Source organism: Hippoglossus stenolepis, chromosome 1 (genome assembly GCF_022539355.2).
Source record: "Hippoglossus stenolepis isolate QCI-W04-F060 chromosome 1, HSTE1.2, whole genome shotgun sequence".
Lineage (NCBI taxonomy): Eukaryota > Metazoa > Chordata > Actinopteri > Pleuronectiformes > Pleuronectidae > Hippoglossus > Hippoglossus stenolepis.
In genome coordinates, this window is record NC_061483.1 from 10,347,230 (window position 1) to 10,591,022 (window position 243,793).

Consider the following 243,793-nt stretch of genomic DNA (forward strand, 5'->3'; position numbering starts at 1 on the left):
CCTACCGAGTGGACCGAGAAACCTGCCTGACTCTGTGTTTGATAGTATACTTCTTCTTAGTTTATATGGAGTACGGGCTCAGGCAGATATAAATAGAAAAGTTTTCTCCCACAAAATGCGGCGTCTTTAATCTCGCTGCGTTCTCACTCAGCTCGCCGCCTCTTCAGTGAATCTGTTTTGTGAGACGCTGCTGAGAAAGTGTTTTTTACACGTTTAGAAAGGCTCCAGCAGGATGTTCTTTTTATATAAGTTTAATTTATTGGTTCATCAGCTCGACCTTCTTGAGGAACATTTGTATTTATTTGTCTGATGCGACGCTGCATTTGACAGAGGGCTGATAGTAAAGTTGATCTCCTCAGTTACAAAACAGGAAGAACAGACAGACAATGAGAGAAAAGTTTAATGAAAGAGAGAAAGGGCGATAGATAAATTTTGATGAGTGCCACACTTTAAATTATTCTGCTGTGAGTAATAAAGGCCGTCTCCCTGATATTTTCCTCTCTCTCTCTTCCCCTGTCTCTCCGTCTCTTTCTCTCCCCACTGTCATCTGTCTTTCCTCCTCGCCTTACCGCCTGTTCCCTTGTAACCCCTCCTTGTACCCCAACACAGTCTCACACACACACACGCACGCACACACACACACACACGCTTGCTCTGCCTTATCTTTATTCCCAGACAAGGCCCCCTGTTTGAGCTGTCATTATAACCACTTTGAATAGCCGAGCTTCCCGGCGAACGAGCAGAGACACGCTGTGGCAAATCACACAACACTTTCTTCCTGTCCGACAGATGCATGTCATATTTCATTCTGGGTGAGGTAATACGTATTGAAGGATTTGACTCCAAAATCCTGCAGTGACTGATCACAGCTCGTAGTTTTTAGCTTTTAAAAAAGATAAATGCTTCCAGACAGCGCTGGTGTTCGCCTTGAGCAAGAAGCATTCCTGCACCCAAGAGGCTCAATTATTTATTTTACTATCTGAGGACAAGTGGTCAGGACGGACGTCTCCGGAGGACTGTGGACGGAGGCCTGTGCTCCATGAAAAGAAGCGATGCATGAATAAGAGCAAGTATTTTGGTTAGTAAAGTAAACCTTATTTCCTCCGAAAGGAAATAAGGAGCTATGAACATGTTACGTAGTTAAGCAGTCGTTAAAAAAGTGTCTATGAAATATAGTATATGATAAACTGTCTTGAATAAGAAATGCACATTTACAAATAGTTTAAAGTGAGTTTGTTTTATTGTGTTACTTTGATAACTGTGTTTCGCCTCCCAAGACGTTTGATGAATAACAGGACTTCAGGAAATGTCCACTGTTGGTCAATACAGAGGGTAAAGATAAATTAGCTATGTGGTCGTTCAGGTTGGAAGACTGGCTCCTCGTCAGTTTCAGAGATGAGAGCAATCAAACATCTTTCTGCCCTCAGTGTCGCACACCCGCCTCTGCTTCTGTAACAGTTCTGTGGTTTTGTCATTTGTGAGAGACAACTTTTGTAAGTTTATAAAGTTTACAGTCTGACATGCCTTTGCTCCTGCACTGCTGTCTACTAAGAATAAGAAACAAACTAAAAGGTCACTGATTCCTTTGGATCAGCTCCGATAAAACGATGAAATGTCAGTGTGAACACGAACCTCAAATAAACCAAACCACTTGTGTTTTTGTTGTGGTTTTCTGTTTTTCTACTATTTGGTTTGAACTTTGAAATTTGCCATTTGTAACATTGTTGTCCTCTGTCCAGCAATGTTGGGTTTTGCATCTCAGAGCTGAAAAATCATGGTAAGAAAAAGTAGTGATTCAAAATATCATTCATTGAGTCTTATTTTATCCAGAAGCCTGACGACAGTAACCGAACAAGCTACTCTCTTCTGCTAAATTATTCCTCTTTCGGGAGCAAACAAGCTGTTATAACACGTCTTACTTCACCATGTTCCCCTTCTATGCCTGAATCTGAGAAATCGATATAACCTCTAAAACAATAAACCGTTTTAATTCAATGCTACGATTATTTGCAGCTTTTGCCAACGAATCTGCTTCTGTCTGAAACGCAAGATTTCCATGTTTTCTGTAAATTGAAATCTCCTCCACTTAGAGTTAACCGATGTTTTGGCGTAATAATGACTAATGTAATGTGTGATGCGTCCTCTCTTAAACACCTCTGTTCACGCTCTTCACACCGCTCCGTCTAACGGGAGGTGCGACGGATCGCCAGCTGATGAATTAACACAAAAGCTTGGCTACTTCCTGACTCCAGGCCCCTTCCTCCAACCGGCTTTAAAGGACAGACACTCCGAGAAGGGATGTTTACACCAGATACCAGATGATCGCACAGAAGGCACGAACAGCCAGACATTCATGATTAACTATGGGAGGTGATACCAGTGTGATTTGTTCCTAGTTAAAATGCTAAAACAGGGATAAAGAGAAGGAGCATTGAGAACACAGACGATATGTGTTAACTACACAGATTCTCTTGAGTTTATGACAAATAACTTTTTTCAGACATGTTATGTGACAGTTTCCAAATCCTGTGTGAATGGAAACATATGTTAACTCAATTCAGAGAGAGAGAATAGAGGGAGGATTTAAATAACTCATGAACCTTCATCTAATTTGATTTAGTGAAACACTTCAGCAAAGGTGTAGGTGCAGCTCGACGTCGACTTTACACCTTTTGACTCCAAAATTAGTTTTTAGATTTTCAGTTTGTGAAAACGACAAATAAAAACTGCAGCGAACATTGAGGAGTATTAGAACGTCTAAGTAACAGAGGGATATTATTTGTACCAGAATTCCAGTGGATGGATGTTAAAATATGTTTTTCAGCTTTATGCATTATATATTAAGTCTCCTTAATTTGTCTTAAAAACCAACCATTAAAAAAATCTATAATACTATTTAAGCTGCTTATCAAGCAGAGTCAGTAAGAGTATTAGAATTGTTATCAATCCCTGGTACTATCCAAAGTCATTGCCTCAGTGTATAAGCAGTGGGGCAGAGAGGCATTGTGTATAATTAGAGGTAAAAACATATATTCAGCCATTTATTTTGCAGTGAAGTGTCAGTTTATTTCATAGTCTTTCATACCTGATGGTATTTAGTCTGACGGCCAAGGTTAAACGCGCACACAAATTTCAGGCGCAGAAACTTTGCTTGCTTTAAACTCGGCATACAGCATTACTTGCAAGGTGACATGGAAGTGTGGTGCTTATTATTGTAAAAGCACTGAAAAGGATCAGCTTGTCGAAGGACTCTACGGAGTAAAGATTCAAGACAAGTAACAAAGAAAGAATAAATATATGTAATCACTTTTGGGAGCAATGTTAAAGTTGTGCTACTAAACAAAGGATAACTAGAAATAGTCCATAGTTCATGGAGCCCTTAACCTTTGACTCTTATCCACCAAAATCGAATGAGTTCATCCGTGAGTCCAAATGAACATTTGTACCAAATTTGAAGAAATTCCCTCAAGACGTTCTTGAGATATCGTGTTCACAAGAATGGGACGGACAGACAACCGAAAACATTAAGTCTCCTGCCACTGCCTCTAGTGGAGACATACTATTACAACTGATACATCCTGATCTGATAATAACAATCTCCATGCATCCAATAACTCAGTTTGATTACCATTGTATTACCATTTAATCTAAAGTCAATAAAAATCATTATTGAATCTTTATTATTGTTAGTGCACATATGCCTACTGTTACATTTTGGTATCAGAGAATACATCATGTATTGATTAGGCTCTGCAGACTTTAAAAATAATCTGACTTTTCTATGTTTAGAGGAAGAGAGAGGAAAACAGAATAATACAAAGAGAAAAGACAGGTCCTACACTTTAGAGCCAGTGGGTGGTGATGAATGACAGCTTGCAGTTGATCTGAGAATGTCTGGCCATTTTGTTTTCTGAGTTTTAAGCAGGTGAACTTACAACATTTTTAGAAACAAGGCCAGAGAAACTACCTGACGCTGTGAAAGCAGCAGGTGTGCGCAACACTTACATAGAATCCATCCTGAGGCAGAAACTTTCTGGCTTTGTCCTTTGAAACACACAACTTGTTTTTCACATATGTTTGTGTCAATAACTCATGAGGTGTAAAACATTTTGTCATTTCCAAATGGATGCACCAACAAAGGTTGTGGAAGTTAGTTTGTAATTCTAAGGTAACATTTACACCTCTCTCACTGCTAAGTGTAGACGTAAAGCACAAACTTATGAATACAATTATGAACTTTTTAAAAAGTGCAGGCTTTATTCTTTGGTGCAGAGTTGCTGCTAAATCATTTTTACAGAGCTGTGATGAAGAGGGATGCAGAAGATTTTAGGAAATGCTCTCATGAACGTCTCATCACCATGGTTACGATACAGGAGTCTTGTAGGCGTTTCATCTGCTCTGTTCAAGCCGCTGTCCAAAAACTAAACCAGGAAAGAAGGCAATTTAGAGACAGATTTCACTCATCATCTCAAAAGTGGAGGAATCCAGTAACATTTTAGGACATTAGCCAAAGATATCATTGTAATTAGGTATTACAGGTATAACTATACTTTTCATTACCATTATTATTATGGACAGTGTTATTGTGCTACACTTCTAGCAACTATGTTTCTATCATGTTTTAACAAGAAAAAAATCTTCTGAGCATTTAAAAGCTGTGCTGTATAGTGTTAATTCATGTATTTGTCAACAACTGTACTTCTCATGAGTAGAGTTTGGTGTACAAACCATTGACTGTTGGCTATATAACAATGGACAACATGGCAGCTCCCCTAAAGTGAAGCCCAAGCATCTTGATGGCCCACGGGTGGCTGGCTGCAGTAAAGGTCGTAAACCCATGTTAGTGGATTGGACATGGACCAAAAATAAAATGTCAAAGTACACTTCAAATACATTTTTCTCTGTCATTGTAAGTACTGCTTGCACGGATGCGTGGTTCAGTGCAATGTTGTTCTAGTAAGTTTGGTTTAATTTAGTTATTTAAAGCTATAAAAACGGGTTAAAATATCATGACAGACTCACTCATGATTGGTCAGACGCCTGTAATGGCAAGACGTCCCTTCTGCACAGACTCTGGCTCAACATGATGTCATCTGCGATGGCAGCTTTCGTATCTGTGATATTTGGCTTCTTTGCTGAATTGTGGTACTGAAGTAGAGAAGCGTCCATCTTTATTAAGTCTATGGTATAAACAGGAATTATTGTAAAATACAGACGTAGTACTAAAAAAGCTTGAATGAGCTATAATTGTTGATATCCAGTGTACAGTAGTAAACTTAATAATGTCCTAGTATCTCGGAAAACTACATTATAGTGTTAGTTATGTGCTTCAGTCTGTCGTCAGGTTTCCACCCACAGACTGATGGACAGACTGAGAGAACTAATCAAGATTAGAGTCAGAGTCTTCCATGAATTGAGCACATTGCATAACTCCCCTGTCAGCTCCGCCACAGGTTTGTCCCCTTTCCAGGTCTCCGTGGACAACCAGCTGCCGTTATTTCCGTCACAGGAAGGTGACACCGCTGTACCCTCAGTCCAGCATCACCTTCGGCACTGATGGAAAGTCTGCAGAGAGACCAGGGCTGTTCGCCTCCGTTCCTCTGAGACCAATAAGCGCCTGCCTGACCGATGGCAGATTCCTGCTCCGGACTGCTCTCTGGGTCATAGTGCTGGGCTTTCCTCCAGAAATATTCCATTGAAAACAGACTGTAGGAGAATGTCACCAAGCTCTATTGGACCTTTTATCATTGAAAAAAAATAAAGAAATCAATCCCTCAGTCTTCAAACTTTCTTTACACTGGTCCATGAGAATTCACCCAAACTTCCATGTCTCCTTGGTTAGGCTCATCTCCACCAGTCCTCTGTAGGATCCCCCACCTGCTCCTGCATTGCTCAGCCAGCTCACACACACCACAGACGGACCCTGGACCTGGATCTGTGGATGTTGCTTTATTACCTTTGGACTCTGGGAACTGTGAACTATTGCTTTGCCAGCACATTCAATATTCCTGTTACCAGTTTTTCATTAAATCTTAGAAAAGAACTCTATTTCTCCTCTCCTGTGTTCTGCCTAAGAATCCGCCATTTAGCTTGTATCTTAACAGGTTAGATATAGCAGTGTCTCTGTGTGTAGTCAACAACTGACTGTCAAATCAATTGAAGTATAATGCAAATATTTCAATAATACTTATTGTCAATTTTCACATCCCCTATTCACATAGGGATTATAGATAAGTACTTTAGCTAAAGATACGTTATTTTGTCATGTTAAGTTAAAAATTAAATACATAACATAAGGAAGCCTTTTTTTTAAATGGGCATCTTTAAAAAGTAATTTTAGAAAAGCACATAAAAGTGCTTTCTTTCTTTCTTTTTCTTTCTACCTTTCAACCAATTTTCTAACAATTTCAAACCAACTGAACAGACAGTTACATGTTTTTAGTTATAGGCCCGGGTCCGGGTGCAGACTGCAGTTCGCCTGTTAGTGGCCTCTGTTGTAAATGAACCTCATGCTTCAATAAATTAAAAGTAACAGAATACAACATTTGATAACATTGCTAACAGGTCAACTGGACTTGGTTGAGCTTCTTCAACTTCAAGAAACCAGCCAAGTCCAGTTGCCCTGTTTTTAGCACTTGGTTCTACCATGACCTGGATGACTGAGAATCTCCACAGACACATCGCTACCCTTTACAAAATTAGTTGATAAAACAAGACAAGATTGTAAGAATGACAAAAAAATTCTTAACAATTACAAAAATCATTTTGAAATATAGCAACATACACATAGTAGAATTAATCACACTACTAGACAAGAAATATTACCTTTTTAAGGATAATGTCGGCAGGTCAGCTCAAAGCGGAACATGATCATTGCACTTGATGCTTGATTTTCATAATAGGTCATTCATCAGTTGTAATTTGCCTGGATAATCTTCCCATTTAGATCTGTGAGGAAAAAAATTAACCCAGCCAATTTCAAACTGATGAATGACGCCATTATCAATGTGATGGTAAATTGAGAGGTCACACTGAGGTGGCAGCTCAGGGAACCGGGACCCTCCCATAAAGGAAAAGTGTCAACACTTGACAGAGCTTGATTTCTCACCTCCATCAGCGGTTATTTATGATGCCAAAGTTTATTATTAAAGGTCAAGGGGAGCATTGTTTCACAGGACAAAGTGTTTCATATCCACAGCCCCTGTTGGATGGGATTAATATTCATGGGGGGGAGTTGGGTGAGAGGAAGTACATGCAGTACCTCTCGACGCCAGTTTGAGGGCGTGAAAGCCACATTACAGGAGCGTGTGTGTGAGACAATACACAACACAAAAAACAACTGAGGTATTAAACAGACATATTGTGAATACAGATTGGATTCAAGACCCTGCAGACCTACACAGATTTATTTTTTGATATTCTGGCTAATTAGACCTGTGTTCTGATTAAAGTTGGCTGACCTACTGTTAGCTGTGAATTACATGAGGTGACTTTGCAGCACACAGTGAAATGTATTTGTGAAACAGGTGGTGCTTGAACCTGATAATAACGTGTGTGTGTGAATATATTATTAATATTTGTGTAAACCAGCATACAAGAGGAGAAGAAAATGAAAAAGCACATAATAGGGTCAAATACTCAACAACCATCAAGACTGAAATGACTTATTCTGTGGTGAATAGCGTTTGAGTGGAAGGTTTTTCCTGCTGCTCTTCATTGAAGAGAGCAGGGTTGTGTAGAATTACATGGAACAGCAACGCTGATATGTTCACCTCTTTATATTATATAGACACGTTCTCTCCAGTCTATCAAATGTCAGCAGTCCTGATGGTTTTCAAATGTGGGTCCACGTTCACTAGATGTGAACATGAAAGAACTGTTCAGTTTTACCACATCCATTAGCGAATCATCTGATTGTGGCCTTGTAATTATTCTAACTGATTATGGTCATTTCTAAAGCAGGTAATCACGAGGCTGTAGCTTGAGATCTTCTAATAAACCCAGGCTTGTTTTTCTCCTTTTTATTTATGACTGAAGCTTTACATCTGTTAACATAGCCTGGTCACATGGAGGTGGGTGGTGTTCATACTATAGACTGTTGTTTTACATTCACACACACACATCCATACAGTGCATCTATGGGCAGCACTTTGTCTATGAGAAGGGGCAATTTGGGGTTCAGTATCTTGCCCAAGGACACTTTGGCATGTGGACGAACTGCTGGACTTCTGGTTAGAGGACATGCGCTCTAACCCCTGAGCCACAGCCCCCCATTTGCATTTCAACACGACACAGTGATGTCACATCCGTGATGTCCACAGGAATGAACATCAATACGTACCTCAATGCGAGGTTGTCCGTTGTGACTCCATTTCCCATTCTTCCACATTAGAAAGTGGCGCCACCAGCGTAGATACGCCTACACAGCAACCCACACAGATGGGTCGTCACCACCCAGGCTGGTGACGTCCTGACAAACAAATCCGATCTGTTCTCTGGCAAGAAACAGGACGGACAGTCTGTCCTCAAGATACGATTTGAGACACAAACTGGATTTGCCTGCAGGAAGCCTGAATAACACGCAGTGTCAGAAATTACTGTAAACCTTTACTTTAGCAAACCACTTCACAAACTTTTGCTCCCCTTAACAATGTGTTGTCAGTGCCTAAACAAAACCGTATTACTGAGTATGATAATTAACCAATAAACCAAGTATAATAATGATCTGGCAACAACAAAGGGATATTGTCTATTTTGTTGGAAAACAAATATGTAGTCTGAGAACGTTTTACTGCTACTTTAAGTATTAAGGGATTTACGATTTGCCAAATATGATAATTAGCAACATATCCTCATTACGTTAATGAAAAATTTAATCCAGTAGCAATTACCTTTCTGCTGCTGCAGTTTGTAAGAAAACATATTTACTAGGAGACAGGGTTTTACAGGGGAAATGAGGGGGATGACAGTTACTGTCCTGAGATGACGGCTAATCAGACATGATGAGTTCAAACTACTGTGCAGGTGCCATGAGCGTGTGGAGGCCTTAAAAGTCACTGTCCCACACATGTAATAAAACAGTAAATTCACCAAGTCTCTGAAATGCTCACAGCGGGCAGCGTGACATGTGAAACAGCCGCTGTGATTAATAACATTAATAATTGCTGAAGCCTATTTTGGTGTAGCAGTTCCAGACACCTGGTATTTTTACATGTTTGCTCACAGGTTGGTTTCACCGGGACAAATAAAGAGAACAGAGGCATCATTAGTGTCACAGGTTGCACCTTAATTAAAGTGTATAACGTGAGGAGGGCCGTCCGTATCACTCCGCCATCAGGAGCTTCACTCCCTGCCTTGAAGGATGCTTCCACGTGAGGCTGCTTTACGTATAAAACAGACAGTGAAAAACGATGCCTCGGTTTTAAAGATTAATCTGTTTCGTAAATATGTTTCATTGAGGATAATATGGCAGGAGGACCAGGTGTTTATTGTCGTGAAATCGGATTCAGATTCAGCCTGTCAGGATTTATTCACAGATAATAACCAGCTTGCTATACATTATCTGGTGACTAATGACTGTGCCCCCACCATGGCTTCCTATCACAGTTTGTGGTGCAGCTTATTTGTTTAGTGGAATTCATTTCTGCACTTTTGAGTGAACACGCTAAAAGCCACAAACTGTGGGATAAAGCATGATTTTTCAACGTGATCGCAAGACTATGCAAAACATGACAATATAACTTACAGTCCAGGAGGTGAACATTACAAATAACAAACACACTTTACCCTGAGACTATGAATACATTTCTTCAACCGTACCCATTATAATCCACTTAAACGTCATATTTTTTAGTCCCAGTCTCTTTACAAGAAAATATGTCTGTGCCAACAATGAAAAATTACAAATTTAATATTTTTGTATCCCTGTACAAGATGAGAGGGAATATCAGGCATATTTTTTGTCTCACTAGCTAAAAACAAATGTTACTCGCAGTCTGGATACAAAACTGAAATTGTTTGCAATAATTCTGCACTCAAGCCACAAGCCTCAGAATGTCTTAAAACTGCTGAAGCGGTGTACAGAGCAAGTGGCGTCTTATCCCAGCTGCAGCCAGTGAGGGACTGTAGATAAGCAGTAAAATTGAGCATACTCTGCCACATGCACTGTGGAAAATAGGCTATAGGCTTCACGCATCATGTACCCCAGCTTATACATCATCTCTATGTGATCGTGTTGCAGTCCACTGTCTGGTCGATGTGTTATTCCAACATGTCCCAGGTACAAATTTCATTACAGGCTCCCACAAAACACGTTGAATTCTTCATCGAATGACTTAAAAGTAGGACAACGGCAGAGTCTTGTTTGAAACCAGGTATGTGAATGTCTGACTGAACTGCTGGTACGTCGCCATACTTTTTTAAAATGCACATGCAGAGGCAAGATTTCATGAAAATGGTGCTGGAAATAAAATAGCCTGTCATGTTTTTTTCCTGAGCTGCCATTCTCAGCGGAAAACACTCATAATCACTGAACCTTTGTTATGCCAGACTGGATTCACTTCAATGGCAAAGTCACTTCCTTCGCTTGCTTGTTCAGACCGGGCTATTGATCCCGACAAACAACCCATCCAGGGTGTGCTGCAGTCGTCCCAACACATCTGCCCTCGTGTCGCACTTCTAAGTTGCCTCTATCAACAGATCCCTCCTGTGCGTTGCAAGGCAAACATTCAGCAGAGTTTACCTTCAATGAGCGGAGCCATAACAACTCACTAAGTGTTTGCTCAAGCAGAAGGTGGGGAGAAGTGCGGGTGGAAGAGAGGGAGGAAGGCAGCGATGATAAATCACCAGCGAGTACCATGTGAAGCTGACAGTATTATATCCTTGGACTGTTCCTCAGTAGGCAAGGTTAGGCTGTCTATCGGTGGGCTGTGGCTCCCTCTGAGGCGGCAGGAAAGGCAAAATTAGGCAATTACAGGCAAATAAATCTTGTATCCCTTGACAGCGGCTTTCAGTCGGAGTGTAAAATGGTGTTAAGATTCAGATGGAGTGCCTCTGTGCACCAGGACTTGGGCGTGCATGATGTACTCTGCACACTATGAAAGAAGGTCCGTTTACTGTTACCAGGAGCTGTTGCTGCTCACTCCACCTGCTGCAGACCATTAGAAACATAACATGCTTTTATTTTGGCAAACATATGGGAGCTTACTATAATTCATGCCTAGAGATAGTTAAAGTGATGTTACAGATTTTTTTGTGTGTTCTGGCTGCTGGGTGTACATGTGGAGATATAATTTTGCTGTCTGTTCTAACCTGGCACAACAGGTTTTAGCTCTAGGGTGTAGTCTGGTAATGTCTTATTTATCAATAATGTGCTGACGTAGGTAAATAGCTGAACTGAATATCATTTTCCGGGAGGCTCTGAATGGCCCTGAAGGGAAAGTGGGCGATTTGTGGAGGGATGAGGAGGGATGTCGTCTCCTTTAAACCAAAATGATCCAAAATGCTTCCTCCTTCATAACCTGTCAATTCTGTCATTCCCGATGAGAGACGTTCACATGAGCATCTTATAACTAGTTAATGCTGATAACTAGATAGTGGGAAAAGGTATATTTTTTTAAATGTATCGAAAGGTATCGAGAGGAGGGCAGTGCTCTGCTTCTAGCTCCGCCTCTCTCCGCCATGAAAACATACTTGAGAGTTTGTCACATCAGCAGCACCAGGAGAAATTCTACCCACATCAGTGTCCATTAAAGCATCCGCAAAGTCTTTACCGTTTTAAGGAGGAAGGCAGGATTCAGCATAAACTCAATAGATACTACTTTCACTGTGTACATTCATGCAACAAGCATACATTCTGTATAGACTAGCATTTATTTTAGTTATATTATTTTTTGGCATTACTACAATAAATTGTAGTGGGGTTAGGGTTAACCCTAACCCCACTACAATTTATTATTTGTATTATTATTATCATTCTTAACTGCAGGGATGTCATGCCACACACTAGTAAAAATCAATCCATGCATTGTTGAATTATTTTGCTGATGCCCCTGTCAATTGACTACTGGTTGACGGCATCTGGTTTTCAGAGGCCTTGCTACCTCGTACAGATATCGTATGATGTGTTTAATGGTACCTATGTAATTTTTGAATTTTGACTCCAGCAGGATTCCACTCACTGAGACATTGACTGTCTTCTTTTCTATTTGCATCTCATAAACAATAATAACAGCGGAGGATATGCATGCATGCATGCATGCAACCAATAAGAGGCTGTGTAGACGGAGAACTGGTTGATATTCACTGCATGAAATCACACCTCAGTGCTCCTGACTTTACCAGCAGAGGAGGTGAGGCTGGAAATAGTAAAGATACATTTAATGATAGTGAAACAGAGGTATAGTTAGTATTCATGAAGAGACACGCCACTGCGACGCCTGTTCTGCAGCGGAGGGACATGGCTGGCCAAACACGGCAGCTTGAGGTAAATGCACAGAGGTAGTTTATAATGTTTGGGAGCCATAAACATTCTGCCCTTGGCTCTTCCCTAGCAGACGGACCATGGAGAATTTTACTACTGCCATAAAGTATGTTCATCTTGCTTCCCCTCAGTTATAACACACCGAAACACGCACATACACAAACACACTCGCACACGCCCATCCCTGTCATATTTCACAAACATGCATTAGAAGGAAGTAAACAGGACTGCATTCTGTAAACAGAACGGTTCACGGTTCCCCTCGCTGATGCACTGCTTGTCTCCGCAGCAGCAAAACAAAAAACAAAGGAAGGATTTTTCAAGGTTTTCAAATATGAATGTCAAATTGTAGTATAATGGAATTAAGAAAAAGTGGGGTTCCCCTAATAATAACTGTAATGACATTCAGTACAATAGCTCTGCAATAAATTCAAGGCCTGTAGACCCTTTAAAAAAAAATGATATTCAGTCATAGGTGTTGAATTCTAATGCATGGAGTTTCTGGACGGCCCAAATTGATCATGTATACACACCTGCCTGTATAGACACATACATACACACACACACGTACACAAAATGACCCTAAGGAAATAAAGGAATTGGGCAGTACGTTTTCAAAATTGAATTAAAATATTGATTTTGCAATCTGAGATCCATAGACACAGGCAGTCACTCCTCCGGCATCCAAACACATGCCTCTGACTCACGGTAACCCCATCTACAACAGGTTGTAGTGTAGCTTTATATTTCAACCCAAGTGCAAAATGATTCAGCAGAAATATATTTCACTTTTTCCCACCAGAAGGGAACTGCAGCAGCAACATCAAATAAAAGAGTTGTATATCAGTTGCAGCTCTGAGTCGTCAAGACACGCTGCACCATCTTTGACTCTACATGAAAATACTTTTATCTCTTGCCCACCTATTAATTTGCTAAAATTAAAACTACTAAAACTCTCCTAAATTGGTATTTTAAACACCCCTCCTGTAATGAGTTTTATGATCTGCACAGTGACCGAAATATCAGAGTAACAGGAGATGATGATCTGTGACCAGTGATAAGTAGTGTGGGAAGACAGTTTGGTGCTGGTGTGTGCTTGTGCGCATCGTTGAACAAGAGGGACAGTCCCTGGTAAAATGAAAAAGAAAAGCTCCTGATCCTCCAGAAATGCTGCACTTAGAGTCATCACAAGTGCGCACACACTCAGACATCCAATGAAAAACAGCTTTACTGCTTCTTTATTTGAGGTCTTAGTGTGGTGGTGCGAGGTAAAGCCCTCGACCCCCTCCATGCGACGTGCTGTTTTGCCATCGACACCTACTGGCAAGGTGGAGTGGTAACTATGGTGATTTTGCACTTATTAAATCACCTGCAAAAATTGTTAGTATTTCCTCCAGTTATAACCCTGCAATCATGATTTGTTTGCAGTTCTGCACCAGAGAATGAGCTTGCACATTAATCTATTCACACCAGAACTTGAACACTTTTTAAATCACCCTGTCAATTCAGTATTAACAAGATGGATTTCATATACATGATTTATTGTAGTAAATACTCTTTTTCCTGTAGGTTGTGTGCTTATTGCTTTGGACCAAGGCAGCTGCCAAATGAACGCAGTGTAATTCATTTAAGTGTTCTGTATGGTTAAATTAAAGCCTTGATGATAGGCTTAATTAAGTTTCTATTTTTAGGAAAATGTTTCTCAGAGGCAAGTGAAAACTTGTGGGAACCAGAAAGATGCTGTGATAAATCTACTTTATGCGCAACTCTTTAGAGTCTCCGAGGCCTGCTACAGCTTCACTCATAACCAGCAGTTCTTTATTGAAATTCTCTAAGGGTCAATAAGACTTTGATTGAAAATAATGCCAAAAAATACAATCCCTCCTTGTTGCATTTCTCCCTGAACCTCATACTGTCAGGAACACTTTCAAACAGAAACTTTCTGAGGTGTCTTTGATTTGTCCTCGTGTTATTCTGAGCCAGAAAAAGATGACTTGCACTACACTCAATTTAGAAGAGCATGGCAGCCATTGTACAGGCAGAATGAGACATAACATGCTCACAGTGATCAGGCATATGCTTTTTTTAATGTTAATTAGTAGTAAACAGAAAGTACAGTACAGGCTTATGGGAACATTGTTAGTTTTATTAGTATTTGGATATAAATAATTGGACAAAATTTTCTTTTCACCTGAAGGTGTTGCTAATAAAAAAAAAAGGTGGGATCAAAAAAATGATTACAATTCATCCTGATCCCTCAAACTGTTTGATGGGGGCTGCTTGTCCTACAGCACATCCACTGTGGAAGTGCGGAGAAAGAAGAAAGATGGGTGACAATTAAAAAATGCAGATCCATGACGGTGAGATAATGATGATAGCCTGCAAGTATATCATCACAAGTCCTGTCTCTAATGACTTCACAAAGATAGGTTCGTGTATATCTAATTAATCAGCAATCAATCATCGAACAATATAAAAAACAACCAATTTCCCATCTGCAGACTGCAACGCTGCGGCTGTAGCAGCAGGGGACGAAATGACTTTACACCAAGGTCAATGTAGGGCACCAGATAAAAGCATCTACCTCCCATCCTACTATAAACATCAGGATTTACTATGCAAGGATCACACGGTAGCAAAAATAAAATGTCTATTATTATAATAATAATAATTATATATAATAAATCAAATCTATTGTTACAATATAGCCATGCATCCAGAATCCATTCAGCCGACTAAGTTGCTCATCACTATTAAATAAATAAAGAAAAACATTAATTGAAGAAATAATTAGAATCCTGATTTCAATACTTTTTTCAAAAGATTGAGTAAACAAGATTGATGTACTTGTTTATTCGATTTCGTTTTTTCCTACTTTGCTTTCTAAAAGATCGGTCTCTGAATGCAATCATGCTCACAGCATGTCACAAACAGTTTTTGGTGATACTTATCTGCACTAGATGGACAAAGTAATGTTGAGGACATGCTGGTTTTAATTAACATAATTTGATTTATAAGTGTACAGGCAAAAAAACACCACTTTGGTCCATGTGTGGTAAAAAGAAACACGTTTAGACTCTTCATGGTCTGAGCACAAGACTCTAAAACGTCAGCTCTGATGTGACAGTGAAGTTCTTCTGCTTTAAAACTCCAGTAAAAGCTCCAGTGAAGCTACTTTTTTGCAGAATTGTACAATTTGAGTGTGTTTCCCCTCTGACAGGGTGTGGTCAGAGGTGAAACAGAGTTTGAACCTTCAAACAAAGAGGACAAACGCTGCTCCACAGTCGGATGATAAGTTAATTTTTAACGTTCGGCATTCGACTCTGCCGCAGGCAAGTACCACAAAGGTATTTTCATCTTCATATTCTCCACTGAAAAATAATAATTCAGTGAGTAACTGTATGCAAATGTCCTGGTTTCATTCATCATCAATGTTCTTAAATCACTTGGTTATCTTTATTTTGTTTGCCTTCGCTGTTCTCCAATGAATTCTAATTTTGCAAAGTCAACATTAAACCCCTTATTTTGATCAGAGTGATTGACCTCATCCTATCACACATTGCCATCCAGTCAAAAGCCACATTGTGGCTTGTGGCCACGAGTGTCCCTGTTTGTAGCTGCTTCTGAGGCTCGAACTGTGTCTTTGTAGAGACGTCCCACTCTTTGAAGGCCTCTCAATGAGCCAATGTTTTGTCCATAATGGGGATTTGGCTGTGGGGCCGGCACAGACAGACCCAAAGAGAGAGGAGCATCTCAGTGCAACTGGCTGCCTGGAATCACCTCTGGCACCATAATAGTTAAGTGACTGCTGTGCACCTAAGAGGGAATAGTTGCAGTTATATGAGTTTCTGTTACTGAAACATGGAAATATAAAAGTTTGACCTTTTTAAGCAACTCTCTCTTGCAGCAACAGACTTTAAAACAAAGTAGAAAAACCTTCTGAAAATGTGGGAAATTCTGCCGTTTTCAGTTTACAGACTTAACGTACAAACAATTCTAACTCTGAACAATGATTAAAAACTTTTATTAGCATGACATTGCTATTAAAGCTGCTATGATTAGATGTGTGGCATTTAGCACATGTGGAAGACCTGTCGTATTTGGGCTATAAAAAGCCCCGGCTATCTGTTGGAAAGCTGATTGGAGCAGCAGGTGTGTGTCTGTTGCTAAGCAGCACCAGAACATTTCAAAGGCACCAAATAACATTAATATGACGCTAAAATAATTCGACATTTGTAAGGAGGGACATACTGTCGGTGCAAATGGAGTCTGGCAATGCAAAACAGCCAAAAGACTTCAGCTGCAGCTCAGATGGATGAACGGCTGAACAAATAACAGTCATGTTGTGTTAAAAAAAATTAGGAGAGTTGCAACATGCAAATATAAAATACATAAATATAAAATTCATCTGAACAGAATTTATTTCACTTCAAGGAAGGTCACACTTAATAAATCTTTGACATCCATTGAAATTAATTTGTAATTTAAGCAACTACTCTTTAACCCACTTGAAGGTAAATTAAAGCAAGAATAAGGTCAGAATAAGGCAACTCTAGTTTTAACTGAAGTCAAACTAGATTTTGTTTTCGAGACTTAGTTTCCAAATAATTTCTCCAGCAATGTTGAGACGACAGCGCTAAGTAAAGTAAGAGTGTGCAACTCAAGCAGCTCGTGGTGAAAACAATGCATTTACTAATTGCTAGCCTACAGCAGGAGGTTGAGAAACATGCTTCTTTACGATGTTGTCCTCCTAATACACCTATATGGACAAGATAAGATAACAACCACAGAAAGGACACTCACCATATAGCCAAGCTGACGTATAGAATTGATCAGCTTGAAAAGGCAAACGCTGCTTTAGCATTCAAAGCACCTCGAAAATCAAGTTAGACAAATCTGAGATCTGTTTGGTTACCACAGGGATTGAAAGAAGTCCGCTGTCAGAATTCGTCTCGTAGCTCATCCACAAAGTCACTGGAAGTGAGATTTGAAATCAGAAATTTGTCAGAGCACACAGAACAACAGCTCCGCAGCCTACCCAAACATCCCTGGGCCACCATCGCAAGATTCCACAGCTTCCACAACATCGAGTGTGTGCTATGTTGAGCCAGGATGCACACAAAGACAAACAGTTCAACAGCAACCGGTTCTTCCCTTACATTGGAACAAGTTTGGCCGAGCAACAGGCAGCATTCAAGATAAGATGTCAAGAATAACCTTCACAAAGCTGGAATCACTTTTGCCCTACGGCCCCGTGCTCTTCTCTGCATTACCACTGACATTGACAAGCACCACTTCCACACCACTATTGCAGCAGAAATAATCAATAGACCGATAAGGGAGAACTCTGTGGTCAATGCCAATTAGTGCAGATGACTAAAACGTTCTTTTAAAAGGTGTCTTAGAGGAACCTTATTTGAATAACAGCGAAAAGTTGGGTTGGGCCTTGTAGTGTTGTAGTGTTGTGTGCACAGGTACCAACTCTAATTAGATTCCAAGTACCTCAGAAAGAAGGATAAGCACAAAGTTCTGCGTATCTATGTTGTCCTCTGCCCACAAGAGAGCAAAAGGCTTATGCAAGAATCACTGAATTCCTTTCATTTTGTCCTTGTGCAGGTTGTGGAAGAATAAAATTCCTTCAGGTCAGGGGCTGTGGCTGGTTCAGATTAGTTTTTATTCACTGTGCGGTGGAGACACCACAACAAGGCTGTACTATTCTGCCTGATTGTCTTCATTCAGTTAACATTTTCTACCATTGCATCAAGAAGGGTTTAAAAACAGTAGGTTGTGGCCTGGACAAATCAGGGGGGTCTGTGTGACAACAAAAGTTGAATAGAACTTGGAGAGTGAGACAGAAGTCTTGAGGTCTTAAGGTAATTTACAACACAATGTGCTCAAATCTGTCAGTGACCATTTGGCCAATCCCTTCCACACCTCTGCTAACATGATATCTGTGTCTGGGGGTTCTGGTGAATCAAATTCATATGCAAGTAATAAAGCTTTTCCAAAGGTCATCTTCCTTGGAAAGTAGATCCATAGTTTTACACAGGTATCTGGTAATTCATGTAAGATGGTTTGTCTCAACCCAGAGCTTGATGTCATGTAGGAACTTGATCTGGGTGCATGAAGAAAGTATCAAGAGAAAAAATAAAAATAAAACAATGTTCTACTTTAATGGTTAAAGCACTTGTTTTGCAGTTGTCAACATTCATAAAACAACAGAATCTCTTACTATGTAACTACACATGCATACATATGAAAATTGCATGTCATATTGATTTGATCTCATTTGTAATTTTCTTGTTTGCATCCGAGCTGCCTCAATGCTCGCTCCTTGTTGTCGTGAGAACTGGTGCAGCAGCTTGGATGAATGGCAGAGAAAGTATATGGAGACAGACACACACCATGTACGCACTAATAGTTTGGTTTAGAGGTAAAAACTGTGCAGAAATGAAGATTACTGTGGACAATGTAATATGCTTGGATAAAAACATCAAGAAAGATTAACATAGCTGACACATTAGAAAATGTAACGTGATTAATAGTAGAATCAATGCAAGGATAAAGATGAGCAGCTAAACTCCCTCGTCAGTTTGTTGTGTAAAGAGAAAAAAAGGCAATATATTGAACTCAGAAGATGTATTTTCCTTCCCCCACAGACTTGTTTGGCTGACTGATGAAGATTTCAGGAAGTCAGGGGACTTCATCAATCTGATGATGAGTCTTATACACGTCCACGCTCTGCGTTTCTACTGAAAATAACATCACATGCTGTCAGATTCTTTCAATTCTCCAAAAGCTTGAGATGCTTATTTTTTTTTTCTGTTGAAGAGGGAGATCTTTATTTGTATCTAAAGAAGCAATTTGGGCAAACTTGTCGAAGCTGTTTCAGGTAATTGACTGAGGCTACAAACAGGAGGAGCACATATGTATATTGGTTTCTGCTCATTTTAGAGAGATGATACAAGGAGCTTTCTGGAGGATAACCACTGCATTGGAGCCATGCATCAAACAAACCATGGACAACAGTGCCACTGTCTGGGACCGGATCAAAAGGAAATTTCTGCCTGCAAAGCTGACTGACTCTGAGCAGTTGAAATGTCGTTCATGCCGGCTTCCCTCCGTCATTTGTTTGATGTAAATGCCAAGTGCATTGTCCGTTGTCAACACAGGATGATCGTGGAACGGACAGTGATGTCCCTTCAGAGAATTGTACTTGTTAAGAACTTGCATTGATAAGCAGAATCAGACTTTGAATCACAATGATTAAAATCAAAATGATATCCAACCCTAGATGCAATATATGTCGCGTGTAACTGAGATCAACAAAATTACAATGTTTACAACACTGATTAGAAGAAACTGTTTAGTAGTAACATAATGGAAAGGTGTGTCAATGTTTAAAGGACTTAAGTATTTATTTGGTAAAACATGTATGTGAGCGTTGTGCTACATGTTACGTTGTGTTAAGGTAATTCTGACTCTGCCTTGTTCATCAGGAGTGTGACTGTGACGCAGACCTGCTGCTCACTTCCACAGAACAGGCTTTCGATGTAGAAGTTTTACCAGACTGACTAAACAGACTCACGCTGCTGAGCTTGTTCTATTTTAGTTTTTTGGTGGGGATGGGATGGGGCGTGGGAGGTTCACACATTGGTTACACTTTTGATATAAATATCAAGTATTCATTATGTGATGAAGTGCCGCTGGTTTGGTATATACTAAACATATATTTGGTAAATTATATAAATGTTCCCAGTGAATATAGTTGGTAGGATTTATGGCTGTGACTAATATTAAAGATAACATGGCATAAAAAAAAGCTGCGTGTAAAACTGATTTCATGGATCACAAGAGGTTTAAATTGTCTGGTCACACAAGGCTCAGGAGGCCATGGATGGGACAGTCCATTATTTAACTTAAAGCCCAGAGGAACAGCTATTTTTACTTTTATAAGCAATTTACACTCTTTTTATACACCAGTTATGTTAGAATGTGTGTACACTTCTAATTTTGATTATTCCAAATGTGTAACTGTGCTTCTACCCTCTATAAAAGGTAGATACACATTATTTAATTCTTTCTCGAACTCCCAAGGTTACCACACTTTGAAAAATGGCCACGGCACTAACATCATTCATATGAGGACTAAAGGACTACAGAGGTTGCAAACATCAGAGCTGACTCATTCTATAGACAAAGCATTACTTCTGTTCATGCACTCCTATTATATTCAATAATACTTGTTTCAGACCATTCACCTTTATTATTTATTATTCAAGTTCGATTCTGTCAGCTGTTAAAACTCCCACTGGAGACTCAGTCCACTATTACTGTTAGATGATACATTCCTTACTTAACCAACTGAGTCATTCATATGCTTAAACAAATCAAACAAGACAAATCTTACTTTGTAAAACCCAGTGGAAATTCTACTCCAACTCAGGAGCAAATTATACTGAGGTCAAAAACAATTAATGTTGCATCAAAGCCAGTCGTCTGCTTGCCCTTCACCTCAAACACCAATCTAAATTGCAATATTTCCTTCAGATCTATGACCAAGTAAATCTATAACCTTTTTTTTTAATCATACTGCTCTAAACTCAATACAGCAGAAACCCCACAAATACTCAAACATGGGTGTATTCTTCAGTAATATTGAAATGGTTGACAAACAAAAGAAAAATACAACAGCCAATAACCCTGGGAGAAATGACAACATCAGGGGAAATGAACAATGGCAAAACACCAGGGGCTGTATTCACCAACAGAGAGAATAGTCTCAGAAAGCTCCGATTAGCCTAAAAATTTCTGGCAAGAAGTTCGAGCTGAGGAGTGAGTTAGGATTCTGAACAATGGAGGGATGACTTTTCTTTGGTGACGGGGTGTTTTCATCCCGTTTGCTAGGTGTAACGTATTTTTCCTACAGGGTGTGATTGAGAAAAGTGAAATGTCGTAGTGCTAATTAGCATAGCATGGACAGAGGAATTGATTGATCGGTCTGTATGTGGTTCTAGAGAACTTTTCCTCTTGGGATGTGTAATGTAAAGGGCCCAAGGAAGTGCAGCGTTGTTTAGTTGGTGCGATTGGACACAGGTTACATTCAATATAACTAAACAAGTGACCAGTTCTCTGTAGTAGCAACGGCTGGGAGTAATGATGCTGTCAATCGCGGGTTCTTCACAGGTCCCTTTTGCAGTTTCAGAAAGAAAGCTGGCAACAGCATCACCACAGGTATCAGCCCATTCCAAACAGTCAGGTTTAGAATGGGCACCACACTAGAACATTAAAAGTATCCCAACAAATGAAAGCACATTACTTGCTCAGTGCCCTATTCACATACTGATAGCCTTTTTATTCATTTGCTTACTTACCATGCTGGTAACTTCAATGCTTAATGTGTTTTATATTAGTTTCGCCAATTTCTGGCCAGCCAACAAAAGTAGCAAAGTTGGACGGTATATAAATCTTCTATTAACCAGCAAACAAGCAAACAGCGAGGGAAACGAGTTAAAGAACCATAAAACCACACTGGACAGAGGGACAGTCTTTACTGTTAGTTCAATTAGATGACGAGCGCAAACCCATTTTAAGAGCAAGCCAAGACGATTGGGAGAACAGAGAGCAGCAGATAAATGCCTCATTCCCTCCGTGTGTGCACCATTTAGGAGTCTGAAAAGTAGTGGTACGTGTGCTGAAGTCCGAAAGCGAAAGAGGAGATTGCAGCACACAAACAGGTTTTTTCAGGTGGTGAGTGCTATTGCTCTGCATTTAAATGGACTTTAAATGCAGAGTTACTGTATCTGTGCCCATATACTGGATTGTTTTCTGGGCGGTGGACCACCTACTAAACAGCTGTCAATTGTCCTTAACAGGCTGCAGGTAGAGACGGACGTTTCAGTGACTCAGCTGCAGGATATGTGAAGGAAGTTAAGTTAGTTGGTTTTCATTAACCAATAGACAGGCAAGAGCATTTTTATTTAAGCTAAGGGACAAATATAGACCATTACTCATACTTCTCTTGTACAGCTACATGCTCATTGCCATGTTTTCCCCCCTTCTCTGCTGCATGGAGCCACCAGCCGAGGCCTTCAACGTCCCAGCTGTGCGATCCTTAGCCTGAAGTGTCCCAATTAAAGTCTGCATGCTGCTGCCGCTGCAACACCATCGCTGCTGGACAGAAAATTGGTGAGATGGATGTCCTCAGATGGCACCAGAGTCCTGTGCTTACAAGGAGGAGGACTGCATATTAAAAAATTGAGCTTCTAAAAATTAAATGACACGACAAATAGGAACTATGCATTCATGTGTCTTCGTAAGAGCAGGCCTTTAAAATGCATACCTAGTAAAACTGTTCTGTGTGTTGGTTCAGTAGAATCACCAGTTTTTATATGAATATATGTTCACTGGAACTTGCCTAAAATGCAAAAACTATAAATTAGGCTCAGTGAGGAAACTCACTCTGGGACAGGGTCCTCCCCCGTGGGAGTTGACTCTCTTCGTTATCATCCTCGTCTTCATCTCCGTCACCGTAAGTGTCCTCGAGAGGTTCTGGGATTTTCTGGCTGTGCAGCTGTAGTAAAATATAGCACAGGCAGTAATGACTTGGTAAGCCTTGTCTAACATCAGCCACCTCTGCATGTAGCAGACTGCCTCTTCAGTTGGCCAATACCACTTTCAGATACTGCTGCTGTTTTGTTCTGTGCTCTAAGCGTCCATACAAATAAATCAGCAGGATTTAAATCACAGCTTCTGATGATAATAATGTGAATAATTTTCCCCACAGGAAAATATAGGCTAATTAAGTTAAATATTAAAACTAATAGAAATTCAAAATACATTTTAAAATTGCACTTTAAATTTAATTTGAATAAGAATAAGAAGTCCTTTATTAGTCCCGCAATAGGCACATTTTCAATGTTACAGCAGCAAAAAGACATCAATTAAGTACGGGGACGCCTGCGATGTCCGTGCTGCAAGGTGAGAACATCCAGTGAAAATGAACTGAACGATATGCGATTGTGAAGAAGCTGTAATTGTTTGTGCGATCACTCTGCCGATGGAAGTTTGTGACAGAGCCAAGTCATCGCTGCTGAATTCTTCCTGCTGCCAAGTATTGTGATCACTTGTGTTTCCAGTGTTCATAGCACTGCTTGGGAGATGTGATCGCGTCTCTAATGAAAATTATCCCAGCACAATCTAATCCGTAGCGTTTCATTAACTCACTGTCATCCACCATTTTGCCGAATATTAATCCTTCCTCTGTGTGTTTTCACCATTTTCTCCTCTGTTGAAGAAACTCTTGAGCCTCTTAAAGGTAAAAGTGCCAAGTGTAAAACAACATTCACCAGAATCTAAAACAGTAAGGTCAAATCTTTAGAAAACAATGGTCTTATATAATTTTCTAATTCAGGTATTAATAATTATAATGGTGGGAACGATTAGTCTTAGTTTCATTCTCATATGTTAAAAGCTGTCAGTTACAGAAGTAAAATGCAGTCACATCACAAATGGTTCAGATGCTGCTGCCACACTATGGCCAAACTGCACAAATACAATATACACACTCACGCGCATGCACATCCACACACACACGTGCATGCACATCCACACACACATACACACACTTACACAAGCCAGCAGCAATACACGTAGTCCAAGTGAACAACAGATGACTATCAGTGCCACATCCCACAATCCATTTCTTCCTGCTGTGGTCTTCTTCTCTCCAACACATAGCGCTGAACTTGAAGGAATATTGCTTTTCTGATATCTCACAAAGTGTGACCTTACTCACAAACACACTCACTCACCCACTCAAAATCAAAAGCACGACACACACACACACACACACACACACACACACTCACAGACTCGGGCCCAGATGAAAACCGATATATCCCCGTCATGTCAGATGCTGCTTGTCCTCAGTGAGCTTCTAGTCTAAATCAAAAATCCATTACTAGTTCCATTTTGTCATCGGTCATAATGGACCCAAATCAGAGATCAATGCATCGTTTGTGAGTTAATAAATGACCGGCGCAATGAAAAATGGCTGATGTGTATGATCCTGATTATTATTATGTAATACTCTCGTTCAACAGTTTGTTTTATTTGATCAAAGTGAAAGAGCAGCTGGGATGAAATGAAACTGCTGTTGATGCAGAAAGTATGAATTGATCTTTACTGCTGTTGCTGTACTTGATGGTCAGAGCAGAGATGGAGGAAAACCCCGTAATGGGATGAGACGGGGGCAAGGAGCTGGATCACTACCTCCCACAAGGAGGTTATGTTTTCGTCTGCGTCCGTTAGCAGGATTAAGCAAATACTACAGGAAGGATTACCACGGAACTTGGGAGGATGGGGTCGGGGTCAGGGAGGAACTTGTTACACTTTAGTGCGGATCTGGATCAGGGGGCAGATCCCAAAAGAAAATGTTCTCACTTATTGAAGATACGCGATCGGGCCTTTTTCAGCATTTTCCTTGATTTCTCTGAGAATAATTCATGGATCTTGATGAGAAATAATCAGGTATGTTTAAGGGAGTGATATTTGCAAGATGGTGCAGCTCCAAATAACATTTTTGTGAATTTAAATGTAGTTTCATAGATGGGACTGTTGGGCCTTGTGCCATTGCACTTTTTAATGGAACAATAGATCTTTCTAGCATCTTTAAAGCAGCTTTCTGATTTATTGCAGCTTTGTGTTGTGTTTTGTTTTCCGTATGATTGCACAGTACTCACTCAAGTGAGATGCTAGAAGCCTCCGTATAGGTTGTAAACAAGCCAACCGTTAAGGCAGATTATCTAAACCACAGGTAAGACTGAAAGCCCACAATAAAAGCAGTAATAATCCTTTATTTACAGAAAAAACTGCTGTCTCTGTTTTAAACTGTGACGAATGTGTTCAAAGGAAAGTTGGGTGATAACTTTGCTGTTTGCCTTCACTTTCTACTCCTAAATAAGTGTATCCCAGGGAGAATGAATAAATCCTGTGTGATTTGTCTAAGCGTTCATGTCTCTTACCTCCTCTGACTTTTTCTCCTGCTTTTTTCAAGTCTCAACAACAGCTCCTGTTTCCTACAAACTAAATTCATGTAATAGTAATTTGCAGCACCCAATATGTTAAACAGATTAGATCTTTTATCAGCATAATGAGGAAATGCTTTTAATGAATCCACCTGCCTGCAAAGTTACAAAATGCTAATAGAAAACATACTTTATCTTCAAAACATTCAACAACACATTTGTGATGTTTTCCCTCCATTATCCACTCGTGCAATTCAGTGTCCACTCGCAGCTACTCAAGCATTAATTACTTTATTTATGAGCATGTTCGGATGCGAGAGCATTTGTTGAAGTTCAAAAGTCCAAAGTGACTTGAGGCACATGTTTAATCCTGTTGCTTTAACTGAAAACCACCCGGTGACCATTTCCACCTGCCGCTCACGACCTTCGTTACCAAGGCACAGAACATCCAAATACGTCTCATCCGAAATGCTTTTGGAGAAGTCGATTTTTTTAGGCCTAGATAATCAGAGGACGCATGACACACAGAGATTGGCTTTCCTCTTCTCCCTCCTCATCACATTAATGCCTGTCCACATACACTACTATTACTGGCAATACCTCTATCATTACAATTCGCCATTACTGCTTCCTTCATCTCTGCCAGACATTTTCTTTTGTATAAATACTTTAAACATAATAAACCTCTGCATTTATGTTATAAACTGTCTTTTCTATGTTGTCTATGACTTTAATTATTGGTATCTTTATTATTAAGAGAGATCCCTCATGTGACTCTGAGGTTTCTGTTATTTATTTTCCTGACTCTTGCTGCTGAGGGTTAAGGACAGTGGATGTCGCACATTGTTAAGCCCTACGAGGCAAATAGCAATTCGTGAATAAGGGCTACACAAGTAAAATATGATTGATTGCTTGATTAAACAGAATTTACTAACATGAAAATAATTTTGAGGAGAAAAGGGTTACAAAATGTTTTGTAGTAAAGTTTATCTTATTATGATTTTGGTGCCTTGAAAAAAATAATTTTCAGTTTCTGGATTTCTCCTTGAGTTTTGATGTCTGCTTTCCTGTTTTATTCATTAGTGGATAAAGTGTAGTGCAGCACTTTTGTCATATCTCACCTGCACTGCCTATTTATACCGCAGTGTCGACCGGGAGTAAATTTTCATAAAGCTTATCTTTCACTCTATTATACATAATGAATAAAGTGTGTGGGTGGGGGTCTGCGGATGTGCAGCAGACACTGATAAATGTGATCAATCCCCTGAAACGAATCGGCTCAGTGTATTTTAAGACTATCAAGGGTTTATGTTCAGTCCCATTAAACTGAGCCCACTGTTAGTGATTTGACCTTCAGTTCTTCCGTCATGAGCTGAGAATCCAGAGTTGAAGTGACGTCTCGCTGGCGTTGGCTGACAGCAGATGAGGAGGAGGTTTAGATGTGTGCATGAGAAAGAGATATTAAACCCTGAGAAGCCAGAGTGTGACTGACAGCTCCTCCACTCCTCTTGTTTCCTGTTCGTCCTCATGGCTCAGCTTCTCCCCTTGTTGTTTTTCCCTGCACACTCTGTCATCTGACAGTTAACTGCACAACAGGAAGCGTCCCTCTGAGGGGGGTCATGATTAAACTGCATTTTTTTAGCAGTCAAAATGCTCTTGCATTCAGTTACATAAAACACGTCGGTGTTTACACGGGTAATCAAGCATGCAAAACACATTTCTAACGATTCCGACTGATCTGGGCTTTAGATCAGAGGAGATCAAAACCAGGGACTCTCTGAACTTATCTGCCAGTTGCTGTTTTTCCTCTTCCTTTTTTCCCCCCCATGTCAACATTTTATGAGAAGTTAAAAATCTAATTATGTTGGTGTCTTTTTGTCCGTTACTCTTTGTGAGTGAAACTTTCTGTCGTCTGCAGAACAAATAGCATCTTATTTTGGAAATTTTGATCTGGTAATTTGTACTCAGCTTGATTTATTCGGTAACAGCTGGTCACAGACAGGAATATAATGGAGAATAAAACCTCCTAAATCTTTTTCACATCTTTATAACCCACCAAGTCTATTTGTATTTTCTTAATTTATAGCAAGGATCAGTCAATATCAAAGTGTCAGCTATGAAACAAACTTTATAAAAGTGCTCTTTTTAATCTTATGGGAACGTAAAGCTCCCGAGAAACACCATTACCAATCCACAAGCTGTTTTTTAATACGAGAGAAGCCAGAATTCATGTTTGGTTAAAGCAATTGTTGCAAAGATTTAGTGTCTTTTCTGCTCTAAACAGTTGTCGCTGTCACGGCCATTTCTTTCCCATTCTTACGTTTTTTATCTGTGAAACAGTGTCTCTGAATGAATATATACAAATATAGTTATGAAGTAAAAAAACATAATGTAGTGTTTCTCGACAATCAAATTCGGAAATATAAAGAGTGGTGGCTGGTTGGAAATTTACATGAGCTGTTTGCATTCAACAGCAGCCTGCAGACCGTACGGGTAAAGCTGAGTTCACACGTATGTGTAGTGTTAAGCACCAGGCGTGCACGACGCTTGGAGCTGGAACAATCGTCATAAAGACAACGGTTTCATGCTTGGGACACACAAGATACCTTTCATGCTGATGTGCCATGCTAGATATCGATGTGACGCTAAAGAGTAGTTCGCTGGGAATAAAACCAGATGAACACACACCAGGTCCATCTGCTGCCCGCTTTACCATTAAAGTGATTTGATTGGCTGATGCCTCTATTGCCGCATGAAAACATGACCTTGGCTCAACTTCTTCCATTCACAGTGCAAGCAATGCAATGCAACAGAACCACACTGCAGTTCGATAACACATGACGACATGACACAAAGGCAGCAATAATTACTGTTAATCTATGATGAACATCTTCACAGCTTCTCATCTCGTGACAGTAGGAGATGCATGAAAGACCGGAGATCTATCGCCATGAAATAAGAAACAAACAATTAACCTTGTTAAAGTTTAGTTCTACAGTCATGACAGGACCAGTTTCACACAGCTGCTGCTAACTGGACCCTGCGGCGGACAGCAGCTCCCTCTGGTTTCCCTCGGTCCTGGCAGCTTTCTGCGCTGCCTCTCTCGCTCCCAACCGCACGCAGCAGCCACTGCTGATAGCTTTCCTGCTGAATGTGTCTGTAGGTTTGCCAACATCCACCAGTAGAAATGCAGTAGGCTATGGGCGCAGATGGGCAGCAGTGGCAGGGGTTGATTTGTTGAATCGTGTTGTTTAGTAAAAGTAACTTGTGTGAAGTTGTGTGAAGAACCAATTAAACCCGACCAAACTAAAGTCTGCAGCTTCCAAAGTCTCTGAAACTCTTTCTACTCCTCATTCTACAAACAAGAGTTCACATTTCCCATCAGTCATGCAAGTACAACACACAAAAGTACCTGTTTTTAAATAGGCACTAAAGTCACTTGCTTCAAGCCCCAAACAAAAAGCCAAATTAGCCGACAAGGCCTTTTTGCATTTCATCAACTCTTAAGGGAAATATCTGGCTCTTTATTAGATAAATGTTCACCAGCTAGTCGTCAATTTTGTGAAATTGCAATTAATGAAAATTATACTGAAATCATTATTGATATTGTTTCATCACCCAGACCACGTGGCCGGTTTGAGGGGGGGGGGGAGCAAAACCATGTTTGTGCCTGAGCAGTATATTTTGAGGCCTTTCTACATTTCCCATCTTGAAAGTGCATCTGATAAAATGAACATTTTCCCATTGTCTCTGAAGATCGTCTGAGTCGGAATAGAAAGAGGTCCAAGGTGCAATTTTGAAAGCAAATACCTGTAGGTGATAAGAACATTTTCCCATTTAGTTTCCATACGTGTGGGTGTGACTTTGTGTGGATGCACGTGCACATGAAGGTGAATCTGTGCAAATGGGTGTGTGTGTGTGTGTGTGTGAGTGTAAATGATGACATCACTTGCATCCAAGGTTTTTCACACACACCCCTATTTGGCCCAGCACAAAGGCACACACACTTCAAAGGCGAGGCGTTTGGATCAAACGCAGTGGGTGCAGGTAGGTGGTGAATGTACACAACTCTCTCCACGGCTCCGCTCCCTTCATCTATGCCTCTTTTCATGTCTGTGCTTGCAGGAGCCACATTCACTACAACTCTTGAATCTTAATGTGAATAAATTAGCTCAAATCAAATGAAAATGCGGTTCAAATAAATCTGATGTTGGAACCCGACTGTAAAGTGATACTTGACCCTGTGCCTTCGGTCATAGAAATAATTTGATTTCAAGGACTGCGCTGGACAAAGTGTGAAAAAAAATAAAAAACCTCAGTGGATCTGTGGACCTTCAAAGCCGACAGCCTTTAGAAAAACAGCCCCCTATACAACAACACAACATTTATTCACTGCATTTCATTCGCATAACAAATTGTACGTTATCAAAACACTAATGCAGAACACAAATCTGGTTTAGCGGGAAAAAATGCCCATCAGCCATCACTTTGATATTAGATGAGGCAACACGTTGAAGAACCTGCCACCTAAGTGGCCACTCAAGTCAGTTGTGGGTAATCCCAGTGGCTGCTCTGCTGCCCACATCACACAGTCCTTCAACTTTACTCTGTATTCCAAGTTTGACTTGTGTCCCTTTGGGACCCAAAGGTCGTAGATGAACTCTGCTTTCCTTCACCTCTGCCCCCGTCCACCTCGGCTCCCTCCTACTGTCTCTTCCCTTCACCCATGGGACTGAGGGAGGATGAAGGGGGGTCACACAACTCAAAACGCATGGGCAACTCTGGATGTCCGTTTAAACTGACCAACGCTGTGTTTGTATCACAATCTAAACTCAGTATTAACTTAAATTCTCTGTGCAAAAGGTATTTAGAGGCTGTATGAGGAATCAAGGCTGTAACTTTATTGGAATTGTCTAAAATGAATCCCCTGAATAATTTCTTTTACTTTGTAATATTGTGTAAAAATATGATTGTTTGGCCTTTTTATGTAATTTTTATTGACTTTTTATTTGCATATTACATTTAACTTTTTATACTAAATTGTATTCATGCATTTTGGTAAAAACTGTTGAAAGTTAATATTTCACAGCTGTGTCTTCATAATCGAGTAATATTCATCACTGTTAACATAATAATATTCATAAAATTCGCCTCCGAACTCTGCAGATTCCTCCTCTCCTCACATTCTGTCTGTATTTTATTAAAGGCCCAATTAGAATGTGATTGATGAAAAAAGTCCCTGTGATTAAAACGAGCTGCGACAGAGACGGTTATGTTGTAGGAAGAGTGAAGAAATGTCACCATGATGCCTTTAATGGGTTATTTTCAAATCACCTCTGTGATTTACAGAATTGCAAATAATTTAATATGCCATGCCAGTAACATTATTGTAATAAGCCATCTAAAGCAATTTATTGGATGTTCTCTCACAGTAATTCACGAGGGTCATGCATGTTTTATGAACAATCAATCAAACTCCAAGACCAGCAGGCTGGATAATGAGGAACTATTGGGAGGAATGAGACATATGCAAACTCAGAGATGGAGAAGCATAAACACCTCTCTCTGCAAAGTACCTTAAATGTGTATAGCTGTTATTGCGAAAGTGTCTGTGTGTGTGTGTGTGTGTGTTCACTCATGTGCATGAGACGCGAGGAGATTTTTGAAAAGCAACAAGATTGAGACTAAGTAGCTGTGTGAGTCCGATCATTCAAACTTGCAGATGTTTAGCAGGTGTAATGTTTTCAATGCTTAACAGATTAGGTTACCCTGTTAGCATGCTAACATTAATACCTGTTAGTATTATGACACTTTAAAAATATATATATATTACAAAATGTTAGGAGAATAAATCCACAATGACAAAGTTGAAATACTACAAGAACAAAGTTGTCATTTAATGAGAAAAAAGTTATAATATTACAAGAATAAAGTATTTTTTTAAAGATGTCATAATGTTACAAGAATAAAGGCGTTATTTAATGATGTCATAATGTGATTAGAATTATTTAATGAGAAAAAGTAAGTATGAGATTTTAAAAAATCCTCCAATCTCATTGTCATCAATCCAATTTTTATTGTACACCCCATATTGTCAAATCACAATTTGTCTCTTGGGGCTTAACAAGGTGCAACATCCTCTGTTCTTAACACTCAACAAGAGTGAGGAAAAACTACCAAAATACACTATTAACAGGGGAAAAAAGAAAATCATAGAAACATGTGAGGGGTCCCTCTCCCAGGACAGACAGTGGACAATATTTACAACATTGATTAGAAGAAACAGCTATTGACGTAATGGATAAGTGTGTCAATGTGGCTGGAAGTCTGGGTTTCTGCAGTGCAGATGGGAGCAAGGCAGGCAGAGAATGAATGAATAACTGTGACCGATGTGTGTGCGCGACAGTTCACTCAAAACCACATTTGTCATTATCATGGAGGGAAAAGCCAGAAAATCACCAAAGCCATTAAGCCATCCATTCTCTGACGACTTTGAATTTCTGCACAAAATTCCATTGCAATTAATCAAATAGTTGTAAAGATATTTCCATTAGAACCAGTGACCAACAGATATTTGTATCCTCAAGCTGCACTGGCTTCAAACAACAATACGTCATATTATTCATCAACTACGCCAACGATAATTAGACAGAGTTTGATTCATATCATTCTCCTCTCATGTATCACATATTATTTAATGATGTGCTGATGAAGATCATAATTTGTATTCTTTTTAATTTTCCCGTCCTTTCATGTTTGTGAGCCATCCAACAAACCATGACGTTTATTTATTGAAAAATGCTCGGGTTACATTTGTTTTCCGCACTATTCCTGTTGCGTGCCATTTGTTACTCCACAGTTTTGTTCCCGGAGCGCTAATCTTACCCAGGGGACATGCAGTCACTTGTTCTATTGCCTGCCCATTACTGGGCAAGCTTCCAAATGTATGTGACCACGGCGTAGGTAGAGCTAATCCTGTAATGACACAGACAGTTAATTGATTGTCGTCTGATCTCTATCCAAGTCTCTCCCGCAAGGTGGGAAATGGCGGCTTGTGAGAAGAGAACTTAACCTTCTCTCGGTGCATTGATTGAGCGAGAGAGACAGAGCAGGAAATACTGTCCACAAGTCCATCCTGGCTCCGGAGCAGATAAGCAGCTGGGGGAAATTACTGACATGACATTTTGTCACCGGGATTGCACGGCAGTACCGTCATTTCGTTTGGAGAGCACGGAGCGCGGCAGAGGGATGTTCCAAGAAACACACTGCTGTCACAGAACAATCAGCGTGATCCATTAAGATTTCCGTGTTTCACATTCATTTTCAGTTGCGTGTGGCAACACGCATGATGCAAGTTTGTGCAATGGCTCTTCTTTATAGTAATAAAGCTCATCCCTCGTCTTCACACCCAAACTACTCGTACATCAACAAATTTCATCTGTAATCTGGATCAACTGGGAGAATTTCTCACCCTCAAGTGATGGAGTGTGACAGAGGGAATACCATCTATCAAGCAAAGACTCAATTTGCAAGAGCTCTGTTTAAAAAATACAAAATTGAAATGATTAAATATTTAAAATGGGCCGAAATAAAGATGTCAGGAGTAATTTGATGAGCGTAAGCTACACAGAAGAACATGAGGCTGCATGGACTGAATAGACATTCAGAGATAAACATGTTGTGATGATAATGATAAACTATTATTATTATATGAACTGTTGCCGCCATGATTAATAACATCTCTACATCCATAATTATCACTCTTATTGTTTTCATTATAACAACTAGTCTAGAGATGAAACCTGATGGTGCAAAACAGTTTCTCTCAGTCTCTCCCCCTCTCCCCTATCTCTCTCTCCCCTCTTTTCCACACATCTCTCCTCTCTTACCTATTTTTCCCTGCTCACCCCAGCCGGTCGAGGCAGACGGACGCCCACACTGAGTCTGGTTCTGCTGGAGGTTTCTTCCAGTTAATGAAGGAGTTTTTTTCCCTCCGCAGTCGCCAAAGTGCTGCTCATTGTTGGAACTGTTGGGTTTCTCTATACATTTTTAAGGTCTTCACCTTCTATGTAAAGTGCATTGAGATGATTTATATTATGATTTTGCGCCATTTAAATAAAATTGAATTGAAAATGTTCTGAAACTATCACTGAGGACACGGAGCTTCCAAACAGACTCTGTCCCTGATTCTTAAGAGTATACTTGAAATTGACGAGATCGTTCGATGTGTCTAAAGGCGTCCTCGGTGTTAACATGTATTCAGAATGGTCCCACTCAAAGGCAGAAGCTGTTAGTCGGTTGCCATAGCTTCCTTTTGGCAGAATCTGACTTCCCCTTTTATTTTTTGTGGGTCATTTCGAAACACAATGAATCACAGGGATAAGAGCGCTCGACTCTCGAGGCAGTCTCTCCTCAAAGGTATCGCACATGGTCGTGCACCCAGAAAGTGATGTAGCTGTGTGAAGTAGCTGAGACTGAGATTCAGATTTTGCATAGTTTATCACCTCCGCACAGCTGGCTAATTGCTCAGTCAAGTGGGTGTACTTGTTTTATTATTGGTGTTAGAAAAGTCAAACACTGTTTCCCCAGTGTTGAAAATGTGCTGGCAAAGGAGTTTCAAGTGCTGTTACATGGTCTGATGTGTTCAAAACGTAGACGGTATATAAAGATGGACGACACGTCTCCACTTTCTTCCTTCTGTGCGGTAGCTATCGGGGGATGGAGCCGTGGTAGCGAGTTCCGTCGACTCAACCAATCACGAGTCAGCTGATTTTACAGAATAATTTAAGATACTTAAGCTGCTTTCAGGCTGAACTGAACTTACGTGATCCTCCACATTTTCACCAGAGGAGGTGTACATGTGTACGCAAATGTCCGAGTGAAAACCTCCGGCGTTTCTACAAACTTCCTCTGCCTAGCCCCGAGCTATAGAGTCAGCAGTTGATGACGCTTCTAACACGTGACAGAGGGAAAGATGTGGATGAAAAATCAGAAGACACTAACAAAGATGTCGAGAGTTTGTGGTGATAAGAGCCGACGCCATTGTTGATGTGCTGTAAACAAAATCACGGAATCTTTGCAGCAGAAGACGTTACTTCCTGCTTCAGCCTGCTGCACCGCCCCTCACCTGAATCCTGTGGAGAATTCTTTGCTGTTGTGAATGCAGACATTTAAAACAAAAAAAATTAAATATAAATGTAGAAAAAACACAGAGAACAAAACAACAATAAATAATAAACAGACTTTCAATGAGAAACATAAATTGACAAATTAAGTCCGAAAAGGAGTAGGAAGAAATATCAATGCCTGTCCAGCCCTAATAGAGAAAGTCCGGACCCAATTCTCCAGAGATCCTCTGCAGGACATGTCTGAAAATGTCTCGAGACAAACATCAGTGTGATAAGAGCTACCTTAAACGACAGAAGCCATCTTTTCAGTGTGGTCCATTTCCCGTCCATTAACATGGAGGAGGAAGGATTTATGACCTATACTGCAGCCAGCCACCAGGTGGCGATTGAGATGCTTTGGCTACAGTCTCGACTGAGTGAACAAGCTTACCTCAACATCCAGGGATCATTTTGTTCTGCACTTGAAAATACCAAAATTCATTTTAACACTTAAAAAGAAGAAGTTTTTACTGTGTAATTTGTCTTTTAATACAATATGCACCATCTACACCCAGGCCTTTAATAAGCATGACCTTTCAGGACGGGAAAATGCCCAGTCTTTCACATCTCTTTAAGCAGAGCTCATTCCACTGAATCGTCAGAATGAGGAGACAAGGCACGTTTCAATATTTTAAAGGGGACATAGCATGCCCATTTTACCACAAGTTGATATGGTTCCTTGGGGTCTTAATGAAATGTCTGTAACATACTTTGGTCAAAATACCACAAGGATCATATAAAACAGCACCCTTTTTACCCTGTATAAAACAGCCCTCCACAGAGTGACCTGTTTTGAGTGCCTGTTCCTTTAAATGCTAATGAGCCAGCTCCCCCCCCATGATTTTAAACGATATAAATTACATATTTTATATGATATAAATTATCAAATATGCATCCCATACTTTGTATTCCCCTTCTGTTGTCCTGGAGTTTTAATTTTCCCAATCACATAATTAAATGTCCCCCTCTGCCCATCCACTACAAGCACACAAGCAGACAGACAGAGAGAAGAGAGGTGGGGGCTATGAAGACCATCATTTACCCCGAACCCCGACATTCAACGGGTACAACAACAAGCGGAGAAAGCAGAATCGCGGGCTGACCTTATATATACAGTCTATGGGGCTGACCAGCGGAGAAATGCTCGTCCCGTGTGAACAGCCAGGCGGCTGCGTGCTGGAGCGGCGCTGCGCTGCCTCGCAGCGGCGCTTCGTCAGTGTCCCGCGCGCTACTGTAACCGGCGTAACTCAGCAACCGCTGTACCCGGCGTAACTACTGTACCGGCGAACTACTGTACCCCGGCGTAACTACTGTAACCCGGCATACAGTAGAGCTGAACACTGCGGAAGTCTTCCACACAGCTGGCAGTGTGGAAGACCGCTGCGAGCAGCGCAGCCGTTCTCAAGCCGCCACCGCCTGGCTGTTCCACAGGACGAGCATTTCTCCGCGCTGGTCAGCCCCATAGACTGTATATATAAGGTCAGCCCGCGATTCTGCTTTCTCCGCTTGTTGTTGTATCCGTTGAATGTCGGGGTTGGGGTTACAGTAGCGCTGAACACTGCGGAAGTCTTCCACACTGTTGGCTGTGTTGCGCTGACACAAATTCCAGCTCACGCACGGGAGAGGCAGCGGTCGCTCCCGAGCAGCTGCTGCAGCCTCCCAGTCCCAACGATCCAGACAAATGCCACATGTGAGTGAATCGCGGGCTGACCAGCGGAGAAATGCTCGTCCGTGTGAACAGCCCGGCTGCGTGCTTGGACGGCGCTGCGCTGCCTCGCAGCCTCTCTGCCTCCGGTGTAAACCCGGAAGTAACGAGTGTGGGGGTGGGGGCCAAGACCATGTGGGAGACTTCCAGTTCCTTGTTACGACACAATACCCAGGAAGCGCAATCGAGTCGCTCAAGCATGACGTTTCTGACTTAGAGGAACTATAACAAAACGCGCGAGTGTTTTTTCCCCAGAGTTTTTGGGTTGGTAGACATGCCAGATACCCACATTAACCTGTAGAAGCACTAACAAAGTGGAATTTGCATGCTATGTCCCCTTTAAGTTTCAAACTAAAACATGCATGTAAATTTTAAGCCAACACATCTGTAAGTATAACCAGCTCCAGCCTCCAAATGTTGTATAAGCCAGTAGATATTCTCTGCGCCGTGTGCCATGATTAATAATGCCTCTGTGAAGGGTTACCTCAGGAATAACAGATAAGGGATGTTGGTTTATGCCAATGTAAACTGGGAAGGTTCAATTAACACTGAACCAAGTGTCCCTATGTTGCTATGCTGCAATGAGCATGATTGACAGATGGGTGTGCAGGAGAAAGGTTAGAGGGGCTTTGGAGGCACCGCTGGAATTATGGGAAGGGGAGGGGCCGGCTGGGAGGCAGCGAACACAGATCATGCTCGAGATCACGCCGCGCTATCCATACCAATAGACTCGTGCACAGACATCGCCATACAAATCTCCAGCTCAGTAAATCCACTGCACACATGGATGCACTTGCACACATAACACAAATCAACACCAGGGGGAGGATGTGTTGCTTTTTCCCCGGCTTTCTTTATCCTTCTCGTAAGGAATTCGCACAAACCCATTTACACATACACTGGCGGAGGCATGCACGGGCACACACGGGTCAGGTGGTGGGTTGGAGGGAGCTCGGTGTGTCCCCTGACATCTGTGAACTGTGACTCACGCTGACATTGTCTGGATGGTCAGCTATCATGCGGTGGCATACTGCGACAAGCTCCAGGTGACAGGAAAAAGAGGAGGGGAGGCGTTTTATGATAAAAGTAAAGATGGACCTGGACACACCAAAAAAAATTTTTTAAAATAGGATGGCTTGAAAATTGATGGAAGGATGTTTTTCTCCAAGACGGGTGAGGAAAAACGATGCAAGAGTTACAAAGAGAGGAAGGAGGGAGGATTTGATATTGTGAGGAAAGAGCACAGATGAGAGAAAAAAAACGTGGCAAAGCAACACAGAGACAAAAAGAGGAGGAAAAGGTGGGGGAGTCCATTTTCTGATTTGAATAAAAAAGCCCAGCGTCGGGATGAGTTGAATAGTGAGCCACGTTCTTGTCATCATGTCCCTTTTTCTTCTCAAAACTACCTGTTTGATGTGTGCAGAGTAATATGGGCAACAGCAGGGGGCATCCACCGCATCAAAGAGAATTTAAACCACACTGGCCCATTATAGTGGCTTTGTGTGTGTGTGTGTGTGTGTGTGTGTGTGTGTGTGTGTGTGTGTGTGTGTGTGTGTGTGTGTGTGTGTGTGTATTGTGTATAAGAGCAAATGAATGCATGCACGCAGCACACACCACATCCCGTGTTGTGACAATTACCAACCAGCAGGTGGTCTTAGCGTGATGCGTCTTAACTACTAATCACAACTAGTCCCCCCGTCTGTTTTCCATCATTAAGCCTGACAGGGGAAGTGATAACAATGAGCTCCTCTTGATGATCCATGACGAGAGAGAGGCGACCGGACCAGGGGCGACATTTGTTTTCCACGAGGCTCCGTCGTGGCCACCGCACTCACACGTCTGCCAGCACTGTCCCCTCTCTGGCGGGAGGGAGGAGGTGTGGAACAGCATGAGAAAAGGAAAACAGGATGAAGAAGGTTGCTCCTATATCCAGAGTGCGCTGATGGATGGTCGGCTCGGTCTGGCTCAGAGCTCACATGAATAAACATATAAGGCTGCTGGTCGCTGCACACACACACACACACACACACACACACACACACACACACACACACACACACACACACACACACGCAAGTGCTTCGATTATGTAACAAGATGAGATTTTAAAAAAGTAACACACAAAATGTGATTAATCGGATTATGGCTACAGCTCAAAGGGGACTCAGGTAGAGCTGAATTCTTAATGTGATATTTTTGAGAGATACAATTTTAAAGCATGGATTTTTTTTTCTCCAGCTCCAAACAAATTGAACACCGCAAGTGACTACACCTTGTCCCCTTTTCTTAAAGCCCAGATTGTATTGTCAACCTTATGTATTGCACCTTGTACAAGACAGAGTAGGTATGTGATGTATTGGATCCCCTGATCAATAGTTCCAATCGACATTTCTGCAGAACCTTCCCCAACCTTTTCCACGTGTCGTACAGCTCCGCTCAGTGAATTATAGGCATTAATTTTCATTCATAATTATGAGAAATAGATTTTCTGGTTTAGTTTCTCTCCGTCTCCCCGAAGCGAGGCCCACACCGAGGCCCAATCTTGTTCCAGTATTGGCCGACACTTCAGAGCTGTCGTTGCACCGGACAGCTTGTGAGGATTAGCATTTGAATGTGAGGCATTGTTGCAAATTAAGTATGCATGGTCATATTTTTGGGATGAATAAGAATTAGTAAACTCTTCTGAGACAACATACCACGCATGGCTTTCCTGGTCCTGTATCTATAGCAAGTGCACAGTTAATAAAAACGTTATTCTTCTGACTTTCTCATTATAATTTCAACATTTGTTGAATTGTAAAGCTGCAAATAATAATTTTCTGACTTCTTGGGGGCAGTGAAAACATGCTATAAACACAACTTAAGCTTATTATCACCTTTTATGGTCAACGTGTTAGCAAACATTGTTTTAGTTATAGAGCCCGACTGAGGTGGATATTTGGGGGCAGATGTCAATTTTGATGTAAAAGGAGTAAAAAATATCTAAAACAGTTATGTTGGCAAAAATTGGCAGGGATGCATACGATGTCATAATCAATCCTTTGAGAGAAATGTGATTGACAGTAAATATTTAACATTAACTGTAAATAAAAAGGAAAAAATGCAACCAAATATACTAATAACTTGAAATAAGAAAATAATTAATTGACATATTCTCTATATCTTTTGGTCTGTAAAATTCAAGTTTTTATATTGGTGCATGTCGGCCAACAGACACTAATATATCTGGGAAAGGCTCATATTGGCCAATTATTATTGGCTGATCAATAAATTGGTCTCTACTTACTTGAGCTACTTATTTGCATCAAACTGACACAGAGCAACATTGTTATTCAGCGGGAGCTGTGTTAAAATGTTAAATATTTACACTAGTGTCAGTTTCAAGGCTGTTTTGGTCTCCACCATCTCCAGGGAAAACAACTCCAGGTTCATCAGCAACCAAATGTTCCAATACGTTTACAGAATAGTCTATAACTTCTTCTGTCAGCCGTGTGCCAGGCAAGCAGCGTGCAGTGGCTCTTTAGAGCTTTGAAAAAGATGCATTAGTCATTCTATCTATTGTTTCTATAAAAAAATTGATTGTGGCTGGTTTAATGTCCAACTGTCATTATGCTTCTGCCCGTTTTACTACGTGAAAGAGACACAAAACGAAGACATCATCTGTAACATGTTTCCTGCGACCCCCTTTAGAGCCGGTGCAGCCTCGTGTTAGTTCAGGCTGAGCAGTGGAGCTTGTGTTAGCTGATTGGCATCAGCTGCTTCATTCAGCTGCAGTGAGGCCACGAGCTGACGAGTAACATCCACACGTTTCCCCCCAGCTGCAGCGCGGCCATGAAAACCTGACACTCCTCACTAATATTCAGCTGATGCTTTCGTGCCAATGCACACGTCTCACCAGGCACGTCTCCCTGCACCACCCTAACCCCATGGTATCGATGATTTAACTAAGATTTAGCATTCATTCACATTATCTTTAACAGGGGATTAGGTTTCCCAGCGGTGTCTTCATTGCTGCTGATTGACAGCTGAGACCGACTCATTATCGGTTGAGTACGTGTATCAATGGGAACTCGATACCACAGCTCTATGCTACAATGTTTCCAAATGGTGTTTCTGCCTATCCATACTAAAAGTTTTCAAAATAAAATGATGCCAACAGCATTTTCAAACTTCTCCATTTAAGTAGCTCCAAAACTCTAGAGTAGTGTGGACGCCAGGCGTATCAAATGGTACACATTAATACTAAAACGTAGTAATGTAGTACTAGTACGTGACGTGGACACTCACAGCCGCTTGCTGATTGGATCTTTTTGGACATGACATAGCCTTTGCTGATTGGTCAAGCTCCTATGACATGAGCCCCATCCGGAAGAAAACAACCAGCATTAGCCTCGGCTACCAGTAGAACGCAACATGGATAATCAATTACAGGCGTTACTGACCCTGTTGTGTAGTTATATTCTGCATTTTACAATGAACTGCTTATGAGCTATTATTCAAGCAAACAACCAAATGATTCCTGTGTACACTGGCACACACATGCCCAGTGTACGCAGGAATGTTATCTGCTTTTCAGGCGTGTGAACACATAAGGGGGGTAGCGCCCCAACCCCAGATAGGGGGTGGAGGAGGTTATTTGGTACTGAAAACTTGAGAAAAAAAAAGGAATACTGAAGAAGCAGATTTTAGAAAGACTAAATGAACCCTGGGAAATCCAACACAGCAAAACTCATACTAAGGGGGGAAAAAAGGAACAAACCTGAAAAGTCTGCAGCCTCACAGCAACATTTAATTGATAATCAAAATTCAAAGAATAATCAAATGACCAAAAACTTTTAATGTAGAGAGATAGGACCTAGTGAAAGGGGGGAAAGCACCCTTTTCACAAGGGGATTAAAATTGGCCAAACAACCATATGGACACAGATTTATTTTTGTTTTAAGACACCAAACTAAACCGTAGTGGTGTGAGTGTAGCCTGAGCCTCACCGGTTGCTTCTTGATCCTCATAAGGGTGATTACAAGGAGATGGTGCTAAAATAAACACCTTTAGAAGTATTGCAGCCGTCTGAGTGCCGGCTTGACACAGGCAGTACTTACTGGATTGTTTTAGATCACTCAGGTATTCAGGATATTGTGTCCACCGATATGGATCCAACTGGACTTTTTAGAGCTACGTGTTGACGGATAAATATTTACTAATGAATGCAGGAGTAATCTTAATTATGACCTAATTAGCCCACCTGATTATGTTTAATACAGCATGATGATTAAAGCAGGACATGCTGTTCTGCGTATTAAGACAGTGGGAGAGCTGAGAGAGAGACAGGCAGCAGGGGAGACAGAGGACACGGCTCTGCGGGGTTTTCACCCCATACCAGCAGGTTAACAGTGAGCGGTCTCTCAGCTGAGGGCAACAGACACTTACTCCGGGTTAGTCTCACTGAGCCTGAATCCATTTAAAGGGTTGCCTCACCCAGAATGAAATAATAAGGTTTCCTCCCCGACCTCTGAGATTTAACCAAACAGTTAGTTATGGGTTTATACTCGTCTCTGAGATATTGACCTCCCCCATCTTACAACTTAATTAAATGGCATTTATTTTGTGATAAACCAAGGCAAATAAAAACATTTAAAAGATTAGCATCAACATGTGTTTCCACAAACGTTGTCCCTGTTACTCTGGACTATTCACACAAACATCAAAAAATGAAATGAAAATGAAAACATCAACTGGACGTTATAATGCAATTAAGATGTAAACTCGTAATACATGTCCTCAATTACTGCTTATCCTGAATATGACCTTATTCATGTTAAAGTAATGAAAAAATGCTGTTTACATTTCTTATCTTAAATCGGGTAATATTGAAATATTGATGTCAATGTAAACACGTCAACTGGTTTAATGGAATTATTTACAATGAAAAAGGTCCAGTTAGAAACCTGTGTGGATTTCAGAGTAACAGGTCTTCATGGAGACATGTTGCTCTCAACTCTTTAAAAAAAAAATTCAATGCCGTGAGTTCCTCAAATAAAATTCCATTTACCTCCATTGTGACACAGGCAGATTGACCACACACTGACCGTCACCATGTCTGTCACGTCTGCCACTTAAGACTCTCAGAGATCCTCATGCTCGCTCCTTCAGCTCATATTAGTCTTATTATATCGTACGTGGAAAAGAACCAGTATGAGCCACTGTTCTGGGTTTTTATTCTGCTTCCATAGCTGTGGGCTCAATAATTTAATTAATACCTCTGAGTCTTGGCTATTTCATCACAGTAGAGGAGGGGCCACAAAATTAATCAATTGTAAATGTGTTTATTCCCCCCCAAAAAAAACCACAAGTTTAACATAAACACCAACAAGAATATGTATGAATATGAGGAAAATGCCAAAGAATAGTAATTTAATGTTCAACACATGAGGGTGTGGTGTGCCCGACACTTCCATACTAACCACAAAACCTGGTCCACAGGGGGCGCTGTTAGGGAAACCAACGAAGCACTGCAACAAAACTAACAAAAAGGGTCCTTGAGTTTTGAAAGTTAACATCACCCTCTTAATCTATCAAAAATGATAAAACAACAGAGAAGTTGGATTTAAACCAAAAGATAGTTGGAGTCACAGAGAAAAGGGAGGATGTAAATAAAAATAGGCAAACAACAAATTCTTAGAATAAGCAAAACCAACATGATCATGGTTTGGTGAAGTTTAGGGATCAGTCATGGTCACGGTTAAACAGAAAGTAGGAAACTGTAATCGCGTCCATTGATGTGATGATTCCCCTGTAAAAAACATCCTCCCTGACACCACCTGACCTTTGCTCCCAGCGGACCAGAGTCATAATTGCAGTGGCCTCCGATTGCTTTGTCACTTGCACATAAACATACAGTACATTGTTCGGGGCGCTTGGTCGTTTTTTTCTTGAGAGGACGGTGTCACAGTAACTCTCCTTTCATGCATCCATCCTTTTAAAAAGAAATCACGCTGTGGTAAGTGACCGTCCTTGTTCCTTGACAGGTAAGCTCTCCACACCGCACTCTGAAGAATAATGCATTTCACACTGCACGGGGCCTAATGCAATATTACCTAATGTTCGCTCTGAAAGGCCCAGCCCCACCCCTTAACTACATATTGATCTTATCTGTGCAATTTAGCAGTGTCGCTCTTCCCTGCTACTCCCATCCCTGGAGGATAAGCAACACAGCCTCATCATGCACACGGACACACACGAGCACGCGACCATGGACACACATGTGGACGTACACACAGTGTGGGTTCAATACAGGGAAGTGTGTGTATGTGCAAAGAGGAGGGGGGTTCACAGTCGAATACATGACTAATAGACTGTCGACATAGATAAATGACTTTTTAAGTAACAGTAAATTGCTCTGTTTTCCATTCACTGAACAGTAGTTTCCTCTCTTCTCTCTATCTGACTTCACTCTTTCTTTCCCCTCAGTCCTCCTCCTCCTTCACTGCTCCCTGCTCACCGTACCTCCATCCTCTTTGCCCTCTTCATCTCTACATCCTCGCACAACTGAGTCCTCTCTGTTCTGCCAGTGCTCTCGTTCTTCTTGCCCTACTGTACTACATCTGTGCTTTTCCATCCCTGTTTCCAGAGCAACAAGTTGTTTTCTTTTTTTGTTTTAATTCCTTATTCTTCTTCTTCTTCTTCTTGAGTGTGAAGGAGGAGACGGGGAAAAAAAGATCTGGGACTGCACAATAGTGGAATTATGCAAATGAATCCACCCAGTGACAATGGATTAGAGCGGGCTCTCTCACAGCTGACAGAGAGGCTTTACAATGAGCTGTGAGAGTCACTTTAAATGATTCTTGTCTCACAAATCAGATTTGAATTCACAGTAAGATTTCTGTGTCCACCTATTCCCCTTTCTGTAGCCCGGCTGTTTGAGTGGCTGCCGTATCCGTGTATACAGACCTGACACCTGAGCGCTTTATAAAAGTTTAAGCAGTTAAAAGAGAGCGGACACAACCTTTGCACTGCATGAAAATAAGTTATTATTATTATTATTCGCTATATTATTTCATATTGATGGCTCTGCAGCAGATAAATCTCCACATGCAGGTTTGTGCAAAGATTTCAAAAATGGCATCCTGATGAGTGGATGTAACCTGTTTTTTCCCTGTCAAAACAATAACACACATACTTGTCACTCACGTGCGTCATTCAAAGTTTTAAAAATCTCATTTAAACGTTATTACGTGTCTGTCACCTTGATGGAAATCTCTGAATGATCCATATTTATCTGACAATGCGTAGTTGTGCTGCATTTTGCATATTCAAGGAGAATCCGAGGACTCTTTCCTTTATGAAAATTCAAATGACCATAATTACAAACTGCCTTTTCACAGCCAATGCTAAATTATCACTCGTGGTTGTAAACATCGCCGGCCGACTGTGACAATTCCAGCACTTATTCTTTTATTTAAAAATCTGTCTTTGTCAGGAACCCACCGCAGGCCCCTGCTGGTCAATTTCAATCATGTTAGTAACCATGCATGGTCATTGTTGTGTGTTTTTTTTATTGCAATTATGGAAAATACTGAAAAAAGCAGACAACACGTGAAAGTCATCAACAACACTAAAGCAGAATACAAATAATGTGTGAACATTTATTTCAGGTTGTGCTGCTGTTGCTGTTGTTGTTGTTGTTGTTGTTGTTGTTGTTGTTGTTGTTGTTGTGTGAGCAATGATTTACACTTTATCCTGTCACAGGTCAAGTGGTTTGAGAAGCCAGATTATTTTTTTCAAATTATACTATGATTCCTATATTATATCGATAATTACTTTGTTATTTGTATTATTATCACATATCCGGTCCACCCATGCAGTTCAAAGGTATAAAAACAAGAGAGCACCTCCGTGCCGGCAGCTCTGTGAGGGTGTGCGTAGGCTTGAAACTGCTTTGAGCTAAATGCTAACATCAGCATTCTGACATGATCACAAATGCAAGATGTTAAGGCTGGGGTCATGTCATTAGTTCTGCAGATATTTAGTCATGAATAGGGCGCCTGTGGCAGTGGTTTGTTCACTAACGGTAAGGTTGGCGATTCGATCCCTGGTCCATTCAAGAGTCCTTGGACAAGATTCTGAAGCCCAAATTGCCCCTGCTTATGTTGTATGGTTGTGAGTTACCATTGTGAATGTGAGCTGTGATGTAATGTATTGAATTATCATACATATGCAGTGTCAAGGGTTAAGGGGGTTGGATTCACTTCAGATTTATTTGTGTTGTGCCAAATCAATTCAAATCATTTTCCTTATTTTTATAGCACTAAATAACAACATCCATTAATCTAAGGCACTCAAGGCTCTCTGCATAGTAAGGTCAAAACCTTACAATATTATGAAGAAACCCAACTCTTCACAGAGCAAGCAAGCAAAAACAAAAAAAAACTCCCTTTTTAACATGAAAAAACCTCTGTCAGAACCAGACTCAGCGTGCAAGGCCATGAGCCGTCACCTGTTGGGCAGAGAGGAGAGGGATGACGGAGAGATGGATGGTGGAGCTAGAGGAGAAGTGAAGGGATCATCAAAGTTTGTGCAATTCATCCCGAGGGGGACATGAATCAAATTTCATTGCAATCCAGCCAATATTTCCAATGAGAACCACAAATGTCAACGGCATGGGGGCACTACATGAAAATTTGCAATAGCCCAAGACATTAGGATTCATTGTCTGCATCCAGCAATTAGAGAGATATTTTATTCTGGACCCAAGTGATGGACCAACCTGCCCACCCCTGCCTCTCCACCACCAAAGCGGAAGAAAACAACTAGAGATTTGTCAAATTTTCCACCATTACACAAAAGCACACAGGCAAAAGTCAAATACCTGAATGTTGACTTCTGTTCCTCTGTGTGGACGCACTCAAAACATCAATTTTTCCAGCGTAATTGATTTATTCTTTTTCACTGACTCTCGTCTCTAGTACATGTACAAGCAGCATGTTTGCATATTTATATATTTGTTTGTACTAATGGCTGATACATCATTTTACAGTAGTTCTATCACTGATGAGCTAAAAGGATCGTGTGTGTTCAGTTATCTTGTCAGGAGCTTCTGAGCAACTGTCAGCAGGTATAGTGGAGTTTTGATGCAGTGCATGCGGCACACTTGGAGGTGTATATCTTCATGAAATATAAAACAAACAAGATTTGTGCCTTTCTATATATGTTGAAGAAATTCCTTCATGGGAGAACGCAGGGGGACAGCAGGCTGTGTTGACTGAAAAATACAGGAATGGTACAAAAGAAATATGTGTGCCCTTGTATGTGGGAGAGGGAAGTATAGGGGTAGATAAGAACAAGCTGTGGGAAGATGGGGGAGAGTCAGCATTTGTACTTTGCACTGTATCGGCTATAAGCCCCCCCCCAACTTGCCTCGGTGAAGGTCTGATAGGGAGCAGACTTCATAACGGCCTAATAACACCCTCCAAGAGGTCTCAAGATACAGCTATTCTATCCCGGCAAGAGCTACCATCATCTTTACCTCCACAATCCAGCCCCTGTCAACAGCCGTCAACCCCTACAACCCATGAGTCTGCTGATATTGACAATAAAACAGGAGGCAGGATCAGCGGGTCGGCATGAATGTGTGCACACAGGCGTGTATGTTTGCGTGCTGGTGGAAAGGTCCAGGAGTGGACACTCACTCCGACAACAGCACGCGGAGAAGACCTCGACGAGCAGCTACACTCTCACACAGCGAGCGGGATGAAGAACGGGAGGGAGGCATGGACAGGAATACAGAGAGGCAGCCGCACAGACAGAAAAATGTATAATGATTCCCGTTGTCACAGCCATGACTTTTGGACAGCTCTGGTTACTCGCGGTGTGCTGCAGAGGAGATGGAGAATTGTAAGCCTTGTCATGCATCATAAATGTAATACCATACGGGGGATGTAGCTCTCACACACAGTAGAGAAGTGGAAATTTGTGCATCCCATAAAGACGAATGTATAGCCTTTTTTACGAGGTAGCGAAGGACATATTGTGTGGCAGGCCCCATCAACGTACGTATGTTTCTCTTATGAGTTTTTCTGGGATTTGAAGGAGGGCTGTCGGGGGGGGGTGAGGAGGATTTAGAGGCAGACGAGCACAGACACTATTTACACTGAAATGGCTGTACTGCTTGAGATGGGGAGAGAGCATGAGGAGGAGAAGAAAGAAATGGAAATAGATGAGAATGAGATGATGCGACCGCGGATGTGAATGTGAATGGAGAGGAGGTTGAAGGTGCAGGCAAAAATAATCATGTATAGGATGTTTGCCCTGATGGATACAAGATCAGCATGCATACCATTTCACTCACCCCCTGGCCCACAAGGGCTCTTTGGCGGCAATCTCATAGTTGCCTTATTTTTTTCCTCCTCTCCTAATATTTGCTGCAGAGGCATCAAACAAAAAGTGGAGGAGTTTTCATCTCGCTCTCTCTGGTGGGATTGTTAAAGCAGACAGTGTCAATAGATCTTTGGGGGTCACAGCATTCAGAACCTTTCATTTGTTGGTGCCCTCATCCCCTCGGTAACAATAAAGGACAATCCGTGTGTGTGAATCGGCTGCTGGCGAGAATCCGGACCCCTGCACCTCGGGGTGAGGACCCTATCATCGTCGTTGCTTGCTGCACAGCTCTACCAGGGGAGTAACAAAGCTTAAGACATCATGCCCAGATCTGGCAGTGCTTACTTTCGGTATATCTCGCCCCTTTCCTCTGTCCTCTCCCTGTGAGCATCTGCAGCATCTGCAGTGAGACTGATCAATAGATCACACCAACAAGAGGTCTCGAGGCCAATTAGGCCGGGCAAGCTGGGCGAGGGCCAGGCTGGTGTCAGGCTACGTGTCAATACTGGAGCTTGTCTGCCCTTAGGAATAATGGATAAGGAATAAAGGCAGATAGATATTACTGTGGGTGTGAGTGTATGTGCCTGCGTGTGTGTGGGTGTGTGTGCGTTTTTTTGTTCACTGGGACCTTTTTTGGTGAACTGAGGTGTAGTTCAGCTTAGGTTCAGGTTAGGACGTCAATGCAATGTCCTGAAGAGAACGTACGTGTGTGTGTGTGTGTGTGTGTGTGTGTGTGTGTGTGTGTGTGTGTGTGTGTGTGTGTGTGTGTGTGTGTGTGTGTGTGTGTGTGTGTGGTCCAGATATTACTCATGTTCTGGGGACCAAAATCTATTTACACAGCCACATTATGGGGATTTGTTTCCCTTTTGCGGACAAAAAGCAAGTCCCCATAACGTATATCATTTAACTGTAAGGTGACTTAAGACATATTAATGGTCAAGTTAAGGTTAAGGTTAAGGTTTTAAGGTAAGGTTAAAGTAAGGGTTAGGGTTAGGTAAGGAGTAACTATGGATATGGTTAGAGCAAGTCTACAGGAAATCAATGTAAGTCCATTTAATGTCCTCTGAAGTCATGGAGTGTGTGTGTGTGTGTGTGTGTGTGTGTGTGTGTGTGTGTGTGTGTGTGTGTGTGTGTGTGTGTGTGTGTGTGTGTGTGTGTGTGTGTGACTACAGTTGATTAACATGAAACGCTCGTCAGCTCATCCCAGAGAAGTTCCAGCTCATCTTAAGCCCTCGACCGCACCCTATTCTCAGTGAATGCCTCCTCCTTCACTCTGGGGTCTGCTCCTACATACCAAACAGAGCAGAGCAGTGTGATGAAGGGCTGCTGTTCAAATGTCATTGTCCTGCTCTCATGCACAATACTTTAGCGCCCTCTGTTGGTGTGTAGGACTCCTAAAAAGAAAACTATCTCCCCATCATCTTCATGCATCACGGTGCACTCGTGAGTCTGCACATTTTCCACCAGCTCCTGACAGAAAACATATTAGAATATTGGTTTAATTTCCCCTCCACCTTTATCAAGAAATTCACTCAAGTCTTTCCAATTCGGAAATATAATTTATCTGTGTCCGATACTTATCTGGGATTAATCATGAAGGTGAATTCATTAACCTTAATTGCGAGGTGAAAGGGCGAGGTGTGGCCAGGGTTCATAAAAGGGGAGATAAAATCCAATTCATTCAGTATTGATTAGCAAAAGACCTCTGGCCAAGCAATAACTGCGAACCTCTCTCTCCCTCACACACACACACACACACACACACACACACACACACACACACACACACACACACACACACACACACACACACACACACACACACACACACACACACACACACACACACACACACACACACAGTCTCTCCATGACAATCAACTTAATTAAAGTAGTTGAACAATCAGGTACTGGGAGTCAAGACAGAATTAGTCTCCCTCAGGCCGAGCACTTTAAATCTTAATCAGAAGTGCACTAATTAAACTTCATCTCAGCAGCTCACCTGAAAATTAGTAAAATTCGAATTTTGCTCCCAGATATAAAATATATAAACACGGTATTGATGCATGGCTTTGACACAAAACTGCTTGGTCGCAATAACGAAGAAGATAAGTTCTGATGATCACCACACGTGCTTGTGTCGCGTGTTTGTCTGCATACAGATACTTATTTAAATGCGACATTGGAAATGTATTAAAGCCAAATGTCAGTCCACCCTGATTTCACCCATTGGTCTGGGAGCTGGCTTTTTATTCAGCGCCATCTTGGTTCTTTGGATGAGCCCGACAGAGAGCTCGATGACACTGCACACCCACCTACACCTGCAATCACACGGCTTCCACGTCCCTATGCAAACTGCTTTATCGCCTATTTTACTCTAAATGGGGCCATAATTTACCAAATGAGCATCATGCTGTATTGTGAAAGACTTGAAACTAGCGAATGAGACCATAAACTCTGTTTAAAAACGTTTATTGACATAAGTGACACATAAATCAAGTGAGAAATTGATCCATGTTCTCATAGACTTCAGTGGAAACTTCTTTTTGCAACTAGTGGAGTCCCACTCTGCTGGTCCTTCGAGAAAACACAGGTTTCAGGCCCCCGCAGTCTAAATGTCCACAGTCTATGATCAAAGCACCATCTTCACAAGTTTATTTGTAGTTTGTGCAGGACTCCTGTTTGGGGCTAAACTGTGACACCAGATAGTAAAAGTAGGTTAAAGCAAAAAAATTTAAAAAAAACTAAATATTCAAAATGAAATAAGACTCCAAGCTTAGCTTGTTTTCCAGAGCTTGACTAACCACTTATGTCATAACAAACCTAGCTCTAGGGGAAGAAAGTCTTTGGTGCTGCTGCTCTGGCACCTTAAATACTTTGCATGTCAGGTCAGGCCAAGCGGAGCAACCTGAGGGTCTACCAACCAGGAATTCAGTTCATGAATCATGCAGACCCAAGCCTCCGACGTGAAGTCTCTCATTTGTTCCATTTTTGAAAACGGTGGACTGTTAATACCAGGAGCTATTGCGAGAAAGGAGATTTTTCTGCCTTGTAATGCTTTCAGGAACTACCCACTTCAGTCAGATTGTGTGAACAGAGAATCGAGTGGAGAAATCTACAGCTTGATCTGGGATGTGACCTCACTTCCTGGAGCTCCACACATGGCCTGTGGCTTTTCTCTCTTATCAATGTTGTAAAGTTTTACAACTCTGACGTCTCGGGGGTATAAGGTTCACCACACCTTAGCTGCTGCTGCTACATGTTCCTCTGTGTCTTCTGGATTCCTAATAATTGAAGATCAGTCGCAGTAAAGCTCAGGAGTGACGTTTAGAGTACAAGCAGGTAAGCTTGTTTCATCAGTAACTCATTAAACATATCAGAATTACTATATTGGAGCTTTAAACATATTTACACAAGTTTTACACAAGTTTCCAAGATGCAGATTGCAGTTATTTTATGTACGCTGATCAGAGGTGGTGCAATCAAAGTAACATAAACCTAATATAAAAGTCTGTGAGTAACTCATGTTTCTCTTTGGTCTTTCAGGCTGTCGAGGGAACTGTTGGGCATGTGCAGGCAAGAGCACAAAGCAGGGGAGAAAAACTTGTTCTGCAAGGTAATCACTGACACAGCAAAACTGTTGGCTTTTCCGTGCACGTTAATGTCGGTCAGTAATCTTAAAACAATTCATTTAAATGCCTGTCAATCACTGTGGGGTTGTGAATTTCTGTCTTTGCAATGTCAGCACTTTGAAGGACCTTCATCGCACTCGTGTTGGTTTCCATTGAGCTGCGGAGGAGTTTGGTACAATACCTCTTTCTATAGCCGTTCTCAAAACATAGATACATGGTGCTTGTAAAAGAATAAATAAAAGAATATAAACACTAAATGGGTGAGAGGCATTTAAGCATGACCCCCCCTCAAAACAATAATAAAAACTAGAATTAGGTCAAAACAGGGAAACACGACATTACAGCATTCTGTACAATATGTTGATTCATTTCTGATGTGCTGTGATTGATATTTGGTTACTTCAGGGTAGAGATGAGGTCTAAACGTGTATCCATCCATCTGTCAAAGACAAAAATCAGTTTACAGTGTTTATAAATGTTCATGTATCAATCTTCATAAAGAAACAGTCTTTTCCATCATTTCTAGCAGTCCGTGATTCGCACACATTGGATTTACGTGTTTAGGTAGAAAAAACACGTTTCCACATTTTCACCATTTAGAAATAAAGCAGCTGGCTGGAAGCCCATGAAATTTCATTTTACTGGTAAATTTGTATGTGACTCACTCCCTAGCCTCACCTTTGCAAATCAGCTATCGGCTCTGGCAGCTAAAAGGACACATATCGCAGTGAGAAACAGCAGCTAGTCACAGTGATGATACAAAACAAGGCTGTGTACAGAGTTAGGGAGAGAGACCTGACCTGTAAGTGTCCAAAAACATCCACGGACAGCATGAGCCTGGTAAAAGCACAGAGGCCCCATAGTGTTTTCCATAAAAAACACTAATGTTGTCACGTTGTTTGCTGCTGAACAAGTTAAGAGCACTGCTACGCTCGATAAGGCTATTATTAGCATTTCTTTAAATTTGCTCTTTAATTAAAACATAACAGACTCTGCATATTTGCCGGATGTGCAACATGAATGCAAAAAGCTCCCGGTTACAAATGACTGCAGTGTGAACAAGCATAGATTCACTCCAGCTGTGTCAATACAGAATTTAATCAGTTGTATTGATCAGCTGCATGTGAAAAAGACTGGATTTCCGTTGAACTGTTTTCTCAAGAAAATTATGAGCAAAACAACGTAATGCATTTTCCATCAAAAGCCATCTTCTCCTCAATCAGCGGTCACAGATCCCCAAACTTGCACACTAGACATTCCTCAACAATATTCATTACACAGCCTTAAGTGCACAAATCGCAAAAGTAACAAGTGGAAAATGTTCATTTTCTCAAGAAGGGAACTTGGCCGTCAGCTCAGAGAGTAGGATTAAACACTAACCTCCATCAATCTACTACAAAAGCTGCGGACACGTAGATGCCAGTCCCCTGAATGTGCCAGACTTTTTTTTTTTCCATCAAGATCCATGAATGATTCACTGAGAAAATGTTGAAAATGTTGAAAAACCCAATGTTAAAGAAAGTGAAAAAATCAATTCCGTATCTGCACCAAGATTTGTTGGGTTCTTCCTTGACCAACACACCATTTTTCCACCAAATTCATTTAGTTGTTGCTATGTCATCTTGCTTACAATCAAACAGTCAAAAGTACAATCAAACATTATCCCCTTGGTGGAGGAATTGAACTGTAGTTTTGATGTAAGACGGCTCACACGGTTTATGTTGCATAAAAACACTTTTTTGTGATCTCCTCATAATCGTTTAGTCGTGTGGGCTCATTCTTCTCACTGAGGACGTTCTGAAACCAGGACTGGCACATACAGTATAATCGTGCCTAAATTATCCTGGTTTTTTTTCCCATTTGTTTGTTACTAATATATTTCTTCACCTTAAATGATATTTAATCTCACCATTGAAAAAAATTACACAAGTAGACAGTTTGTCCAATTTGGTGATTTCGATTCCTCACAGAGGCGAGGAAGAGAGAGGAAAGTGAGGAGGGACCTGTGACTACACAAACACACACAGACACACACACACCTCTCCACTGCAGTGCCTGAGCTGAGATCTCTGCTGCTCCTCATTCTCCTCAGGTCAAAAAGTCTTTTCTGTGAAAGCTGCACGTCCCACCAGCCAGTCATCATGTATAATCCACCAAGAGGTGAGTGATCTGCAGGTAATGACACCTCTGTGACTCAGCTTTTTCTAGCCTCCTCAGACGGGCTCTGTTTTCACTTTCACATTGTCTGTGAAATGCTCTCAGACGCCCTGTGAACACTCTAGGAATCAGAATTGGGCACACAGTGATTGTAAGTGGCTCCAGACTCTGTTACTTTGGTCGGTTTGGCTAATTATTTCTTGTAGTGGTATCATCATTGTCTCTGTATTAACGTCTTTCAATGACTTTGTTTCGATCACTGCTGCACATAGGGGCTGTATTTGTGAATATTGACATTTAACCTTTATAATGTGCATGGAAATTTGGAAAATATTTTGGTTTTAGATAAATAAGTGATGCATATCTGTCCGTATAATCTGACATCGTTTTTTTTTCTTGAACCCGGTGCTCATAGTTGTCAGACTGGTTAATCAACATCTTCATTTGTTGTTGTTTTCACTCAGATAGACACACACACATACACAGACAGCTGATTGGAGTATCATTACAGTTTCCACAGGCTCCTATGGGCTGTATTACATTTTGTTTTAGCCCACATTACATTGCTGTTAAAAAACAAAGGTTGGATGACACCACACAGTGTCGATGCCAATGATACACTGTTGTATGTGAGGGCCAGTGAGTCTTTCCCCAGCGAAATAACTGAATGAACATGGTGAATTCAATAATAACAGAAATTGATCAATTTGTGCAGCTATTCTATCAAATGTAATGAATCCTTAGATACAAATATAGTGGGGGGTCGTCCACTTGTTGCGGATAATTTTTCGAATACAAGACATCAGTCGCCTCATGTTGCTCTGAGCTGCAGCGATGAAATAAGAGTATAAGCATCAACACTGTCAGGGAAGTTGTTAGTTATGTATTTATTAAGTGTGATAAACTGTCTTTATAAATAAAGTATCTTTGTTTAGAAACAAAATGGACAGATGGGAAGTCTGGAACAAAAATAAAAAACAATTTCATTGATCTGTTGCTCTTTATTTAGTTTTTTCTGTGTGGTTCAGTCTTTTGTCCCTGTTGGGATCCTGTAATGTTGACTCTGGTTTTCCAGTGATCTGATTGGCCATTGGGCTGTTGACAGACTCTGACCTGGCAGGTTAAGTGTGCTGCAAGAAGTGATTCAGCTTTGTAGGAACAAGAAACCACAACTAAACTTGAAGTTACCTGGATGACTGCAAATAGCACTTCGTAGTACAGGCCTCTGGTGGAGGTGGGCTGGTAAAGAGAGGATGGGAGGCAGATGCACAGGTGGGTGTGGGGAATCAATGGAGAGGGCTGGTTTCACTGCAGGGCGAAGGGAGTGGCAGGATCTGAAATGACATGAAGATTATTGAAGAGGCAAAGTAAACAGACACTGACAGACTGAATGACTAAATTGTAGCCTTTGCAGTTAATACTATACAGAAAAGCGTATATTTAGAACACAGAATAAGCTCCACTCTCGCTTTGTGAAAATTTGAATGCCCATCGACATTCATCCGGGAGCAAAGTTTATGCTGAGAACATATTCACTCGTGCAAATGTTCCCCTTATTAACGGCTGAATGAACACCTGTCATGTACCTGCGCTGTCGCTGCGCTATGATTATGCTAAACTGGGGAAAAACACGTTTTCAGTTCATCAGGAACATTGTCTGTAATAATTAATCCTGTGAGCGTCTCTACTGGAGATCCTGTTTTCTCAGGTTTAATGTGCACTCATGTTTGACGCCCCATATCGAACAGGTGTGCCAAAAATTCTCTCAGCTTAAGCTCACTGAGGAGGTTATTGAGGAAGGAGTTTGCTCTGAATCAAGGCTTCGGTTAAATACATGTGAAAATTTGAAATGACACCATGCTGTTTTTCCTCTTTCCTGAAGTTTCAGATGATAGTTATGCGTACGCCCTGTCCAAGACCCTGACGAAAGTTTCATCGCCTGCAACTGTGGGACTCTACTCTTCATGTCAGAATCGAGTCAACATGATCCTCGGGCAAATGGAAGGTGGGTGAACTGTGTGTCTGACCGTGTGCATCCCAGCATGTTGTCGTTTCATGTGCTGGATGATTCATACATTGACAATCGACAATCAAAAACATACAGAAAATGCAATGTTAATGATGAAAAATTCCTGAATCAGCCCCTTTCTTTCAGATCCAAAGCCAAATTTCATGGGTTCCTCGTGGCCCATTCACCATTTCCACCAAGTTTTGTTACATATCCATTCAGTAGTTTTTACATAATCCTGTTGACAATCAAACCAACCAACAAAAAAACAAACAGAGAGCCTTGAAGTCATAACATCCTTGAAATAGCCTATAACAACTCACATATTCAGAGACATCGGAACACATAGTCACCTTGTACATTCGAATATGTGAGGATTCAAACATAAAAGGTTTTATTTCATATGTGCCGTACATGACATTGAACAGGCTGAATGGAACATGTGCAGCTGCAGCAACGAGCTCAAAGAGAAAAGTTTAAGGTTGTCTATTTGTTACCCTGAAGGTCTAACACTACAGGGTTGTTGTAATGATTTCTTTTTAAACCTTGGCAGACAATATTCCAGATGTTGGAACAGACTTGATGGTCACATCATAATCATTTTTTTTTATTGTGGATAACTTTGTATTTCTGCAGAAGAGTCAGGCTGATGTTTTCCCTGAAGCAGATTATGGTTTTAGTGACAAGCCTCAGGGCATTTCGTCAGTTGGTGAGAGCCAAATTAGTTAAATTCTTCCACTTACTGCTATTATATTTCACATTATAGTCGAAAAACCTTACATTTTCCATTATTTTACATCCTTGCCAACTAACCAACATGTCGTTTTACATGTTGTGAGATTTATCTGCCTTGATTTGTATCTTTTATCCCGACATGCACATATTTTTTCCCTCAGTGTTCATGGACGAGGAGGCGGTGAAGATAGAGAATGAACACAAAGGAAAACCTCGCTCGTCATTCACAGGCTTCTTTGGACTCATTGGCCGACTGCTCTTCTACAGGCCTGTTTGGACTAAGACCAACCAGCAGCTCCATGACATCCGGTTCATTTATGTACATTTCAGTGCCTGGCATTTCGCAGGCAGTGACCTGCTTTGGGCCGGGCTAGCCATACGACTGTTTCAGGCCATGCAGATAAACTTTGGGAGATTACAGCTTGCACTCTACCGTGTGGCACAACATGATGAAGAGGAGGAATTCAAGAAGAAGGTTTGTGAATCCTCTTACCTTTTTATTCTGAGACCAAAGACAGAATCTACAGCCACAGCTAAGTGCTAACATCAGCATGCTAACAGGCTCACAAAGGAGCCTACTTCAGTGAAGCCAAGGTTAATGGTTATACGGCCATTGGTCATAAAGGAAAGTGCTGTAACCGATGACAACTAGTTCTGTTGAGTTAATTACATCCTCTTGAGTTTCACACATGTGGCTTGTTGATGCCACAGAGATTTAAGATGGATTCGTAGCTTAAATCTCTGTTGCAGACTCCTCATATTTTTGGATATAGAAGACATATTTTGGAGAAAGGAAAATTTTGCCTTATTGATAGTCCCTGATGAAAAGTAAAAAAATCACAGGTACAATTTACAATATATCATGAATGTCAGTATGAAACGTTTCATTTTTAAATCTCGCAATTTAAACGGCAAATTTTGACTAAGGTAAAGATTCATTAGGATTTTTTGTCTGGGAATCATGTTTGTACAAAACTTAATGGCAGACAAATAATTGTCCAACCAACCAACCAACCAATCAGCATTGCCATCTCCTTTGCTAAATCCATGCCTGTGGTGTCTAACCTGCTTCTCGTTCTGTTTTGTTTGTACAAAAACTTGAAGATTGTGGAGAATGGTACGAACAACTGGAGGTCCAAGAAGATCTGCTGCTGCCCTTTGTGGTGTCTCGTTCTGGTCATTCTTGTGGTACCAGTCATCATCCTGGTATTCCTATTGACATTTGGCATTCCCAAACCTGCGGTAAAGCCAGATGGGGGTGCGAATAAAGGAAATGGTCAGGTGGGTATGCTCGAGGGCCTGATCATTGCTTCGTTGGGAGTCCCAGCAGCAAGTGCAGTCAGATTCACCTTTCTAATGGTTAAGAACCTCATTGTCAACCAGGAAGTGAACATTAACAAGGGTATGGACAACAAGCGGGTGAGCAGCCAACTTGGTTTTATGAATGAGGTGAGAAAGGAAATGTGGTTCCTGTGTCGCTTCATCCGGTTTATGGAGTTATTTGAGAGGAGAAGGATTCGAGTGGTGCTGAAGATCACCAATCTGGACCGCTGCGCGCCTAAGAAAATTGTGGCAGTTCTGGAAGCCATCAACATTCTGCTTTCAGACGAGGAGAGTCCGTTTATTTCTATTCTGGCAGTGGACCCAGATGTTCTTGTGCAGAAAGTGAACTTTGCAGACGACTGTTTCAGCGAAGAGGACAGAGCGTATGCGTTGTTGAACCGCATAGTTACTCTGGCCTTCACTATCCCACCACTGTGCGATGATTCAAAGCAGAGTTTATATTACAGCCTCACTGGTAATTCAAAAATCCCTGAGGATATGAGCGCGGGGAAAGATAATCAAAGAACAGGGGACCCCAACAACAAATCTTCCTCAGATGCAACAGAAGTACTTATTCCACTGGAACAGTCAAATTCACCAACCGATACAACTACAGAAGCATTTGATGTAAATGAAGAGGAAGTAGAGACACTGGTGAGGAGCATAATGACCAGCAATAAAAGAAATATAAACCAGTACATGTCAGATGATGCCATGTCCATGAGGAGGGTGATCAACTCCATTCGCGTGACCGTGATCATGATAGCCTTGAACAAACATCTTCCTCAACCAGAGAACATTGCAGCATGGGTGGTCTTAGCCAATCAGTGGCCCTGCCGACTCAGCTGGATCATCCAGTGTGCAGAAGATGCTGAGCAAAGAGCAGCTATTGATTGTAAGAGCGTGGACAACACGGACGACTCAAAGACCTTGTGGGAAGTCTTCAGAGAGTCCAAGGCAGAGCTGTACGTGATGAGTGCGCAGATTGAGGACCTCCTCGAGCAGGACGGAGATCCTGAGATGTTTGAAAGGTTTCTCACGGTAGATTTCCAGTTCACCGTAAAGGACTTGAAGACATTTGAAGTGGTGACGGTGAACCTGGATCACACAATCAGGAAGGAGCTGGCTCAGATGAGAGGGACGTCCAGGCTGAAGGATTCTGGTTGGATGAGGGACCTGGCCCCTCTACCAATCACAACTATTATAAATATGGATACAGAGGGTGTATGCAAAGAGGTAAGACATTTTTTTTAAAGTTACAATCGGCAAGATTTCGGTCCTGGTTAGTTTGAGCGGATTTTATTTCAGAAATACAACTGCTGTGCTAAACATCAACCTTTTCCCATCGAGCCATGAGCATTTGTCTACACAACTGTAGAGCGCACTCAGACGAGCAGGTTGGAGTCATGCCGCCCGTCGCCTGCAGCTCTTCATCAAACAGCTCAATGTGGCTGCTGCTTCTCAATGTCTCAATTTCTCCCTGTAAAATTGAATTGTCACCCACTGTTAAAAACAGAGAAGTCTGTTTTTGCACTAACCTTTGTGGCATATGAATAGAACTTCCAGAGATTGCTTCACACTAAAAGCCACCGGAACAGCTGTTAACTCAATACAGTTCTGCAGTAATAGACTTAAAGAGGTTACAAAATATTAGATACATGCATAGTTCTCTGTGTATCCCCCCTGCATGAATAGTTTATTTGAAATCAGCACAGGAACAACAGCAGACTTCCCCACTAACAACAAAAATAACTATTTTATTATGACTTTTTATATATTTAGAGTAATGTGTTTTGTCACCTCTCGTGATGTTGCAAATCAAAATCAGATGCAACAGAAAGTGATTTTTTTTAGATCAATTCATTCATTTCATTTTGTAACAGGAAGTATATTTACAATCATTTAAATGTCATTTTTTTCCCTAGTTGGAGAGGATGAAGTACCCCAGCAAGTATATTGATAAAGTGGAAAGCAATGACCTCAATGGTATGGCCCTGCTCTTTGGTAACACGGACGACCTCAAAGACCTCCTAGACATGACCTATGGAGAATGGGCGACTTTCAGACTGCACTTCCTGGGTTTACCATCACATCTCCGACCTCAGAACAAGAACCTGCTGCCGGCACCTTCTCATCCTCAAAACCAGCTCCTGAGGTTTAAAGCACATAAGCACCATCATTACTCGTCCAATGCCAGTCTGGTTAGCAGCTCTATGTAGGAATTACGTCTGATGTGCATAAAATCACGATCTGCATGTGAACCATAGCGACAAATATCATAAAAATACATATTTGCTAAATGTTTCAGTGTTACAGATAAATGATTAAAGGTTTAGTGCAACGTTTTGGGAAATATCAGATTCTTGCCATGGTTAGATGAGAAGATCCTGATCCCTCTCATGTCTCAGTCTATGGTTTCAGTGCTAAATGTGAAGCTATAGCCAGCAGGTAAATATAGTATATTAGCATAGCATAAAGACTAGGAGCAGGCCAGGGAATACTGCTACCCTGACTATGATGTGTGAAATAACGCCTGTGTCAGCGCTGCAGGTTGGTCCGACTGCACCTATTGTCCTTCTCCAGCTTAATTGTATTTCTTCAGTCATTCACAATGATCTTGGGCAACACGAAGCCCAAGATGCCGCATTTGCACATGGGAAGAGGATCACTGTAATTAAAATAGCTGCCCCCCGCCCCCAAAATATATAGAGCACCACTTTGCTTAACCTCTCAATCTGCTAATGACGGTGTCTAACCAACTTTGTCAAACTGTCTACATGCACCCTGAAACCCATGGAGGGATTTCAGCTCATCACTCCCTCTGTTCTCAACAGGAGCACAATGAGCTACTGAGCCTTGATGACTCAATAAATTGCATTTAGATTTCATTTGTTAAGTCCTGGGATTGCTCACTGTCACACTGTTATGGCTTATTGTGACATTTGGATAGAACGGAGCTATTGTTTATTTTGTTAATAAAACTTTGAATACTCTTGACATATCAAAATGTCTGCTGTGAAAAGGGCCTTTTATGAGACACTGTTTACTTTTTCTTGTTTTTGTTTTACGTCTTTGTGTTTTAGAAGAATAGCTAACAAACAGAAAGGGATGTGGAATTTAAGCTGTGAAACTGTCAGCTCTTTATGAGTTGAAACCCAGACTCTTACTTAACCACTTAAGTTCTGTTTAAGTGTAAAATTACATATTTTATGACCTTATACTTGTAAATAAATCTTTTTTTAGTCCATTAACAATTCAGAGAATGATGTAGTTCACTGTGAGGATGAAAAAGAGGCTCGCTCATGCAAAAAACTCCGAGTAGTTATGTCTTTTATTCTTGTTTTAAAAAGTTTTATGGTTTTCCTCTATATGTACTGTAACTTTACTGTGCAATCTGTAAAGAGTTTGTAGGTGCTTGATGTTTTTATGCTCATAAACGCTTCCCACAAGTTTTAAAAACCTAAATTAAAGTGGGAGAAAGTTGAGGACATGGACATCACCATGATTCAGTCACAGGAGGCCTCATTTTCCGAGCCTGAAAGGACACTGACACAATTTATTTGGTTCTTTCATCAACTGAAATCCATTGTGATGTGTTCAGGCAACGTTTATTGATCATTCAACAGAAAACCAAATACTGTATAGTTCCTGCAATGAATTGTAATTCTCCATTTCATGCAAAATCAATAATGTAAACTCTGACAAGTGAAAAATGCAAAACCATAATAAAAATGCTTATCCACACAAATATATCTTTTTTGTTGTAGGTCACCTTTTTAAAGCACATTTTCCTGTCTGCAAACAATGTGCTGACTCATTCATGATATTTTAACATCAAAGCGTTCACATGTTAATTAATAAGCAGAAGGTTCATTTTGTCTGTTTTGCTTTGAACCGTTTCCCTGCAGAAATTTGGCTAAATATAACAGTGGCAAACTCCAGGCATTCACAGTACAAGCAATAACATTACACTGAGCATACAGTCCAAACAACAGGTCACTTTAAAAGATTATTTTGTTTCCTCATCTCATATTTTCTCCCAATGTACTCTTTGTAAATATTAAGATTATGGGACGATTGGACGAATTAACAACCACAGAGTAATTATTTGAATAAAATAAGTACCGATGGATTATATATCTGTCACAACAGACTGATAAGTGGCAAGAAGCAAACAGTTGAAATCATTACATAGAAACTTCTGACATACATTTAATATATATATCCAGGTGTGGATTAATTGACACTTAATTTTTGCAGCTGAGTCTTGACCCCAGAATTTTGATTGTTTTCTTGCAACATTATTTAATTTCGATATCAGGGAGAAGAGACATTAAAATATCCTTAAGACCACAGAGGTTGTGGTGAAAAGTCAAGTAAACTTTTTCTTTCAGTCGATACTTTATCAAAATAAGATTCTACACTAACACATGAGTATTTGCATTTTAAGACACAGTTTATATATTCAATGTAATTGCAATACAAGCTTCAAATTCAATGAAAAGTTTTAGACAGAGCTGCAGTAAATTAAATTCAATTTTCTTGGACAGGAGAGGAAAAAATATTTGGACAATTTAGTTTAGGAATGTATAAAAAAAAACAGGACGAAAAAAACATCTGCTAACAGGCACATTTATAACAAGACCACACTGGTGTATTTTTATATGTACATATTTTTTAATGGATCCCTGATTTACATGTTTAATATTGATATACTAGTGTAATGCCAGTCTCCCATGTTGTAAAGCAGCAGGTATCTTATTACCACAGGCACAGCAGGAATATAGTCACCATACTTTCAAGGTCGTCTGCCTGACGCAGCTCACTTGCGTCCCAGCGACTCTGCGAGCTTCTTGAGCCTTTTCTTCAGCTCCAGAGGAAACTTCTCGTAGCACTTTTTACAGACAGGCTTCATGTCAAACTCAACAAACTTGTTTCTGCAAAGAAGGAAAAACAACACCATGTAAATGCTAAATATTTATTTAATGACTTGTCTCTGGCATACATTAACCTTTCCAGATCTGCCCCCCACCTGCATAGTTCTTTATCTAAATATTATTACCACAGCAGGTTAGAATTTATTCAAAGTCATCATCTCCTCACTTTAAATTATATTATAATTAAGGCCATACTTTTAGTAGGTAATTCACCATCTTATCATCTTGACTTATAATGGAATCCATTGAAATTATCCTTATTATAGCTTTGCCCTTTACTGCAATGTAGCAATTACTTATCTCATTTTTAAAAAGTCTTGATGGAAGCTTAAGCTTCTCATAAGCAGCAATCGGGAAAAACTTTTGTTTAATATACAGGTATAGTTCTGAAATTTATACCATTAAAACAAATGCAGAGTCCTGATTTGACTTAAGGAAATAAAGAATGATATGATGCAGCACTGTCAAGGGAATAAACAAGGAGCAGCACAGAAAAAGAGGAAGACAGAGATAACACCAACCAACAGACGGAGTGGCGAGTTGTAAAGAATAATAACTTTACAGACACACAGCAGGTTTTTTCTTGCGGTCTTTGGCATCACGCTCACGTCGAGCCAGGCGGCGCTTCAGCTCCTCGGGCATGCGCTCATAGCAGTGCTTGCACACTGGCCTCAGGTCAATTTCAACAAACTTATCTCTGAATTACCATAAACGCAGCAAGTGAAGCATGAAAGAAGAGAAATTGGAGGAAAGGGGGGGGGGCAGGAAAAGGAAAGGAGTCAAAGAGGGAGGAGTCGTAGGAGCCAGGTGTTAGGTCAGGACACGAAAAGTAGGAGTGTTACATAGAACTGTGACTCTGTTCGGACCTGGTTTTAACATCAGTTCTGAGCGGTGCGATCACAAGTGGTCGGTGCTAAGTCGACGCATGGGGCCACATTCTTTTTGCTGTGTGAACGCAAATTCGACCTGAGCCACATAAGACAGACCTTCAACTCAGCTGACGTCTTTCACCCACTACAGTTTAAAGGTTTTTCTACTCCTCTAAGTGTCCATACGTTGGTTTATAGCCAATCACCACAAATGGGTAAAATCTTTCTTCATAGTTGCTCTCATTGAATCATTCAGCCCATCCTGACTCTGCCTGCTCTCTTTCTCTCTCGCTCGCATCAACACACAGACACACGCACAAACATCATCATCATCGGACGATGCTATTAATTGTAAACTCACACTGGGTAAAAACTAAATAATTTGGTCTTCCCGAACGCAAGTGACAGTTTATTTGCATCTAGAGTTCGGAGGTGGGATCAGATCACAAGTGGTCACATGAGACACATTTAGGATGCATTTGAATGTCAGGTGTGAATACACAAACTGAACACTGACCACTTTATCACAGATGTTAATACCAGGTCTGACAGAATCAGCTTTTAGTATTATACACAAGATGTTAGTAAAGAGCTGTTAATGAGCATCACTTACCTGAGAGTGAGTTTGGTGTTGCAGGTGGAGCAGGAGAAACAACTGACACACCAGGCCTTGTTAAGGGCAGAAACGACTGTGGAGGAGAAAGAAGAAGAATCCAAAAACTGTTGGTATCTTCAAGCAACATTCTGTCTTAATTACTAAAAACTCTACTAGATATGAGCTTTATTATATTTATACTCACCATCGCCCTCAATCACACGGTTGCAGTGATAGCACACATCGCCGAAGAGCTTAATAGAAAAACAAGGAGATTAGGGGTTCAGCCAGCAAACACAACATGTATTTGGTGAAGCGATAAGATGTTATTAGTTGTGTACTCTTTTTTGGGGACTTTACCCACATCATCATGTCTTTCATGTCCTTGAAAGCCATTATTTTCTCTGGGCCTTTTTCTTACCTGGTTATAATGAGTCTCGCAGTACGCCAACCCCTTTCTCTCATAGTGGCGATGACCAAGGAAAGGTTTCTCACACTTGGCGCACACAAAATGCTGTGAACAAAAACAAAAGGTTGCTGAAGGCAAGAAGGGAGACTCCTAACAAAGGCATGTGAAACTGACTCAAGGAGGGGGGGTGCCAACACACTGCGTGAGCAATGCTACCTTTCTAATGCCTGCTAAATAAAAGTTCACGAAGTAGTTGGTTGCTAAATTAATTCCAGCTAATGACCGTTTTTAGAATGAAACCGACTTCTATACACTTTTGATAGTGTTGTTTTTTTTGAGCAGTTTAAAATTCAGCAGCCTGCAGGCAGACAGACGAACACACAATTTGTTCTGCTGTGCTCTGCCTCAGGAGAAACAATCTTTTTTACAAGCGCTCACATCTCTCCGACTGCCTCAAATCAAATTAGCTCATTTACAGTGTTTTGGTTTTAAAGTGGTTTATTTAATGAATTCATTTTCCTGTGCATAAGTAATGGTAACTAAATGTGAAATTCATAATAGATTCTTATTCTGCTTTTGTGCCAAGGCAACATTGCACATAATATGAAATGTAAAAAGGTGGCCATTATGACATTTGTCCACTTTTATTCATGTGTCAGGAGTCTCTCTAAAGCCCATTTCCTGTCGTCCAGCTGACAATGTGCAGAACAATTTTCACAGAGACACTTGTTAAGTTTTGCATGAATTAATAGCACATCATTTTGTTAATCATTCTTAATTATTCTATTAGCTTTTTGTGTTTAATGGCCCATTATGTGCAACTCTGGGAATCCTGACACATCTAGTTGGAAGCTGAATGCAAAGATTATGTCTGGATGAGTTACACTTTCAGTTTTCTGTGCAATCCAATTACTGAATAAATAAAACTTACAATGCTTATCTTTATTTCTTCCAAACAAATGCTAAACCGTGAACACATGATTGGTATGCAAGTGTGGCCTTTACGCTTTCTTTAGGAGGAACAAACTCGTAGGCCTCAAAATAACAAGCAGGAATATAAGCATATAAACATGACTCTGAAAATGCAGGACGGCAACACTGTAGCCAGTGTTATTAATAAATAGAGTTCTTGTTCACAAACCTCCACATGCCACTGCTTGCCCATAGCATTGACAACACGCCCCTCAATGGGTCTCCTGCACGCACCACAGATTGGTACACCCATCTTGTCATGGCAGGGCAAACAGTAAAGCTCTCCCTTTAGTTCCCTGGCATCTGATGTCAATTCCTTCCTGTGGACAGAGAAAAGGTAAAACATAAATAAAAGGAAACAGGCTTTGAAGTCGCTATTATATGTTTTATTCATACACGATGAAGACGCAGACGAAGGTGTCAACTTGGAAAGACAGAGACATTCAAGAGCTTTTGGTGATATGGGCCGACTCCTTTGTCGATCAAGGCAAACTCCAGAGAAAGTCTGGACCCTATTGAGCGGATATTCCCTCGAGTTGTTGTTTTCTGTTCAAAATAATGAGGTGCAATGTTAAGACTGACCCACAGTTGTTGCAGTTGAAGTGGTCCGGGTGATAGGGATCATTCTTAAAGATCAGTGGCTGCTCCTCTATGATAGAATGGCACTTCTGGCAGATGTACTTGCCGAGGCCACGAGCTTTCTCACGGTTATGGCACGGGCGACAGAGGTGCCTGAAATAGAGGAGAATAAAGTTTAGTGGTTCTGCAGGCTCAGTCACAGCTGCTCCAAACTCCAACATATTCGCTAGGAAGGAGCAGTGAGTGAGTCACCGGGCCCATTGTGTGCGTAACCACATCTTCCACAGGCTGTCACAGTCTTATATTAAGTCTGTAATAAGATGGGATACTTGCCTGCCAGCATTTTTGACAAATCCCACGTCTGCAAGCACCGCCTGGCAAATGTCACAGCAGAAGCAGTCTGGGTGCCAACTATTGTTCATGGCCTTAATGACACGACCGATGATGAACTCCCCTGAGGGAAACCACAAGTGAGAGGTCATCTTACGGCAAGTATAAGTTTGTCTTTTCCAATATTGCCTGAGCTAGAAGCTTTTTTTCTTTTATTACTGTATAGCAGTCAATAATGTGCACTCCATCACATAGGAGACCTGCAGTTACTAGAATACACTGCAGTGCTTTCTATAGTGTTCTCAAAGTGACACTTGAATGGTGAATGCATTTTAATTGTCCATTTAATTTAATCAGAGCATGCGTCTGTCCCTGGACACCCTCGAGCTGTATTTAAATTAATCTTACATGGCACTAAAAGGTATCTTGGGTGATCTAAATGCAAGTGGGAGGTTCTAAGTGAAAGTGTTTATATACTTGAGGTTCAGTGAGGACACATTTGAAGCTGATCTCACAAACAAAATATGAAGGTCAGGGATGCTTCGATAGACATAAGCACCGCGGTGCAGTGGTTTAGAGATGAGGAGGTGCTGTGAATGCTTTGTTATAAACTGCTTTGTTTTCTGAAATGTCTGTGAAATCTCCAGATACTGTACATCTCTATGCTCGTTATCAGGGACAGACAGAAAGGTTTGGCAGACCACCATTATTAATGTTATTATATCTGCCAATGCCAAACAAGGTAACATTTTCATATTAATCTGTGCAGAATCCCAAAAGGCCAAAACAAGCCCCTTCTATCTCCATAAGTGGGAATGTCGTATTTTCCTGTGTGGCTCCAGTCGCCATATAATAAAATCAAAAGTACATCGACACATAGTCTGACTGTGATGTGACTTCAGTGTGGCAGAAGTAGAGTTAAATTAACATTAAGACCTACCTAATGTATTTAAGACACAGTGCATAATAATAATAAAAACAATAATACTAATATTTAAGAATTTAGATTATTGAATTTAAGACTTTTTTTAGACTTTAAGACCCTGCTAAAGAGAAACTATGAGAAATTGTAAAACTCACCACACTGGTGACAGCAAGGAGCAAAGAGCATCTGGAAGTCATGTTCACAGTACTTCCTTCCTTCAAACTGTGAGGAGAAGAAGGTTAAGATACATTCACAGACAACATGCTCTATATAATAGTGCAGCAGAAAAATCGTTACCACTCTCACTACTGCTCATCATTGTGAAATGAATTATGGTGATGGCTGCAGTATGTTTGAGTGCACTACCTCATAGAAGAGTCCCTCTGGAAACTGCTGGAAGCACTGGGCACACACAAAGCAGTGCTCGTGGTACAGCTCTCCATTACTGTTGACGATCTTCTCCGTCGGAGCGAAGCCACTCTTACACCGCTCGCAGGCCGCATTGGCCAGGGCATTAGCAATGCTGTTGCAAGAGACAAGAAAATACCTATTAGTGCATTTACTTCCCCCTTATAAATAACTGGGATGCGAGGCTGGACCAGTGTTCATCATTTCACACATCACTCCCACACGAGCAGCTGAGCTCGTTTCAGCTGCCGTCAGCGCAGAGAATATACAAATGATATGTGCATCAGTTGGGGAACTTGCTCAACACTTACTCACAGCAACAGTCACTGCCTAATATGGTGAAGACGTGGAGGTACTGAAGCCGAACTGAGACTGTGCAGCCTTTCCTCCTTACACACATATAAACAATAGAGCTACGACAATGAACTGATTCACTCCCTCTTAATTGACAGAAAATCGATCACCTATTATAATGTTAATTGATTATTGCCAAACTGGTAGAAGCTTTTCGATTGCGATGATTTGCTGATTATCTTTGTATTTTAATACTTTTGCAGATTTTAGAATATTCATTTAATTATATTAGACTCTGGGAAACCCGATTGCAGCTTACATTGTTTTCTGACAGTTTACAAACAAACTGATTAAACTATTCCCGATAGAAAAATACTCTGCATATTAGTTGATCATGGAAATTGTTGCAGCCCTAATACACCCACAGAGACACACAAATTAACTCACTAATTACCTATTACCTAAATTAAATGCATATTAACCAAGTTAAATCTTGAGCGTCAACCGACATCATTATTATCATTATTCCAGTTTAGGCTTCCTCTTGAACATAAATGTGTATAAAATGACATTGTATGTTGAATTTAACAAACCCAACCAAACGTAATCTGAAGTCAGTAAGTCAGTTTCTCCAGTAATGACATTAGTCTTTAATTAACTTACTTTAATTAAGTTCAGGGACGGTTGATGATGGCAAAACGTTTTAATTTAAACTTAATATAACTAAAGTTAGAGCTAACTAGCATGCTAACCCAACAGTTAGGTCCAGTTACGCTAATGTTGATTAACCAACAATAACAAATCAACAGTGAACCAACCCCTTGGATTTTTGATACGAGCCTAAATACTTATCGTTACGAACATATTTTCAAGTACTTAAAAAACTGTGTATCTAGCAGCACGGAGGTAGCGGTGAGCTAACTGTACCCCAATGCTTACGTTGGCAAGCTAACGCACCGTTAGCTTTAGCTCCTAGCCTCCGGAGCTAACGGACCATCGGCCTGAAGTTGTTTACGTCTTCCCGAGCGGAACGGAGAGATCATACATTACCTGCCCGTCATTCCTGCGACGCCCAGCATCCCCTCTTAGCGCCGCGGCTTCAGGTCCGGAGTGGAGGCTGTGACACGAACAGTTGAAGCTAATTCCTCCCGCTGAACTACCAAAGTTTTCCGGGTTGCTGCAAGGGGCTCGTCCTGCTCCTCGTCCCCTCCCCGCGGAGCCCGAGCCGGCAGGGGGCGGCGGCCCCGACCCGCCCACACGGGGAGAGTCTGCGGGGGAGAAGCAGCAGCAGCCGGGGAAACCTGGTGAGGGTTTTAAACAGCTTCATCATAACTTGGTGTTCTTGTCAGGTTCACAGCTCTGTTCTTTAAAAGAAAACTTAAAACATTTCTCTTTACTTAGATCTTGCACTTTCCAGCACTCCTGCACGTTTATAATTGTTTCATCACTGTTGTTTTACCTCTTTCTTTTCTGTTTTTGTGCATTTTTTAAATGTAACTTATTCATTTACTTTTCTTAACATTTTCTTAAAGGTTCAGTGTGTAGAATTAAGTGACACCTAGTGGTGAAGTTGCATGTTGCAGCTGAACACCCCTGACCTCACCCTCCCATTCCAAACATGAAAGAGAACCTGTGGTAGCCTTGAGTTGTCGTAAAAACTCAAAAGGTATTTAGTTTGTCCAGACTGGGCTACTGTATGAAAACATGGAGCCCTCCTTATAAGTATAAGTATTAAAATATAAAGGTCAAATGGTCAATTTTGCCTCAAACATTATTAATGACTACCTTTCTGGAAACAATTAAAATTTCCATCCACCTTGGTTGAACTTTGTGTTAAATGCTAATTAGCAAATGTTCACACTTGAGATTGTGACCAAGATGAACTTACTGTTAGCATAGTATTGTTAGCATTTAGCTCAAATCACCACTGTGCCAAAGTACAACCCTCACCAGCATGGCTGCAGAGGAGACTAATTGTGTTGCTGTGTCTTGTTTCAGCATGAGGCATTAATCTCTTGTGCAAACACACGGATCTGAACGTTTGCAGTGCAACATTTCAAAGAGGGTGTTTAAACGTAATTAATTTCTGATGACTAATTTGATGTTCTCCACTCCCCAAAACAGTTTGCGTGACTGTTTTACTAAATCCCACTAACTGCTTTCTTGCTTAACTTGTGAAGCATCTTAGAAAGAGAGGTCAAACGGGGCAAATTCAGCTCAGCTCCTAGGACCTGTATTGTCCAAAAAACATTACAACAGCTAATTGAAGTGTCAGCGTTGTCTTTATAGTTAAAACACAGACAACATATTCAAACAAGCATTTTTAATGTGGCTATGAACTTCACTTAAATATTACATATCTTTGGGAAAGTACAAGAGGTTACCTTCCAATAAATCTCAGTATAATGCAGCCCCGTTTAGCTATAATAAAAACAACCCACTGTCACTGTACACTTACTCAGCCTATAGTTGAATATTACAATAATCATCTATAAGCACTGAATGCAAATGCAGTTAATATTAAACAGCAAATGGCATGTTTTTATGAATACACAATAAAATGTCCTGAAAGTCAATAAAGGTCCGTGTTCATTGCCAGGCCTTGTTGACCTTCAGGAACAGAAAACATGATATTAAGACACGATCATGGTCAGATTAAAGGTCAACAACTGAAGAAATTGTGTGAATAGCTTTTTTTTAATTAACATTTTCAAACACTAAACATATCAACCCTGTGAAAAAATGAACTTCTCCACAAGCAACATTCTTGATAAGTCCACCTTAAGACACGTTCCAGCTACTATTTTTTCAGCCGATTGCTACAAAACAATAGTGAGATATAAATATTAGACTCTTACACATTTCTGCAAAACATTAATTTACAACAACATTCAGCTGCCACACCATCCTGTCCTCAGGGCTGCACAATTACCCAGCTTAAGTCACTATCTTCACATTTTACCATTTGCATTAGAATGGCTGCCACATCCAAATACGAAATGGAATTTCATGATGACACTGACAAAACTTGAAGTACCACCATTGATTAAAGTTAAATCTGCCCTTATTTCAGGCCAGCAAACTGTTTGAGAGACTTGCTAAAACATGATTGCATTAGTATTAATCATATTCACAGTTGGGAGATGTACATGTAATCAGGTTTACATTACCAGATTAGAAAGAGCAAGTAAAAATAATCCAAAACTGCTCAGATTAGATTGAAATTCAACGAATTATGTTACCACTTGCAAAAAACATGTCATGAATTTTGTATTCAGTAACTGTCTCCATTTTAAAGTCATCTGCTCCAACCCTGGTCATAATTGGTTGTAATTGTGCAGCCCTGTGCTGGCATTTAAATCATCAATCCTTCTATCATAATACATTTAAACTAAATTCACATACAGTGAAAGAGTTTTTGTATTTTTTGTCAACCGTCTTCGCTTTGCTTACAAACACAATAATGATGAATCAAATCCTGTAAAATTACAAAAGCTAAGTCAGAATATATATTTCTTAGTTGGACTATAGCCTGTTAGCAAGGTGAATGATTGTGCTGTCAAGCAGGTTTGGTTTATCCCTTTCACATCAGTTTTTCATTTTAGTGCATCATCTCATAATTTAATTTCGACTCTGAAAAAAGTTAATCAAATACCAAAGGTGACACATTGGCAGATTTACTGACAGAATTTAACACCATTTTGCTGAAAAACTTTTCAGGCCCTAATGACATTGTAGCTCATCTTGTGCTGTTCATCAGAGTAAAAGTGCATTAGTAAGATTTGGTAAATGTACAAATAGATATATTTATATAAAGTTGGCCATTAAAAATTCTCCCTCCCATTTGATTCGCACTTTGACACTGATATTTACAATTAAAATAGGAACATGTGTCAGGTAATGCAGAAATATTGAAATATACTGTAGCTACAAAAATAACACCTCTCATAGACACACACACACACGTTACATACATATAAACGTGTATATACACACTCGCACACAGACACACACACACACACACAAACAAAGTCACCTAAGAGCATCACCTTAACAGTGTCCATAGAAAAAAGGAGATGGAACTGTCTAAAGTCCAGTCGACATGAAATCAAAGGACGGAGGAAGAGACAGTTCTGTTGCTCTTAATAAGATGCAGTGACTCAGAAACACAGTCAAAGACAGGACAATAAACTATGATGGACACATAAAAAAAACAAAAGAACAAATGGAATCAACATGGAACCTATATGTGCTATTGCTTCCTGACCGTGATCAACCACCTCTATAACAAGCTTCACACATAACTACCTTTACAATGAAATGTTTCTCATTCGTTTACAGTCACAATGTGTCAGTACTTGGGTTTTAAAGTGTCAGAAATTAAACAAGTAAATTCAGAAACCTTCTATGAAAGTTATTTTAACTAACAAAAAATATTAGCTTATAATGGTGATCGTCCACATCTACCGACTGCACATCCTTCCACCACCAGACTGTTTTCAAAACCTCCAAAATGCCTGAGATAAAAAACATTTGCAATTCTGTGACAATGATGACTTTTTTTGATTATGTATGTTAAGTTATTGAACCAAAATTTAACTAACTAATATAAAGTTTCTGATTTCAGTAAAAGGGATTTATATTTATGCCCACTCCTCATTTGTCATTATAGATTTAATAACTTCCCCTTCATTCCCAGACGTTCCGGTTAATTTCCATGTAAAGTGTCACCCTTAAATACCCCGAGACTCCAAACATAACCAATCTGCAGGGTTTCAGAGCCCTTGAAAAATGGCTCAGAAAACAAGATGCTAAATGAGTGACAAGACAAATAAATTGAGACATAAATATACATATAAATATAAACATTTTATACATGGAACAAAATGGTATTGTTGAAATCAATGAACATATGTTTGATCACATCAAACCTAAGATAGATATGAGAGTTATTTCTTCATGTAGTTGTACAGGAAAAGCAGTATGGATGGTGTCTGAAGTTGTAGAAAGACGAGGACACGCATCACAAACACACACATACACTCACTCATAAACTCATTCAAACCTAAACTTCTTCCAGAGCTCTACCAGGTCGGCATCATGTCTGGGAACCAGACACGACCCAGATGCTTTGACACCTCCCAGTGGATATCATCCAACCCATAGCGGTGATCTGGGACCAGAACGTCCTCCATGATGGATAGCTGCGTCAGTCTGTCTCCGCACATCTTGACAAACTCCACAAAGGCGCTGCAGGACACTTCACACTCTCCCAAGCCGATGGCTGACAGCTGCGTGCAGCGCTGGGCGATGCGGATCAGCTCCTCATCCAGCGGCCGCAGACCGTTGGCGCACACCACGAGCTCGACCAGCCGCGGGCAGTTGAGCCCGACTCTGCCCAGCACGTCTTTGCTGACAGAGCGGCCGAAGTACAAATGTGTGACGGGGATTTCATCGCGGAAGAAAGGGCCGAACTCGTCCTCATAGAGAAAGAAGTACATGACCAGATTGAATTTAGGAGAGTGACGCACCATGGCGTCCCAGCTGCTCTTCTTGATGGTGTGGAACTGCTGGCCAGGATTCTCACTAACCACGTCGATGCGAAGGTGCTCGAGGTGAACGTGTCTCTCCGAGGACAGGGCGATGAGGAGTTCGTCACTCAACAAATGGTAGTTGAGAGCCAGTTCTCTCAAGCCGTGGCATTGATCAGCCACACACAGGATGCCTGGGATGGAGAGACACGTAAATCAGGAGGCTACAGATCTACTCGCAGTTTAGGGCTGAGCACAGGAAAAGATGGAACTACCCTGACACTATTATTTCTCCTTGTAGGTTTAATATTTAGGAAGGCAGATCTGTTTAAACAGGTATATAAACCCCCTTAACCCTAAAATATCAATATTTCGAAATCATACTGCATCTATATATCTCCTACCCACATTAAGCCCAATTAAGCCTTGAAAGATAATGAGGATGCTTTAATAATCATTTTACTTAACCATTCCCTCTTAAGTCCCAATTAGTCATTATCCAACATTAACTTTCACAATGCTTATCAGCCCTTCTATTGTTGAATACCTGCAGGGGAAACGTGAGGGCAGCTGCTCATTTTCAGCAATCGGAGTGTGTCACTGTTGTTGGCCACCAGCACTTTGAGGGAGGGGTCATCCACGGGTGTGTCGTCAATCTTCAGGGACGACAGGGATTTGGAGTTGACAAAAACCACCGTTAGCGCTGAGATGAAGTGAGACTGGTGAAAAAGGGATAAAGAGACAGACAGACACTGTAATTAATCCTTCTTTCATCAGCTTCATTCCAAGATGGCTGAGTAGAATGCTGTTTAATTCCTATGAGACAATTTGTGGTGTGAATAAGGGCTATATAAATACAAATCTGATTGATTTAACTATTAATTGAATGCTTTTAGTTGATTGAGCTTAAAATCTTTAGTTACAGACTTCCTCACAAGCATCTTAAGCTGCTTTCTGACAAGCATTGACATTTTCCTGACATTTTGCAGAGGGGCTGTATGTGAGTTAGCAAAGGTCCATGTCAGTTGCTCCGGACATTTTCAGAAAACCTTTCCTGCAAGCCCCCTCAGACCCAATATTCTGGATATTTGCTGCAGTTAATGACTGAAAACAGCTTCAAACTAGTTCTTATCTATAAACTGTTGCATTGTTTCCCCACAGCAGAATATTACGATTCTAAACTAGAAACAGTAGATGCACAGAAATAACGTATATCTTGCTGCGGCTTACCTTGGGCAGCTCCATGAAACTGGGCCTGGCTGTGGAGATGAGCCCCAGTGTTTTCAAGGAACAGTTCACGAGCTGAGAGAGGATGTTGCACGCTGCCTCCGCCGACTCTCTGCTGCTGTCCACCTTAACAATATAGAGAGAGAAATGTGAAAACCAGGTGACACTTTAATTTGAACAGAACATAAGAATTTCACTTCCATCACTTGCACCACCCTCACCCCACATTGCTTCCTCTCCTTTTCACTTTCCATTCGTACCTTGAAGCTGACATACTGCAGGTGCTTGGAGTGCCTTTTGATTATCTGTTTGATGAGGTCTGGGTGTGTGGCCTTCAGGTACGAGCTGGCTGGCTGGTTTAACTCGAACTCAAAGCACCGCCACAGCTCTGGCATGTGAAAAGCCTGGTTCCAGCCTCGACACACCTATGGTGACATTAGTCAAATCAAGATATAAACCACTTGGTTAAGCTTAAAAAGCATTCATAGATTATTCAAAACAAGAAACAATAACATTATTTTTTAATTAAATTAAACAATCCCTAAGCAAGCTGACAAAATGCTTTTCCCAGGCGAGAGCAGAATCCTTAAATTTAAGATCATTACTGTCTGATTTGAAAATCTTGTGTTTTTATATTTTTTGCTAATGGACTAATTCTACTGGGTCAATGCATCAGATTAAGTCGACTTGTCACTTATTATTAGTATTAGTATTAATGATGTGTTGCAAAGGAATGAGATGAACTAAAAGATCTATCAATAATACATGAGTAAAGATTGTGTGACTTTCCGCAAAGGAATCTCCAGAAAAGAAGAAAATCACAAGACCTGTCATGAGAATTTGCCTGCGCACATGTTTCATTACGGAGTTTTCTGAGTCAGCTGAGTGTGAAAAGAAGTAAACAAGAGGGAAACTCAGAATCCAAAAAGGAGAAAAATATCAATAGATATGCAACACATAAAAACATCAGAACTCTATTTTAGTGATTTCAACTTTGTCTTGTGTGGTGCTGCAGAGTTTCACTTAATGTTTTTGCTTGAAGTTGACTTTTTTAAGTGTCTCTAAAGGTTCTTGGAGACCTGAATTTAACGTTGTGCTTTCTCTATTTTACATACAAACATACTGTACATACAAGGTGGCAGTAGTCATGTAGAAGCTCTTAGTTGTAATATTTTACATATAAGATCAGATAAATGTTGAAAAAACACATCAATATCAGTGTCATGTGTAAAAAAGGTGTGTAATCTGGGTAAAATCAATTGTAATGAATGGTGCCTTTGTACAAACTGAGCGGGTGAGTAACTTGACTATGTTTAATCCAGCTTTGTACTCAGTAGTGCCAAATGTGGAATAAATTCAAGTTGCAATAATAATGATTTTTTCCCCCAATGTATTGACTGCCTTGTTGTTTTAGCAGTGTTAAATAAAATCCACACATGACACATGCTACTCCATGAAACACTAATGATAAGCAGCTTATTAAAAACCATGAGAATGAGGAACAAACTGTTACAACAAATTCTGCCAAATAATGAAGCTAAAATATCCTGGATACAAACACTGCCATATTGCACATTTTGAGGTGTCTTCGCAGTTGCGACTGAAGGACAGAGCTGCATTAGCCCGGTTCATCGATATATAAATGCTCGGCCAATCAGAAGTCAGCCTCAGCTGTCAATCATGAGGTTTCACCCTGTTTTTATATCATCAAATGATAAATTAAAACAAAACTTACTGGCAAAATTAGCACAACAAACATCAGTGTGATGAGAAACTACTTAAAATGTCATAAACCATCTTTGAGAAAAACCATTGACGTAGTTTGGTCCATGTCTGATCCACTAATATGGAGGAGACGGCATTATACTGTACATGACCTATACTGCAGCCAGCCTCTAGGTGGCGACTGAGACACTTTGGCTTCACTTTTTGGTAGCAGTCATGTCTTCCATCTTTACAAAGAGTCTGAGATAGAGACTGACAGGACATCACTGCGTGGGGTACCTGAGACGCGTAGGCTCTGTCCAGGAGGGGCAGGTACTGGAAGATGTGAAGCAAGATCTCCTGAGGCAGATACTCGCATCGGGAAGCCTCCTCCTCCTCCGAATCCTCCTCCCTTGTCTGCTTGCAGGGTCGTTTAAGAGACTCCTGAGACCCACCGCTGGTGCCGCCTCCGTCCTCCTGCTCATCCCCCTGGAGAACTCGCTTCATCCTGGGTAAACAGCAGAGTTTGTGCAGGGATTCTTCATTAAAAGACTTGACATACAGAAGGTATTTGTGAAATTAGACAACTATTTTCATTAACAGTTAATCAATTCATTATTAATTAGGTCTTAAAATTAATTTCAATAAGATAAGACAATAGTATGAAGAGTATAAAAAATGGGATTTTTTGTTAAATGGCCTAATGACAATCGAACAAACTTTAAACTGTCACTCAGTTTTTTTAAGATTAATCGATTAATTATAAGTAACTTCAGAGTATTTACATGATAAACCACTTTCAATTTAGGATTTAATAAACTCAGAAAGTGTTTATCAATCATAACATTTTGTATGACACACATTTTATTACCGAAATTCATAAAAAAAAGAAATGAACATGTCAGATTTTTCCCACAATGATGGCTGACACAGGGATTGAGATGCACCAATTCACTCTGGCTTTCAAAGCCAGTGTCAATATGTGACATCTTCCCATCCACAGGGGGCCACTACTGACTCATAAGCACTTCTTTCTGCAAATACTGTTTAAAAGCATGAAGCAGACTTTAGGTAAATATAGAGGTTTAAAATAATACCTGAATGTGCTAATTTGTTGTGTATTTGATAGCTTTAAATCAATAAGAAAGAAAAATCATGCAAACGACAATCGAGCCGATCAAATATCAAATATATCAGTACAACACAATACAACCTTATACCATGGGATGATGTTTGCCATATTCACAGTATATAGTAATGCATCTATTTAGCAGTTCACACTAAGTTAACTTTTCTATCTGGTTGTTTTTAGGCCACTGTTGGAGAATTCAGTGGATTGGATGGGAGAAAAAAATACAAATGTCCAGTATTTTCTTTTGCAATGATCTAAAAACTCGATTGATATTCTGACAACTCAGGAATAAAACAGAAGCTCTACAGGATGATCTGCTGAGCAACATGTTGGAAACCATGTTTTTATTTCTCATTACAGACACAGAGAGAACCTTAACTTCCACAAGCACAGTAACAGGTACTTGTAGAGGGGACACGCCCCCTCCTCCACGTTAAGTGGCGCAGCCGGCAAAACAAGCGAGTTAGCTTCTTAGCCCAACCCGGCATCTTAGCTAACACCTCAACAAACAAGTTGTAGCGACTGTGAAGTGGAAACGTGGAGATGTTTGTGTCCAGCCTCCCGCTCACAGAGCTCAGGAGTAGTGGAGCCAGCCCCCCCACCCCCTCCTCCTACCTGTCTGCCTGCAGCCCTCTTCGGATGTTTGTTGCAGAAGTCGATCGCTCAGCCGGGGCCGACACAAGAAAAGTGCGTTTTAGCTCGTGCACCGATCCGACACATTGGACCATAGGAGTCTGCGGTGCGAGGAGGGGTCTGCGCACAGAGACCACCATCTGAGGGACGGAGCTGTTCGCAGTCCGCTGGTGTTTGAGGAGCCTGACCCACTTCTCTGCTCTGGACTCTGCCGCTCCGCTGGTTGTGCTGGCAGAGGAAAGATGGCGTCTGTGTTGTTGTGGCTGGTCTGCTGTTCCACCGCCCTGCCGGCAGGGGGCGTGGGGGTTGGGTCACTCTGTAAACTTCCAGCAAGGAGGATAATTATTTAAAAATAAAAGAGACAAGAGAAAGATTTGTTTTTACATTTTAAGAATAAAGTCGAAGTGTTAAGAATATAAACGAACAACATGAAAGTAGATTTTGTTTTTTTTGCATGTCGAAAATTAGGGCCATATTAGAGATTTGGATAATAAAGTAATATGACAAGAATAAAGTCGTAATTTAATGAGAAAAAGTGATATTTACTGAATAAAGTCATCATTTAGTTCTAAAAAAGCCATGATATTACAAGAATAAAGTCGTTATTTAATGAGAAAATGAATTTTGCTAGAATGAAGTCATAATATTGAAAGAATAAAGTCACAATATTACAAGGATAAAGCCATAATTTATTGGAAAAAGTCATATTTAGAAAATAGAGTAACAATTCAGTTTTAAAAAGCCATCATATTACAAGAGTAAGGCCACAAATTTACAAGGATAAAGTCTTAATTTAATAAGGAAATGAGTCATAAATTCAAGAATACAATTTTGGTTTAATGCGCAAAACAAATAATTAGAAAAATAACTATCAAGGAGAACCTATGCCCACTGTAGTCCCACTCCTTCTGGACCCAAAATCTTTATTACTAATCTCATTGTTTCTTGCGACACTCTAAAATAACACACAGATGTTACCAACCATGTTTCTGCCACACATGCACAGTGCACAACAAGTGAAAATATCCAATTATCATGCTCCAATAATAAAGACAACAAAGATGGCTGCAGAGCATATGGAAGGATAAATAAAGCTTTTCTGATTCTGATGAAGATAATGTCCCCTGTGAAACACAAATAATTATATTGTGCATTATTATATTAATATTCATGCATCAATGTATTTGGTGGCTGTAAACACTAACCTCCTGCGGGTTTCCAGTGTGGATTATTTTGCTCTGCACGCTGAGAACTAATGGAAATAAATTCATGGATCTTGATGAAACAACAAGCACATTTAGGGGACTGATATTCATGAGTGTGAGCAATTTGGTGCTGGTCCAAATACAAATCCTGATCTAGTGAATTTAAATGTGGTTTCAAAGGGAGACTGTTGGGCTTTGGTGGAGGTATGTGCTCTACTGAGTGCCATCCTAGTTTATGGTGTATTTACCCATGCATCTGCATTTCTGTCTGTAGATAGTACAATCATATGACCTGCTGGAAACTGGACAACTGAATTTTAACAAGTGGATCAATGTATTTTCTACCCATCCATCCATCCATGACGACATTACATCTGCCAATCATCATCACTCCCCTACACGTGTAACTGAGACGTAATGAGTTGATAGACAGTTTCATGTTTATTAAAATGGGACGGATTCACAGTTTGTACACATCCATCCACATTGGCATTGATTAAGAAAGCAACAAGTACAAATGCAGTATATACATACCAGTATACATATATTTATAAAATACAATAGCATTCTTTTTCTTTTTTTTTTTTACAGAGCTTTACTGTATTTTTTTTTATCATTATTACTTGAAGTCGTTGTTAGGAGGACTTTAAAGCAAGCTACACTCAAAAGTGTTTGGACCGAAGCTGCATAAGCTGTGAATTTCAGTCACGGATGGAAAGCGAGTCGCCAAACACAATCTACAACAGATCAGATCTCCATGATGGAAAAATCATCCCATGTTTCACAAACTCCCCAACGGAAATGGGTTTACAGTCACAGAAGGCGAGGATCAACAGCACAGGCACCGGAGGAAAGGAGCAAAACCCCCACAACAGTGATGTGTTTCAGTCGGGTGGAGAGTCGCATATAAGTTAAATAATAAAGACTTGGAGGATTTGATTGAGGGATACTGACGAATTTCTTTTTCAGAACTCAATTGGATGAAACTTCTTATGGAGTTTGCAGTGTGTAAAGGGTGAGGATTTGTGTTAGTGGAGAGAAAACTGCAAACGTTTCTTGTTTTTACTTTAAATCTGTACGAGCATCTTCAGTGAGACGGTCAATGGCACATTTCTAGGACAAGAGACAAATATGAAAACATGGATCCACACTGATGTAAGAGTGTAAGCCCATGTGCAGCAGCTTTACATCATCGTGTTCAGGGGTTTCTCACATTCCTCCATTATGAAATTCATGCGTCTTCTTGTATAACACAGTTTTTCAAAGTGAGATAGTTTGACATAGTTGAGAATTTTGTTTTTAGCAAAGCATCCCCTCCAGCAGATGTTTAAGAACACGTCCCTGATTGTGACTGCTCTCCCAATTTAGCAAGACGGACACATTATGCACCTGCTATTAGTTATGTCTGTCTGGGGGAAGAAACGTTTATGAGGTCCAAGCCGCACTTTATTGGTTTCTGACACGAACATGATGTTTGGAAAGCACTAAAAGGAAAAGGCAGTGCTTTGTGATGACAAGTCTGTTAAGAATTTTAGGGCTTCATTATGATAGAATGGGGCCGACTTCCGTCTCTGCGAGAGGTGTCAGGATTAAAAGGTTAAAGCCGTAACTCCAGCACTTGGGGGGGAGACAGTTATGAAAGCTGGGATGTATCAAGCCGTATGTTCTCGGGCCATCAAAGTCGTGGGTGATAAAAGTTTTTGTCTTCGCACAGTTTCATTCACTACTTTCATTAGGAATGCGGGAGCACTGCATCCTCATCGAGCGTTTTATTTTCATACCAATGCACTGTCACGGTAGGTTGTAATTTTTCATGATTTCCAGGAAGATATTTTTAACAGCAGTTCTAAAAGAATTTCACTTGAACCAAGATCGGGGTGTGAGATAAGAGATGGAATAAAATGTAAACAGGTTTGGAGGATTTGTTCCAAACAGGTAAATAGGAATTTTTCTCTATCATAAAAAGACATTCAGATCCAGGGCAGAATCTTAGTAAAGAACATTAAATCATTTCCACAAAGTACCTCTGGTTGATTGCATTTGTTTTTCAAAAGATTACACCGTACTGCCATCCAGTGGGCAGAATCTTTTTTTGCAGCTTAAACTGAAAAATAACAATTACAAGATAAGAATAAAATAAGTGAAATACTCACAGATACTGATTGACAATGTTTATTCACCTGTTTGGAACAAATTACCTCTTTTACTACACATTATAGAAGTTTTCCAGCCGCACATTTTGACAGGACATTTGTTTAGTGTTGACAGAAGCAGGATTCAAATTAACTTTATCTATATCCTTGTTTGTACTGAACAAACAACATGATTGGCAGGTGGACAGTGACGATCCCATTCAGTTACTTGATATCAAACAAATATATCTGAAGCTTGATTTCCACATTATTTCCACAATATAACTGAGCCGTAACATTTGCTGCCATGTGTACTGATCAGTAGTTTATTTGATTTGCGCTTTGTTTTTAGAAGGTCGACCAAAGTCATCCTTGGTGCAGTTTGAGTATTGACAGGAGTCTCCACAACTGACTTACTGATGATTAATGGAGCCAATGTAAGATTTCACGTAGTGTTTTACGTTGTTGTTGCTCCACAGGCGATAATCTAAACAACAGGACATTCAACATGGAAAAGGTTTGGATTAAACTGCTGCCGTTAAGTCACTGACTGAAATACTGTGACGATAGCATGGACCACCCAAATGGATGAGGGAGAAATTAAAGCAGCACCGAGAGCAGATCTCAGGAGTAAGAGACTGAAACATAACATTTCGATGAGCAAGTTAGGACATTAATAATACGTTACCCATATGAGTTGATCAGCCGAAAAACATACCAGTGGTGATACTGTTCATGCTTCAATAATATTTCAACATAATTCAAATATTGTGAGTTTTCTGTAATTCGAGCGGTTTCTCAGATTCAGGTGTAAAACTGTACGAGTGAGGACAAGGACGGAAACAGTACCGAGCTCACAAAAAAGGACAGCAGCCCGTCTTTGTTTAAATATATTAAAAAGGGCCCGATGACTTAGATGTTGTGTTTTTTACTTCTATAAAAACTTGCAATCTGAAAGTGTGGTTTTATTGAAGCACAGGAATAAATAGCTGAAATCATCGGTTTCTCCCTCACACACATACACATACAAAGGCCAACACAGCTTTGTTTGCATCTCTCATTAACTCCACAGCATATTCTTCAATGGCAAAGTGTGCTCTGTGCTTTTTTTGTTTTTTACCCCCTCAGTCCTCAGCCATCCCAAATCTCAGCATGTCCTGCTTTAGTTTGGTGCCTCCGATCGCAAATCACATGACAGGTTAAAGGATCGAGTCTCACGTGTGGTTACTGTTATTAGTTAACAGTCTCTTTGTGGGAGAGTCTCTTACTCTCTGGGCGACGCAGTGAGTGTGGACAGGCACTCCACCGGGCAGACACACCACATCGGGCTCACTGAAGGTGTTGTGGCACAGGTGGCATCCTTTCTGATCAGACACAAAGATGGGTTTCTTACGCTCTTTCAACTGGAGGAGAAAACACACGACAGAAGAGTGACAATGAATTAAAGCAGCAATGGACGCGAAGGTGACACCCTAAAATCTTTCAATGATAAAAATGTTTGCAGATTAAAATGTTAAAAAAATTGTTTTTACAGCTCTACTTAAGCTAATTATTTTATTTTTTAATTTGGTTTATTCAAGATTGCGTAATCTATTGGAAAAGGTATGAAAAGAGTAGGTAATAAGAGATTTTAATAACTGTTAATATTGCACCTCAAGCAACAAGCTTGGTCACAAATTGTATTTTTTAACTCTAGCATGTTAAACTACACATGCATTTATTCATCTGATTTGAACATTTATTAAATCATTCATTATGTTATGCATTTCTCACCCTGTCATGCAGCAGTTGAAGGTTTTCGGAGTGGGCAAGCCCCAGAGCAATCTGCGAGGTGCGGCCGGCGTGCATACTGGCCCTGACCGATCGACCCAGAAAGGGCCGCAGCAGCTGCATCGACCAGCCTTCCGGTAACATGCGAAGGACACGGGCGGCGTCGAACACCTCGCCGTGGCGGTTAAGCAGGTCCACCGCTGCCATCTCCAAGTCTCCACTGCCACCTTCTGCTGCAGTCTGGGATTTTTCAGGATGGCTCGTCGAGTCAAGATAAACTCCCAAGAGCAAGTGAAACAGCTGCTGCTGATAAGCAGAGTCCCGGCAAGACGATGCCCATATACAGAAGGCCTCTGCGGAAGGGAAGTCTCTGAGCTTGTGCACCAGTATGTGCAGAGCTTTATCGTGCTCCTCCAGTTTCCCATGTAGTGTTGCACGCTCTAGCAGCAGTTGTTCACAGTTCTCCATCTTACCTAAGCAGAGCAGAGAGCACAAAACATCAGCGGTCAGAACCTGCACGATGACTTTACAAGCCAAATTGGAAAAAGGTCATAAAGCTTTGGAGGACTTCCTTTTCACCCAGAACTGCACTTAAGCCTGCATTACATTTAAGCCAAAACAATTATTGATTGTACTATGACAAACTAAACACCAGAACCATTTAGTCACTAAACAAGAGATGGTTCAAATATTGCAAAAAAAGCTTTCATACAAGTTTACACAGCAACAGAAAGTCACCTTCAGACACGTGTCTCACCTAAAAGAAACTGTGCACGGTAGAGGTTGGACTCCCTGAGCAGGGCCTGGAGTCTGTCTCTAGCACTGCTGAGCTGCTGTTCGTCTGTGGGCGACTGTGAGAGCAGTGACAAGACCCTCTCCAGGTACAACACAGCCAGGTGTGTGTGGAACTTCTCTTTCTGCGTCCACAAACATGGAGAGAAAAAAATCTATCAAGCTGCTTTGATGTAACAAATAGAAGTTAAATCCTCAAAGGGCAACATGAAGGTATTATCTTGATTCATTTCTCTGAATAAGAATTGAAGAAGAAACCTGAACCAGGCGGTCCACCTTCCGGTTCTCTCACCAAAACCTCTCATTCGCATTAACAGCAGATAATTCATCCTTTTTTTGTACCTGTATCTTTCTCTCCAACACCAGGTGTTCCAAGTAAAGAAGCAGCGCCTGGCTGTGCTTTCCCAGGTAAGTGATGACATCGTCAGAATTCAACTGTGGGTGGTCTTTACAGACAGGTCTCTTAGTGAAGATGTGGATGCCTATCTACAAACAAAAAGAGGCATGTTAATACCACTTTATGCACAATATTAGAAAGATATGTTTAAAAATCACCTTAATGACAAGTTGACTGGCACTAACAATCTTTGACAGCAGTTACTGAGGCCATTTAATGTACAGGTAACCTACGGTGGGATTCTTCAGCAAAGCCCAGTCTGCATACTTCCATACAAGGTCCGGATTGGAGCAGGAGCAGAGAAAGTCCACAATGTACTCATACAGGTCAGATCTTGTAGAGTCTTGCAGATCCCCATCTACCACACGAATCCACAACTGTCACAAACATAAGAAAAACAAATAAGTTTACATTATCAAACATTATATTGGTGCTGATTCTTCTGTAAGAATCAATGATGGGCAAATGAGTAGGTGTACACACCTGAAGCGCTGCTGAATCCTGACCATTATAATGATAGAGCAGCCCAAGTGCAAAATATCTAAGAGAGGGAGAAAGAAGCATGAATGAGGCAAAGCTGATCCCTCAAGACTCAAATATTGTAAAACATAATTGAAATGGATTAACTAAACTGGGCACAGAGCTGAAGCTTTACCCGGGTGGCAATTAACAGTGGGGGGCAAAAAAAAGTATTTACCCAACAAAGCCTCATCGTCCCTGTAAGACTTAGTGGATTAGTGGAAATTACACTGAAGAGTGTTCTCCTCCTCCAGTTACCACAGTGTTAAGAAAAATATTAGATGAATAAATTGAGACCACTACTTTACTAAAATCTTCATAAAACACTCAAACCAAATTCACATAAAAAGACAATATTTAACAAGCTCAGTCCATCTGGAGTCAAAATAAATGGGTGTTGTTTCACTTTAACCGTTTGCATGTGTCAATGCCAGTATCAGTGTTGAAATTCACAGATTTTCACACATTTTAAATTAAATGAACTCAAAAAGGAGCATGTTAAATCAAAAATGATGGCATACATACTTGTGATATTTTTCCAGCCACGGGACGCTGTCTGCCATCAGGCAGGCATTGTCTGAAGCTACCAGGTCTAGAAGGCTGTCGTGATCTTGTTCAGCATACAGCTTTAAAAGTGCTGTGTCCACGTCCTCTCTGCAACCATTAGCCACCTCTGTGCTTCGTACCTGTGTGTGAGGATGAAGAAAGACTTTTTGTTATACATTAACAGTGCGACAAGGACGTCTGTTTTGTGAACTCTGCAAAATCTGGTGTAAACAAAATGATTTTTTCTCCATTTACCTCGCCCAAATAACTGATGAGGAATCTCTTGCACCGCAGCACTTTCTCCTGGTCGCCCTGTGCCAGATGGTTGAGATCGGCGAACTCGTGGAGAGGAGGGTGGCAGCGAGTGAAAGAAGAGGAAGATGGCAGCAGTAGAGGGTAGAGAGATATCAGCTCTCGCACGTCCAGCTGACCCTTCCTGAAAATAAATATATTGATAAATAATCAAGAAATGCACACCACAACTCAAAACTGCTTGATCCTTAACATTTGTTATAGTTATAATACCATTAATAGCTATACAGCTCATCACTTAAGGGTTGTTGAGGTGACTGGAGCCCATCCCAGCTGAGTAAGAGGGTAAGAGGCAAGATACACCGTGGAAAGGTCACCAGTCTATCTCTGGGAAGTTTTTAATAACGGAAAATCTTCATATTCTTTTTCAATTTGGATTAGTGTGATATCTAAAAAAATTATACCATTATGTGGATTCAGATTTACACCAAAAGCAAATCTAAAGTTTCTCTGTCCGTGGTCAAACCTTGAAACAGGAAAACACACATGACCCTCCTTGGCTGTGGCATCCATAAAATTATGAAGTCGTAAATGAATCACAAAGAGTTGGAACAAAAGGTTCAACTACAAGTGCTATAAACAACAGTTACTGCTGAAACAGTTTGGAATACAATGGGGTATCAGCTTTGGTCAAGTCTCCAAAACCACTTTATACAGAGACAGCAAAGCTCCTGAAGTCTAAATAAAATGTGTGTTCTGAAAAGATTGTAACTAATGAATAACCCTGTTAATTTTATGACTGCTGGTCAAGGGTTAACAATTTATTTCAACTTTCGATTTGATTTCAGTCCTTGAACGCCCACAGCTCAATATGTGCAGGTTTGTGAGGGTCAAAAGCATCAACAATGGTAATTAAAAGGAAAAATTTTAACTCTAGAGAAATACGATTTACTAAAATTATATTTGTAGATGCGGGAGCGTTCTGACTTTTCAAGGAAAACCTTGGGTCTGAACGGTTTAATTTAATCTCATGACCCATCAAATGATGTTTTAACAAAAGGTGGTAAATGATCAATGACTCTTACCTGAAGTGTTCTCTTGCTTCTACAAGCTGAAGTTGGCCGAACTGTATGAAGCCTGCCTGCTGGAGGATTCGTTTGTGCAAAATCTGTACATGCGGAAAGTGACAGTATGAGAGTTTAGTTTATAAAATTACTTTCAATTATGTGATTCAGATGAATTTAAAGTCATAATATCATTGAGTAATATGATACCAATATTACTGTAGTGACTATGACTCATCTTTTCAATAAAGCCATTAAAGTCTAAACACAGTTTGTTACCTGGAACTTGTCTTTGGGAATATTTCTCTGTGCTCCCTCAGTGAGGGTGAGCGCCTCCTCCACTCTGTGACTGGCCAGTAGGTCCTGGATCTGTCTCTCCAGTGGCAGAGGCACCAGGACGTACACTCCCTTAGTGGAAGCCAGGATTACCTTCCCTTAAACACACAAGACTCACAGGTCAGTACCTCAGCAGTGCTCTCACACAACCAGAAATATGTACAGTGATATCACAGGTGGCTTTAGTCTTTAAACATCATTTTGAATGATTGCAGAAACACCAGAGGTAACAAATAGAATGTTAAAACACTCTGACAGGGTTTCCAGAGCTTTTATTCTGAGCATCAACTATGAGGATGAATGTTGTGCGCCTGTTTTCCAAAGCTTATCATCTTTCAGCTGCTTGGTTTTTTTCTTCAGATATTTTATGGGCATTTTTACGCCTTTATATTATAGATATGACAGTGAACAGAAAGCGTGAAATGGGAAGAGAGAAACGGGGAAAGATATACGCAGCACAGGGCTGGGTCGGAAACAAATCGTGGCCGCTGCAGGAGGAGTCAAGCCTCCGTATTTTTCAAAGCACTGCAGAGCTTTAAACAAACGAGTGGGGGAGCCTGCAGTACAGGTGAGTTTACAGGTGCCTCCCAGTTGCTTCTTTTTTTAAAGCTATGTAGTGTAATATTTCTTTATTCTACCACTGTACTGAAAGATGTGCTGCAACAGGAAAGGCTGCCTGGGCTTTATATCCCATGAGGGAAGTCAAGACCCCAGTGTACAGCTCGTCACAGCTTTCAGTCACTCTCTTATAAAATATTTTGGTGACTCAGTCCAGAAATCTTACTTTTTAATGAGAGAGCCTGTTTTCCTCAACAGAAGCACATCACTATGAAAGAAACATCCATTTTAAATTATCTCCTATAAATCAGATGGACAAACACAAACTCTTTCCACTAAAAATGTTTTGAAGTTTAAAGGTCTTGGAGAATCACTGCATATGAAAAGTTGTAAAAAGTCTTTTGTAGCACCACACAGTACAGTGAGGTTTATGAAATCAAGTCCTAAACTGCAACAAGGTTGATTCATGTTAATTATTAGACCTGCTGGAGGCAAGACCTGTTTCACCTTGTTCTTACATCATCTCACACAAGTGTGTATTATTAAGGGAGCTTATTGACTATTCATCATTAAACCTGTCACGATGTTTAATGAATAATGTAAAAAAGGCATCGACATTAATTAGATTATTACTTTTTCCTGTTTAATAAGTGGTTTGATTAGACGACAGCATTACATGTTAATACCTTCAAAGTCTTGCAGAATGTGTCCATCCCTGAATGAAAGGGTCTGTTTCAACTGTTGGTCCAACATGCTGTGGATGGTGATGAAGCTCTCATCCAAGGCCACCACGTATGGAAAACACACAGCGGCACCAATCACGCTCTCTGACCAGTTGACTGGAGCCCGCTGAGATACCCCTTCTGCATTGGCAAACATTCCTGGAGGGAGCAGGGGACAAAGGTTGTGAACATTTGTTAATGTTACAACGTATGAAGCCTGTTTGGTTTCGATTCACTACATGATAAATACTGTGCATAATAACTGTGGGTTGCCAACACTGACCACACATAACTCCTGGAAACGGGTTAATAATTAAAATTCAAGACACAATTCAGCAGGGTTCACCAAATTAAATTGAAGAATTGTTTTCATTGTTTTAATGTCAATTATAAAGCATTTTTTCTGATCATACAGGTCGAAGAATAACAGAAAACCAGTAGAGACAGTTACTAGAAAGAAAACAAACTGATACATTTTTGTCAGAACTTCCAGGCTGTGTATAAAAATAATTATTTGTAATGTAATAAATTAGTTTGCGTGATGTGGACCTAGATAAGCGAGATAACATTTATGGATGGTTTAACCAATTAAGAAATAATCAATCGAATTATTAAAGATCTGCCATAACTTGTGTTACCATCCATGGCAGGCGAGAAACAATATCCAGGACCTTTGTATATGCAAGTTAAGACTATATAAAAGCTTCGAAGGATCTTTAAAGACTTCTTAAGATCTGCAGATACCTCGTTTTTGTTACTGACTTACCGAGACCACCAGGTGCTGCTAAGAGGAACTCCTCCCTGCCGATCGTTTTTACAATGGGCCTCCTCTCATCACTGTTGTAAGGGAAGAGGTCTTGAGAAGCTCCTGTGTTGTAGTTCAGGATCATGTATTGTGTAGCGAGGGCCAAGCACAAGAAGTAACCATCGAGACTGACAGCACACGGCTGCTCAGGAGTGGTCACCTCTTTCACCAGCTGGACTCTGTCCTCGTACACCATGAAAATCTGCACTGTCCGCCGCTTGGAGGAGAGTACTCCCATTTCCACACAGAAGGGATCCCCGTTCACCGGGTTCTCATTAATGCAAAACGCCGTAACACCTCTGATCTTGGCTCCGCCTCCTGCAGCTGAGGGCACAGTCTCTAACGTCACCATGTCAACGAGGAACACGATTCCATCACAAAGTACTATCAGGCGCTCCAAAGCAGAAGCAGCCCGCAGCTCAGCAACTGGTTTCTTGAGGCCCAGGTATTTGTGCAGCAGCTTCTGAGGCGAGTAACTCAGTTTCCCTTTGGAAGACGTGACCTCATCCAGCAGGAAGTGGTGGATAAAGCAGTCGTTGGTGCCCACGTACAAGTGCTTCCCACAGCATTCAATGCACTCGATGTTGATCCGAGCTTTGTCGCCCATGAGGAGATCTCGCTCCACAGCGGGGACAAGCTCAAAAGCCTTCACACTCATCTCAGCCAAGGCATCTACACTAGATGATACAAAACAGACAGGCATCAAGAAAACTGCAGTCGAGTCAAAACAATCAATATTAGAATGTAGTGCAAACCACGTCCTGGATACATTAAGAACTCACTGGCAATATCTGAGTCATAATGAGGTATGGACGCTTTCATTCTGCTTTGAAGAAGGTCAGAGATTTTCCTCTGAATAAAGACTCACGTGAGAGTGAGACTTTAAAATGCCAAATATCTGGAGTATTGGTTAGAAACCTTGGGCTCTGGGAGCTCAAATAATTAATTAACTGAAATAAAATGAAAAGACTTGTTTCTAGCTTTATAAACTGTATCAACTCTCCAGCACACAGGTCAGCTTGTGCTCAGTTAAGATCAAACATTTTGCCTTTGACTGTAGGCGAGTGTTACCCGTTTAATTTAGATGAAGCTGAGAATTAACACATGAATTGTAAATTCTCCAGGCATAAACTATAATGTGATCTTTTACACTATTTCTGTAAACCAGTGCCAGACATCACTGCGGGTTTGACACGACAGGTGACTGTCACAACACAGTGTGTTACACATTAGACATATGACTGTGCACAGGGTTTAATAACTTCCTGTCAACATACGTTTGTGCTTATTGTTTAATCAGTTAATAATGTATATGCTCTGATATACATTAATATAAATTGCATTGTGTGTTTTGCTTTTATTTTTATTTTGCCTGTGTAGGGACTTAATTTGACGTATTACTTAGAGTCAAGCCCTTATTCACATCTGTAACTATTTTTATCAAACATGATGGTGTGTTTCTTTCATTACCAAATATTATTAAGGGTGTATCATCAATTTCTGTGCTGGTTAGGTAACTTGCTTTTCTTTACATAGAAGCGTATAATCCACTTTATTATCATTTCCCAGTGGTGACAGCTAATAGCGTTAACGCTAGCTAGCTTGTCAAACCCACAAAGGCCAACAATAGCAACAAAACGAAGTCCACTGGTTAACACCACCTGTCAGGAGGTGGAATCAACTGATAGTAACATATATTATACATGTGGGGAAAGTGTTGTCGGTTTTATACTTGATTAAGTTGCTCCTGGGCCAGCTAGCTGAGTAAGTTAGCTAGCTAACGTTAGCTTACAGAGTCTGCTCCCCAGTGATGTCCATGCTAGCAGGCTAATGAAGCTAGGCTACGTTTCTAGGGTGGCTAAAGGAGGGGTTGTTACTGATGTGAACACAGGAGCTGTTTTGTTGAATCGCCAAACAGAAACAGCGGCTCGCTGCTGGTTTCCAACCGGCCTCTCTCCCCCTGAGACGATGCTCTGCGCACCAGCTTCCTGCCGACTTTCTCCGGGAGCTCTTAGCATACCTACCGCTGCAGGCAGCGCTCAGGACGGCAGGCGGGTTCACCACACGCAGGCGAGCCTCTCTACTCCAGAAACAGCGGCCACGACATAGATTCACACATGAGGATGAATTATCCCATGCTGCTGTGGTCGGCACCGCACTGACAAGCGGAAATTGGAGCCTGAACGGCGGCGGTGGGTCCTTCCTCGTCCCGTAGAAAACACCCAGTGACACCGAGCCGCTGCTGGCTGCAGGTGATGCAGGGCTGCGTTCAAGACTCTCGAGTGGGAGGGGAAGTTGTTGACGATTTGTAAACACTTTGAAAAATGGGTTCTAAATTTATTTTATATTATTTTATTCAAATTTTTCAAATCAGATTAGAGTCATGGATCTTTTTCAAGAGACAATGTAACAATAAACAAGCAAACAAACACACAATCAGCCACCAACAGTAACATAGCCAAGATCAGATAGTAAAGTGTTAAAATCTATGAACTGACTTTTTTTAATGCAGGTTGCATCTCATACCAATTAAAAGCTGCACAGTACAAACATAAAGTTGATTACACAATAACTTTGATGATGTTTTATTGGCTATCGTCTCTGATTCTATACGAGAAACCAGGATTTTAAATTTCAAATGATACACAAGATTTTCATATGACAGTTGGCTTTTAAGCCAAACTTCTAAGTATTTGTATGTCAAAGCAAGAGTGATATGGATTCTCATATAACAATGGGTTTTAATGGGATAGTGGTGGAAAATATAATATGATAATATAAAACAAATGTGCTCTGAGTCTTTATATTCAAAATGAAACGTGTTGCAAAAGTATTAACACCCCGGGTCAAATTATATACAATAAAGATAAACATATAAATGCATAAATAAATGAATGAATGAATGAACAAATAAATAAATAAGTAAATAAAATGCTATTTCTGTGTTTCTATATTTACTTATTAATGGACAAATCCCTGAATTTATTCCTTCATTTATTTATTTACACAATCCTCAATTAATGTCACATTTGTATCCTCGTGTTAAGTCAGTGTGTGTCCGAAAATCCGAAAACCCGTTAACAAGCTGTTAAAAATCCCAAACTGTCCGTGAACGTGACTCCGCCGCTTTTCACCCAGGATGCACCTGTCCAACAGAGCTGCCTGAGAAAAGCCATTTTGTTGTGCTAGCTAGCCACATGCTAAAGAAAGCCACCAACAAAACATGGATCTGTTGTGTCACCGCTGAATGTGTCGCCGTTATGTGTTGCTGTACTGTCGCAAAACACAATAACTGAACTCGCTAAAACGTGTAAGTAGCGGAGCCTAGCATGGACTAGCCGGTGAAGCTAAAGGGGGCTACAGTTTCAGATAACACAACTGCTAGCTTGTTTATGTAGCTGACCGCAGTTATGTTTTCTGTTTAATTAACCCTACGTTAGTCCGAGGTAGTTTGCGAGTGCGTGTTGAGCCGACTGCGAGTGTCCGAGCCGTCCGACCACCGCTCCCACGGCAGGGACCGTGCTGTGTCAGAGGAAGACCCCGCAGTTACTTAGCATAACACTTGGACCCACACAGCGTTAAGCCATAGCGCTAATCTGATAATGGCAGAGGACACTCGACAGGACAAGAGAGCCAGCTTCTCTGCCATAACAGAGCACAACACCAACGGGATGGGCCGGACCTCCGCCGTGGCCTCAGGCAAAAGTGGTGCCTCAAAGAAGTTAGTGATCAAAAATTTCAAAGGTATTGTCGACGATCGATCTCCTCCTACGTTACCTATCGAGCAGAGCATGTGAGCCAACTGTTAGATCGTACAGTTCCAAACAAAAAGTTGTTCGCCTGTGGTTTGAGTTACGTACGTCAAGTGTAACATGCTTGTCTTGGCTGCTGTGATTAGGCTGTTTCTTCACAGAGTTTGTTTTCATTACAGCACATTGGGTGTTTAGCCCTCAGTTATTTTAGCTTTGAAGAGCCTCTCACGACATCTGGTTTTTGCACATCTGGTATTAGACGTAACCAGTGTGAAAAAGCCACTGCCCTCCAGGTGTGGGTCAGACGAGAGAAGACATATAACCTTGTTATATAAGAGGTATTCACCCAGTTTGAGCAATGCAGGTGGCACTGATGGCCCTTGTTGGAAATGTCTCATGTCAATTACAAATATTTAACATGAAGACCAAATCAAACCAAAACTAGGATGTTAGACTACAAACGACCACCGAGGCCCAGCAGTCCTCTAATGAAACCACATTTAACTTCACTAGAGCTGGATTTTTAGTTGGATCTGCTTCAAATTGCACACTCATAAATATCTGACCCCTAAATATGTCCGATTTATTCTTGTCATCAAGATCCATGAATTATTCTATGAGAAATCAACAAAAAGGCAGAATTTCGCAACTTTAAAGAAAGTAGAAAACAAGCCGTGCAGTCCAAAATACCAGAGGTCTAAATTTAACTACATTTAATGTTATTTAACAAAAACTCATAAGAAATAAATATGGAAAAACAACAGTGAAAAGTTCTGTAACCAGCAAAATTTGCTTTTTGCACCTCCCATCATTCAATTTTTTTATTTACCAACTTATCTGAGGGTATGAAGTGCTCCTGCCTTAGTTCATTGTTGCGTATCCCTGTAATACATATTTATTCAAGACAGATATAATCTTGCCTTGTAAAGCAGTAAGTGTGAAGTTATTTATTATTCCAAGTAAGTGGAAAAAGTTGTTAAAAACTTCTATAGTTTTCATTTGCATGAATGGGCTGTTGTTAGTGTGTCGGTCCTGTTGTGGAGGGGATATAAATGAACATTATTGCTGACTTTTTGAAACAGACAGGCCAAAACTAGCAGAGAACTACACTGAAGACACATGGCTGAAGCTACGAGATGCGGTGGGAGCCATTCAGAACAGCACCTCTATAAAGTACAACCTGGAGGAGCTCTATCAGGTTTGCGGACTTTCTTTCTTAACCCACACTGTGTGATGATTTTTCTCCGGCCTCGATTAACATTTTGCAGTGTTGGATTGTAGAAAACTGTCAGTGCGAAACCATAGAACATGACATAGCAAATGCTTTGTAGTTATTCATTTTCAACACATGATCTTTCAGCAGATCATACAACACAGAATTGTATTGTATGCTAGTGTTTAATTTCAGCTCAGGGTTAAAGTTTGTTACTGTTTTTTGGGTGACATTGGCTGTTTGCATAGAGCTGTTAACAATCTTCTTTTTCTGGAAGGCGGTGGAGAACCTGTGTTCCTATAAAGTCTCCCCCACGCTATACAAGCAGCTCCGGCAGGTCTGTGAAGATCATGTGCAAGCCCAGATCTACCAGTTCAGAGAATATCCTTTTTTGTGAATAAGTATAGTAAGTAAGATACATATTAAGCCCACTGGAACATGTATATTCATCCAAGGTTATTATACATTTTTCTTGAGATGAATGGTCATTCAGTATTTTGGTTCAATGACTTGAGTGAGTGACAGATAATTTCCTTAACATGGATCTCACAGAGTCTTTGGACAACCTTTCCTTCCTTAAGCGAATGAATCGCTGCTGGCAGGACCACTGCAGACAAACTGTAAGGTTTGATGTTTGTCAGATGTGAATATTAAAACAGCACTTTGCTCTGCAAGAGTGTAAATCATCCAACGTTTAGACTGTTTTCACTTTTCCCTTTATAGATAATGATCCGAAGTATCTTTCTCTTCCTGGATCGTACCTACGTGCTTCAGAATTCTCTCCTCCCCTCCATATGGTAAAACTACAGTTTATTCAAATCACTTTGTTTGTTAAGGTGTTCTGTGGAGGCTGACGTTAGGTGTACGTTGCAGGGACACTGGCTTGGAGCTGTTCCGTACCCACATTGTGAGTGACAGTGCAGTGCAGAAGCGGACCGTCGATGGCATTTTGGAGCAGGTAGAACAGGAGCGGAACGGGGAGACAGTGGATCGTAGTCTGCTCAGGAGCCTATTGGGCATGTTGTCAGACCTGCAGGTACCTGATCCCCTGGTCAACATTGTTAATAATCAGTAGAGAGACTGAACACGTGTCATTTAATCTCCTGATCCTCTCATGTTCAGGTTTACAAAGATTCCTTTGAAGAGAGATTTTTGATTGAGACCAATCGTCTTTACGCAGCAGAGGGTCAGCGGCTGATGCAGGAGAGAGATGTGAGTGAGAATCTCAATGGATCTATGTGTCATGTGGTCACATTAATTAATCAGTGACCCGTATTACACAAAATGCCAAGGATGTGTTTTCAGCTGACAAACGTACTGAATATGTGTGTTTGTATTTGTCCAGGTGCCTGAGTATCTGCATCATGTGGCTCGTCGGTTAGAGGAGGAGAATGATCGTATCTTGAGCTACCTCGACCAGAGCACTCAGTAATTGTTTTCTTTCTTAATATATATATATTATAATAATAATAATTAATGTTCAACTGTGTACTGTGTTCCTTAATTAACATTATACAATAACATCCATCTCATGTGCAAACAAATTCTCAGAAAGTAAATGGAAACAAATAACAATTTTTCATTTGTTTTTGATAGTAATTCTTTTTTGATGAATAGTAATGCTAAGTGGAGAGCTTGTTGTGCAGGAATGTCAGACTAATAAATATCTATGCATCTATTCTAACTTTTGAAAAATGCTTACTTATATCTTCCCACTCATTCTCTTCTTATGATTTCACAGGAAACCTCTAATTAGCTGTGTTGAGAAACAACTTTTAGGAGAACATATGACTTCAATGCTACAAAAGGGTATGTGTTCGTGTGGAAGAATTTAGAAAGTCCTTTACATTAGCATGTGTGTTTGTGTTTGGCAATATGTACTATATTTATTGAACTGCGCTAGAGGAATAAACATTTCAAAATAAACAATGCAGAATTTAGTTTTCTGTTTTAAATCTTATTTAGGCTTATTTGCTTCATCTGTTTTGTGGCTCTCTGTGAACTAGTTGTGATTAAAATGTACCCGACCAAAGCAAACAATGCTATCTACCCTTCTTGTCGAGCTATAAACATCCTTTCATTTTCCAACTTGTGGATTTGATTTTTTATTTTATTTTAAGACATAGGGGATTTTTTTTCCCCAGTATATAAAGTATATATATATACATGAATGTATGCAGTAATTTGTAACATTTTGGTGGCAGGTCTGAGCACCCTGCTGGATGAGAATCGTGTGACTGAGCTGGCCCTCCTCTACCAGCTCTTCAGCAAGGTGAAGGGGGGACTTCCCACACTGCTGCAGTTCTGGAGGGATTATATCAAGGTAAACACATACTGTAGATCTACAAACATACTCTGTGTCTGAGAAATGCATCATATTCACCTTATTGTAAACGGTCTCTGCTCTCAGACCTTCGGTGGAGAGATTGTGTGCACTCCAGAGAAAGACAAGGACATGGTGCAAGAGCTGCTGGACTTTAAGGACAAGATGGACAACGTGGCACAGAGCTGCTTCACGAGGAGCGAGGGATTCATCAACGCCATGAAGGAAGCCTTTGAGACTTTTATCAACAAGAGGCCGAACAAACCTGCAGAACTCATTGGTAGGTCAGACAAAGAAATTGTACATCATGGCTGTTGTTTTTTTTCAGACCTGCATATTTTAACATGGTTGTTATGAATTCTATGTCTTGATAACAGCTTTTTGTTTCCTATCCAGCTAAATATGTGGATTCTAAGTTAAGAGCAGGGAACAAGGAGGCTACAGAGGAGGAGCTGGAGAGAATCCTGGACAAGATAATGATAATCTTCCGTTTCATTCATGGTCAGTTACACTTCTCTATCTGTGTGTGTCAGTGCGTGGGGTGTTTACGTATGTCACTGTGTTTTCTCTCTCTCAACCAATTACTTTAATTAACCACTTTGAAGCTTGTTACACTTTGAGGAGAACTCTTGATATGTTTCCTTTTTTTCAGGTAAAGACGTGTTTGAAGCTTTTTATAAGAAGGACTTGGCCAAACGCCTGCTTGTCGGCAAGAGTGCTTCTGTAGATGCTGAAAAGTCCATGCTCTCCAAACTCAAGCACGGTAAAATCTCTAGTCCGATCTCTTATAGCTTTTATTACCAAATTGCAATTAATAATTTAATTTTTCAGATTCATAAACCCAGTTTTAGGAAATGTATCTACCTGAGGTTTATTGTATTTAATGACACATAACCCTTAACTGTCATTACCTGTACTGTCCTGTCTGTAAGATTCAACTTAAAATTTGAATGTGGTTGCAGAATGCGGAGCAGCATTCACCAGTAAGCTTGAGGGGATGTTTAAGGACATGGAGCTGTCCAAAGACATCATGATCCAGTTCAAACAGGTACGAGGAAAACAAGTGTAGCTTGAAGAGGTTGATGCCGTGTTTGCCGTGTGCGTGTTACTTCTGCTGTACTGGGTCATTAAATGCATTTTTCATTCGTAGTTGACATTATATTTTTTCTCAGTATATGCAGAACCAGAGTGAACCCAGCAACATAGAACTTACAGTTAACATCCTCACGATGGGCTACTGGCCGTCATACACGCCCATGGAGGTCCACTTGCCCCCAGAGGTAAGAATCTTTGACTATCGGTGCATGAAGTCAAGTTATTGAGGAAAACAGTCCAAACAAAATATCTGTGTTCATTGTATTTTGATGATAGTGATCTTGGTCATCAACTTAGTACAAATGTAATCTCTCTATGTTTTGTTAGATGGTCAAACTCCAGGAGGTGTTCAAGCTGTTCTACCTGGGGAAGCACAGTGGGAGGAAGCTGCAGTGGCAGCCAACCCTGGGTCACGCTGTATTAAAGGCAGAGTTTAAAGAGGTAAACGCTTGGTATATTCTAATGGGGCATGAAGAAGAGAGAGAGACAGTTTGATAAACTGCAGTTACAATGGTGGCTTTCTCCTGCAGGGCAAAAAGGAGCTGCAGGTCTCCCTGTTCCAGACTCTGGTGCTGCTGATGTTTAATGAGGGAGAGGAGTTCAGCATTGATGAGATTCGCACTGCGACCGGCATAGGTTACACATTATACTATGCCTTTGAATATGTTGTACAGCTATTCTGTAGTGGAGAGAGTTACCTGCTGTATCACACTGTCTGACATTTGTCTTATCATGCACAGAGGAGGGAGAGCTCAAGCGTACACTGCAGTCCCTGGCCTGCGGAAAAGCTCGAGTCCTTAACAAGAACCCTCGAGGGAAAGATGTGGAGGACGGAGACCGCTTTAATTTCAACAATGATTTTAAACACAAACTGTTCCGCATCAAGATCAACCAGATCCAGATGAAGGAGACGGTAAAACACTAGCAAATTTCTTTCTTTCTTTCTTTCATCACACACTCCTCCTCAGCCTGGGCACACTTTTCCATATTTAATATCCCATTTCCCTCACAGGTAGAGGAGCAGGTGAGCACAACAGAACGTGTGTTTCAAGACCGACAGTATCAGATTGATGCGGCTGTTGTCCGCATCATGAAGATGAGGAAGACCCTGAGTCACAACCTCCTCGTATCAGAGCTCTACAACCAGCTGAAGTTCCCTGTTAAGGTGAGGCATCTCAAGCTTCTCATTCCTTTTGATTTTGATTGTACACACACACACACACACACACACAGAAAGCTCATCAGCATCTGCTTTGCCTTCCTCTCCCCAGCCGGGCGATCTTAAGAAGCGCATTGAGTCGCTCATAGACAGAGACTACATGGAACGTGACAAGGAGACTCCAAACCAGTACCACTATGTTGCCTAAAGGGGGCTCTACTGTCACTGCCATGCTTCTCTCACAGCATGCGGACAGCTGCCCCCCCACAAAACAGCATTACAGCCCTTCAGCCACCCGACTCTCCTCTGGTGCCCACCGTTCCCTCCATCCACAGTCCTGGACACAGCGTCCAGATCACACAGAGCTCCAGTGAGATGAGAGACACTTGGCTGTTCAGTTCCCACCCTGCGATATCTTTTTGTGGGACTGTGAGACGGGGCTGGAGGAGCGGCCCAGGTTGTTGATGGTTGGTTTATGTGACTTACAAATCTGCTAATGCAAAACTCAACTGAAAATAACGAGCACTTTCCTCTGTTTTTGTTTTGTTTTTTCCTCCTCCGGGTTGGGATTTTTGTTCCCCCGCATCCCTTTTGTTCTAAAAATCGCTTATTTTCTACTGTAGTTGGTTTGTTATGAGTTTAAAGAATTTTTTTTTTTTTTTTGTTGGTTTTTAATTTCTGTTCAAGGTTTTCTCCACATGAATGGCTGCATACAGTGCTGAGTGTAAATCTGATTGGTTGGTTGCGTGATTTGGCAGAGAAGCAGCTGTTGAGGACATGAGACGTGAGGATGGATGAAGGGGTCCAGAGGGGCTGGGTCAGATGAGGCAGGGGAAGACGGGGGGGGTTATAACTTGTAACACAGATGCTAAATGATTTGCAGACAAGCCACTTGGGTATGTCTTTGGGTTTCTTGTATGTTTTGACCAAAATGTCCAAATGTCCAATGTCATGTGCTGATGTTTTTGTAGATCAGATTGTATTCTATGTACGAGTGAGAAAAGTGAACTTGAATAAATGGATATTTAATGATTCAGATTGTGATTTGTAGGTAATCAGTTGATGCTCGTTGCCTCCACTAAGGAGGTGAACTCTTTGTCTGACCTTGTTTATTTGTCAGCAGGATTACAGAAAAACGACTGGACGGATTACTACGAAACTTGGTGGAAAGATGCGTATGGGTCAAGTGAAAACACATTCGATTTCGGTGCAGATCTGGATCAGTGGGCCGATCCAAGAATTTTTTTCTCACATTCGCGAACATTGCGATGGCATTTTTCAACATTTTTGTTACTTTCTCAGAGAATGATTCAAGGACTTTGATGATCTAATGAATTTGCAGTTTCATAAGGTAACTGTTGGGCTGTGGCAGAGGTTTAGTTTAGTTTAGTTTTCTCAGTTCACACAGTGATGGAATTGCCTCTCAGCCAAGCAATTATTCATGCTGACATCTCCTGCAGTCTAACTGAATTTAATCAAATCAGTTTTTGCAAAATGAGAAAGATAAGGACGAATAAAAAATCTGAACTAATTAATAGTAATGAAATCATGACCAGTCTAGGCAAGTGAATAACAACGATTTCTGTCTTTTATTGCAATGTTTTTGGCATTAAACCATACTATGACTAGAATCGCCCTCAGTAGAGCAAATAGCAAATACCTCCGTTAAGGCCGAACAATCTTACACATGATTTTTATAGTTCTTATTGTGGAAATGAAATAGAAAATAGGAAGCAGTCTCGTGACCAAAAAACAATGTAACGTGTATTATTAATTCCCTGCATCAGGTCAAAAGAAATAAACATAACACAGTTTTACATAGCGACACAAAATATGTCAACTGGAGAAGCTTCAGTTAAACAACAGTTGTACAATAAATTGTTTCAAGAAATCTGATAAAAATGGATCCAGGCCAAATTGTACACACTTATAAATATCAGCCCACTATACACTATATGACATCTTTTAAAAATCAAGATCTGTGCGTTATTCCCTGAAAAATCAACAAACACATTGAAAAAATAACCTATGTTAAAGAAAGTGACTCCAGAGTTACTGGAAGATGGAACTGAAAATAAAAGAAGGGGATTTTCAATACTTTCATTATCACAGCAGGAAAAATGCAGCTTATCCTTTACTTTAGAAAAACATCTTTAAAAGCCCTCGGGAGTTGCAGTCTGGATTTAAGACGACTAAACTGCTCGTCTTTTGTTGAAGAGCAAGGCAGAAGTATGCAGGGAGAATGTGGCAGGGTCCTGATAAAGTCTTGGACAGCAGCAAGTGAGCAGCCTCTGCGTTCCTTCAAGGGTTTTGCACCCCCTCGTGAATTGACGAAGGTGTCAGCTGACTACCCACAACACATGCACTTGCAGCCGACACAGTACCATGTGTGTATGTGTGTGTACTTGTACTTATAACTTTGTGAGGGCCACCTTAAGTATGAACCTTATGAAGTGAGGACATTTTGAGGGTTAAGTACTAGCTTTTAGAATTAGGTTTGGGTTATGATAATGGTGGTTGTTAGGGTTAAGGTTCGAGATGAGGTTGTCCACAATGAATGGAAGTTAATGCACAATGTCAAGTGTTGTGTTCCAGGGTGCTCTCCTAAAGTAACCCCCCTCACAGCTTCTCTATTATATTAGATAACTATTGTATTTAAAATTATATTTAAAATATTGAACACAAGTGCAGTGAAAATGTGTCAAACCAATCAACTAATGGAGGCCAATAAATGTTATATTTCAGCATCTGGTCTGTTTATACTGTCCCTCCCATGTTATTCGTTTTAATCACTTTAGATTTTAATAAACTTGACATGCCACTCCTGTGAGTTCCCTGGAAAACAGCAATTTTCATTGTAATATAATTCCTGGAAGCTCGTTCTTTTCTCATTAGGTGTCTCTTTACACCTAGTTGGCATCACCTACATTATTCATGTCTGTAAAAATATTAGTTAAAAGCAAAAACAAAAAAAATGTGTCTCACTGGATGTCTCTTTACTCCTTGTTGGCATCACCTACATTATTAAAGTCTTTAAAAACATTATCTATCAGCAACAACTCCATTTCCTCAGGATGAGTCGTGTTGTGTGTGTATCAGTGTGTGTATCAGTGTGTTACCGCTGCTGTGAATGGAGCTCATACACAAACAGGGGGAGGAGGCCTCTCACGTGACTGCTCAGCTTTGACTCTTTCAGTTCACATGACCAGACCTGGTTTATTCCGTCACTGTCTCTGACCGACACCAGCTCCGCTCCCCCGCTGTTCCCCAGCCTCTCGCTGAGCAACCACGCTGTTATTGTTTCAATAGAGAGACGGAAACCAGAAGAAGAAGAAGGAGAAGAAGAAGAAGGAGAAGAAGAAGAGCAGCTGCCTCGTAAAGCTCTCGCTCCTCCGTCAAGTCAAGTGCAGCTGGTTCGTGCGTCAACCTGCGCCTGTGACGCGGCGTCACGACGACCCTGCTCCCCGGGCTTTTCCCTCGTCTTTCCCCGGCGATAAGAAGAAGTCAGGTCCGCTCAGTGAGGCGTCTTGTGTCCGAGGTGAAGGATGAAACTCTCTCACGCGGTGGCCGCGCTGCTCGTCGCCTGCTGTGCCGGGTTAGGTGAGTGTTTCTGGGCTGTAAAAGCTCCATGTCGACCGACGTCACCCAAAACTGCCAGTCGGTTAGTCGAGTGTTGTTGAGTTAACGGTTAAACAAGTAGAGGATCAATCGATTAATCCATTACAGTTGATCGACAGAAGATTATAAAGCATCAAGCTGTGGAATTAACAAAGTACATTTTAAGCTGGCAACTTTCTTGTTTTTATTTGTTTACTTAATTTTTTATTTTCAAATAGAGAAATAAAAAAAAAAAATTATCAAATTTATAAAAATCATATAGTCTATGACATGTCCTTGTTAAAATCAAAAGTCCAATTAAACCCTTTTTCCCATTACATTTTATTTTTCCAGTAGGTTTTTTCACTACAGAATAATTTTCAAAAAATGTAAAAATTAAATTGTTTTTTTTTAACATCATATAGTCCATGATGTAATCACTGAAATCCCAACCTCAGTAAAAATGTTATCCAGTTTCTACTAATATTTTCAATTAAGTAAATATGTTTAAAAATGAATCTAAAAATAAAAATCATATAATCTGTGACATGTCATTGTCAAATTTAAATCTTTAGAACCCATAGTGAAGGTTTATAAAATCTATTTAAGTACAGTATATAGAGTGTACTTATGCTTAAGTACTAATTAAAATATTTCTGTTCATGCTCCATCATCTTATTACTCGACTATAATTTATCTACAAGTATTTTACATTTTACTCCATTGAATTTAGTAGAAAATAGAGGAAATTTATGATGCTCCAAGTATTTTACCTGTAGGTTGGTAAATGTATCTGAAACTATTTAGGATATGGTTCAAACATAGCTGTATTATCAAATTTCAGGTTTTGCTTCATTCTCTTTTTATTATTTTAATAATTGCAACATTGATTGGAATACTGATTTGGAAAGAAACAAGCTTCGTGAACAATGGGATCAATGAATTTTAGAAAATGATCAGAACTTTTTCTCTGTTATGAAAATGAACATCACAGTCCTATAGAAATTAGCTTCACCACATTCAACTGCAACAGAAATGCTGTTCACATGGTTTTGTAAAATTCAATTCAAAAGTTACAGTGACCATTTTTCTGTGTACTTTTCCTTTATGAAGTAATTTTCCTTGTATTAAAGTATTTTTTACAATGTGGTATTAGTGGATCTGAAGACTACTTACACTGGTCTCCATATAGTCTTCAGTGATAGTCAACTGAATATGATGGAGTTTGGACACTTGTCAAGATGCCACTTTGGGCGAGAGGCCAGATGGATGGACATTGTTTGGTGTAGAAGTTTGTTACAGTCTTTCATGACTTGACTTAACACACAGATAAAATATGTAAATAATAAAACGAAGGATTTCCTGCTGTGGTTCAATAACCAGTGGAAACTAAGGAGAAGTCACTGCATTTCAAAATTTTACGGCAAGCTCTGTCCAAAGTCCAAAATCCAAAGGTCAGCCGTCCTCAGGTATTGATGCCAAAACAGACCTAAGAAGACCCTGGACTTTATTATTTTCTATTCTATTTTATTCTAATCTCTTCTATGATCCCTAGGTTTTGTTCGTGTTTGGGAGCAGCAGATTGGTCTCTTTGTTGTGTCATTTGAGAGCTTTGTGTGACTGCTATGATGGCTTTGTGTTGTACACTGGGGGCTGACAGTGTTATTTTATGACCAGTTTAATCGGCCTGAACACACACAGACAGCTGGCTGCCAAAAGGTAAACAGGCCCATGTTGTTGTAGTTCTCTCTCTCTAAATGCTCATTATAAAATATATAACTGGATTGATGTTCTTTTAGTAATCTGTAATTATAGTGGATGGTCAGTTTCGTTGTCCACTCATCAACATGTTGAGGATTTCTGCTTTAGACAAAATTTAAGTCCACCAGAACCAGGTAGTTTCCTAATTTCCTGGTAGTATGGAACACTGTTATCCTTTTTTCATTATTCTCTCTGCACCGACTGTATAATACTTATATCTGCAGCTTCATACTCTGCACACACAGACGCTTTTACTTTGTGATCAGATTATAGTGTTGTGTAAACTGTCTGCTGTGTGTATACAGGGTGAACTGAGAGGTGACGCTGGGGTCAAGTTTCAGCAAGGCACTAGGGGGGATGGCACCTGATTGATGGACTGAAGCACAGATTCCCATTAGGATCAGTAGATTGTAAAAATGTAGAACACTGGAGATAAAGGGGAAGTGAGGCCACTGTGAAAGAGAGAAGAGTTCAGTCAGTGAGCTGTGTAATAAGTTATGAAATTACTGCCAGTAACATGGGGGGAGGCCACTAACACCACCCACAAGCCAAAAGCTGAATATACGTCTCTCAGCGATGTAAGAGACTCAAGGATGAACTTATTAGAATTGGGTGGTCAAAGTTCAACGGTCAAGGTCGCTGTGAACTCACTAAGCACTTGTGAACACAATATCTCAGGAACGCCTCCAGGGAATCCTTTCAAATTTGGTCAAATTTGAAAATTCACTTGGACTCAAAGATGATAAAATAAGATTTGGGTGGTCAAAGGTCATGTTGGCTTCGCAAACCGTGTTTTTGGCCTCTTGAGCATAATATCTCAACTCTGCCATTAGGACATTTCTTCAACTTTTGTCACTTGGATGCGAAGATGAACTAATTAGAGCTCAGTGGTCAAAGGTCACATGGACCTCATATAAGTCTGGAAACAAATCTCAGTAGGCTGAAGCTGTACTTGTTGGTGGAAACATTCAATTATTTTAATGGTCCCAAACATTTGAGGAGTACTTTACGATTACAGAAGTAGAATAACTGTCTGTGCTGATGGGAATCAACCACATTTAAGACGTCTGAATCAACATTTTTTAAAACATTTTGGGAAGTGAGAGGTAAGTGGTGAAACTCCAGTGTTGCATTACTGCATTATAAAGTGGGTAAGAAAGTTTCTTTTAAAGAAACGAGCAGTAGGGTTGATAAGTACATGAGTCCTGAATAGCCACTGTAGAAGTACACCCACTATGTCACATGTATGGACACACAACAGTGAGTTGGCAGTTTCTAGGGCACAAAGATAAAAACAAATACAAATTCAAGTGTATATAAGTTGCCAAGTCGGCTGAATTATTTATTTTATTCTGCTCAGAGGGGCCACATTGACTATATGTAACAAGTTTGGCTCCTGAATCTGTCAGCTTCTATCAAGTGTCCCAGGAAGTCTCTCCTACACTTCATTGTGTATTATACAAGCCAACAAACCCTGGAACCTGCTCACCTCAATGCAGTACAGCTGTCATCAGTCATATGAATTATTATTGTGGTTTTACTGTTGTCATGTGACAAAAAGTCTTTGGTAACAAAAAAAGTGTGCGAAACAGCCAGGGAGAAGTTTGTGGTTTGAATCTGTCACTCTCTGCTGCCTATAGACCCCTGCTGGTGGTTCATGTGAACTGCTTTAGTGTAAATGTACAACATGGACATCATATAAAACTGTTTATGTTGCAATAATCATCCCCGTTATCATCTGCACAATTGTTAAACCTTTTTCCAAAATAAAAATCTGATAACGAATATGTATTTATTTTGCTCATAATCAGGTCACACTATGTTTAAATTAATCATATATAATTTGAGTTGATCAACAGTGATGGACGACATGACGGCTCACCAAATGTGAAGCTAAAGCATCTCGATCGCCCCCTGGTGGCTGGCTGCAGTATAGGTCATAAACCCTGCATCTTCTATGGATGGGATGTGGACAAATCTAAAAAGTCAAAATACATATCAAAGATGGTTTCTATCATTTTAGGAATAGGTTGTTTGAATAAGACTATAAATGTGCAAGATGGCAGCTTTTTGTATCTGCGATATTTTTTGCTTTATTTCTGGGAAGTGGGAAGAACGGGAGTCTTCCGTCTATGTGGCACACAAATTAATACAAGTGTAATTACTTAAGTATTTTTTCCTAATATTTTAATATTGTACCTCCTTGCTCATTATTTTCTCGCCCTCAGGTTGTGTTCAGGCCGTGACTCTGGAGGTAAAAGAGGGGAACTCCACCTGCATTAAGGCTGAGCTTTCTGCATCATTCTCCATCACATACGACACCTTCAGCAGCACGGTACGTACTGTGCAGCGATGGCAGCGTTCCGGTTTCCATCTCTGAGGGAATTTAAAAAACGTGACATATTCCCTCCAGTTTATCGAATCACTCGTGTCTCCTCAGAGAACGGCGCAGTTTACTCTGCCCGACTCCGCCACAGTCGACACCAGAAGCAGCTCGTGCGGCACAGAGGAGAGCTTTCCTTGGCTGGAGGCGGTGTTCGGACCCGGCCATGCTCTGGGGCTGAGCTTTTCCTCCAACGCGAGTCTGTACAGCGTCGCGAACCTGACGCTGCAGTACAACCTCAGCGATTCGACGATCTTCCCTGAAGCCAACAGCTCCGGTGAGAACAAACGCATTGGTTTGGTACAATGTAGGCCCCTCCCACGTCCTTTTATGCCCAGGGCCCCAAAGTCCCTTTGAACACCCCTGCATATACGACAGGAAATATATTTTAGATGTAACTAAATTGTTATTTGTTTGTGTGATTGTGTCCTAGATGTGGTCACAGTGGTGTCGGCTTCCGTCGGGATCTGGGCGGCAATCAACACCACCTACCGCTGTGTGAGCCCCGTCGCTTTAAGAGTCGGTGGAGCGAATGTCACTTTCTCTGGCATGAGGCTGGAGGCCTTCATGCCAGGAAATGACCTGAGTCCAACAGGTAGGACTTTGATTTTCTTGTAATGGATGGCTTTCCACAATGATTGACCTCCTGCTCAATGGTTGAGTTTATATTTTATTCTTGTCATAGAAAGCGTCTGTTTGGCGGATACAACCAGTACTACAGCTCCACCCACCACCACTGCTGCTTCGACAACAACAGCTCCAGCACCGACGCCTTCAGGAACACCCGAACACGGCATGTACTCTGTAAAGAACAGCAATGGCACGGAATGTCTCCTGGCTCAGTTTGGACTTCAGTTCAACATCTCCTACTTCTCTAAATCTCAGAATAAGGTAATTTAAAGCTGAACAAACAGAGACCGCTCATAGTAAAAATAAATAGTAAAAATAGTCAAATAGAAATTAAAAAATTTTTTCTCTACTTTGCCAGACTGTCCAGGATTTAGTAAACCTGACCCCTACTCAGACAAATGCATCAGGATCATGTGAAGCCAGCAGAGCTACCTTGGTTTTGACAGAAAAGCAAGACACCACACTCAACTTCACCTTCACGCTGGTAAATTCATCTCTCATCAGTTTGTTATTGTGGGTGTGTGCGGTACAAGTATCTATTCAGCTTCTCTTCTCAATCACAGAACTCCACGACCAACAAGTACCACCTGAGTGGGATATCTCTGCTCGCCAACTGGCCTGATATGACAGGTATTGCGATTTGTTTTGTAACAAACAAAATGCTATTTTTTTATTTGCCTTGACTGGTTTGGCTAAAAGAATAATTCTCTAATAATTCTGTCCACAGCTCGGTTTTCCGCCATTAACACCAGTCTGGAGTACCTGCCGAGTTCACTGGGCCGCTCGTACATGTGTAACGCAGAGCAAACTCTGATCGTGGCACCAACCTTGTCTCTCAACACATTCAGACTGCAGGTCCAACCGTTTGGAGTCATCACAGACCAGTTTGCTACAGGTACAACTGCCATCAAACTCCTCTTCTATCTTCGTCCTCTGACCTCTTTACCAAGGAGGTTATGTGTTCATTGCTGTTTGTCTGTCTGTCACCAGAATTACTCAAAAACCACTGAACAGTTTACCATGAAATTTGGTGGAGGGTCGGGGCATGTCCCAGGGAGGAACCCATTACATTTTGAAGTGGATCTGCTTCAACACTTTCCTTGCTTTAACAAATGCGAGACAGGGCGTTAGCCTTGACAGAGGTATGCGCTCTCTGAGTGCCCTTCTTCAAGGAGATTATATTTTTGCCCCTGTTCATTGGTTTGTTTGTTTATCAGCAGGATTACACAAGAAACTACAGAACAAATTTCCATGAAACTTGAAGGGACAGATGGGACATAGGCCAAGAAAGAAGCCATTATATTTTAGCATGAATTCAGACAAAGGGACAGATGTATAATTTTTTTTCATTCTTTAACTTTGTGAGACAGGACGTTTGTTGGCTGTTTTCACCAATTTCCAAGGGAATAATTCATAGATCTTAAAGGGGACATAGCATGCAAATTCCACTTTGTTAGTGCTTCTACAGGTTAATGTGGGTATCTGGCATGTCTACCAACCCAAAAACTCTGGGGAAAAAACACTCGCGCGTTTTGTTATAGTTCCTCTAAGTCAGAAACGTCATGCTTGAGCGACTCGATTGCGCTTCTTGCCCCCCCCTTGCGCTTACTTGTGGTAAAATGGGCATGCTATGTCCCCTTTAAGATAACTGTGTGTTTGTGCATTGTGGTGTGGCTTGGTTGAATTTAAGGGGACTGTCAGTCAGGCCCAGTGTTAATTCCAAGAAGAGCTCGGCTGTCGCTGGCTGTAGCTTCTTGCTCGTGAGACATCAGAGTGTAATTGATCTTCTCCTCTCACTCTTCATAAGGAGGTGGCAAATTGTTTATTTCAGAGTTGCTATTCCTAGAGGCCGACTTACAACAACTTGTTTTGCTGCATCAAGCTCATCCACACTTGCTACCCACTGAGTGCTGATTATTCTGTCAATAACAGCCATGCAAGGAGCACACTCACACTAGAACCATGCAAGTTACTGAAATAAATTAAATGAGAGATAAGGAACAAGATCAACAGTTTAGAGTCACCCCTCATCAATCCATCTGTTCAGGCTGCAGCGGGACACGACATTTACTGATTCTGTGACATAACATTTGATTCTCTCCTCTTGTCTCCAGCGGAGGAGTGTCAGATGGACCAGGACCAGATGCTCATCCCCATCATCGTCGGGGCAGCGCTCGCTGGCCTGGTGCTGATTGTGCTCATTGCGTACCTAATAGGTAGGAAGAGGAGCCATGCTGGATACCAGACCATCTGAGCGGCGCCTCCGTTTAACTTGAACTGGACGGACTGAATAATGGAGAGATGAATGTGTGAATGAGCAACTGGACACGAGCATGAGCGAATGGAAGTGGATGTTTCTATGTGGCGAGTGCATGTTTTTTTTGCATCCTATGTGACCTCTGGACTTTTTATTTTCCTTTCACCTTCTCTGTGGAATGATGATGAGAAGCAATATACCTGCTGAGTACAGATGCTGATGAAGCCGGAGAGGATAGTTTGAATGCTTGATAAAGTTGACCATCAGCTGCTTTGCTATACTCTATGTTCTAGGAATCAGTTGAATTTGCTTTAACTGCTGTTTGTTGTTGTTCCCCATGTAAATCTTTTTTTTTTAAAAAACCTATTTAATATCCCGTGCAGATGAAAAAGAGGCAAATTAACTGTAGGAAAAAGTAGTTTTTTAAAGTTCCGATGTATTATCCACTGCCGTATAAACATTTCAACTTGGGTGGAGTTTTATTCTTATGCGTGTTCTCTTGTAGTTTTTTTTAAACTTAAAAGATGAATGTAGTGATTCTAAGGGAAAGCTCTGAATCTGAATCTTTTCCAAAAACATTCCTCCACAGTGGAGACTGATACAGCTACCCCATCACTGAGCTGAGGCACAATAAGGTAACTGATACTTGTGAAATATGTGGATTGCTGCTCCCTTTAAAAATGTAGCAGTCGGGCGATGTGCGACTCTGCATCACTTAAATACATTTTTCGCCACCGTCTCCTAAAAGAAATCTTAATATAAATTGTTGTGATTTGATCTTTTATTTTTATAGAAAATATGTGATCTCGTTTTCTATTATGCATCTTACTGAAAGTTAATAAAAATCTTAAAAGTCCAGGACAGACATTCCACATTTATGATTTGTTTTAAAGGAGGTTCGATGGAAAATAAACATGGTTGTTTACTCAGAGCTGTCCAACCAGGTGTAAATTACACAGAATACCCAGAGCTGGGATCAACACCAAGGTTATTTTTGTCCAGAGCAACAAACTCTGATATCAGTAATCCTGCAGCAGCTTGCAGGGCAACAAAACCCGAACACAGAACAAACTTGACAAACCATTGTTAGAAAACGAGAGCAGCCCTTTAATTGCTTCACCATAATGCAGAAAGAATGAAAAGCATCAGATGGAGAATTGTTTAAAGATGTTTCTGTCGTGAAATCAATATGATTCACTTTGGATTGTGCCAGCATAGTACATCATACCGCTCTCTATAATATTCATTCCAGACACAATAATGTGAAATGTTGCAGGCAGGTTCCTCTGTGTTGACACGTTTTATCAGACCAGGCCATTTGCTACCAAACCAGCTCTCTTCAGTGTCTCTGACTTACCAGAGTAAAGTGCATTAGTCCACATTTTACCAAAAGAAGATAAACTACAGCACATATTAAGTTGAAATAGAATCATCAGCTAATACAGTACATGACTAATATCATATGATCATATATAAAACATGTAGATTGTATGGAAACCCATGTTTAAGTGAAAAACTACTCGGAGTAGACGCAGTGATATTGAGTCTTAAAAAGGTGCAAACAAGCAGCGGGGTTCTCCTCCCAGTGGAATTTGTTTGAGTTTGAGCAGCAGGTGAATCAGTCTGGGTCATGATTCTTCTGCAATGATGCGAGATCGACATGTCGCCCGCAGCTTAGTCAAGGTTGCCATGGAGAGACTTCGTGGTTCCGTGAAGATTTTCTGGGAAAGGCCAAAAAAACCCAGCAGGATTATAGAATTAAAGAAAGCCAATTATAAAAGGATCCAATTTGTTCACCTTTTCTTCTTTTACCTGCATGAAAGTGTGACATTCATCCACAAATGGTCCATGGGCGATCTGCTTGAAGATTTGGCAGACGTCTGGCATCGACTGGGCCTGTTGAATCAGAGTCTGGTTCTGGCTGATCAGTGTCAGAGCGACGCGGAAGAGGATTTTCGATCCCTCGTAGAACAGGCAATCCCAGATCCGTAGAACAGTCTGCAGATGACAGAGAAGTAAATCCCACATGTCGTGATACACAGCATGAAGTTTAACATAGGGATCAAAATAGTTATTTCCCTAACCCCCGCTGGTGGCCGCTAACACCTGCTAACATCTACTGGTAGTTGGTAACTTAAATGTGCAGAAGACCTTCAAACGTACAAGGGATATTCACCATCTTGTCCTATATTCTAAAATTAATGACTTTTCCAGTGCACCGAAAAAGCTAAACATAAAAAGGTAGAGGGTGTGGCAAATTAAGAAGAAAAATACATACAATTATTTTCATACAATTGAAAATGAAAAACTTTAAACAATTTCCATATATCCTACCATTCAACGTTGCACTACCTTGCTAGCTTCTATAAAACATGTAACTTGGATGTTTGTTTCAAGAGGAGCAAAGAAAAACTGTGGTGGTTTCTCTGAATCAATCTGGAGTTGAGTCCTAACTACTGGGAATGGTTAGCCATGGTGGCTGAGAGTGTGGGGAGGGTGACCTCTTGAGGGAATAGCTTGAATATCTGCCAGGTCTTACATGTAACACCCTCCTCTGGCCAACAGAGGGAGCAACAACAAGGACTACTCCACGTGGTGGATTGGCCATAATCTGTGTATGGAATGCATTTAAAGCAGCACGGGCATAAAAAAAACACAAAGGAGTTCAATAAATGTGACGGACAATGAATGGTGTTTTAAGGCAAAACCTCGGAGACAATCACCTCTACTGGCAAGACGTCTATGTAGAGACAGATGAACCATCGGGAGACCACGAGGGTCCACATGACGTTATGATCCACCATGGTCTGCCACACACTAGGGATTTTAATCTTCACCAGCTCCCCCAACACCTCCTGGTCCGTCTTCAGCCCCAGCATGGCTGGACTGTAATAGTCTGTAACAACACACACTGTGAGTTAAACATTGCCCTTAAATAATAACAAGATGTGTCTAAACAAATCCATTCGAGTAATACAAAAGCTGGATTAACAGGTTAAATGGAAAACATGATTCCGTGTGTTGACTGACAAACAACTGCCGTCTAAATCATATTGACATTAGCTAATTTTAATGAGTGTAAATTCCAAATGAAAACATACTGTAGGTCTTAAGCCACAGACAGATAAAGACCACGTGACCTCTTACAAGATTATTCTTAGCCGAGAGCAAAAGGACAACCAGAGCATTTATACACACGCACGCACTCACGCACACACACGTCAGGAGAACAGAACAGTGTATGTATACACACACACACAGACACACACCTGGTAATATTCTGCTGAGTAGTGCATCCATCAACCAGAAGGATTTCTCTTCATCTTTTGTGATGATGAGCAGATAACCAGCTATGAAGTTCATCCCCTGAAGACAAAAGACACACTCAGGCTACACATGAAGAGAGCATGAGGAGCTCGAGAGTAAAAGGACAGAGACCATGAAGTGTACTCGGGACATGAAATAAATAGACAAAGAACCATTCCAGCCAACACAGGGTACCTGAGTAGGATTAGAGATGAATGAGTTCTTGTTCTACGACATGATGTAACCATCGGCAACCTGCTGCCTGTTTGAATTGCAAAACAAGCTGAATGTGGTCTGGTGTAGGAAATTACCCTTTCAAATGAGTAGCATGATCATTTACATAGGACGCACTAAGTTTACACATGCAAACTGGCTGCCTGGAAGTACCAACTAAAATGACTGGTTGACATGATAGTGCTGTAAAAACTGCCGTTTTCATACATAATTGTGTACTTGAGTACTCAGTAAATGATAAATAGCCAGATTTGTGTGTAAACATCCATTAAGCCAAAAAAGTATTGTTTATTTAATTTTGCTGTTAAAGATTTGAAGGCTGATATGAATTAGCTTTTCAAAGACACATTATCTTTACCGATATGAAAACTTTAATTCCACAAAATAAAGAAAAGATGTGCATTTATGTTTCTATCTAACATAAAAATACATTTATTTTGTTGTATTTGTGTTGTTTTTTTATTCATATTATATATATTTTGTAAAGTTTACAGTTCAACTTTAAAATATCAAACCTCAATTAAATGTCTTACATATAAATATATTGGCTGATTTATCAGTGTTGGAAGTGTTTTTACTTCAGTATCGGCCCCAAAAATCCATATCAGTCTGTCTATAATACTTTTTGTCCTATAATCCTCACAAATAACAAGCTGAACCCGTCACTGCATTTCAGCACTAAACAGAACAATGTGTCATTCTAACACTACAAACAAAAAACATAACACACAGTCCTTGACACTACTGAATATGGTCACAGTAATCATATTGAACTTAGTGAGAATAGGTATATTGTTAGGTTAAAGGTCAGTATTACCTGGCAGTAGCCCACAGTGGGATTGTGGTGACCATTAGCCAGCAGCACATTGTACAGAGCTTTCTGGAGACATGGGCTGGACGTCTTACGGAACTGGATGTTGTCTGGAAATGTTCTGTTCAAGTCTGAAAGAAACCACACACACACACACACACTGATAATGACTCTGTGCTTGTGTGTACACAAACAAGAGGGTGAGTGACAGAGAAGCAGGACAGAGACACTTTCTGTTATCTCAACTCTCATGTTGAGATAACAGTAACTCGATCATGTGAACTTTTCCAGATGCTTTGAGTGTAGGTTAAACTGTAACTAGGTACGAGAGCCACAGTGTCCTTCTGTCCACCTTTCACTTCAGAGAGAACGATCATTTTAGGGTTTTTTTCCATAAAGGATGAATTGTTTGTTTACACAGCTAGAAAAATAAAAATAATTTCCTCATAGAATTAAAAACCCACAGTGTACCTATCACTCTAATTGACTGTCCTGTATTTTATGATTTCACCAGTTTCTTACAGAATCCCATCCCTGGGGTTCTTTCACTGCTGTGCCGTTTTCAACCTGAATACCCATAACATAACAATATCCTAAGTGAACTTCAGCAGTTTATCGGATCTGGCTGAAGAGAAGTATACAGTACTCTATTTATAGTACGTCACGATGAGTTGTATGAGCTCTGAAACACCAAAATGTTGAGCATCATTGTGGCCTGTGTGCCTCACTGTAGGTTTTGCAGTGTATTCAGGACCATTAGCTATAGTCAGCATAAACTGATGAGCTGAATCAGCCTCAGACGCAGTCAATGATGAAGAATTCCCTGACGGTGTGTTAAAAAGAAATCTGTTTTTCCACTCATTGAGGCCAGCTGGCCTTTTAGCTCTCTGGCTTTTTTCTCACTAGCAAAGAAAACTGCATGATACTAAAGACATAACAAAAAAAAACTTTATGGTACAAACTGCAACTTTTTATGGGGCTCACACTGATGTGAAACTAACTGGCTAATCATTGGATGAGGAACTGTTTTTCCCCTGGTTAGGGTTTACATAGAGGTTAGTGTGTAACAGAAGACATGAGGTGATCCACCTATAGGTGCTTTCAGACATGTACTGATGTTAGAACAATATCTGAGTGAGCCCATGGGAGAGTACAGCAGGAACATGTTGTTGTGAACCAGTCTGAGCCAGATAAACTCCTGCTGTGCTCTTCATATGTGAACGGCAAACTCCAGAAAATGTCTGAACCCAATTTCTGGACTTTTTCTGGAGTTCACATCTGAAAACAGCTTATGGTTCTTTTCCTGGTGCAAGCTCTTCGAGATTGGCTTGATGTGTACCAGGGCTCACAGCTTTTGAATCTGTTTGCAGCCTGACCTGTGCGGATGGTGTCCACCAGTTTAGGGTCGTGTTTGGCTCCAAGCAGGGACTGGTAGTATCCTGGATTCTTCTCTAACTGGTCTTGAGCCCCACTGGCCGTCATCCAGATCAGAGCCCGGTGCTCATTGGGAATCCCCTTACGCACATAACGCTTTACTGAAAAGAAAGAAGGGAACATTTAAGGTGAGTCCCTCCGTTTTACTTCATTCAGGACTCACTTACTTGAGGATACGTGTGCTTCAGTTTTCACACTTACATTTTACATTCTTCTGCACCTTGCTTTTGCCCTTCAGTAGTTTGGACCACTTGATCGACCGTTGGGTGAGCACAACGAGATACTCGGACATGAGCTCCTCGTATGACTCGTAGTCAAAGTCCTCTGAGCGCTCAAAGCCATATGGATCCCACCTGGGCCAAAAAGCACAAGGTAAGAAACTGTTGACATCTAATCCAACAGAATATCCATCAGAATAACAACGCATTCACATCATAGAACTGTAGCATGTGTATCTACATTATCTATGTCTACAGTCTGGTTCTAGATGAAAAAGCTGTGGGTGTGAGTGGCTCCACCTAATGCCTTGGGTAACATGATTATCTCCCGGCAGCTTAACCCTTTCATGAGAGCAAAGTCATCGCTGAAGAAGAAATACACACGAGCCCTCACAGCCTGTAAACCCCCACCACCACCACCACCACCACCACCTCTTGTATGTACCAAAAACAGTCCAGGCTCTACCTGGTGTGACTGTGTCAACACTAAAAGGTATTATTAGGTAAAGATTACGTTCCTCATGGGGGAAAATGTCCTTGTTGGCAAAACAAAAGCGAGGGCACACATTGGATGTGTCATTGTGGAGCCTGTGAATGTGGCACCTGACTGCAGGTTGGTTTTGGTTATCACCGTTTGTTTGAACAGTGCGACAGCCAAACTTCTCCATGGAAAATATCACTATACATATACTGAAGACAAAAGTATTGATGTCGCACGTCTACCAAAAAAGTCAACATGCTTTAGCCTGTATCTACAACTGAACTATATCAACTTTAATGACATTTTAGTCCAATATACACCTGCTGTCAGTTTATTTACAGTCTAAGAGAACCGCCCTGCAATAAACCTAACCTTTTTAAAAGGTCAGAACATTGAAACTGCACTAGGTATGTGATGATTCATCTTCATGATTTTTTTAATGACTGCATTTTGGGGCGTGTTGAATTCCATTCAGTCATTACAACGGAATTTGATTAAATTGTTGTACCACTTTAAATGTAAGATCAGCAATGACCATCCCTCCACCTTCCATCTGGTGATCCCGTAAGATAAAACCTGTGTCAACACGTGTTTTACAACCTTCACTGTTCTATTACCTCCACCAAGAGGTTTGTTTTCACCCACGTCTGTTTGTTTGTTTATCAGCAGGATTAATGGAAAACTACACAATGGATTTCCACAATACCTTCTGGAAGGTGTTAGGTACCTGGGCTAAGTAACAACCCATCAATGTTTGCGTGGATCGGCACAAAAGGGTGGCTTCTGAAATCTTGAATTACTTTCTTTAACTTTTTGAACAGGTTTTTCTTTTACATTTCCCAAAGAGTAATTAATTGATCTTGAAGAACTAATCTGAATTTAGGGGACTTATATCTAATGTGCAAACCTAAAGATGTTACCATCATCAAAACTATTGACAATTGACAACATGGTAAAAGTGAATTTGTAGTATTTTGGGGTTTTAAAAAACTGCATGTAACTGTGTAGTTGGGGTTATTAGGTTGATTAATTGTATTGATAAAAACTTTTTTATTAATTTGATGGGGTAAAACAAATACCAGTATCATACCCACCAGCACTTATACTGATTTATTGAAAAATAGTGAAATAATTTACATTGTGATGACAGTTTTGGCAATTTCCTAAAATATTTGGAAGTTTTTTCTAATAGAAAGTTGTCATCAGTGAGTGTGGATGATTTGTAATAATTCATAAGTAAGTCGTGTTTAAGAAGTAGCTGTTAGATGTAGGTACAGTAAACAGTAGCTTAGGCTGCAGCTCACATTTCCCACGAAATGAGGATTAAAGTAATGAGCTGCTCCGTGTTGGAGCTTCCAGGAAAGTTCCTGAAACAGCGCTCACCTTCTTCAAAACATGGAATACTTGTGTTTATTAATTTAATGTTTCCAGGTTACGTTAGCTGACATTACCTGCCCACCCGGTCTTTAGCGCTTCCTCCGGCGGCGGAGCGGCTTCCATTCGCCGCCCGGTGCTTCTTCTCCATCGGCTCCTGCGCTCCGGTGATATCCCCCGAAAACTAAATAAATCACAGCCTCAGTCTCACCATGGATCCACCGAGCTGCTGTGGTTTCCGCTTCCCGCTCAGACTTCACGACGGGCCGGACAGTGGAGTTTAAAGTTTCCGTTCACTTTCTCCATGTTTGTTTTTGTTTGCTGAGGAGAACCGGGGACGAGACGCAGCTGCTGCCTGGTGCTGTTTTTCCTCCTGGGGTTCGAAATCCTCTGGAGATGGAAGAAGCGATGCGAAGCGTTTCCCTCGAAGCTTCAACTCGCTTCAGCTCAATTCTTCAAATGTTTTTTATCGGTTGTGTTTGAATCGCGTGGAGAGTTTGCCTCGAGTTTTTTTTTTTATCGCCATCCACAGGCACCTGCTGCTGCTCCCGGTCCCTCCTCCTCTTCTTCTTCTTCTTCCTCCTCTTCTTCCTCCCGGAGAGAAACTCTTGAGTCGCCCCACTAACACTAACACAACTCGATCTCCTCCATGTTACTCACGTGTCCTCCTCCTCCATTGCTCCCGTCCAGACTCCTCTTCTGCTCCATGGAGGATTTTGGACTCGTGACGTTTGCCCCGGGACACCCACGTCAATCAGACCTAGTGGTGCGTTCAAGCGACTCTCGTGAAAACGCCGACTTCAAAAAGGCAAAGCGAGGCGAGTCTGATTCAGGTTTATGACACAGAGGGAGATTCAAGGGGCTGCACAGGCACTTTAAAAACAACAGAGACAAAAGGAAGATCAATCAATTGAAATCAGTTTAAAAACTAATTTCAAGTAGAATTGAAAGGAGTAAAACAGAAGAGTAAAAAAAACTCAAAAGGATAAATCAGTATGCACATTTTAAACGAGTAGAAACAAAATAGAATAAAATGGAAGGGTGGTTTGACCTTTTGAGATAGTTAAGTCGAAGGCACTTTTCAATAAAAAGTTTTCAATCGGGTTTTAAAAACTCGAGGATGTGAAATGTGGCTCGTGAGTTTGCAGCTTGTCCAACACATGCTCATAACATGTGAGAAACATCCAAATACTATGAGGTAAAACAACTTCATGTGAGGATAGAATTAAATGCAATAATAAATAACTATAACATAAATATGACCCACAACAATCTAAAAAAGTAGTGAGGTTGTGCATAAACGCATTTAAAAGGAAATGAGGACAATAACAGGAGAGTGGTTAAAGGACTTATGATCATTTTTACAACATCTACTTTTACTTTTCAGTAATACATATATTTACCGCATATTCGTTTATTAACTACATGTAACAAGGAGAACATGTAGCAACTCCTGTTTTGCATTAAGCAACTGCAGTATTTCTGGAGAGGTGTAGGCATTTCAGAACATTTTGTAAAAGTATTCAATATTTATTTGGCATGTATAGTGTTATATAAATTCAACTCAATCAATGCAACTCAATCAACCCCCTGATCCTAAATTTTCTTCAGGGTTCCACATTTGACCTGAACAGTGTTCATATGTCTGATGAAACGTGAAGGCAGCAAAACAAAGGGTGAGTGGCCGACGCCCTCTTCAGCACAGCCACGTAGCTCAGGTGAATAAACACAGACTCACCTGGGCCTCTGCTGGGAAACTGAAACATATGTCTCTCAAAAATCTGCTTCCTTTCCACCATCTGCACAGTTTCACATCTTTAGGGAAACATAACACATGATGAATTAATGACTTTTTCAGTTCATATAATTAAATCGTATACAGTTTATGAACAGTGTTATGTAAGTACGAGAGTTGGACCGTGCTGTCTTTCTGGAAAAGGTGACGAGTATGAAAATGAGGCCAACCTCACATGAAGTCACCAGTTTTTTAAATTTGATTATGAGCAAATGAGAGAAACTGGAGCAGAGCCGCACGCAAACAGTGTCCCAACACTGACATCCAGATCCAGGAAAGTCTGTTACACAACACTGAGGCTGTTCATGATGCTGATGATAAAAAGCTGGGGGGGAAAGGAAGATAATGTGGTCATATTAATTTGTTTAGTTTAAGTTACTTACGATTAAGTACTCAAAAGTGGTTAAAGGACACTCGTAAAGGCTGAAAAACAATCGCAACACATTTTTTTGATGTAGCCCTTTTGGAGTTGCTGAAATATATTTTTTATACACCAAGGAAGCTGTCAGAAATATATTTTGATTATAAAGAAAAAGAAAAAACACAACACTCAAGTTATTGATAGTGACACCAAGAGCCACGCATAAACCACATATATCCTAAATCGAATTACTTTAAATCAGATATAAGTGTTGCTGCCATACAAACAACACAAAACTCCTGACTGGACAGACGAAGGTTCATTAAGGCTTCGATCTCCCTTTGTCTTGTGAAAATACCACCCACCTGCCGGCAGCGTGGTAACTGCGAACTGGATGAACTTATCACCACTGAAATCTTTGGCACTGCTGTGTGACCATTCGTCTGTTCTCAGCGCTCGTCACCACATGCAAACACTACAGTTTAGCATAGGTGTGTGCTAGGCACTGTTCCACAGGCTGACAAGGTCGTCTGAGTCCAGTTAATCAAGTGTTGATTGAAGATTAACAAAACGTACTTCCTTTGAAACAACCTTGTAACCACTGTGACCATGTATTTCATCACCAGTTCCCTATAAAGTGATTTATATACACAGCAATCTGAACCAAAATCACATTAAAGCTGTTTCATACAGAATAATTGAGGTCAATGCAAAATTACTATATTCCACTATGAGTGTGGTAAAGTTTTTTTTTTTTTCAATGAACATCTATTGCCTATACAGATTACCTTGAAGAATACACAGAGGCTGAAACGCAGTGCAAAGGGGTTTGTTTAGTTTCTCTCAAGTAGAGAGAAAACTGTTTTGTGCAGAGAAAGAAACAGAAACCATGTTGACAGAACCGTTTTCAACAATTAAACCTTGACAAGCTCCTGGTCAGCCAGTCTTACTGTTGTAGGTCACTTTGAGGTCATCAGTGTTATATTATTACTATTAATGATCGTTGTTCTTCTGTAGAACCCTTTTATTCATTTCTATCCTATTCATTCAAAGGCATTTAAAACAAACATACTACAATGAAAAATAATTTTTGAATCAACACTGTTGTGACACAAGATAAGAGTTAGCAATACATTTTCTTGTGTTTTTCTTTATTGTAGAGCCAACCAACATACAGTATCAGCATTGGCATTTGTTTGCAGATATAAAAAGTTTTACTTTAGGGATTAAACAATGCATATTTGGTTGTGGAAAGACAAAGAAAGACACCAGTGTTACTTGTTACTGCTGCTGCTGTGATTGTTGCTGATGTATAAGTCAACATTATATCTGTGGAAGGATCAGCAAACACTGATTCTAGTTCTCTGACCGTACGTCAACGTCCGTCCATCGATAACAACCTAAAAAGTGAAGGTGTCAGTAAAACGTATGATTTTGGGTTTATATGTTTGTTTGACTGAAGGATCCCCGTAGTTGATTGTTGTATACTTTGGCCTCTGTATTGTCTCGTATCGCTCAGGTTTAATCTCAGGTAATGTTACATCGATGGTCTTATTGTCTTCATCCTCATTGGCAGTGTCTTCAGAAAGTCTTTGCTGCATTTTAGTGTCTTTAATGTCCACTAGTGTTACTTCTTCTTCTGCCGCTGCAGCCTTCATGTCTTTTTCTAGTGGTTTAGCCTCTGCTGGTTTCATCTTTGTTATACTATGATTATTATGGCTTACACCAATGTCTTCAAAATTCTCCATTCTCATTAATGCATTGTTAGAAGCAGTCTTATCAGTATCAGACTGTGACGGGCGACTTATAGTTTCTCTATCTGGAGCTGATTGAGAGTAAGAATTAGATCGATCAGGACCTTGCTGATGACAGTGAAGTCTGTGAACACGTGGGATGACATATTTACGCAGCAGTCTCGGAATGTCCTCTGCTCTGGAGTGGTTTGGATCCTCCACTGCTCTGCTCTCCATGGAGTCAGGACCTGTTTCTGGGGAAAGTCCCTGAACTTTAGGTTTTGTACTGCTTTCAGCTACTAGATTTGAGAGTTCAGCTGCAGCTGACTCGCCGTGAGAGTATGGAAGAGCTCCACTAGGACTGTTTTTCTTCACATTTGGTATCGTCTCTGAGGTCTCGGGCTTGGTTTCTTGTAGATATTGTTTGGGAGAGGAATCCACACATGTGGACCACAAAGCACAGGTCACAATGGCTGCCACATGCCTGTTCAATAAGGGTTCTGATAGTGGAGACAGCCGGCAGGGTTCTGGAGGGGCCCACTCTGAGACAGATATTAAACAAAGCATCTCCTGACGTCCATATTTTAACCTGTTGGTGACGTACTGAGTTTCATTAGCTATGGTCCGAATTTGACCACATTCCCCTCCAGACCTCCAGTCCTTTACGTCATTATCGTTAGCTTGACTATTCGTAGCTTGACTATCGTTAGCTTGACTATTCGTAGCTTGACTATCGTTAGCTTGACTATCGTTAGCTTGACTATCGTTACCTTGACTATTCGTAGCTTGACTATCGTTAGCTTGACTATTCGTAGCTTGACTATCGTTAGCTTGACTATCGTTAGCTTGACTATCGTTACCTTGACTATTCGTAGCTTGACTATCGTTAGCGACTATTTCGCTTGACTATCGTTACCTTGACTATTCGTAGCTTGACTATCATTAGCTTGACTATCGTTACTTGACTATCATTAGCTTGACTATCATTAGCTTGACTATCCGTAGCTTGACTATTCACATGATTTAATGAACAATGATGATCAGCCTTTTGATTTGGAGGCTGATAACCCATTTGTCTCATTTGTTCTACTTTCAAAGGATTTTTTTCTCTCAGATTTGTGTCTGATTCTGTTAGAATGTTGACTTTCTGCTCTGGTCTTTTTTCTTGCCTATAAGCAATTTGATTTCCCTTCAACTGCTGTAGAGGTTTCCTTTTCATTACCTTGTGACGGTTTTGTTTGTGGACAGTTTGATCTGCTGCCTCTCGTTGACCTCTTTCATAACAAGCCACCTTTTGTTTTATACTTCCTGTCACCTCCTTGTCATTTCCCCGAGAGGATATTTTTAGTGAACATTTGAAGTCACTTCCCCTGCACACTGTGGCAATGGTCTCAAACCTCTCCATCAAAGAAGATAAGAGGATCCCTCGCCCAATGAGTCCTGGTTTAATTGGCTGTTTCTTCTTCATATTTAGTCCCATTTCTTTATGCTCAGCTATTGCAAACCTGGAAACTATATCCTTCACGCTGCCTCCCCTCTTCAGTCCTTTTTCTCTTTTAGCTTGGTCCCTCTTGGGCGTCTCTCGCTCACTGTCATGGTTGTGGCTCCTTTTACCTGCCACACCTCTGCTGGAGGACAGGCTTCCTACCTCCCTCTGGTGGGTGATGGGAGGTTTAGGTGTAGACCTGGTGAATTTACATTGGAGGAGCTGGAATGTGGTGAGACGCCGAGAAACTAAGTCTTCTCCACTGCTTGGCAATCTGTCTCTCCCCGGATCCGACCAGCATTTTTTGAAGATCTTGGAACTGGTCTCAGTATTTCTCTGCGTCTTTTGATCCTCCTCAGGACACTGAATCATTGTGCAATTGGTCTGAAGCTGAGAATGTTTCATTGAACCTCTCGTTCTCTGACCAGGACAATCTTTTGTTGTGTTTCTGGCTGCCCCAGTACCAGACTCCGGCTTCTCCAGGTTTCTGTTTACGGTGGACCGCCTGGGCAGACACTGTGTTAGGTAATGCAGGAGACTCTCAAAAATCCCTCGGAGCACTGGACGGCAGTTGCGATCTCTAACCAACTTCCTCAACATACCAGCATCAGGGCTGATAATGGTGTTCCAAGAATCTGGTCTAAGGAGAATAGAGGACATGTCAAACTTAATCCCTGTAGCCAAGTTTCTTTCTTTCTCTCTGAAACTGAAACGTGAAATGCACAACTAAATTATACTAGTAGAGTAAATTTGGCCGTTCACAGGGACCATATAAAACTAGTTACTCTGAGCAATCTCTAAAATGTTTTCCTCTTTTAATTTTTCCTTATTAATCAGTTACCCTTGAGATGCAGCAAAGTACAGTTCTTGAAGTGCAGTGTTTAAGCAGTGCGGACGTGTTACAGCTGATTAGTTCAGGGGAGTATAGAGGACAGTTGTGCAACAAGAAGAGGAAATCTGGCAGGAAATTAAGAAGCGATCTGTCAAAATAAATGATGCAGTTAAGATAAAGAGACAGGCACGTCATGCGTGACAAATATCGGAGTCAATTTTAATTGTCATGTCATATTAATATCCACCATGTCGTGGTGCTTTCACAATAAAGTACACTGTACCTGATAAGAGCATCACAGTGCAAACAGTGATACATATTAAAAGAAAACAATTACTATTCTTCAACTTCATACAGGTATGCTAAATCATTTCATAATTTCAACCACCTTTACATGCACTGATCAGCTAAAGATAGTTATACAGTGATTCAGTTAATATTTTTAGATAAAAGCAGAAAATCAGGTTTAATGAGCCTAATGTTGAGAACTTCAGAAGCCACAGTGGACATTGTTTGCTCATTTATATTAAATTACTCCACAATACAACTTTGTGCTTAATGTTAATACAGGTTAGCCTAAGAGAAGGAAATTATCTTCTGGTTGTTAGTGCACAATTCCTAATTAACTGTTTTGGGAATTTTCTTTCCCCCAGTTCTGTTATTTGAATTTGAAGCAACACTATGCAGCTTTGTTACGCTGAGCTGTAGATCAGTTGAAAAGACAAAGAAGTCATTAAAGCGATGTGATTCTTAGCGTTTATCTCAAATACTCAGTGCGGAAACTTATAAAATGTGAAGAATTCTGAACAGAGTTTGGTGAGTTTGTTACAGCTGCAGCTCTTCGTGTTCAGGAAGAAGGAATATCTATCTTTCAGTTGTGTTTCAGTTCAGTTTGTGGGGACTACTCAGTCCGACCTCAGCCCAACAGAATTAGGCAGCATGTGTGGCGCTGTTGCTCAGTAAAAGTGACATAGTGTTACTCTAAGCGAGATGAGTCTTTGCAGGATTAAGTTGCCCAAGAGGTCAAACTGTGCCAGATCCCCTGCTATAAACTGATTCCAGATGTAGTAAGAGCGTCATGATCTAGTAGAAAACATTCATGTCAGATGTGTGGACAGTGGGCTGCAGCAAACATCAAGGAGAAGAGGGCAAGATAGGTGAGGAGAGAACAGAAAGCCACTAAGATAATTGAGACACTACCAAGGAGGACTAGAGGGTGGTGTGGGACATAGGGAAGCAGTTTTAGAGTCATGTGCAGTTCCGCTGATAGCCAGTAGGGTTCAGGCCAGTGAAGATCAGGATTACTTGTCTATTTTCTCTGTAGATGCTGCCTTGTACAGCTTCTCCCCCAGCTCCTCCAGACGCCCTCTTTTGTCCAGATCCTGGTAAAGGCCTGAGGGAACCTGCTGGCTCAGGCCGTGCATGAGGCCATAGAGACAACCTGCGATCAGGCCTGTGGCTTCACTCTCACCTGAAACAACACACAGTGAGTCCACAGTGAGTCCACAGTGAGCAGAGCATGTGTTAAATATGAGTTTGAAAAATGTCTCGCAGGTGCAGAGTGCTGTGTTTCTCACCTCCGTGGAACATGGCTCGTTTACACAGCTCAGACCAGTCACTCCCCGCAGCCAGAAGGGCATCGTAGGCTATCATGGGGGCATCGTGACCCCTGCGACCCGCAAGGCCCTCTGAGCTCCAACGTTTATATATCTGTGCAGACAACGATACAGATAACAATAAATGTGGAGGTGAATCCAACCTTGTATGTCTTGTTGTTTTCTGAGTCAGAACTTACCTTGTCTGTCTCCTCAGCATCATAGCGATCAGCGAACAAAGGTTTGTTCTGTTCTTCTGTTTCTATCTGTCTCTCTTCAAGGTAAAACTGCCACTTGGCCTCAAAGTAGAACCAGTTTTCCTGATACTCTGCATAGAAATGTACAATCACACACAGAACTGACAACAGCAGACAGTCATGCTTTCTCCGACACAACTCTGACTGAAACTGAAAATTACTGAAACAGAGTCTAACCTGACATGTGTCGGATGGTCTTCCTGCAGTACTCCTCTGCCCGAGGGATGACCTTCATGAGCTCCCGGCCCCAGGTGACAGGAGATTTCCCCTGGACCGCGTAGGAGGCAAACAGTGCTGTTGTCATGGAACCAAGGAAACCTGAAGACAAGGGAGATACTTAAAGTCACAATGGTTCCGTCTACTGACATGTCAAAGTCACCAAATAATGAATTAAGTATTAAATCAATGTTCTGAAAATACAAACTAGATGCTTGACAGTTCATCAGCTGCACAATGATTAGTCTGTAGTTACTGGATTCATTGAGATATGTTAAAAGAAACACCAACATTGTCACCTGTGGGATGGTTGTGTGTCATTCTGCCGATTTCAATGCTGACCTCCACCAGGTTCTCTAGTCTCTCAGGCTGCCAGTATCTCATACCCACACACATGGCCTTAGCAGCTGCCCCGAAGCCAGACCCTGGACACAGACACACATGTTTATGAGCTGCAGTCATGTTGGAGTGACTAATATTATCTAATATAAAACAAAAATGTCCAATAACCTTTTTCATTGAAGGGTGTGTGCCAGGCGAGCAGGAAGTTGTGAGGTTTGAGGTGAACACATCCCTCCACTGTGGCAGGATCAGGGGCTCTGCCCTGGAGGGACACCATGGCATCAACATAGAGACGCACCAGCTCCCGATACAGGTCCTCCAGACACCAGTAATCTGGACACACACACACACACACACACACACACACACACACACACACACTGAGTGTCATTCATGACTGGCATGCAAGGCGAGATGAGCGGGCTAAGTTTAGCCTCAGCCTGCCTCACCACAGATTAGGACCAGCATGCCTGTGGAGCGAGTGGAGTCAGGTCCACACACCATGAGGTCAATTGGGATCCACGGGCAGAATCTCCAGCTCCCTGCCAGAGTTTGTTTATGTGTGTACTGTGTGTGTGTGTGTACTGTGTGTGTGTGTGCATGAAAGAGAGAGAGAGAGCGTGCGCTGACAAAGAAGCCTCACCAAATTAAGTGGTCAAGGGCTTTGATGAAAGACGGGAACTTTCATCTTTGTGACTGGACTGTGGTTCAGATTGAGTTACACAGAGAGTGAGGCAGGAGAGACCTGGAGTCATCAATACATGAAGAGGGAGTTGAGAGAAGAGTAATAATGTTTAATAGACTAAGTCCCGTCAGTTGAGTTCCAATATTTCCTTTTAACATAGGATCCAGTTTGCTTTTATTACGTCTGCTGAGAGGGTTTCTCCATTAGTGTGTTTTCTTGTTTGTCAGCAAGATTTCCACAAAACCTGTCGGACACGGAGGCAGATTCAGGATCTTTTCCTTATTTCCACTTTTTTAGCTTTGTTAAATAAGACATGTTTTACAGATTCCTTAGGGAATAATTCATGGATCTTGATTTTTAAAAACAGGCACATTAAGTGAAGTGATATCTATGAGTGTGTGAAATTTGGTGCAGCTTGATTGAATTTAAGCAGGTATGCTCTCTACTGAGTGTTATGCTAGGTGGAAGGATAGGACCTGATCAAAGACAGAACCCATTCAATTGTGGATCCAGATCAGAGGGCAAATCCAGAAATGCTTTTTTACTTTCTTCAACATTGCAATATAGGTGCTTTTTTTACATTTTCAATGATTTCCCAGGGAATCATTTATGGATCATTTAGGGGATTGATGAGTTTTTAATTTTGTGGCTGTTGGCGGTGGTATGCTTTCTACTGATTGCCAAGTTTTTGCTATCTCATTAATTTTTACATGCTGTTTGTCTGTGTGCTGGTACGAAGAGTCAGTGTTTACAGTAACAACATTCATTCCACTCCATACTCTTTGGGCTGTCTGCTGTCTGTTGTGTGTGTGTGTGTACAGGCATGCTGCATTGTGGCTAAATAGGGCCTCCTAATCTCAAAAGATGTCACCACCATTTCCCTGGACCACTGACGCTGGCTTTGAGCCGCACCTGCAGCCGAACATGATAGCGGCAGATTATGGAGTCGTCTGACCATTGTTCAGTGACGGAGAAGCGGGGATCAGCTTTTCCAGAGTGGTCTATTTTAGAATATTCTGTCCCTGTAACTCCCTGATGGTATTTGGGTGACGGCATTCATACAAAGGATTTTTAACATAGATTTTGTCTTTGACGTCCTGTTTTATGATGCGTCAGGTTTGGTCACCCAGTACAGGGTCAGCAGCCTCCACTGACTAGATGGAGCCATTCTGGTCCTTCTAAGTGTAGAAAGATTCAAAGCCTCGTGTATATATTTTAGGGATATGTTGGGTTCTGGTGATACATTTCTTAACAGCTAAGGAAATATACATGTAGATATAGCTGAGGTTACATTTGTCGATTTTCATTTCATACTTAACATTTTAAAAAGGAGAAAGAATCACATTAGTTCCGAAACTTGCTGTGATTTTCACTCAGTAATCTGCCTCTTAGACAATCTAAAATCCTCTTTATGACATTATTCCTTAACGTACCTGTTATCAGAGCTTCTGCTGTGGTCATGAGCATCAGCGTTGCATCACTCAGGGGCCAGTTGTCGGAGTCCAGTTTCAGGGCCCCGAGTCCCCCGAGGGAGGCCAGCTCCTCCTGGATCTTCTTGCCTGAGATGCAGCCTTCCCAGCGGCCCTTTCTGTAGCCCAAGGCATCCCCAACAGCACCCAGAACCATGGCTGCCTTGAATTTCTCCATGATGTCCAGGGCTCCACTCACGTGGGCTCGTCCCAGCTGATCAAATCAAGATCTCTCGAATGAGCTCTCCCGGGATTTGGACGACTCCTGGTCCAAACAAATCTGAATCTTAACTCCTGTAGAATTCAAACAGCCCTTTAAGATTCCTACTAGACGTAGAACTACCACAGACTTCTGTCTCTTCTATATATTAATCTTCCGTCCTTCCAACCATCAGAGCTCTCTGCTTGTTTCTCATTAAGGGTGGACTCTCACACGCACACACAAACACTCAAAAGCATCACTCTATCAGCCACAGCTTCTTTGTGTTGGGGCGGCGGTGACTTCAGCAGTGATCAGGTGTCTCCTAAAAAGGCAATCCCCATGGCCCCAGTGGCTATAAGCTGGGTGTGAAGGGGTAAGGGGGGGGGGGGCTGGATGCACTGGAAGAAGTGATGCTCATGTGCTGCTGGGCTGGTCAGCTGGTGCCGGACTTTGTTGACATCCCACTCGTCCCATAAGAGGAGAGTAAGAATGGATCCTGATCCCAGTTGATGCTCCCCCACAACCACTCCAACCACTGAGCCGCTCTAATCCGTACCTCACTATTTAAAACTTTTTTCATGAATCATCTCCTGCCCTGACATCAGCAAATTGACGCTCCAATCATGTGAAGTGTATCCGCGAGTTTCCCTCCTTCCTTTAATCCTCAGATTTGACCTGTTTTTGAGTCATGATGCAAATGACACCCAAACACACAATGAAGGCCAGTGGTGCTCTATAGGAAGATGGAGATTTTTTAAAAGTCCATTCACTACTTGTGTTTAAATTGCATCTCATAAATCAGTCAGTTTTTGTGCCTGGATAAAAACCTGCTGCACTTTAGCAGTTTTACAAAAGACTTTTATCCAAACCAAATTTAATATTCAAAAGTCAAACCAACGAAAAAAGTGATGGAGTGAAGAGTTTTGTTTTGAAACACAAATCCCAGCATGTGAAGATTTCTTTCCTTTTTCTTTCTTTGATTTTGAGATAGATTCCGCAAAAACTGCTCAACTGATTTATGTTAAATTTTGTGGGGGGTGGGACATGGCCCAAGAACGAACCCATTTAATTCTGGAGCAGGTCTGAAAAGATGAACGCATCCAGGACAACACATTTGTATTTGATATCTTAAACCAATCAGCAGGTCACCTTGTTTCAGAACTATACCTCTACTTGTTGGAGTGAATGAGACGTGTTAAAAACAACATGCTTTATTGACAATTTTCTGAAAGAAAACAATGTAAGGTATGTTTCTGTGACAAAACAGAATATTCTGTAAATAGGACATACCAGTTTTCTTGCTGGTAAAAATAACACTGTTCTGATGAGAATGATTTGCATGACTAAAAACAGTTGATCACATATTTGACAAATAAACTCGTCGGTAATGTACCATATTAGCACTGAATACTGAATGTCACATTTTCTTTGTTAGCTCTCACACCACATCACTGTCGTCCTGACTGTGATCGGTTTACACACATTTCAACAGTACTGACAGATTATAACATATTTCACTGAAGCAACACACGTGTCTGTTCTGCGTTATCGTGAAGAGGATTTCTTTTGTCACTCATCCACATTCAATCTGGGACAGAAATCATAATTAACTTCCATCCTGATTTGACTCAATTTCATGAAGGCTACATTCACGAACACCACTGTAGTTTATCAGCGACTCAGGTCTACATAATAATGAGAATTGAAAAGTGATAATCTCCCCCTGCAGTTGGCTGTTGAGAGGGAACTCATCCATCTATATCTCACATGGCAAAGGTTTGATCATGGTGACAACACTTGGCTCGTCGCCAGTTAGAACAGAAAGCATAGGGTTAATAGGGTAGGGTTAATAATTCTGTTAGTACAGGAGGCCGCCTGCTGCGAGCCGACTGGTACCTGAGCTCTTTACCTTCTGTAACACTCTGTATCTCGGAGAGTGGATGGAATTAACATACAGAGTTGATTAGTGTTTATAATGACACTGAAATGGGAGGAGAAGCATTGCTGCACTAAGCGCTAAGGTTCAGAGGTCAAATCATGTGACCCCATCTAGCTATAACGCAGAGAAATATGATAATGCACAGCCGCCCATAGATGGCAGAACAAGCAGTGTTCTTAAAGTGGCATGTTTTTTATCATATATATATATATATATATATATTTTAAAAAGATGGATGAATGACTGCTGCCAAAAGTGAAGCCAACGTGTCTCGATCACCTCCTGGTGGCTGGCTGCAGTATAGGTCATAAACCCAGCTTTCTCCATGTGAGTGGATGGGATATGGACCAAACTACAAAAGTTAAAGTCATATCAAAATGGGGTGAAATGCCATGATTGACAGCTCTAAACCACGATCCCTAGAGCGCAGACTGGCTCCAACAAGATAGCCGCGTTTGCATCCTGGATATTCTGACTATACAGAGGGTGGAAGTGGAGATGCCCTGTCCAGCTTTATAAACTCCGTTCGTCTCTGCAGTAGCTCTACTGAGCTTTAACATACCACTTCTGCCCTACAAGTGCTAATAAAGACTAAAACCTTAAACTGTGTAAACAAACCAATAAAATAAACTTATCTTGGATGTGGATTTTGATTTTAAAAAGTCTAAAGTGTAAATGAAACCTACTGTCATGTAAACTCACTAAAAACAAAAATCCTAAAACAACAGAAAAAGTGTAAATCAGTGCAGTTTGCAGAGTTGGCAAGTCATTATTACCTGGTTTGTAGTAATATAATAAAACAGTCAATGTGCCAGTCAGTTTATGTTTGTGTACAGCAGTTTACAAACTGCAAAACTAAAGGAAACCAACACTAACAAATGTAATGTAACAGCATTGTTAAAAAATGAGGATCTAAATCTAAATGCTTTTCATGTTCAAAAGATTATAAACGTCATTACCTGTTTTCTCAGACTTTTGTTCTTCTATTCTTATTTCAGTGAGAACGGTGTGTTACAACTGTAACAAGAGCGATTCTGCTGGTGCTGAGCTCAAAAAGCATGCTGCTCCATCCAATCCTCCGTCTGAGTACAAAACGTGTTTCTGAACCTTTTCACCATCACTTTAACTCTTTATATTAATTAAAACAAATCAAAATATTTCGCAATGTATTGTAAAAGAGGCAATATGTTTAACTCCCTGCCCCAAACACACACACACACACACACACACACACACACACACACACACACACACACACACACACACACACACACACACACACACACACACACACACACACACACACACACACACACACACACACTTTCTCTACTCGCAATGTGATTGATAGAGGTCTACACATTCACAATCTCCGTAAAAATAATGTAGATTACTTTCTCCCTCCTTAGCGTTCACGGCACAGCTTCACACGAGCCGACGAAAACATGCAGATTTAAAACACACCGTTCCATTCGAAATTTACAAGGTGAGAAGCCACGTCCTGCTACTGCATCTTCAACTGAATCCTCTGCATGTGCTGGACGCTCACTTTGACTGCCACTCCTCCCTGTGCCGAGGGTGGAGGTAAGTGAGCCATGTCCACAGCAGCAGTTCAAAGCCGCACCCATCTGTGATTTACCCTCAAGTGTCGAGTTTTTGGGTACCCATTATATGCATATTGCAAATATAGTCTGTCCTTGTCAGCATTCATCTCATGTTGATTTCCCTCCTTTCCAGGTCACTCCTCACCCAAGGCATCATCTGCAGTTTGGAAGAACAATCTTAACAACAAGCCGCGGACGAGCTTATTGAGAAGTTTAAGTGTCTTTTTGGCTCATTTGTATAAAAATTCTCAGTCAAAGAAAAAGAAAAACTGGAAGAAACACAAACTCCATCCGCTGCATGAAGCCGGGACAAACATTATGTCAAGTTGCGTTTAATCCCCGTCACGATCGGCCGAGCAAACTCCACAAAGTCATCTATGAGGACGGGCCATGCCCCTGAGGAGAGGAGACAGGATATTAATTCTAGATGCAATCTAATACAATGACTTTACAGGATGCTGGGGTTATTAGCTTGTTTCCCTCCACAATAAGCCAGCAAGATTGTTTCAGGAAGAAAATCTCAAACAAAAAATTGTGTTTCGTTCAATAGTCTTCACAAATGAACCTAAACACAATTGTAAACATTAAAAATCGAATGTAATTTAGGATGCTGCACGTATTTCTTTCGCAAAGGTACATCCGTTTACAAAGTAAGTAATAGTTTGGAAAAGTGTGAGTATAAACAAAACAAGGCTGCAAAGACAGACCAGTGGGTTCATTGGTTTGTGAGTTTGGTGCAATGATTTAACGAGCAGGGTATTCACTGATGTATTTAAAAAACCCATCGACTTCGAGCTTGTTTTCAGGTTTTAGAGTAATCCCTGCAGGACTGCATTTATCAAAGCAGTGTACACATGCCAGTGCCCCTGCAGGCCTGAAGTTGATCCTCTGTGGATCTAAGTTTGGTTTCAGAAGTGGAGGGGACACAAAGATGTCAGACGTTCAACGAACATGAAAAACAAGTTAAAAGCATATAAATTAAATCATAAGTGTTATTATCTTTATTTAAATAAAGTTATGTAATCTAGTGACCTTTAATTTTCTTGGTAGAGGCCTGATACTCTAACAATATTGATATTATATTAAATAAAAACTAAATGTAACCCTTTAAACTCAAAATGTATTTCTTGACTACAAAGAGCACTGTCTTTTACTGTATCATCTTTGAATGATTGATCAGGTGGACGATAACATGACAGTTTAGTGGTCTTGTGTTTCCCCAGTGGAAATTGTATTCTTTTATGTTAATACAGAAGTATGTTACTGTTTCGTCATGACAGACTGAGTGAGGTATTTTACTACAGAACATTTGATTTGATCACATCCACTTGGGAATTTGCTCAGACATATGTGAAACAAAGTAAATCCAGCCGAGTGAATTTAATATCACTTCAACAGTCTTTAATAAACTCACCTTCCTCGTCATAGTTTGACATGTCGTCTGCAATCATATTGCCAAAGTCCAGGAGGAGGTTCCATGTGTCCTTGGGTATCGACCGCTTGTGATGCTCCTGAATGCAGCACAGTAACAGGCAAGTCTAACATTATAATACATATTAACTTTGTGAAAATTATAATAACTTTAATATTGTTGTTGACATCGCCAGACTGATGTTGGTCATTTTGGAGCTGGGGTTGTCTGCATGTTGAGTTTTTTCTAAAACTTCTGATCCTTTATGTGTTGTAAATGAGGTGGAAGTAACATATGTCTAAATAGAACTGTATGAATCTAGTCATAAACTTCAAATAACATGCTAACTAAGAGACACACAATTTAAATAACTATAAAAGAGTAAAAAAACTAAACCTCATTGCATATGTGACAACACTCACCATCAGGAACCGGTTCCAGAGATCCAAGAACTTAAAGCGATCTGTGAGAACTAGATTCCAATAAGCCACAGCCATCTCCAGGTCTACGGTAGAAAGTTCTTCAGATTAGATATGTTGTCATTTAGATTAAGACACAGGTGAACTTTTGAAAACAGCAGGATATTTGTGGGTGGAAAAATCTATCAAACAGTTTTACCTAAACCTTTCTGGCCGGGGTTCTTGGCAAAACTGAAGGTAAACTGGTAGAAGTCTTTGAACTTTGCTGTGTCTTTCAGCTCCTGCTCCAGTCTGGGAAGGATCGACTTGAGTTTTTCAGGACTGTCACAGCTGGGGGACAATGAGGACAAGCAGACGATAAAAAAAACTAAAATCTTCTCATAGGGAGAATTAGAGATGTGTACACATGAAATGAGCCAATGAAATCTGAGGTTTGTGACCATTTAAGTTCATATCTAACAAATTCAGTTTAAGATCCAATATATTTTACTCGTAGAAACAAACAGCACAGTAACACTCCTTAATAAACACTGTCATTAATGTGTTTTTCTTAACTACTGCTATATAAAGAATGCAGTAGCATCCCTAATTATTGTAGGTTTCAGTATCCGTGTTGCTCACCCTAAATCCGACATGCCGTCCACAAACTCTTTCCTGCTGAACTCGCACTGCGTGGCCGCCCTGAACTTCCACGCCACCACAAGTATACTCATGCTAGCTGGGTCCAGGATCAGGTCGTCGCAGAACTGCTGGATCCCATCGATGCCTATCTTATTCTCATCCTGGGGGTCTGAAAGGAAGAGAGGGCAAAACAATGCACAAGTGCAACAGACGCGACAAAGCAAAACTGTCCGACGTTAACGTTAGGATCTTAAACACTTGCCTTTGTATCGGTTGTAGAGCTGCTCCAGCCTCTTGCGGTCCACCAAGGTTTTCATGGATTCTTTGTAGTAGAGGTCTGGGTTTTGGAAGTAGTTGTCTGTGGCGACTTCTAGTTTCCAGTCATTCTGCGTCAGGCAGTACACGGCTGTCCTCTCCCCAGCCTGTGTGAAAGACATGAACTGCCGAACCTTGTCCTTCTGCGATGACTTCAACTTGTGCTGTAAAGGAAGACGGTAAATACGGGGGTTGGAGTAACATGTTATAGGACAAAGCTGTGGGCTCCTATTAAGGAGACACTAACACAAACTCTAAACCTATCAAAGTTCCTGCACTGGAATATTATCTGCATTGGGTTTGATCATTTGTTTAAGTCATCATAAAAGCACAATATGAACTGCAACGTTATTTAAAGTACTGTCAGATTTTGACATAGACGTCAACTTTTTTTTGCTTAAGTTGAGCATATTAGTAAACAATTTGCACATAAATAAAAGTACCATAAAAATGAATGGTTTATCACAGATGACAATGGGGCCCCATCAGGTCAAGGGTCCCGAGGACAAGTAATATGAAAACACGGGGTGCAGAGATGTGCACGTGGAGCTGAGGCTGCACATCAATATTCACACAAACAGCCTCAACTTCCTGATGCATTTGAATAAGAGAGGGAGAGATTTTAATTTAACTCTCCTGACTGACTGCAAACTCGCTCCGCAGAAATACACACTAATAATAGCTGGATGTTGTGTAACACGTGTCATGACGGCTGGAGTTGTGAATGAAGAAGTAAGACTCATTCTGACCGCAACAGCGTGTGGATTAGTGGAAGTGCATCGAGGGAAACCCTGACACCTCGTCGCGGTTCATGTGATCCGGACGCTGATCGGGAGGGTTTGCACGTGTTTTCGCAGATGCAGCGGATCTGATCCACCCGGGGATCGGACAGCGGTGACCGGTGACAGGCCAGTGCTTGGCGACCCAGTTTCCCTATGAGGAGTGAGGGGGCGGAGGGGGACGTGTGATCCTGCAGCCCCTCTCCCTCCCTCTCTCTCTCTCTCTCTCTCTCTGACCCCGGGGCTCCAGCTACCATAAAGGGAAAGGTACGTGCTGCTCTCTCAAAATACCAACAACTGACCTTCCACATCTCTGCCCCTCCACAGCACCGACAACACATCAGCCCTGACACTGCGACACTGGGCTGAGGACACTCGGATCCCGCGCGTCCGGCGTGTCCCCCCCCGTGACGTTGCGTGGCGGCCCCCCGCTGCTGTTCACACCAGTTTTAACGGGGCCACAGAACCGGTGTGTGATTGTTTTATTAAAGATCACCTACCATTTTATCACCCGCTGTTTTTGCCCAAGTTGATATCCAATTACCGCCGGTGCGCATGCGCGAAATGAAATGCGCTACTGTTGCGGCGCCGGTGCTCATGGGAAATGTAGTTGTGCGACGCTGCGAGCTCACAGGCCCAGTGTTAAAGATCTAACTTTAGCTTTCTGCATTTGTAGTAAACACTTTCGGCAAAATGCTTAGTTTAATAGTGATCAACCCGCCTATGATTGGAGGATAAATATGATTAAAAAGCTCGAGTATAACTAGCACAGATTTTATGTAAGTTTGACCCAGTAAACTCTGTTAAACTAGTTTAAACAACGATGTTGTGTTAAAAAAAATAAACCACCTGATGTGTAACAAGTGATCGGACGTGTTCCAGTCAAATGAACCCGATGACAGCTGCCATTAACTGCCCACACACCCGACACCTGAAAACTACAACTCCCAATATCAAACCTGATAAACATTAGGAAGTCATCTGTGCACGGATCTAAATTACATGCACGGATCCCATGAAGAAACCAGGGTTTGTGATGATGATGATGATGATGGTGGTGGTGACGCGACTCTGTGAGGAGCTGGGTGCCCTCCGTGCTAACGTTAGCTCCCGAAGTTATGCTAGCAGCTGCTGGGTTGTGTTATAATGTCAGAGTGTGTGACAGCCCGGAGCGAAACCACCACTAACTTCGCTTCGCCTTCACAACACACGGGCTGAGCTCCGGGACGCTCGTTTCAGCGGTGACACAGTCGTAGTCCCCCCCGGGAGAAGTGTTAGCTCACCTGGGCGCTGGTGTCGTTAGCCTCCCCCGCTGCTGCTGCTGCTGCCGCCGCTGCTGCTGCTAGCGCTGGTACCCGGAGTAAACACGGGAGTTGAGTCACCGGAGTGAACCGGTGAACGCCTGCATCGACTTCAGCAGCAGTTATGTGGCAGAGGAGGAGGAGGAGGGGAGTCACCGAGGCACAGCGACATGATTGTTCTCCTCTTCTTCTTCTCTTTCTTTCTGCCTCTTCCTCAGTCCTGGAGCGGAGCGAGGAGCCGGGACACAGCGCGGATCTCTCAGGTAGCTCCAGCCTCCTCCTCGGGAACTTTTACTCATCTGTCAGACATTGATTTTCGATCCGTGGAGGGAAATCAGGGATCTGTGATTGAGATCGCGAGTGATTTCCGGGTATGTCCGGTGTGTGTGTGTGTGTGTTTGTGTTTTGATTGCACTCTCAATTTGAAAGGTCTGCTTATGTTTATACAAATGTGTGCATGCAAAGGTTTGTGGAAGAAAACCCATTACATGACGGTTTTACTTGATTGTTGTCATTGTTGTTATTTGCATTTTAAACTTGCACTCCACCATATTTCAGACAAATATTACACTTTTGACCAGTACAACAACCAACAATTATGTCATTAAAGATTAATCTGCTGATTACTTAAACAAATTATTAACCATCTAGTCTATAAAATACCAGAAAATAGAAATAACATCCTTGACAGTCCAAAGTGCAGTGATATTTATGTTGTTGACATGTTTGTGCATGACTTAATAAAATGTCTAAATGATTAAGATTCAATGATCAAAATAGTGAGCAATTAAATTTAGGATGTTTTAAATCAGCTTTGTAATTGATCAAATCACCCAACAGTGAATGAAACACCACCCACAAACTAACATGATTTAAAGCACATCTTACACACACAGTGTAATATTAGCTGTGACACCACATGTTGTAACTTCCTGAATTTCCACTTGAGTAAACTCAGGATGCAGGATGTTTACCTTTTAATGGGGTGTTTTCATTATCTCGTATTCTTACTTGTATTTTTACTGGAGCAGATGTTTGGGCTCATACAGCAGTTTTGTTAAAGGTGAAAAGATGTTGTAAGTGTGTCTGCCCTCGAATCTAATAGGTTGAAATATGATTTTATACAATTTAAAACATTTTAAAATTGAAGGAACTGAGGTCATTTCTCTCTATGTGTCTGTTTCTGTGTGTGTGTGTGTGTCTGTGTGCTTGCTCTTTTCAGTAGCCAGATCCCAAACAGAGGTGCTATTGATTTCCAGCAACAGTAGCAGAGTGGCTGCCATCCAGGGAGACGGACAGAGGAGGAGTTTGGAAAGTTAACATCATCATCACTCAGCGGGACTCATGCTCACAAAGGTCCAGACCAGCTTGGTAATAAGTTCACTACATATATTTGTTGTACTCAAAAGATTCATGTGTAACCAAACACATGGCGTGAGGAAGCAGCTTCGTTAATCGGCACAGCTCTTTAGACCTTTGAATTCCAAGCATGGGAAGAAATGGAGCATCGAGTACGACAGGAATTTCGACACGTGATGTGCAGAGTCAAGTGAAGTGGCCCCACCACAGCTCTACAAGGTGCTGTTAGCCACTCACAGCACAGGCCACAGGCGTGTGTCCACAGCTGTTGTTTAAGCTGTTCAACAGTAACCACACCCAGCCCAAAGACTAAAGCCTCTCTGGAAATGTCTCACAAAAGCAAAAGCACAAAGTGGCCCAGATAAAAGAGATTTTCTACATGAAGCCTTTTGTCTAACATGAAAAGGAAAAAGTTACTATCTGTGCTTTAAAGGGTACGAAGGGAATTTACTGTGTTCCCTACATTTGTACTTTTTCACCCCTGTCAGCTTGATTGTTGGTTTTGTTTGTTAGCAAGATTACACAAAAAACTACCTAATGAATTACCACGAAACTTGGTGGAAGTATGTGGTACTGGTCGTACAAGACCCTATTCAATTTTGTTTTGGATCAGGATCAGGGGGTGGTGTTTTGTCAGAAAATACTTAATGGATCTTGATTTAAAAAAAGAACAGACATGTCCAGGGGACTGATATCTATGAATGTGTGAAACTTGGTCCAGCTTGATTAAATTTAAGGGGACTATTGGGGCTTGGTGGAGGAATGTGCTCTACTTAATGAAGTTCTAGAAATGTCTGTTGATTATTGTAAGCACTATGCCCTTCAGACTGTAATTTGTCTTGCTCTGTCTTATCCACCCCCCAGGTCTCTTCCTCTTGATCACTCTCCACACTCTGGGGAAGGCAGCAGCAGAGGTTTGGATGCAGGTTGTATATTGGCTGCTGTGCCTTGGCCTGGCAAGTGCAGCCGTTGTGCTGCAGAGGGACCAGGTGGCCAAGAATGCCATCCACCTCTACCGGAGCAAGGGGGTCAAACAGGGCCACAGCTGGGTGGCCAGCAACTGCAAGCGCATGGTGGGTCTCCTGCGTCAGAAGAATGTGGTTGTCAAGAAGCTGGCTGCCGCTGCCAATGCTGTTGGAAGAGACCTGGCGCTGTCGGAGTCCGAGAGGCACTTCCAGGTAACAGACTGAGAATAAAGACCAGATGCAGGAAAGGGCCTTTGTTTAGATCAGTTAGTGTCTGTATATTTCTTTGTATAGCTCATTGCTCTTGTGCAGTACATAATGTGTGACACATAAGGTCGGCAGCTCCTCTGGGTGGTGTCTTTGTTTGTGTTATTGACACAAAAACCTCACTCCAGTACAAGTTCATATTTCATACTGACAGTTCACAAAGAGGAGGTTAGAGTCACGTTAATGTTTAATTTCATTATGTATTACCAGTGATCTATTTTTGAGATTATTCAATTCAATTAAAACCAAAAGATTTTACACTTACAAATATTCAAACAGAGAAAAAACTGTAAATTCTCACACTGGAGAACCTGGAACAAGCATTCTAGTCAATTAGTGACAGTAAAGATAAATAGATGAGGTCAGAATTGTTACTGATTCATTTGATGTCAATTGATTAATTGACTAATTAATTCAGTTGCAGTTTAGATAATGGGCGGATGCAAGGCAAGTTAGCTCCTTCTTAAATTGCTACAGAAAAACTTAAAGCCAGATCAAATGGATCTGGGTCATGACCTGTTTTAAAGTCTTCCCTGGAACTATTTTAAATGACTAAACTGCTCTTATCAACTGCTCCAAAATAAAGACTGTATACAGAGGCTCCAGTAAAAGAGCATGTCACATACTTTACAGCTGACTGACTGGTATTTCTCTCTATGTGCATTCAGGTTCACACTCTGGAGGTTTTCCAGAAAGAGCTGAATGAGAGCGAGCACCTGGTGTTCCAGGCGGTGCACAGCCTGCAGAGGGCGCTGCAGGGCGACTACAAGGACGTGGTGAACATGAAGGAGAGCAGCAGACAGAGGCTGGAGGCCCTCAGGGAGGCGGCCATAAAGGTGAGGGGTGAGGTCAACAGTGTTTTCATGGGCACTGTCAGGAGACTGGTACATACTGTATTCAGTCAGTGTAAATTAAGTGTTTTGTTTTTTTCTCATATAAAACAGTCAAATGCCTGTAAATATTTTCATATCGTCATAATAATAATGATAATACATTTTTTTATATATTACTGAGACTTTATATTAGTTAAAAAACAGAGAGAGCAAGTAAAATCAAATATGTGTGAATATATATATTCATATGAAATAATCAAAATTAGTCAGTAAAGTTAGATTTTAGTTATTTTCTGTGATGTTTGGATCCATTTGTCATATTTTGATATATGCCAATTTAAACTATATCCCTAAGCCCTGCATCAAGGGCAGAGTAATATCCTCTATAATTGTATGCTATATGTCCTATGTGTGTCTTCAGTTTGTGTTTCCTTGGTTTGTCAGCTAAATGTCAGCTTGTTCTCTTTTCACCCTTCAGGAGGAGCAGGAGTATGTGGAGCTGGTGGCCGCAGAGAAGCACCAGCAGGAGGCTGTTAAGATCGCTTTGGCCCAGAACAAGACTCTGTCCATGCTAGATGAAATCCTGGAGGATGTCCGGAAGGCAGCAGACCGACTGGAGGAGGAGATCGAGGAGCACGCCTTTGACAACAACAAACTGGTCAGGAAGCAAAACCTTTCACAGTCATCAAACAAGATTACGCCTGGAAAATAAATAGTCAGGATGCTAGAATCAGCACAAAAAGGATACAGAGTTGGTCACAGCTTTTATATATCCCACAATAAAAGTAGTGTTTGTCCAAGTTCAAGTGTAAGAACTATTCAGCTGGCAGTTCAACACACATGTTATCAACAAAGCATCCGATTGTGTCCTTTCTTACTCTGGTTTTTGTGTCTAGATGAAAGGAGTGAACGTAGAGGCAGTGCTGAGAGTGGAGGAAGATGAGGAGAACGGAGGGAAGAGGAAAAACAAGTCCAGGCATAAGGAAGTGGAGGATGACCTGGGACTGAGCATGCTCATCGACTCGCAGAACAATCAGTACGTTCTGACTAAACCACGAGACTCCACGATGCCGAGAGTTGACCACCACTTCATCAAGGTCAGTTACTCCTATTCCATCCAGGCTATAGGTGAGGAAACTTGTGATTTATTATTTAATAATGGTTAGAGCAAGACAGATTCTACCTCTTTAATACTATTAAACCTTTTTGTTGCTATGTGTTTGTGCAGGACTTGATGACAGTGGTGATGTTGTCCTTACCTTGCGGCTGGATTTGCTCTTTAGTCGGTCTGCCTCCAATGTTTGGATACGTCATCTGTGGGGTCCTGCTGGGTCCTTCTGGCCTCAACAGCATCAAGGTGTGTGTGACTGGAGTGTCTGAATATGAGACCAGTCTAAAGTTACTCTTGGGTTAGTTGATGATGTCATTGTCTCACTCTCTGTTCCAGTCGATGGTGCAGGTGGAGACTCTTGGGGAGCTGGGTGTGTTCTTCACTCTCTTTGTGGTGGGACTGGAGTTCTCACCTGAGCGCCTTCGAAAGGTAAACAAAAGGGATTTACATGTTATTTAAATAGACACCAAATTTTTTAAAGAGATAGGAAAATGCAAAGAAATGTCGTTTTTCTGTCTCTTTTATTCTGGGGGTCTTGTTTTCATTGAATTAGATTTTGAATTTCACCCTCAACATTTTGTGGTTTAAGTAGGTTGCCTGTTTGGCATTTGACTTGTATTTTAATTTGATACATGTCGACTTCTATTTCTTTCTTCAGTATCTCCTGCTTCTCTTTCTTCATACTTTGCAAGTTACTTTCCTTGTAAAGTGGTAGATATGGAAATCGTTAACTAATAAAGTGGAGGAAAAAAAACCTTCTCATCAAAATACTTAAATGGCCCTGAATGTTTTGGTTTATGACCTTTTTTATTCTGTTTGAGTTTTCATACTTTTAAGTATATATACCTGCTTTTAGTAAATTACTTCCATAAAGTGGATTTTCAGATTTTCAACTGTGTGTGTGTGTGTGTGCGTGTAGGTATGGAAGACGTCAGTTCAGGGGTCGTGCTACCTGAGTCTGCTGATGGTGGGGGCTGGTTTGTTGTGGGGACAAGTCTTGAATATTCGACCCACACAGACGGTCTTCATCTCCACCTGTCTGTCCCTGTCCAGCACTCCACTCGTGTCCCGCTTCCTCGCAGGAGGGAGCAGAGTGGACAAAGAAGGTAATCAACAGACACTATGAATCAAACAGTTTTAATTGAAATGAAAGCATTTAAAGTCTAGTGGATAACCTTAAATTACGTAAAGGTAAACAGTGAACTGCTTCCTGTGGTAAGAAAATTGACTTACCTCACTTGGCTCAACCTCATTTGGCTCATTTGCATATCTAACATTGAGCATAAATGAGCTTTAAGGGTTGGAAATGATATGTTAAGTCTATATATTGTCCCCAAGAATGACCAAGTGTGTGTGTGTGTGTGTGTGTGTGTGTGAGACAGGTGACTCGGACTACAGCAGTGTTCTTCTTGGGATGTTGGTGATGCAGGATGTTCAGCTCGGCCTCTTCATCGCTGTCATGCCGACTCTGATCCAGGCACAGAGTGGAGACATGGACAGGTCAGTTAGCTTTTTTTGCTCTTGCTTGTGTCATCTCCCCTCTAATCGCACGCACGCACGCACACGGACACACACACACGCACGGACACACACACATGCACGGACACACACACAGCTTTGTAAACCCATTGTTACTTCTGCTCTGCACCACAGCCTCCTGTTTGAAAGCCTCCGCGTGCTGTACCTCCTGCTCCAGGTCCTGGTGTCCCTGGCTGCCGTGCTGCTGCTGTGTTTGCTTCTCAAGAAATTTGTGATTGGTCCTTATTACAAGAAACTGCACGCTGAGAGCAAAGGCAACAAGGAGATCCTGGTGCTTGGGATGGCAGCGTTTGTCTTTTTCATGCTGACGGTATGATCTTTTCTTCAGATGTCCTGAATTCCTTTCTACAAACGTCTGATTTTAGTTTTTCTCTCCTCCTCACGGGTTCCCTAGGTAACAGAGTATCTTGACATTTCTATGGAGCTGGGCTGTTTCCTGGCTGGAGCTTTGCTGTCCACACAGGGTCACATGGTCACCACAGAGGTCACGGGATGCATCGAGCCAATCAGGGATTTCCTCGTTATCATCTTCTTTGCCTCTATTGGTCAGAACCAACATGACCATCTATGACTGATCTTACTTTTATTAGCGTGTTCGACTTTTGCAGCATTTACAGTGAAACTGGCTCACTGTGTGTGTTTTTGTGACGCTGCAGGTCTCCACGTGTTCCCGACATTCGTGCTGTATGAGCTCACCATCCTGCTGGTGCTTACATTCACTCTCGTCATTATGAAGGTACCACTTGTTTGTCGCTTTTGCTCCTTTCATTTCCCAGAGTGCACCATGACACACTCTCACTCCTTCCCGTTTCTCCTTTACCCCTCATGTCCTTCCAGTTTTTCATGGCTGTGCTGGTGCTCTCAGTGATCCTACCTCCGGGCTCTCGACACATTCGATGGATCGTCTCAGCCGGACTCGCGCAGGTCAGCGAATTCTCCTTCGTCCTGAGCAGCCGTGCACGTCGAGCTGGCATCATCTCCAGAGAGGTCAGTTATGACTTTTTTTTTAAAGTTTTGAAAGTTATTTTCTCCCAGTGCACATTTATATGTAACTATTTGAATTTTAAAGGTTCAGTGTGTAGAATTTAGTGACATATAGTGGTGAAGTTTCATGTTGCAGCTGAACACCCCTCAACTCACCCTCCCCTTCCAAACATGGAAGAGAACTTGTGGTAGCCTTCAGTCATTAAAACTCAAAAGGTGTTTAGTTTGTCCAGTCTGGGCTACTGTAAAAAACATGGCGGCCTCCGTAGAGAGGACCTGCGTAACTTTGATGAGAGGATCAATGGGAGGGGGTGGTGTCATGTATAGGTTGCAGTTTTCCTGTGTTTTAATGTGTCTCCCTCCGCTCAGGTGTACCTGCTGATTCTCAGTGTCACCACTCTCAGTTTGCTGCTGGCTCCGGTGTTGTGGAGAGTAACCACACACAGATGGGTTCCCCGGGTCGAGCACAAAACAGTCCCATGAACAGAGAGCGACCTCAGGGCCCCAGCGGCCCCTGTGTGCACTGACTGTTACTCAGCCGGCAGCAGCGTCACGAGGAGCAGAAGTCAAGTCTTATTTGTCCATTCAGGAACTCTCTCATGTTAATGCACACACGGATATGACGCAGACTGTTGGACCAAATGTTTCTCTTTCTCAATTCAGCAGAATCAACCCTCTTCATGCAGGGCGAGGATCTTCATCAGCTCCATTCTGGCATTGTTATGAAGGACATCCTCTTCAAGCATGTACACTAGGTACAATAGCGATGAGATTATTGTATAAGGTCTTATGTAAAACACATAACATGTAGTTTTAGGTTATATTAATGAAGCCCTTCACTCTTCAGTCAACAACCCTGAAGCCTGGACAGAATCTGTGGCATAGAAAACTCCTGATTGGGAAGCACAGCTGATTTACATGTTTAGTAGAGAAGCACAAAGAACTGGATATCCCTCCAGTTCTGATGCTTTTAATGCACTTTCTCTTAAAAATGTGCACCTCATTCATGTTTCCACTTTGAACCTCACGTTTGCATCTCTTCACTTGTAGCAAACACATGGACCAAATCTGAGGTTTCAACTCTATATGGTGTTTTTCTTTTTATGTGTTGCTACATTTCCTTGATAGGATGATTTAAGACGTCCTCCATCTTTCCTTTAGTTGACATTACAGCTGACGTTATTCAAATTGAGTTTATTATGAATGGCAGATTCTGATTGAAGTGCACACCTTCTCTCTGCTGTATTTAATAGAGGATACATGTTGTTTAATCCTGATTCTATGTCTGTCCATCCAGGTGTGATACCTAAAATCTGCAGTAACTCTTTTTACATATCTCTAATGTCTCGTTGAAAATCATGGTACCTGTCGCATCAGTATTAAAGGAATGAATGTTAATCAAGTAATCTGAATTTAGGCAGTACCTCACAGAATGATTTAAATGTCATGTGAATTTATTCATTTGCGTTTAAGGAGACATCCTGCACTGGTTACCACTGAATGTCAAAACGAATGAGCTAGCTCATCACTCCTCTGCAGGAGCAGAGGAAAGACTGTAGGGGGCGTCATCTCACTGTGAGAGAGCTCCGCTGTGCTGCATCTCACACTGTACATGTCCTTGTCTTACGATTCATAATGTGCAATGTTAATGTGTGTAACACTACCACATGTTATAATTGAATGTTTTCTGATATTTTCCTGCATTAGATTTACATTGAGGGTATTTGAGTTTACGTGTGTGTGCGCTGGATTAACGCTCCTGGGCACAAAGACATGTTGCAATCAAAATGTTCATGTATTTTTTAAATTATTGAAATGAAGTCATTTATTTATTAATAAATAGGAACAAAATATTTACTACTCTGTTCTGTTCTTTACGTGTAGTAATTTCTTTGGGGAAATTATAATTATTTGTGTAGCTGGAGAGCTAATTTCATGATTAACATCTACCGATCTACAGAACTCAGCATGGACGACTGACATGGCGAGCTGAGGCCGTGCTACTATGGCTCAGCCTCCTCTTATTAGCCTTATTAGCAATTTTTTCTTTTGTGTATTTCTTTTCTTTCATGGGCCCCAGATGGGCTTGCTAAAGGACAAATGTTGGAAGTCATTGGCACATTTAAAAAAGATAATGAGTTTAAGCTGTGATTATAAGTAACTGACTTCTGTGGGCCCCGTCACTTAGACTGAAACAGAACTTGCTCATGTTAATCGTCTGAGAGGCTCCTGATTTGTTGGGCTTGGCCAGTATCTGTCATGGTTTCTTTGACTTGCATTAAGGGGATGAGCACCAAAGATGATTGACCAGAATTTTATCATAGAAAATAAAATCAGAAGTTTATAAAAGAATTGTATTTATTTCTCTTTCTCATCCCTTGTGTAATTATCCAATAAGCTCTTATTTTTGTTCACTTCTCTGCTCCACTGTTTCTGGCCCAGATATTGCTTATGTTGTGGGGACAAAAGCAAGTCCCCATAATGTAAATCATTACTCTCGTAAGGTTAAGACATGTTTTAAGGTTAGGGTTAGGCAAGTAGTAGCCTCAACGTAATGTAAGTCAATGTTACGTATGTCCTCTGAAGTCATGAAGACATGACTGTGTGTGTGTGTGTGTGTGTGTGTACGTCTGAACTGTGTAAGCTGATAACCTTCACACTGCAGTCAGCAGATTTATGAGAAACCTTATCACCCCCATCATCCTATTAGTGAGGATACAAATACAAATACACTACATGCTGTGCTTAAGTAGATTTTTAGAGCCACAGCTTCATCTTTCTGAAGTGAGAGTTTTGCCTAAAGCTTGAGCTGCTGGTAAAACACTTACTGATGAGACCAAACTGAAGTAGGAATACATTTTTATTTAGAAATGTTATTATTTCGTTTAGATATGTCTAAGGACCAATTTAGCACTTCAAAAAAAATCCCAATTAACCTCAAGAATCTAGTCATAATGACTCCACTTGAGTTTTCCTCACATATCCTTTAGGTTTATAGATGTTACTGTTTAATACGTGGCAAAATCTAAAAGTCAGTATACAAAGAAGTTCATGAATCACACATGAGAAATTACCTGAAAATAAAAGCACCACACAGCACAGAGATTAAAGTGTGGCTGCAGTGTTGGGTTAAGTTTAGGATAAGTAGTTTGAAGGTTGTTGATGTGTGGACACCTTCTCGGTCTGTCATGCTGACAGGCGACACGATTATGAGATATCTGAGTATTTTCTCTTCTGTTTCTCATTTCACTGCTTTCAGGGAAAAGTCGACTTTTCCCTCGTAGGGGTCGTGGTAGTTTTCGTAGCTGATCTGGTGGGAGACCACTCTGCACTGGATCTTGGCCGACCTCTCTCCGACCAGGTGGAAACGAACGGCCACCAACGGGTTGACATACATAGGCTGAGGAAAAGGGGGAAGGAGGCAGGGCAGATGGCTGGTTAGTGTTGTTTTCATATCATTATTTCTCATGTTTGTTAAATGTATTTATTTAAGAATATGCGACATGTTAACGTTTGTATCAAGTGGAATATAAACACAAAATTACTCAAAATGATTATATAACAATGGGGAATACTATTTAAAAAATGGAGGCTGGGGCTGCTGCAGTAGTTGCCCACTTTTTCCCAACCTCGTCTCCACTATAGAGTTGTGTTTGGACATGCGCACATCGAGTCGGGGATTCATGCTTACCTGTGCCTGTTTTCCATAATAAGGAAAGTAGGAGCGATCCATAATCCCCCCTTCAGGGAAATACTCCATTTTGTCCACATTGCCATGTCCTTCCTATATAAATGGACAAAAAATATGTATATTCAAAGAAGCGCTCATTCAAAAATTGTTTACTTTCTCCTCCTGCAACAACTGCTGTGTCATGTGTAATGCTTATTGGAGACAACTCATTTATAATTGGCTTAAAGGACAGGGTTGATGTTTACTGGGCACAGAGGGGTTCTAATGAAAAATTCCACTATGGGAAGAAGAATCCAGTGTTTTGGAGATTGACCTGCATAAAAGTCAGCTCCCAGTCATATCGCTGTCTCCTCTGCATCATTACCTCCATTCAGGAGGTTGTATTCCTTCCTGTCCATTTGCTTGTTGCTTTGTTCGTTTGTAAGTAAAATTAGGCAAAAACTAGAGGATGGATTTCCACAAAACTTGGTCAAAGAATGAGATATGGGTCAAGGAAGAACCCACATAATTTTGTTGCGGATCTGGATAATGGGACAATTCCAGGAATTTCTTTCTCTTTGTTAAACATTGTGAGATGGAGCATTTGTTTTTGACATTTTCACTGTTCTCCCATGGAATACGTTATGGACCCTGATTAAAACAATTAGGGATATTTAGGGAACTGATATCTATCAATGTGTGAAATTTGGTGCAGCTTGATTTAATAGGATTTAAGGGGACTCTTGCAAACCTTCCAATATTGTAAATCACTGACTTACCCATTCAAATAAAATACAATATTTCAGACTCATTTTCTTTAACACATGCTGTTACATTCAGCACAAGCAGATGTTGCTCACCAGTATCGTACAGTTGACATATGGGGGAGGCTCAGTTTCATTAGTTGGCAAAAAGTTGATGATCTGCAGAGAAGAAACAGAAGAAGTACTTTTTAGTCTTTTAGTTTTTTTTAATGTCCAGGTTTTACCGTTTCCCGACAGAGCTCAGAGGGATGTTTGTTATTAATAAAATTTACCCTGTTCATCTTAATCACGACACACGGCATGCTGCAGTTGTAGCCAAAGGTCGGGTCCTCGTGTCCTGAGCAGGGTCCCAGCATGCTTTTGGTGAAGGAACATGCCCACTTTGTGTGGTCAGGGGCAGAGAAGGTGTTCTGGATGTAGTACTTTCCCTTGGTGCAGTTATGGTTGTAACATTCGTGTTGTGCAGTGTCATTATAGGCTGAAGGAAAGAGAGAGAACGATTTACAGTGTGTTCGTTTGCCATCTGTCTGTTAGTTGTTGGAAGGATGTGGTGTTGGTCAGGGAAGAGCCCATAACATTTTAATGTGGATCCAGATCAGGGGGCGGATCCACAAGTTTTTATTTTGACTTTCTTTAACATTGCAAGAAAGGGCATTTTTCAAAATTTTAAATTCATGGATCTTGAAGAAAAAATCAGGCATGGTCAGAAGACTGATATTTGTGAGTGTGCGCATTTGGTGCAGATCCAAATACAAACAAAAGAAAGTTCTGACACATTAGATATTAAATAATTGTCCAGTAAATAAATACTCACGCTCCAGGAACTTATTAAGGATGTTGGTCATCTTCATCCAGCTGCACTTGTCTGATGTGTTGTAGTTGATTTCAACTTTCTCCTCTCCATAAGTGTCCGGCCACACCATCACCCCTGAGCAAGTAAACAGAGAGATGGTTCAGAAGCTCTGAGCTGGAGTTTATTGTTGTCATGCCTCCTTGTTGTTGTTGTTGTTGTTTTACCTGGCGATTTTAGCCGGTCTTGGTAGTCAGGCGCGTACGGATCCAAGGTGTACATGAGCACATAGATGGCCAAACAAAAAAGGCCCGTCATCACCACGTAGAACGCCAAGTAATACAAGCTGATGTACACTGTGAAGGAGAGAGAAAGACACAGGGGGAAATAAATCATTCCTTTAATTACAGTAGCAAGGCAGTTAAAGAGAAAACAACAATTTTAGTGTGATCACAAAGGCTTGTGTCGTTATTTCCAGAGGTCAAGGTGTCCTCTGTCAACGTGAGGGGAATTTAATCTGTGAGATCAAACAAAAAATAAACAAAGCTTATCTCACGACACCAGCCTTATCTCTTCCCGTCCACATGCTGCAAACATACATGTCACTCTGGTGATTTTTAAAAGGACAGAAAAAGTCACACACATTCAAGTTCATCCAGCGTGTCTTTCAGATATATCACATTTATGTTGCTATAAATATACTTGAAAATGTGTTATTCTGTTTCAGGAATTGATTTTAGATTTTCAGACTGGAGTCAACTGGCCTAAAGGACCCGACAATATATAAAGTATTTCAAAATCCCTCCACATCGACCGACTCCAAGTTTACATTTCTGCTTAGAAATAATATTCACTATAATATCACACTGACAGGAGCCATCCCCCTGTAGAGAGTACTTCTAATATTTAAAGTACATTTTACTTTTAATACGTTTACATTTTGAAAGCAGTGCTCTCACTTGTAATGAAACATATTGATTTAGAATTATTGCTTATTCGTCCACTGACAATAAATGGCAGTAATCATTGTTCCTGTGCATATTGGCCACGGTGACATGTGACTCAGATGTAATATCCATTTGATATAAGTTGAAGTTTAGAGCGAATTAATCACTTTAGGGTTTTTGACCAAATATTTACACTTTTGAGGAAAACTAGATAAGGTGAAGTTCAATTTCAGGTGTTCCAGATGAGCATTATAACATTTGACACTGTCTCTTCTATCGATTCAACTTGTGTCTTAAAGAGTTGTTCATTAAAAGTACTGGTGAAGTATTTCATTCCTACCCCATTTCACTGGTGTCCTCCCCATAAATGTCCCATTGTCTGAGTTCCAGACAAAACGGCCAAAGTCTTCACATCGCTGCCCACAGGTCCTCTTCTCCTTCAAGGTGGCCATGATGACGCGCTGTAATGACCAGGATCCACGGCAGACCTTTTCTTTCCTTTATTCAACTCTACCCTTTACTTCTCTTCTTCCTTCCTTCGAACAGTAATAATTGTTTTCTCCTCCCTCCCCAAAGACTGTGAGGCCCCTTCAGGTGTGTGCTGTCCGTCTTGTCCCCTGTCTCATTCTCTACCACAGTAAAAGCTAAAAGTGACTCCCTGGATGTCGCTCCAGAGTGTGATGCATGTCTTATCTCTTATTCACTATTTATAAGGTCCTGATAAAAGTGGGTAGTGAAGTTGAGGTGGGTCAACGTAGAAACTGGTGAACTTCCTTCTCCACCAATGACGTCCTTTACTCCGTACATCAGGATCACCTTGAACAGCCAGCGTAGTGAAACCTGCAGGCTACATCTGTTTGAAGGTAACAGTACAGGTACAAAGTTGTTCTTTGCAGCATGACTACAGCGTGACTGCCAAGTTTCAATATAGCTGAAATATTTTAGTCTGTACTAAAGTGGCAGACACGTATTGGGTGCAAATAAACCAAATGCAAAGTAAAACTGTAGGGACACTCACAGTTTTAAATGAAATTATAAGAGGAAAACACAATACATTTAGCACTACTTGTATCTCAAAGAGGTAGAATTCACAATAGCCTCCCTTTGAGCTTGACTCATCTTGGGTTTGGAGGTTTTAGAAAAAGAAATATTCAGGAATTTATTTCTATAAAACCTACAAACCTCAAAACCTATTTCAGAAAAGCACAAGAAATACTCTGAGTGGAAGCATGATATTAACTCCATCCTTTCTGATTTTCTCTCTTTTCTCTCTGTAACAGTGCCTATTGTGTCACTTTCTGTGCGAACGTCACTGCATTCCTGTCATTACCAACCCACTACATGCCAGCACATCTATCCCTCTCCTCCCTCTCTCCTTCTCTCTTTCATTTTCTGTCTCTCCTCTCCATCGTGTGCCATCACTTCACTCTCTTCTAGGTCTGCAGCGTGCACATGGGTCAGCACAGGATAAAGCATTACAGAGACACGGATGGATAAATCCCCTTGTGGAAAGCTGATGAGTCAGGAGGATCTGCATGTGTGTCTGCATGTGGCTGAGAGGAAAGAAAGGGACACTGGGAAACGGTGTGCTCTCTGTGGGTGTCTGTAGCTAGCAGGTGGCCTCATGCATGATACACCCTCCTTCTAAATCATTGGAAGGAGGAAGAAACCCATATCCCATCTGATTCATCAGCTTCTTCTGCTATAGTCAACTTCTTCTTTTGCTATCTCCTCTTCTCTTCTATATCCCTGTAGTACCTTTTCTCTGTAGCTTTTGGTCCATCTCACACGTTGTTCCCGTCCCTCTTCATGGATATTGGTGGCCTGACGACAGTGGTGGCCAACTCTGCCTACATCTCAGCCCGTGGGAGCGTGGATGGCACAGCCAACCCTGCATCCAATCGAGACAAGAAGTACCACTCCCGCCTGACGCTGCCTCACATCACGGTGTGCGAGGGTCTGCGGGAGACTTTAGACCTGGGCTTCCAGACGGTTTGTGTGGAGCAGCCCATCGGCAAACGACTCTTCCGAGAGTTCTTAGACTCCAACAAGGAGTATAAAGGTCCCTGCCGTCTGTGGAAGGATATCGAGGAGTACAACATGGCTGAGGATGAGGATCGTGTACAGAAAGCAAGCAACATGTTTTCCCGGTACATGGAGCCTGGCACCAAGTATTTCTGCCCCTCCCTGCCAGAAAACGCCATCACAAAGGTCAAAGAGAAACATCAGGAGGCTGGGGACGATCTTTTCAATGAAACCATGGACAATGTGATGGACTTCCTCAAGGAAGTGCCCTACACTTTCTTCCTGGAGAGCATGTATCTGCAGAGGTTTCTGCAGTGGAAGTGGCTGGAGATGCAGCCCATGGGAGAGGACTGGTTCTTGGACTTTCGTGTGTTGGGGAAAGGGGGTTTTGGGGAAGTGTCTGCCTGTCAGATGAAGGCCACAGGGAAACTGTACGCCTGCAAGAAGCTCAACAAGAAGAGGCTGAAGAAGAGGAAAGGCTGTGAGGTAAGTAAGTAAATTATGAAAAGTACTTGTTCATTCTGAAAAGACTGAAACTTCCGTAAAGGCATCTTTGGCTTATATGCTTAGTGCCCCAAGCTTTATAACTTTTTGTTCTCTTTATAACGTGCCAAACTTGCCATGTTTATAATGGAGCAGCTGTCTTCACTTTTTCAATATCCCTCTAAATTGTGCAAATATTATCTACCTTGGTTACCTCCGCCAAGGATGTTATGTTTTCACCCCCCCGTCCATTTGGTTGCTTTGTTTGTAACCAAGATAACACAAAAACAACTGAACAGATTTCCACGAAACTGTGTTGAAAGAGGTGTTGGTAAAGAAAGAACCTATTCAATTTGGTGCAGGTCTGTTTCACTTTCTTTTACATTGCAATATAGGGCATTTTTTCACCATTTGTGCGTCATTTTCCAGGCAACATTTCATGGAAAATAATTTAAGAAACACATATCTAAGGTGCAGCTTGAGTGAATTTAAGGAAACTGTTGGAGGTGGAGGTATACTGTACGCTCTACTGAGTTCTAGTTTCAACTATAGAATGGCACACAGTAGAGTGTATACCTCCTCCGAGGCCCAATAGTCCAACCACCAAGTGGCAAGATGTCTTGGCTTCACTTTTGGGGAGCAGTCATGTTATCCATCTTTATATACAGTCTATGGGACAGGCAATATTATTGTTGATCATTGGTATGGCCAATAAAGATGAAACTAGCCTTGAGTGGTGTAAACATTAGAAGTATTTACTCATTTTCTCCTCCTGTCCTGTAGGGGGCGATGGTAGAGAAGAGGATCTTGGCTCGAGTTCACAGCAGGTTCATTGTTTCTTTGTCCTACGCCTTCCAGTCGAAAACTCAGTTGTGTCTGGTCATGACCATCATGAATGGAGGAGACCTGAGGTGAGATGTCAGTCACTCTCACTTGGTAACATTCTGAACATGGGGACAAATACCTGTTGCATAATTTGTTTTATTTAGTAATAGTCAGTTTAATAATCCACAACCTTAAGGTATTAAATAAGTATAATTTATGGCAACAAGCATCAAATCCTGACATTTCAGAGACTGGAACCAGGAGATGTTTTGTGATTTTGCATGGAAATGAACTGAGATGATCAATTGATTATCAGAATAGCTGTCGATTATAAGTCAATTAATCGACTTACCGGTTAATCGATTATTGTCGCGTATACTGTTCATAAAGAGCCACATAAGTGAACTACCTATATATCTTTAGAAAGGTGAAAGAGTAGTGTGTATAAAAGAAATGTGTGTCACGACCCTGTGTTCTCTCTTACTGTACCTCCAGATTTCACATTTACAACGTGGATGAAAACAACCCGGGGTTTGACGAACCACGGTCCTGCTACTATGCAGCTCAGATCATCCAGGGCCTGGAGCACCTCCACCAGAAGAGGATCATCTACAGGGACCTCAAACCAGAGAACGTGCTGCTGGATAATCAAGGTCAGAAGGTCACATACTGGAAAGATACAGTCTTCAGTGTTCTAGGTTTCTCACTGTTGTTGTGTTTGTAATTGTAAGATGAGGGACATTTCCATATTTAAAGGTTATTAATGCATTCAAGAGACCATATCTGGGTTAATTGTGTTACTGGCTATTATTTAAACCAATGTAATGTTTAGTAAAAACATTAATTTGACATTTAAGTAGGAGTTAGCTGAGAAGATTGGTACCACGAGATGGTAAGCTTAGCTTTATGTTATTATCATGATTGGAAGTAAGGACAAGCATGTGCCCGTGCTCCAGCTAAGCTAATTGAACAAAATTAATTAATCAGGGTGTTACCAACTGATTTTTTTAAGTTGGTAAAGATTTTAAATTTTTCAGTGTAACCTCTCACTTTGACTTTTAAAGAATGTGTCTCATTCTTGGCCTCCTGAGATCCAACACACACACACACACACACACACACACACACACACACACACTAAACCCCCTACAGTACACTTTGCGTCTTACATACAAGGACATCTTTGGGTTATCACTCTACTACGGGTTAATGAGTTGGAGACGTAGTGGGCAGGTCAACATTGGTATCTGTGACGTGCACGGCTCTTGACATTGCTGTGGTGTTTGCTCTCGCAGGTAACGTACGTATCTCTGACCTTGGTCTGGCCGTGGAGCTTGCAGAAGATCAGTTCAAAATCAAAGGCTACGCTGGGACGCCAGGTACAATCCACAATTTACATGTACCTGGTGACAGTTGTTCTCACCGCTGTGAACACAACCACACCCACAAAGGCCACAGCTCCACAGTGTTCTCACAGAAAAACATCAGATAAAAACAAAAGACACATTCGGATATTTTTCCACATTAGCTATTTGAAAAGAAAAATCTATTAATCCAAAAGCATTTCCATCACCTGAGCTCTTTATTCAGCACCATGCCTGTCCTCAGACTTTGTTCAGACAAAAGTCATACAGAAAAATCCTAAATTAGATTTTCTTTGCTCAGTATTTCTAAAGTCTTGGCGACACACCTGGTGTCAGATGAGGTGGTGTAATCTCACCACATTTTGTATCCTAATACTACTTTAGTGCTACTATTAATAGTGGTGCTACTATATGTTGATAGTTTAATGCCTTTTTATTTGTAGCGATAGGAACAAGTATTTCTTCTCAAATACACTTTGCTATAAATATTAAGTTGTACAAACGTATAAATACTCAAGTAGAGTACTTCAGATCATATGTACATCACCTGAGTAAATGCATGTGTCACTAGCAGCTATAGCGAAATCTGATGACTCGACTCTTTGGTCTCAGGGTTTTAGTTTGAACAGATACTGTGTACACATCTGTTTAAAATGGATGTTTCATGTTATCCACTGTCACCTGCAGGTTTCATGGCTCCAGAGTTGCTGAAAGGAGAAGAGTACGACTACTCTGTAGATTATTTCACTCTGGGCGTCACTCTGTATGAGTTCCTGGCTGCCAAAGGACCGTTTAGGACCAGAAGGGAGAAGGTAAACTCCTGGTGTTGAATAAAAATGTGTTTGTTGGTTATTTCGGCTGCAGTTCCTCTGCCTCTTTTCCTCTTTGAACGCTCCCCTGTCATATAATGTGTTTAAACTGGCATTTATTACACTTTATATAGCTCAGTGTCACCTCCCTGTGGCTTGATGCTTATACTGCCATGAAATACTGTATGAAGCACTGACCCCTCATGTAAATTCAAACAATTTTTATTACACATTAGTCCATATACATCACTATAGGTATTTTCTTTATCAAGGATTCAAAGTTGTATTGGTGTAAGACTATCATGCATGAACATGAACTCCCCTGCACATCCTGCAAAAATAATAGCTAACAACTTTCATTTCTGATGCATTTACAGACACTTAAATGTTTTAATCTAACATGAGATATATAGATTTAATTGAGATATTCTCTGCTGTTTGAAGGTGGAGAACAAGGTGGTGAAGAGGCGGATCCTGAACGATGCAGTGACATATCCTGAGAAGTTCAGTGAGAGCGCTCGCTCCATCTGTGAGGCTCTGCTGAGCAAAGAGGTCGATAAGAGGCTCGGCTTCAAGAACGGATCATGTGACGAGCTCAGGGCGCATCCCTTCTTCAGCGAGATCCACTGGTGGAAACTGAACGCAGGTCAGTTACATGTCAATACCATTTTACACTAATACACTGTTTAATTTACATTCTGCTGTTGTTTTTTAATATACTCCAATGTTTTCAATTGCTTCTGGATGGATTTTCAAAACATACTTTACAATGTTTCGACAATATTTAATCTAATTTAGTTCATTTAATATAAAATTCAATGCATTTTATCACTTTTCAAGACCTACATTTACCCTGTAGAGCTTTTAAGAATTATTTTATTTTATAAATGCATCAGAGCTTCGAATGTGTTGCCGCCCAAATTAGTTTTTCGATCGTATTGATTGGAAACCGAGCTGAGTGACTGTTAACTTCTTAAATATAAGTTGTTTTAAAATAACATATTGAATATAATGTGAAAAGTTTGAGTTTTGAGAGGGACTTAAATACTAAAAATTCTCATTTCGAATTCTTCAGAGGTGGTCATCTATGAGCCTGGTTATATAACTGACACAAAATCAAACCTGTTGGTGAGTATATGTATGATGTGTTGTAAGGTATATACATGAAGGCCCTGCACTAATAACAGACTTTGACTTCCAATGAGCCATTAAGTATTTATGAGTCGCTACTTCCTTCATAGTTGATCAAATCAAGATGTGGCCACTTTTTTATATTCATATTTGTGTAAATGTACAACAACATGGCAATTCAAGTTGCTTCACAAAACATAAAAGCCTTAAAAAAAAAGACAAGCTATAAAAGTTCAAATAAACCTTCAGCTGAGAGGCAAACAAAGAAAAGGGAAAATCTAAAAACTCCACATCAAAATGTCAGACATGCTCATCATCCTGTTGTTTCTCCTCAGGGATCCTTCCACCTCCTTTCGTACCAGACCCGAAGACAGTTTATGCCAAGAACGTTGACGACGTCGGGGCCTTCTCCACAGTTAAAGGTGTGCAGCTGGAGGAAAAGGACATGGTCTTTTTTAATGAGTTCTCCTCAGGGAACATCTCCATCCCCTGGCAGGAGGAGATGATCGAGACGGGGATCTACGGCGAGCTCACAGTCTGGGGCCCGGACGGCGCTTTGCCCAACAACCTGCGGCGGGAATCCATCCTGGAGCAGCCGCCCAAGTCGTCCACCTGCACGGTGTCATGAGAGGCTGCAGAACTGTTGGTCTATCAGTGAATTGAACTGCATTCCATGAGCACTTTATGGGTTTAAAATGGAATAAATTCATCTGTTTATAGATCATGACGATGCACTTTTTCATGTATTTACCTCAAAAATAACTGTTGAGCAACCTTGTAACAATCTTTTTGTGGAAAATGTTGGATTATTGCAGACAGCTTCAATCTGGAACACGATTGTCTGTTTCTTACATTTTCTTACATTTTTATTTGAGGTGTGAATGATCAGTTTTGAATGTGAATGAAGTGTTTTCTTAACATTTCCTAACATTCAAGCCCAGCATGGTGCAGATCTCAATCACACTTTGGATGACAAATTCATGATGAAAACATGTCTGTACTCTTCTCTACTGTGTTTTAACCATTTCTCTTTTCTTTTTTTTAAATCCATTGTTTCCGAGATATTTATGAATTCATATTAAATATGTTGTCATTAAAATGTAAAACGTGAAGTAACAAGTAGTAACGTAACGTAACATAACGTAACTAAAAGTACAAAAGTACTTCCTGTTTCATGGCGAATCAGTAGGTGGCGCTATGACACTGAGGAAATATTGACACATAGAGCTGTTCAGGCTTGGTCTCTGATCATGAGACATCAGTTTGGCGGTGATAGGACAATGCACACTGGACTTATGACAACATCGTCTCCTTTGGGGGCTGTTGCTACACAAATGTAGTTTGAGGGAGATAGACCCATGAACACGGAAGTTACAGCAATTTCGTGTGTCACAGCGAGTCGATGAACTTTAACGCCACGCCATTAATATAGCGTTTGACGAAAAGTCACAGTAATCTTATGCCTACATTATCAATGTCTTGAGACCCTTTTGACATAGGTTTGACATGGCTGCGGTCAGTAGATGAAGAGGAATACTTCCAAGTGTAAGACATGCAAAAAACAAGACATTTCCTGTTGCCACCAGGGGGCGCTGTGTTTTTAAGTCATGATTTCTGTGTAGATGTCATCAGGCCGGGACTTTTGTCTTACATGTCTAGTTTGGACTCGATTTGACCAAATATGTCAGAGATACAGAACCTCGTGTTTTGATGGCGTGTAATCAAACTTTGACGCCACGGTCACACCGTGTGACGAAAAATCGATCTTTGAGTTAGTTTACATCTCCATCTTGTTGTGATGACACTCATCTCCATATGAAGTTGATCTGATGAAAGCCCTGGGACGAGTACATCAAAGTAAAAATGTGGAAAATGGCCAATATGGCCACTAAAGTCAAAATGGCGGGCTTCCTGTTTCTTTTTTCCGATTGCACCTCTGACCATTTTTGTTTGTCTGGTCATGATACACCTGGGCTACGATTTTTGTGAAGATCGGTGAAAGCTAACTGAGGGGTTTTCCTTAGATGGCGCTGTTGAGCCATTTTTCCACGCCCATTTCAAATTACTCCAGAATACAATTACTTTTTGGGGTTTTGAATTCCCTGCAAACTTTGGTAACAATTTGAGCATGTCTAGGCCCTGAAAAAGCCCCAAAAGGGAAATACAAATCCTTACAATTTCAATAGGGCCTCCCACCGTTCGGTGCTCGGGCCCTAAAAAGGGTAAATTCTTCATTTGACAGTCAGTGAAAAAAAGATGTGCAGTGGATCTTGGATTAACTGTGTAAATGGCTGATACATCAAGCTTTGGCCAATGGGGGGCGCTGTAAACTCATATTACCACTGATATACTCCATATCAATGCTGCAGCAACTCGACCATAAAATAAATAGAATAAACACACAGTAGAGTTTAGTCACATAGTGTAAGTATGTTTAACATGAACCTGGAATACAAGCAGCGTTATAACTTATGTGGGGCTAATGATCTAAAAATCTAATAAAAGATTAATAATTTATCACAGAGGTGAAAAAAAACAGGGAGTCTCTCTCTCTCTCTCTCTCTCTCTCTCTCTCTCTCTCTCTCTCTCTCTCTCTCTCTCTCTTCTCTCTCTCTCTCTCCCTCTCTCAGAAGAAAAGTTGAAGCTGTGTGTGGATCAGCTGCAGCTCTGGATGAATTTATTTTTACATCCAAAAGATGTTTGAGTTATAAGAAGAAAAAGAGGAAACGTATTTCTTGCAGCTCTGTGGAGGACGATGAAGACTCTGTCCTGAATCAACATAAAAAAGACTGAACTCCATCATAGAAAGAAAACTCAGCCGCTTCCTGGTGTGTTTATCTGTTCTTCATTTTAAAAGCGGATTCATTGAGACTGAGTGGAGATGCAGCCTGAAGCTCAGCAGACAACTCAACAAACAGCCACAGGCATACTGGATCCTGCAGGTAAAATACATCATCAACCTTCATCCTGAAATAATTTAAACTTTAATATCAACAAGAAAACACTTTAAACACTATATGCATGTTATTGTTGCTTGCCTAGGTCACTGTTTATAAATGGGTTATAAACTGTTATCGATTAATCTATCCATACAATTTACTAATGTTTTATAAGACATTAATAATACAAAAATTTGGGTTGCCAGGTTGTGGCAGCATGACACTTTGCTTGTTGCCTTTTAAACCACTTATCATGTTTAAATAAAGCTGCAGGACATTATGGACCAAAAACAAATTTATAAACAGCTAAACAACATTTGCGAGCCCAGATATAATAGAACAATTTATTAAGTCATACAAAGTGTTTGACTGGCTGCTGATCTGCATGCAGAACTCAGAATAATAGAAAAAAGGAGATTATGTTGTTTTGTTTGAACAATGTCAAGACTAATGTTTACAGTGTGTGTATATATATATATATCTATATATCCAGCTGTAATGCAGATTTAAATGCTGGTAAACCATAAATAAGTATTTGGGGTTCGTATGACAGTAATGAAGGTTACTGGGAGACGTCTACCTGACAAATTTTCCTGAACCTGGCAACTCAAAAGGTTGTTTTTGTTATTAATGGCTCATAACGGACCGATAAATTGTGAGTGAATGATTTATCAATCGTTTATAAACCCATTAATTACAGCTTGTGAGCCCTTTATGAACGATGCCTTGTCAGGAAGTGGTGACGTGGTTTTCCTGATTCATTGAATAGATCTTTTTCTCATCAGACATTTTGACACATTATATAGGGAGAAGCACCGGTGGTGACTGATAAAATTGACTCGGCTCTGTTCAGTTCAGCAGACGTGACAGTGGCACAGTGATCCAAAACACATTCAGACCCTGAAACTGAAGCAGCTAAATGGAATCCAGCCGTCGTTCACCATAATTATTTATGTTGTGACAGGTTGAAATGCCATCAGAGAAAAGTATTTAATCAGAGCTTTGTGAGCAAAAGGTTGCAACATGTCTGATGAAGTGAACACACGTGGCTATTTAAATTCTACTACTTGTACTTATTTAGTATTTGAATTTTATACTTCGACTCCACTAACATCCAGAGGAAAATATTGTACTTTTTACTCCACTGTTATTTATCTGACAGCCATAAGTGATACCTCAGTATTTACGCTTCCTAAATTGTGTAATAATTACATTAAGTTCTTGGAAACTAGCAAGTAAGAAATCCTGCATATGTCTGATTAATAGATATACTATAAGTTAACAAAGTATTATGCCTTGTGATGCAGTAAATAAAACCACCCAACAGTACAAGGTAGAATCAGTCCCAACATAACCTGCTACTTAAATACACACTACAAGCTATTGTCTCCTGGTTATTACTGGTACATATACTGGAGTGATTTATTTGAATACTTCTCTCATCAATGCTCATCTATCAATAAAAAAAAAGAGAAATTACTAAGAGTATATTAAAATCAGGGGTGGCACAGTGATGCAGTGGTTCTTAGCCGCGAGAAGGTTGTGGGTTCGAATCCCGGTTTGTCCGAGTTCTTTCTGTGTGGAGTTTGAATGTTCTTCTCATGGGTTTTTTCTGGGTACTCTAACGTCCAAAGACATGCAGACTGGGGTTAGAATTGAATAGTTGGAGACTGACGCTGGGATTGTATCAAGTGCCCCTGTAATGTAGTAGTTTAGATCATAATGGATGGACAGTAAAATAATTTAAATATGTTTGTATTTTCTGGTCAGAGTGACATGTAATTCAGAACAAGGTGGATTATTAGTGATGAAGAGGTCCTCCTCATGTTGCTCCTCAGATCTGTACCTGCGCCGGAGGAGGACGGCCCTGTGGGTGACTGTGTTTCTGCTGGCTCTGTCTCTGGTGGTGCTGACGGTGGGTCTCATCTCTGCCACCCGCACCGACAATGTGCCCGTCGCTGGGTATTACCCGGGCATCACCGTGAGTGACAATCACCTCCCGTCTCACCTTCACACATCCAGACGCAGAAGATTCACTGTCATTTAATCCTGCAAATATGATCGTGACCTGGTGTCTGAGACCTAATGTTTCTACTTGTTTCTCCCTGAACCTCCAGCTCAGTTTTGGAGCATTTCTGGGAATTGTCGGCATCCACCTGGTGGAAAACCGCAGACCCATGGTGAGTCTGTTCCTCTGACTGTCAAAATGATAACATATATTTCTGGTCTTTCCTGACACCCCAAACTTTATATCAGGCTTCAGAACATGTCATATTATTGCATGCATTCGTGCATAACTTGAAAAATGGCATGGAAGCTTTTATAGGATGGAATAATGGACAGAGGAAGTGTGCCAACCTGCTGGATCACTGCAGACACACTGGAAGGAGGATAAACCTTCTCCAGTCACTAAACCAATGCAGAAGAAGAGGAGGCAATGAGATTAAGTCATGAAAGAGTCTCAGCCAAACCAAACCAAACGCCACACACAGATCTGATGTTGTTGTCTGCAGCCACATTCTTCAGTCGTCACATGCGTCATGCACATCATGATTTATTCAATAAGTCTGATCTCATTACACTTTGGTCGAATTTAGTTTTTATTAATTCAACAACTCCAACACCTCAGCCAAGCATGTAAACTTATTTACTGAGAGATGGCGTCATTAATGTGCTGTAACAATGCAAACTAAGATGTCACCTATAACTGATGAAGAAAGTTTAACAGCTAAAGGTTCAAATATTTCTCCCACCGGTTTGCAGACACCAAAACAAAACCGAGATCAAAGGATGGACCAAAACAATCGACCAATGAAAGGATCCAAATGAACAATATTGTTGCTCAGGCTCTGCTGATGATATGAATCTGTTAAGAAAATTCCTTCATCTTGATAGTTGACCCCTCATTTGACTTGTGTGATGTCAGCTGCAAGTCCTATAGCCCTGTGTTTATTCTCTCTCAAGGTGACTTGTGTCAATAAAATTCATTTTCTAAAAATGAGACATTGTTCCTGGAAAACAGGACACACATATAAATATACACCAGGAATCAGACGATCGTGTTACAGACTCTGTAAATTCACTAAACTGGAAATTGCTCTGTTATGAGCAAGGAGCAAATGTGATTACTCGATGGCAGCGTAATGTGTTCTTGGTTCTTTGTGCCCAGGTCAGTGTAACATGACTGGATCTGTGGTTGGGGGAAGTGAACATCATCGGCTCTGGATTTCAGTGACATGAGGGGAAAATTACATTAGTATTGGTCAGTGCTGACAGGGCTCCTTTATTTCAGACAGGGACACAGATAGAATATCATCAAATACCTCTCTGTACAACACCAGGTCCAAAATATAATCATGTCCATGACTCCAGAGTGAAGAGACAATTAGAGGAACAGGCCCAAAGACCTGCCTGAAATTGATTATTCCCCGAACCTCCAATCAGCTGATTTCAACCAGGTTGAGACGACAGTAACACAAGTGTTACTCAAGGCCCAGTGGGAACCAGAAACTGAAACTGTCCCTGTGTGTAATTTAAGTCTTATCGTCGGTATCACATTCGCAGTGTATCAAACCCAGCATGAGACTGACTGAGTTAAGTTCCTTGAAGAAGACACCAATGACACAGAAACCTCAGCTTTTTCACCTCTGAATTTGTCCTGATTACCTCCATCAAGCAGCTTCTGTTTTCATCCCTGTCCATTGGTTGTAAGTAAGATAACATCAAAACAACTAAACCAATTTTCTTCCACAAAACTGGGTGGAAGGAAGCAGTATGTGTCAGAGAAGAACCCATTTAATCTTGGGTCACATACGACTCAGCTGGCAGATCAAGGAATTTTTGATAGGAGAGATAGGACCTCTTTCATAATTTTGTGTGATTTCAGTGCAAAATTGTAAATTATATTTTCAATACATTCTATTTACATAAATTAGTTTTTGATTCCAATTGTTTTGTGTCTTTGTTCAAAGAAATATGAAAACACAAACAAATACAGAAATTAAATTTACTAGATCAAGACTTTTATTTGGATCTGCACCACATTGCAGACTCATAAATATCAGATGCCTGGCTTTTGTCATCAAGATCCATTAATAATTGTCTGAGAAATCCATGAAAATGCTGAAAAATATCCGATCTCACAATGTTAAAGAAAGTGAAAATAAATGCCTGGATCCAGATCTACAACTAAATTTAATGGAGTCTCCCCCGGCCTTTACCACATGCTTCCACCAGTGGTCCAGGCCTCTGACCTCTGACCTTTACATAACAACACTGCATCAAGATCCTTGAGGGTCATTGACAGTGAGCACCGAGCTTCTCTAACGGATTCTCTTGCTCCATGAAACTGAGCAGTCGACAACTCTGAGTATAAAATATCCGGGTATGTCAGTGTCCACGCATGATAAGAGTACCCTCCCTCTTATCGTGCGGGAGGGAGGCTTCCAACACGCTGCAATCAATTTTTTCACTGGTCATGCTGCCACAACCTGGCAACCCAATTTTTTCTTTATGTCTTCTCCACACTACTGTACCTTTACTTTTACTGCCTACGCCTGTTGATCATGTTGATTGGAGGGTTAAACGTCACACAAAAACCTGCCCAAATACATCTCTACCCGTCCCCTTAAAGATAAGGCGGATCTGTGTATGTCCTCTGTCTCCATGACTGTGGTGTATCAGTGTGTGTTGTAAATATTTCATGTGGCGTGCAGGGTGTTGTGTGCCTGCGGTCGGATCACTTTGTCTTACCTTACACCACCAGTGTACTGTATCTACAAAAAATGACATGTCTGTGTTCATGCAGCTGACAAAGGTCAATTAAAAGCATCATTTAACAAGGATGAACACATTCTTCATATTTAAAAAGTTCTGTATTTTTGGGCCGGTCCTTGTTGTTTCACTTTCTGTGTTGTGAATAGAGGAAAAACATGTAAGACACCTGTAGTATCTATTTACCAAAAAACTTCTGGGAGGCCTGATACAAACTATTTGTTGTTACCATTGACTCTCACTGCACCATTTTGTATTTTTCCCCATGTACCCATAAACCAACCAGTACTCCAGAGCTGAAATCATCAAAATACAACAAAAACAAAATCACTGGTACCCACTTTGTTGTTTTTTGATGGCCATATCCAAAAATTAGATAGGAAATTTTAATGTTAACTTGGGCTTCAAGGAATTAAGGCATTTTTCACTATTTTCCAAACTGTTATACTCTGAGCTATCAATCAATTACTAAAGAAAATAACTGACATGTTTATTGATAATGAAAATACTGGTTGGTTACAGCCTTACATTTCTCCTATGTTGGAATAATAATCACTGTGTGTGAATCACACTGATAAAACACCATTTTAAACAAAGCAGCTCAAACTTAAACAGCTTCAAAAGTTCCTCTTCCAGACCAGAGCCAAAAGCTGGAGGATTCAGGACCCGTCAGTGATATAACCTGAGGTTTTTAGGCCCCACTTTGCCTGATAAACCAGCCTTGGCAGTCCGTCTGTTTGGCATCGCTCTCAGCTCCGTGTGTGTTAAACTTTAATGGCGTGATCGCTGCCACACAGCCAGCGGTCTACAGAGTCTCCTATGAGGCACATGTGGCACCACGTTGGCCCTCACACAGGTGTCTTCTTCCCAGCTTAGCACTGTAACATGAGCGCCAGCTGGCAGGTCACTCATTAAAGAACAACTGCGCTTACCACAATGCCACACTGACATCTGAGAGCTCTGAAGCTTCTCCTGCTTCCTCTGGCTCACAGCTCGTTGCTCCTCAGGCTTTGATGAGAAAGGAGTCAAGTGCCCAACAGAAAGGTTTCCTGTGTGACTGGAGAAAAACTAAATTCAGAAACTTTAATTCTTCTGTTGAGTTTAAAGCAGTTTAAAATCTAAAGTGACATTAACACACCAATAAGACAGAACCACATACACATCAACAACACAGGCACAGTAGATTAAAGCACATACACCAATGCATAGGACATTTCATACAACCACAAGAAACACCAAATTTCAGACTCAAAGATTTCCGCTCCTGAATATACCAATGATTTATTTCATCACGATCAATGAATTATTCTCTGGGAAATTGGTGAAAATGGCAAAAATCACCCTCAAACTCCAGTTTTGTTTTTTTCTTGGCCCATATCCCATCCTTCCACCAATTTGCTTTGTGCTCCGTCCAGTAGCTTTTGTGTAAACTTGCTTACAAACAAACCAACCAACCAACAAATAAACAGACAGGGGTGAATATACAATTCCAATAATAATTTGAAAATCTAGTTCAGTGTATTTATTTTCACTTAGTTTTCATCCTGCCAAAAGCATTTTTAAATGATTCCCTACACTTTACTATAATAACCATGTACGTATCAAAATATCTAAATTGCTGTGATGAATTAGGTCCTTTCCTTTTAGTATAAATGTGAGTAATATTTGAAGGTGAGGTTTTATTTGTAGTTTTGCTTACCATGTAAAATATGATAATCTGAAATTAGTTGTGCATCATGGTTAAAAGTAACGTAAGATGTTTCTGTCAGGGTGTAACAAGGAAACAAAAATGTATTTTTTTTTACATATAATTTGCTTTATATGATTATTGTTATAATCACCTTTGAAAACAAAAAATATTAGAAAACTTGGTGATCCCTAAATTTTCCACCATACAATGCCACTGTCTAGTTTTTAGTACTTCAGTGATATTCTGTTAGTCGTTAATACTGCAGGGAAACCAGCTCTCTTTATGAATCAGAAACTTGTTGCAGGTAAAACGCACATTCACGCTCTGTCGACATTTCCCGGATAAAGCATTAAAAACCTTAACGGCTCATATATCTGCGCTCTTCATTTCGTTTTATCCTCAAACGTTCAAAAGCATCGTGGAGCATGAAATTCGCTCTGTGAAAGAGCGAAAGAGGAAAATCTGCACTTTCACCCTGTCAGGCTTCACTGCTCTAAGATTACTTTATCACTCTGTGTGAACCAGGTTCACTTCGCTTCAGCTCTCTGCTCCAGCAGCCTCTTGTAGTTTCTGCCTGTATATCTCACAGGCCTGTCGTCCTTCTGGTCACCTTGCAGCGCAGAGAGCAGAACAGGGAACCTTCAAAAGGTTGTATTTTACCCAACAGGTTACGGGACGATCAGTTCTTATTACTGCTGTGTCCAGATGTGGTCGTGATCGCTCACCGGACCACTGAGCAGGAGAAGAAGACCTTGCAGTGGTCAGCGACTTTAGTTGCATGACCTGTTAGGTATCTTGACCAAGGCTGATGAGTTTTCTTCTCTAAAACGTTTATCCTCTTTGTCTTTCATCCACAATTCTCTGAAAGAAGTATTCAGATTATTTACTTAATGAAAACATATCATTACTATGTAAAAACAATGGGACAGGGAGATTATCACCTGAACAGCAGATATACACAGTGAAGGACATTTAGCAGCTAAAGAGACAGATATTTCTCTCAAGGGGTTAAACAGAGATTAACAGCAACATGAAGAGAGGGAACATTGGACCTAACATTCATCAGGTGGCTACAAACACATCTGCAAATTACAACTGCAGTAAAGTGTATTTTATAGAGCCACAATCACATCATACAGCGCTACTATATGCTACGTTTTTTCTATCACAAACAATAATACAGCCATCAGGTGCAATAAGGGATTCAGTATCTTGCCCAAGGACACTTTGTCATGCCGACTGGAGCAGCCAGGGATCAAACCACCGACCCTCTGGTCAGTGAATGACCTGTTATTTTTACAAGTCAATTCTGAAAAGTCACAAGAAAACACACTGCAGATGTTACATAAATGTATAAATTGAATACAAAATTACAACAATTTGCAGTCAAATCCAATCAAATGTAAAAGAAGAAGAGCCTTAGTTACCTGCTGTATTTTTTATATTTCTTTAGTGAATCGACTCCTGAGAGCAGAAACTGTCTTTAATCTTTTACACTACTTGGTTGTTCTCTCTGCTTCAGTTGCACCAGAGGAGGTTTTGGTGATTCGGACGACGGGGTGTGTTGAGGTGTTTTATGGGCTGGCAGCCGGTGCTAATGTGAAGTAATGCAGTTGTCAGGCTCTATTGTCTCTGCCTCTGGCCTCATCTCCCACTTGCTGGCCATAAAAGCAGAGTCATTTAAACCGCTAATGAAGTGGAGAGTCTGGACCAGTGGCAGATAAAACCCAGTCAGAAAAAGCTCATTTTCTCAGTTTGACTCTGCTTCACCTTAGTGAGAGGAGTTCTTTTATAATTCCCTTGTTTTCACATCTCTGTCACTTCACCTTGTGTTGTGCTCTCACACACAGCTCAAGGCATTTTATACATAACACACAAGATATTTGTTCAGGTGATAAATCTTAGATCTCCAGTTACAAGCGGTGATCCCCAGGGCTCTGTTTTGGATCCCCTCATATTTATAATTTACCTACAACTCTACCTGGATTCAACCAGGGTTATATTTTCAGGAAATTATGAATTTAGTTTCATTGTTACACTGACGACATCCAACTCAATAATCCACATCACGTTCCTTTCTCACTGCTTACCAGAAATTAGATTCTGGTTCTCCTTTGTAATTTACTTTGTACTACACCAGACTGTAATGACTGGGATCCAGAAAAGTCCCAAATATCAATGCAGAATCAGACAGTTCTTTAGGAGATAGAAATACACACTACCATTTTTCTACCTTTTACATTAGTTGTTAATTTTTGTGACAAAGTAGTGAGTCCCAGCTGCTGCTTCAGGGAGATGAATGCAGCAGCTGAAAGAACAAAGTGTGTGTTTAATCTGATGTTTGAGTGCAGGAGGTTTTGGTCCTGGAGGAGCTGTTGAACAGACAGGAAACGATGCTCAGGGATAAAGTTTATGATCAGACATCTGTGATCAGTCAGCTGCATCTGCTCTGCCAAGTGTGTGTGTGTGTGTGTGTGTGTGTGTGTGTGTGTGTGTGTGTGTGTGTGTGTGTGTGTGTGTTTGTGCGAGTGTGTTTGTGTGTGTGTCATATGTCTTACATTAGACGTTTTATAGAAGAACCTACTTTGTCACATCATTCATATTTGGGTTTGATCAGTGATCAGTTTCTTGGGATTATTTCACAAAACTGAATGTGTGAGATTGTTTTGTCTTCATCCCATGTGTGTCTGTGTGTGTGTGTGTGTGTATGTGTGTGTGTGTGTGTGTGTGTGTGTGTGTGTGTGTGTGTGTGTGTGTGTATCACATTGGGAGAATTAGATTGACCTTGCTGGTACAAAAGGCTGTCCCTCTGTCCTGTGCATGGCCTCTTTTCCCATAAATAACCCACAAAGCACTTTTGTGTTGGCAGGGCAGGAGGCTGTACATTTTCTTTATCGTCCTGCAGCTGAGACGCCACAGACGAGGACACACACCAGCAGAGAAACTAATCCTATGAGTTTTAACTTCAATCTGGATTTTGCCTTTATATAATACAAGTTCCAACATATTTTATAATAAGTCAGAAGCATATACCAAACACTGGGATGATGTAATAATGGCTCAAAAAAACATTTGATTGAATTTTTGAACTAAAGCAGCACTGATGTCTGAAACAATTTAAATCTGGAAAAATAATAACCAGGAAATTGAAAAGGAAAACACCACTTTGTTACTGAAATATACATTTCTTGGTATTACTGGAAAAATCCTGTACCTAACAAATCACTTATACCAGTTTGCAATGTATTATGGTAAGATCTAACCTTATTTAAATTACTGTAATACTGCTTGGTTAAGTTTTGGGGACATAGGATTTTTTTGTATGTTTGTTAAAAGGATTTTATATTAGCGCTCACTGATTTTTTTATCCAAATTCATTAATTCATATCCTACCAGACAGTCTACGGGTCTTCATCCTCTTGTTCCTGTCATGTTGTTATGTGTAATTTAGACACAGAGAAGCTGTTCAGTGGGATTCAATTTCATAAACAGTATAACAGTATTATCCTCTTTGTTTACTTTTAAGAAAAATTGTACAATTTAAGAATCAGAATTAATTTTGCCTCGTGTAGTTTTGGCTTTAAAAAAGGCTGCAGTTGCACCTTTTGTCTGGAAAACATCTGAGAGGTCTGAACCGACTCTGCATCAACAGCTGTTGCAGAATTGATGAGATCCTAGAATGTGTTGCACGGTTAGAATGAGGAGACTTTGATCTTAAAAGTTTTATTCTTCTACTGCTTGTTTACGCAGATGATAGCTACTGATGCTTTTTACTAACGACTGTATCCTCTTCATCCTCCTCCTCCTCTCTTTCAGCTCGTGGCAGCGATCATCTTCATCAGTATCGGGGTCATCGCGTCTTTCATCTGTGCCATTGTGGACGGGATCATCGCTTCAGAATTCATTGTGAGTTTCATCTTATGTCTTGTTATTTGCAGTCTATATTCTGAACAGGGAGAAAGAAACACAAACTAATTCATCTTTCTTCCCTGAGACACACATCACATTTGATCAGACATGCTCAGGTCAGCAGAGACGCGGCTCAGACACAACAGATCAGGAACTTTGCCGATGTAATCAGACAGACTGGAGATAGCACAGTTAAACCAGACTGACTCATCTCAGTGTCCAACCTGCAGGAAGCTGCTGGGTCACCAGAGGAGCTGCAGAAAACATTCAGAACAACAGGGCTGATTAAATGTTTACCCACAATTCTCTACGGCACGACACATCTTTGTCTCCCAGGCTAAATCGACATGCATTAAAAATCACATGTCTACAAATACCTGCATTTGTTAGGGAACTCAAAACGCGAAGAGGTCAGATGAGGTCAAAGCCGCTCCCCTCCTGCACATCTTTAATGTTTGGACACATGCACGTACACAAACACCTCAGTCTGTCACATCGGCCTAATGAATTTTAATGAGGTTCTTAATGAGTATGGACCAGGAGCAGAGTTTAAAAAGCTGGAGCTCTCAGCACCTGGCACCCGCTCGCTGATATCGATCAACAGTGCAATCAAAGCCCTGCAGATATGCTTTTCTTTCTACACTCGCGGGACAGTAAAAGTCACAGTTATTGCACCTTCAAGCTCTGGACGATGAAAATGATTTTATTACCTTTCACACTGTGTCAAGTCGAGTGAGGTTTAGTGCTGGAGGGGTTTTTTTGCAGTCCGGTGCAGGGGACGGGGTGTGAGAGCAAACCTTCCCTGCTGCAGTGACAGAGAAACAGAGGGAGGACGGACAGACGGACACAGGGCTCCAATGCACACACATGTAACTTTATATCACTGAACCCTTTAAATCAGAGGTTCTCAATCTTTTGCACTTCAATGATCCCTGAACTGACAAAAATCAGCTCTTTTAGATGTTTTATTACATTGACGTGTATGAAATTCAGGACCAAAGTCGTCTCATAAACTCGTACATTAGCTTCTCTAAACTGCCATTTTGCTTCCTGAATAGAACAAATCTCTCTCTGATATTTCCAACCCACAGGACATTAGACCCCTGCAGGAGGACATGTGCGACTTCTACACCAGTGGATCCGGCTACGCCTACGACAGCTACTACACAGAGGTGATTCTCACTCCTACGATAAACAACAAAAGCCTGTGCCAAAATTCAAAACGACTGCATCATGGCGCAATAATCACATTTTAAGATAAAGTGGCGTAGGGTGTTTGATCTAGTTAAATACAAACAAGTCAGACAGACCACCTGAAAATACAGGACCCAGAGTACAACCTCAAGGCAACAAAAACTATTACAATTTATAAAAGTACCTGTGAACATCACAGCTTCTTCATGTTGGCATATGTTGTGTCTAATGCAACATGTGTTCACCTAGTAAGGAAACTGCCAGAATAAGTCATTGACCAGATTTCATAAAGATGGGAGAGGGAACACAAACATCAGCAGCAGTGGTTTGGAGGCACAGTAAAGAGCCACACGACCAAAAAAACGAAGAGGTGCAGTGCCTTCCTTCAAAACTGACGCCTCACACAACATTGTTTAAACATCCTGTATTGAAAAAGAGATGGATGAGTGCTTTTGATGCTGCACAAGGGGGAACCATCTGTGGAAATTGGTGTTTCGGTGACTGATCGGCTGCATGAGTGCAACATGTGCAGGCGAGATGACATTTACAGATGAAAAGACTGTGAATGCAGGTTTGTCATCACAGATAATGAATGAAATGATGACGCCCAGTCTCAGGACACATGGCAGGAGAAGACTGAAACACAAAAAGACGAACGGCAGAGCATCTCTTCACATATTTGAACAAGACTGGTATACCGTCCATGCCCAGGAGGAGGCGCTCATACGAAATATTGAATAGAATATTTGTTGCATTCAACTAATCATTCAATTTCATTATTGTTAAATAAGTCAAACAGTTTTGTTTTCCCCCCAAAATAATAAACTGATGGTGTAATGACATCTAGTGGTCAGATGATGCTATACAGAATATATATTTTTTTAAAAAGCAATAACCAAATGTCATCAACTTACAGGTTACAATAGAAGTTCTGGATATGACAAACAGATATTTACCTTCAGTTCATGTATCTCTGTCTAAAGTGTTCGTCCAGCTCCTGCTTCTCTGCTGTCATAACAAAATGTTAAGAGAATCTTTACCCTGCAGGTGACGTGTCGCTCATTTGACAAAGCCTGCAAGCTCAAACTGAGGAGCAACACCTGCTACTGCTGCTACCTGTACAACTGTGAGAGGTGAGCAATGCAACTGACCTTCTACTTACTCACGTGACTCACATTTCTCCTGAGAAATATATAGAAACAGGAATATAGACTGACAATACATCGGACATAATGTACATTCTTTTAAAAATATCTTTTTAAGTTCATTATATTCGTGTGAAAATATCAAGGTCTTCAGGAATAATTAGATTAAATTCATTAAATTTCATTTTCACAGTTTTCCCAAGTCCAAGTTTGTTACTTTTCCTGTTTTGTTTTCAACCAACAGAACAAAACCACAAAATATTCTGATTAAGATGAAACACAAACAAAGATAATGATCAAATCCAAAAAGAGAATCAGCAAATGTTGATTGAATTGTTTCAGCTTTAGAAATAAAGATAATTCAGTCCCAGGATGACGAGTGCCAGCGATGAAGATGATTGACAGGCATTGCAAATAAAGTCAATGTCAGATTCACAAATACTAAACAATCAAATGTTCAAAAATCAAATAAAAAAGACTAAATATGAACATTAATATGAAATATAAATCCTTTGTGATTAATGGCCTGACCCATCCCCGTCCCTCCTCCAGCATAGAGTACCACACACAGTACTTCGAGTTCACTGGTGTCGGCAGCTGCTGGGACGTGATCCACCTGTACCGTCTGCTGTGGGCCTCAGTGGTGCTCAACGTGATCGGCCTGTTCCTGGGCATCATCGCTGCCGCCATCCTCGGCGCGTACAAGGACATGGTGAGTCCAGAAAAAAACAAAAAACTGATTAAAGGTCCTCTACATCCTGTGGTAAAATAAACATGCTTGTCGAAGGTTTATAATTTTCCTCAACCTTTATGACGAGTTAACTTCTTTTTACCTACAGGCCGCACACAGTATCGGACACCAAGCAACTGTCTGTTTCTCCCCTGTGTGTAAACCAAACTCCAGGATGTGAACTATAACAATGTATTATTTGAACACTTTCAATATCTCTCATTAGAGCTTGTTTTAAAGCTTTCCTTTTTCTTTAAGTCTAGATACTGAAAGTGGAGACACACTAAGCTCACTGAGCAAGATAGAACTGTCAAATCGGTCATTTTTTAAACGTTTTATTATATACATAAAACATGCTGCTTTTGAAATGTTTTATTTCTCTGTCATTTCTTTGTTTCCTGCAGCAGAAGCCAAATCCGCAACTGGCTCCCAGCCCTGCACCGCCACCCCACATCCTGTACAACCCCACCCAGCACATGCTCACCTACGCTGGGTTCTGTCCTTCGGGACAGAGTCTGCCTGCCTACCCCAACTATCCAATGTCCATGCAGGTACGAGCCAGGAGCAAAACAACAGGAACTATCAATGACCAGATTTAATTTTGTGGCTGATCAGTTCATGTTTCACAGATTAATTATGTCTAATATTTGCTGATATTTCTTGGCTTCAACAAACTACACAAACCCACACCTCACATGACAATGTGTGAAATCATGTCATGTATCTTTGGCTCTATGTTCACACACCGCAACAACCCACCACTCCCTGTCTCCTCTCCTCTCCCGCAGCATAACAGCAACTACCAGGCACCTGCTACGCCCCAGATGAACCCAGACGGAGGCCTCTCCTCCACCTCCTGCCCGTCTGAGGAGAACCAGCCGCCCTCTCAGGCCTCCACCCAGCCCCAGGGAGCCACCCATGAACCAGGCGGCTTCATGCTGACTCCCAACGCTCCCGTCCTCTACGGATCCTCCTTCGGCTCCTTTGAGAAACCTCCTCCTTACGCCTGCTGATCCCTCAGGCATGTTGGGATCTGATCTGATCAGGCAGAGTGTAGCATATTTCAGACATTTCTTAGGTGACCTTATAGAAGGAAAACACACCAGTGAGCTTCACCACTTCTGATTTAAAAGCTGTTTCATGTTTCTGGTGGACGTGGACGTGAACTGAACAGATTTATAGTGTGAATATATAGACATTATTTATATATATATATTTCATGTGCATTCATTGAGAGAATCGGTTCTGGAAACACACTTCTGCTTCCATGACGAAACTTAGATCGAGAGAACTGATACCACTCACATCTATAGGTAAATATGAGCCAGCAGCTGTTTATCTTAGCTTAGCTTAGCATAAAGACAGCCACCCTCATTCTGTTCAAAGGTTAACAAAGTCTGTCTAAATCATTTCCTTTAACCCTAGAGCTGATCTTCAGATGCTCACATATTACATAAAGAGATTATAGAAAATGAACTGTGATCTGACAGTTTGTTTCTGTTCTACAGGTGTATGTGTGTATTGTCTCACTAAACTATCTACCGTAGAGTAAATAAAAGGGCTTTCTTGTAATGTGAACTGGAGAGTAAATGACGTTACTTATGTTTGTGTGAATCATTTAATGTGCACTTTAAAGTTAATACACTGGATATATTATTTATGATGCATGTTCACGGCTGTGGGATGGGCTGCTGTAGCTGTTGCCACGAGATACATTATGTATAGAAAAGGCACCTGTAAGAAATCCATGATGTATGAAAATACATGTGGAGTAAGGGCTTTATCATTTTTGGGAAAAAAAGTGTATTTGTTTAGCTGCTGAAAGTCAGGTGAGAAGATTTAAAGATTGATATGGTGGCCCACAAGTGTCGATCAGAATGCAAAAGTCACAACAAAAATATAAAAGTCACAAAACAAATGTGAAAGTCCCAACACGAATACAAAAGCCACAACACAAAGAAAGTGAGTGACAATAGATGTTGATCAGTTGCCATGGCAATACTTACACGGCAGACTCACTTCCATTGTCAGTGCAGTTTTTTGCATCCTGTTTGACACTTCTGGGCCACTGTAGTTACACTACTCGTTTGTTAGAGAAGTTACACGCCAGCCGCCAGTTAACCTAGGTTAGCAAAAAGTCTTCAAATGGGGAAATGGCAACTCTGGCTCTGTCTGAACGTAATAAAATCCACCTACCACATGTTGTGTGTTTGTTTACTGACGTCGACTCAGCATCAGTGTAACAGCAACACTCAGTGCTGCGCTACATTTACCTTTACCCCCTCATTACCACTCATGGCTATACTGCTAAACTTTTAGAACAATAACAACATGTCACACACGGAGCAGGAAATGAAAAGTTTATCTTGTAACATAACCACATAGCATACAAATCCATTTTTGGAAAACACATTTCATACGACTGCTTTTATTTTTGGTTGTTTTTAAATAGGATTTTTCACTGTTGAGGGAAGTTTAAAAACTGAAAAGGCAGACTTCTCTCAGCATCGTACACATACTGGCAGTTAAAGTGAAAAATAAAAACTAAAGAGAAGTTCAATATACAACAACAGATATTATTTAAAAAAAAACACATCAAGCTCTATATTCCGGCAGTCATTCGTCAGAAAACTGGAAAATGAAACATTACAGAGAGAAGTCAAATAGCACTGGAGCCCTTTTGGTATTTCTCAATCACAATGCTCCCGACATTCTTTATCTTTATTGAGTTTTGATTTGCTCAGCACCTATAAATTTAAATTAAAAACAGAGTACCTCATGATTGACAGTACTTAGATCCCTGGCTATTGCTCTCAGTCGCAAAAAAAAAAAAAAAGATTTCAAGAAATGAAAACGGTATGGATTTGTTGCTCAACCTTTTCTTTTAAAGAAGCAGATGAAATGAAGCGACTCAGATTACGGTTTAACTTTGGATCAACTTAAAATGTGCAGAAAACCTCAGTGAGCATAAGGTAGTGTTCGTTTTCTGTCTTCTATAAAGCATTGTACAGTCACATTATTTACATATTCAGTATTTTACAGCGCACTCTTTTCTTAACTCTCAGTAGCTTGTGTGGTGCGATTGATGCAGTGCTCTCTCTCCTTCATGGAGCGGGCCCCTTCCTGTGTCCCTGTGCTTCTGAGACTAATCTGTTGTCCGCCGCTCGTGTATGTGGCAGGTTTTTAACTGTGAGTGGGGGGGTTCTGAGGGAAAGAAGGGGCCTTCGTGATGAAGTTATATCGATGATTATTGAGAATCGGGGTGTCGGACAAGTCCTTTAACGGACTGTAATACTTCAAAATGCATAGTGTGTTAACTGCTCTGTTTGTGTGTCACAGCACTGCACCCCTGTGAAACGGTTGACCTGTCGAGAAGTTTGGGTTGGTTGTTTCTTGGCAGGCACGTGGTCGGTTTTTAAGGTTGCAGGCAGACATGGATTGCTGCTTCGATCGAGAAAATGGCTTCAGGTCGCAGTCCATTTCTACCTGCAACAATGTGCAAGGTTTTCTCTAGAGCACAAAGCTGTGCCTAATATCACGCCTGGTAGAGGACAAGATTTGGCTTAGAAGGAGCAAATAATATTTATTCAGTCCGCAATCGACTGATAAAACATTATACACCAAACACTCATGAAGATCTGAGCACCTAATTCCACATTCTCTCGGCTGATTTCTCAACTTTTTATTCGGTGCCTGTGTTCTTCCCCTATTTCATCGGATTCTGCATGAGGCTTTGATTATTTGAAGCTTTGTGAACGTGGGCCTCAGGTGAACTGGATGTAAGCAACATGACCTCAGCTCTATCAGCTGAGATGCTGCAGCTAAGAGTCATTTCCAGTCAGATCTGTATTTTGAGCACAGGATGCCAGGCGCAATAGGCTGACCCGAGACCAACCAGTTAACATATTACAGATAAGACCCTGTATGTTCCTGTGGGCTGACAAGGTTGTGATACATGGGCAGTTCTGAGGCAATGTTGTGCAGCATTTATTCCCATATCTTCTGCCTAGTGAAGGGGATGTTGACCACCGGCTGACTAACAACCCAACTAATTGACAATACTGTGAAAATCCCTGCACACACCTCTAGGCAGCAGTGTTGTCACAGTGGAAGGACAGGCTGATCCTGGGTTAAGGATCCACCTGCACCACAATACCTGGTCTAGTTTGTTTTTTTTACATTCCAATCTAAAAGATCTCCCCCACTGGTCAAATACTTTTATAAACATATTGGAAATCATCCCCATTGCCTCAATCAACTGCTTATGGATCAGTTTTGGCAGACTGACACGCTGGTCACTGGTGGGAGTCCAGCAGGGGGCAGGAGTGTGAGCGGATGTCATTGTGCTTATGGATGGCCTGGTCCAAGTCCAGAGGCCTTCCATTTACACTGACCTCCATGCAGCCGCTGTAGGGGGCTGAGACCAGTGTGGAAACCAACAGGACGTCATCTGAGGGATGAAACAACAACATGTGAACGAGTGTGGTGACAGTTTTTTCTCAGAATAACAATTTGGCAAAAAGCACAAAATCCTTATTATGTTTTCTTTCCAGTTTGAGGAATATTGCACAGTTGTGCAGAACGAAGGAAGCTGTGATTGAAATTTAAGTTTAATCAGAGGTTTGTAGGGCACACATTTTACTAAACAGCAGTAAATACAAGAATAACCAGCAATAACATATAAGAGAAAATGTCTGACGTTCATTTTAGTTTTTCAATGTGCATTTAATGAATGACCTAATTTCCACTTACTATAAAATAACTTAGAACAGCTTGGGAAAGCCTCTACTATTTCAATAATTAGAATTTTAAGTACTGATCATTTGTAAGACTGTTCTGGGTTCATCCAAATTACTCAGCATCAGAGGTTCCTCACAGAAGTGAGACAAACCAGTGTGTGACAGAAGTGCGAAATTAAGAGTCCTCTCTGAAACTTATCATCCTATTGTCACAGTTATATTTGACAGCGGGTGTTTATGTTGGATCAGAACATGAGAGAGAAATTCTGCTGTCGGGGAAAATTCAGTTCGGTAGAGCAACAGCCATTAGAATATATATATATATAAGGAAAAACAAAATTGCAGCTTTAATTCTCTTAATGTTGATTCAATTTAATGTAATTTTAGGTTCTAGGCCCCACGTTGGGCGCCATTTCTGCAGTGAGAGAACAGGAGCTTTTCTTGGGTCTTGATGAGCTGTTGCATTTATTTACTGACTAATAACCTAAACTGCAGATTGACCTGTGAACAGGCAAGATCATTTATGGGACAGGACACTGTTTCGAGATCTGATATAAGGAGAGATATGGCTTCCACATCGGTATTTTCTAACTGAGCATTAATGGAATGCAACTGGTATTTATCTTAGAATAACATCCTGCAAAGTGTGCACATAAACATGTGGGCCCTCACCAGGGATGCCTCCTAGGAAGGTGGTGGATTGAGAGAGGAGGTCGGTAGGAACTTCAGTGTCTTCACTTCTTCCAGCCTGGCCATCGACCAGCAGCAGCGTCTGGTTGCCCGTGATCGTCACCTGGATTTCATGACTCTCACCGTCACACAGTGGAGCGGGAGAGCTGGCGATGATGGCATCACCTGTAGACACCAGAACAAACTGAAGACACACAAAAAAGGTAAGTTTCCAAAACAAACATACAGTTTTTATACAAACTAATTTCGTACACATCTACTCACATCTCTCCATTCATCCATGCCAGGATGATAGTTGGCCAGAGCGATGGAGAGAGGGACTCTGTCCTGGTAAACAAGTGCAAACAGCACGCCAATAGCGATAGTTGGACGCAGGGTCAACTTGAGGCTCAGATTCTGTGATTCTGACGTGAGAACAGAAAGTCATGAACTTTGTCGACAAACAAGGCTGTTTACAAAAGTGTAGGCAATAATGTAAATCAACTTATAATGATCTAAACAAATGAAACATTGACTAACTGCTGCAGGAAGAAGCTAATTAAACTGAGTTATGCAAGCTTCAAACACGCTAACACACACGCTGTACCATAGCTGATGTTGAAGAGAGCGAAGCCTGTGCCGGGGTAATAAGCTCCAGGATTCTCTGTGCTGAAGCACTGCATGTTGTCGTTGGACCGAATGGTCTCTTGTATGGAGGAGTCTTCGCCCGTCAGCCACCGCCACTCCCTCATACAGCCGTCCAGACGAGGGTTCACCTGCAAAATGAACACAACATTTGAGGAAAATGTAAAGAACGTACGGTACAAATTCAAGAAAACACAAGAGCACATGCAAATAAACACCTGATTGACGAGGCCATCCTCTCTGAATGGGACTCCGCCCACGGTGAGGTTGAGTTCGTGCATGCCTTTCTTCAGTGTAAACAGATCACCATTCACTGCGATCTTCATGACGGCCTCCCTGTCGATCTTAATCACCAGACTCCGGCCCTGCTCCTCCACGGAGATCTGACGAGAAAACAGGACATTTGAGGAACTTTGGATCAGCTAATGAAGCTCCTGTAGACAGCGTTTTATTTTCCACAACGGCTGAAGCCTCCAACCTTTCTCCATTGACCATCATTGACGATTGGTCCGGTGCTGGTCACCCTGCTGACTGTGCCATACTTAAGCTGCAGCTCCAGCTTCCCGTGGTGCATCGCCAGCACGATCCAGGAACTGTTCAGGTGACCACCGGCAAAGAAAATCACCCCCTCAGGATCGTAGGTACGGAAGTCGAATTCTGCTGAGAAGCTGTGAGAAGAGGTGGAGATTGAGGGGAGTGTAGGTATGAGCATGTGTGTTTAAATGACAAAGGTTTGGTGGGAATACATCAGAAATATAAGAGAGAAAAAGACATTTAGTGACCAAAATAGTCTTATCTGCTACCCACTCTGATAATGCGGGTGGTATTTTCCTTCCTGCTAATATTAGAAATTATTTTTAGAATTAGCTGATTCAATTTCTCACGGTGACTATGCATGGTAAAAAACAAGTTTTCTTTTAAGACCTGCGATGAACTGTTCAAACCCCTTCATTTTCACTTTACGATAAACACTCATTAAAAACAAACATTTAAACAAGAACTTATAAAAGGTTTTGCCTGAAGCATTTTGTTTGAACTGCATTTTGAAAGGAGGTGAAAAAAAGTCAAGTGGGAGCATATTTCTGGTAAAAAGTTAATCCCCTTATCTTCTAAAGCATTTTAAAAACAACAAACATGCAGAAAGTTGGAAGACCTGTTTCAAGGTCAATACTTTCCCAATCGTAGTACTGGGATGTTTTGTTGCCAGAGTAATGTGAGACATTTCCAAACAAATTAGGCAAAAAGTAACGTTACTGGAGAAACTATTTTGTTCATTATTAGTTTAAGTTAAATAACCAGAATCATGGAACTGGAAAAGGTCAATCAATTGTTTTTTTATCTTGTCCATCTTTCTACTAACTCTGTAACTCGTGAATAAATGTGGAAGAGGTCCGACATGTATGTCAAAAGACAACAGTTGAAGTTATTATTATAGTTCAACACAGAACAACTTTCTCACCCAGTTTGAATCCTCCTACGGAAACGCAGCCTCACCACCGGCACGCCACTGAACATGCGGCCCAGGTAAAGAGAACGAGAGTTCCTCTTCAGAGACGGCGACAAACAGGGAGTTATAGTCTAAAGGAAAAAAAACAGACAAACAACAAACTGGAGATCATGCACGCTGCCACATCAAGAGAACCACACAAGTTTACCAAAGCTGCATCTCCACTCATACAACAGGTTTCTGCAGGTTCACCAAGTTCAATTGAGACTTTTAATATAGGAAAGGAAGCAAAAACATGTTTAATGACCCTACCAGTCAAAATATGACTGTTACAACAATCCTTCTTTTACTTTACAGGAGTGTGACATTTCCCAGCATCTGGCATTCACTCATAAAAACAGTTTTACCTTCAGTGCTGCCAATGGCAGGCAAGAGAAAATATCTCAGTTCTCTTTTGAGACCTTCCCTCTCCGAAATGTATAAAAGATCATGAAAGTTGTTTCTAGTTTTATATATCTTTTACAACTAGCGTGGAAGCTGAAATCTGAAATGGCTGCTCAATATACAACAGTTAGTGTATTTCACCTTACAGCTCCAGAGGTCCTGGCCCAGCTTCATGCCCTGTCGACCATCACAAAAGCATCGGAAACTCCCGGGAGTGTTCAGACACTCCTCTGCACACACACCTGTCAAGCACTCATCCACATCTGAAGAGCAACAGAGCAGGATGGAGAAAAATTAAAGAGAAGGAGGGATGAAAGTGACTACTGAGGTACAAAGAGTTTCAGAGCAACAGACCGTTCTGTAAGTTAACAAAGTCCCATCATTGGTGGAATTAGTCAAAACATGAACCTCCGAGGATCAGAAAAACATCACAGGAATGTATGAAAGAAAAATCTGTCTTATCAGGGAATGCAAACAACACTCGAGTCAAGTGGTCTTTGACGATGACGGGGTAGTGTCTCTCTGCTCCGTGTATAACCTTACATGGCCATGAGGACCTTGTCTATAATTACTGTTATTTCTCTGAGGAGAGACATGGAGGTTATGAAAAGTCTGGTTTCCACAGCAGAGCGCAACAGGGCACAGAAGTGACTGATGACTTTTCCATGTTGTCAGTAACAAATATAAATTTTATCTTACTGTTATCTTATTGAATAAAAATACATGGCTTTTTCGTGGGAAAACAAAATCCTCCTTGTTTATTTAAATATAGACTGAGCAGTTTTTAATGTTTCCTACTATTAATTCTGTGGAGAACAAGGATTTATCCTGTTTGATATATACAAGAACAGATTTGTATAGTTTGAGCTTCTCATTACACTCAGCTCCAGGATTATGGGAAGAGTGTGATTGTAACATCAACATCAACTATATAAAAAGATGGACAACATCTCCACTTCCAGAAATTAAGCCAAAATATCCTGTTTGAATTCTGCCATCTTGCACATTTGTCTTGGCAGTACTGATTGGGGGATGGAGCCGTGGCAGTGAGATCCTGCTGATACCTGTGCTTGACCAATCATGAGTCAGCTGTCAATCGTGATGTTTCACCCCATTCTTATAGCATCAAATAACAAATTAAAACAAAACTTATCAGAAAGATTAACACTTGAATTAACACCAGAGAGATTACAACTACCTAAAATAACAGAAACCATCTTTTAAGTAAAAATGTATTTGACATATTTTGATTTTGAGTTTGCTCAATGTCCAATTACTTAACATGGAGGAGGCGAGATTGACCTGTACTGCAGCCATTGAACAAATTTAACACAAAGAGACATTGACCTGTTACCTACTTAAACAGTGTCTGCAAATGTCTTTGCATTCCTTTCCTGACCTCGCAACACAGCTGCACGAATTCCCGCTGAGCCTGAAGCTGCTCCTCACTTACTTTTCATCAAACTGTGTGTGACTTTCTTCTAATGTGCGTGTGCGTGTGCGTGTGCGTACACTTACCAACACATGTCTTGGTTTCGTTGTCGTAGACATAGCCGGCATCACACAAGCACTCATAGCTGCCGTCCTTATTCTCACACCGCGCTGTTCCACACACACCTGCGTCCTCACACTCATTCACATCTGAAAGACACAAACTGTGGTCACAGCTGGACAAGACTGATGGAGATTCAATAAAACCAAGATGACCTTAACATAAACCCCCCTGCTGGAAAAACATGATCTAATCATTTGTGTATATAAAAAAAAGGAGACCTACCAACAAAAGTATTAGAAATAACAACCAAAGTTATAGGGTAATAATAATAATAAACTCAGAGACTGAAGTCGTAAATTTACAAGGCAAACTCTGCAGGACCTACATGAATACAGTTGTTAGGTTATGTGCATCTGTGGTTTGTGGCTTACCATTACACATCTGGCGTCCTACCAACATGTATCCTTGGTGACAGGAGCAGCGGTAACTGCCCATAGTGTTGTTGCACTCGTGATCACACCCTCCGTTTCTCTTGCTGCACTCGTCGACATCTGCGAATAGGATGGTCGTGCAGTCAGCGTGAGCGCAGGGAAAAACATCATCATGGGCTGTGCACAGCATTAGGTTGTTAGGCGTGTGTTAAGATTTCCCATAGCAGGCAAATTCAGGATCCAAATGTACTTAACGAGACCAGTTGTAAAAGTTCACATTTGACATTCTGAATTGTTGGTTTGATACAGGTTGAAAAGCTGACATAAATACCCTATGAATTAGTGCTTTGTTAAAACGGCTTACAAGTAACTGACACACTGTGGCAGAGTGTTTTAGAAGCAGTGCGGTTGTCAAGTGGAAAAGGCTCGGACCGAGTTCGACTGAATCGGCTTTGGTTTCCTCTCACGGTAAGGTGGCAGGATGAGTCAGAGTGGAAATGTGTGGAATGATGGCCGTGCCATAAATCAGACAAACATGGTTCTCCCTCACAGTGTGTGTGTGTTTTTAAGTTATGTATGTTTTCCTGTTCCGTTTATACACTTAATATTTGAAAATCTGTCCTTTGAAAGTGAAATCTTTGCTCTGAATTTCACTTTTTCTCAGAGGAGATACAGATGTATATACAGAGAAACTAGCTTTGACTCTGTACAGAGACTCGCTCGGTTTCTGACGTGAACTCTGTGACCACAGTTCCCGTTCATAGAGTTCATATTGATGTGACACACAATTCACACATCATTAACAACAGCGGTGGCGGCAGCAGCAGCAGCAGCAGCAGCAGCAGCAGCAGCAGCAGCACTGGGTTGCTAAATATTCACCTCAACAATAACAGCTGCAGTAATTATAATAAAATAAAAACTAGAAAACTAAAATGGAGTTTAGCAAGGGTAAATAAATTCCAGCACCACTGAGATGTAAAATGATGATAAATATCAAATATAGGACTAATAAAAGTGAGGGATAGAGCTCTTTCTCTCAGTGGACAGGGCAGGGATTGGCTGTCAGAACCAAGGTCACAGTGTTGACATCTACCCAGTGACACTGGACGTGACACTGAATGACGGGGCAAAAATTCAACCTCTGCTCCTCTCTCGCACGCAATTTTTTCCTGCTATACATTTTCTCTCTTTTCAAAGTCGAGGATGACGATACCTTTCTCACATCTGGCGCCCATCCAGCCTGTAAAACAGTGACACAGGAAGTCGCCCTTTTTGTCCTCGCAGCGCACCGTACCTCTGGCGTTACAGGGAGAGGGAGAGCACTGGTCTGGTATATCTTCAAGAGAGAGGAAAAACAAAGACAGACACATGCAAGGAATTAAGTGTCATCATTGTTTTGTGGTGGGTACAAACCGGATGTGCTCAGTACATGTGATTGTAAAGTGATACCAGATAGACGAAGGGCATCTCTGATGTTCTGCATATCAGGACATCAATATAAATAGCCTAATGCTGGCTAAGCCCTCCTGCCAGAGATGCCCTAGTTCAGTCCTTCCCAGCATACCTGACCTCCAGCGCTCAAGAAGAAATGGATGTTTGTATCTGTATTCAACTATCTCTTCATTTAGGTTTGTCCTGTTTCTGTTAAATAGTTTCACTTGAGTTCTCTCCAAACTTGTGTAAGTGAGCTTGTGTAAATCTTTTCTCTCCCCCTACAGTTTCATTTTCCTAGAAGAGGAGTTTTGAGTTCTCGACAAGTCCGGGCATGTTAGCTGCAGCTCAGAAAGAGAGAGTTACAGTCAGGGACAGTGCCTGGAGAATATGAGGGGAGCAAGAGAGTGAGAGTTCCCATCAGCAAGCAAATCATTTTCCATTTGGTGATAATACAATGCATTGTTGTATCTTAATTAATATATATTAACTACATATAGACACTAGATGTTTTGCATCAATTACAAGAAGCAGATGTATAAAGCTGCATTTCTGCCAGATTTTACTGCCTATTTATACCAACAACAAATGAATGGATACTGAGTTGTCATTTAGAAAGTGAAGAACATACTGATGATTAATTTAATTAATATTTTCAAAGGCATCACATAAATGCACTGCTTTCAGCAAAAGGATGAGTCATGTAATTCATCCCAGTCATAAACAGCAATATTGACAATCAGTGAATGTAAGTCCTTGTATTTGTGTACATCATTATTCATAATTGTGATATGAAATGGAAAATGGAAAATATTTTTTATGGATGCAACTAAGATAGGGATAGCAGATAAAGGAAATAGATGCAGGAAGTATTGAAAGAATAAACTCTTTCTGTTGTGACTACAAATAAATAAACTTTTGTGATGTTGGTAGCATGGTCTATAAAATCAAATAATTAGTATTTGTGGAATCTGCTTTTTGACACTGGTTTACCACCCACCACTAAACAAATACTGGTTTACCACCCACCTCTTGACTTAAACAGATGACAGGGGGACAGAGATTCGCAGTGAGAGAGAAAGATGGTGTGCTGAATGATAAGCCAAAAAAAAAAAAAGAACCACCGTATCTTTAAGTGCCACGATGCTGCAGCTGAGTCATGGAACCAACACCCCCCACCCCACCCCTCTCCCAGCTTCCTCGGCCAATCGCAGCGAAGCCGGGTCGGTGCCGGTCTCTTGTATCCTGATGCAGCATAAAATCCTGTGCTCCACTCACGACCGACGTTTGATTCACGTCACTCTCGCACGCTGAGCCAGCTCACGGAGGAGCTGGTGCAGTCACCCGGAGAGAGAGAGGGAGGGAGTGTGTGACGTTGTGAGGGGTGTGTTGCTCATTCACCAATGTGCGGCATCACTGTGGTGCAATGTTACCGAAAGCTACCTGCTGGGATCACGCACATATGGTGCGCTCCCTTCAACGTCAGAGACACGCCGCAGGAGGTGACCTGGAGATGACGCAAAAAAAATCCAGCATTTTTTCATCATCCTTTCATCATTATATTTCCTTTTTTACACTTGGAGAGTGTGTGTGCCGGCATGTGACTGCAGAGCAATGATACTGCAGTGTAGCCCAACCCTGCACTACACCTAGGTAGCTCCCTCTGGAAGTAGTGATACTTGCACAGTGAAAAATGAGAGGGGAAGGGGGAGAAAAAAAGCAGCATCTATAAACTTCTATAATCAGCCTTAATGTGAAGTTGACAGACAGATAAGTAAGGGTGTTAAAAAAACCTACTGTGGACACACGTGACCAGATCCTGTTTCTTCTTTTCTGAGTCTCCAAACTTGTCCATGCAGGCTAGAGAGAGACAAAAGTGAAGAAATTTAATGAGGTGATTACAAACGTATAACCAGAAAATCTGGCTGTTATGAGTAGAGATGAAGGGTTTGTGTCAAAATGAAAACTTACCTAAATACTTTGGATAAAAGTAGTCCTAAATCAGGGAGAAGAGAGGGATAAAGTTACTAAGGTGCATAAAGAAGAATCTAAACAGAGCATGATAATCCAAACAGATGCTTACAACTAGTAGGGATGTCTCCGCTAATGCTTGACACAATCTTAGGATTTGGTTTCGTTTTGAACCAGAACTCTGTGCTCACACTCACAGCCGGGAAGAGCAATTCATAAATAATCATTAATTTCAAGTGTGGCATTGGTCCATGTGCTGTAGGTGTCTGTGTGTTATATCGAGACAGAGCTTATAGAGTGATTACTGTAATCTGTGTGTGTGTGTGTTCTTTCTCTAATGGGTGCGGCCTTTTGCCAGGGGCTTCCTGAAAATTCTCTGCATTCCGAATACTTGGAGCATCCCTCTCTCCTCCTGGCTGCAGTTTTCAAAATTTTGGGAAAAGGAACAGAGGAAAGAGACTTTAGGGAGCTTATGCTGCAGTACGAACCAGATGCAGCAAGCTGAGGTGTACAAAAAAAAAAAAGAAAAAAAAGAATCAGCAATCGTTTGAAAGTTGTGCTAAAGCCAGACACATGAAGCCTGATTATAACCCCAATGGGATTGCTGATTCGTGACAGTAGTAGAGCAAGTTTTGGGTGATTAGTAAGCGTAATACTCAGTTGGGACACCTTATTATTGATTATCTGTCCCTCTGGAAAAGTCAGTTAACAGATGAGAGTCCAGAAACTTGGAGTAATCGCTTTTGTTGCCAGTATCTGGGAACACCCCTCTCTCTCTCTCTCTCTCTCTCTCTATCTGCAGTAGGAGAGCTGCAGTAGAAGAAAATGCAGAGTCAGAGACGGGTTTTTTAGAATGAATAATGCAGCTATGAATGAGACTGCAGCTTTCTGTCACGACATGGTAGACAAGCTACAGGCGTTCAAACGCTGCCACGCCGGTGATGCGCGTCCAGCGTCACCTAGCTTCACCTTTTCCCCTGAACCCAGCTCTACTCCACGTTTAATCCTCCCTCCGACGGCTTCCATGTCTCCGCACTTGGATAATCTTACGAATAATCTGAGTCATCGATTGCCTCATTCCCTCGCTCTCTGCCACCATTCGCAGTGTCTAAAGTGAGTAAAGGGCGACTGTTAAAGAGTGGCAGAGGCTTCACCGGCACTATGCTAACAAACACTCCCTGTGCGCACAGTTTAAACTTGTTCTGAATCCCTGACTTACAAATCATGCAATTAAACTGACAAAATGCAAAAATAAAAACATTTAGCACTGCCAGAATTTACTTGTTGCTCATATTTCTTGACAGCTGACATTTTGAAGATGTTCGGGCAGGAGCCTGCACCACAACTTATCTTGTTGATTAACAAAACACACACGCTGACACATGCAACATACCACACACAGACGTCTGCTTTAAGAATTAAGAAGTACGAATTAAAGGTCTTAAGCTAATGAATGTTTACACTTCTTGGCCCAAAAGCTGTTGCACGTTTTCTGACACACTGGGTTATTTATATCTCTGGATCTGATTTGCATAATTAGCACAAGTAGTATTAAGCAGGATTATGTATTCACATGGACAGAGGCTGATTCGCGCATTCTTGAATCCAGAAGGGAAACTAATCGGCAGTAAATATTCCTGAGCACACAAGGCGCGATGGATTTGGTTTGTTGGTAAACGGAAATGAGAAAAACAGGGGGGGAAGCATGTATACAGATTAGTGAGGCAATGTGCATTAGTGGGAGTTGAATGAAACTGCTCATCAGCTCCTAAAGAGACCAATCAGAGGGGTTTGTTTGCATCATTCACGTGCACTCGTGTGTAAGGATATGTAGTCGTGGACATGTGCAGACGGTTCAGATGTTGAGATGGAGAAGAGATATCCAGGTGTTTCCTATTTTTGGCAGGAACATAAGCCGAGCAGATCTCCAGCAGACGGAGCCACTTTTAGCAAATGGAAGACATAAGTGACTATGTACAGGGATAGCAGTGTCTTCACTAATACTGTACTTTCACAAATTCCAGCCTAGTCACACCGACTCAATGTCTGCCACAGAAACAAACGACAACAACATCCCAAGTCCTTGACATGGAAATGTTATGTGTACTGATGGCTATCAGCGATCTGGACTTATTGGAGCATGAACATCACCAGCCCAGACAGTGAATCATTAGTCTAGTGTCACATTGCATTCATCAGTTTGCTGTCAATATGAAACCAACCAACCTCGCAGCCTTATGGAAGTTACATTATATATTGTAATAGTGACAATGGTGTTTTGAAGATCTAATAATTCAGTTTTTTGGTGCCTAAGGAGAAGAGGGGTGTTTGTTTGGGGTCATTGGGAACTACATGCAACCTTGACTGAAAAAACAAAACATTTAAGTTTCGTTTTGACGCTACACACAGGGGCAGATCCAGAGGTGGGGCCAGGGGGGCATTGAAGTACACAATGTCCTTGAACAAGGAACAAGTTTCAAAATCTGTTCAATGAATGCCAACACAATTGGGTCCGGACTTTCTCGGGAGGTTGCCAATGTCATACGAACAACGCAGCGGGAGACTCTGTGATCAGACGTGTTCACAACAACACAGCAATGGCCGGAGTGTTAATGTGACCGGTGGCGCAACAGGCAGGGGCAGGATGTAACACATCAATTCTGCTGCGGGGTTCATATTTTTGTTTACAGCACATCCACACTGGCGTTGACTCTTATCACCAAACGCTCTCTTGACATCTTCGTTAAGGTCTTCTACGTGTGTGTCATCTGCTGTGTTCACACATCTACTTCTCCTGGATTGCTACAGACATTATACTAGGAGATCAGGCAGAAACTACGGAGCGTCTCACTCGGACATTTGCGTTCACTCATGCACCTCCTCTGGTGAAAATACTGAGGTACTGCGGAGTCCAGTGCATGCCCCTTTGGAGAATGTCAGGAGATTATCAAGAACTCAGTGCATGTCGGAAAGCGGCTTCAGACATTTGCGGTCTCACAGACAGCCCCTCTGGAGAATGTCAGGAGATTATCCAGAGTTCAGTGCGTATCTGAAAGCAGCTTCAGACGTTTGCATTCTCACAGACAGCCACTTTGGAGAATGTCAGGAGATTATCCGGAGTTCAGAGCATGTCGGAAAGCAGCTTCAGACGTTTGCGTTCTCACAGACAGCCCCTTCGGAGAATGTCAGGAGATTATCCGGAGTTCAGAGCATGTCTGAAAGCAGCTTCAGACGTTTGCGTTCTCACAGACAGCCACTTTGGAGAATGTCAGGAGATTATCCGGAGTTCAGAGCATGTCGGAAAGCAGCTTCAGACGCTTATGCTTCACAGACAGCCCCTTCGGAGAATGTCAGGAGATTATCCGGAGTTCAGAGCATGTCTGAAAGCAGCTTCAGACGTTTGCGTTCTCACAGACAGCCACTTTGGAGAATGTCAGGAGATTATCCGGAGTTCAGAGCATGTCGGAAAGCAGCTTCAGACGTTTGCGGTCTCACAGACAGCCCCTTCGGAGAATGTCAGGAGATTATGCAGAGTTCAGAGCATGTCTGAAAGCAGCTTCAGACGTTTGCGTTCTCACAGACAGCCACTTTGGAGAATGTCAGGAGATTATCCGGAGTTCAGTGCGTATCTGAAAGCAGCTTCAGACGTTTGCGGTCTCACAGACAGCCCCTCTGGATAATGTCAGGAGATTATCCAGAGTTCAGTGCATGTCTGAAAGCAGCTTCAGACGCTTGCGGTCTCACAGACAGCCCCTCTGGATAATGTCAGGAGATTATCCAGAGTTCAGTGCGTGCCGGAAACCAGCTTCAGACATTTGCGGTCTCACAGACAGCCCCTTCGGAGAATGTCAGGAGATTATGCAGGCTTCAGTGCGTGTCTGAAGCGGCTTTAATGAATCAGGATGGATGTCGGTCATACAGTTGCCCCCTCTGTGAAGACCCATCTAGAAAAATCCTAGATGGCTAGAATCCTCTGGCTGTATAAAGAAGTGAAGTACTCACAGTCTCCGGGTCGTTCTCAAACACCTCCCTGGCCTCCTCCTTGGTGCACCTCTCCTCCACGCACTCCCTCTCCAAGTGGCCCTGCTTCGTCTCCTCGAACACTTGGTTGGCTCTCCGGTGTCTGCTCAGGAACTGGTTCGCCTCCTCAGGGGACAAGGAAACTAAAAATAGAAGAAGAAGAAGAAAACTAAATACACGGTGTTCATGAAGGCAGCAGGGGGCAAGGAAGGGGTCAAACAGCTCGGGGGAGTTCGGGGACATCTGCGGCTCCCAAAAAAGAAAAGAAAACATTGGAGGGAGGTTGCGAAACATCAGCAGTTGATGACTTTGATAAATCAGCAGCAACACAAATGTCAAAGGGGGAATTAGCAGGGTTAGCTAGCCACCTAGCATGTGAGTGTTTACTTACTGCCGCCGGAGCAGCGGACACCCAGCAGCAGGATTAGCAGGGCGGCCGATGAGAGGGACTGGGTCGGGGTCAGCCGCATTGTTCAGCCGCTGTGTCTGCGCCAAGCTCCGGAAACTTTCTCCTGTCCCGTTCCCTGCCTCCTCCTCCGCTTCTCCTCTGTGTCTCTCTCCCCCCCCCCCAACGCGTCTCTCAATGTCACCACTGTCCGCACCCGAGGAAACACTGCAGGTATTCAGGTGGATCCCGTTAACGTTTTTTTTCAGATGCGGGTTTAATTCACCGCCGCCGGAAGGTTGCGAGCTAAACTGTGCGGTGCTTCTCCCGCATTAACTACCACCGACCTCGTTTTCTTTTTGACTTTCACTTGCGGTTCAGCTCGTCCCCCATTGCGGGCTTTACTTTAGTTTCCCGAGCCTCCTCTCTGCCTGTCTCCGCTCCGGTGCTCGGTGCTCGGTGGCCGGACTCAGTCTGCTGCACGCCTCGGCTGCAGCTGCCTCGGGAGGGGGAGTATCTGAGTGTGGGCAGGAGTTTGTCAGTGATGCAGCCCCACTGTTACCACTCATGGCCGGAGCCACCTCGAAACAGGGGTCCTGGGGCAACAAAAGTGCTGTTGGGCCCCCCCACCACCACACATAACTTGTTTTTAACAAGTAGGAAACCGAATGAGAATTCATTATTTATGAAAAAATACCAAACAAGGTAACTTATTCCGGATTCTCAAGTGGTGGCAGAGAGAGCCACTGAAATTCACATTTTTATCATCCTAACACAAATTCACATTTCATTACATACATGTCATCTTAGCTGACGCCAGAGCGACTTACAATCAGTGCATTCAACACTCAATGCATCGCAAATTAAGAAATGATGGTGATTTAATACCCATCCAATTCTGTGTGATTAGTTTTAATGCCACGATACGTAGAATGGTGTATAGGTATGCATACCCTTCCTTCCTGCAGCCAGCCACCAGGTGGCGACGAGAAACCTTGGCTTCACTTTTGGAGAGCCATCATGTCATCCATCTTTATGTACTGTCTATGGTTGCAGTATTAAAATTGTTTAGAAAGTAATGCACAATAACACAATAAATTACAATAAAATACAACATATGTTAAGTTATACTATATATGACATTAATTGATTTTGAATGAAAGTATAATTAGTGACTGGACTGTGGACTCAGGATATGATGGACTATTGCACTTTATTTTTAAACCAGGCACAAATATAAAGTAACTACCTTTAAGTCATTTTAAATACAATGCCATTACTTTTCATGTCATTCTCTACAGGTCTGCTCACCATCTTCCATAGTAGCCTGAGAAGCTATATTGACATTAGGTGTTGCAGCCTGTGAAACTCTCTCCAGATCCTCAATGCCTCATCTCTGGATCCTTTAAAAAGCTCCTTAAAATCCACCTGTACACAAAGGCTTTTTGCTACTAGTTTCATTTGCTATTATTTTTTGACCTTGGCTAGTTTTTAATTAATTTTTTTCTTAACTCTATGAAGCGGCCTTGGGTACATTGAAAGGTGCAATATAAAAAAGACCCTTTCTTGACTGGCGAGAAGGCAGAAATAATACAGTATTAAAATTCAACAGCATCAAAATGAGATTGCTTTGCTCAGTTTTATTTTAACAAACAAACAACAATGAACACCTACATTTAAGTTATATATTAAAGATGGCCTGTTTTATATACAAGTCAAACAGTGTACACAGGAGAACGCTGAAGATGAGGACAGAAATAGAAGAACAGCTGAAGTTTTTGCAGCCACAATGAGAGGTGTCTACATCTGGTGACAACAAGGGTGGGTTCTGGGAACAATTAAATCATAACACATGTTTCTTAGGGATAATGATTCAATCAAGAAATTGGAGCAGAGTTGGATCGAAAGCCTGGAGGCTCCACTTTCTCCTCTGTGGTTTTCCCCGCCACAACCATCCACCACAATTTTAGCTCGTTGTCTCCAGATGTCTTCCTCAATGAGACCAAAGTGAAAGAGAATTTAGACATCGTACTATGATTCAACAACAGGGAGAAAAAAGATGCAGGTGGTCTCACAGCCTGGTCCAATGTGACCATTTGTTTATTCCTCTACACAAACATCACCCATCTCTTGCTCAACACACGGTAAGTGCACTACAGAGCTCAGCTCTATTTCAAAGCCTCTTGGAAAGAATTGAATTCATTGCAACGTGCTATGACTACGTCATTCAGTTTCTGAGTAGGTCACTGGCAAGCCAGCTTTCACTGTGCCTCACTAAGAAAAACAAAAACACAAAAGTGAACGAAATCCTCCCAGAACAGGAGCAATAATACTGTATTTACCAAAAGCTTAAAATAAACCGATCTGAGAAAGTCGACAAAAATGACTATAACCATCTACCTCTATTTCCTCTTCTTGCCATTTCTCAAACCCCCCCTCCCCCGCCATCCCATATATATCTCTCATTCCAAAATGTCCCAGGAAGTGGCCACTGTGGGACGCTGCCAAAAGTGACACTGCTGTTAATTAAGGTCACTTTCTGTGCGGGTGCGGTGGATCATGGTGGATTTCGGGGGGAGAGAAGGGAGGACAGGAATGACTCTTGATACTGTTGTGTTTGCCAAGAGCCTCGTCGAAGTCCAGCTGGCGGCCGTTGACAGAGATGTCCATGCAGCCGTGGTAAAACGCAGTCACAGGGGTGGCAGGTAACGGGACTTTGTCTTAGGAGAGAGAGAATGTGACAGTCAGTGAGAATGAAAACAATGAGAGATGGAGGAAAACACAGGCCTGACCAAGGTCAAAACATGGTATAATAACAAAAAGTAACAATAAAAGCCAGCGTACATTTCACAATTGGGTTTTAATCCTGTCACCAGGATCGAGAACAACCTTGTCTTGGAATGTATTCCTTGAATATGTAATCTAAAACTCACTCTATTAAGATGTTTTTAAGATGGAACGGATTGGACTTGACCCTTTAGCTCTCAAAGTTAAAGTTAAGAAACACCAATGAAAACATAACCTACTTGGCAGAGGTATAAAAGTAACCTCGAATGTTCCAGCCCCCCCACCAGGACAGACTGACATTACTGAATTACTTTGTTTATTCATACATTCAACAACACATCAATGAGTGTTGATCGTTCAGGGGAGGATAAATCAACTTAGGACAAAGTTTTGGCAATGGTGGCTTCATCACTTTTGGTCCAGACTGAAATATCTCAACAACTATTAAATTGATTTATGTAAACATTTGTACAGATGTTCATGTTCTTCAATTTTAATTTAGTGCCATCATCTGCTTAAAAATGTTTTAATTGTCCAATATTTTGGTTTTTGAACTCAGAGACGGTTCCCACACGTTGGCCACATTGCACTTTTTATGGTGACCATACAGCTGATATATATTTTGCTCAAAGTTAACTTTGTACTTGTTGCTCTGACGAACCTGGTATCCCACCAATGTATGTACTGATGGGTTTCTGCATGGTGGTATTGAGGCGCTCCAGTGCCACCTGCAGGGCATCAGATGCCATGTACGTAACCGTGGAGGAGTTGGCTGAGATTTGGATTTCGGTGGGAGTCACACTCAGCTGCAGTGTCAGCCGCTCAGGGTAACACAACATCAGTGAGTCCAGCTTCGCCACGGAGACACCGTCCAAGAACACCTGCAGGTCCTGGAGAATGGAGGGCAATAACATCGCCAAGTTTAACTTATCTTAACTTTAAGATAGATATGAGCTGATTTCTAGCAAAGTGCGTACAAAATTAACTCACAGCTTCTTCTTCACCCTTCGTTACCACAGCGACCGATAAGGGGACAATGTTATTGTAGACAAGAGCAAAGAGGACGCCTGTGCTGCTGGACGGACGGATGTTCAGCTTTATATCCACCTTCCAGCTCCCAGAATCACCTTGTTAAACACACAGAGAAACACAATTTAGTTGCATATATTTTGTCAGGTTGGACATTTAGAAAAACTATGTAAATCCCATGATTCTAGCTTTACTTAATTAAAACATGTTTGGATTTTCTCAAAATCACATGGTTGCAACTCTGAAGAAAGTCTGTCGTTCTAAAGCCATGAAGAGTTCTGTCATAATGTGAAATGATATGGAATATATGAACCCCTCTGTTCTAGAGTCCCAAAAAAGTGAAATAAAATAAAATGTATTAAGGAAAATTTAAAATAATTTAATGTAATCTTTTCTGCATTATTTATTCTGTAATATAAAAGTGTTTGTATCGGCACATCTCCGCAAACATACACACTGATACCAATGTGTCTGTGAAAGGCCAGTTTTTATCGGCCAACAGACAAAATCGGTCGGGCTCTTGTCTGTACTTCTACATAAAATAAGGCTTTGTTCAAAATCCACCAGGTCAAACTGGGGTGTTTCTGGGTGGAACATTTAGCTTCTTAGTTCCTCAGTTCTTTTGTTAACATTTCTTTTTGAATCAAAACACTTTGCACAAAACTTCATCCGTTACGCTGCGTCAGCTCAATAATCTTAAGTAGTTTAGATGAATGAAATGCAGAGATAAACAATTTTCCATAGGGATTAATAATGTATAACTTAACTTACTCACTGTAGTCAATGTTGAAGTGTGCCAGTCCGGCCCCAGTGAAGAAAGACCCTCGTTCCACATACACAAAGCAATGTTTACTCTTCTTCTCCTGGATGACCTCCTTCACCCCAGATGCTCCTTGATTCATCAAGTTCCAACCCCTGATGCAGCCGTCGAGTCGAGGGTTGATCTGACAGATGGACAGAAACACAGAGTGCAGCAGTTTTGGATTTCTGGACTAAACCCCAGTATCTTAGTCAACACTTTATCCAGATTGTTATTTTAGCATCCACCATGTGTGCTGGGTGATTCAGTAGAGTGTTTGCAGCTTACAGGTTTGATGATGTTTTCTGTGCGGTTGGGCAGACCGGCGATGTAGACCTTGGTCTCCAGTTTGCCATTAACTGAAGTAAAGAGACTCTCGGGGCTGTTGATGCTCATCACAGCTTCCTTGCTGATCTTCACACTGATGCTGCTTTCCAGTTCATCCACAGAGATCTGCAGGTTACACATGATACTTCACTCAACGCAGTTTCAAACTAGAACGCACAGTTATCACAACACAACACATCAATTCAGTTTAGTGATTTAGTGAACTATAGCTCTTTCTCACCACATGCCACTGTCCATCATTTATGGCTTTTCCTCCGCTGGTGACCTTGAACGTGTGCTGGTTCTTGAACTGGACTTCAATGCGACCGTCCCTCAGCCCCAACATGAACCATGAGTCCTGCGAGGACTCAGCGTACAGAACAACTCCCTCTGGGTCGAATGTGCGGAAGTCAAACTCTGCTGCAAACCTAACAACGTCAGCAGACAGAAATATAAATTCACACACTATGAATGTAACTGCATCGTCTATATGAATGCTTTAGCATGTTTTCACTAACAATCTTCGTACCAACATTTTTAAAATATTTATGGACATTTGAGTTGGTTTTGTTTTGTTCTACTTCTACTACTACTAATCAACAATCACACTCAAAAGTCCACTCTTAATAAATCCACATTTTCAATAGCATTACCATACAATGACAACTGACATAGAAAAGCATAAACGATGCCTACTGTAATTAATCATAGATCTCAACCATCAAGTCTAGTGCAAGTGTGTGCTTGTGTGTAAGTGCATGCATTGATATTACTCATGTTATGGGGACACTCTATTATGGGGACTTGTCTTCATAAAGGGGACATAAAGCAATTTCACATAACATAACAAAATTTGATTTTAGGGTAAGGTTAAGGTTAGGTGAAATTAACACGTTGACTCGACTGTATGTGTGTGTGTGTGCGATATAGACTTACTTTGTGTTCTCCGGCAGACGGAAACGCAGGAAGATGACCGGCAGGCCTGCGAACTGGTCCCCCAGGTAGAGCATCTCTGAGTGTTTGTGGTCATACAGGTCCACACAAACAGGGATTCTCTCACAGAATCGTTGATTCTCAACCAAACGAAAGCCCTGACGACCATCGCAGTGACACGCAAAGCTGCCCACTGAGTTTATACATATGCCGTCACACATGCTCCACTCACACTCGTCTACATCTGCAGCAGTGGAAAAAAAGAAACATGAAGATGCAGTGATCTTTGGCTCAAGTGTCTGTGGCAGCCGGTTGATGGAAGTAGTCTTAGACTCGAGGTGGTAAAACAGGAGCAATAGAATTAAGTCTCACCGTTGCAGGTTTTGGAAGTGAAGTTATATTTAAATCCCGGCGGACACTGGCACTCATACATCCCAGGCGTGTTGACACATTTAGACAGTTTTCCACAGATACTGGGATACAATCGGCATTCGTTGATATCTGGAAAACAGGGACAATGGACAAATTGTCTCGTGAGAATTTGTACTATGATAGATCTGAGTGCTGATTTATAAAAGAAAAATCATCAAGCTGCATTTTGACAGCTTTCTTTTCATGCAGATTTTAGACACCTGCATATTGTTGGAAAAGTTACATGAGCGTTGTCCCATAATGGAGTGCAGAGACTGTTTTGAAAATGCTTCCTTGGTGGTGGGATCAAGGAAGGAGTCAGCTGCTGAAAATTATTACTTTCTACTTCAGATGATTCGTATCCATCAGGAAATATCATCGGGGAAACATCTGATCGGTCCCTGAGCCATAAAGAACTATCTTCAGTGAGGAAAAACAAGGAGTACTGCAATACATAGTCCAGCCCCACAGAGCCCAGATGTCAACGCCTGAGATGACACGAAGAGACACTGAGGCAATAGGATTTAGGTTTTCAGTTGTTTGCACAGTTTTTGCAGCTTCTGACTTCATTCCCTGGTTTTCTGCTGTGTGTGATTGTCCCCATTCACACAATGAATGCCAAATGCTGCTAACACTTACTGCCAGAAAATAAATCTCTGCTCTTACTCTTCACCATTTCAGTTTGAGCTGTCTGTTTGTATTATTTTCTGTAAATGAGTAACCGACTACAAATAGACAACCTGCTTCCTGTTTACACACACTCTCTGTATGTGTATAGTCATGTGATGTGAGTTTTCAGGTGTTCTTCCAGTTCACCAATCTCTCACCAATACACTTAAACACCTGAGCTCCAGCGTCTTATCCATAACAAGACCTGGCATTTTATAAGGACAGGTTCCACCACTTAGACCCTGTCAGATGGTCTCAAATTGAAATGTGTCGGCCCACCACTCGGCCTTTGTTTGGGAAACGTCTTGCTACTCCACCTGTTTGTCTAAATCTGACCTCTGTTGTTTTTGCCTTTGCTTAGGATCACATACAGTCTGTGCCTTTGCGATAACCTGCCACGCTCAGCCAGCCACCTCTGCCATGTGGTCATGTTTGAACTCTTGTCATCACGCTCACTCGACTGGATGTGAACTCTGAGTAGCAAACTGGTTGGATATAATCACCGTATCAGAACCCGGGACATTTTCTGTAATGATTCGTTCATTCTGGTTCAGAGTTCCTGTGTAAGCGACTAAAACAATTAGTTTGATTTGTTTGTGCACAACCCTCTTCATGGTCTTGTATCTCTCAAATCCTATCAAAAAAATAGGAGAAAGTAAATCGACTAAATTGACTCAGTCTATGTTTGTCAAGACTTTGAACTCCATGAGCATTTAACCCACTCGAAGACAAACACTGACTCAACACAAAAGAGGACAGATAGGTTGGGTTGTAACAGCTCATAGATATGAGACTGGTAAAAAAACAAGGGCCATCTTTTCAGACATTTTAAGTTTTTCACATTCAGTTCCAAAAGAGGTCAAATCTGGTCAGCTTTAAAAAATAACAAATACTCCGGGCCCAGGGGACGACAGCTGGGAGAGCAGTTTTGTTATGAAGTGTGCAGGGTTCCACTGTCCATATGAATACATTTAAAAAACAAAACGTATCAAAAAGAATAATATACTGTACAGAAACATGTTTTCTCAGCTGCTTAGTCGGACTAAATGTTCCTCTTCCATATGGACAGTAACACAGCTGGATGTCTTTATAAATGTGACATAAGCCACTAATACACACACATACATAGGATACATGGACTTTGCGTATCGGCTGATACCAAGTACCGATCCGATACCAATGCAAATAAATAAATAACAACTTCTTTAAAGTACTTTAACAGCTTTATGTTACTATGCTGCTGTTTTACTTGTGAGACTTTCAGCATGAAATATCTCAAAATTGCTGACATTTCAGCTAGTTCTGGCTAATGCTACCCTACCGGAAATCACTTATTGTTCACCAATCTAAAAACAAGACACAGGAAAAGAATATAGCAGTTTTATGTGCTTTTAAGACGTGGTATTGTCAGCATTTTTCAGGAGGCATTTCCGATGCTGCTATCTGTATCAGAATCTATATCTCTAATTAAACTTTAACATGAAGACAATGAAGTCTTACCCACGCAGTTGATTTTGTCATTGATGAAGTAGCCCTCTTCACACATGCAGTAGAAACTGCCGGGGATGTTGTAACATTTTTGATTACATCCCGCTGGAAATTCAGGATCTGAACACTCATCGATGTCTGTCAACACATCACACATGAAAAATGTCTCAGCATTTCAAACAGCGACATATATACTGTAAGTCTTAGGTCCAATTCTAAGTACAAACAACAGGATGTTTATGCTCAACCAAAACATGCAAAATCCCAACATTTTGTATCAGGACTCACCGTCCTCACAGCGAACCCCCTTCCAGCCGGGCTTACACACACATGTGAAGGTGGCCAGGCCGTCCACGCAGCGCTCTGAGCCCTCCTTGTAGCATGGATACGGTGTGCACTGGTTACTGATCTCTGCAACCAACAGTTTAAGTCACTAACCCAGAGGATGTCATTGAAAATATTTCACTTCTGAAACAGATAGTAATTTATAATCCCCGGGAAAGCCCCTCACCGTTCACACAGGTGCGGAGGTCAGATGGGATGGAAGAGTCCGAGTCGTGGTTGTTGATGCCGACACGGTGTGAACCAAGACACACTGCAACAGAGAGTGGTGTTCATCAGGCCGGGCTAGTAAAGGCAACACTAATTCATATCACAATATCTTGAAATATACAGTAAACCCAGAAAACTTACCAACATATTTGGGATAGAAGTATTCCTGCGGGGGAAAAAAAGGAGATTCAACAAATATTCACTTCTGACAAAAAGACAAACAAACGAGAGAATCGGGGACGAGAGGGTGAGCAGACACACAGTCAGCTGTTCTCTGAATCAGTGAATCAGTCCAAATTAAAGCTTCAGTAAAACATTAGGCGGCATCACCAGTTTACTGATTATAGATTTCGCTGTTGGAAAACTGAGTGTTTTTAAGATATAGCATCTGATCTAAAGCTGACATGATTAATCAATTGAAAAAAAGACTAAGATATTGAAGTAAATTGTTATTAAATTCACTTCCGCCTTTTCACTGGCTTTGTAAAACCTCTTTGATAGTAGATGGACTATGTTTCAATTGTTTAAAATGTGTGTCAGACAAAATAATAAAGAATTTGAGGAGGCCAGCTCGTGAGAAATTTGGCCATTGCTTTTTGAACTGCTTATAAACCCAGGAATGTAGTGAACAATGAGGAGGTATTGTATTTTCCTGTAATTATCTTTCTTGTTATGTGTTGAAGATCAATCAAATTCATTCTATGATACAACCAAGGCACTGGTTACCGTCTCCGGCGCGTTCTCAAAGATCTCCCTGGCCTCCTCCTTGTTGCACAGCTCCTCGATGCACTCCCTCTCCATGTTGCCCTTCTTGCTCTCCTCAAACAGAGAGTTGGCTCTCCGGTGCCTCCTCAGGAACTGGGAGGCTGAGGTCTGGCTCAGGACTGGGAAATGAAATAGACACACAAACACACTCAATTAAACGTAATGTGTGAAGAATAAAACAATAGCAATAATTATCATCAATAGCAATATAATCGATAAATTGACTGACCATCGTGAAAGCACAGTGAGGAGGTATAACACATAACTGATCCAGCTCAGATGTATAAAATGTTTTGCTGTTTATCAAGTGTTTATCAAATAATTCCTTTTGAGATGCAGTGGAGCAGAAGTAGAAAGTTGCATTAATGCCAATATTAATGTAAACCACAAGTACCTCAAATGTGTACTGAAGTACAGGGCCTGAGTAAATGCACTTAATGCTAACAACAACATCAGGCTTAAACCTATCACAGATTACTCTCCTCTCGCTTGTGTGATTAATACATCATAACAACACATGATCCCAGCAGGAATGTCAGTGCTGTGATTCCTGCTGACAGATTCGAGCTGATGTGGCTGAAGTGGACACAACCTAATTGCACTTCTATGAAACGGCCTGACTGATAAAAATACAAAAATCCAGTCATTGCGAAACCGTTATTTCCCAGAAATGGCCTGGGTCTGCTGTCACGAGCGGCTCGTGTTGTTCAGAGGTCCGTGAGAAGAAGTCACGACACTTTCTCTGGTGTTCGTCCAAAGTTTTACACTCACTGTGATTCTAAAGAAAAGCTGCGGGTTTCTAACCAGGACGCTGAGCCTTGCGCCGGTTCCCCGCATGTACGTGTGTGTTCACCGTGTAAACCGTGAAATGTCCGAAACACTTACATCGATGGGCATCGACGACCGTCACGAGAAACACGAGACAGGCCAAGGTTTCCCCGAGAGGACGTTTCTTCCTCCTCCACATAGTCGAGCCGTTCTTCATGCGAGGCCTCGTCTGGCTCTGAGCTCCTGTGACTACAGAGAGGGAGAGGGGGGGAGAGAGAGAGTGGGGGAGAGAGAGAAAGAGAGAGAGAGAGAGAGAGAGAGAGAGAGAGAGAGAGAGAGAGAGAGAGAGAGAGAGAGAGTGGGGGAGAGAGAGAGAGAGAGAGAGAGAGAGAGAGAGAGAGAGAGAGAGAGAGAGAGAGAGAGAGAGAGAGGGAGAGAGAGAAAACAACAAAACTTCATTCTTCCCGAAAGTGTTTTCATGGAGAGACAGAGAAAGAGAGAGAGAGGAGGGGGTGGGGGGGTGATGGTAGGCTGCCAGGAGAGAGAGAGAGAGCTGCAATCACACACACATTGTTTACTCAAATCTATCCATCCACCTGTCTGTCTGTCTGTCTCTCTCTCTCCATCTACTGTATATATCTGTATATCTATCTATCCATCCATCCATCTATCTATCTATCTATTTAGCCTAACCACTGAAACCGTATTGCTCATCTTGACCCTGACCAACCCATGACTAACTCTAACCTTAACCTAACTATAGTCATGATCTTCCCACCAACATTAACCTCACACCTGACGTTTAGCCTCATTAGGACCATGAGGTCTACTGGTCCTGACCATGTCAGTGTTCCTGCTGGAAAAGGTCCTGAAGAGACTTCCAGTCCACACACACAAACTGAGACTTGATGCTACCCGTGTATTAACATCCCTGAAGTCAGGCCACAATGGCCGACATACAGCCTCATGATCTGCAGCCAACCCTCATGCTTTCAGGATAATGAGCCGTTGCTATGCGACGAACAACAAAAGGGATGTTGCTGCTCTCTGGTCGAATATAATGTTAAAAATGGTTTCGTGTTTCCCAGAAGTATCTTCACTTTAAATTGGAGTTAGCTCAACTTCCCTGCATCTGCTGGACCACACATGAAGACACCAGTGAGGTCAGCTCATGGCTGGACTGAGGAAAATGAGCCCCTGGGTGCAGACAGACAAAAGGTCCCCCCCCACCACCACCCCACAGAAGGCTTCATCCACACAATTGAGTCTTTTCTAACTGTTTTAGACGCATCGAAAGTCTGAAAATGAGAGTAGTGTGATCAACAGGTGTAAAACGGCAACACTGATGCATTCCCTTGAAAATGTCTGAGAAATTTGATTCAACACAACATCCATTTTAAAATCAGCTGACTCACTGTAGATGATAGACAATAGCTAAATAACAATGACTGGACAACACTGGAAATCATTTTTTTTTTACTGCAAGTGACTTTATAAATACAGATGAAAGTAATAAAAATTATTAAATCTCTGTTCCGTGTCGATATCTAATTAAACCACACCAGGAAAGTGCACATTAATGTATGTCCCCTTTATTCTTCCTGCAACATCATATTGTCATGTTTGCTGTGAAAAACATCTGGATTCAAAAAACCCCAAAGAACAAATGACACAGACACAGATGTTTGCATTAATATCGGTTTCATTTAGTTATTCAGGAAAAAACAAACACATCACATTTTCACCATTCACTCAGCTGCTTTATGTACACAAATAACAGGCTTACTTTAATACTTTTAAAATATTTGTACAAAATACACTGTTCTCCCTTTATGATAATCACGTGTTTCTCTGAAGAGGCATTTTTTTGCTGCGAGAGGTCAGCAGATGTGCGCTGTTAATTTGTGGTGCGGGGGTGTTTGTTAATATTATTGCATGCTGAAACACAATGATTGCATAATTCATTCCTGTATAGGCTGCAGGGGGGGAAGGGGGGAGTTTGTATTACTGTAACTGCCGTTACAGTCCCCCCACCCCCTCCCCCCCACCAACTCCGCTGATGTTTCTGGGAAGGTTTGGCAAAAGAGAAACTGAAAAACTAAAAGATAATAAATATGGTTTCCAGTTTGGGGACGAGAGACAGAAGTGTTTTTGCTGAATGTTTCATCAGTGCTATTACTGTGTTTCATGTTTTGGGAGAATAAATTGGCAAATGTGTCTTGAAAAGGATCAGTGGTTCTATACAAGGAGAAAGAGGAGAAACTTCATACGAGGCCAGAGCAGAACAACAGCTTCCACAGGGCGACTATAGAGTCTTTAGTAAAAGTACAGGCAGTGATTTTTTGTATTTTTTTTAAGTGGGATGCTGCCTTTTCCTGACCTGTAACACTGGGTTCATTCAATTGGCAATACAACCCGTCTTGTCAGTCACACACACACACATACACAAAACACACACACACACACACACCCACACACACCTCAGTCATTGAATTCAGACACACACAGCAAGATTCCTGTATGACAAGACAAAGATAGAAAACAGAGTCGAACAATCTCTCCTCTCCAGTTCGCAAGATCCACATATTCGACAAAGAAAAAAAGATGTCATCTGAATAACCGCTGTCCGTTTTGAAAACAGTTATAGGTTCTGAGATATATATAAAAAAAACATGTCTAAACAATGATATATTTTTTTGTTCGTTTTTTTTTCAAAAATAATTTTAGAAAAGTGATGACTGGCACTGTTTGAGGGGGATCTGGTGACCACCAGAGCACCCAGTGAGGCTACACAACCATTTTTTTGGGAAAATACAAAAATTCTATTCAGTGGTTTGTAGTCACCTGGTCGCACACTGCGGAGGCCACCGTCCCCGTGTGGCTACGACTATACTTCACATGCACAGGTTTTGGCGAGAGAGTGAGTGCTGATGAACGTTGGAAGCCAAAAGAGAGAGGCGGTTGCCTTTGAGGGTGGGGGGGAAGCGTCGGACAACACAACACGGCCGGGCTAACGACAATAAGTCCTGTACCTTCAACAAAATCCTGACCGGTGAGATTCACAGCGAGCAGTTTCTCAGAGGAATGCACATAAATAGGTTTCAAGCTACAGGGGGGGCCGCTTCTTCCAAAAAGTAAGATGGAGCTAAGTCACTAGAACAGAAAGAACATCATCAGGCAGCCAACTGGGCAACACAACCAGGAACACACCATCCATTTCACAAGCATAACTGGAGACTGGTTATAACGTTAGTACATGTAATAATTAGGAGTGAAGCTAAGAAGCCAGCATCACAGCGAATGAGCTGGACTCACACAGATTCTGCTTTGTGACACTTGAAGGGATCGTTTGTTTTTCGTTTTTTCTCTTACGCGGAGTTTAACAAACACGTGCCTTCATCGTGTCTGTATGCTGCTTGACATGTTGACTGCTGATCTTGTTTACTGGATGTTAGGGACATGGAAAGGTTCTCCATGCATATTCTGTAATAGTTACTCATTTATTTTTATTTCATGTATTTGTGTGCATGTTAATCAGGGGTTGGGAAAAAGAGGCTACAGCCCAAAGGCCCCAGACCTACAGGGGCCCAGAGGCTCCTGGTTCATGTTGCAGTTTGTTAATATTCAGAGGTGTTTCTCTTATTCTGCTTTAAATTTTGTGGAGGGTTGGGACATAACCCAAAATTGAATCCATTACACTTTGGTGCAGATTTAGATCAGGGGGTGGATCCAGGATTTAGTTTTTTACTTTCTTTAACACTGTGGGATGGGACATTTGCATTGATTTCTCAAACCAATTTTTTTTTTTTGTGATAAAATATGACTGTGTGCAATTTAGTGCAGATTCCAAAACATAAATACATCTGGATCTAGTCAATTAAAATGTGGTTTCATAAGGGGACCGTTGGGCCTTGGCAGAGATTTACACTTTACCGGTGCAATTCTAGTTTAATTTATAGATTCCTGACAGAAACAGGAACATTATATAAATTCTAAGGGCAGAATTTGCTGCAGAGCTGTTGTATGGAATATGAATATACAGAGCCACTGGGTGTATATTACGAACACATTATTATTTCAGTTTAAATTGTGGTTACATGGTACATTTTACTTAATAAAGTTGTGCTTGGGCACAAATTCACAAACTGTGGGAGTTAACAGGGGCCCACAACACTGTTTTAAATCTTTTTGAACTTTGATACGATCTAATGTCTTCGATCAAAGACGGAGATGAAATAATCTTCCATCCAGTATATTTATCTTTACTCAAAAGTGAAGTTGCAACTTAACATTCACAGACTTCTTAACACCCTTCAATCAGCATACAGAGATAGAAAAAGACACCTGTGAGATTGTCAGACTCAGTGTAGGCAGAAATAAAAAACTTTAACTTAAATATCCAAGCTAATTGTTTAAGCCAGGTACTGGTTACACAGGGCACAACTAACAGTGTAACCACAGCAGAACAAGACTCCAAACGTGAACTCTTCAACCTGTACACCTGTTAGCACGTTGATGATAAGGATTTAAAAAATGAGGGATAAAACTGCCCGTGGAGTGATTTTCTCATGGCAAACGTCAAGCTGTTTTCGGGCCGTGCTTGGTCCTGATAATCCCTTCTTGTGTTCTCTCGACCTTCGCAGCCTTCCTGAGGAGGTTGGGGACAAAACATAACGAAAACAAAAAAAACACCCCACAGAGGGTTCAAAACACGGTCCTTTCCTTCTAGAGTTTGGTCTGTCAGACGTGAAATACAACGGAACTTTTCAAACAACCTTTAAAACAAATCAAACAGATAAAATAAGCTTTTTGAAAGTGTGCTGCGAGGCTTGTTCATCCACAGATTTGGAGACGATTAAAGTGCGTGTCGCTCACTGTCAAAACTGTCCAGTGAAAACGTTTGTTTGTTCTCTCGTCACATCAGGGAAAGGAGACTCAAACAGACTCGTGGTGTGATTATCTTCTTCAGACTTATCCACGCCTGTTCCTCTCTTTCTGTCCTTACTGATCTGAGGTCTGTTTCTCCGAACCTGGTGTGATGCACCACGAGGTACTGCAGAAAAAATGTCCATCTACACAGCTCGTTCAGTCTGGCAGTGGGTTTTAAACCTCTTATTTTCTTAAACTTGAACAAATTGGTACACCAGGTGACACGTGTCTCCAATCCAGCTCATCGTCTACTTCTGGAAACGTCATTTAAAAAAAAGAGAAATATTAATTCACGGATAACAATATGAGATAAATGATCTCACCTTCTTCTTTAGTAAAACATAAAGATTTAAAACTCAATGCTAGACCCAGAGCAGTGTTAAGATGGATTTTTTTTTGCAGAAGTGAAAAATATGCTGGTTCTGGGCATCATGGAAACAGTCTACAGGACCATGGCTAGATGGAGTAGGTGGAGCTCTCAGACTGCTGGCGGATGTAGCACTGAAAACTCTTGTCTCCAATCGGGTGCTCTCTGTGGAAGCAAAGAGAAAGATGGTGGCAGGAGGTTAGAGAATCGTCTCATGAGACAGAATAGAGCATAAATTTGATAAAGTCGAGATTCCTGTTTAAAGAACTGAACTGGACTGAAGGGAAAATCCAGCTCACAGTTTAAGTAATTTAAAATGTTAGAATTGCTTCGTTCAATCTCCAACATCCTTTGCACACGTTAAATGAATAAAACTGTACCATAGCACCACCTGCAGGTCGCTCAGTGTTGATTTTACAGTTAGAAATCTCCCATTTTCTCCACAGTTCTCAGCCACCAATGCATTAAATACAGTATAGCACAATAAACCACGTACTGGCTGCCGATCTTTGTCTTCTTGAACTTGTCCCGTTTGTACTTGGTGTGCTGCTGCTCCAAAGTCTGCACGGCTGAAACGATCAGCTTCAGGGTTTTGTAGGTCTCCTGCGGGTCGTCGATGACAAAGCTGGAGTACTCCTCCTGTTCGGGCCCGTCGTACACTGACTTACTCCCACAGGCCTCTGCGGGGGGAGACCAGGCGGCAGAGTCAGGGACAGTGTGCAAATGATCACAGGAGATAAACACGGGACACATGAAATCCTGCACACCTTGCATCTTGATCAGTTTGGTCATGTACGTGCTGAACAGGGAGTAAATCCTCTCAGTCTCTCTGTCTCCGTCCACGTCCAGCTGAATGTTTGCCGGGAGGCCGCTGAAAACGCAGGCAGATGGAAAAATTAGGGAGAGACATGGGAAAGAACGTGATGCTGGATCGATCTGGACGAGTTCACGAACCCGGTGCATGGCGTACATCCCGTGGCTGTGTCCGCTGAGACCTTGCAGCAGAGCCAGTGGCCGTTGAGGTAGGCTGAGGGATGGTAGGTGCTCAGGCGCTTGCGGTTGCACTGGCTGACTTTAGTCAGGATGTCGATCCAGTCGCGCGCCTCCACACAGTTGTTGGCCTGGATGTAGAGGGCTCGCTCTGGCTGAATGACCTGGAACATCTGGAGGAGGGAGAGTGGGAAGGAGAAGTAAGCGAGGGAATCTAGATACATGTGGGACAGATTTTGGACAAATATTAAAGGCTATAAAGTTTGTGAGGTCCTACATTTTTCATTTTGAAAGACTCCTCCTCCAGCCGCTCTACAGCCAGGATGTTGTCTATGGGAATGCTGCACAGAGCACCCTCACCTGCAGGGAAGAGGAAACACATCAGACATGAGAAAGAAAAACAGGCTGTTTTCACACATGAACTCTGCAAAATGTCTGGGGAATTGGGTCCAGATATTTTCTGGAGTTGGCCTCTCACATGTGAAGAATGCAGAATGAGATTGTGATAGATTTGACTTGGTGTCTTGCAGGAAAAGTGTTGCAGAATGTCCAGATCAACTAATTCTGACATTTGCGTCCTTACATACAGCCCGACTTCAGTGCATGTCTGAAAGCAGCTTCAGTAAAAGGCTGATGATTGTTGTTGACATGTTGTCGGGATAAACGCACACTCAGCTCATCTTAACCCAAATAGACGAGGAGACATTGTAAATGTGAGGAGATCCTGAGAAACTTTGAATCGTACCTTTCGTCTTGTGGTAGGTGAACTCGTGGTTCGTGAGGCGAAACCATCTCTTTTTGAAGTTCTTCATTCCAAACCTGTTTCTCCCCTGTGCTCTCTTTATCATAAATCTGTGGGGGAAATGGATGAGAGAAAAAAAAAAACACTATAAACCTTGACATATTTTGATAGTTCACCAAATTTACATTTCTCTGGCAAAATACATATTTTACACGCAATATTTAAATGTTTACTTGTATGAATTAATTACTTCACATTAAACAGTTTATCTCATAGATTTAAAAGTCTATGGGTTTGCCCTTACACTATTTGTTATTAAAACATGTAAAACCACCGACATGGTCCTTTAAAGCATAGTAAACGCCAAGATGTCTTCGTTTTTAAGTTTGAGGGCCACATATTACATGGAATTCAAAGTACCAGGGTTATAAAAACTAACACTCTCCCACAGGAAAACCCGTTCTCATATTTCACTACTGAGCCCCAAAAAAAAAAAACGTGCTGGTTTCACATCTGCCATGACGCCTGGCGCTGTGCAGGGGACTCTAACGTGCACGGTTGAGATATGGTCACAGTCTGCACAGGAGGTATTGAGGGTCAGGATGTGGGCAGATATGAAATCTAAGAAATGTTTGCACAGTAACCAACCCCCTGCTGCCGCTGTCACACCAAGCATGTGTGGCGTGGCGAGGAGCGAGAAGGACAATCAGCACGAGAGTCACCTCCTAAGTAAGCAGGCCTAAAGGTTAACACTTTACTTTATACCAGTAGTGAGGCGCAGGCTACAGCCACAGTGTCACGGTTCAAGTTGCTTTTACACAGGCCAGATATAAAGTAAAGTGCAGCAGTGTCTACGGCAGCGCGGGATGTCGGTGGGGGAGAAAATGGCCGGCTCGGTTTGGAGGGGGGTCACGGTGCACACACAGGAGGGGGGCGGGGTCACAAGGGCAAAGCCTTTATACAGAGAAGCTCTTACCTGCCCTTTGTGCCTTTTGACCCTTTCCCATCAACCCTCTTTATAGTGAGTTTTACACTCCTACGCCCGGTAGCAGAAACAAAAGAGGGGTGGGGGGGTGTTGATGAGCGAGGCACCGGCACAACCACCAACAACTGGAAACTCTCCCAAACGTTTACTTTTGAATACTGTCAAAATAAAAGCCCTTATTTGTTTTCTGATTAAGAGTTTGGTGTAAAGATTGATACCAGTCTCACTCTCTTGTCTGCTCAGTGTGAGGCTGAAGCCCACAGCTGGTTAGCGTAGCATTAAGACAGAGGAAACATGTAGGCTTCATCTGAAGGTAAACGTAATCTGCTGACCAGCACCAGAAAACCTAATGTAAACCAGAAACTAGTAACTTCCTCAAATCCCTAATAAATCTGAAATAGTCTGAAGCTGAAGACATCCTTCCTTTTCCTAGATTACATCCAGTATTTGTAGCAAAACAGAATAAAAACTGTGTATATCTCCTTTACAAGTGGCATAAGCTGTAAAGGATTGCCAATAAAATGACACAGGCAATTAAACTTAAAAAGTATAAAATAAAGTAAAACATAAAGGAAGCACAAGTTGAGCAGCTGATCACAGACATGTAGCCTTATATTTACTCTACAGATGTGAGTGGTATCAATCTTCTCATTTTACTCTCCCAGGAAGTAACAGTTTACCAAAATGTTAAAGTATTCGGTAAAGTTGAGCCGTAGAAATCCACTCAGCTGTTTTGTCTGAAAGAAATGTCATTAGCAGTAAAATGAAGTGACTGATGTTGTGGTGGAAGCCACAGTTTTATTAGGATTACAAAACCAAGTCATGTGAAATAAATTTGGTTTGGGGTGCTACTTGATTTGTGGTCTGTTTTTCTGCTAGTATTTTTTTACTTGTATTAGTTTGACAGTAAGTTGGATGCTCACCCCTCTTTGAGCATGATGGGTGTTTCAATGCTCTTCTGATCCCATTTGCCAGATGTGGAGATCAGGTCCAGGAACTGCAGAGGGAAGAGAAGGATTTTATTTCGGTGTTTGTTCACTCTTGCACAAAACATTTTTTGGTTCTTTGTCCAAAATAGTTTAAAATGTTTAACCCTTTGATGGGAGTGCATCTAGATGCACCTGATACGCAAGACAAAAATAACTTTTGAGCAAGATTTATTGAACGTAACAAGGTAGGAAGCCAAACACTCACATTCTTCACAGCGTCCGCATATTTCTGCTCATTGAAGTAGTCGTAAAACGCAGCCATGTAAGACTCTTTGAAGTTGGCCTTAACAGAATGAAAAGACAGATCAGTGTAAAGGTTAAGATTAAAAAAACAATGGGGCCGAGTCTGATAACATAAATGAAGATAGGAAAATTCACTTTGAGCGGAGAAACTCACAGATTTAGACTTAGCGAGACTTCCCAGGGTCTGGATCGTCTTGGAGATGAGGGTCAGGGTTCGTGAGGTGCCGGGATCCTGGGGACAGAAACAAACATGAAATAAAACAAAGGTTAAAGGTAGAAAAAAATAATCAAAGAAAGATACAGTGCTATTAATTAAGGTCATATATAAAAACAAAAAATTGTGTTTCCACAGTCAAGAATGACCTTTGAATTTCAGCTTTTAAGCAACGTGAATTAGAAAAATTTGGAACTAGAACAAAATATATTTTTGTGACGACTATACAAGCTCCTCCTGCTGAGGAAGATCATGTGACACATGAAGCTACTGTTTCCAGGTCATTTTAAAATTCTTAAAAAACATATTTTCAGAGTAATGAGTGTACTTGTATATATTCAAGGATGAAGACACTTTATTTGTTCAAAACAGCAGGTCCACAATCACACACACATAAAAACAATCATTAGAAAAGGTTCAACTACGGCCTCTGACTGGGAAGCCAATAACAAAATCCAATATTGTAAAACAAGCAAGTGTTATGTATTTATCAGTCTACACACGAGGTAAAATTATACTGTGGCTGTGAACTAAGTGGCTTCTGGAATTTACTGTGTTTGTTTTACAGGCACGTAATCTAAAACACATCTCTGACAGCGTTCACTCCAAGTGTTCATCATTCAGACTCACTGGATGGTGCGGCCGTAGATGGAACAAGTTGGGGGAGAGGATGGCTGGAGCAAAGAAACGCAGGAAAATGAAACTGCTCACTGCTGTGTATCGTACATCCTGGTCGACTGGAGAGCAGAAAAAAAACAAAACAGGGTTAGCTGAATAAAGTTACACCCAAAATATTACATAGTCATTCTGGAAAAATGTACTGTCTGAATCAGCAACTAAGTTAGTTTTTAAACATGATATAGAAATGAAAGGTAAATAACACATTTTTATAATATTTCTCAGCTTGCGCCTCCTGTGACTGCAGTGCTTTGTGATGGCCAACAGGAGGCAGTGCAGTATATGATAATGGGTGTACATAGACACAGGCATAATAAGTGTGCAGGAGGCTTAAGTGGTTTCAGGTTTGACACAAAGAGCTGAACACAAAACAAAAAAACAACCTTGCGATCCTGAGCGAACAGAATAAAAAATGTCCTTGGACATCTCGCACATCCTGTTCTTTATTGTCTGTTTCCTGTTTCTTATTAGCAGCTTTCTGTCTTTCTTTCTTTCTTCTTCCTCCATCTCTGGTATTTTGTTCAGGAGGCGAGTTACCTTGGAAACGAGTGGCAGCGGACTCTCTCAGAGAGAAGAAGATATCGCACATGACGGTGGGACAGCGAACGCCAGAGGTGGTGATGACGTTGAAGATGCGGTCAACATACTGACGAAGGTTTTCCTGAGGAGAGAGAGCAGGGCGGAGGTGTCACACAACATGGCAATGATCAACCCAACACAAACACACACACACACACACACACACACACACACACACACACACACACACACACACACACACACACACACACACACACACACACACACACACGCACACGCCTTCTTACCCTGTTAGTGTCCAGGTTCTCCGACTCTTTGAGCTTCACCGGGTCGATTTCACAGGGTTTGTGTTCTGTGCAGATCTGTGACGATTTAGAAAAAGCATTAAAACCTCCATTGGCAATTGATTTTCTAAAATATCCTCAGACGTGCCACATGTGTGATGAGTTAAAATACAGTGGAAAAATACTGTGAGCAAAGGAAAGGGCACGGGAGTATTGCAGCGTCATACCTCATCTATGATGGGTTTAAGTGTGACCTGCAGATAGTGCATTCCTGCCAGCTTCATGGTCTCATCAATGCACTTAGAAGTCAGCGAGTTTCCCCGGAAAATGGTGTTTGGATCCCTGCAAAAAGGAAGCAGAGTGCAATTGTGAGCACAAACCGAAACTAACTCAATGAGACGACAAAGCTGAAACTAAATTAGAAAAACATGACGTCTGACAGTAATTTAATATCCAAAGTTAATAGTATTAAAGAGGCAGAATATGTTTTGAGAGTCTGATCAAAGTAGTCGATGATGGCAACTCTAAAAAAAACTAACCATGACCTGTTTTCAGACATGCACTGAAGTCACGGCATTTTCCTGAAATGTTCCAGAAGGGCTGTATGTGAGAACGCAAACTTTTCCTGGGAGCCCCCCTTGTAAGATTTCTGGAGAATGTCTGCGTCAGCCCGTGTGATAATACAGCAGCAAACTTGTTTGGAAAATTCACAGTGAGCGAGTCTTGTTGATGATGTTTTTAAGATGCGACGGACGTTAATCTGGAAAATTACAAATATCTCAAAAGTAAAGTACAATTAGAGCCCATCGACGAGGATGTCAACTTGGAAAAACCACAATATTTAAGAGCTTTAGCTGATAAAGGCCGACGCTGGTGTCGAATTTATACGTCATGTTCTGCGTCCTGCATGTTCTATGGAGAGGCCCCCCCTCGACTGAATGTTTTCCGAACATTTTCTGTTGTTCTGAACGCGTATGACTCGGACCATCTCCTGCTGCATCTTTTATATGTGAAAAGAAAAATCCTGAACATCCAGATCAAAGTTTTCAGGAGTTGTCCGGAATTCATGTCTGAAAACGCCTGTGGTGATACATCTGCAGCTGAATTAGCGGCTTAATGAAATCCCTGATATATAATAGGCTTATAAAAAAGGGAATCTACTCATTCTACTGCAAACAAAGATAAAAGCTGAACTCTGAGGTCAAACTGAATCCTGTATTAGCTGCGGAGCTTGTTTCTGGTGTTATTCAAAGTGAAAAGATGCGACATGACACTCACTGTGTGCGGTTGACTTCAGCGTGAGCGATGGCGCTGATGAAAGGCACGATCTTGCCGTAATGAAGAAAGAGACGCACGAGGGGGATGGCGGCTTCTTGCTTTTCTCGACACACCTCCCCCAGGGTATGAGCGGTGGACGCTGACACGGGCTGAACAGAGAGGACGAGGAGTGAACAAGAAGCGATCAGACAGCTGCGTGTGAGCGTCTGAGCGGAGCCGAGACACGCTAACATGCTCGTACTGTACCTGGACCATAGCAGAGTACAGCAGCAGATCTCTGAGAGGAGTGTAATGTTCGGACGGGAAGACGTGGTCCTCGGTGTAAACGATGTTCAAACGCAGAGAGCCGAGCTCCTCCACCTTCACTGACTTCCCTCCGTTCTCCCTCGGCTGGAGATAGTACCTGAAGAAGAAAAAGGAAAAAATATCCCAAGTGTCACTGATTAGTCTTTGATTTTGATTTTTTTTCATAAATGACAGATTTTCAGACTAAAAGAGAGATAAAACCTTAGTTTAAAGCTGCACTGAGCTGCATTTTCATTGACAATGATAAAAATTACTATGATGTGAAAGGTGTTGCCAGTTTCCCTCAAAGATCAGTCAGGTTATTGTTTTTGGATTCATGGCTTCATGACTTTATTATCTTGAGCCATTAAGAACCAAATGTTGGTGGAGAGTTGCTGCGTATCTACTTTTTGTGTAAATAAGAAACGTTTTATCTGTTTCCTTATTTGATTTTATCTTATCTATTATTCATTACATATATATGTATATTAGTTCCCCATTATATATATATTTTTTAGTTTTATACATCTTCAACTCATATGTTTAGCTGCCTCATGTATTTGTAGTGTATCTTTGCTTTTTATTTTAACGCACATTTAGTCTATGCTTGTCATAGTAAACGTGCTATAGAAACAAACTTTGACTAATACGCTCATGATAAGTTCATTCAATGTCTAAATTCAAAAAGGTTGAAAACCACTGGTTTAATCTTTAAAATTGTGTTTTATTTTTTAAACTTGTTTTTTTGCAGTCATATTCAAGTAGTGAGTTAAAAGTGAAATATTTTCATCTGAAATTTCAAGTAGACAACAGAAAATATAAGTACATTATTCTCAAATTTGTACTTCAATACAGTAATGAGTAAATGTACTTTGTTACTTCCCACCCCTGGACAGAACATGGTGATTTTATGTGTCAGTAATGTTCCTCTCACCATGCGTCGTGAACCCCGACCTGACCCAGGACTCGCAGAGGAACCCGCACTCCTCCCAGGAACTCATCCCCGAACTTCAAGTTGCTGGCGTTCCACAGATCCACCCTGAACACAGACCACGGGGAAACAGCTCAAACATGGGAGAAGCTTTAAAAGACACAGAGTTCAAATCCCTGTAAGACCGCTCCTGGCTCACCTCAGCGCCAGTTTGTCAACGTCCTCTTCTTCGACATCAAACTGTCGCTTCGTGTAACTTAATGGTCGTGTCACCTAGAAATTGAGGCAGGGAGAAGTCAGGATTTTTTTGCTGGTGTGCTACAGAGTCATATTCATCCTGGGCAATGTGCTGGTGGAAGAGTTGAAACATTAATGATTAATCAATCTGCAGATGATTAATCTGCAACTATTACATTTGTTTTTGTATCTCAGTTTTCACCATATATAACAAGCAAACTGAATATGTCCCTTCAGAATTAGGATTCCAACCATTATCTATTCAGCTTATCACAGGGAAAACATGCAAACTCCACAGAAACAATGCAGGTGAACCCGGATTTGAGCCAAGAACCTTCTGCCCCAATTTTACTTATTTGCAACATTTATATATTCGAAAAATCTATAGAGAAAACTATTGGCTGATAAATAAAACATAAAATAAAAATAGTACATTTTGTAAATTGTAAGTTTTCCTTATCCAGTTTGTACATCAGCAAGAGTATTGTATGCTCTACAGCAGTGGTCACCGACCTTTTCACTTTTTAATTCCAAACGTAAGCCGAGATCTACCACCCTGATATCCTCCAAGAAACCCACTGAGGAGGGTCATACTTATTATTTTTTGCAATTTCTGTTAAAGGCTGAATGTACAAGAAATATACACAAAGAAGGGCATTTGTGCAACTTTTCTATTCAATTCACAATATTCAAATTAATATCAATTCATATTTACAATGCACAATGTAGCTTCTCAGTTCCAAAACATGTTCTGCAGAGGAGCTGCTACTGCAGCACAATGTTTTTATATATAGGCTTTGATTTGAATATGGCCACAAATATGATAATTGCCCTGTATGAAAGAAGTCCCTTGTACTCAAATAAATACCAGTACTACACAGTATGAAGCTGTGCATCTTCCACTCCTGCAAATATTTCACAATAAAAAAAAACTTTTAAACAAGGGAATGGATTCCATCAACAGAAACGCTGGAGTGCTTGTATTTTGAAAAGGCATACAGAAAGTGTTGCAACCATTTGTTTGTGACATAAATTCATCAGATAAACATTAAAACTCAGGTGAAAGATCATTTTCTCTGTTTATTCTGCCGTGAACCACAATGTTTATCTGTCTATGACACAAATGTATAACACTTTCTGAACCCGTTTCAAAGTAAAAGCACTCCAGCGTTTCACCTTCTGAATCCACTCATTTGCTCACACTTTGATTGTTATCGACAGACCGAAAGATGCGCATCTTCATACCGTAGAGTCCTGACATTTACTTTAGTACATAAACCAACTTGTTCTTGAAGGAAATGCAGGAGATAAACCTGCAAACACACAGCGCGTTTGAAAAACAGACAACCGACACACAGCTGATCTGCGGCGCGACGACAGCCAGTGAGTCCAGAGAGTTGGGGGATCGACAGTGAAGACTGCGAGATCGACCGGTAGATCGCGATCGACGGGTTGGCGACCACTGCTCTACAGACTGTGAACCCCCCCCCTTAGGCAAATATGTGTGATATTGGGCTATACAAATAAAATGGACTTGACACAACATCCTTTTCTGGTGTGGAAAACTCTAGAAACAGCTCCAGATAAGAATGTGTCATGGTTCATGTAGGTTTGAAGCAGGAACACATGACAGGAGCATGATTAACTTCCTGAGTTTGCATGTGGACGCGGAGCTCTGTGTGTGACACACAGGGTGGGGGGGGCTGCAGGGCAGAAAGCACCACATTGGGAATAAATGAGACGATCTTGTTGAGGCAGAAATCAATGGGCCAGATTGTTTGGTGGTTTGTCCGCATCAATCATACTCTTGTCCCGCTGGGTTCTGGAGGCCAGAGGGAGGAGCCAAACAATAATGTCTGAGCAGTGTTGCTGGAGAGCGAGGGTTAACTGGGGCAGTGATGGACTCAGGGAGGTTGTATGACGTTATATGAACCAATTTATATAAATATGAGCTGTGATGTGTAATTAAATCATTACATTGGTACTTTTTTATTCAAAGTAACTTGGGGACAATATCAGTCGAAGACATAAAACTGCAAACTTTAATGTTTCCAGTTGGTTTTTACTAATTTTCCTGAAATTTTCTAAACTTAAAATCCAGTTAGGTTAAGTTCAAATACCTTCACCACGTGGTATGATTGTAGTAAACACATGATTTTTAGAAAACTCATTGGATTTGACTGATTCCCGGCACGAAAACACAACTTCACATCAACGGATTTATTTTGAACTAAAGAAGTAAAATGCAGGAAACTTTTACCTCAAAATAGAAAACCTCCTCATACTGTGGATTGTTGGTTTTCCTCTTCACCTTGGTCTTTTTGGCATCTGACCTATGGAGGCATGAAGGTCAAATCACACGTTGGTGTAAAGTCAAACATGAGAAATCAAAGGTGTGGAGGGCGACTGGTGAAGTCATCACCTTGAGGGTCCGAGTAAGGAAACAGCAGCGTACGGATCACATTGGCCATTGACTATTGGAAGACCTTGGCACTCCAACACTCTGTAGAAACACATAGAGCCGACATTGATGAATGAACATATAGTGTGTCAGCACATGCGCGTACATACACACACCTGTAACATGAACATAGTGAACGCACCATTAACACTGCATGATCTCATCCTCTCCTGTGATTGACTCCCCTCATTGCCCAGATGTCAGGGACCATAACAGTAAAAGTTAAGTGGTGAATAAAACCATTTTATTCAATACAATTGTTTATTAGACTAAGTTAGGTATCTAAGTTAGATCTTTTGTACCTCATTCTGACATTCTGCTGAAACAAGTGAATGACCTCAGTGTGGGATCAATAAAGTTTAATCTTATCTTCTAAATTGGTGAAAATGAACTATTTTTACATTTGGGAAAAGATAATCTGTAAAACGCAGAAAACATTGTTTTAAATTAACTTTTTATTTTAACACAGTGAGTAACAACATGTGAGTGACTGAGGGACACGTTGTTTTTTTCAATGTGCAAAAACATCAGCATCTTATCAAGTAATTTAGTGAGCTGCACCCTTATCACAGATATATAACAACACACTGTACTCACTGCTCCTGAGTTTAGAGCTCTCTGAGTTTTCTCAGTGGGAAGTAACAAAGTACATTTTCTTTCAGTTACTGTCCTTAAGTAGAAAATCCTGAATGGTCCAGCAACTTCAGATACAGCACAAATAAAAGTCCAGAGAGGCAGAAGAAAAACGAGATAAAATGCAGAAGAGACCTGGAGAAAATCTGGAGAAAATACTGAAAACAAAGCTTGGGAAGGGTTTGATCCTAAACTAAAATAAATCGTGCTTCTGATCACTGAATTTGATTTAACGTACACGTTTTCAAACTGTGTATCCATCTATGATCTATAGTCTGTATTTTGAGCTAAAAAACAGAAGACAAACCTTCATTCTCAAAGATTCACAAACGTAAAAATTAGTGGCAGGCCTCCATCCATCCATTCGTTCATTCATCCATCCATTCGTTCGTTCATTTTTCCATCCATCCATCCATCCAACCCTCTCTCCATTCATTCATTCATCCACTCATCCATTCATCCCTAACCCTGATGACATCATGTCGTAAAGGGATTAGCAAACCAAACAGGACAGGACACCCAGCAGGACGAATCACTTCCTGTGTGTCATGGTGATGCACCACTCGTCACTCCACATGATGTATTACACAGCAAATCACAGTGCTTCCCACACACACACACACACACACACACACACACACACACACACACACACACACACACACACACACACACACACACACACACACACACACACACACACACACACACACACACACACACACACACACACAGGTTCCTAATAAGGAATAAGGAGTGGGCTGGGTTAAGCATCACTAATGCCAGAGTACTTCCTGTCCAATAAGCTTGTTTATATAACCCCTGCTTGGCCTACTATCCAGGCCCCACTGTCCCTCTCCCTCATCGCCGCTGTTTGCTCTGACGTGCCAGACAGTGGTGGCGAGAGGCAGACGTGTTGTTTGTGTTAGTTGACATTACTCATATTAGGTTAATGTGCTTCTTTTCTGCGCCCACGCATCCTGTCCAAAACAATTTCCCTCATAAACGTAGGGAATAAAGTACATCACAGCCCCCCCCGACCCCTAAAGAAACACCACATAAAGAAAGCAGATGTGATCATGAGTCACTGTCACGGACTGATACACTATTTAAAATTAGTTAGATTAAATATTAAGTTAAATTAGCACACGGAATTGAGTATTTACGAAAAGGAAAGCATGTGTTTTGCCATGAGATGCCTCAGATGTTGTTCATGGTTTTACAAAACCGACTGCGTCCATAACACACTGTGAAAATACTCTATTAGAAGTAAACATATTAGATAACATTCAAAATATTAGCCTCTAGAGGGCGCTGCATGATTCTTAGTTGCCTCGAGGGATATCACTTGGGTCAGTAACAGTGCAAGTTTGAAAATTAACCAAATCTGAAGATGTGGCTTTAAAAAATAATTTATATATATTTATATCCAACCCATACACTGCATATAAAGATGGCCCGCTTCCTCCAACTATCTAGACATGACGCCAAAATTTCATGGATATGAACGCCGCCATCTTGCGTATTTGGAGCCAGAGTTTGCACGCTAGCGATCAGGGATCCGGGGATGGAGCCGCAGTGGTGAAGTCCCACTGATACACACGCTCGACCAACAACGAGTTAGTCTCGGCAGTCAATCATGATGTTTCACACCGTTTTTATAGCATCAAATAACTAATTAAAACCAAGACTCTATGTAAAGATGGACGACATGACAGCTCCCCAAAAGTGAAGCCAAATCATCAGGATCACCCCCTGGTGGCTGGCTGCAATAAAGGTCATAAATCCTGCCTCCTCCATGTTAGTGGATGGGACATGGACCAAACTAAAAAGTAATCAAATAAATGTTTCCCCGATTAACAGTTGAGACGGACATGTGACATGCGATTGATTTGGGCACAGATTTAATCTGGCGTTGTATGAGATATAGAACACACTGCAAATGACCTTAACCTTGACATGAAACAGTAAAAAGAAGTGTGTAGTGTGCGATTTCTTGCAGTCGATCAGTTTGATGTGCGGAGCTGAGTGTACACAGTTTGTCCCACACACACACACACACACACAGGTCTTTTCATAGAGATGTGACTAAATGACCTTCTGCTCAACACTCTAAGCTCCTTACCCACAGTGTGCTGTGAGCAGAGCCCCGCTGGCTCATCATCAGACTTTACAAGTTACAGAAGAAGAGCTGGAGAGCAAACAAGCACACACACATACACGCTGAGTTATATCCATCCAGAGGCATATCATTGATCCCCTGCAAACACAAACGCGTGCATGTGCAATCACATTTTACACACACACACAACAACACACTCACACACACACGTAAGGGCAGATTTACAAATTCATGACTTCCACTTCCAGAATGTGTAAATTTACACAGTGATCTGCAGTTGGCAGTAGTAAGGTGTCAAAGGTAAAGAAGTAGACTACGTGCAGCAAAACAAGGATGCAGATTGTGCAATTAAAGAAAACTGCTCTGAAAATGTTGGAGTAAGAAACACAGGAAACACACGGGGGATTTGTTTTCTTAGTGAGTAAAGTGATGAGATCCCAAAAGACGATGGTATCAACAAAATCAGTCTGTTAATCTATCATGGTTCCGTCATCCTGTATTTCAACACAAGATCATGTACGACTGTATTGTGGTTTTGGTGTGAGCTTCATATTGCGACACCCCTGGTGCTCACAGTGCGTTCTGGCAGGAAACTTTCAAAAAACTGAATTTTTTGTTTGCTTACAACTCAACACTTCAGACTTTCCCGACTTTCGACATCGGGTGAAGTTAACCTTTTTGTTCATTATTATATTCTTTGTTTTGACACTGTTAATGTTACACTGTTATCATTATAAAACTGCATTTCAAAGTTTAAGTGTGCATTTTTTATTATTACTTTTTTTTTTACCAGCAGGGTGTGGGAAATAAATTTGTCTTTGTCACAATTGTGTGTGTGTGTGTGTGTGTGTGTGTGTGTGTGTGTGTGTGTGTGTGTGTGTGTGTGTGTGTGTGTGTGTGTGTGTGTGTGTGTGTGTGCAGCACTGTGATTTGCTGTGTAATACATAATGTGGAGTGACGAGTGGTGCATCACCATGACACACAGGAAGTGATTCGTCCTGCTGGGTGTCCTGTTTGGTTTGCTAATCCCCTTACGACATGATGTCATCAGGGTTAGGGATGAATGGATGAGTGGATGGATGGATGGATGGATGGATGAATGAACGAATGGATGGGTGTGTGTGTGTGTGTGTGTGTGTGTGTGTGTGTGTGTGTGTGTGTGTGTGTGTGTGTGTGTGTGTGTGTGTGTGTGTGTGTGTGTGTGTGTGTGTGTGTGTGTGTTGCCTCACCGTGTGGCTAGTTTATGGCTGATGACTCCGCTGTCTGTGATGACTTCACTCAGACGTAGCTCCAGGTGCACTTTTCCCTGCACAACACACACACACACAGACACAAATAGACACTTTTTTATTCATCACATATTTTTCCAATGAGATAACACACAGTTCAAAGTTCTGTTTGTTAGCGATTAATTATGAACACTTCACACGGCCAAGTGCCCAGTGACCGGGAGGACATTCACTATCCAGTGAGAACCACTCACTAACACCAGTGTGTATGTGCATTAGAGTCGAGTCTGACAACATCGTGCAACCTAATCCAATCGAAGATGTCACCTTTTCAAACTTTCTCCAGTCTTGGTGACGATCATGGAAAATAACCAAATGGGTTTCGACTCCATGACTTTGAAGTGATTCAATAGACGGTATTAAGTTCATGTTGTCACAATAAGCATGGGATTGCTTGAGTTATGTGTGGTCACAGTTAGAATGTCCCTCGAGGTGATTCTCATATCATATTCACAAAACCGAAAAACGTGTCTTGTGACGTCACAGTGACTTTGGCCTTTGACCTGATTCTAATCAGTTCATCCTTGAGTCAGAATTTGAGTCAGAAAGTGTTACAAAAATATGGATATATACGGACACACAAGGAAAACCTGAACGCATCTACCTATCTATTTATCCATCCATCTATCCATCCATCCTACTACCAACCTTTCCATCCACCCGTCCATCTATCATCTATTCATCAATCTATCCATCCATCTATCTACCTATCCATCCATCCATCTATTTAGCTATCATTCTACCCATCTACCTACAATAACTATATAAAAAAACTATCTTATATCCTGTATATATTGTATAAGGTCGGATATAGTTGAAACTGTTTTCCAAATGCTGTTCTATAGTCTGTATTTTGAGCCTAAAAACAAACAGATAAACATTAAACCTTAAACATAAACATTATTTCAAAAAAATACACACACACATAAAAGAAATGGTGGCATCCCTCCACCACCAGAGACACTGTATCCGTGAGCCTGAGCGTCATGCTGAAGTTATTCCCCCTCTGAAGTGATTGGATTAATGACATAATGACAGTGTAGCGGTGCAGCTGTCAAGAAAAGCTCCATTAATTAACAGCATCAGTATGCAAACTCACAGGCGTAGCTCTTTCTGGGCCCGTTCGAGCAGAGGGAACAAACCCAAGCACTTATACATGTGCGCACAGGTCAAACAATGCGTCCTCTATTGAAAAGAGAAGAGAGACACTCTATCTTCCTACTTCATTTGATCCTTCTCCCTCGCTTTTCTCTCTTCTCTGTCACTGTCTCACACATCCTTCCTCTCCCCAGCTCCTCGGATGAATGTGTCTCTGTTTCAGATCCCTGCTCCAGGGCTACACACACCCATCTGTCTGCAGATGTTACTGTTCACTGTTTACTGTGTCGCTCACTCTGTGTGTGTGTGTGTGTGTGTGTGTGTGTGTGTGTGTGTGTGTGTGTGTGTGTGTGTGTGTGTGTGTGTGTGTGTGTGTGTGTGTGTGGCACCATTTGCTGGGTGTGTGCGTTCCTCTCCGTGTGTGCATGTGTGTGGGTGAGTGAGACCGCTGAATAGTGAATAGTGTAAAATACTTTATGTATTGAATAAGCATGTAGGACAGAACAGCGCTCCATAGCTGATTACTGGAATATTTCAAAAAAATATTATAAATGAATCACTGAGATCAATAATGTCAACATTAATACAGTTCTGCCTGTAGCTAAGAATACAGATTTAGATTACTCAGATTGTCTTTAGGGTATTTTATATAACTTGGGTCAAATGTTAATAAGAATGTACTGCTATATTCACATAGTTTATTCGAGGGCTGAGCAAACCCGATGGAAGGCGCTACATGCACGGCAGAGACAGTCACTTCTTGCACCGTCACAAACAGCAGATGACAGAGAACTTGACCATTTTGCTGAGCGATGAACACACGTACACGCTGGACAAGGAAATGAACTTCCCAGCATTTGAGAGGTCTCAGTTAACAGTGTGACAGGTTCGCAGCTCTGACCACAGGTGTGTGCAGCCAAGGAAAACAGTCTCATGAAAGTTGAAGTGCAAATGGTGCACGCTCTATTTTAACCATGAAGATGCACAGTGCAAGGATGTGTTCAAGGCCACTTTTACTAATTAAAAAGTGAAAAAAAGGTGTCTGCACTTTGACTCCTAATTAATAATGGAATGTGCAATAAACCAATCACAGTGCCATCTCCGGTCCCCTTTAAAAGCCAGGTGCTCTTACACCTCGGTGGAGAGATGGCTTCTCTGCAGAGGAAGACCATCGGTGCCACTGACCTCAGACCAGGTTTTTATTGGTCAATCCATCCATTATATCAGGATCAGCACGCCCATGTGAGCTCAAATGCTGCACAAGTGCAGGAAAATGACAACTGCATCCAAAACTAACAAAGATACTAGACAGGGCCCTAAGTGGCTAAGTCCAAACCGTAAACAATATAGTCCAAGACCACGAGTACATGCAAAGCTGTGTCTACATACTTTTGGCTAGAGCTAGAGCAAGAGCTTGTACAATATAAAATAGTTGCACGCTAGAAAATCAACAGGAAGACAACACCTGCGTCAATGTGAAACTGGAAAAGACGCCCGGTCACGTCATGTGTAAGATCGGAAACCTGAAACTGAACTGAACAATCTACATCTGACATCTGATCTAACATTTCAGTCAGGACTGTCTCCCAGCAGGAGAATAAGGTACAATTTGCTTTAGTCTGTGTTTACCTCCATGAACATATTTCACTCCACTCCTGTTATCGTTACTTTCCACAGTAAATTAAAAGCACAACCTTCGACTCAAACACAGACTTCACCTTCTATCACAAGCAACTGTCATTAATTAATGACAAGTGCGAATGTAGAAACTATAGTGAACTTTATGAAAGTTGTGAGTTCACTCTTTGATCGGCTGGTGACAAACTGATGGGGGTGAACACCTTGTTTTTTTTACCGTATACCCAGAAGCAGCCAGGTGACTTTGACCCTGCAGCTCAGGTGTTTTAGGTGCACACATGCTTTGTTTGTTAGGGGTCTGCACCACTGCAAACATTAACCTGCAGACACACTATCACACATATACATTTGTGCATATACTGCATGCAGGGGAAGTGTGAACGTCTGGGCGTCGTTCAAAATATTCTGATACCAGTCAATTTACAATACCTGAATTTGATTTCCAATACTTAAAACAGCCTTTTATTTTTCAGATCACGAGAGAATGCGTTGTGCGCGTAATTGTGCGTGTGTGTGTGTGCGTGTGCACGTTCTCTCTGTACTGACCTGCACCTCTGAGTCAGCGCTGACAGGTTGTAGCTGGAACCAGGTGTCTTTGCCGTGATATTTCTGCAGGTCCTCTTTCTTCACTGCAACCTTGCCTATGCACACGACAGAGATAAATGAGATGAAGACACGGACGTGTTTTTACGTTTTCCTAAAAAAGCCAGAAAGGTTCAGACGCCAGCAACAACAAACACCCACACACGCTCACATGCCTGCTCACTTACTGTTAATCCATATGCCGCTCGCTTGCATGTTTGCACCTGGTGCAGAAACACTCCCAAAGTCACTGTCAGTGAACTGGAAACGACCCTGTCATGTCTACTCTGAAACTGAGTTACACCCACGCACACACACGCACACACACAGGACCGGCGATTGTGTTGAAGATACAAATCACACCCAAGAAAGATTTTTGCAGTTTGTGGTCACTAATCAGATCAACAAACACACACTCACACACACCATATGAAACTACCACACCCTGTAATACCAACAAAAACATCCGTCCACACTCAAACAGACACATAACTTATTTCCACTTTGTGAAATATGGTGATTGGTTTTCTTGTCGCCTGTTTAATACAAAGCTACAGCAGCCAGCAGAGCAGCTTAGTATAAAGATTTTATTAATTGAAATGATATGTTGAAGCTGAAATTTTAAATCAGACATTTTAGTGTTTGTTACATGTTGCTTTAACCTTGATTTCCTATAGTTTGGTTGAATTAAAACAGTCTGAGGTTCACCTACATGTTACACGTTACAGAATTTATACACACAAACAAGAACGCTGCTGTTTTATAACACAATTGCAAGACTACTGCTGTTTATCAAAAAATTGTTAAAAGGCACCCAATGTGCTTTAGTTGCTGTGGAATCATGGTGAAGCCTGTTGAGGCTTTTTTTCCTCTTTCCAAACACTCAACATGAATAAAGCTAATCTAATTTTATCTTCCAAGCTGTGTTAGAGCCTCGGTGTGAAAAACAACAGACGGAGCAGCTGTTTACTCACCGATGCTGGAGTCCCTCCTGAACACGTCCCTGTCGAAGATGTAGAAGGAGAGGTGTCTGAAGCTTCGTGGGATCTCACAGTAGAAATCCTCCCCGTAGAACGGACTGAAGGGGAAGAGGAGACACAAGTCAACTGAGATTAGATTTGATCTGTCGTCTGATAGAACATGTTTTTACCACAAATTCAGTTTTACAACTAAAAGAAGAAAAGGAAACACCCCCACATGCTTATTCAAAGGCCTTTCTTGAGGTTACTCTTGAAAAAAGGTCTTTGACCAAAATGTTGTATTAAACGTGCTTCATCAAGAAACTGTAGGTAGCTTGCAGGTGTTTCCTCTTCATCTTGTTTGGTTGTGTCTGCTCCGCCTACTTTTGCATGTCACACTCAAAGGCTTTTTAATGAAGTGCCACATATTTAGTAGCTGAAAGAAGTCAAGTAGCATCTTGAAGCGAAGAAAGAAATGTGGGAGGGACAAAAATCCCCAATAGAAATTAAGCTGCTAATTATATGAAAAGACGGATGTCTCAAATACAAACAACATCCTCTCAAGTCACATGTGTGTAATATGTTTTGATCGCAGCAGCATGCAGATCGGAAAAGTCCGGCCAATGTTATTTACACAAACCCGAATCACAAATTTATGGAAGCACATTCCACTTTTTTAAAAAAGAGACCATATCACATAATTTTGAATTCAGTATCTGAATATTAAGATTTACTACCTCATAATTACATTTGAAGTTTTCATAACAGCGAAAAAAACTATTATAACTCATTTTCAAATCCGAAAAAATAACGTGGTTATTTTTTTCTCTAAAAATTACAGTGTTCCAGAAATCTTAATTACTTATTTCTTTAATAATTACAGTGTTGTTGAACCTTAACAGTCTTTTGTGAAACACAGTTTTAGATTGAGGTTGTTCCGCATCCCTTACGATTATAAATGAGCATAAGGATGTGACATCATTTAATGATTGAAACATATTTTTAATTAATGCTGTGTTTTTGCTCAACAAGTAATTAGATGTGACCTGTTATTAAAAAAGCCGGTCTATCAACACAGTTGTGTGGAGCAGTACACAGTGTGATGATTACATGTGAATAATAATCAGTTGTGTGATTGCCCTCTTGTTCCTGTGCTCGTTCTCTCACTGTTTGTTTGGTTAATCTGTAAACTGTTTCTGCCACTGGAAAATTTGTCAGTGCTGTTTGTCCTGGTTATTGAAACATTCAGGTTTAATTTCACCTTCACGCAAACATCACAGGCAGAAACCTTCCACTCGGACAGAACCTAAAATAGAGACCACATGTGTCCCCATCTTGCCATGAGTCATGTGGACTCTGCTACAACAATAAGCCTGTTTGTGTCCAGTGGCTGGAAGGTCCGTCCATGCAGCGCTACCTAAACGACGACCATAGAAATCACAGCAATGAGAATCTCGTGAGCCGAGGCCTCGGGGCTGCCGCCAGCAATTACTGACTTCTTCAGTTACTCAGTGGACATGAAGACAGACAGAGCCCCGACTGCATTCGTAAACAATACCACAAATACAGGGCGCTTGAATCAATCTAATTCAGTTTTGTGCTGTAATGAGCTCTTCATTAACCCGGACGAAAAATTGAAAGCTCGAGGCTGGAAGAGAGTCACAATCTGTTCAGACGAACACGATCTACAAGCAATGCTGCGAAAAAATACTGGATCTGCGTATCCTGACTTCATTTCTGAATAGTGGCAGGAAGTGGAGACGTGTCCTCCATCTTTATATACAGTCTATGGACTGAGGCTAGCTGATTGCTAACTTCAGTAGAATAAAATAATTAATAGAAACAAGAGGTAACTGAGTTGAATGAGTGAATCAGCTCTCGACGAGTAGAGGAATGAAACTTGGCAGTTGTCTTCTAGACAAGTAAGTAAATGCAAACTATAAAAATGTACGATAATGACAGCCCCCCAAAAGTGACACCAAATCATCTTGATGCCCCCTGGTGGTCGGCTTCAGTATAGGTCAGAAACCCTGCCTCCTCCATGTTGATAGATGTCACATGGACCAAACCCAAAATGAAAGTACAATTAATTTTTTCACAAAAATGGTTTCCGTCATTTTAAGTGGTTGATGTATCAAGTGTTTATTTTTCCAGTAAGTTTGGTTCTAATCAGTTATTTGACGCCATCAAATCGTGGCGAGACCTCGTGATTGACAGCTGAGGCTGACTCGTGTTTGGCCGAGCGAGTGTATGCAGTCTACGATTCTGTAGCTGCTCAGTTGTGTCTTTATTTATCTATTTAGTTTATCACAGAAAACCCTCTCTGAGCCTCTCAGGGAAATATAATTTGAATGTTTACTTCTTTTATATTTACATTTTTGCGCCATATCAGCCCTGAGTCTTGATTTGACTTTCACTATTGCCCATGTCTGTATCTACCCAGTGAAAGGATGAGGAAGAAAGCAAATGGGTGGAGGGGCCCCCAGCATACCAGAGTGACTTCTCCACAATCTTGGTCCTGAAGACCTCCTCTTGGTCCAGGTTGACGGTGCAGTAGCAGTCCCTCATCCTGTTGGGCCCCGGGTAAGGAGGGAGGTTTTTTGCTTCTCCTACAAAAAGAAACAGGAGGAGAGGGAGCAGGAAGGAGAGAGAGAGCAGATATTATTTAGGGACGCTGTTGTAAGCAATAACAATGTTTATTCATGCACGCTGCTATAAATGATGAATTATTTAAGAACACTGAAAGTAGGCAGATTCAAAAAGGAAAAAAAGGGTTATGCAAGTTTACACCTGTTTTAGCTTTGGGTGTATCCGGGTACTTTTTTCACTGGACACACAAATATCCACTCGTGCTCTCGGAAACACACATGAATAACAACATAACAAGTGTGTGTATATGTGTGTGTGTCTGTGTGTGCGTTGTCAGATCTGTGAATGAAAGAATCTGCGTGGGACATTTCCTGAATCCTGCTGAAGCTCAATCTGTTCATCACATGTGTGTGACAGATAGCACTCCCTTTCACAAGAATGTGGTCCAACCACCCACCGAGACACACAAACACACCAGGTCACACACAAACACACACACACATGCACATGACACCACACAGGCGGTGCTCCAATCCCATAGGAGCAATATATTCTCCATTATGAAGCTGTGGAGCCATGTTAGTCACTGCCATGTCCCTGACTGTGTTTCTCTTCACCCTGGGGACCCTCAGGACTTTGTGGTCTATAGTTACACGTGTGTTAACCCAATATTGTGTCACTTTTTTGTTCCAATAACACTCCATTATCTGCACAGGAATCGGATGCTGCCATTCAGACCACAAGCTGAGCTGTGGTAAATCTTGTACTGTTATCTTTGGCTTTTAATGAGTAACTTCTTCACAATGAAAGCATGAGACAGTGGGTGGGTGCTGCTACTTGCCAAAAGAAACTTTCTGTGGCCTTCCCCCACATTTTTGGTTTCAAGCTCAGGAAATTGAAATTAATATTCTACTTTTTTCTATTCCTTCTTGCATTGTTTCAGTTTAATGATTTTCAGGAGGAGGTTAAGTGTCTGGTGGGTCATGAAAATGAGTATAATTTTGGGTCTGATAAAAAAAAGAACATCATTAAAAAACTTTTTAAAATTGTATAACTCCTTATATTTAATTTGGAACACAAGATTGTAAAGGCTTAATATGATTTACATAATATGATTATGTTGCTAGGAAACACTGTATTTTATTGAAAATGTAAAATACATTACTTCAAGCCATGAAAGAGGAGCTCTCTAGTAGCCATAATGCATTAGACATATGAATTGTTTTACATTAAGGGACGACACTGTGACTGCTTCTCTGGAGGCTGATCCACACACATTGTGGATACTTACAAACTTACTTAGAAAAATTCACAACACAACATTCCCTCGCAAAAGAGTTGGAAAACATGGTGCACACACTATTACTTTGATTTGTTTTTACAGACTCTGTGTTTACGTGTGAGAGGAGAGCAATGATGTAAGTCACTCTTATCTACGTCTTTATCCCTTCACTTCACTGTGTTACTTGATCTTCGTCCTGTTTCCTCTTTTCTCTCTCGTATACTCCCCAACATTTATTTTATCTCCTGTAATCCTCCTTGTTCACCTCACACACTCCTGAATTCCCTCCAAACTCTTATTCATTACATGTGTGGTGTGTGGTGACTGGAACGCACCATCATCCAGGTAACCAAAATATCATGGGATTAGTGTGTGTGTGTGTGTGTGTTAAATGACTCAACTTGTAATGTAATATAAATTAATTTATGCCATGGATTTTGTTAAGCACTTTGTTACCTTCTTTAGATAAGTGCTATAAAGTTATTATTATTATTATTATTATATAACCATTTGAATACCAAGTGTTTTAACTATGTTCTCTTCTTTTTAAGTTATCGTATCTATTTTCTTTACTGTTAATCACGGTGTTGGGTTCTCTGTGCAAGATCTACACGAAAGTGTGAGAAGTTTACATCATTTTCTGTTACTGAGCACACGTCTGCCAAAGTTGTCGTCTTCTGTGTTAAAAACATGACGCAACAGAAAACAACACACTGAAGTTAACAAGTCGCCAGTTGTACAGTTTGGAGGAATCCAGCAGAAACTTGACTACGCATACACAGTTCTCCACGTGTTCATAAACTTTAAATAAAACCAGGTGACTCCTGTAACTGGTGCGAGTCAGCAAAGAAAAACCGAAGATATTCTGTTTACAATAACATGACAAAGAAAAACAACAAATGTGCTCATTCGTGAACCTAATAAAAAAATCTATAATTTGATACAGATGAAATCCCGCCAGTAAACTGCACTCATCAGGTTGTCGTCTGTAAGAAACCGCATCTGTCCCAACAGCATCAAGCATTGTATCAGTCTAAAATGCTTGATAACGGTTTGAAAATGGTCATTGGTAATTTATAAAAAATATGTCATCTGTACATTATCCGGCCAAAAGATAGAAAAAACAACCAGTGACTCAAGGAGCATCAGCCCAGTCACTACACACAGGGGTGACATCTCGCAGCTTCCTGTTTAGGGGAGAAGGAAGTGCTAGAGAGTCGTCTTATATTTCTGGACGAGTTGATAAGAAGCAGGGACTGGAGAGTTTGTCAGTTTAAGGGAAGTATGACAATAGTGGGTTTTTTTGTATAGAAGCTTTTGTTTTGTGTATTTGTCTGATGGAGAGTGAGTTTCCAGTAACCTGCCATTAAACACTTTATTCTCTGTCTCCTGCTTATCCTTCTCTGGTACTTTCTTTTCATCCTGTTCCATGAGCTGCTCTTTTCTCTTTTGCTCTCTGTCTGAAGCTCGTCTTGCAAAGTCACCGTCCTTTTTTTAAACTTTTTTTTCAAAATTAGCTTTAACCTAAATTTCCCTTCACTCTATTTCTGGTTGCTTCCCTTCTTTCATCTTTCCCTCTTTTACTTTCTCCAGAGGGGTGCGTTTTCCCCTCCTTCAAGATTCAAAACAAGAAAAAACAACAACAACAACAACAACAACAACAACAACGACAGCAGTTTTCTCTTTTCATCAAGCATCACTGCAGCTGCCCTTGGAGAATATCTTGCCCTAGTATCTGAGCAAAACAACACAGTGCAAAGACACTGTGGGCACGTGTGTGAGCGCTGTGTGGTGTGCATGAGAAAGCTGTGAGCACTGATGATGACAGGAGGATCACCCCAGAGAGTGAAAAATAACAGATCAACACGTTAAAAAACTTGACTCCTCGTCTCAATCCTGGTCGTGAGTTGAGAAAGGGAGGCGAGAAATGAGGAAGCACAAGTGTTTGAAAACACTGTTATGGACACGGTGAACGTGGAGCTTTGTTCCTCCTCCCCCTCCTCCGTTACTCAGCTCCGGCTCTGCTCGGCTCGTAATCGTCCCTGACATGAACACATTTGAGGAGACGCGGCGTGAAAGAGAGAGAGAGAGGGAGAGAGGGAGAGAGGAGAGAGAGAGAGAGAGAGAGAGAGAGAGAGAGAGAGAGAGAGAGAGAGAGAGAGAGAGACGTCAGCCAGATAGAAAACTGGAGAGCGGTTAGCTTTGGAGAAAGTACAACAGGAAATGAGATGAGGAGAATGGAATTTCGACTGGATCCAAGATGTAGCTTAAAAGCAGCGAACAACCCAGTTACCCCTGACAATGTGTGTCAGTGTGTGTGTGTGTGTGTGTGTGTGTGTGTGTGGTTTGTAATGCAGAGAGAGACACTGTGAGAAAGGAAAAGGAGTGAAACTTGTACAATATAATCCCACTGTTAATTCTCATCTACAGAGTCAAAACAAGAACTGCTTCTCTGAAAATCACGAAACATAATAACATCACACACACACACACACACACACACACACACACACACACACACACACACACACACACACACACACACACACACACACACACACACACACACACACACACACACACACACTCTGTGGCTGTTCACAGTTGTGTTTTCCGAATCGCTGTTGTGTTTTGACCCCCAGGGTCGCCGCATGCCTCTTTCCTAACTTTCCAGAGATGTAAATCCAGTCTGTTTCTCAGTGTTATGGCATCTGACGCATTCATCTGTTTTTCAAATGGGACTTTCTGGATTCTACATGTCCACACTAACTAACTACACTGCTGTTAAATGCAGAGAATCTCTGTTAATGCTCACATTGGCCACCTGGCGATTTTTTTCTGCTTGTGCGCCCAATGAGCAACTTTTCATTGTCATCATAGACTGTTAATAAAGATGGATGATGCGTCCCCCACTTCCTCCTACAATCGAGCCAGATTCTGCCCAGTAGTGATCGGGGGAATGGAGCCCTGGAATCAAGGTCCCGACAATACATGTGCTCGACCAATCATGAGTCAGTATTTGCTGTCAATCATCGTTTCTGTTTTTATGGCTTCTAATAACTAATTAAAACCAAACTTGATAACATAACTTCTCCCAAAAAATGAAGCCAAAGCGTATTGATTGCCACCTGTTGGCTGGCTGCGGTATAGGTCATAAACCCTGTGTCCTCCATGTTAGTTGATGGGACATAGAAAGGACTAAAAAGTGAAGATGGTTTCTGTCATTGTAGGTTGTTGTTTTCACACTTATTCACGTGCTCATTGTTCCTGTGACTTTGGTTTTAATTGTTTAATGAATGATTGACAGCTGAGACTGACTCACAATTGGTCATGGATGCGTATTGACGGGACCTGGTTACCATGGCTCCATTCGCTGATCGCAAGATGGCAGCGTTCTTATCCGGTATATTTTATCTTTATTCAAGGAAGCTCTGTTTGATGTGACATAAACATTTACAAAAATCACTGAATCTGTTTGTTTCCTGGTTCACTAAAGTTTCATTTATGTGAGACATTCAAGAGCACGAAACTATTTTATAGCTACGACATAACAGCATCATTAAGAAACATGTCTCTAAATTTTAATCAAGCCTGACGTATTTAACCTTTGGGATCTTGCCAACAATTTTCTAATAATGTTCTCAGCACTACTTAAAAAGTTGGAGAATACTATGCGTCAAACAGAAAACAGATGAAACGAAACACATCAGGAATTAATAATCCGCACATTTCCTGTCGGCGTCAGTGTCAATACTTGTGATTTGTCTGGTTTAGCAGCTGATTTGGTTTATTAGTTGGTCACAGTCAGCATGTATACCCTGCTGGCTGTACCAAGGAGGAGTAATAAACCAACCCTGAAACCAGCTGAGCTGCTGAGGTTTCCACACGACCACAACAGTTGCTGGAGCAGCATGAGAGTTAAAAGCTGAAGGCGATAAACTGGTGTTCGGTTACTGATCAAACTCCCTCTCTGCCCGGTGAAGTCCGGAGCTAATGTTCACACAGATTCGTTAGTCTCAATGGAAAACTTGAGTAAAAGTAAAATACACAAACAGGCAAACGGGGAACACGCAGTGAAGTTACACTGCACGGACACAATCAGCTTTGTGATCTGAAACCTGGTATGTTCACTCAAAGATGAGGGAAGTTAGAAGTACAAGGAGAGGCTGAGCGGACGAGGTTGCTTCCTCAGGTCTGAACGTCCTGATCAGGACACAGTTTAACCTCAACAACCCCCCCATTCTTTTACGTAATTCTCAAAACATTCTGTTTTCCTTTTTGACTTCCAGACATAAACGCTTAAAGATGTAGAGTAAGGTCAACTCTCCCCTAATTCTCTGCTCTGTACAGCCTCACTCACAAACAGGCCTGGCACACACAATGGTGACACGATATGATATCTTTTGCAATCACAGGAAAGAAAGCGCAAGCCGAGTCCCTGTAATGTGGCAAGCTGACATTGCTCATGTAGCCAGAGGTGAGTAACACGCTTGCAAAACCTGATTTAAATCAGTATGAGTGGAGCCATTTCCCACAGAAATGAAGTTCTGAACGACTTTCTGTTGCAGTTAATTCCCCTTTTTTAACTGCTTCTCATGCTTCTTGACACTTGAATTCCTCTCTCCACTGCGCAGCCAGGTGTATGTTTTCACTCTTGTGTCATTGCCAGCAGGTAGAGGTCGTTCCGGCAAGGGATCGAGTCTGCGTTTCCCACGGGGCACCTGAAGGACATCCTGAAGGAGCGGCACTCCGCAGCCCTTTATTTACCACTGCTGACCCTGCATGCTGGGCCTGTGGTGATACCTCCCCATGTTTCCTGGTACTGTGTTCTCTCCCACAGTGCTGAGTGCAGGAAGAGCTGCTCAACGCAACCCGGATTATTCCACCGGCCTAAATCTGCATGAAGCGAAACGCGCTCTGCGTCAACACACATGTTTACAGCAAACTGCTTCCCAGAGAGCCGGCCTTCTAGGACAAAATGGAGAATATACACAATACTTCCCCCACAGACAACTAATTACCAACATAACGTAATCATTATATTACAGCCTCATATGCAGCTTGTTATTACTCTCGACTAAATGCAATCTGAAGCCTAAATAAGAGCGGGAGACCTCCACACACACACAGATGAAGCGTTCAGCACCCCACCCCCCCCTCTCCTCGTCACGCCATGTCTCCTATTCAGTCTGGACAGGAGGAAGTTTGGGAACCTCTGTTGGCCAGCTGTCAAGGGAAGGAGAGGGGGGGGGCGGGGCGCTGTCACTACAAACTGACTTTTCCCTCCCAGGCTACTCGCCGTGGCCTGAGTCATCCAGCCGGAGCTGCCTGAATTCAGCCGCCCACTCCCGTTTCCTGGACCCCCAGCTCTTCACCTCCTCCACACGATATGTAATCTAATGTTTCTTTCACTGTGGACCACTCAGCCATTGAACACTATTCCCACTACGTCCAAAAATTACACTTTTTCTTTTGTTGCAGCTATGGCGTGGTGTCACGCCAACACAGGCATCAGCGGAGAGGATCAAGTAGCTTAGGAGGAGAAGTGAGGCCAGACGCTGCCATGTGTAGTGGAGATATTCTCTCAGGCCAATCCAATAACTTATCCTGGGACAAATCATCTGGTGAGAGGCACCGACTGAACTCTGGAAGGTTCTCAACTATTCACCCGGAAACAGCCAATTACACAGAGACCAGGCTGCTATAGCTAATAAACCAACAATAAGAGATTTTTTTTATTTCATTGTTCCACAGACACATATTATGTCATATAGATTATAAAATACACTTCACCATTACCTCTGAAAGTTTCCTATGTTTCCATAAGTATCTTTAAAGCTGCTGTAATATGATATTTCTATATTAACAAAGAGTAAAAATGAATATGTGTAATGTGGAACAGGTTAATATGACAAACTCAAGAATACTGTAATTACCACCAAGCTCCGCAGCTCCCTCTCATCTCTAAGAAGCTTTAAGCTAAACTGTTTTTGTTTCTGTTTCTGTTTTGGCCCACAGCTTCACTGTTTTGGTTCATGCAAACCGCTCTAATTAGCATCACAGCAGCTATTTCCAGGGAAGATACACATTTACCCATCAGGTATATTTGGAAAAACTAGGTTCTCGATTAAAATTTGTAATTAAATGTGCCCTGTGGCATTTTCTTGTGTAGCTCCCAGGTGTAACAGGCATCTCGAATGCATTTCATTTCTCATCTTAAATTGCATGTGTTGAAATATCCCCGTGAGATTTTCTTTTTCATCGCCTTTAATGGAGCATTTTTCTATAGTCAGGGCACTAGATCAGCAGAATAGTGTGAAATACAAACTAATGTGACAATTGTATATGCACGTACATGTGTGTCATCATATATGTGTGAGATGTTAACAAAACAACGGCCCACTAGTAAAAACATTGCTCCACAGTGCTGCTGGTGGTGAAGAACTCTGCAGAGTAACTTCAAGTTTGAACTGCACTGAATGACCTCGTGAACACTGATATACTGACAGTGGAATATAAGATATTTAAGTCATTTATTTGTATGCATCTCTTCGAAGGAGTGGGGATCAAACCGTGTTTCTCGCAGTGACAGAGACGTCCGGTGCACATATGTTGTTGTTAATTAGGGCAAGGTCCCGACTCCAGCTGTGCCACCGTCTCTCAGAGCGCTGACAGACGAAGCGCAGCCTGCTCCCGTGTGAGAGACACCACCTCTGCCCCCCGCTCTGAGTCTCACTACATCTGCTTTGTATTAGCGTGTTGCCATGCAGGAAAAAACACAATTCTTTTGTAGCCTATTCCAGCCAATCAGGAAGTGAATTGGGGGTAGTTTCCTGTTTCCTGTGTTCCCCCAGACAGTGCCGACTCGGGCCCTGCAGGTCGGTTTCCAAAATCTCGTGTTCCTCCAGGAAACTGAGAGGAGTCATCACCTGGCGAAGCATAACAATAATAACCTCCACCCCCCTCTCTCTCGCTGTCTCTCTCTGCTTCAAATATGTGGCAGATTTTCAGCTCTGAGTCATCAGCCAACCGCAGCCTCATGCCAAAGGACAAGACTCTGATGAAAACAATGTGATGCAAGGGTTACAGAGACATTACTGGGAGCAGAGCGCCATGGGAATCAGACTGACAGCAAGTACGACTGCTGCTAGGTAACCACACAGTGTGAACCGGACTGTCGTCACCCTGTGACAGTACAGAGGAGCCAGGACTGAGTCTGGACTTGGAAGTGACAACAGCATGAATGTTTTTAATGAACGTCAGTCAACTGTAAATAACAGATAATAATAACATACTGGGAGTGTTTAAACTATTTTCCTTGGTAATATGAAGTCATTTCGCCAGTGGAGGAATGCAGCTAAGTACATTTACTCATGCATTGTACTAACGTAGAAATTTCAGGTACTTGTGATTTACTTGATTAGTACTTTTACCTGAGTACTTTTCAGAGGTTCCACTATGCTTATTTAACAGCTGTAAATTAGCTATGACGGCTGAATAACAGTTACTTTATGAATTTATCTGTTTGACTTTTACCTCAATTAATTCATGATGTTTTGTGGTTAAGTCCACGGTCACGTCATCGAGTGTCATAATGCATATTCATTCACATTAATATAAAACAAAGCCAATCAATCAGTCTTATTGATTCAGCCCATTCACAAATCACAGTTTGTTTGGACACAGCGAACAGTAGCCACCAGGCAACAACTGATCACCCTGCAACATCTACACCCTCAGACCCTTTACTACCAACCACGAAACCTAAAAACTATAATTCAGTAACAGATGATTTGTTGGCATTTCTGCTTGAGAAAAAACTTGAAGCTATGAGTAACATATAGAAAACCCTTGTTATGAACAAACCTCGTGGGCATCGAATGAACTGTGCTTTGGAACACAATTTAGAATTGGATTTATAAAGCATAATATTACTATATCTTAAAATATAAGTTTACATGAATGAACTAATCAATTCATATTGCTTGATACATTTAATTTTATATGATGCCTCAGCGTTAGCTCGTCGCCAGTCGTTTGCCTATAGCTTTCACTGAAGCTCAGTAATGCTAGCAATCCTAAATTTAATTATTGACATGATATAGTTTCCATCAGATGTCTCATTCTGCTGAATTGATATACTAATGTTTCAGTATAATAGAATATTTAGCAGTGAGGCAAACCGTCTATAACACTGTTTGTTATAGGCAACCAAGAAAGTCACTTTTTTTCCAAGTTACAATAAAATATGTTCACAATAGGAACAAACTGCTATTAAAGCATGTAAATTCCTTCACATTCTTACATATAGTACATTTGAGCAATTATTCAATTATGAAAATAGTTCTTTAGGCAATCCACTCACTGATTCACAAACTACAACATTAAAATGCCACATATAGATGAATACATTAGAACTAAATCATAAATATAGGGGTAATTCAGGGTCCATGTTTCAGAATGGAATGTTTGGACTATTGACCATTTTGATCATGACACTTCTGGATGACTTCTAATCAAGTATTGTACTTTGACTTCATAAAAGAATCTGATTACTTCCTCTACCACTGTTTTGTAAGCGGTTTGTTTATTAGGAAATAAGTGGGAGAAAGGACAAGGTCTTCCAGTCATTCAGTTTCTAGTTTCAGGAACTCAATGGCGCTGAATGACTGAACATCCATTCAAGTGCAGCAAACTAATGAGGCCTTTGTGATCTGACTATTACAACTTTCCCTGGAGTTACATGTCTGAGCATATTATCTCAATGGGGCCGGACTATCTGATTAATTCCACTCAGGCTGGTTCTTTCTTACAGCTGTTTGCCAGGGAGTGCGCAGCCGAATTTAACAGCAGGTAAGGAGCTTAAGAATACGGCCTAACTTTGTTATATCAGCTCAGTAGAGAAAAAAAAACTGGCCACCAGGGTATTTCTTTCTGATGCTGGCTGGCATCACCACACAGTCCCACAGCTTGTGTGTCTGTTTGTTGTACGTCTGTTTGTTGTCATTTTTTTTCCCTCGGCTCATCCCTTCTGTCGCATGTTTGGAGTCAAAGCAAACCAGAAAGCACAGCCAGGATGAAATGGGTGCCAGATGTCAGAGAAAGAGTCACAAACGTCCCACAGTGACCCGAGATAACAATTACAGCCCACACAGAGGAAGTGACAGTTTGCTTTGAATATTCAGATAGATTCTAAAAAAAATTCTAAAAGTCAGGTCAGATCGCATCTCAAAATTATTCCTCGAACAGAATAGTATAATCCCATAATCCACATATTAATGACAATAATCATTAGCTGTAACCATAACTTTAATACTGTACATGCTATGTCTATGTAACCGAAGACTGAGCTTACAGTGACCTTTTTATGTCATGTTATATGATTATTATCATTACCCCTTCTGCAGGGAGGACAACAGATATTCAGTAACATAGAAATAATACCAACACTATATACAATACAACTGCAATATTATTCTATTTTTTTCATGTGCAATATAACCACTCATGTGCAATATTACTATTAATGTGAAACATGTAATATAACCATTTTTTCATCAAATAATTGAATTATCATGTGCAATAGTCCATAGCCACAGTTTTACTGTCTCATGTAACTCACTTATTTTATTCTCTATTGTTATTGGTTCTTCATTACTCTTTAAATACTTCATATTTTTATTTAATTTATATCATACTTTCCAGACTTTACACTTAATACTGTTTTATTCACTGTATTTTATTATATATTGCAACACGATAATCTTGGGGCAAGCTGGCACAAGAAGGAATCAAAGAAAGATTAATAAAGTTTTATCCTGTCTTATATTATTTTAGGATTAGAAATATCTATAACAATGTGTGGGATACATGTGAGGATGTTAGTATTAGTATTAATGTGCCGTTTCCACTAGGCTTTTACATCAGGGAGCTTGATTTCTTGTGGTTTCTGAAAAAGACACCTCTCCCCTTGAGCCAACATACTCATGGCTCCATTCACAAGATATGCATGCAGCACATGCCTGCTACAAACCAGGGGTACCCACTGGAGACCAGCTACACATCTAAATATAGAAATCTAGGCTAACAATCAATAGCAAGACAGTCGAGCATGAAGCAGTTAGGAGGGGGGGGCGTTGAGAGAGAGGAGAGGGTGCAATAGCATGAATGGGTGTCTGCAGCTGAGGCGGAGTGAAGCCCTGTGTGATCTGCAGATTAGAGGAAAACATCGCATCTGGATATTTGCAGCTGTGGAGCCCTTTATGTTAGAGATCAGCCAGTCTGCCCCAGTCTCATATGTAAACCCGTCTAGCGCGCATGATGTGGATCCGAGCCCAGCTGCCAAATCCCCAGTGTTTCCCACAGGACTGTAAAACCTCCCTCCCTCACATTTCCAGTTTTACAGGAGGCGAGCGTGTGATTTGAATTACAACAACACATCTGAGTCCCCTCGCTGCCTGGGCCCGTTAATATGGAGCCATCCATTCAGCCTCTAACACTGGGGGGGGCAGGGATTTTTTTTTCTTTCCTCTTACCTATTTTTATTTTAACGCTCTGGAAAACCCGGAGACCTTCCTCTTCCACCGCCATGCTGTGGCCGTGGCTCGCTCCCTTTCGGCGGCTATACGAACGCGGTGCTCCACGGTGCTCGGTTCCGGCCTCTCCAGCGCTCGGTTATTCCAGGGGTTCTGCACATCTATGCGCTCCGGACAGCGATCGCACTCCGGCCCGACCTCCGCCGCTGCTGGCTGGGTGAGTACAAGCGGGACCTCGGCGTCTGTGCAGCGGCAGCAGCGGCAGCGAGGGCTCCACACAACACCGCCCACACGTTGTATGGAGGGTGATCAGCGGCGCACAACCAGGGAGAAAGTGGTGTCATTGAGGAATGCGAACTGTAGACAAGAGTCCCGCCCACTCTCCCAACGGGACACAAGCTGGATGAGGCAAATTTTTTTGTTTTGGGGATTAAAGGTCCAGTGTGTAAGATTTAGGTGAAAGGGATCTACTGGCAGAAATTGAATATAAAATAACCCTAGTGTGTTTCAACTAAATTGTAGAAATTGTGGATTTCTTTACCCTAGAATGGGCCTTTTATATTAAAATGCTTTATAGTTACATCGGGAGCGGGTCCTCTCTGCGGAGGCCGCCATGTTTTTTACAGTAGTCCAAACTGGACAAACTAAACATCTGAAGGCTACCACAGGTTCTCTTTCATGTTTGGAAGGGGAGGGTGAGGTGGCTTTCTGTAAAAAACGTTTTCTTTCTTCAAAATAAACATATAACAAGAGGCCACTAATGCACCAGTTTAGTTGGATTGTACTCTGGCAATTAAGAAGTCCATTGTCCAGGCAAGAAGGCAAACATACATGTGTTCCTCCTGCAGCTTCTCTTCTTGCCCTGGTAAAAAAAAAAAAAGTCCCTTCCTGGTGCCTTTTAAGGAGTACACCGCCGTAGGGAAATGAGACGGTCTGGTCTTATTTTTGCATCACCAGCTTGTCCCACCATTACAGCCGTTGCCTGGCAACAAAGCTGTGGATGATAAAGTTCTTCAGTTTATTAAAAATGTTGATGTTCTTTTTATATCTGTGTACCGTTGGCTGTTCGGTTGAGTACTTACATTTAAAAATAAATTCTCATGACGTTTTAACCTCGCTTTTTGCCATTTCCTCTAAAAACAGTTTGTCACTGAAGCGCAATGAATCATGCAATATGTTAAGCCAAGTACTACCTCCGCTCCAAACAGTGCCAAAATCACACAGTTTGTCTTCTTGCTCATGCCTGGCATTAATCACCCCTCATACTTGGCTGCTATGCTACTGGATTTACTAAGCATTAATCACCCCTCATACATGTGTCTACAAAGTTCCTGCCCCTCTTTAATCTCCTCATGAATTGGTTGGCTAAATTCTGAATTGACAAGAACTGGCCCATAATGTTGAATGATTAAAATATATTTATGAATACAAGCATTGGCTGGCACCATCCTCCTGTGCTTCTGAATTTATTTGTACCCCCACCTTCTCTGAGAACTGATAAAACATGGCTGTGAGTATGAGCGTTCTCCCCCTATATGGGCCCCACATGCTGCAGTGGGGGCCCCACTCCACTGGATCGCCCCTGATTGTTTCCTGTCTTTGATACTGTAGACCGCAAATGCAAAAAGCAACAAAACAGCTTGATACTGTTATTTATATCTGTGGAGCAAATTATTAACTATTGCTATTCCTACCATCTGAGGTTTACAGACTGTGAAATGCAGCGAATTTGTTACTAATTTACAAATTCTGTTAATACTAAGTTTGTTAGTAAGATGATTTAATTGGTCATGTGTCAATCTGTGCCTAGATTTCATTCATGAACACATGAAGCAATACAGTTTCAACCACTAACTGAGCTTGGGAGAGATACTGTATATCATGGTAATGTGTATTTCTTAATTTCCCTCAGGATTAGAAACCAAGTTTGTGTCTCTCAGAGATCCGCAGAAATGTTCTTTAAGGCAGCCACCTAACAAGACTGCAATAGCCAAGCAAGAATATGTGGTCCCCTTTTTCCTACAGACACTGATCCTGGGCCAAATTTACCAGATGGATGAATGAACGAGGTGCACGGTGGGAGGGATGTCTGGACAGGCTTTGAGATCCATTCAGGTGAAAGGTGCAGGGTCATCATCTGCCCACACTTGAGCCTTTTGGGCCACACCTCTGAGATCACCATGACCACATTCCTCAAAATAACCCAACTCTGGTCTGGAACACTGCACAAACCCGGCTGGCCAGGCCCAACCCAGCCGAGAAGTGGGACTTAGAGAACAGCCGGGACAACTGTCTCTACCAGGAACGAGCTGCAGTGCTTCTGCTGCTGGCCAAGGTGTTGGGATTAGCTGCGACTCCTTTAGAACAGCTCTAAATCTAATTAGGCGACGTGTCTCATCACTCCTGTTGCTCTGTCAGACTTTTGAGAAGAGAAATCACACAGAGCAGCAACTCTGCCGTGGACTTAAGCTAACTGAGGACAGTAGTGACGAGTAAAGTATGTTTACTCAACTACAGACAGAAAATACATTTTAGAAAGTTGCGTGTTTCTATTTCATACTGCTATTGATGCTACTACAGTGCATTTAAGAGCTAAATATTCTAATTTGGCAGCTTCAGTTTGTGTATTCTGGTCGTCTGTGGTACTATACTGAAGTGCAGTACTTTACCATACAACAGTTTTGAGATACTTATTCTTGAGTTCAGTCCAGTTTTCCATAAACTTTTTGGACTTTTGACCACTTACAAAAAGCAGTGTCCAGTGGAGGCCTATGGTCGCAGGTTTCAGATGTCTATGAGTTGTAAGCTGTTCCACATAAGAATCATTTCCCATCATTATTAAGGTCTACAGAAGTCAAATGATCCAATATTTCACAAACATCAGTAAAGACTAAAGAAAAGTAAGAAAACACGAACACAGGTTTGTGCAGCCAAACTGTCAGATCCTGGACCAGCTACAGCAGTAAAATTTGTTATGATGCGTTATCAAAGATAAGCTACCCGACAATCCTAAATCCAAATATATTATATAGAGTTATGTAAAATAGGCCATTCTGTCAAGTGAGCAATTTAACCTCTGGTACTAAGTATATAAGTATATTTTAATGAATTGATTAACTTATATTTGACTTTGACCCAAGAACTTTTTCCACTGACTGTGCATATTGTGCCTGTGTATGCATATCAGTGACGAAGTTTGTATGCATTTGACTATCTCTAAGCTATTTTCCTAGATAAGAACCATGGCATTAACCATGCTGCATGAATAACCTCTCCAGGTGCGTTGCGATGAAAAACCTGATGCTAGCATGTGAGGGCACCGGGGATGATGTCGGTTCTTCATGTCGGCCACATCCTGTCAGCAGAATGTTTGTGCAGCTTGTAGAAAGAAGGGAGAGGCCTTTTAGCTGGAACTTGATTTCTAGATGATTTAGTACAACAGGTAAATCGAGAGCTCTCCTGTTTGCTTTGCATTTAAGATCCCCATAATATAGGACTACTATGCAACAGTCAAGGGATGCTCATATCATGACATACCACTGATATCTGCAGGAAAATACCGTTAGTTTTTTTTCAACTGTATGCACAACATCACATATAAAGCGTTAAAGATTTTGCTAAAGTGACTACGCCCTGTGGTAAACACTAAACCTCAAGCTTGTGTATGTGTGTATATGGTGAGTGTATTTTGTCATAAGCTTCCTTTGGGGACACATTGCAGACAAAACTCCAGTGGACAGCTTACCCTATTGGGGACAAAAACATTGGACAAAAGCCAATTTGTGGGTCAGTAGTTAAGGTTAGGATTAGGTTCAGGTTA

At 41.3% G+C, this 243,793-nt stretch overlaps 16 protein-coding genes across 26 annotated transcripts; 6 read left to right on the forward strand and 10 right to left on the reverse strand.

Annotated features, from left to right (window-relative positions):
- Positions 1–53,410: 53,410 nt before the first annotated feature.
- nkpd1 (NTPase, KAP family P-loop domain containing 1) lies at positions 53,411–61,361 on the forward strand. The gene is made up of 5 exons (XM_035156756.2): positions 53,411–53,546; positions 55,426–55,548; positions 56,448–56,761; positions 57,391–58,845; positions 59,535–61,361. The coding sequence occupies exons 1-5, from the start codon at positions 53,528–53,530 to the stop codon at positions 59,826–59,828; spliced, it is 2,205 nt and encodes a 734-aa protein (XP_035012647.2). The 5' UTR covers positions 53,411–53,527; the 3' UTR covers positions 59,829–61,361.
- lims1 (LIM and senescent cell antigen-like domains 1) lies at positions 61,199–69,187 on the reverse strand. Of its 2 annotated transcripts, none has more exons than XM_035156780.1 (10): positions 68,978–69,182; positions 67,592–67,748; positions 67,381–67,447; positions 66,304–66,424; positions 65,974–66,123; positions 65,561–65,711; positions 64,432–64,524; positions 64,216–64,264; positions 64,029–64,104; positions 61,199–62,546 (listed from the first exon to the last, which is right to left on the reverse strand). In XM_035156780.1, the coding sequence occupies exons 1-10, from the start codon at positions 69,004–69,006 to the stop codon at positions 62,432–62,434; spliced, it is 1,008 nt and encodes a 335-aa protein (XP_035012671.1). In that variant the 5' UTR covers positions 69,007–69,182; the 3' UTR covers positions 61,199–62,431. The 2 variants fall into 2 exon arrangements, with proteins under 2 accessions (XP_035012671.1, XP_035012662.1); XM_035156771.2 differs by having other exon boundaries at positions 62,511–63,243; positions 68,978–69,187.
- Positions 69,188–70,605: 1,418 nt separating this feature from the next.
- On the reverse strand, positions 70,606–78,495 carry LOC118112101 (F-box/LRR-repeat protein 3). 2 transcript variants are annotated; one of them, XM_035161134.2, is made up of 6 exons: positions 78,137–78,495; positions 76,690–76,897; positions 74,907–75,110; positions 74,689–74,811; positions 74,006–74,177; positions 70,606–73,652 (listed from the first exon to the last, which is right to left on the reverse strand). In XM_035161134.2, exons 1-6 carry the CDS (start codon positions 78,292–78,294, stop codon positions 73,012–73,014), a joined length of 1,506 nt encoding a protein of 501 aa, XP_035017025.1. In that variant the 5' UTR covers positions 78,295–78,495; the 3' UTR covers positions 70,606–73,011. The 2 variants fall into 2 exon arrangements, with proteins under 2 accessions (XP_035017025.1, XP_035017033.1); XM_035161142.2 differs by having other exon boundaries at positions 74,946–75,110; positions 78,137–78,492.
- Positions 78,496–81,515: 3,020 nt separating this feature from the next.
- tgfbrap1 (transforming growth factor, beta receptor associated protein 1) lies at positions 81,516–91,525 on the reverse strand. 3 transcript variants are annotated; one of them, XM_035155640.2, is made up of 13 exons: positions 91,277–91,525; positions 89,214–89,924; positions 88,412–88,606; positions 87,111–87,265; positions 86,853–86,935; positions 85,771–85,951; positions 85,495–85,655; positions 84,934–84,991; positions 84,684–84,827; positions 84,396–84,539; positions 84,019–84,178; positions 83,265–83,734; positions 81,516–82,894 (listed from the first exon to the last, which is right to left on the reverse strand). In XM_035155640.2, exons 2-13 carry the CDS (start codon positions 89,908–89,910, stop codon positions 82,706–82,708), a joined length of 2,637 nt encoding a protein of 878 aa, XP_035011531.1. In that variant the 5' UTR covers positions 89,911–89,924; positions 91,277–91,525; the 3' UTR covers positions 81,516–82,705. The 3 variants fall into 3 exon arrangements, with proteins under 3 accessions (XP_035011531.1, XP_035011529.1, XP_035011532.1); XM_035155638.2 differs by having other exon boundaries at positions 89,214–89,929; XM_035155641.2 differs by having other exon boundaries at positions 89,214–89,929; positions 91,273–91,525.
- An 846-nt stretch (positions 91,526–92,371) lies between these two features.
- On the forward strand, positions 92,372–99,827 carry cul4a (cullin 4A). Of its 2 annotated transcripts, none has more exons than XM_035182286.2 (20): positions 92,372–92,996; positions 94,087–94,202; positions 94,495–94,598; positions 94,768–94,837; positions 94,941–95,014; positions 95,091–95,253; positions 95,340–95,429; positions 95,563–95,645; positions 95,959–96,026; positions 96,422–96,540; positions 96,628–96,820; positions 96,937–97,041; positions 97,193–97,303; positions 97,503–97,588; positions 97,722–97,820; positions 97,963–98,076; positions 98,166–98,271; positions 98,376–98,548; positions 98,648–98,800; positions 98,907–99,827. In XM_035182286.2, exons 1-20 carry the CDS (start codon positions 92,855–92,857, stop codon positions 99,000–99,002), a joined length of 2,265 nt encoding a protein of 754 aa, XP_035038177.1. In that variant the 5' UTR covers positions 92,372–92,854; the 3' UTR covers positions 99,003–99,827. The 2 variants fall into 2 exon arrangements, with proteins under 2 accessions (XP_035038177.1, XP_035038083.1); XM_035182192.2 differs by having other exon boundaries at positions 92,373–92,996; positions 97,713–97,820.
- A 2,168-nt stretch (positions 99,828–101,995) lies between these two features.
- lamp1a (lysosomal associated membrane protein 1a) lies at positions 101,996–109,910 on the forward strand. Its single transcript, XM_035182816.1, has 9 exons — positions 101,996–102,394; positions 106,381–106,487; positions 106,593–106,812; positions 106,969–107,130; positions 107,221–107,426; positions 107,524–107,649; positions 107,729–107,795; positions 107,893–108,060; positions 109,280–109,910. Exons 1-9 carry the CDS (start codon positions 102,340–102,342, stop codon positions 109,417–109,419), a joined length of 1,251 nt encoding a protein of 416 aa, XP_035038707.1. The 5' UTR covers positions 101,996–102,339; the 3' UTR covers positions 109,420–109,910.
- A 595-nt stretch (positions 109,911–110,505) lies between these two features.
- grtp1a (growth hormone regulated TBC protein 1a) lies at positions 110,506–118,067 on the reverse strand. Its single transcript, XM_035182949.2, has 8 exons — positions 117,358–118,067; positions 115,409–115,560; positions 115,150–115,308; positions 113,780–113,904; positions 112,692–112,788; positions 112,146–112,318; positions 111,235–111,420; positions 110,506–111,143 (listed from the first exon to the last, which is right to left on the reverse strand). The coding sequence occupies exons 1-8, from the start codon at positions 117,429–117,431 to the stop codon at positions 111,051–111,053; spliced, it is 1,059 nt and encodes a 352-aa protein (XP_035038840.2). The 5' UTR covers positions 117,432–118,067; the 3' UTR covers positions 110,506–111,050.
- Positions 118,068–123,683: 5,616 nt separating this feature from the next.
- adprhl1 (ADP-ribosylhydrolase like 1) lies at positions 123,684–128,590 on the reverse strand. Its single transcript, XM_035182053.2, has 7 exons — positions 128,016–128,590; positions 126,066–126,230; positions 125,855–125,980; positions 125,517–125,657; positions 125,283–125,410; positions 125,065–125,197; positions 123,684–124,958 (listed from the first exon to the last, which is right to left on the reverse strand). The coding sequence occupies exons 1-7, from the start codon at positions 128,227–128,229 to the stop codon at positions 124,789–124,791; spliced, it is 1,077 nt and encodes a 358-aa protein (XP_035037944.1). The 5' UTR covers positions 128,230–128,590; the 3' UTR covers positions 123,684–124,788.
- Positions 128,591–129,448: 858 nt separating this feature from the next.
- On the reverse strand, positions 129,449–136,757 carry dcun1d2b (DCN1, defective in cullin neddylation 1, domain containing 2b). 3 transcript variants are annotated; one of them, XM_035183154.2, is made up of 7 exons: positions 136,625–136,757; positions 134,510–134,726; positions 134,248–134,416; positions 133,826–133,956; positions 133,630–133,712; positions 133,211–133,307; positions 129,449–132,192 (listed from the first exon to the last, which is right to left on the reverse strand). In XM_035183154.2, the coding sequence occupies exons 2-7, from the start codon at positions 134,682–134,684 to the stop codon at positions 132,113–132,115; spliced, it is 735 nt and encodes a 244-aa protein (XP_035039045.1). In that variant the 5' UTR covers positions 134,685–134,726; positions 136,625–136,757; the 3' UTR covers positions 129,449–132,112. The 3 variants fall into 3 exon arrangements, with proteins under 3 accessions (XP_035039045.1, XP_035038965.1, XP_035039133.1); XM_035183074.2 differs by lacking the exon at positions 136,625–136,757 and adding an exon at positions 135,842–136,005; XM_035183242.2 differs by lacking the exon at positions 136,625–136,757 and adding an exon at positions 135,312–135,456.
- Positions 135,465–145,565, forward strand: tmco3 (transmembrane and coiled-coil domains 3). Of its 2 annotated transcripts, none has more exons than XM_047339316.1 (16): positions 135,465–135,608; positions 136,861–137,013; positions 137,865–138,013; positions 138,866–139,179; positions 139,902–140,069; positions 140,545–140,724; positions 140,963–141,163; positions 141,295–141,423; positions 141,514–141,606; positions 142,097–142,283; positions 142,560–142,677; positions 142,831–143,026; positions 143,111–143,261; positions 143,373–143,452; positions 143,554–143,703; positions 144,070–145,565. In XM_047339316.1, the coding sequence occupies exons 4-16, from the start codon at positions 138,922–138,924 to the stop codon at positions 144,181–144,183; spliced, it is 2,025 nt and encodes a 674-aa protein (XP_047195272.1). In that variant the 5' UTR covers positions 135,465–135,608; positions 136,861–137,013; positions 137,865–138,013; positions 138,866–138,921; the 3' UTR covers positions 144,184–145,565. The 2 variants fall into 2 exon arrangements, with proteins under 2 accessions (XP_047195272.1, XP_035038392.2); XM_035182501.2 differs by having other exon boundaries at positions 136,861–136,905.
- Positions 145,566–146,553: 988 nt separating this feature from the next.
- LOC118125016 (potassium-transporting ATPase subunit beta-like) lies at positions 146,554–151,365 on the reverse strand. Its single transcript, XM_035183378.2, has 7 exons — positions 150,212–151,365; positions 149,152–149,280; positions 148,949–149,062; positions 148,407–148,612; positions 148,231–148,293; positions 147,392–147,484; positions 146,554–147,100 (listed from the first exon to the last, which is right to left on the reverse strand). Exons 1-7 carry the CDS (start codon positions 150,321–150,323, stop codon positions 146,942–146,944), a joined length of 876 nt encoding a protein of 291 aa, XP_035039269.1. The 5' UTR covers positions 150,324–151,365; the 3' UTR covers positions 146,554–146,941.
- grk1a (G protein-coupled receptor kinase 1 a) lies at positions 151,365–157,614 on the forward strand. Of its 2 annotated transcripts, XM_035182709.2 has the most exons (8): positions 151,365–152,382; positions 153,163–153,290; positions 153,700–153,857; positions 154,500–154,583; positions 155,256–155,380; positions 155,822–156,023; positions 156,453–156,505; positions 156,844–157,146. In XM_035182709.2, the coding sequence occupies exons 1-8, from the start codon at positions 151,681–151,683 to the stop codon at positions 157,012–157,014; spliced, it is 1,623 nt and encodes a 540-aa protein (XP_035038600.2). In that variant the 5' UTR covers positions 151,365–151,680; the 3' UTR covers positions 157,015–157,146. The 2 variants fall into 2 exon arrangements, with proteins under 2 accessions (XP_035038600.2, XP_035038523.2); XM_035182632.2 differs by lacking the exon at positions 156,453–156,505 and having other exon boundaries at positions 156,844–157,614.
- A 1,551-nt stretch (positions 157,615–159,165) lies between these two features.
- Positions 159,166–175,072, forward strand: LOC118110251 (transmembrane protein 255B). Its single transcript, XM_047340383.1, has 9 exons — positions 159,166–159,450; positions 161,286–161,428; positions 161,565–161,627; positions 169,727–169,816; positions 170,911–170,991; positions 172,061–172,146; positions 172,711–172,870; positions 173,296–173,439; positions 173,677–175,072. Exons 1-9 carry the CDS (start codon positions 159,390–159,392, stop codon positions 173,899–173,901), a joined length of 1,053 nt encoding a protein of 350 aa, XP_047196339.1. The 5' UTR covers positions 159,166–159,389; the 3' UTR covers positions 173,902–175,072.
- A 162-nt stretch (positions 175,073–175,234) lies between these two features.
- On the reverse strand, positions 175,235–191,102 carry gas6 (growth arrest-specific 6). The gene is made up of 15 exons (XM_035157952.2): positions 190,572–191,102; positions 190,163–190,323; positions 186,161–186,185; positions 185,987–186,049; positions 183,972–184,094; positions 182,759–182,878; positions 182,351–182,473; positions 180,974–181,095; positions 180,401–180,519; positions 179,420–179,609; positions 179,160–179,324; positions 178,904–179,072; positions 178,582–178,721; positions 178,300–178,501; positions 175,235–177,338 (listed from the first exon to the last, which is right to left on the reverse strand). Exons 1-15 carry the CDS (start codon positions 190,648–190,650, stop codon positions 177,184–177,186), a joined length of 1,956 nt encoding a protein of 651 aa, XP_035013843.1. The 5' UTR covers positions 190,651–191,102; the 3' UTR covers positions 175,235–177,183.
- A 1,083-nt stretch (positions 191,103–192,185) lies between these two features.
- pros1 (protein S) lies at positions 192,186–201,385 on the reverse strand. Its single transcript, XM_035163610.2, has 14 exons — positions 201,211–201,385; positions 200,287–200,444; positions 199,702–199,726; positions 199,520–199,603; positions 199,297–199,419; positions 199,021–199,146; positions 196,813–196,941; positions 196,444–196,684; positions 195,749–195,935; positions 195,469–195,633; positions 195,157–195,325; positions 194,343–194,479; positions 194,014–194,242; positions 192,186–193,285 (listed from the first exon to the last, which is right to left on the reverse strand). The coding sequence occupies exons 1-14, from the start codon at positions 201,308–201,310 to the stop codon at positions 193,098–193,100; spliced, it is 2,061 nt and encodes a 686-aa protein (XP_035019501.2). The 5' UTR covers positions 201,311–201,385; the 3' UTR covers positions 192,186–193,097.
- Positions 201,386–202,777: 1,392 nt separating this feature from the next.
- rasa3 (RAS p21 protein activator 3) lies at positions 202,778–240,223 on the reverse strand. 2 transcript variants are annotated; one of them, XM_035155747.2, is made up of 25 exons: positions 239,974–240,223; positions 228,059–228,176; positions 225,583–225,686; positions 224,573–224,667; positions 221,231–221,307; positions 217,208–217,288; positions 217,046–217,118; positions 214,748–214,821; positions 214,552–214,656; positions 213,579–213,735; positions 213,333–213,481; positions 212,282–212,396; positions 212,058–212,132; positions 211,768–211,891; positions 211,183–211,289; positions 210,493–210,570; positions 210,301–210,378; positions 210,030–210,103; positions 209,098–209,157; positions 208,125–208,231; positions 207,657–207,739; positions 207,344–207,552; positions 207,157–207,260; positions 206,886–207,069; positions 202,778–206,554 (listed from the first exon to the last, which is right to left on the reverse strand). In XM_035155747.2, exons 1-25 carry the CDS (start codon positions 240,026–240,028, stop codon positions 206,479–206,481), a joined length of 2,562 nt encoding a protein of 853 aa, XP_035011638.1. In that variant the 5' UTR covers positions 240,029–240,223; the 3' UTR covers positions 202,778–206,478. The 2 variants fall into 2 exon arrangements, with proteins under 2 accessions (XP_035011638.1, XP_035011639.1); XM_035155748.2 differs by lacking the exon at positions 209,098–209,157 and having other exon boundaries at positions 239,974–240,222.
- Positions 240,224–243,793: the final 3,570 nt, after the last annotated feature.

Coding starts and splice junctions, on each gene's coding strand:
- nkpd1 (XM_035156756.2), top strand. Junction 55,549..56,447: donor GATCCTCGGGCAAATGGAAG/GTGGGTGAACTG, acceptor TTTTTCCCTCAG/TGTTCATGGACGAGGAGGCG. Junction 58,846..59,534: donor CAGAGGGTGTATGCAAAGAG/GTAAGACATTTT, acceptor TTTTTTCCCTAG/TTGGAGAGGATGAAGTACCC.
- lims1 (XM_035156771.2), bottom strand. CDS start 69,006: ATGCTGGGCGTCGCAGGAATGACGGGCAG. Junction 67,749..68,977: donor GTCGCAGGAATGACGGGCAG/GTAATGTATGAT, acceptor CTCTTGCAACAG/CATTGCTAATGCCCTGGCCA. Junction 66,124..66,303: donor TTTGTCAAAAATGCTGGCAG/GCAAGTATCCCA, acceptor CCTCTATTTCAG/GCACCTCTGTCGCCCGTGCC.
- LOC118112101 (XM_035161134.2), bottom strand. CDS start 78,294: ATGGTGGTCTCTGTGCGCAGACCCCTCCTCGCACCGCAGACTCCTATG. Junction 76,898..78,136: donor AGAGGGCTGCAGGCAGACAG/GTAGGAGGAGGG, acceptor CTGTTTACCCAG/GATGAAGCGAGTTCTCCAGG. Junction 74,812..74,906: donor AGGAGAGGAAGCAATGTGGG/GTGAGGGTGGTG, acceptor TATATTGTTAAG/GTGGACAGCAGCAGAGAGTC.
- tgfbrap1 (XM_035155640.2), bottom strand. CDS start 89,910: ATGAGTGTGAAGGCTTTTGAGCTTGTCCCCGCTGTGGAGCGAGATCTC. Junction 88,607..89,213: donor AGCAGCACCTGGTGGTCTCG/GTAAGTCAGTAA, acceptor TGCTCCCTCCAG/GAATGTTTGCCAATGCAGAA. Junction 84,828..84,933: donor AGGATTCAGCAGCGCTTCAG/GTGTGTACACCT, acceptor TGTTTGTGACAG/TTGTGGATTCGTGTGGTAGA.
- cul4a (XM_035182192.2), top strand. CDS start 92,855: ATGGCAGAGGACACTCGACAGGACAAGAGAGCCAGCTTCTCTGCCATA. Junction 95,430..95,562: donor GGCTGATGCAGGAGAGAGAT/GTGAGTGAGAAT, acceptor GTATTTGTCCAG/GTGCCTGAGTATCTGCATCA. Junction 96,027..96,421: donor GACTTCAATGCTACAAAAGG/GTATGTGTTCGT, acceptor TTTTGGTGGCAG/GTCTGAGCACCCTGCTGGAT.
- lamp1a (XM_035182816.1), top strand. CDS start 102,340: ATGAAACTCTCTCACGCGGTGGCCGCGCTGCTCGTCGCCTGCTGTGCC. Junction 102,395..106,380: donor CGCCTGCTGTGCCGGGTTAG/GTGAGTGTTTCT, acceptor TCTCGCCCTCAG/GTTGTGTTCAGGCCGTGACT. Junction 108,061..109,279: donor CACAGACCAGTTTGCTACAG/GTACAACTGCCA, acceptor TCTTGTCTCCAG/CGGAGGAGTGTCAGATGGAC.
- grtp1a (XM_035182949.2), bottom strand. CDS start 117,431: ATGGAGAAGAAGCACCGGGCGGCGAATGGAAGCCGCTCCGCCGCCGGA. Junction 115,309..115,408: donor GGTGCAGAAGAATGTAAAAT/GTAAGTGTGAAA, acceptor CTTTCTTTTCAG/TAAAGCGTTATGTGCGTAAG. Junction 112,319..112,691: donor ACTCAGCAGAATATTACCAG/GTGTGTGTCTGT, acceptor GTGTTGTTACAG/ACTATTACAGTCCAGCCATG.
- adprhl1 (XM_035182053.2), bottom strand. CDS start 128,229: ATGGAGAAATTCAAGGCAGCCATGGTTCTGGGTGCTGTTGGGGATGCC. Junction 125,658..125,854: donor GACACACAACCATCCCACAG/GTGACAATGTTG, acceptor CCTTGTCTTCAG/GTTTCCTTGGTTCCATGACA. Junction 125,198..125,282: donor ATGCTGAGGAGACAGACAAG/GTAAGTTCTGAC, acceptor TTGTCTGCACAG/ATATATAAACGTTGGAGCTC.
- dcun1d2b (XM_035183074.2), bottom strand. CDS start 135,940: ATGAGCACCGGCGCCGCAACAGTAGCGCATTTCATTTCGCGCATGCGC. Junction 134,417..134,509: donor GCTCTACAACCGATACAAAG/GCAAGTGTTTAA, acceptor TCTTCCTTTCAG/ACCCCCAGGATGAGAATAAG. Junction 133,308..133,629: donor TCTGGAACCGGTTCCTGATG/GTGAGTGTTGTC, acceptor TGCTGCATTCAG/GAGCATCACAAGCGGTCGAT.
- tmco3 (XM_047339316.1), top strand. CDS start 138,922: ATGCAGGTTGTATATTGGCTGCTGTGCCTTGGCCTGGCAAGTGCAGCC. Junction 139,180..139,901: donor AGTCCGAGAGGCACTTCCAG/GTAACAGACTGA, acceptor ATGTGCATTCAG/GTTCACACTCTGGAGGTTTT. Junction 143,262..143,372: donor CATCTTCTTTGCCTCTATTG/GTCAGAACCAAC, acceptor GTGACGCTGCAG/GTCTCCACGTGTTCCCGACA.
- LOC118125016 (XM_035183378.2), bottom strand. CDS start 150,323: ATGGCCACCTTGAAGGAGAAGAGGACCTGTGGGCAGCGATGTGAAGAC. Junction 149,063..149,151: donor AGACCGGCTAAAATCGCCAG/GTAAAACAACAA, acceptor TTACTTGCTCAG/GGGTGATGGTGTGGCCGGAC. Junction 148,613..148,948: donor CCTTAATAAGTTCCTGGAGC/GTGAGTATTTAT, acceptor TCTTTCCTTCAG/CCTATAATGACACTGCACAA.
- grk1a (XM_035182632.2), top strand. CDS start 151,681: ATGGATATTGGTGGCCTGACGACAGTGGTGGCCAACTCTGCCTACATC. Junction 153,291..153,699: donor ATGAATGGAGGAGACCTGAG/GTGAGATGTCAG, acceptor CTGTACCTCCAG/ATTTCACATTTACAACGTGG. Junction 155,381..155,821: donor TTAGGACCAGAAGGGAGAAG/GTAAACTCCTGG, acceptor TGCTGTTTGAAG/GTGGAGAACAAGGTGGTGAA.
- LOC118110251 (XM_047340383.1), top strand. CDS start 159,390: ATGCAGCCTGAAGCTCAGCAGACAACTCAACAAACAGCCACAGGCATA. Junction 161,628..169,726: donor TGGAAAACCGCAGACCCATG/GTGAGTCTGTTC, acceptor CCTCTCTTTCAG/CTCGTGGCAGCGATCATCTT. Junction 172,147..172,710: donor TACCTGTACAACTGTGAGAG/GTGAGCAATGCA, acceptor TCCCTCCTCCAG/CATAGAGTACCACACACAGT.
- gas6 (XM_035157952.2), bottom strand. CDS start 190,650: ATGCGGCTGACCCCGACCCAGTCCCTCTCATCGGCCGCCCTGCTAATC. Junction 190,324..190,571: donor TGTCCGCTGCTCCGGCGGCA/GTAAGTAAACAC, acceptor TTCTATTTTTAG/TTTCCTTGTCCCCTGAGGAG. Junction 182,879..183,971: donor GGGCGCCAGATGTGAGAAAG/GTATCGTCATCC, acceptor TCCTATTCGCAG/ATGTCGACGAGTGCAGCAAG.
- pros1 (XM_035163610.2), bottom strand. CDS start 201,310: ATGAAGAACGGCTCGACTATGTGGAGGAGGAAGAAACGTCCTCTCGGG. Junction 199,147..199,296: donor GGGGGTTCGCTGTGAGGACG/GTGAGTCCTGAT, acceptor ATGTGTTGACAG/ACATCGATGAGTGTTCAGAT. Junction 194,243..194,342: donor CGAAGGGTGAAGAAGAAGCT/GTGAGTTAATTT, acceptor TCCATTCTCCAG/GACCTGCAGGTGTTCTTGGA.
- rasa3 (XM_035155747.2), bottom strand. CDS start 240,028: ATGGCGGTGGAAGAGGAAGGTCTCCGGGTTTTCCAGAGCGTTAAAATA. Junction 217,289..221,230: donor AGCCATAAACTAGCCACACG/GTGAGGCAACAC, acceptor GTGTTTCTACAG/AGTGTTGGAGTGCCAAGGTC. Junction 207,261..207,343: donor GGATGTACGCCATGCACCGG/GTTCGTGAACTC, acceptor CTGCGTTTTCAG/CGGCCTCCCGGCAAACATTC.